The sequence below is a fragment of the Cupressus sempervirens genome, chromosome 11 (assembly GCF_028749045.1).
Source record: "Cupressus sempervirens isolate cs-2001-9-10 chromosome 11, ASM2874904v1, whole genome shotgun sequence".
In the NCBI taxonomy this organism is placed as follows: Eukaryota; Viridiplantae; Streptophyta; class Pinopsida; order Cupressales; family Cupressaceae; genus Cupressus; species Cupressus sempervirens.
Window position 1 is genome coordinate 347,802,177 of NC_143128.1, and position 288,358 is coordinate 348,090,534.

Genomic DNA, 288,358 nt, shown 5'->3' on the forward strand with positions numbered 1-288,358 from the left:
GAAAAACAAGATAAGAGAAGAGATAGAAGGAAGGAACAATGAAATTCAGCTCCTATCCCTCTAGCAAGTAGACTTCATTAATCAGCTCACCAATGCAAATGAAGAAATCATGAACCTAAGATTAGATAAAAAAAGATTGCAGAATGATCTAGAAATTGAAAAGAAAACTACTGAAAGAATGTTGAAATCTCAAGTAGACATGAATTAGTTGAATGAACAAAGTCACTTTAGACAAAAGGGAAAAGCAAGAATTGGATATACTAAATAAGGAGAATCATCCAAGCAAGGAGCTCAAAGGAACCAAAATCCTACTTGCAATCACTATGGTAAGATAGGTCATACTTCAAACAAATGTTGGAGCAATGGGAAAGCAAAATTCAATGAAAAATGCTACAACTATAATCAGCATGGTCATAGAGCAAATGAATGCAAAGAGAAATCGAGATTTGAAGGAAAATGCCACAAATGTAAGAAGCATGGGCACAAGTCATCAGAATGCAAAACCAAGCTATTGAATCCAATAGAAAAAATTGTGAAAATTATATTTGGTTGGGACTATAACACCTGGTGCAGATGCCATTATTGTGGAGAATTTGGATACATTGGAATGAAATGTGTAAAACATCACATGAGGAAAAGAGATACTGCCAAAAGATGTTTCATCTATATAGAACTTGGTCATCTTGGAAAGAACCATATGAATACTAGAAGAATAGAAGATGAAAAGAAGGCAAAACCTGATAACATAAAAAAAAAATGAGACAACAATGGGTTCCAAAGTCTACCAAGAATGCAAGTCCAAGCAATGATGATCAAGTCACTCAAGAATTGGGTGACTCCACTATTTCCACTTGATTTCTTAGAGGAGAACTAGAACTAAGCTACCAAAGAAGACATCTAAATAAGCTCCAGTTGACAAAAAAAATGATCCATATCAACATTCAAGATGCAAAGGGATCACTGAGTAAAGGGTACCCGTTACTACCGAGTTACCTTCCTTACTGAGTGAGGTTAGATCACATACTCTACTAAGCGAGGTTGGGAGTAACTAAATCTTATGTGGCTACTGAATGAAGAGTCTACCAAGTAATCAAAGAAACCAAAGTGGATGGTAGTTTATCAAATTCATCTAACTTTCATACCAGGCATTTATGGAAAAATTTTAGAAAAGGAAAGAAATCAAAGTCATTTTTACCATGAATTTTCAAGAGCAAATTATGCAGAGCAATCTTTAAGAGCATTCAAGTGATTTGAGAAAATTGTTATCAAAGTTTCAAAATTCTCTCAAACCCTACTAAGTGAAGATGGTAGCTACCAGTAGCAAAGCAAAATGAGGATCAAACATGTTAGTTCATGGTGTAGAATGGAAGGCACTAGATTTTAAGCTCACTCCTATAGTTGCTAAAACCCTAGATCTGAGTGGAGTGCAGTTGCAAATCCCTTCCAATGTACTATTGATTAATGATATCTATTCTCAATTTAAATGTATGATTCATGATATTGGCACTCTAGAAATGGATGAATGTTTAAAGAAATTATGTGTCAATGGAATTTTGAAGCTTGAGCATCAACATCTTGAGGCTAAATGTTTAACCCATATTCCTCACATGCCCTATGATTTCCAAGTGAAATGGATTAGGTATATCCTTAGTTGTGTGCACAATGGATAGTTATGGTTGGAGCAACCAAGTCTGATAAAAAAGAAGATGATCCACAAGATCACTAGTCTCCCAATGTTGGCTAAAGCTAAAATGAAAAAACCCTAGGTTAGGTCAAACTAGAGAAGAAAACCCTAGCTAAGTGGGATGGTAGGGGAATGAAAATTAGTATTGTCACTGACATGGAATTGAAGTTTGACATTCATGTAATTGCACATGAGATCTATAGTTCAAGTAGGTTGAATAGTGTGTTGTGTGATGTAGTTGACATGGCATACAAAGTAGTCAAGATAATCTTTCTCTTGACCTTTCTGAGCTACTATTGAACCATTTCAGCAAGAACATGGAGAGCCTCAAGACATCAAAGAAAAATCCATGTAAGTTTGGCTCACTTTTGACATGTTTATTCTTTTATGTTTAGAAATTATTTCCATCAAAAGATACTATTGTGTGGAGGAAAGATGTGCCAATACTTTATCAGATAAATGAATATATTGTTGAGATGGGAGATGTAAGGCCCACACTCATACCCTTTTATAAATCATAAGGAATGCATGTGATTAGGAGTTAAATTAGGTCATGATTGACATCTTCATTACTTGGAATGATTTATGAGATTCTGTTAGGGACGAATATAGATTTTGAATATTATAAGTTTAATACCCTATTCAATAATATGAGGTTGATGGGATAAGACCATATGGAAAAAGACTCAATATGTTCAAGTTGAGAACTTGGTCAAGGGATTCAAGGTATGATCTACAAGACAATTAGGAAAGATCAAGTAACATTTACTCTCATGAGAAATAACAATGATTGTATATTATAACGATAGAAAAACATAAATGGTTGCAATCGTAGATTGGTTTTAAATCATGAAAACATAATTATGAAAACATTCCATTGTATTGGTGTAAATAAGTATTTACTTATTACACTTAAGTTTACTTAGGTTAATGCATTATCTAGTTATTTAATTATTTATTTAGGTGAGACACTTAAGAGTTTGTATACTCTCATGAGTTATGCAACTCTAATTATGCACATGGTGTCTACAACATAGGATTTCACATCATTCACTGAGTTGCCATGTTGACAATACAATTATTTGCACTCTTCATTTAGCACATGTTGTCTATACCACTAATTTGCATGCTACACCATTGTAGGGTTATCCTCACATCATGAAACTTAATTCCATGCTTAATGAAGGATAATCAATATCTAGTGGACATGTGCTTGGTTGTATGACTTATCATGATGCTAACTTCTATGCATTTTAGAAGCTCTCTTGAGGCCTTTATACACAGGCACTCCTAGTGTACTCTCAAGCTGGCATATTGAATGAATATCATCATTCTGATCGTACTCTATCTATTTTGGTCTACTATGTGCTTGTGTTAGGTTCTTTAGTTCTTGGGTGAATTCTAGCCTAAGCCAATTTCTTACATGGTATTAGAGCTGAGGGAGATTCTCTACAAATAACCATTTGAGATTATTCATGCTTTAGCACCTTGACATGAATCTAGAGGATCTGCAAAAATTGGGAGCATCTAGAGCTAGATTTGACCTCACCATTGCATCTAGAGCATCAATTTGGTGAAGAACGACTATAAATTTACCTATGCTGGGTGAAAGTTGATCATGAGGCATTTTTTTTTGCAAATTAGAACCCAGAGGCCCCAATTTGTTGTTCGGGTATGATCATTTAATTGATCTAATTATTAATTTTTGGATCAAAATTCTTTTTTTTTTGAGCATTTTTTGAATTTTTATTTTTGGAATAGTTTCACAGGCAGAGAATTTTTTTTGCCAAATCAAGTAGTGACACCCCGACTCAGCTCTGTATTTTTGGTGGACTATTTTATTAATTGTAGGGAATTCTTTATTTGGTGGGTATTATATTTTAATTCTAGGCACCATCAATAATTGGGGCTGTACAGCAAGCCCCTGCTAAATTTTCGTAGACTCAACCCATAGGCAATTCAAATCCGACACTAGCCCTACCAATCCACCCAACTTTCAACGACCAAACACAACATGACGGGCTTGTTATTTGTGTTGCACAGGTTCACACATTTAAAAAGGTTTAAAATCTCCCACTGTGGAAATGTGAGACTATTTCCCACAAGCATAATCAAAATCTGATGCTGACCCCAAATCCTCAGCATATATTCTATTGCACTCAATGTTTCCTAGCCACACTGTTGTAAATTTGGCACAATTTCATATTCTCGCGCATCCACAAGACACACAACAGCCCATAGCAAAATTCTAGCAACACTATTGATAGTTCGACATGATAGGAAAGATTTTTGGTGCCATGTGTATGCCCTCCCCACACACATGTCCTTCACTGAACTTGCTACGTGATGATATTTTGGCAGATTTTAATTCACCTAGCTATTATCATAGGTAGCAGTGAGTTAGCAAATAAACATTGGAGACCAATCAGTAGACCATATGCCTACTTAGAGGACACGTGCCTTTCTTGTACAATCCATACTGACTATACCACCACATAAGCTATTGACATCATTACTGACATCATCGCAGGACTCCATATTACTGACATCATCACTTTCACTACCTTAAATTTGACAATTATCTGGACATCATTTTTGGCCAAATTACAACTACTGTGATGGTCGTATGATCATCAAATTTAACACCATCATTCATTGATGCAACCCCTCTCCAAATTGATTTTGGTTTTTGCTGTCCGACTTTGAGAGGCCATAATTTGGACATCCAAACTCCAAATCAGGTGCAATTTTTTTTGAAATTGGGTAGAATTTTGTAAAATTTTTAGTGGTGTAGCTATTCTATAGTTTTGATGCATATATTATTCAGAAATTGCATTTTTTGGTGACTATACCTACATAATCTTGAATTTTGCAACTTTAAACGCTCTATATGGGCACATCTAGAGTCGAAAATAGGTTCTATTTTTTTTGAAAGTGTGTTATTTTTTGTCTACTTTCTAGATCTGCTATCAAATTGTAGGGTTGTGTGGAAAAAAGTGTCACTTTTAGAAATAGGACCTTTCTTTGCTTTGTAATGCTTCAAAATTGTAGCAAATTGTAAAGTTCCAAATTTGTAATTCATTAAGAGGTTGTAACAAGCAAAATCAGAAGTCCACAAAGGCCAAAATTGGCAAGTGGCCCATTATAATCACACTATTGATAAAGTTCCCAAAGCATCTATTTTGGGGGGGTTTCTTGATTTAGTAAAAGAGGGGGTGTTCTTGGTGTTGTGTTCTCTCTTTGGTGGGCTTTTCTTTCATTTTTTGCATTATGCGAAAGTTTAAGTTTCCAAAATTAACTCCTCATAACTATGCTATGTGGTCAATCAAAATGTGGTATCACTTAATCCATAATGGAGTTTCACAATATGTAGATGGTACTCTTCCTAAACCAGTAGGTGATAATGTATCAACAAGTGACATTTCAGGATGGGTAGCAATGGATAGGAAAGCCCTAGGTGATATATGTTTGATGATAAGATCTATCAAATCAAGAAGTGTTCTACATCTAAGGAAGCTTGGGATACTCTCAAAATCCTTTATGGTAAAGTGTCTAAAGAGGATTTGTTCAAATTTGAAGATGAGTTTGTCTCCTTAGATCCTAAGTCATATGACTCAATATAGGATTTCATCATCAAGGTGAATGAACTAAGTACAAAGCTTATTGATTGTGGGAGTTCTATCAAAGATGATAGACTAATCTATCTCATTCATAACAAGCTACTATTAGAGTATTCCACATTTGTATCTTCTTTCAACACCTCAAAGACTACCTTAGGGTCTTCCTACAAGAAAGTCACTTTTGATGAATATGTTAAACTATTGGATGATGAAGAAAATAAGTTGAAATTAATGGGGATTCTCAAATCACCTCAGTCTAAAGCATTGGTGGCTAATGAGGGTTCTCAAAATTTAGCTAGACAGTCTTTAAATAAAGGAAATGGTAAGAAGAAATGGAAGACCAAATCAAAGGATGCATAAAACACAACACCACAATCCAATCAACAAGGCAAGTCCTTGAACTCCAACAAGAAGGGGGACAACAATAAGAAGATGAAGAAGTGCGCTTATTGCTAGAAATTGGGTCATGAAGAGCATGAGTGTTATCTCAAAAAGATTGATGAATTAACCAACATAATGAAGAAACATAATGTTCCATTTCCTAATGCTTATAAGGATAAAGGGTCTTCTTTAGATTCAAAGGGTAAAGGGCAAGCATTCATGGAAAATGCAAACTCTTCAAAGGAATGAATATTTGACTCAGGTGCCTCATATCATATGGGTTCTTCAAAGGAGGATTTTAGGTACTGCACATATTCATGGGGAATGATAGAAAAATGGAAGTTGAAGGAAAAGGAAACGTGGAGATGGAAAATGGAGAGTTTCAAGAGGTTCTCTATGTTCTAAACGCAAGTTCTAATCTCCTATCAATCTACCATTTCACTCACCTCGGAGATGGACATAGAGTTGAGTCCCTTCCAGAATCAGTAAAAGTGCATAGTCTAAAAGAAAACTCCTTGGTTGTAGCGGGGAAAGTGAATCATAAAAAAAGGTTGTACTTTTTCTCCCATTTTGTGCCCAAGTCTCCTTCAAAGGCCTTGTTATCACAATCAAATTCAAACATGCAATTATGGCATGAGCGGTATGGTCATCTTGACTTCCACTACCTTCAAAAACTTTGCATATATAGAATGGGCAATGGTCTACCTCAAATCAACTTTTCTAAGGGTGAATGTTCAACAGATTCAGTGGATATGCATCCAGAGAGGAAGTTACATAGAGGAAAGTCTTCTAGAGCAACAACTATTCTACATATGGTTCACATGGTATAAGTAGGTCCTTTTGTATGCAGCCAAGGTCGCTGCATACTTACCTTCATTGATGACTTTTCAAGATTCACTTGGGTCTACTTTCTGGATAATAAGAATGAAGTGTTGGACACATTTCTAGCCTTATAGACTCATGTAGAATGGAAATCTAGAAAGGCCATCAAAGTACTCTAAATGGACAATGGAATCATGTATGTGAATAGAGGACTTATGGAATTTTGTAGACTCAAGGGCATTGATCTTTAGACTCCTTTAGCATTCAGTCCATATTAGACAAATGTAGCAGCATTGAGGATCCACAATCTTAAGTCTATGTCAAGTTGCATGATTTAGGCCAAGTCTCTAGATCCATCATTAGAAGTCGAAGCAATCTCTAGTGCCACTCACATTCTTAATCATTCTCTTCATCTAGCCTTAGATGGAAAGACTCCTTTTGAGGCATGGTGTGGTAGTAAACCTATTGTGACACGCTTTAGAGTCTTTGGTTGTCCTAAATGGGCAAAGATATCTTCTAAGGGATGCAAGGAATAGTCATCTTAGCCTTTTACTTTCATTTGTTTTGAAGATGGTACAAAGGCATATAGACTTCTAGATCTTGAGACGCATTAGATATTTGTGGAGAATGAGGTACACTTTGAGGAAAGTTCACCAAGCTTGTCCTCTACTCCTCTCCACACATCACATAGTGTGGAAACTGATAGTGACACTAGCGATAGTGCTTCAACAAATTTAGACACATAGGATTCTATTGATAGTTGCAGTGAGAGGTGACTACCTTAGTTTAGTCTGCATGCATACATCACCATAGTGATAGGTCCAACACAACAGGGTACATTCAATCTTCCAGGTCCATCTTTAGTGACAGATTTGGGGGACAGTATCAATGTTCTCCCTTTTCTTCTTGATGTAGAAGTACCTTCTTCAATTGTCATGAGGGTTTCATTCAACCTTCTTGTTCATTCTCTACATGATCAATCCTTACAGGTTGAAGTGATTGTGGATACTTATGATCAACAGTTGCAATAGGGTTCTTCATCAGTTGCAGAGTTAGATAGTTCTTTGAGATAGGTTCTTCAGCTAGTTGAGCAGCTTTCAGAGACATCACTTATCCATGGGATTCTTTTCATGCATAGTGGAAGCATCTCATTTGTACCTTTGGCATTATTTCTTCCTAAGGGGAGGAACACCATTTTATAGTCTTGGATTAGCTTCTTCATCAGAGTAGTCACTGTTCAACATTCTTCTTTAGGGGGGGATCCTATCTTGTCTCTCTTTCTCTTCTCATCATTCTCTTATGTATATACTAGATGTATGTCGCAATGGGGGGGGTCTTGATTACTCCATTCATCCATGCATTTCTATTTATCTCTCTTTTTGGGGGAGGGTTTTTTCCACGAGGTTTTCCCTCTTTCTTCGCTTTATGAGATATTTGCATATCATTATGTACATGGGTACCTAACATGGCTGAGTAGCCAGGACCCATTATGCATACCATCTTAGACTTCATAAGCTTAAGGGAATTTCCCTAAGTTGCACTTAAGGGGGTGTGTTGGTGTAAATAAGTATTTACTTATTACACTTAAGTTTACTTAGGTTAATGCATTATTTAACTATTTATTTAGGTGAGACACTTAGGAGTTTGTGTACTCTCATGAGTTACGCAACTCTAATTATGCACATGGTGTCTACAACCTAGGAGTTTGCATCATTCACTAAGTTGTCATGTTGACAACATAGTTATCTACACTCCTCATTTAGCACATGTTTTCTACACCACTAATTTGCATGCTACACCATTGTAGGCTTATCCTCACATCATTGTACTTAATTCCATGCTTAATGGAGGATAACCCATATCTGGTGGACATGTGCATGGTTGTATGACTTATCATGATGCTGACTTCTATGCATTTTAGAAGCTCTCTTGAGGCCTTTATATAAAGGCACTCCTAGTGTACTATCAAGCTAGCATATTGAATGAATATCATCATTCTAATCATACTCTGTCTATTTTGGTCTAGTGTGTGCATGTGTTGAGTTCTTTAGTTCTTGTCTGAATTCTAGCCTAAGCCAAATTCTTACAAAATGACTTGAGAAATTAACCCTAGAACATACACACCCCTCGTAATGTAATAAAGGGGTATTGCTAGGAATGTAGTTATGATTAACTTGATTTAAAGGATGCTACTTACATGTTCGCATATCAGTGATTTTCAATTAAGACATATACTAGGATCCATTTAATTGCTTAAATGATTTAATAGTTATTACTTTAGTGTTTCATGGTTATGATAGACAAGTATTGTGATAGGGTTTAGAATGGTAATTTTTTTATGATAAGAAAGATAAAAGTTGATACACATATTTTGATATTGCAATGTTTTGTATATTTTATGAAAATAATTAGATGGAAGTTAACTAAATATTTTAATGCAAATTAAGTGATATTGGATTATTCTGCACTTGTCTGCATGCATTTCTATATTATTTCATTGGGCTACTAATGTTAAGTTGAGTGTGTAGGAAAATTGAACCATGGAAATTATTAGGGGAAACAAGGTTCAAACTATGTTCAAAGTGAATCTTTGGAAGATTCAAAACCTCGTTGTATTGTGTTTATTTCATAATGTGTTTGTACATGGATGTAACAAATTCAAAGATCATGATTAATTAGAGACATGACATCCTGATGTGTAAAGTATTTTAATGTGTGTGTCATTTGACATTTGTGTTGCCTATGTGTAAATGACATGTCATATAGGGTTCTGGGCATGAAGTCACTTAACCTAAACTTAATCCCATTATGAAATTAAGTCAACACACCTTGGAGAGTGTTAGGAGCAGTCACCATCTTGATGGAATTCGAATTCAAACTTGGTAGGAACTTTAGAGAGCCTAAAAGTGATTCCCAAGTGTTATTTTTGTGAAAATAAGTCACCCACATGGTAATTGTAATACCCCAAATTTGGCTCATTACCATTATACGAATTCTAGTCTATCTGATGACTTCTAAAGTCCTATTTCATTAGGCAATTCTCATTCTGATTGTCACTAATTGACTTAATTTTCAAATGTAGAAAACCCTAAATCTGCATTTATCATGCTCTTTATTTAATTCCCAAAGAATGGACTCGTATTAGTCACATTAAACCTACCGATTAAGATTTAATTTAATTTAAAGTATTTACACTTTAATTAAATTAAATTATATCCTAAGACTAATGTACTAGGGATTAAATTTATTTAATTTAATAATTAGGCTTGTTTTAATTAATTGAATGTGATTATTCAATTAAATAGAAAATGCATTTATGAGATCATATCTCACTTGATTAAATTAAATAATATCTTCAAAAAATTCTATTCAGTTCTAAATGGAAACTTTGAGTGAACTATCTCTTGAATTGGAATCAATCTAGTTAACTTGATCTCGTACCCATGGCAAGTTCAGTTAACTATTCATCACACTCAGATCAAAAATAGTTCACTTCACCTGCACAAGGAAGTTTCCATCTTAACTAAATCTTTGCTTCAATCTTGACCATCGATCTGAGTTGATCTCACCCCTTGATGGATTCTAGGAATTCTATTTAAGGGACTCATAATTTCTCATTAAGGAGGTTGGAAATTATCGCTATCAAATCGCTGCTGAAATACATACTCATTCAAGCTCATTATATTTTAATTAGACTTTCATTTCTTAGCTTAATATCATATAGTGTTAATATGCATACATTTAATCTAATTTTTTTTACAAGTTCTTAGAATAATTGCATAATCATTTAGATTACTTGCATGTGCATATAGGTTAATCTTCTGAAATCCTTCTTTCTTAGAGGGTCTAGTTGCCTAAACCTCATATTTGAGGATGTTAATAGGAAAAATCTTTCTAGATAGAAGGCAATAGGTCACCTTGCAAGACTATTCTTGGGTGAACAATCTCATGTTCATTCTAGGATGAATCCCCATACATGACCATGTTGAAGTGTGTGTGTGAACTCTGAAGCCACATTTTGCATATACATTTCTAGCGCACATTGTGTGGCCGAAGAAATCAATTTCTCTGGCCTCATCTACATTTTTTTAATGTTATTTTAGTGTTCTATCCATACTGTTTTGTACTATTACTCAAATCTTCATGCAAGACATTACATTTTTGTGCAAGGATTTGAAGGTTCTCATGCAAAGTTTTAGAACATATCACATAGAAAAGTGCCCCATTACACAAGTCTTCATGCGGCACATAATTTTCTTACATGACTCGGTGAAAGATTTCATGTGGCCCTGCATAAGATTTTGCATGAAAATCTACAACACCAAGTTTAATTTCAACATTTTTTAGCATTCTATTTGTTCAATTTTGCTAACATTTTTTCCTTGGAATTTGTGTTGTTATGTTTCTCTAATTTTCTATAGCTTAACTATTGTTTGTAGGATGTTTTGACGAAGATTCCTTATAAAACCCACTCAAAAAAAAACTTACTCTTGTTTGTAGGATGATTGCCAAAGATACATTTGACGAAGATCATTTTTAAAACCCATAAAACATCGTGTCTTCTTTATTGCTTTCAAAACATAGGTTGATTAGAGCTTGTGAACTTCTTAGGGTGTATGATGGAAGAATAGGGGATTATGCTCTTCACCACTTGGAGGTCATGACCAAGGGTGAATCATAAACCTAGATGCTTTTGAAAGTTGACATTCTGAGGGAGGCAAGCAACTTAGTGGTTCTCCAGTGCTTGTTCTTTTCTACAATGAGATGATGGTTCCTTTTTAAGGGAATCAAAATCTTTAGGAAGAATGAGTCTAGATTGATTAAGCTAAGTGGGTAATTAATTTGTTCTACATGTTTGGGAAGGGAAATAAGGTGGAGGATTATGCTCTTTGCCCTTGAGGGAAATTAAAAATTTGGACCCTTAAATATAGACCACCAGTTTGTGTCAATCCTTTAGAGGGCCTTCTAGAGTGATCAAACCTTTGGGAACAACCCAAGTGAGCACACTCCTTTCACTGGAGATTCCAAATCACTCTAATAAAGAAGCCTTGTAGAGAGAAAGACTCCAAGGCTAGATTAATTTCCTCTCCTTCACTCTTGACATTGCATGTCAAGGAGAGGCTCTATTTGTGCATTGGTCGGTGCTAGCCCTTGGCTTTCTAAGAAAGTAGTGTGCACTTTCAGATGCTGGTGTGGGCTGTTGGCCTCAACTTCACTTACAAAGCCACCATGGATTAATTTGAATGGAAGTCAAGTAAAAACCTCTTAGTTAGAAGTTACCCGATTCACCTTTGAAAGGAGGCATAATCTTTGTGCAAGGATGGGGAAGAATCTCTCCTATAGAACTCACCATAGGCATGCTATTGGACATTTGAAGGTGGTATACGTGCTTGTCCCCTACCATAAGGGTGCTCATTCAGAATATACTATTGAGTCCTTTGAATATACCAAAAACATGAGCACCCTCTAGGGGGTGACATGGCTATGTGAGGTACATGCATGCACATAAGATGTGGGACAAAGGTTTTGCCTTCTCTACCATTTTTTATTTCTAGGGATAAAGCATGTTTGTTATTGAGTCCTAAACATGTCCAAACTTCCTCAAACAAACTAAGAGTCAAGACTCCCTTGTCCCTCTAAGTTGCTTTGCCCTCGGTAGGAATATTTTTGACTATTGCTTGCTTCCCACTGTCTTGATTAAACACTTTGAATTAATTGAATCTGGAGACGTTGTCCAAACATTTTTTAGATTTAACCTCACTATTTGTCTAATCAAATCAGTCCAACAAATCTATCTAGTCTGTCCGAACAGTCTAAAAATCTCCTTGAAATTAAACACTGTTGTCAATCTGGTTTCCATTTTTGCACATAGTTGTGCAACTTTTTGCATGAAATATTTTGGTCCTTGTACTTTCTTACATGGCTCTGTCCAAGTTCTTGCATGAATAGTTGCACCTCTCTATGTGAGATCTTGCTAATGGGTCTTGCCTTTTGTTTTGCTTGAACGTTTTTTTTGCACGGCCTGTAAGGGATTCTCGCACGAGATCTTGTTGTTGTCATAAGTCTTCGCACGATCCTGAGTACTTCCTTGTATGGTTTGTAAAGGTTCTTCATGTGAAATTTTGTGTTAGCATTTTTTTCTTTGATCTATTTTAGCTGTCTGCATTCTATATGCTATCCTTTTCTTGCATCGATTTACTATCCTTTATTTGCAAACAGTGCTGAACAGTGGCACTTTACTTAGCTAAAGACTTGTGTCTTGTGATTTGACTAGTCTTGCCTCTTGAGTTGTCTTTATCTTTGTTCTTTAATGCTTCTCATGCTCTATGTTACATTAGTCATAACCTTTGGTTGTTCTAGCCTTTAAATCAGACTATTTCTGCCTTAGTAGAATAGATTCTTACTTTTTATCTGGTCCTTTTTGAGACTTAGTCCTAAGTACAATCCTTGTTCAAGCTTTTGCTCTTTGCCCTTGTCTATGACTATGGCGACAAGGAGTGGCAATGTATTTTATCCTCTTAGAATTAGGCAAGGTCATGCTAGGGGCTAGAATCATGATAGAGTTTTCTTACCTTTTGTTACATAGTCTACATCTAGTTCATCTAGTGAGGCATCTTCATGATCTCCCTCACCCGTCAGGTCACCTCGAGTCTAGCAAACATTTTTCATAAACCTAAAACAAAATAGGAATCCTTTGTATCAAGAGGATCTTGAGATTGGTAGAGGTCCTGTATCTCCAAGAATGATGTCTGACTTCCTATTCAAAGGATGTTTTAAAACACAACATGCTGAAACCAAACACATCCCTACAATGACTAATCCTGAACCTAAACATGGTAGTCACAGTAGACATCAAGAACCACCTAGGAATGTCAAAGAGAAGGAGAAAGACCATGACACTAATGAGGAATAGGAATAGGTGGAAATACTCCTTGAATACATAGAAAAATGTCGAAGAGACAAAACCTTTGAAAGGGTCATGGGAATCCTACTCAATGAAGAGAAAGAAAAGTACTTTCTCAAACTTGCCCAAGAGGGAACTAAGTTGCCCTCTCATTTCAACATAGAAACCATCATCACACCTGAAGAAGAAATAGAGAATTCCAAACTCCAAAAAAAATTGAAAATTATGCAAGACCAACTACCTCATATGATGCATGAGAAAGAGAAACCCACAAAAATGTACACATTAGATGCTCTTTGTCCATTTCCATTTGACAAAAGCATAAACATGCATCATTTCCCATGAGGCATAGAGCTACTTAAGTATGACAAGTACTTTGAAACTGTTGATCCTCAAGATCACTTGCAGGAATTTGGTGCCTTGTCTATGGAGTTTATACATGATTAGACATACCTCATGCATTTATTTTCGAGGAGCCTAGGTGGTCAAGCTTTGAAATGGTTCTCCCACTTACCTCCTAGTATCAAGACATTCGATGAAATTTCCAATTTATTTCTCTAGCAATATTCTCATAACATTCAACACCCTATCAACATTCAAGATCTATGCAACCTTAAGTAGAAAGTTGGAGAAAATTTTCTCACATTCCCTCAATGGTGGAGATAACTTTACACTAAGTACTCACGCAAAATTCTAGAAATGGAAAAGATTGATATCTTCACTGATAATCTCCTACCTAGTTTTGGGTATAGAGTCCAACTTCAAGGTCCATGTACCTTTGAAGACATGATCATACAGGTTATCCACATAAGGAATTTATTGTCAAGAAAGGTGAACTCACCCTTTAGAAGGACACAAAACAAGGTTCCACCTCCAATAGGGATAAAACCAAATATGTCAACAAGAACCAAGAAATTGTACATGATGGAGTTGTTGACAATGTCACTCCCAAACTTGCTAAGGTGACACTTAATCTCACAGATGGCCTCAATGTAGCCAAAAATGCTGAGAAGCCTCCTCCTGACAACAAGACATTTGGGAAGAAATTGAGAAACTCATGGGCCTCATGCCCTAAGCGAGAATATACACCCTTGGGTGAACCTTTGGATGTGGTTTATAAAACATTGCTACAACACAAGCTTATTTCACCAATGGACAATCCTCATCCCTATGATCCACAACCACGTCCACCATAGTGGAATGAAACCTCATTTTGTGAGTATCACTAAAATAAGGGACACAAAACTAGCAACTGCATAAAATTATGCCATAAAGTTCAGGACATGATTGATGCTGGTGAACTTGTGGTAGATGGACATAATAAAAACTTTGATCACAGGGCATTCAAAAGCCTTTCCCAGCCTATGAAAAAGGGGAGACTTTGAAACCAAAACCCAACAACAAGGTCAACTATACATATTCCAATGACGATAATGTGATCAACATGGTTGAACCTATGGATTCTAAATACTATGACATCATTACCATTAAGGGCAAATAAGATAATGACAAAACCAAGACACCATTTGTCCTGAGGGGCCCTACTTCTAACAAAATGGATAACACACCCTCGCAACACTATACTAATGCTATTACTCACTCTCATGCCAAGTTGGTTCTCAAAGGTCCTATGCCTTCTACTTTCAATCTTGAACAACAAAAAGAAAAAACCCTTACTGGTTCATCGAGCAAAGGTGCAAAACTCACAACAAACTCAACCGCAACCAAACTAGTTATAATGTTCTCAATCAACTAAAAAAAACTATTGCTCAAATTTCCATCTTTGAGCTACTTAAAATCTTGCCTGCTCACAGGAAGATTCTAGATAAAGCCCTCACTAGGGAAAATTTTCCTCAAGATCTTGATCTTGAGTGATTTGAATCCATGGTAGGACACTTGACCTCACCTTATCTTATGAACTTCTTTGAGGAGGATGATAATTCACTTAGTCACCCTCACAATCAACCTTTACACGTCGAGGTTATGATCCATCAGACACGTGTCCATCGAGTACTCATCAATAATGGCACTAGCCTAAACATTGTCTCTGCTACTTTGCTTAAACAATTGAATTATTTTGAGGACTCAATTTATCCTCGATGTAACATCACCATCAAAGCATATGATGAAGTGGAACAAAAGTTTGTAGGTCTTGTGGTCTTACCCATTCATGTCAATCCTATAGAAAGGGATGTCACCTATCAGGTGCTTGACATTCCCTTGGCTTACAACATTCTATAATTAGGATAGCCACGGATACATGAGATGTGCATTGTGCCATCCACATATCACCAATGCATCAAGTTCCCATTTCATGGCTCTAAAGTTACTATTCCTACCACTAATAGCTATACCTATAATGTGCTCAAAGCTACTGAAACTTTTGTCCCTAGTAACTGTGAATCCATTGATTATCATGACAATAAGCTGAAAAGAATCAAGAAGTCATTCAAACTGAAAGAAACTAGCATGGGAGAGTATCATATTGAACCAGTGCTATCATTAAAATCTCTCCCAGAGTCTCCTCGACATTATGGGAGACACTCATTGGTAAAGAAGCCATTCATGTTGACACCTCAGACCAAGTATAATGGCACTTTTGTCAAGGCTACAGTTCCCTTAGAAGATGAAAGTGAAAATAGAGCCATTGCTGATGGCTTTACAGAGAAGAGGCTCCAATAGACTTAACAGAGCAAGCTCAAAAAATTACTCCTAAGAAATATGGGCCTGGTCTTAGGCTTATGAAGCATTTTGGTTACAAGGGAATTGGCCCTATTGGGTACAATAACAATGGCCTAATTGATCCTATCAAAGCAACAACTTGAAGCAATAGTGATACAATTGGCATAGGATTTAAGAAGGTTCCTTTCAATTTGGGACCTACTAAATTCATACCAGAACCTAAGAGTTCATCTAGAAATGAGTCACAAGCTAAGTCAGATACTCAAGAGGAATAATTTGATGATGAGGATTCCTATCCTCATCCTATTCCTCATGATCTTGCTAAATTCTTCACCATGCCAGATGAATTTGTGCCACATGTTAGTACTATGGATGATACCAATGATTCTTTTGAGGAAAATACTAAGCAACTCAAAGATCATTCGAAAAAGGGAGAGTCTAGTCAATCATTACGTATTGAGTATCTGTGTAAGAACCCGAATGATGAAGGCAAGTATCTCCCTATCACTGTTGGGGAGTTCTATAGTCTCTCGCCTTGTAGCACTAATTCTAAGGAATATGAGTTTGACTCTCTTTCAAAAGTGACTACTGATAAAGACATTGGCCAGGTGCATGTTTATGAAAACCAAATCAAAGTGATTGAAACATCTATTGTTAGGTCAAATGGGTATGATCCCACTAGTGTCCTACAATAGTCAATTTTTGACATTAGTACTCATAGGTGTTCGAACACACCTATGGATGAAGTCACTATAGGTCTCAAATTTCTTGTCAAAGCACTTAATGACTATATTGTAAACATAATTGAACCAGTTCCAAATGACTATGCTCTTGCCTACCACCTAAACACTATCAAACCTATAACATCTTCCACCAATGAATAGAGCATCAAAATGATTAAGGCTAACATCAAATATCTCAATCATACAATTAAACAGAAAAAATGCAAAAGGTTTGATGGTGAAAACCACATTGTGGCAGTGTCAGAACTCAAAAAAGTAAAAATAAAAGACGTATCCAAGGGTGAAAATCTCTCTTAGGCACCCATGGATGAGATATTTGATGTGCTTCCAAGTCACTTTCAGGAGAGATCATCAATGTTGATAGAGCCAACATAGCCAATTAATCTGGGCACAAAAGAACATCCTCATATGATACATTTGGCATAGTCACTATCACCTGAAGAAAAGGAAGAATTCATTGCCCTTTTCAAAGAAAAGAAGATAAATTTTTCTTGGACATACTCTGACATTCCAAGACTAGATCCTAATCTTATCATGCATCACTTGTCCATAGCACCAAGCATTAAACCAGTTAAATAGAAACTTCAAAAAATGCATCATCATGTTGCATTGCTCATCAAAGTGGAATTGGAGAAACTTCTAAAAGCTGGTTTCATTCATGCAATTGATTATGCTGAATGGATATCCAATATTGTTCTAATCTCCAAGCATGATAAATCTATGACGGTTTGTACTAACTTTCATGATATCAACTTGGCATGTCCTAAAGATGAATTTCCACTTCCTAATATTGATATGATAGTGGACATGACAGTTGACTATGAGATGTAATCACTTATGGATGATTTTCTAGATACAATCAAATAAAAATTGTGCCAGAAGACGAAGAGAAAATGACTTTTACATGTGCACGGGGAATTTTGCTGGAATTTAATGCCATTTGGATTGAAGAATGCTGGTGCTACATATTAAAGGGCTGTTACTACAATTTTCCATGACATGATGCATAAAACCATGGAGGACTACGTGGACGATACCTTGGTCAAAATTTCTAAGTGCAATACTCAAATGCAAGATTTGGGACCCATCCTAGATCGTATGGAAAAATTTAGTCTTTGGCTCAATCCTAAGAAATGCACATTTGGTCTCACATGAGGAAAGTTTCTAGGATACATCATCTCTATAAAAGGAATTAAGGTGGATCTAGAGAAAGTACAAGTAATAATGGACATGCCACCATCTTGGAACATTAGTCAGATGAGAGGTCTATAGGGAAGGCTCTAGTCTATTTGCAGGTTTATCTCACAATTGGAAAATAGATCACAACCCTTCACAAAGACCTTACATAAGGGTGTGAAATTCAATTTAAGCCAGGATTGTGAGAAAATCTTAACATAGATCAAAAAATATCTTGTCAATCCACCAATCCTGATGCCTCCTATCCATGGGAAGCCTTTGATTTTATACATTTCAGAAATTAAAACATCTTTGGGAATCCTAGTGGCTTAGGAAGACAATGAAAACAAAGAGAGATCTATCTACTACTTGAGTTGCACACTGATCTCTTATGAGAGGAATTATAACATCATTGAGAAAGCTTCCTTGGAAATTGTCTTTGCTTCCTAGAAGCTAAGACACTACATGTTTGCCCACACTATGTGGCTCATGGCTAAAATAGATCCACTAAAGTACTTGCTCAGTAAGGAATCTCTCATGGAAAAATTGGTTAAATGGGTTATAATACTTAATGAGTTTGACATCCAATATGTTGAACGTAAAGCTATCAAAGGACAAGCGATTGTAGATCAGCTGGTTGATGCACCTATGCAGAGCCTTTTTCAAATGAATATTGATTTCCCTAATGAGTCAATCCTAACACTCACACACCAAATGTGGGTCATGTTCTTTGATGGGTCCTTCACACAATATGGATTAGGTGTTGGATTACTCTTCATTACACCACAAAGATATTCATTGCCCAAAACATACAAGATTTTGTTTCCTTGTACAAACAACATTATTGAATACGAGGCTTTGATCAATGGCATGAAAATTGCAGCCGAGTGGAGAGTGGATCAGTTAGACATCTTTGGTGACTCTCAGCTCATCATCAATCAAGTTAATGATGTGTACCAAACAAAGGATGAAAAAATAATTCCTTACAAGCACATGGTTGATGAATTGAAGAATTATTTTGCGCACATTACCTTCCAGCAAGTTTCACAAGCAAATAATATAGTGGCTAATGCCATGGCTACTTTGGCCTCCCTGCTACAAAGGCTTGAAAATGACCTCCAACATGAGGTTTTGGTGAAAGTGTTACACTACCTAGCCTATGATACCCCTGATTCTAGGATGCTCTATTCTATTTGAGGACAAGAATCATCCCACTACCATCACATTTATTCCCATCTTCACAATCAAACCATTCTGAAAGGTCTGACCTAGAATGAGAGACATTACCTAATCCATAATGCTTTGCACTATGTCATTATTGCTAATGATCTATATAGGAGAGGTCTTGACAGAACACTCATTAGGTGTTTAGAACTTGAAGAGTCCAAATGTGCACTAATTGACATTCATTGGGGCATTTGCAGATCTCACTCAAATGGCCTAACACTAGCTTGCAAACTCCTTAGAGCTAGTTGCTATTGGCCTAAAATGGAACAAGAAGCTATCAAGTATGTTAGATCCTACAAGCAATGTCAGCTACATGGGAATTTGATCCATGCTCCAGCCAAAGAGCTAATTCCCTCTACTACAACATGGCCATTTCAACAATGGGTCTTCAACTTTGTGGGTCAAATCCACCCAACCTCTTCTAATGGACATAAGTTCATCATCATAGCTACAGATTACTTCATGAAGTGGGTAGAGGTTGTACCTCTCACAATTGTTGATGGAAAAACTATAGCTCTTTTTATCAAGAACTACATCATTTGTAGATATGGTGTACCATCCTCAATCATTATTGACAATGGAGGACAATTCAAGAACAAAGATCTCAAGGAACTATGAAAGAAATTCAAAATCACACAACATTGGTCTTCCATTTATTACCCCTAAGGTAATGGCCAGGCTAAGGCATCCAATAAGGTGATCATCAAAATCCTTCATCACATAGTCAGTAAATCAGGGAGAGACTGGTACCTCCAAATTAATCCAAGGTTGTGGGTGTATAGGACAAGCATCAAAACCTCAACAAACATGAATCCCTTTTCTTTGGTCTATGGAGCGGATGTTGTGCTTCCACTAGAGATTGAGGTTCCTACCTTGAGAATCTCTATGAAGGGTCTTATTATTGATTATGACTATAGGATAGCTTGGATTTAGAAGCTAGTGTTACTAGATGAACATTGAAAAGTGGCACGTGATCATCTATGAGCATATCAACAATGAATGTCAAGAAGCTACAATCGGAGGGTCAAGCCACACAACTTCCAGCTGGGTGATCTCATCTTGAGAGAGAATCCTAAGAATCAATAGCAATGAGTCCAAAAAGGGAAGTTTGAACCAAACTAGTTTGGTACTTACATCATTACTATAGTATATGGATTTGAAACCTATTAGCTTTCCACACCAATGGAGAAGTGCTGAAGGAGCCTGTTAACACTCTCCACCTGAAGCGATTTTACAGTTGATTTGATATCACTAGCTCTTTGTACATATTTATATGTCCTAGAAAAAATCATAAAAATTAGAAAAAGTCCTTAAAAAAATTGCTACCCTGGTGAAAACCTAGCAATGAGTGCCTTGGTAACACCAAAAAAATAAAAAAGAGAAAAATACAAAAAAATTGAAAAACAAAAAAAGTGCCATTGGTGAAAACCTAGAAACAGGCATCATGGTAGCAAAAAAATGAAAGCCCTACTAAGAAGGTGAAAAGGTGAAAACCTAGCAAACAAGTGCCTCTTGTTCCCAATGCACCATCTTGCAGTGCATCTTCTGACTTTCTATGTAGTTGCTTTACAACTTTCCTGCTTTCTGCTCATGTATTAATGGATTGAGTGTTTTCAGAGCTCGGGGGCATTCCCCTTTAGTGTCACTCATTTGAGATTCTACTCATAAAATGTCTTTCACAACAATCACTAGTTGTTTCAACTACATCTACCTACTGTCAGTAGTGTCACTCTTTTCAAGATTCTCCTCCTATAATCTCTTTTGCAATAGTCACTAGTTGTTTCAACTATGTCTGCCTACTATTGCTTGGGTCACGTCTCTAGATTACTTTAAGGAAGATCTCTCTTGTGTCAGTCACTAGTCATTCTGGCTATGTTTGTCTACTATTGTTCAGTCCTCTTTAGGTTCTTCACCTTGAAGATTCCTCTTTGACCTCAGTCACTAGTCATTCTGACTACATCTACCTCCTGTTGTCACCCTACTGAAGAGATTTCTTTCAAAAATGTTTTGGACACTAATACTTGACATCAATCTTGTAACATAAAAATGAACTACAAATGACATACTTGTTTCAATGTGTTGAGAATTTTCTTTGTTTGGTTTGTTCTCTCTTTATCATGTCTCCTTAAGCAACTCAATGGTGTCATTTCTGACTAGAGAAGTAATGATCGGGGGCACAATCTTTTTTATTTTTTTTTAATGTTTTTAGTTTGGTTCCAAAACATCTGAAACATTCATGAAAGAGGGGTGTCCACTATAAGAGCCTCCATCTCGTGTTGGATGGCCATATGTACCTTGACTCCTCTTAATTGGACAATCAATAAGATTGGTACTTTTCTTGGTCTGTTGAAGTGAATTCTTTATGCTCTAGTAATATCTAATACTTGTCCTACTAAGTGAATGTATGGGTCACTACAACTACAAATTATAAATATTGTCCTAGGATACAGATGCAAAGGTCATTGTGGACACACTACTTACTGATTACTTAGCATAAGAAGGATCTTTCTTGTGTTTGGTGTGTCTATATTTAAGCAACATTCTGGTCATCCTAGCATTTATGCTCTGATGCTTATGTTAACTTGTTATATTAAAAGGGAGAAATATTTTGGTCATTCTGGCTTCTTGTGCCTCAAATGCTTACATTTAATCCCAAAAATCCTATGATATATGTCCTATTCATATCTCCATGATTATAAAGTCAGTGGTAATTATGGGACATATAAGCTTTGTTTAAGTCTAGCGATGATAAATTATCAAGGCTTGGTAACCATACCTAGGGTTTCATTTAATATAATCTTGCATTACATACTTCACTTGCATAAGCACACAATTTAGATGTGATTCTATTTCTATCCTTCATAATGGGGGATTGGGGGTATCTTCAAATGTATCTGAATTCTCCACTACTACATAGGCATTTGGTTTGTCGATTCGTGCTCCTCAATGGAAGACATATCATTTTCAAGAAAAAACATGCAACACTACATGAGATTTTAGTTCATTTCCATATGCACTGCATCCATATACTCATATCATCTAATCTACTTAATCACATCACGTCACATCAATGTACACATGCATCTCATAATCATCAATATCTCATATACATCAAAGTAAAACAAACATAGACAATGACATGTACACAGTGATAATCGGCTCAAAATCTCGTATATATATAATGGATTAGTACAAAAATGGGCACTACTCAAGTGCTGTCAGTCAAAATGATACAAAATGGTGTTGGCACATAAATCGATACATAGCTAGATAAAAAAATCAAGAGCTAGGAACACAACATCTAACTCTTTCCTCTATCCTCATCTCTTGGAGGAGTAGGAGTAGTAGGTGGAGGAGGAGGCAGTGGCATGTCAGGTCTATCAGGAGGTTACACACCCTTGGACTCACAAGCATACTGCAAGAATCGCTTAACCTGTAGAGCCTCATTAGGCACCACTATCAAGTATGCTTCAAAATAATATGCTGTTGGGGCTGCCTGTAAATGGACCTTCTCTTGTAGCATCTCTACCCTCTACTCGATAGCCTGCGCATGCTCTCTCCATTTGTCAATCTCTCTATCTCGCTCTTCAAGTTATGCATCTCAGACAACTACTGATATTTGTAACTCTCCTAATTGATAGGAGGCCACATGAATCTGATCTCGATATCACCGCACTATATCCTACACCCTAGTAGCAAGTTGATTTGGCATCTCCTTGTCTAGTAACTCTAGGGCCTACTATTGAGGTGTCTGTTGTTGTGGTGCCTCCTACTGTGGTGCCTGCTCCTCAATCCTCAGCCTCTGTCACTAACCCTGCACTATCCCATTGCCTCCAGCCCCAATATCATATCCCATCTGTCAAAGAGGAATCTACACCTACTAAGTCCTATGATGGACCTCTCACTATGGCTGCTACTGAGGTGCCTCCTACTGCTATGGGGCCTATTGTTGTGGAGCCTATGTGGCCATCCCTAAGGGATCTGTAAACCATGGGAATGGGTGGCTAATCAAATGAGCCTGGTATGCAGGTGTTATCCCTACATCTACCACATCTGGGGCCTCTACCATCTAATGTAGCATAACCCCCCAACCACACTCCAAACCATGTTGTCCACTATCTGGCATCAGAAAATAGCTCAAAAAGATTGCTAACACTACTGCCAATCTATGCATCTAAACATAGGTGTGTACTAGCTCATCCTAGGTGATGGCTCGTCCACTAGACAACTACCTCCCAACCATGATAGATAGTGCCTCTATACTAGCCCGGGGCACCACATCATACATAATTCTCAATCCATGGAATGGGATCTACAATATCCTCTGGATGTCCTTTGGGGTGATCACCATTCCCCCATTGGTAGATGAGAGGTGTTCGTCTCTAAATAGAAATGCTCCACCAAGGCTATGAGAAGGCAGTGGTTCACCAACACTGCTAGGACCTGGCATAGAGAAGACAAACCCAATTGCTCGATATGTGCCATGTTAGTAGTGTCGAGACTCCAAATCAGAGCTCCATAGGGAAAAAAATGACACCTGAATGACACATCATCAAAGACATCCTACATACACAACCAACAACAATAAGAAAAATATAAGTACTCAGTCAATATAGCTGAATGATGAAGAAAAAATGCAAATTCTACCTTAAAATGCAAAAAAAAATAAAATAATTGCACTTTGTTGTCACTGGATTTTGCATGAAATCACAAGATCTCGCATGAGATTTCATCTCTTCATGTGAGAATTCATTTCTTTACATGAGAAATCAAATTCTCTTGCGAGAAATGAAATCTTACATGTGAAGATCGAGAGGAATTTCTCTTTCTTCACATAAGAAGTGGGTATATCCCATGCAAGAACCTCCACTGAAGTGCATGAGAAAACACCAATCTGTGTTTCTTTATGTGAGAAGAGAACATCTTCACACAAGAAAGGACAGTCTGGCATGAAAATTGATTGACCCTAATTAAAAAGTATGCCTAAAAATGTAATAAATGACATCGTAAAGCATGAAAATGAAAGTATGAAGTTGGAAAATTGATGATTCACAAGAGGTTTGTAGTCAGCTAGTCAGCTATGTTATTGGGACTACTCAAAATGATGATCTCACATGTTCATTTCCATACCCCTCTCAGAGCTCAATTCACTAAAAGACAAAATGCACAAATGACCCCTTGGGCCCTTATATAGGGGTTGACCTAATTTTTGAAAGTGCTCCAATTTGCGCAAAAATACCTCCTGGCTAATTTGACTGCTCTGAATCCATTTTCAGGATAAAATTTGAAATTTGACAAACCTAAGTGCCACAAAAAAGCATTTTAAAAATTTGGGGACCGACATGATCAAACGCTTGTGTAGTTTGAATTTTTCTAATATTTTGGGATTCTTGGAATTCTTTCAACTCAAAATTCTTCATATTTTCAAAATTCATTTTGGAAATAGTCAGCTCAAGTCAACTATGGTCAAATTTGGTCAAATTTTGGTCAAACTTGGTTTTTTGGACCTTGAAATCACTGCAAATCAACTCTGAATTTTCTTCTGATCGTTCTAATCTCTTCTACATTATGCTAAATCTTGGATTTCTTCTGTATCTTTCAACATACTCCTTACATCATATTTTTGGTGTGTCATCTTTTGATTTTTCTCCCAAGGGGGTAGGATGATTACATCATTGAACTTGAAATCCAAATTGATCTAAATAATCCAAATTGATCTAAATCTTCATTTCTTAGGGCATCTTGTCCCTATCTTATGTCCTCATCACTTGGGGCATCTCATCACTAGGGGCATCTTGTTTCCCTCTTTCTGTCATCTTTGTCATCTATTTCATCTTGTCATCAGATGATTATAGGTATCAGGACAATCTAAACCTCAACCCGTCAGGATCAAGCCTCATTCTAAGGATGATTCTATGACTCATAATTCAATCTTTATATCTTTTATCAAATCTCAGGTATCTAGGTGTTCTATTTGGATCCTTAAAGATTAAGCTCCATTTTGGAGATAGTCTTTTAAATGCTTATCACTCTCAGGTATCTAGGTGTTCTATTTGAATCCTTAAAGATTAAGCTCTATTCTTGAGATAGTCTTTAAATTCTTATCACTCTTAGGTATCTAGGTGTTCTATCTGGATCTTTAAAGATTAAGCTCTGTTCTAGAGATAATCTTTTAAATGCTATCAATCTTAGGTATCTAGATGTTTTATCTAGATCCTTAAAGATTAATCTCCATTCTAGAGATAGTCTTTTAAATTCTTATCACTCTCAAGTATCTAGGTGTTCTATCTATATCTTTAAAGATTAAGCTCCATTGTGGAGATAATCTTTTAAATGCTATCAATCTCAGGTATCTAGATGTTCTATCCAGATCCTTAAAGATTAAGCTCTATTTTGGAGATAATCTTATAAATGCTATCAATCTCGGGTATCTAGGTGTTCTATCAGAATCCTTAAAGGTTAAACTTTGTTATGAAGGAAACCTTTAAAATGCTTATCAATTTGTGTATCTAGGTGCTTTGCTTGGATTCCTTAGGATTAAGCTCCATTTTAGAGATGGTCTTTCAAAGCTTATCAATTGGTCTCTGTGACATCAACTTCATAACCAATCTTGTTTCTTGATCTTTGCATCATGCTTTTTGATTTTCTTTGAATCAAATGTGTTGCTCAAACATTCATTCAAAGAGGGAAAAAATGTAATACCCCAAAATTGGCTCATTGCCATGACCACCAATTTTGGGGGCATATGCACCGAGTCGTGGTGTCAAAAAGGTGCCAACTTTTTTTTTCTCTATTTTCAATAGTGCGTACGCGCTATTAGCAAATTTTTTTTTTTTTGTATATGATGGGCTACACACCTGCAACCCATCATTTCCATTAGTGTTTTTTCCCTTTTCCTGCAAAGCAGCACATACGTGAGTTGGAGTTTCAACATTTTTGCACCATCCATTGCCAATATGCCTCCTCGTCGACAAAATTTGAGATCACAAGCACACCCATGCTGATGTCGTATGTGATCTAAACTTAACTTTGCATTGTTTGATATGTCTTTCATATTGTTTTGTAGGGTTTTCACAATTTTCATTTAGATTTGTTTATTTATTTGGATTTCAATTGATTTTTTATCAAGAAATGTCCATAATTAACCGACAAATCCACAAGAACCTCAAAACCCTCAACAACTTCAAAACCAAAACCCTCCTCAAGAAGAAAAACAAATTCCACAACCCGAACCAATTACACGACCTTTAACAAGCACACAAGAAAATATAATAATTGAAATAGAGAGAGGCAAAACTGAATTAGAAGGTCTCATTGCTCGATTGAAAGAATATAGACAAACTAATCCAATGAGGGCTCAATTTGCATCATCCCTCAAATCCATTAAGACCCAAATAGCCTCAATTATTGGTCAGTTAGATATTTGGAGGGTTAAGATGGATGAACAAAAAAGATTTTATGCAAATAAATTGTCATATGAAGATGTTAAAAAAAAAGAAATACCAAAAGGTAGTATATGTGCATTATTTAGAAAACCCAGTGAGCAAAATACTATTAGAGAGGGTACTAAATGATTCATTATCCATTGGTCCATACATGATGCTATTAGAAATAACTTTTGGGATAGATGGTGGATGGTTTTTGATGCCCCTCCTTGCAACAATCATGAGGTCCCCATGTATTGTTTGAAGAAATTATATTGTGAGTTTGTCCTTGGGGAGATCCCTAATTATTTTGATATATTAGACTCCTAGGGTTGAGGTGGGGGGTCATCATTTGAGAGGCCAGGAGCACATCGTGACCTTAATGTAGTTAGGGCACCTGTGGTCAAGCAATAGTGCGAGCATGTGACTATTCCTTCACTTGTGAAGGAACATGTAGAGGCCAGCACTCTAGGGACCATTAATGCATTGATGTAGACCCTCATCCATTCCACAAGCCTATTAGTTGAGGGGGAGCCTTCTGTGCATCATGGTCACATGTGCACTTCATGCAAATCCCTATGCACATTTGGCACTCATACTAGAGATGGTGAGGATGATAGGCCTATCACTGATCAATTCCTAAATGACACATTTGGCATTGACACACAGATAAATTACAATTATAATTTACTAATCTGATGACATTTCATATGTATAGTTAATGATTAATTAATTAGCATTTTAAACTAACACTTCATATATATAGTGAACAATTTATCAATGTTTTTAACTAAATTCCCAATGTTTTAAACTAAATTTCCCCTTTTCTTAACATCTTTAAAGTTAGTCAATATTGATTATCCATTGTCACATAGGAATATATTTATATTTTGTAGAAAATATTTTATATCTACCCATACTCTTATCATCCCTAGTCATGACAAACAACATAAAACAATGAGTTGCCTCTAGCAATTTGATGTTTTTAGTGGAGGATAGAGAGTTATAGAGTTGGTGACAATTTGGATGTGTAATGAATAAAAATAAAATGAGTAAACAAGAAGACATTAGACACATGACCTACAATGTGGTATTTTCATGCATTCATTAGGTTTCAATATTATGGCTTTTGTGAGAGCAATGTTATCATTACAAAGAGATTCACACCTTGAAGGTGAGTGCAATGTACCCTTCTCAAACATAATCAATTTGAGAATGATTAGAATTTTTTGAGTTTTTTTGTGGACTAATTAGGTAGACAAGGGGGAACTCCAAATTGGAGACGACAAGGTTGATTGAGCAATGATTTGTTCATGGACAATGTCAACCTTGAATTTGCATAAGGTTACTATTTAAATTAAGTTTACATTTCAGCACAAATTATTCCTAGACCTTTCTCAAAACTTTGGATGGGGCTAAATAAGAATGGTAATAACTTTTTGTTGAAAGATAATGTCTAGATTTAATGTAATAAAATTTCTTGTTTTTGAAGTTGGCATAAAAAGTTACAAGTCAATTTTGAAGGTCTTAAAGACTCCTAAACAACTCGAAAGTGTTTGTAATTAGTGTACTGGGGTATAGCTTGATAAAGGGCATCACAAGCTTTGGAATGCTTCTAACAATTCCTCAATCAAACTCTTGGCTCAAAAGCTCTTTGACTCAATCCTCAATCAAACTCTTGGCTCAATGGATTATACCACTATATCAATTTATGTGTATGATATTCTTCGTAAGTACATATGAAGTGATACAATCAACATAATCCTTTAGTTAACTTTAGATAGGAGAATGGACCCAAATTTACCTTTGATATTAACATACCAGATCTTAAGTCTTCCTATCAGTTGCTTTGTAATTGCATCATTCTTACATTGTTAGAAACAAGAGCAGCATGAAGGATCTCTAATATTTTCCAAAGGAAGGGTATCTAAGTTTTATATATGTTTTGTGTGAGGATAAAGGGTATCCAAAAAATCCATTTCTTCAAAGAGTCTTTTGGGAAAAACAAAAGTTATTGATCAATTTGTCTTGCTACTGTCACAAAATTGGAAAAACTTGCATTAACAACATTTAAGCACATTGATCATTTTGGCTTAGAAGGTATTGAAACTAAAAGGTATTGATTGGAACAAGATAGCTATGCAAAAATAAACCTATTGATGCTTTGAAACCTCCTAGAGTTGACTATTTGTAGATTTTGCCCATTAAGACCTAGAAGAGTCTCTTGGAACACTTCTACACTTTTGCTCATTTTGGGTTGTTTAAAGGGCTCATCATACTTTTGTCTGCATCGGAAGGGGATAGGAAAAGTTTGGGGATAGGGTTTACCCAGCCACCCAGAGCTAACAGAGCAGAAAGTTTGATCCCATGAAAAAAGGTGAGAGAGATTTGGCAATTGGCAACTTTGTACTGGCCAATACTGCAAGTTTTCGCATCACCTGAGATGGCATAATAAAATAAAAATGGAGTGTGATCTCTAAAAGGTGAGAGAAGTAATTGTAGGTCTCCACAACACAATCCTGTAGGAACTAGAATCACATCCATACCTCGCACGAGCTCCGAGATATGCCCCATGAAAGATTGCAACCCTATAGCATTTAGTGTCCCTTACGGACATTCTGGTTTGGCATGCCCAAGAATGTTTGAGCACTGAAGGGGATAGGATGAGGTTTAGGATAGGGTTTACTTGGTCACCTAGATCTAATGGAGCAAATAGTTTGATCCCGTGATGAAAGGTGAGAGAGATTTGGTAGTTGGCAACTTTGTACTAGCCAATACTGCAAGTTTCAACATCACCCAAGATGGTGTCGTAAAATGAAAATGGAGTGTGATCTCCAAAAAGTCAGAGAGGTTATTGTAGGTCTCCCCAACATGGTCTTGTAGGAACTAGAATCACATCCATACCTTGCATGAGCTTTGAGATATGCCCCATCAAAGATCTCAGCCCTATGGCATTTAGTGACCCTTAGGGACATTTTGGTTCGGCGTGCCCGAGAATGTTCAAGTGCTGAAGGGGATAGGATGAGGTTGGTGATAGGGTTTACCCAGCCACTCAGAGCTAATGTAGTAGATAGTTCAATCCCACGATGAAAGGTGAGAGAGATTTGGCAGTTTGCAACTTTGTACTAGCCAACACTGCAAGTTTCAGCATCACCTGAGATGGCAATTTAAAATAAAAATGGAGCGTGATCTCCAAAAAGTGAGAGGTTATTGTAGGTCTCCACAAAATGGTCCTATAGGAACTAGAATTGCATCCATAGCTTGCACGAGCTCTGAGATATGCCCTATCAAAGATCGTAGCCCTATGGCATTTAGTGACCCTTAGGGACATTTTAGTTTGGCATGCCCGATAACATTTGAGCGTTGAAGAGGATAGGACAAGTTTGGGGATAGGGTTTACCTAGTCACCTAGAGCTAATGGAGTAGATAGTTCAATCCCACGATGAAAGGTGAGAGAGATTTGGCAGTTGGTAACTTTGTACTAGCCAATACTGCAAGTTTCAACATTACTCGAGATGGCGTTGTAAAATAAAAATGGAGTGTGATCTCCAAAAAGTGAGAGAGGTTATTGTCTTGCTACTGTCACAGACTTGTGAAAATGCATTGACAACATTTGGGTGAATTATGCATTTTGGCTTGCAGGGTATGGAAATTGAAAGGTGTTGATGGGAACATGCTAGATAGGCTAGAACAAACCTATTAAAGCCTAAAAACATCCTAGAGTTGACTATTTGTGGGATTTTCCCATCAGAACCTAGAAGAGTCACTTGGCACATTGTTACAAATTTTCTCATTTTGGGTTGTTACTTGGGTCCATCACCCTATCCTCTGCATCAGGCTAGAAGACTTCTTTTCTATAAGATGACTACTCTTGGTAATAAGCTACCAAATATTGAAACTACACTCAAATCCAATAATTATAAGGATAAGGAAGAACTTTTGAAAGATAGTAGCTATGCTAAGTGTATGAATTTTCTCAAGGAAAAAAATTAAAATGACAAGATCTAGTAGCTCAATCGATAACACAAAGTTTACAATTGTTGGCCAACACTGGTGCAGGAGCATCAACGTCACAAGAAGGAGGCAAGATGAGCAATCCTTAGGTGGATTGGAATACAAATGGCCTTATAAGGTAATTAAAACTTGTAATGAGTTTAATCATGGACATGTGACCTTGTTTTGATCATAGATTGATCATATTATAATCAAAGCATTAATGTAAGCCTAAATGGCATTATTGAGCCTACAAGGTACCTAGGGGTCACTAGGAATGGATTTGGATTGATCCTAGGTTAGGGGTGGATAGAAAAGACCTATAAAGGTATTGAATAATGTAATAAGACTATCAAAGCCTCTAAAAGATATAAAGGCACTAAAAGTGCAATATTTTGTAAAATTGCCAGCATTGGCAATATAAGCCAAAATGGGCTTAATCAAGTCATGTAAGGGGTCCAAAGGGAGGTTTCATTTGGTTTTGAGAGTCTAAATGAGTTTAAAACCTCATTCCCTTGTGTGGGAGACAATTTTGGATGGTCAAAATTGATTGATAATGTAAGAGTTTTGAAGTTTGAGCAATGAATGTATAGTTTTCCCTAAAATTTGAGTGCATAAAAAGGGGTATGTGATTGCTCCAAAAGTGGATTTAGTGTTTTCTCAAAACAAGAGTTTTATTTTATGTTGGAAGTCATCTAATATAACCAAAGTGAAGGTGTTTCAACCATTTTGGGGTTCTAGAGACATTGCAAAGTAAGATTTCTAGAAAGCCCTAGGGTAAGGGGGCTAGAAAGGAGGGTTTTGTAAAAACCATTGTAAAGTTGATCATGAGACCAAAAAAATAGAATAATCCTTGCATTTTAGTCATCTCTTAAGAATTTTTTGGGTCATGGGAGTTCCAATAGTCAAGGGATTGTGAGTTTCTTTGTAAATGACCATAAACTAGGCCTAGTTGGCAGACTGAAATAGCCAATTTTGAGTTATATTTTACAAAACAAGTGTAGTCAGTTTTGGAGTATATTTTAGAGTGAGGAAAAGGTAATTTTAATCACCTAATATTTTAGGAAGTTATGTGGGAAAGTTTGGAGAAAACAACAAATTAGTGACTGGCAAGGGCTAGTTGGAACAAGCCTAGAAGAGACAAAATTGAGAAAGTGTAAGAGATGAGTTGATAAGAGTGTCCAAGGAGTTGGAACATGTTATATGGGATGTTTTGATATGATCGAAGGTGTTGGGGTCATGGTATGAATCCAAAGATGAGTTTTGGTATGTTGGAGGTACCAGGGTACACTAGGTGCATGGTGAACAATGTGAGTGTTTAGAAGACAAACTGAAGATTTGGGTTATAACCTCTTAGACATGTCTGTAGGAAGATGTTACCAAGTTAGAGACCTCCTCTTAAACCCTAGTAGAGTCAAATTCCTTGGGTAGATTCCAAGAATACAGGAGAATCCCAGAGTTGAGTTGTGGTTCCTAGGGGAATATATTAGGGCTTTGCATCAAACACACACACTTGTTGTATAGTCACATATATTGTGATCATTCATGAACTTGAACAACACCATGTTAGAAATAGTGTTGTGAAAAAGGACTAAAAAATAGAGGGAAATGACCATCATCTGATCAACATTATCCTTAGAGAGAACTATATCTATCACTGCCCCATTATCATTAGATCTAGACCTATTTTCCTTCTTACTTTTTGATGATTGTGATCCTCTACAATTCTAGGCATAAGATGATTAGCATACAATGGTACTTGAACAAAGAACACTAATAAATATTGAGGATTTGAATTGATAATACCATTTTGTAGATGATTTTGGTATCTCACCCTTTATCACTTGTGCATCAACTTTATTAGCCCTCTTCTTTGGTGACCTGCAAATGAAGAATTAACACAGTAAAAAATCTAAGATAAGATTAATCCACTAAAATTAGACAATGACAAAAATTGAATTTGGATTGTCATTAATAATTATCCATTTGTAGAAATCCTTTCTTTTTGAGTTATATGATAACCCTTGCTTGATGGATATTGAAAACTTCTCCCATTGTATCCTTGCTTTTGCCAGTTTGAAGTTTCTTGTTACATGCACACAATCATGACTTTACATCACAAAGCATTCACATTCTAACAATATTCATGTTATTTCATTACATTTTGATCTAAACAAAAAATTCTAGACTTTCACTTATTCAAATGCCTAATCTAAAAATGGGTCCTATTAAAGAATCTAATATAAATTCAAATAATATATCTAGATTCTAAACAAATCAAAACTAAATCTCATCACTTACACATCATAACAATATGGTCTACCTTAGTCATGTGGATAGTCTTGGGAAGAGGTTGTAACATTGTATTTGGATCCAATATATCACTCTCTCTCTCTCTCTCTCTCTCTCTCTCTCTCTCTCTCTCTCTCTCTCCCCCTCTCTCCCTATTCAATCTAATGAGCCAACTAGATCTGCTCGACATTTTAATGTCTCAAGTATTGCCTCATGGTCTAACTCACAAACTTTCCAAAGAATCTTATTATGGTTTTCCACCATATTTTATCAAGTGGACATTTGATGCGAAAACAAGGTTTGAATAATGAAGAATCTTCCTCTCTGTTTGCTAATCCTCGAATAACCACAAGTTAGGGTTCTTCATAGAATATCGTCTAAGCCATGTGCCTATTATAACCACCGCACTGACATGGTACTCTAAACCTTCACCATCTATAACTGAGTGATCCAATTTTTGTTTGGCTTCAACATAATGAAACAAATAATAATCTATCCCTTCTTTATTGTCTTTAGGTGTAATAACAACAAAGACATGGCTTGCAGTGACAAATGTACAAAATGTAGTCATTAATTCAAAAAATACTTGGGTAAAAGTTATAAAGTTACATATTAAAATTACAAAGATATATAAATATATATTACCAGGTTGCACTAGATCTAATAAGTGGTCAAAGTCAATAGATGAATCCATCTCTACCATTTCTAGTGCTTGTGGGGGATGATAGGTGTCAATTGGGTCCAAAGGCCATATATTCCATTTTTCCACCCATTCAGTTGACTCACAGTCATCCCAATTTTCCTCTACACATGATGGAAAATAGCATGCCATTTTTCATGTGCGAATACTCCATGAACTTGCATCAGAGCTTCTAGAAGAGTGTAACTCACTAGATCCTATTAGTATGCAACAATCCTGATATGGTGCAATGTAAGTATTATCTATCAACCAAAAAAATCTACAAACCGTAGACTCACCTTCCTTACCTAGACCCATTGTAGTGTTACACCATTGGATGATAGATTTTGCATATGTCAATATTGCTCCATCTTTGTACTTTAGTTCTTCACAAGCCAAGGCTCTTTTAATGCATGCGCCTGCACCATTGTGCTCTCCCTTACCATGACTAGCCTCTATGAAATTCCACATATATTGAATTCTACAGAACCTATGTATCCTACTCAACCAATAGAACATCCATGCATTCTTGAATTGAGATGCACAATTGTCTGACCAAATAATGTGCTGATGATATGTTATGCCCCTGTTAGCCAAATCTCCATAAAATAGTTGAAAACAACCATTATGAACTCCGTAGAATGTGATCGATCATCACTGATGTAAAAATGGTACTCTCTCAAAATCTTTCTATCATCCTCTATACTTGTAGGTGAATGCATAATGTTATGTGAAAAAATATGGAAACCTATTGAGAAGGATAATAGTTTGCTTGCACCTAATTTTGCGGTTATAGTCTATAGTTCTCTATGAAATCTACAACTAAAACAATGGTATCTAGTGGAAACGTATCCTTGCACAACTTGAATTGCAAATCCAACCATTGAGCTCTATGGGTATGCCTTGCATACTCGTAAATAATATTTTCATGAAAAATCTTCATGAACTCATACACTAGAATCTTTTCAATGACTAAATCACATCTTTTACCATGTTTTCCATCTTTTAGAGCATATGTCATTGTCTTAAATTTTTCATAATCTACTATTTCATTTCCAATTACATGTGTACTATCCATATGTTGACAAGTTGATAAAAGTTGCAAAGAACCACAAAATAAGCACATACCATCCAAGCATGATGTCTTGTAAAATTTTTGGCTATCCCCTATTTCACATAAAATGTTGGATATGAATTTCCTTGAAGATCTTGGTGGCTCATTCATGTCACAATCCTACAAAAAAAAACTGAGAATGAAAAACTATGCATATATGCCTAAAAACATCAAAATGGTTAGAAAATTCAATATGTATCCTACAAAAACAAGTTCTATGTGTGTGTGATTTATCTTCACATAAAAAGGTTTACTCATCTCAAAAAATCTTTGACTTATTCAAATTTTAGGATACATACCAATAAATTTTGCAAAAAATTGTGTCTGAGTAGAGTCCAAAAAATATTTCGCGTGTGGGTCACGATTTTGGCTACCAATCCTCCTTCTTACAAAATCTCTTTGATTAGGGGAAACATGTGTGTTATTTTTCTAAAAATCTTCGATCAATGATTTCAAGGCTTTACTAATTTCTTTATCTTTCGTGGTAGTCTACCACTAAATGTCCATAACTCATTTTTTTTTGGATCTTCCAATCTCTCATGCCTTAGCATGGCTCTCCTTAGAGTACCTCTACCAATTTTTAATATTTTTCTTGTCTTTCTCATGAGTCAAGCTTTCTTCATTTGGCTACTTACTATTGTCGATGTAAGTACTCGTCTTGTGATATTACTATCTTTGGTGCGTGATTTAGAACCCACTTTGTCATAAGCACTCATTAGGTTCTTTAAAATATTTTTTTCATTTGAATCATCCATCATTCTTAGCCCAAGAATCTTCATGATAGGCCTAAATTTCAAATTCCTCATCATTTCAACAAATAATTGGCATTGACCTGTAATATATAATTTTACAAAAAATAATCTCCACATATGATTAACTTTTCTTTGAAAAGTAAACTTGATAATATTGTTAGGCATTGATTTCAAAATGTTAGTATCAATATCAATCAAACATTTTGGTCTTCTAAAATTAATTCTAGAAGGTGTTATAATCTCTTCCATTCCCTCAATATTTTGAACATCAACATAAGGTCAAGTGTATTGCATACCTTGAACCAAAGATGATGTGCCTTGACAATAAGATGGAAAAGATGGAATATCACCTACTTGATGTGTTGACAAGCCTTTAACATGACATGATGGAGTGTGTATATTGTCAAATCTACAAATCAATGTCTCTTCAACATGACAGGACGATATGACTTCAACATTGGAAGATGGTGTAGTAGACAATATGACTCCAACATCGGAAGATGGTGTAGCAAATAATATGACTCCAATATTGGAAGATGGTGTAGTGGACAATATGACTCTAACATTGGAAGATGGTGTAGCAGATGATATGACTCCAACATTGGAAGATGGTGTAGCTTCACAATTCAATTGTCTTCTTGAGTGTAACAGTCTCATTCGTTCTCTTTGTCTTTCCAATTCTTCCTCTTTATTTCTTTGTACCAGTGGTTCTTGATCCTCTTTGAAAGTCAATTCATCATTATTGCTTTGCAATTTTCTTTGCTCACATAGTAATTTCATTTTATCTCTTTTAATTGCCAAATCTCTCTCTCTATCTTCATTTGTTTGAGTTTTTGGTTTCTTCCTTGGCATGATGATGATTTCTACATGTCAAATTATTCAAACATCTAAATTACTTAAAATGTGTAAATTATAAATTATTCAAATACAGATAAAAATTATAATTATTTGAATGAATACACAATATATATCAAACATCTTGTCAAATTTTTAACAATTTCGAAATAACATTTCAGTCAAACATACAAATTTCAGTGAATTCACTATATAGTAAACAACATGTCAAATTATAATCAAATTTATATTTACATATCAACAAACAATATTTAAAATAGATTGCACTAACCTTTTCTATACAAAGAATATTTAAAAAGTCTTCAAATCACATATCTAATGATTGAATTTGGTGTTTGCCAGCTTCCAAAAGTGTTGAAATAGTGTTTGCTATGTTGAAACCTGTAATTTCTGTCGAAATAACAGAGTGCATAATAGACGAAAAAAAGAGAATGGATGAAATGGGCCCCAAAGTTTCTTTTTGTCTATTTTTAGGTGATTTCACATAGTGTGTATGCACTATAGCATGTACGCACTATGTGGAAACACATCACTCTCAATCTTCCCTACTCTCTATCCTCCCTACTCTCTCTGCCATCCCCTACCATCTCTCTTCCTACTCTCTCTCCCCTCTCCCATCCCTTACACACTCTCTCTCCCCTCTCCCATCCTTTACTCTCTCTCTCACTCTCCCTCTCCCACCACCTACTCTCTCTACCTCTCTCACCCTCTCTCCTCTCCCATCCCCTACTCTTTAGATCTCTCACACACACTCTTATCCCCCCACTCTCTTCTCTCCAATTCCCTACTCTCTACATCTATCACACACACTCCCATCCCCCCATCTCTTTCCCTCTCCCTCTCCCACCACCTACTATCTCTCTCTCTCAAGTTCTCTCTCTCCCTCTCTACTCTCTCTCTCTCTATCTCCCATACCTTACTCTCACTCTCTCTCTCCCATCCCCTACTCTCTCTCACACTCTCCCATCCCCTAATCTCACTCTCTCTACCACCACCTACTCACTCTCACACACACTCTCTCATCCCCTACTCTATCTCTCTTACACACACACTCCCATTCATCCCTCTCTCCCTCTCCCACTCCCTCTCCCACCACCTACTTTCTCTCCCCCATCCCCTACTCTCTCTCTCCTCTCCCATCTGCTACTCTCACACTCTCACACTCTCTCCCATCCCCTACTTTGTCTCTCTTACACACATTACCATTCCCCCTCTCTCTCTCCCTCTCCCACCACCTACTTTCTCTCCCCTATCGCCATACTCTCTCTCTTTGCCACCCCCTACTCTCTCTCACACTCTCACACTCTCTCCCATCCACTATTCTCTCTCTTTCATAGACACATACACACTCTTATCCCCCCACTCTCTTCTCTCCCATCCCCCCAATCTCTCTCCCTCTCCCTCTCCCACTCCCACTGCCTACTATCTCTCTCTCTCCCATTTTGTATGAGATCTCTTTGCCATGACCTACTCACTCTCACACTCTCTCCCATCCCCTACTTTGTCTCTCTTACACACAAACTCCCATCCCCCCCTCTCTCTCCCTCTCCCACTCCCTCTCCCACCACCTAATTTCTCTCCCCCATCCCCTACTCTCTCTCCTCTCCCATCCCCTACTCTCTCACACTCTCACTCTCTCTCCCATCCCCTACTCTATCTCTCTTACACACACACTCCCATCCCCCCTCTCTCTCTCCCTCTCCCACCACCTACTTTCTCTCCCCCATCGCTGTACTCTCTCTCTGCCACTCCCTACTCTCTCTCACACTTTCACACTCTCTCCCATCCCCTACTCTCTCTCTCTCTCTCACTCTCACACTCTCTCTTCCATCCCCTACTCTCTCTCTTTCATAGACACACACACTCTTATTCCCCCACTCTTCTTCTCTCCCATCCCCTACTCTCTACATCTATCTCACACACTCCCATCCCCTCTATCTCTCTCTCTCTCCCTCTCCCACTCCCTCTCCTATCGCCTTCTATCTCTCTCTCTCTCTCTCAAGTTCTCTCTCTTCCTCTCTACTCTCTCTCTCTCCCATCCCTTACTCTCACTCTCTCTCCCCCATCCCCTACTCTCTCTCATACTCTCCCATCCCCTAATCTCTCTCTCTCTCACACACACACACACTCTCTCTCTCTCTCTCCCATACCATATAAGCTCTCTTTGCCACCACCTACTCTCTCTCACACTCTCACACTCTCTCCCATCCCCTACTCTGTCTCTCTTACACACACACTCCCATCCCCTTTCTCTCTCTCCTCTCCCATTCCCTACTCTCTAGATTTTTCACACACACTCCCATCCCCCCTCTCTCTCCCTCTCCCACTCCCTCTTGCACTACCTAATTTATATATATCTCTCTCTCAAGTATACTCTCTGCCGCTCTACTTTCTCTCTCCCATCCCCTACTCTTACACTCTCTCTTTCATCTCCTACTCTCTCTCACACTCTCCCCCATCCCCTAATCTCTTTCTTTCTCACCCCATCCCGTATGAGCTCTCTCTGCCACCTCCTACTCTCTCTCAAACTCTCACACTCTCTCCCATCCCCTACTGTATCTCTCTTATAAATAAATACACATTCCCATTCTCTCCCTCTCTCTCTCTCTCGTAGTCCCTCTCCCACTGCCTACTCTCTCCCATCCCCTACTCTATCTCTCTTACACACTTCCATTCCACCTCTCTCTCCCTCCCACTCCCTCTCGCACCACCTACTATCTCTCTCTCTCTCTCTCACTCTCACTCTCTCCCTCTCTCTTCCATCCCTCTGCCATTGCCTAATCTCTCTATCTCTCTCCCCTCTCTCATTCTCTACTCTCTCTCTTTCACACACACACACACACACACCCATCCCCCCTCTCTCCTCTCCCATCCCCTACTTTTTTTGTCACTCGCTCTCCCTCTCCCACTCCCTCTCCCACCGCCTACTCTCTCTCTCTCTCTCTCTCTCTCACTCTCTCTCTCTCTCTCACTCTCTACTCTCTCTCTCTCTCTCTCTCTCTCTCTCTCTCTCTACTCTCTCTATCTCTACTACCCCTACTCTCTCTTACATTTTCACACTCTCTCCTATCCCCTACTCTCTCTCTCTTTCTCTCTTACACACATTTCTATCCCCACTCTCTCTCCCTCTCCCATCTCCTACTCTCTCTTCCATTCCCTACTCTCTCTCAAGCTACTCTATCTTCCCTCTCTCCCATTCCATACTCTCTCTCTTTCACACACATGCACTCCCATCCTCCTCTCTCTCGCTCTTTCTCTCTCACTGCCTACTCTCTCTATCTCTTCGTCTCTCTCATACACACACATAGCCATTCCCCTACCCCCCCCCCCCCCCCCACCCAGCTCTCTTTTGGTCTTGGTTTGCAATTTAGGCCTCAATAGTGCATGTGCCCTATAGCACACATGCGCTATTGAGAACTCAATGCTTCCAATAGTGCGTGCATGCTATAGGGCACATGCACTATTGAAAGCTTTGCATTAAATCCAAGCCTAAGGATTGGTTTTTCCTTAGAGATTCAACCGAAAGGTTTGAAGTTTATAAATAGGGCTGAGACATGTTTTCCAACAAACATACCAAAAATGATTGATTTTTCTTGTGTGCTCCCCTTCAAGATTCCTCGTGGTTGGGTATCAATACGATTAGGTTACATAACATTATAGGTCTCTATGTTAGCTATCTAACCATATAATTTATTTTTAATTTGAACTATTTCAAGCCTTTCATCTATAATTTCTTTTGAACATATGTTCATTTTTTGTCAAAAACCACCATGTACTAATTGGGCTATAGATTTTAGCTCATTCATCAAATTTTGCAACAACTTAGTTTTTTAGAAACTAGACTTCATTCTACACACTTTGAAAAAAAAAGTTTTTATTTTAGATTAGTTTTCAATTATTTCTAGAGGGAGCACACAGATATTTCACATTTTTGGGATGTGTCTAGTTAAAAAATTCATTAAAAAAAGTACACATTATAAAATTACCCAAAAAATTTGGGATAAACTACATAGTGTTAAGTAACTTTTGACTAGAGTGATTAAAGAATTTCAAAAAAAAAAGTTAAAATTTTAGGGGAGCCACACTTTGTACTGTATTATGTTTTTTTGGAATAAAAAGTACCACTTTTTGTGGCCCCCTTCTTTGAGGACCTAAAACTATACCATTTTGAAAAAAAATTAGTAGTTTAGAAACTAGATTCAAAGGACTACGACTTTTGTTTTTGTGATATCTTAAAATTATGAGCATAACTATCTTCAAATTCTTGTTGAAGTTCAAAATTTGTAGATTTAAGGAAAAAGGTGTCCACTTATACCCCCCTTTTGGTACCACAACTTGGTGCACTTATCCCTGGTCTATTTCTGATCAAACCTGAAAACCTATCTCATTAGGCAATTCTCATTGTCGCTAATTGACTTAATTGTCAAATGCAGAAAACCTCAATCTGCATTAATCATACTCTCTATTTAATTCCCAAAGTATTGACTCGTATTAGTCACATTAAACCTATTGATTAAGATTTGATTTAATTATTAAGTATTTATACTTTAATTAAATTGAATTTTTACCTAAGGCTAATGTATTAAGGGATTAAATGTATTTAATTTAATAATTGTGCTTATTTTAATTAATTGAATACGATTATTCTATTAAATAGAAAATACATTTATGAAGTCATATTTCACTTTATTAAATTAAATAATATCTTCAAAATCCTCTCTTCAGTTCTAAACGTAAATTTTGAGTGAACTAATTCTTGAAATTTGAAACAATCTAGTTAACTTACTCTCACACTTGTGACAAGTTCAGTTAACTACTCATAACACTCAAATTTGAAATAGTTCACTTTACTTGCACAAGGAAGTTTCCATCTTTGACTAAATCTTTGCTTCAATCCTAAACATCGATCTGAGTTGATCTCACCCATTGATGGATTCTAGGAATTATATTTAAGGGACTCATAATTCCTCATTACAAAGGTTGGAAATTTTATGCTATTCAATTACTATTAGATTGCATACCCACTTTCACAAGCTTTATACATGCTTTTTCTTAACATCTTAGTATTCATTTAGATTAAACAATGGATTACAGATAACTTAATTTCTTTTATTATTTAGATTAAATGTTTGCATATAATTTAGAATAATTTCACTCATATAGGATTAATAATTTCAAAACCCTTCATTCTAGCATGGTCTGATTGCCTCTACCTCAAATTTGAGAGCATAAGTAGGCAAAATCCACCTAGACAGAAGGCAACAAGTCACCTTGAAGGACTATTCTTGGGTGAACAATCTCATGTTCATTCCTGGAATGAACATGAGATTGTTCACCCAAGAATAGTCCTGCAAGGTGACTTGTTGCCTTCTATCTAGAAGGATTTTGCCTATTAACATCCTTAGATATGAGGTTTAGGCAACCAAACCCTCTAAGAATGAAGGATTTAAGAAGATTAACCTATATGCACATGCAAGTAATCTAAATGATCATGCAATTATTCTAAGAACATGTAAAACAAACTAGATTAAATGTATGCATATTAACACTATATGATATTAAGCTAAGAAATGAAAGTCTTATGAAAATATAATGAGCTTGAATGAGTATGTATTTCAGAAGTGATTCGATAGCAATAATTTCTAACCTCCTTAATGAGGAATCATGAGTCCCTTAAATAGAATTCCTAGAATCCATCAATGGGTGAGATCAACTCAGATAGACGGTCAGGATTGAAGCAAAGATTTAGTTAAGATGGAAACTTCCTTGTGAAAGTGAAGTGAACTATTTTTGATCCGAGTGTGATGAGTAGTTAACTAAACTTCCCATGGGTGTGAGATCAAGTTAACTAGATTGATTCCAATTTGAGAGATAGTTCACTCAAAGTTTCCATTTAGAACTGAAGAGAAGATTTTGAAGATATTATTTAATTTAATAAAGTGAGATATGATCTCATAAATGTGTTTTCTATTTAATTGAATAATCAAATTCAATTAATTAAAACAAGCATAATTATTAAATTAAATAGATGTAATCCATAGTACATTAGTCTTAGGATATAATTTAATTTAATTAAAGTGTAAATACTTTAAATTAGATTAAATCTTAATCAATAGGTTTAATGTGACTAATATGAGTCCATACTCTGGGAATTAAATAAAGAGCATGATTAAGGTAGATTTAGGGTTTTCTATATTTGAAAATTAAGTCAAGTAGCAACAATCAGAATGAGAATTGCCTAATGAAATAAGACTTTAGAATTGATCAGATAGACTAGAATTGGTATAATAGCAATGAGCCAATTTTGGGGTATTACATTTTGCCCCTCTTTGAACGAGTGTGCAAGTAGCATATTCAATTCAAAGAAAATTAGAAAGCATGATGTGAAGATGAGATTGGTTCTGGAGTTGATGATACAGAGACCAACTAATAAGCTTTTTAAGAAAAATCTCTTGAATAGAGCTTGATCCTAAGGAATCCAAGCAAAACACCTAGATAACCAAACTGATAAGTATTTACATAATTCCCCTTATAACAAAGTTTAACCCTTAAGGATATAGATAGAACACCTAGATATCTAAGATTGATAAGCATTTAAAAGACTATCTCTAGAATGGAGCTTAATCTTTAAGGATCTAGATAGAACACCTAGATACCTAAAATTGATAAGCATTTAAAGGACTATCTCCAGAATGAAGCTTAATCTTTAAGGATCCAAATAGAACACCTAGATACCTAAGAATGATAAGCATTTAAAGGACTATCTCCAGAATGAAGCTTAATCTTTAAGGATCCAAATAGAACACCTAGATACCTAAAATTGATACAATCAGCTAATAGAAAGATGAGATATATGAAAAAGATGCCAGATAGAGGGGAAGGATATGCCCCTAGTGATGAGATGCCCCAAGTGATGAGGACATAAGATAGGGACAAGATTCCCTGAACAATGAAGATTCAGATCAATTTGGATTTCAAGTTCAATAATGTAATCATCCTGCCCCCTCAGGAGTGAAATTAAAAGATGATGACACACCAGAAATATGATGTAAGGAGTATGTTGAAAGATAAAGAATAAATCCAAAATTTAGCAGAATGTAGAAGAGATCAAAATGATCAAAAGAAAAATCAGAGTCAATTTGTAGTGATCTCAAGGTCCAAAAGACCAAGTTTGACCAAAAGTTGACAAAATTTGACCAAAGTTGACTTGAGTTGACTATTTCCAAAATGGATTTTGAGAATATGAAGAATTTTGAGTTGAAAGAATTCTAGGAATCCCAAAATATCAAAAAAATTCAGACTGCCCAAGCGTTCAATCACGTCAGTCCCCAAAATTTTAAAATGCATTTTTGAGGCACTTAGGTGTGTCAAATTTTGAATTCGATCCTAAAAAAGGATTTAGAGCAGTCAAATTAGCCAAGGGGTTATTTTTGCACAAATCAAAGCAATTTCAAACATTAGGTCAACTCCTATATAAGGGCCCAAGGGGTCATTTTCAATTCATTTGTGCATTTTATCTTTTAGTGAATTGAGCTCTAAGAGGGGTATGACAATGAATGTGTGAGATCATCATTTTGAGTGGTACTGACAACACAACCGGTCGATGGACTATGGACCTCTTGTGAGTCATCAATTTCAAAACTTTGTACTTTCATTTTCATGCTTTATGATGTCATTTATTGCATTTTTAGGCATGTTTTTTAATTAGGGTTAATTGATTTTCACACCAGACTGTCCTTTCTTGCACAAAGAAATTCTCTTCTCATGTGAAGAAACACAGATTAATGTTTTCTCACATGCTTCAGTGGAGTTCTCGCACAGGAGATACCCACTTCTAGCATGAAGAATGAGAAATTCCTCTCAATCTTCGCACATGAGATCTCATTTTTCATGTGAGAATTTGATTTCTCATGCAAAGAAATGAATTCTTGTGTGAAGAAATGAAATCTCGTGCAAGATCTTGTGATTCATCTAGGAATGATTAATGTAGGTTTAGGGTTTTCTGCATTTGACAACTAAGTCAAGTAGTGACAATTAGAATGAGAATTGCCTAATGAAGTAGGACTTTGGAATTGATCATATAGAGTAGAATTGGTATAATGACAATGAGCCAATTTTGGGGTATTATAGTAATAGTATAGGTTGGGGGTCTAAATGTAACCATAAGTTGGTTCAGGGAGCTTAGGAGACCCTCTAAACTAGTAATTTTCAAGCCAATTTGAAAATTAGAGTGTTACATGACTTCTTTGCTCACCCCTCCACTAGATTAAGTTCCTATTAGTAGAAAGGTACAAGGGTGTAAGAGGGGTAGGTGGCATTGGAAGTGGAGGTCTTTTTAGGGAGCTCGTGCCAAACTTAGTGGTTGTTCACCCACTCTCTAATTGTAGAGACATTTAGGGTTTGGAGGAAAAAAAAAACATGGAAGCTAAGGAAGGGAAGCGCTTCATCACCATTCATAACCATTAGCTTAGAAGGAGGTTAGTGCTTCATACCATGTTTTCTCTCATCTCATGAAACTTGAAGATGGAAATTGTAAGTATGTTTCTTGTAGGATCTATGTGTTTGCATATGGTGCATATTGTAAATGAATGTGTATGTAAGTGAGCATGTTGAATCTATTTGCATTTGGTTTTTTGGCCTTGGATTGTGGTTGTGGATTGAATGTTGTGTTGGGTGTGAAGACTTCACTCACCCTTGGGAGGGAAGAGAAGCCTTGGGTTGAAGGGGTTAGTTGGGCTCAATATTGAAGTTAAAAAAATCCTTCTCTTGGAGAGAGGATAGTTTTCATGGAGTATGGGCTCCATTAAAAAGCCATATGCCTTTATATTGTTCTATGGGAGGTATAAGTGAGGATTTGTGAAGAGGAGTAACTGTTGATAGCATTGTTGAGGGATATAAATATTGATAGCCTTGGATGACATGTGTTTCATGGAAGACTTGTTGGGCATATTGAAATCGCAAGATTTGTTAATGCATAAGGATATGGCATTCTCCTCCTTGGAGAGCCCACCTTCACCCAATGTTTATGATTCCATATGTGAATCATTGTGCAAGCCTTGGTTTAGGTTTTAAATGTGTTGTGAGATTCTTGTATCCATGTTGGTGGTTGGGTTTTAATGTTGTTTGAATGTATCCCAGTTGAGCCTGTTTCCCCTACTCAGTGAGTGGCTTCATAGAAGCCTATGATGGGAGGTGAGCCTCCATGGTTCCAAGTTTTGCGTTTACATGTAGATTTGAGGAAGTAGATCCTATGAAGAGATTCAAATTTTACCTTTGGAAATGTCGAGAAACCAAGTGTAGTGAAGAGACCAATGTTTCACATGACATCATGTGATTATTCTGTGTTATCAAGCTTCCACTTGTTTCCTTGAAATGTGTGAGAGATTATTTTTTATTGTACATTGTTGTAAATGTTTAAAGTGAAACTTGAGATATTTCATATAGTTGTCTTTACAAGAGGAAAATTGTGTTCTTATCATAGCTGAGCAAGAAGAAAAGAAAGGACCATTTCATGTAAAAGAAGATCTAAGATTTGTGGAACCCATATAGAATTTTGTAGTTTAACTCCTTGTTCTTGCCTTGATTTTGTATTCAATCAATAACTAAATCCTATGAGATCCTCATGTTAAGAGAAAGACTGCAATGAAAAGTTATTACAAATTAGTATGGTTTCATTATAAGATTTTCTATTATGTAATTGCTATAATGCAAATGAGAATGCTTGCTTTTATAATAGACCATATGAAGTGATTCATGTTGTCTTCCATAATAAGTAAAACCATAGGTAAATCAATATATCTACAGAATCACATTTGTAATTGACCTTGTATGTTAGTGTTTTAAAAAATTCATAGTAAAATTATATCAATAAATCCCTAGACTAGATATCATTAGCATGCCACCAACTCTATTCCTCAATTTTCATAGTAGAAATAGAAGAAATTAACTTAGCATAACACTTAGTCTAAAAGATATAGGAAAAAATTTGTTGTAGGTGCATGTTACTTCTCTAGAAAATGTATGGGAGTGACAAAATTAAACTCTTGCGTGTTACAGACTAATATAATATTCAACTAGAATATTGCTTAGCATCTCTAGCTAGAAATAACAATAAGACAATAATGAATATAAGATATAGTAGGTCAGCATCATCTAGTAAAAAAGAAATAATAATGATAAGAAATATATAAGCCAATACATAATCACCCATGACTCAAGAAGAAGAAAATAATAAAATAACAACAATAAAACATCTTATCAAGGGTGCATTGATCCTATTGAAGGAGTGACCACACATGTTAAAGGGGGTACATCAACTTGTTCTAAATTAAAAATAATAATATAAAAGATGACTTTTTTCACTCCCATCATGCCTAGGAAAGGGGAGAATACAATTTCATAAGGAGACAAGTTGTTAAATTAGGGAACAAGATCCAAGTCAAGTCAGAATACCTTGGATCAATGTGCCTAGACTTTGGTGTCCTTGGGAAGAGCAACAGATCAATCATTGCATAACTTTAAGTTGAGAAGATAGGGAACATGACTCCACAACATATAGGAATTTGAATTTGGGAGGTACCTTAGGTTATGGTAAGTGCCATATCCCTGCCATGTCAAGGACCCTTTCCTAGACATCCCATCCTTCTAAAACTTTGAATTTGTGCCTAAGCAAGGAGAATGCATGTGGAAATGCCCAATTTAGAGGGAATCACCTTGGATAGGGTGAAGTTGCCTATGGGAAGTGGAAAAAGGGCCTTAGGTAAGTGATAAAATAGAAGGCATAAAGTTAATTGAAATCATGGAAGGTGCCTGGTTTAAAGCTAAGGCATGATACTTACGAAGTGATGGTTAGTAATGTCTTAGGGATAAGTTAGTGAGATTTATGTGTAGTAAGTGTAGACAAGAATTTTAAGTTGGAATAATGTGAGTAAATAGGTATTTCTATATTTTGACCCCTATGGTATGTACAGTTAGTGTATATATATATTTAGAAATAATACCTTTTTATATACTTGGTATATATATGTATATGTATATGTATGTATGAATGTATATATATACATAGATATATATATACATACATACATATATATAATATATATATGTATATATATATATGTATATACATATATATATATATATTATATATGTATGTATGTATATATATATATATCTATGTATATATATATACACATAGATATATATACATACATACATATATATATATATTATATATATACATATATACATATATATATACATATATACATATATATATATTATATATGTATATGTATATATATGTATATATATATATATATATATATATATATATATATATATATATATATATATAAAATACTATATATCCTTTCTTTCTATTTGCAAATATGTCCAACAATGAATTATAATTCTTTATAGTGAGAGTATATAAGCATAGTCCTAATATAAATTCAAGTTATTCAAATAAGTAGAATATATATATTTAGTAATAATACCTCTTATATACTTAGTATATGTGTGTGTTGGTGTGTGTGTGTGTGTGTGTGTGTATCATTTCTTTCTATTTGCAAATATGTCCAACAATGAATTAAAATTCTTTATAGTGAGAGCATATAAGCATAGTCCTAATATAAATTCAAGTTATTCAAATAAGTAGAAGGATTGTTCAAATTGGAATAAATTTGTAAGTTAGCTAATATGTTGAGTGAGAATTAAAAGAAAGTTAGTGGTGGTTCCATAGTAATGAAGTAGTGGAATTTATTAGATTTTGAGTTATAATTAGGATGATTGAAAGGGTGTGGGTTTTTAAGGAGAATAAATGACAATGATAGGAATTCGTAGAAAAAAAGGGTTATTAGTAATTAGGAAATTAATGTTACTTCATATAATGTCCTTCACCATGTAATGCATTAATGTTTTAGGGTAGATTATCATCTAGTTATATATATATATATATACATAGACACACACACAGACACAGACATAGACACACAGACACACACACACACACACACACACACACACACACACACACACACACACACACACACACACACACACACACACACACACAAGTTGATAATCATCATCAACATATGATGCTAAAGCCTAACAAGAATGGATGAGAATGTAGGCTAGTAATTTTGTATAATGTCTAATTCAATAGTAATAGTAGGATATCTAGATAGGAGTACCTAGTCAGTAGATTCTTTTAGGGTTGAAATAATCCTTAGTGTTACTTAGTATTACCCTTCCCATCTCAATGATCGAGTAAGTAACATCATAGTATCCTGGAGAAACATAAATTGTTTTACTCCAACATCCCTTAATGTAGTGGTATGTTCTTAACAAACCATAAATCACTATGTAATACTCTTTTGGTTTTTCCTTTAATAGTATACAAATAAATTTGGTTGTGTTTTTACCTCCTAAATTTAGGGCATGACAATCCTTTCATAAGTTATAGATTTATGTCACCTATAATGTCTCTCAATTCCTACTATAAGGTACAATTGTGCATATGAGCACTATCTAACAAGTAGGGGAGAACAAATGAATAACCTATTGTTACTAGGTTGTAGTTATTAGTGGAAATTTGATAAATTCAATACTTGCACACTAAGTCATAGCATTTATACCTTTAAGATGATCTTAACCTAATTCCAGTGTAACTTTCTAAATGGATCATCCTGTCATTTGAAAAAACTTTGACGTATAATTTAAATGTTATCAAAGAAACTAAAAAACTTTGTAGTTTTGTTTTTGGCCCTGTAAGATTGGACATGACATTCTGGTATTAGAGCCCAGGTTATACACCACTAGGCATTAATGAGTCCACAAATGAATGTACTATTGTAAGTTATCATAATACCATACTGTAAATAGGAAATAGGCCTCCTAAGAAATCAATTTGTAATAAGTACTATTATTATTTGGCAACTAAATTGAACACCTTAAACTGATAATAGTAATTAATCGTGGTAACAATTTAGAACTACTAAGGATTAAGATATGATAAGATATTGACCTTGATCCTATGAGAATTCAATATTTTAAGGATCTCTATGTAATCCCCTCTTGATAGCTATGAGACTTAAAAAATCCAAACCTTGTCATGTGTGAGGATATTTCTTTTAAAACCATACCAACATTAGGACTGAATGTGTGGTAGCTCATCTCGATGATGTCTAGGTATTGGTGAGAACGTGAAAACCCCCTTTGTAAAAAAGCAGACTTGGGTTCATAGGAAAGGAATGCTCTTGATTAGGGTAAATGAGAATGATGAGGATGGTAGATTATAGGATTGGGACACGATCCCCCCCACTATGTAGTATAGTGGTGTAATGACTAACATGTTATACAATAAAGGTAATATTTTATGTCTTGACTATCTAGATGAGAACTCTATAGTTAAGTGATAGAAACCACATTTGAAGAACCCCATTGGAAGTGATATTGATAAGATAAGTCTCCTACTTGATAGACAGGGGGACAATGAGAGACAATACACAAATAACAAAAAAGTACAACACACACTAGAACAACTAATGTTGGATATAACCTAGTTCACTGATTTCATTTATAGTATGTACTTTCTATAACAAAAGAGGACTCTTCACCACTTGAGACACCATCATATTAGGATGAGAAAAATGACGTATAGACTTACCAACTAGGGTAACTTGTAAAACATTGAGGGTTTTTAATATCAATCAATGGGACTTATAAGCCAAGTTTTCACTGAAAACGTTGTCATTATTCAATAACATCTTGCAACTTGGTGACAACTATCGCATAGTCATTGACATTCTACTCGATATGCACTACAGCTTGAAAGATACAAAAGCTTGACAAGACTAAACAGTTTTCCACAATATCAAGAATACATTAAGGAATCCTAGTCTATCATGAGATTAGATGGTAGAACCATTCTTGAAAGTTATCAAAACACCTGAGCAATGCTTGTTAAGAAGGTGTGATAGGTATATTTGAGATAACCCCATCGATCTTTCTAATAGCAACCTCTTACATTATATTTTTAGGTGTGACACCAATCATAGTCTTACTCTTATCTAAAGGGTCGCTGATGTAATTTGGGTAGAAACCCTAGCCTTGGACTACATTTGACAATTCTTGACAGTAATGGGTAGGTAGGTAAGGAAACATAAGTAATTAAGGAACAAAATTCCTAAGACTCGACAATCCCATAAGCAACAAGGGTATGAATCACTCTCTTGACCTATTCTCAGGAAGGATTAGAAATACAAGGCAATAATTTTTGCATACCATTGATTTACCATGTAATTATAAGACAACCCTTCCCCTTCATTCCATTAGGAAGACCCTAGTATGACTACAATGCTTTTGAGAATTTGAATTGTTATAAATTGTTGTTGTTTTCAATTTTTGCACATTTTGATAATTTTATGGAATGTTCATTTATGATGATTTCTTGGTATGGTTCCCTTTGCCTCAAGACATGACTTCTTTTAATGAAAGATTTACCATTGTGGCCACACTTATGTTTAATTGGTGATTTTATTTTGTTTTAATTTATTTTATAAGGCATTTTTTTGTAAGTGTGTTATGTTATAATTTATAAGTTGGTCATATCAGGGAGTATTCTTGACAACCATCATGAGAAAATTAAAATACCACCCTTTCATTCACCATGAGATATGATTTTTTCTAACCCTATAGACATGGAAATATGTTAACCCTTGAATGAATATACCTCAATTTCACACCATGCTAAGGACTTTAGGTAAAGGTGCTAAATGTGATAAGCCTATAAGGACTAGAAGTGGAAGGAAATGCAATGCTATTTTGACCTATTATCTAATAGGTATACCAAACCAATAGTTGTAGTGGCAAAATTGCTTAATTAAGATGCAACAAAAAGAACATAGTAACCACTGAATGTCTACAATTGAGAACTTGTAAGTAGAACTTGATATTAAGCTTAAACAGATGAACTTTTAGAGTTTTATGCAAGATATCAACCCTCCACCAGTCAATTAATCTTAGACTATAATCATAGAATTTTCCAATGCTAAGGTGAGTGAATGCCTCAAAACTAGTAAGGAGTAAAAATTAGCTAGTGAGAACTAACAAAGAATATGATAACATTGGTAAATGAATAATTACCCAAACAAGACATAGTATATAAGATCACAAGCTACCGACACGGAAAGAAAGCCCTAAAATAAGAGTGACCAAGCAAGAGGAAGGATATCAAATAAGTATGCCAACTAAAGGTAAAACATAGGAGGAAATAAGTAGACAAGTACTATTGACCTATAGATGGAAATGACACCGATTAAACAACTTGTTAAGGGTAATGAGACTACGCAATGAACAAGGAACTAACTTAACAATCAAAGAGATATGATTCCAAAGTAGCTATTGAATACATTATTCATGATAACCCATCCTTAACCACCAAGAGATTAGGAATGCCATAATGAGCTAGGTCATCATAGATATAATTGATAGGAACCCTATCTAGGAAGAAGTTATGCAAATTTAATTTATATAAAGTATTGATAGGTACACCAACTTGGGATAAGACCTAATCAATCAATGGAGAGTTAATACTTTTTAAGAAGAATCATCCCTATATGGTCTATGGAGCAATATTTTATAGTTTACATAGTTAAATCTTGAATATATGTAAAACTATTAGGAAGGTGAGGTGATCTTAAGGCAAGGCTCTTGAGTGGAACACTGTGCTAAATCAAGGTAAGCCCTGTATATGAAAATTGTGTCCCTAATTATAGAAGACTTCTAAGAGGAAGTCAATAGCTAGGGGGGAGGATGTAAGGCCCACACTTGTACCTTATTATAAACTGTAAGGAATGCATCTAATTAGGAGTTAAATTAGGTCATGATTGACATCTTTGTTACTTGGAATGATTTATGTGATTCTATCAGGGATGAATATAGATTTTGAATATTATAAGTTTAATACCCTATTCAATAATATGAGGTTGATGAGATAAGACCATATGAAACAAGACTCAATATGTTCAAGCTTAGAACTTGGTCAAGTGATTCAAGGTATGATCTACAAGACAATTAGGAAAGATGAAGTAACATTCACTCTCATGAGAAATAACAATGATTGTATATTATAGTGATAGAAAAACATAAATGGTTGCATTCATAGATTGGTTTTAAACCATGATGACATAATTATGAAAATATTCCAATGGCTTGAGGAATTAACCCTAGAACACACACACACCCCTCATAATGTAATAAAGCGGTATTGCTAGGAATGTAGTTATGATTAACTTGATTTAAAGGATGCTACTTACATGTTCCCATATCAATTATTTCCACTTAAGACATATACTAGGATCCATTTAATTTCTTAAATGATTTAATAGATATGAATTTAGTGTTTCATGGTTATGATAGACAAGTATTGTGATAGTGTTTAGAATGGTAATTTCGTTATGATAAGAAAGATAAAAGTTGATACACATATTTTGATATTGCAATGTTTTGAATATTTTATGGAAATAACTAGATGGAAGTTAACTAAATATTTTAATGTAAATTAAGTGATATTGGATTATTTTTCACTTATCTACATGTATTTCTATATTATTTCATTGGGTTACTGACATTAAGTTGAGTGTGCACGAAAGTTGAATAATGGAAATTATTTAGGGAAATAAGGTTCAAACCTATGTGAACATGGTAAAGCCAAGGTGAATCTTATTCAAAACCTCATTGTATTGTTTTTATTTCGTAATGTGTTTGTGCATGGGTGTAACAAATTCAAAGATCATGATTAATTAGAGACATGTCATCGTGATGTGTAAAGTATTTTAATTGTGTGTCATTTGAAATTTGTGTTGCCTATGTGTAAATAACATGTCATATAGGGTTTTGGGCATGAAGTCACTTAACCTAAACTTAATCACATTATGAAATTAAGTCAACCCACCTTGGAGAGTGTTAGGAGGATCAAAATTGTGTTAGAATTCGAATTCAAACTTGGTAGAAACTTTAGAGGGCCTAAAAGTGATTGCCAAGTGTTATTTTTGTGAAAATAAGTCACCCACATGGTAATAGTATAGGTTGGGGTCTAAATGTAACCATAAGTTGGTCTAAGGGACTTAAGAGACCCTTTAAACTAGTCATTTTCAAGCCAATTCGAAAATTAGAGTGTCACATGAATTCTTTCCTCACCCCTCCACTCAGTTAAGTTCCTATTGGTAGAAAGGTACAAGGGTGTAAGAGGGGTAGGTGGGGTTGAAAGTGGAGGTCTTTTTAGGTAGCTTGTGCCAAACTTATGGTTATTCACCCACTCTCTAATTGTAAAGACACTTAGGGTTTGGAGGAAAAAAAAAACTTTGAAGCCAAGGAAGGGAAGCTCTTCATCACCATTCATAACCATTAGCTTAGGAGGTTAGTGCTTCATGCCATGTTTTCTCTCATCTCATGAAAGTTGAAGATGGAAATTGTAAGAGTGTTTCTTGTAGGATCTATTTGTTTGCATATGGTGCATGTTGTAAATGTATGTGTATGTGAGTGAGCATGTTGGATATATTTGCATTTGGTTTTATTTTCTTGGATTGTGGTTGTGGATTGAATGTTGTGTTGGGTGTGAAGGCTTCACTCACCCTTGGGAGGGAAGAGAAGCCTTGGGTTGAAAGGGTTAGTTGGGCTTAGTATTGAAGTTGAGAAATCCTTCTCTTGGAGAGGGGATAGTTTTCATGGAATATGGGCTCCATTGAAAAGCCATATGCCTTTATATTGTTCTATGGGAAGTATAAGTGAAGATTCGCGAAGAGGAGTAAGTGTTGATAGAATTGTTGAGGGATATAACTATTGATAGCCTTAGATGGAATGTGTTTCATGGAAGCCTTGTTGGGCATATTGCAATTGCAAGATTTGTTAATGTATAAGGTTATGGCATTCTCCTCCTTGGATAGCCCAAATTCACCCAATGTTTATGATTCCATATGTGAATAATTGTGCAAGCCTTGGTTGGGGTTGTAAATGTGTTGTGAGATTCTTGTATCCATGTTGGTTCTTGGGTTGTGATGTTGTTTGAATGTATCTCGGCTGAGAGTTGTTTCCCCTACTCATTGAGTGGCTTCATAGAAGCCTAGAATGGGAGGTGAGCCTCCATGGTTCCAAGTTTTGTGTTGACATGCAGGTTTGAGGAAGTAGATCCTATGAAGAGATTTGGGTTTCACCTTTGGAAATTTTGAGAAACCAAGAATAGTGAAGAGACTGATGTTTCACATGACATCATGTGATTATGTTGTGTTATCAAGCTTCTACTTATTTCAATGAAATGTGAGAGAGATTATTTCTTATTGTACATTGTTGTAAATTTGTAAAGTGAAACTTGAGATATTGCATATAGCTGTATTTACAAGAGGAAGATTGTGTTCTTATCATAGTTGAGAAAGAAGATAAGAAAGGACCATTTCATGTAAAAGAAGATCTAAGATTTGTGGAACCCATATAGAAGTTTGTAGTTTAACTCCTTGTTATTGCCTTGATTTTGTATTCAATCAATAACCAAATCCTATGGAATCCTCATGTGAAGAGAAATAGTACAATGAGTTATTACAAATTAGTGTGGTTTTAGTATAAGATTTTCTATTATAAAATTGCTATAATGTAAATGAGAGGGAATGCTTTTCTAATAGACCATATGAAGTGATTCATGTTGTCTTCCATAATAAGTAAAACCATATGTAAATCAATTTATCTATAGAATCACATTTGTAATTGACCTTGTACGTTAGTGTTTAAAAAAATTGATAGTAGAATTATATCAATAAATCCCTAGACTAGATATCATTAGAATGCCACCAACTCTATTCCTCAATTTTCATAGTAGAAATAGAATAAATTAACTTAGCATAACACTTAGTCTAAAATATAAAGGAAAAAGTTACTATAGGTGCATGTTACTTCTCTGGAAAATGTATGGGAGTAACAAAATTAAACTCTTGCCTATTATAGACTAATATAATATTCAACTAGAATATTTCTTAGCATCTCTAGCTAGACATAATAATAAGGCAATAATGAATATAAGATATAGTAGGTCAGCATCATCTAGTAAAAAAGAAATAATAATGATAAGAAAAATATAAGCCAATACATAATCACCCGTGACTCAAGAAGAAGAAAATAATAAAATAACAACAATAAATAAAACATCTTATCAAGGGTGCATTGATCCTATTGAAGAAGTGACCACACATGTTAAAGGGGGTACATCAACTTGTTCTAAATTAAAAATAATAATATAAAAGCTGACTTCCTTCACTCCCATCACACCTAGGAAAGGGGAGCATATGATTTGATAAGGAGAGGAGTGGTTAAGTTAGGGAACAAGGTCCAAGTCAAGTCAGAATACCTTGGATCAATGTGCCTAGACTTTGGTGTCCTTGGGAAGAGCAATAGATCAATCATTGCATAACTTTAAGTTGAGAAGATAGAGCACGTGACTCCAAAACATATAGGAATTTGAATTTGGGAGAGACCTTAGGTTATGGTAAGTTCCATATCCCTGCCATGTTAGGGACCCTTTCCTAGGCATCCCATCCTTCTAAAACTTTGACTTGGTACCTAAGCAAGGAGAATGCATGGGGAAACACCCAATTTAGAGGGAATCACCTTGGATTGGGTGAAGTCACCTATGGGAAGTGGAAAAAGGGTCTGAGGTAGGTGATAAAATAGAAGGCATCAAGTTAATTGAAATCATGGAAGGTACCTAGTTTAAAGCTAGGGCATGATACTTACTAAGTGATGGTTAGTAGTGTCTTTAGGATAAGTTAGTGAGATTTATGTGTAGTAAGTTTAGACAAGAAATTTAAGTTGGAATAATGTGAGTAAATAGGTATTTCTATATTTTGACCCCTACAGTAATCATAGTTAGTGTATATAGACATACATACATACATACATACATACATATATATATATATATATATATATATATATGTATATATATATATATATATACATACATATATATATATATACATACATACATATATATATATACATACATATATATATACATATATATATACATACATATATATACATATATATACATACATATATATACATATATATATACATACATATATATACATATATGTATACATACATACATACATACATACATATATATATATATATATATATATATATATATATATATATATATATATGTATGTATGTATGTATGTATGTATATATATATATGTATATATATGTATGTATATATATGTATATATATGTATGTATATATATATGTATAAATATTAAATACTCTATATCTTTTCTTTCTATTTGCAAATATGTCCAAAAATGAATTATAATTCTTTATAGTGAGAGTATATAAGCATAGTCCTAATATAAATTCAAGTTATTCTCCCATTAGCAAATAAGTAGAAGGATTATTCAAATTAGAATAAATTTGTAAGTTAGCTAAAATGTAGAGTGAGAATTAAAAGAAAGTTAGTGGTGGTTCCATAGTAATGAAGTAGTGGAATTTAGTAGATTTTGAGATATAATTAGGATGATTGAAAGGGTGTGGGTATTTAAGGAGAATATATGACAATGATAGGAATTCGTAGAAAAAAAATTGGGTTATTAGTAATCAGGAAATGAGTGTTACTTAATATAATGTCCTTCACCATGTAATGCATTAATGTTTTAGGGTAGATTATCATCTGGTAATATATATATATATATATATATATATATATATATATATATATATATATATATATATATATATATATATATATATATATATATAGACACACACACACACACAAGTTGATAATCATCATCGATATATGATGCTATAGCCTAAAAAGAATGGATAAGAATGTAGGTTAGTAATTTTGTGTAATGTTTATTCAATAGTAATAGTAGGATATCTAGATAGGAGTACCTAGTCAGTAGATACTTTTGGGGTTGAAGTACTCCTTAGTGTTAGTTAGTATTACCCCTCCCATCTCAATGATCAAGTAAGTAACATTGTAGTATCCTTGAGAAACATAAATTCTTTTACTCCAACATCCCTTAATGTGGTGGTATATTCTTAACAAAGCATAACTCACTATGTAATACTCTTTTGGTTTTTCCTTTCATAATATATAAATAAATTTTCAAAAAATAAAATAAATTTTTTTGTGTCTTTACCTCATAAATCTAGGGCATTAAAATCCGATCATAAGTTATAAATTTAAGGCACCTATAATGTGTCCCAATTCCTACTATAAGGTAAAATTGTGGATACAAGCATTATCTGATAGGAGAACAAATGAATAACTTATCATTACCAGGTTGTAGTTATAAGTGAAAAATTAATAAATTCGATACTTTCACACTAATTTTTATCATTTATACCTTTAAGATGATCTTAACCTAATTCTAGTGTAACTTTCTAAATGGATCATCTTGTCATTTGAAAAAACTCTAATGTATAATTTAAATGTTGTCCAAAAAAAAAAAAAACTTTGTAGTTGTATTATTGGCCCTATAAGATTGGGCATGACAGGAGAAAACTACACTAGTATTATGGATAATTATTTTGATGCATTCAAGGAGAAAATGAATAAGAGATACTAGATCCCTAAGAAACTAGTTGAAGATTATAAGGATGATATATGTTTTATGGTGGATAGTGACAAGGTATACATTCAGGTAGTTAGGCCTAGAATTGCATGGGTGAAACCTCTTAGATATGAGGTAAACATTGATGAAACAAAATATATGATTGAGGCACTAATAAATGAACTAGTTGAGCCCAAGGCTACATATTTTGGTACATGTAATGAGGCTAAACCTTGAATAGAGCTAGAGATCAAACTCCCTTAGGCAGTTAGCAAAGGAAAGAAAAGGATTTCCAAGTCGAAAAAAAGCTCTACTATCTTGTTAACTGAGGAAAAAGGTGAAGATGAAGAAGCAAAGGATGAATAATCAGAGGAAGAGGAACCACTAAAGAAAAAGGGTAAGATAATCATTACTAAGCCTGCCAAGACATGCATTATAGTATGTACTAGGAGAAATATATATAGTATAAATCTTTGGCATTAATGTTAAAAAGGGGGAGAAGATATAAGATGATATAAAGGGGAAGAAACTTTAGAAGTCATGAAGAGAAAGATGTAAAAAGATAGGGGGAGAAAATTGTAAGAAGAGTGTAGAGAAAATGTATATTGTATGTATAGTATACTATATACAATACCATGGACAAGCTTTACCATGTACATCAATGTATCCTATACAAAACCAATTTTGAAAAATATCAAAAACAACATACTCTACTGACTTGGAGATATAAGGTGATGAATAATTTAGTTTTGATTGATAAGTGTTTTTGTCACTAATGCCAAAGGGGGAGATTGTTGACATTCCAGTCATGTTTGTTATTAGTGACATACACTTATTCAAATTGTGAGTTCATACTAAGCATATTGTATAGTTAACAGTGTTAACCAAGCATTCTAGTTGCTACCAAGTCCTACAATTGTTACTCAATCCGATGGGAAGATGTTAGTTTGAACTGAGCAATTACTATAGAGATGAAGATCAATAGTGTAAACCAAGCATTTTAGTGTATGAAAAGTTTACTAGTGCAAACTAAGTTGTGCAATTTTTATTGAGTTTGTAGTTGATGAGATGTGATTCAAGTGTTGACTGAGCTACTTAGTGTTAACCAAGAGACTCAATTTATATCAAGCTTGAGGAGATAGTGTTTACCAAGCTATACAGTGTGAATCAAGTGATTCAGTTTATATGTCGAGTTTCATAGTATTCATCAAGTCACTAGTGTAGACCAAGTTCAAGACTACTTAGAAGTGATTAGTATGGACTGAGCTTCTACATCTACTAAGTGCATGATGATGCTGAGAATTGACAATGAATGCTGAGTATTAGAACCTCATCGAGTTAGTCTTCAGAGCCCAACTTTCTACACTTTGGCCAACTTTTTAATATTTGTGTAAACTTGTATTGTGGCCAACTTTGTAATTGTGTAATTGGATTGATATATGTGTAATGTATTCTATCACATCCAAATCATTATGGAGAAGTAATGTAATCATAATAGAAGAGAAAAAGAGAAAATTACAAAGGCTACAATAGTATAAGGAGCAACAAAGATTCATCTATCATAGCAAGGTGATTCATACACTCAGAGGAATCTCATTCAATGAACCAAGTTGTAGATCAGAGATTAGCTACTATTTCATCCTAATAAGTGAATTAGTCAAATCCTTTAATAAGGTAGACCTAATAGTCTTATGTAAATCTCTTTACCGACTGCATACTTGATTGTATGTTTTTAAATCCTTTTGCAAGGTGGACCTAGTAGTCCTTATTGCTCCTAACATGCTAGATCATCAAAAGTGATCATTGTAAGCCTTAATAGGCCAACTTTATACTACATTACTAAAGCTTGTGTGTATCATCCCCACCCAGTTTTACTTTCTATTTGGAAGGTTTCTGGGTCACCAAATCTTGTGTTATATTATTATGTATTCTTTCATGTTTTCCAATTTCTCATGCATGGAGTTAGATTAGAATTCATATAAAGGATTAATTACTAATTAGGGATCTAGTGATAAAATTTTTAGAAGTTATTGATTCACCCCTCTCTTCTCAGTAACTTACCTTGTCATAATATTTCCAACACTCAAGATTGCTTCCCCTATGTTTCCTTTCAACATGTTCCAAGGGCTGAAAAAGAAGAAGTTAATGCTATGGAAACTCTTTCTTTGATCTTACAAATATCAATGAATAATTTCCATTATTAATTCCTCATGGAGATATTATTCTACCCTTCCTATGATTCTCTTGATTGTTAAATGGTTTATTCTATTGTGGGGTATAACTCATCTTTCTATCATCATGTCTTTTCTTACCTCCATGACCAAATAATTATTAAAAACATTACTTGAATTGAGAAATGTAACCTTGTCTAAAATGCTTCACAATATGTATTTAGTAAAAAACTTATATAACTGAGGTCTAGATAGTACCTTGCTTAGGTGTTTAGGATACGATGATTCAAGTACACACTAGTTGATGTACATGAAGGAATTTGTGGATCACATTCAAGTGGCTTGAAATTAGCTTGGAAACTACTAGGAGAAGGCTACTATTGGCCTTAAATAGAAAAGGAAGCAATTAAATTTTAGAAATCTCACAAGTAGTGCCAACTTTATGGTAATTTGATCCATGCTCTAGCCATAGATTTTATACCTTTTATTACACTTTGGTCATTTCAACAATGGGCATTTGATTTGATAAGATAGATTTACCTATCTTTACCAAATGGACATACGTTTAACATTACAACAACCAAGTACTTTACAAAGTGGGTAGAGGTAGTATCTCTCACTAAAGCCACATGGAAATAAGTACCAATGTTAATATTTAACTATATCAATTTTAGATGTGATAATCACTCTTCCATCATCACTGATAACATGTGACTATTAAAAAAATGGTATCTTGAGAGACTCTATGCTAAGTTCAAGATAAAACAACAATGGCCTTCCATTTACTATCATCAGAGAAATGGATAAGCATATGTATCAAATAAGACCTTACTAAAAATCCTATAGTATACAATTAATAAATATGGAAGGGATTGACACATTTAACAAAATCCAACTCTATGGCATTATCATACACGTACCAGAACACCTACTAGGGAACCACCCTTTTCTTTGGTGTAAGGAACGCAAGTTGTAGTACCTATTGAGGTTGAGATTGCCACTCTAGAGGTTTCTCTAAAAGTCTTTATTACAGATTATGATTGTAAGAATTTTCCTAAGGAAAATAATGAAATACCAAGATCTAGAAGCTCAATAGATAGCACAAGAGAGATAAATATATGGTCCTCAAATGAATAGATTCAATTATGATCAATCAATAATGGAAAATAGAAAATTACATCATAGATGTGCCTCAATATATAGGAAGTATAAGATTACTAGGATTTATGCAAGTGATAAGAACAAAAACTAAGCACATGTCCACCAAAGACTGATTATCCTCCATTATGTAAAAAAGTACGTGCAAAATGTGTAACAATGAGAGGATAATAATGTGATAAGAACAAAAAGGTGGATCACACAAAAAGAGGTGTGAGACAACATGTCTTCAAATAGAATGCATACTCTTAGGTGTTTAAATGAAAACTAATATGAAAATGCATTATCCTAAGTAAGCTTAAGTAAAATGTAATTATTAAATACTTAATTACACCGAAGACCCCTTTTATTGTTCAACTCAGGGGAATGAACTTAATCTTACAAAAGATAGATAAAGAACCATGATGTGTCTTAGCTACTAGGTAATGTTAGGTGCCCATGTACAAAATGGAAAATAAATGCATTGTAATCTCTCATAAGGTGAAGAAAGAGAGAAAATCTCATGGGAATAACCCTCCCCCAAAAAGAGGCATGAAAAAAAAAAGATCCATGAATGGATGGAGTTATAAAGACGCCTTCCCTCCCCACCCCATTACAACATACTTGATGTATATACAAGAGAGAAGTATGAGAAGGAAAAAATCCCATACAAGGAAAAGGTCCCCCACCCACAAGAGAGAAGAAGAAGAAGAAGAAGAAGAAGAAGAAGAAATGAGACAAGGTCATCAGCATGATTATTGATGGTATTCCTTTGGGGGAGTATCCTAAATATTGCTAGAGATTTTGGGAGATTGTTAGCATGAATGACATGTTTCATTCATGATTTTTTTTTTCATTGATGTCAACATAGTATGATTTTTGTAAAGACTGGCAAAGAATTAGATAGAGAAAAAAATTGTATGGATAGGTCAAGCACAGTTAAGGAAGTGTCTTACACTTTGTCTTGATGAATTTGATGAGAGCACATATAGAGAGTGGAAGACATGAAAGAGTTATCCATGATTTATAGAGGATAGTATACAAACAAAGTTCCTAAGAAGCAATTTCTGATGTTTGGATTATATCTCCTAACAGAGCTAGAATAGAGATGTGAAAAGTCAATGACAATAGACAACCTAATGGTCATGTTAGAAAGTGCATAAGGATAGAGTGTTGGGATAAGGTGACTTAACCTTACCATGATTTATTATTTTATTTGTGCTTTCTTGAAAATTTTCTAAATGAAGATGGATTCTTCCACAGTAAAATACTTGGAATAGAAAAACATAAAGCTTATATTTTTTTGGTGATTTATTCTCTTGTGATTTGTTTTTATGCATGGGTTGTGGATAAATTTCTAGAATAATTTGTAGATGTGTTGAATGTAGAAGCTTTAGAAAAAATTTCCTCTTTTATGAAAACTCTATAAGTACAAGGCATTGTTGCAGAGAATTATGAAAGAGATAAGAAATTATTTGCACAGGGTTATGCTGCCATATTTTCTCTAGAATGGAGAAAGATGTAAATCTTCATGTGAAGGCTGAAAATATATTGTAACTTGTTGATGAATAATACATTATCTTGATGGTTTAGAGGGTGGAGTTTTTACCTAGAAAGGTTTCCCCCAATTTCAATCACTTTCCTTTAAGGTTTTAATTGTGGGAAATCAACTATGTTTGTTTCTACTTTTAAAGCACAGTAGTATGCACTTTTATTTTCTTATTAGAAGTTGTTCAAGGAGCTACTGGATATAGGATGTGCATACTGATCTTAGATGACTTTCACATGTGCTCTCATTTCCCTTCACAAAGGTCACATGTGTGAGAAATTTTAAAGACTACGAGTCAAAAATGTTGTGTAATTGTAAAATAATTAATTGTCTTAATGAGGTCCTATTATAATTAATTAGAAAATCCTCAAGGTTGACTCAAGGAATTATTTTGGTAATTTGGTATAAAGGAAGGATATTTTCCTTGTTATGAAATGTGAAATTCAAGTGTGATATGCAAAGTGTTTGGTAAATGTGAGTAAGTGATCCAAGGGATTATTGGATGCAAAGTTGGTGATCTAGTATCGAGATCTGAAGAGGAGAAGTTTGGTCAAAGGACAGAGAAGGAGCTATACATTTCTATTATTTTGTACGGAATAATATGGAGACTAGTTTGATAGTAAGTTCGGTGGTCTTTCCCCTAAAGTTTCTTGGATAGTGGGTCCATCTACTGTATACAACTCTTAACAAGGTTGGAATCTCCTAATAGGGATTCAATGTCTCCTAATAGGGATTGATATGTATTGAATGTATTTCATTGGCTCCTAACAAAGCCGATCCTTTAACAAGGAAAATTTATATTAGTACATCATTTTTGGGTACCATCACCACCAGGGTTTTCCCTTTGATCAAGGGTTTCCCTAGTTAACATATTTGGTGTTATTGTGTATGATTATTTACTTATGGTTGCTGATTATATTTCTCACCTAGTTAAGTATTAATAAGATTGATAAAATTTTTAATAGTTGGATAAATAATTCACTCACCCTCCTATCAGATCTTGGTGGAATTTACTTTCAAATAGTTGGTATCAAATAATCAGGTCCTTGAAGAAAACACTTAATATCATTGGGAGATCAATGGTGGGTTACTTTAGAAAAGAAAGTATAAAATATGATAGAGTTAATTTTGATACTCATAAGATGGAGTTCATTGGTAAGGTATCAAAATTATGCACATAATAAGAGATTGATTTTCTAGATCCAGAATCTTTTTATTGTATACAAAATAATAGAAGCACAAATGAAAATAGATCTAGATTTGAAGAAAAGAAGATCAAAGAAGGAATTGGTCTACTTATGAAAATAGAGTCAGAAGGCATGAATTGTTTTTTTTGTTGGACATGTAAATAATTTGGCCATTTTTCATCTAGATGTCTTAAAAGAGTAAAGAAAACTAGAAAGAATTCTCTTTCAGATAATGATGAATAATTTAAGCAAGTATGGAAAGATTCTTGAATGATAACAATAATGAATATGGTAAACTTGATTTGTTTGAGGAAGATGAAGTAATAGAAGATATAACATTAGTGACTATTGTTGATCCGAAGGCTAACTATGAGAATGTTGAAGTTTCCTTTAAGACTAATAATGAATTATAGAATGATGTTCAAATTGTTGAGAAAAGAGAATAACAAATATCGGAACCAAGAGAATAGATAAGTGTTGAGATATAACCCCGTACACCTAATAGGAATTGGGAAAATAATTACCCTGCTAAATAGATTATTGGAAGTAAAGACAAAGGAGTGATGACAAGAAAAAAAGTACATGAGGAATTATGCTTGATTTCTCAATTTGAACCTAAGAGCATAGATTCCACATGTAAGGATGATAATTGGATTCAAGCTATGAAAGAAGAACTAGATTAGATTGAGAAGAATGCAACATAAGAATTGGTTCCTAGGCCTAAAAACAAGAATGTTATAAGAAATAAATGGATATTCTAAAATTGGATGAATTAAAAAGGTGAAATTGTGAGGAATTAAGAAAGGTTGGTATGGAAAGGATATTCATAGGAAGAATGTATAGATTATGAAGAAACATTTCCCCCTATTTCCAGAATGAAAGTAGTAAGAATGTTTTTGGCTTATATAGAAAATAAAAAATTCAAAGTGTATTAGATGGATGTAAAGTAAATATTTTTGAATGGATAACTTATAAAAGAATTCTACATTAAGTAGCCTGAAAGATTTCAGTTGACAAAAAGAAAAGGATATGGTATGTAGATTGAAGAAAACATTGCATGGTCTAAAACAAGCACCTAAAACCTCATATGAAAAGCTGGACAAATATTTGGCAAAATTGGAATTTAATAAATGTATGATAAACAATAACTTATACTTGAAATAAATTGTGAATGTACTTATTGATCATTATGATATATTTTGATGACATAATCTTTGGAGGAAATGATGAAGCAAGTGATAAGTTTATTGATGAGATGAATTAATTTTAGATGAGTATGATAGGTGAGATGAAGTTTTTCTTTCGTTTATAGATTGTGCAAAATAGTGATGGTATTTTCATATCACACACTAGGTATTTGAAAGACTTGTTGAAAATATTTGGCTTGGAAAATTGTAAGCCTCTTGGTATACCTATGATAACTAATTACAAGTTTTCTAGCAAAGATGAGACACCTATAGTTGAGAAAAATAAGTATAGATCTATGATTAGAGGTTTATAATATGTAACTCACTATAGAATAGATATAGAAAATAGAGTTGCAATAGCAATAAGATTTGAAGTTGATCCTAAGGAATCTCATTATGCTACAGTAAAGAGGATATTTAGGTATCTAAATGGTACACCTATTTTTGGATTATGGCATGATAGATCGAGTGATTTTACTTTATGTGCCTATACTAATGTGGATTGGGTAGATAGTATGGATTACATAAAGAGAACCAGTGGTGGAGCATTTTTTCTTGGAGGAAGATTGGTTTCTTGGATAAGCAAGAAATATGCTTGGATTTCATAGAGTACAATTGAAGAAGAGTATGTAGCAGTAGTAAAAAATTGCAATAAGATCATGTGGGGTAAGTAGATTCTTAAGGATATTGTGATAGAGTTTTCAAAACCTATCATTATACATTATGATAACACAAGTATAGTGACTATGTCTAAGAATCATGTGTTTCATTCTAAGACTAAGCATATATCTATTGAGTACCATGTTTGAGAGAGAAAGATATAGAAAAATAAATTAGGTTGGAATATGTAAATACAAAAGATCATATTGCAGATATCTTTATGAAGCCTTTTCCCAAAGATGCATTTGAGTATTTGTGAGGTATACTTGGGGTTATGCCCATGCCAACTTCTGAGTAGATGATGCAAATATTGCACCAATCTAGTGGTACAGAGCACTATTGTTTATTTGGACTTGACATTGATGATTATTAGATGGGGGAGTATTTGAGATGAGCATAGTCATCAAGGAATTTTGATAGCTATTTTTAAAATAGTGTCTTTGGACACTTGAGATGGTTGAATACTTGGAGTAGATGATTGGAATAATGAATCTTTTGTCATTGATGTCAATAGGGGAAAGTTATACATGAAAAATATCTCCTATGAATGGGGGAGAAGATTCTCTAAGAACAAAGGGAGAGATTTCATAAGAAGACTCCTATAAATGTCGATAGATTGCATAGAAGATATCTCCTATGTATGGGGGAGAAGTGTTGTTGATGTTTATGGGGAGAAACATTGAATGGGAGAAGTTGTGAACAATTTATTTTCATCAATGCAAGATTGAGATGCAGAAGTTGTTCCTAAAAGCAAGTAGTGTGAAAATTGATGACCATCTATAGAAGAATGATAGTTATTCCTAAGAGTCTGAGTGTGAAAAATTGATGTCAATTCTAATGAAGAGGTGTAGATAGAATAGTGTTCTAGTGAGTTTCAAATTTGATTGATGAAGAGGATTTGAAAAGAAGAGAATAATAGCTACTGCAACAGAGTTTGATTTAGTATTCTTGGAACTTAGATATTTTTCATCTATGTTAACATCAATACCTAAGGGGAAGATTGTTAGCATGGATTATGGTGGTATTCCTTTGGGGGAGTATCCTAAGCATTGCTAGAGAACTTGGAAGATTGATAGCATGATTGACATGTTGCATTCATGACTATGTCTGTCATTAATTTCAATACAGTATGGTTTTTATAAAGACTAGTAGAGTAACAAATAGAGAATGAGGTTGTATAGACTAAGAATTGATGATTGTAATACCCCAAAATTGGTTCATTGCCATGATACCAATTTTGGTCTATTTCTAATCAATTTCTAAGTCCTATTCTAATAGGCAATTCTCATTCTGCTATTCGCTACTTAACTTAATTGTCAGATGTAGAAAACCCTAATCTGCATTCATCATATTTCTTATTTAATTCCTATAGTACACACTCATATTAGTCGCATTAAACCTACTTGATTTAATTATAATTTAATTATTAAGTATTTATACTTTAATTAAATTATAATTATATCCTAAGGCTAATGTACTACAGAATTAAATTTATTTAATTTAATAAATACACCAATCTTGATTAATTAAATGTAATTATTTAATTAAATGGGAAAGGTATTTCTAATTAATTAAACAAAATTATTTAATTAAATGGAGTACTTACTTCTAATTAATTAAAAAAGTTATTTAATTAAATGGGAAGCCATTCCTAATTAATTAAATGAAGTTATTTAATTAAATGAAAAAAGTGTCTCTAATTAATTAAAGATTATTTAATTAAATAGAAAAAGTAATTATGAGAGCATATCTCATTTTATTAAATTAAATATCTCAACAAAATCTCTCTTCAGTTCAAAAAGGGAAATTTCTAGTTCACTATTGATAAAAAATGAGTTAAATGAGTTAACTCCTTTTTCTACTCAAATTAAAATAGCTAACTCCTTATTTTACTCAAATTAAATATGTTAACTCCCTTTAATTTGAGAATCTCCCTTTATGACTGAACCTCATTTTCAATCCTAACCGTTGATCCAAATTGATCTCAATCGTTGATGGATTCTAGGAAAGTCTATTTGAGAGACCCTCATCTCTTCATTCTGAGAGGATGAATTTGGAGAATTTGCATTGAATTGCTGCTGAAATTCATACTCACGTTTGCTTACATTTCTTGCATACATTCTCATTCTTAGTTTAATCTCATTTTAGTTTAATCATGCATATGCTTAATCTAGTTTGTTTTATTTTCTCTTAAATTACATTGCATCTTTCATTCTAGATTAATCTGCATACTCATTCTTAGCTTAATTTCATTGTCAAATGCTTCGTTCTTAGAGGGTCTGGTTGCTTAAACACCTCGGATCTGAGGATATCTGATAAGCAATTCCCTCTAGATAGAAGGCAATAGGTCGCTCCTTTAGAGAGGGTTAACCATAGCAGATAATCCCTCTACAGGAAAAACTGCGTTGACGGAACCTCAAGCGGTATTAGCGATTTTTTCCATGGTAGTGACAACTGCTATATAAATGGCCTTGTGAAAGAAATCTCCATGGGTGTGGTTCATTGTGGGTTTTCAGATCTCCCTAGCAACTCTTGAAGATTAAGTTCTTGGACTGTGTCAAAACCTTGGTGCGCTGGGATTGGAGGTCACCCCTGTGAGTCATAAAAGTTGCAGAGTCAAACCATTACTAAATACCTTAGAGAAGCCAACTTTTATTTTCTAGAGATGTATGTGTGATTGCAAAACTCTTTGAAAATGTACACAAATAGCTCTCTTAGGGATTAGCGCAAACTAAATCACTTGATTGTTCATGCGCAAGGTTGCTTTTGCCCTTGCTCATTATTTTCAGACGTGCTTGAAATCACTTGCTTGCTATTCTGCGTGCCTGTTTATCTGCCTGGTTATTGGAATGATAAATTTTTTTGTCAATATCAGCTACTATTGTGAAACTGTTCTGTCCTTTCACATGAAATCATTTGGGTCTTGCGCAAAATCATCTGGCTCTCGCACGAAGCCATTTTGTCCTCGCGCAAAATAAAATTGCTGTTGTTCATCTTCACACGAACCGGTAAAAATTCTCGCATGAAATTAAAAAATTGTTACTGACCTTTGCACGAGACAGAAACATCCTTGCGCGTCCCATAAAACTTCTTCACGCGACCCGTAAAGGTTTTTTGCATGAGACTTTGTATCAACATTTACAATTTGGGTCTGTTCTAACTATCTGTGGCCTGCACGCTGTCCTTTTCTATGTCTATTTATTGCTCTCTATTTGCAAATAGTCCTGGAACAGCAACACTTCGCTTAACTGAAAACTTGTGTCTTATACCTTGACTAGTCTCGTCTCATAAGTAATTTTGGTCCTCATCTTAATTCTTGTCATACTTTGTGCCGCAGTGGTCATAATCTCTGGCTGTTCTAGCCTTTAAATTAGACCATTTGTGCCTTAGTGAACAACATTCTTGCTACTATCTTGTCCTTTTTGAGACTCAGTCTTAGTATAGTCCTTTTCCACATTCTATCTTCTTGTCCTTGCCTATGAATGTCACAACCAAAAGCGGCAACGTGTTTTATCTTGATAACATTAGACGTGGTCATGCTAGGGGTCGTAATCATGGAAGAGGTAGCTTACCTTTCGCTACGCAATCTATATCCAGTTTGGCTAGTGAGGCATCTTCATGGTCTTCCTCACCTGCAAGGTCATCTCAAGTTCAACAAACATTTTCCAATTTGCAACAAATTAGGAATCCTTTTTACTGAAAGGATACTGAGACAGGCAGGAGTCCTGCATTCTCAAACACAATGTATGATCCTTTCTCCACAAATCCTTTTGAAACACAACATACGAAAACTAAACAAGTTCCTATAATGACTAATCGTGAACCTGAACGGGGTAGTCATAGTCAATATCAAGAACAACCTAGGGATGACAAGGAGAAAGAGAAAGAAGATGACACTGATGAAGAACAAGAAGAGGTGGAAATCATTCCTGAACACATAGAAAAATGTCGAAGAGACAAAAACTTTTAGAAGGTCATGGGAATCTTACTCCATGAAGAGAAAGAAAAGTACTTTCTCAAACTTGCCCAAGAGGGAGCTAAAATGCCCACACATTTCAATGTGGAGACCATTATCACACGTGAAGAAGAAATTGAGACCACTAAACTCCAAAAACAACTAAAAATTATGCAAGACCAATTGGCTCAGATGATGCATGAGAAAGAGAAACCCAAAAAGACATACACATTAGATGCTCTTTGTTCATTTCCATTTGACAAAAGTATAAACATGCCACCTTTCCCAAGAGGCGTAGAACTACCCAAATATGACAAGTACTTTGGTACTACTGATCCCCAAGATCACTTGTGGGAATTTAGTGCTTTGTCTATGGAGTTTATACACAATCAAATATACCTCATGCGTTTATTCCCTAGAAGCCTAGGTGGTCAAGCTTTCGAGTCGTTCTCACATTTACCTCCTGGTATCAAGACGTTTGACGAAATTGCTAATTCATTTGTTCAGCAATATTCTCATAACATTCAACATCCTATAAATATTTGAGATCTATGCAACCTTAAACAGAAGGTTGGTGAGCCTTTTCTCACTTTCCTCCAATGGTGGAGACAACTTTACACTAAGTATTCTCGTAAAATCCCAGAAATGGAGAAGCTCAAAATTTTCACTGATAACCTCTTACCTGATTTTTGGTATAGAGTCCAACTACAAGGTCCACATACCTTTGAAGACATGATTACATAGGCTATCCGTATCAAAGAATTTATGGTCAAGAAAGGTGAGCTCACTCTTCAGAGAGACTCAAAACAAGGTTCCACTTCCAACAGGGATAAAACCAAACATGTCAACAAGAACTGAGAAATTGTACATGATGGGGTTGTTGATAATGTCACACCAAAACCTGCTAAAGCAACATTTAATCTCACAGACTGCTTCAAAATGGCCAAAAGTGCTAAGAAGCCCCCTCCTGACAATAAGGCATCTGGGAACAAACCGAGAAACTCATGAGCAGCATGACCCAAGCGAGAGTATATGCCTTTAGGAGAACCTTTGGATGTGGTTTACAAAAAATTGCTACAACACAAGCTTATCTCACCAATGGATAACCCTCATCCCTATGATCTACAACCACATCCACCATGGTGGAATGAGACCTCATTTTGTGAGTATCACCAAAACAAGGGACACAAAACTAGAAACTATATAAGCTTACGTCATAAAGTCTAGGACATGATTGATGCTAGTGAACTTGTGGTAGATGGACATAACAAAAACTCAGACCACAAGGCATTCAAAGAACCTTTCCCAGCTTATGAAAAAGGAGAGACTTTGACACTAGAACCCTACAATAAGGTCAACTATACATATTCCAATGATGACAATGTCATTCACATGGTTGAACCTATAGATTCTGAATACTGCGATGTTATTACCATAAAGGGCAAGAAAGATAATGATAAACCCAAGACACCATTTGTCTTGAGAGGCCCTACTTCCAATAACATGGATAATGCATCTTCACAACATTGTGCTAACGCTATTACTCACTCTCATGCAAAATTGGTGCTCAAATGCCCTACACCTCCTATTTCAAATACCCAACAACACAAGGACAAAGCCCTTGCTGGTCCATCTGGTAAAGGTGTAAAACACATGACGAACTTGACTGCAACCAGTTATAGTGTTCTAGATTAGTTGAAATGAACCAATGCTCACATTTCCATATTTGAGCTGCTTAAAATCTCACCTGCTCACAGGAAAATTCTGGATAAAGCCCTCACTGAGGCAAACATTCCTCAAGATCTTGATCTTGAGCGATTTCAATCCATGGTAGGTCATTTGACCTCACCTCATCTTATGACCTTCTCCGAGGAGGATGAAAACTCACTAAATCACCCACACAATTAGCCTCTACACATTGAGGTTATGATCCACCAGACACGTGTTTGTCGAGTACTCATTGACAATGGCACTGGCCTAAATATTATTTTTTTTGCTCTACTTAGACAATTGGATTATTCTGAGGACTCTATTGATCCTTGATGAAAGATCACTATTAAAGCGTACGATGAAGTAGAATGAAAGTCACTAGGTCTACTGACTTTACCAATTCATGTCAGTCCTGTCGAAAGGGATGTCACCTATTAGGTACTTGACATTCCCTTAGCCTACAACATTCTGTTGGGACGACCATGGATACATGAGATGTACACTGTGCCATCCACATACCACCAATGCATTAAATTCCCATTTCATGGCTCCGAAGTTACTATTCCTGCCACCACTAGCTATACTTGCAATATGCTCAAAGCTGCTGATTCTTTTGTCCCTACTAACCATGAGTCTATTGATTGTCACAACAATAAGCTGAAACAAATTGAGCAGTCATTTAAATTGAAAGAAACTGGTATGGGAGAGTACCACATGGAACCAGTGCTATCATTAACATCTATTCCAGAGTCCCCTCGACATTTTGGGAGACCCTTAGTAGCAAAGAAGCCATTCATGTTGACACCTCAGACCAAGTTTAATGGCTCTTTTGTCAAAGCTACAGTTCCCTTAGAAGATGAAATTGAAAATAGAGCCATTGCTGCATGGCTTTACAAAGAAGAGTCTCTAGTAGACCTAACTAAACAAGCTCGAGAAATCACTCCTAAGAAGTATGGACCTAGTCTTAAGCTTATGAAGTATTTTGGCTACAAGGGAACTGGCCCTATTGGGTGCAATAACAATGGTTTAATAGATCCTATCAAAGCAATAGCTTGAAGCAATAGTGACACAATTGGCCTAGGGTTCAAGAAGGTCCCTTTCCATTTTGGATCCAATAAATTCATACCCATACCTGAGAGTTCATCTGAAAATGAGTCACAATCTGAGTCAGGTACTCGAGAGGAAGAATCTGATGATGAGGATTCTTACCCTCATCCTATTCCTTATGATCTTGCTAAATTCTTTGCTGAGCCAGATGACTTTGTGCCACATGTTAGCACTATGGATGATACTAGTGATTCTTTTGAGGATTCTTACCCTCATCCAATTCCTTATGATCTTGCTAAATTCTTTGCTGAGCCAGATGACTTTGTGCCACATGTTAGCACTATGGATGGTACTAGTGATTCTTTTGTTGTGCCACATGTTAGCACTATGGATGATACTATGGATGATACTATGGTTGAGCAACTCAAATATCATCCAAAAAAGGGAGAATCTAGTTAGTCATGCCATATTGAGTATTTGTGTAAGAATCTATAGGCTGAAGGAGAGTATGTCCCTATCACTATTGGGGAGTTCTATAGTCTCTCACCATGTAGCACCAATTCTCATGAATATGAATTTGACAATCTTTCAGAAGTGACTACTGATAAAGACATTGACCAAGTGCATGTCTATGAAAATCAAATCGAAGTGAGTGAAACATCTAGGGATAGGTCACAAGGGTCTAATCCAACTAGTGTCCTAGAGTCGTCAATTAAGAACGTTCATACTCCCAGGCATTTGAATACACCTATGGGTGAGGTCGTTGTAGGTCTAGAATTGCTAGTCCACACATTTAATGACTATATTGTGAACGTAATTGAACCAGTCACTACTCTCTCAGTCGCACATCCTAAGCTTATAGACTAGAACCCCAATGCATCTAATGAAGTCCCCACATTCCAGAATGACTATGCTCTTGCCTGTTACCTAAACGCTATCGAACCTATAACATTTTCCACCAATGAACAGAGCATCAACATGACTAAGGCTGACATCAAATATCTCAGTCACATAATTAAAAAGAAAAAATGCAAGAGGTCCGATGGTGAAAACCACATTGTGGCAGTGTCGGATCTAAAAAAAGTAAAAACAAAAGATGTATCCAAGGGTGGAAACCTCTCTGAGGCACCTGTGGATGAGATATTTGATGTCCTTCCCAGTCACTTTTAGGAGAGATCATCAGTGTCAATAGAGCCAACACAGTCGATTAACTTGGGCACAGAAGAACATCCTCATGTGATACATCTAGCACAGTAATTGTCACTTGAAGAGAAGGAACAATTCATTGCCTTTTTCAAGGGAAAGAAAATAAACTTTGCCTGGACATATTCTGACATGCCAAGATTGGATCCTAATCTTATTATGCATCACTTGTCCATAACACCAGGCATAAAACTAGTTAAATAGAAGCTTTAGAAAATGCATCCTCTTGTTGCATTACTAGTCAAAGCCAAATTGGAGAAACTTCTGAAGGCTAGTTTCATTCGTGCAATTGATTATGCTGAATGGATATCCAATATTGTCCCTATATCCAAGCACGATAAGTCTATCAGAGTTTGTATAGATTTTTGTGATCTTAACTTGGCATGTCCTAAAGATGACTTTCCGCTCCCTAATATTGATATGATTGTGGACATGACGGCTAGCTATGAGATGTACTCACTTATGGATGGTTTTTCTGGATACAATCAGATAAAAATTGCGCTAGAAGATCATGAGAAAATAGCTTTCACATGTGCATGGGGAACCTTTTGTTGGAATGTGATGCCATTTGGTTTAAACAATGCTGGAGCTACATATCAACGGGTTGTTACTACAATTTTCCATGACATGATGCATAGAACTATGGAGGAGTATGTTGATGATACCTTAGTCAAAAGCACTAAACGCAATACTCATTTGCACAATTTGGGACCAATCCTAGATCGTATGGAAAAGTTTAGTCTTCGGCTCAATCCTAAGAAGTGCGCATTTTGTGTCACATCAGGAAAACTGTTAGGATATATTATTTCTGCAAAGGGAATTGAAGTAGATCCAGAAAAAGCACAAGCAATAATGGACATGCCACCACCTTGAAACATTAGTCAGATGAGGGGACTACAGGGAAGGCTTCAATCTATTTGTAGGTTTATTTCACAATTGGTAGATAAATCACAACCCTTCACAAAGACCTTACATAAGGGTGTGAAATTCAATTGGAGCCAGGATTGTGAGCAAAGTTTAACACAAATTAAATGATATCTTGTCAATCCACTAATCCTGATGCCTCCTATGCATGGGAAGCCTTTGCTTTTATACATTTCAGCCACTGAAACATCTTTGGGAATCCTATTGGCTTAGGAAGACAATGACAAAAAAGAAAGAGCTATTTATTACTTGAGCCGAACATTGGTCTCTTATGAGAAAAAATACAGCATTATTGAGAAAGCTTGCTTGGAAGTTGTCTTTGCTTCCCAAAAATTGAGACACTACATGTTTTCCCACACTACACAGTTTGTGGCTAAAATAGATCCATTAAAGTACTTGCTCAGTAAGGCAGCTCTCACAGGAAGATTGGCTAAATGAGTCATGATACTAAGTGAGTTTGACATCCAATATGTTGAACGCAAAGTTATAAAGGGATAGGCAATTGCAGACCAGCTGGCCGAGGCACCCATACAAAGTCTTCTACCAATAAACATTGATTTTCTAGATGAGTCAATTCTAACACTCACTCATCATACATGGGTTATGTTCTTCGATTGGTCCTTCACACAACAAGGATCAGGTGCTAGATTACTTTCAATCACACCACAGAAATACTCATTGCCCAAAGTGTACAAGATTTTGTTTCCTTGTACAAATAGCATTGCTGAATATGAAGCTTTGATCAATGGTATGAAAATTGTAGCTGAATGGAGAGTAGATCAGTTGGATATCTTCAGTGACTCTCAGCGTGTCATCAACCAAGTAAATGATGTGTATCAAACAAAGGATGAAAAATTGATTCCTTACAAATGCATGGTTGATGACTTGATGAAATATTTTGCACACATCACCTTCCAACAGGTTCTACGCGCAGATAATAAAGTGGCTGATGCCATGGCCACTCTGGCCTCCCTTCTACAAATGGTAGAAAATGATCTCCAACACAAGTTCTTGGTGGAAGCATTACACTAGCCAGTGTATGACACACCTGATTCCAAGATGATCTATTCTATTATAGGGCAAGAATCATCCCGCTACCATCACATCTATTCCTACCTTCGTAATCAAACCATTCTAAAAGGTCTGACCCAAAATGAGAAATGTTACCTAATTTGTAACGCTTCACATTATGTCATTATTGCTGACGATCTATATAGGAGAGGTCTTGATGGAACACTCCTTAGGTGTTTAGAACCCGACGAGTCCAAACGCGCACTAATTGATTTTCACGAAGGCATTTGCGGATCTCGTTCCAATGGCCTAACACTAGCTCGCAAACTCCTTCGTGCTGGTTACTACTGGCCTAAAATGGAGCAAGAAGCTATTGAATATGCTAGGTCCTACAAACAGTGTCAGCTACATGGGAATCTCATTCACACTCCAGCTAGAGAGTTGATTCCCTCTACTACAACATGGCCATTTCAACAATGGGCCTTTGACTTGGTGGGATAGATTCACCTAACCTCTTCTAATGGACATAAGCTCATTATCACTGCTATAGATTAATTCACAAAATGGGTAGAGGTAATCCCTCTCATAATTGCTGATGGAAAAACTGTAGCACTTTTTATCACAAACTCAATCATCTGTAGATATGGTATACCATCTTCAATCATTACTGACAATGGAGGACAATTCAAAAATAAAGACCTTAAGGAACTGTGCAAGAAATTCAAGATTACACAACATTGGTCTTCCATTTATTACCCTCAGGGTAATGGCCAAGCTGAGGCATCCAATAAGGTGATCCTCAAAATTCTTCATCGCACAGTTAGTAAGTTAGGGAGAGACTGGCATCTCCAAATCAATCTAGCCCTGTGGGAATATAGAACAAGCATTAGAACTCCAACGGGCACGACTCCTTTTGCGTTGGTATATGGGGCAGATGCTATACTTCCAATAGAGGTTGAGATTCCTACTTTGAGAATCTCCATGAAAGGCCTTATCACTAATGATGACTATAAGATAGCTCAGCTTCAAGAGCTTGTATTGCTGGATGAACAACGACAAGTGGCCTGTGATCATCTACGAGCATATCAACAAAGAATGGCACGAAGCTACAATAGGATAATTATGCCACGTGACTTCCAGCTGGGTGATCTCATCCTGAGAGAGAATCCTAAGAATCAACAACAACAAATGAAAAAGGGAAAGTTTGAACCAAACTGGCTAGGTCCTTACATCATTACTACAATATATGGATCTAGCACCTATCAACTTTCCACAACCGAAGGAGAAGTGCTTAAAGTGCCTATGAACACTCTCCACTTGAAGCAGTTTTGTAGTTGATTCAATCTCAGCAAGCTCTCTGTACATGTCTAAATGTCCTGAAAAAAATCCTAAAAATCAGAAAAAGTCCTAAAAAAATTGTTACCCTAGTGAAAACCTAGCAATAGGTGCCTTGGTAACACCAAAAAATAAAAAAAAATAAAAAAAAAATTGAAAAACAGAAAAGTGCCATTGGTGAAAACCTGAAAACAGGTATCATGGTAGCAAAAAGAAGAGAAAACTTGCCGAGTAGGTGAAAACTTAGTAAATAGGTGCCTCTTATTCTCAATGCTCCATCTTGCAGCGCATCTTACGGCTATTCTGTATAGTCACTTTCATGCTTCCTGCTCATGTATCCATGGATTGAGTCTTGTCATAGCTCAGGGGCGTTCCCCCTTTAGTGTCACTCTTTTTGAGATTCTCCTCATAGAATCTCCTTCATGATAGTCACCAGTCATTCTGACTGCATCTGCCTACTGTCGCCAATGTCACTCTTTTTGAGATTCTCCTCATAGAATCTCCTTCGTGACAGTCACTAGTCATTTTGACTGCATCTGCCTACTATCGCCAGTGTCACTCTTTTCAAGATTCTCCTCATAGAATCTCCTTCGTGACAGTTACCAGTCATTCTGACTACGTCTACCTACTATTGCTAGTGTCACTCTTTTCAAGATTCTCCTCATAGAATCTCTTTTGCAATGGTCACCAGTTGTTTCAGCTGTGTCTGCCTACCATTGCTCAGGTCATGTCTCAAGATTCCTTTATGGAAGATCTCTTTTGCATCAGTCACCAGTCGTCTTGGCTATGTCTATCTACTATCACTTAGTCCTTCTTTCTTCATCGTGAAGATTCCTCTTTGACCTTAGTCACCAGTCGTTTTGACTATGTCTGCCTACTATTGTCACCCTACTGAAGAGATTTCTTTCTTACATGTTATGGACATTGACACTTGATATCAATCCCGAAAACATTGAACTGAAAAAAAAAATGATATAATTGTTTGGATATGCTGAGCATTTTCTTTGTTTGCTTGTTTTGCTTTATCATATCTCCTCAAGCAACTCGATGATGTCATCTTCGACTAGAGAAGTAATGACTAGGGGCATGACCTTTTTCTTTGCTTTCTGTTTGCCATTTAGTTCTAATAAGTTGATCTATTCCTATAAGAGGGGTGTCCACTATAAGAGCCTCCATCTCATATTGGATGGTTGTGTGTACCTCGACTCCTTTTATATAGATACATCAATGACATTGGTTCTTCTCCTTGTTTGTTGGAGTGAACTCTTCATGCTATAGTACATACTGATACTCATCCTATTAAGTGAATGTACGAGTCATTGCGAGTATATCTAGCACACTTCTGTCTCAGGTTACGAATGCTAGGGGTTGTTGTAGACATAATGAATACTAAATACTTAGCATAAGAGGAATCTCCCATGTGTTTGGTGTGCCTTTCATGCAAGCAACATTCAGGTCATCCCAGCATTCATGCTTTGATGCTTATGTTAACTTGCTACATTAAAAGGGACAAATGTTCTAGTCATTCTAGCTTCTTGTGCCTCAAATGCTTACATTTAATCCTAACATCCCAATAACATATTTATATTCATATTTTCATGATTGCAATGTCAGTGAGATTTGTATAACATATGAGATTTATTTTTTATCCAGTGATGATAAATCATCGAGGCTTGGTAACCAGACCTAGGATTGCATTTAACATAGTCTTGCATTACATACTTCATTTGTATTAGCACGTGATTCAATGGTAATCCTATTCATACTCCACATGCATCAGATTCCTCCATGGCTGCACAAGCATTTGGTTTGTCGATTCTTGCTCCTCAATGGAATACCTGTGATTGTCAAACAAAAACACACAACACTACGTAAGTTGTCAGTTCATACATATGCATTCTATCTAAACATACATCTCATGTACATCAGAGCAAAACAAAACAAACAATGACATGTACACAGGAATACTCGGCTCAAAATCTCTTATATATATATCAAAGAATGGGTCAGTACAAAAAATGGGCGCTACTCGAGCGCAATCAATCAAAAATGATACATGTGGTGCTAGCACACCAATCGATTCATAGCTAGGGATCAAAATTAAAAATCAGGCACAGAGCGTCTAACTCTGTCCCGAACTCTTGCCTCCAAAAGGAGCAAGGGCAGCAGGTGGCAGAGGCAGTGGTGGCATATCCAACCTGATAGGAGGTCGTGCACCTCTAGACTCTTGCACATACTGAGAGAATCGCTGCACCTGCAATGTCTCATTAGGTACTGCACTAGTATATGCTGCATAATAATATGCTGCCTAAGCTGACTAGAAGTAGATCTTATCCTATGCCAGCTCCAATCTTTGCTTTGCAGTCTCTGTGTGCTCTCTTTGATGATCTGTCTCTCGCTGTCGCTCTACCAGCTGCGCATCCCTGACTGCCAATGCAATCTGAAACTCTCCCAACTATTGGGAGGCCGCACGAACCTACTCTCGGTACTACCATACCGCATCCTGTACCCCACCTACCGACTGATCTGGCATATCCTCATCAACCATCTCTAGTGCCTGCTGCTATGGAGGTGCCTACTATAGTGGAGGTACCTGTGGCTGTGGAGGCACCTGTTGCTGTGGGGCTTGCTCCTCTATCCTCTGCATCCTTCATCAACTATGTCCTACCCCACTACCTCCAGCACCTAGGTTTGATCCCATCTAACATGGGGAAATAGGTATTTGTTGTACCTGGTGCTGGACTTGTGGTGGCACCTGTGGCTGTGCTTGCTACTGCTGGGGCACCTGTTCCTACCCCTGTACCTACCTTGCCATCCCTAGTGAATTTGTGAAGCATGGGAATGGATGGCTCATCAAAAATACCTAATATGCAGGCGTCATCCCTGCATCTACTACCTCTGGTAGGTAGTCCCATTGAACAATAGCCAAACTGTAGATATCTATCATGGATTGTCTTGGATCCATTCGTGGAGGCCATCGCCACTCAATATCCCTCTGCACCCTAGCATAGGCACAATACTCAGCTGAAATGTCTTGTGGTTGGCCATACTGCCACCACACTCATGAGATCATGAACCTCTCTATGATTGATGTTGTCTTGCCTACCAGTGGTCGAGAACTGAACATCTTGGGCAGCTCTCTGGGGGCGTCATCCTATTCCTTTGTCTCTCTCCAGGGTCACCATATAATAGACACTAGGCCATTGAGACGTGTTCGCTAGTGCTCAGTCTTACCCAGGTGGCCTGGGTAATATGCCCTCGATATCTGCAGATGTAGGGCTCCATGGGCTCCTGAGAATCCTTAAAAATTGGCCTACATATAGGGAGATGTTCCCAGGCTTAGATCTGTAGAACATAAAAACCCGCTGCCATGGTCTTCTTCTCATGGAAGACGATCTCATGCATCTCATGAAAAATATGGGCCAACATGCACTGACCCCACCCAAAGATCTCGGGTGCCTTAACCATCCTACAGAGCATGACACCCCATCCACACTCCAACCCATGCTGTCCCCTGTCAAGATATAGGAAGCAGCTCAAGAAAATACCTAGCACGAATGCCAAACTATGTGTGGGTCCATAGGTATGCATCAACTCATCCCAGCTGATGGCTCTACCTCTCGGTAACTCTCTCCCAAATACAATGGAAAGTGCCTCTGTCCCTAATCGAGGCACTGTATCATAGATGACTCGGGTGCCGTGAAATGGGATCCTTAGTATCCTCCATATATCCTCTGGGGTAATCATCATCTCACCCATCGGCAAATGAAATGTGTTCATCTCCAAATGGAAACACTCTACCAATGGAGTGAGAAGATCATGATTCACCATCACGGCTAGAATCTGGCATAGTGAAGACAAACCTAATTGGGCAATGTGTGCCCGATCTGCGTCATCCAAACTCTGCAATAATTCTCCATACGGTGGATAATGAGATCTAAATGAAACATCTTCGAAGACCTCCTACATGCACAACAAACAAACGATCAGTATCAAGTTGAAACGATGCATCAAAATGAAATGAAGTGCAATTTCTAAATGCGAAATCACAAAACTGTCACGGAATTTTGCGCGAGATTCATGAAATCTCACGCGAAGACATACAGTTTTGCACAAAATAGTTCTTTCTTCATGCAAAGAATCTAGCCTTCACGCAAAAAAAAATCTCCTTGCATGAATATAGATCTTCTCACACGAGAAAAGAGGTTCTTGCATGAAACACGAATTACCTCGCATGAAGAATCTCCGCTTTCGCACGAAATCAAAATTGCCCCGCGTGAAGATCCTTCGGCTGCACGCAAAGAAACAGTGCATCCTATTTCTTCGCCCGAAGAAAGAAGATCTTTACGTGAGAAGAGATCCGTCTCACATGAAGAAAGATTTCACAAACCTAAAACATGCTAAAAACGTGCATAAATGAACTCAAAATGCATGAAAATGAAAGTATGAAGATGGGAAATCGATGACTCACCGGTGGTCCGTAGTCTGCTGGCCGGCTGTGTCGTCTGGAGCACTCAAAAAAATGATACCTCACATTCACTGCCATGTCTTTATCAAAGCTCAAAATCACTACAAGACAAAAGCACAAATGAATTGAAAATGACCCTTCGAGCCCTTATATAGGTGTTGACCAAATTTTTCAAAGTGCTCAGATTTGCGCAAAAATTGCACCCCTGGCTAATTGGACCATTCTGAATCCATTTTTAGGATCAAATTCAAAATTTGACACTCCTAAGAGCCTTAAAAATGCATTTTAAAATTTTGGGGATCAACGTGATCGAACGCTTGTGCAGCCCAAATCATTCTGATACTTTATGATTCTTGGAATCCTTTCAACTTTACATTCTCCATATTTTCAAAATTCATTTTGAAAATAGTCAACTTAAGTCAACTGTGGCTGAATCTAGTCAACTTTTGGTCAAACTTGGTTTTTGCAGCTTCGCAATCATTTCAAATCAACCCAATCTTTAGATCGTTCTGATCTCTTCTAGATTTTGCTGACATGATATACTGCTTCAAATCATATTTTTGGTGTTTCATCTTTCGATTTCGCTCCTGAGGGGGCAGAATGATTACATCATTGAATACTTAATGCTCAGGGCATCTTGTTCCCTTTTATTTGGCATCTTTGCCATCTATCACTTGGGGCATCTAATCTCTCGGGGCATATTGTTCCTTTCTATTTTGCATCTTTGCTATCTATCCTATCTTTTCATCAACTAATCAATCTTATAACAACTCTTCTTAGAGTTTGATGGACAGGTATTGGGACAATCTAAACCCTGACTCCTAAGGATCAAGCCTCGTTCTGGGGATGATTCTATGGCTTATGATTGGACCTTGTTATCTTTTAATCAATCTCAGGTATCTAGGTGTTCTATCTAGATCCTTGAAGGTTAAGCTTCATGCTGGAGATAATCTTCTAAATGCTTTCAATTCTAGGTATCTAGGTGTTCTATCTGGATCCTTGAAGATTAAGCTCTATTCTAGAGATAGTCTTCTAAATGCGTTATCATTCTCGGGTATCTAGATGTTCTATCTGGATCCTTAAAGGTTAAACTTTGTTTTGAAGAAACCTTTTAAATGCTTATCAATTTTAGGTATCTAGACATTCTATCTGGATCCTTAAAGACTGTGCTTCATTCTGGAGGTAGTCTTTTAAATGCTATCAATCTTAGGTATCTAAGTGCTCTACTTGGATTCCTTAGGATTAAGCTCTATTTTAGAGATGGTCCTTAAAAATCTTATCAATTGGTCTCTATATCATCACCTTCAGAACCAATCTCATCTTTGCATCATGCTTTCTGATTATCTTTGAATTGAATGTGCTACTCGCACATTCATTCAAAGAGGGGCAAAATGTAATACCCCAAAATTGGCTCATTGCCATGATACCAATTCTGGTCTATTTCGGATCAATTTCTAAGTCCTATTCTAATAGGAAATTCTCATTCTGGTATTCACTACTTGACTTAATTGTCAGATGCAAAAAACCCTAATCTACATTCATCATATTTCTTATTTAATTCCTATAGTACGCACTCATATTAGTCGCATTAAACCTACTTGATTTAATTATAATTTAATTATTAAGTATTTATACTTTAATTAAATTATAATTATATCCTAAGGCTAATGTACTACGAAATTAAATTTATTTAATTTAATAAATACGCCTATCTTGATTAATTAAATGTAATTATTTAATTAAATGGGAAAGGTATTTCTAATTAATTAAACAAAATTATTTAATTAAATGGAGTACTTACTTCTAATTAATTAAACAAAGTTATTTAATTAAATGGGAAACCATTCCTAATTAATTAAATGAAGTTATTTAATTAAATGAGAAATTTGTCTCGAATTAATTAAAGATTATTTAATTAAATAGAAAAAGTAATTATGAGAGCATATATCATTTTATTAAATTAAATATCTCAACAAAATCTCTCTTCAGTTCAAAAAGGGAAATTTCCAGTTCACTATTGATCAAAAATGAGTTAAATCAGTTAACTCCTTTTTCTACTCAAATTAAAACAGTTGACTCCTTATTTTACTCAAATTAAATCTGTTAACTCCCTTTAATTTGGGAATCTCCCTTTATGACTGAACCTCATCTTCAATCCTGACCGTTGATCTGAATTGATCTCAACCGTTGATGGATTCCAAGAAAGTCTATTTAGGAGACCCTCATCTCTTCGTTTTGAGAGGATGAATTTGGAGAATTTGCACCAAATTGCTGCTGGAATTCATACTCACGTTTGCTTACATTTCTTGCATACATTCTCATTCTTAGTTTAATCTCATTTTAGTTTAATCATGCATATGCTTAATCTAGTTTTCTTTATTTGTTCTTAGATTACATTGCATCTTTCATTCTAGATTAATCTGCATACTCATTCTTAGCTTAATTACATTGTCAAATCCTTCATTCTTAGAGGGTCTAGTTGCTTAAACACCTCAGATCTGAGGATATCTGATAAGAAATTCTCTCTAGATAGAAGGAAACATGTCAGTTTGCAGGCTAATTTTTAGATGAACAATCCAATGTTCATTCCAGGATGAATCTGCAAATAAGGACCGTGTTGAAGTGTGTGTGTTAGCATAAGCCGCATTTTCACATATATAATGATCAAGTCAAGTGTAGTTAAAGAAGTGTCCTAGACTATGTCATGATGAAGTGGATAAGAGTGCATACAGAGAGTCAAATACATGAAAGAGTTATCCATGGTTTACAAAGGATGGTATAAAGACAGAGTACTTGAGAAGTAGTTTTGAATGTTTGGATTATATCTACAAAAAAGGATAGAATCTAGATATTCAAATTTTGATACTGATAGAAGACAACCCTTTAGTAATGTTAGCAAGTGTGTAAGGAAAAAGATTGCATGTGTGAGAAGTTGTAAAGATTTTGAGCTGAAAATGTTGTGCAATTTTGAAATAATTAATTATCTTAATGAAGTCTTATCATAATTAACTAGGAAAGCCTCAGTCCAACTCAAGGAATTATGTTGAGGATATGGTATTTTCCTTGTTATGAAATGTGAAATTCAAGTGTGATATACAAAGTGTTTGGTAAATGTGAGTAAGCGATCCAAGGGATTATTGGATGCAAAGTTGGTGATCTAATATCAAAATTAGAAGAGGAGAAGTCTGATAAGAAGACAATGGAGGAGCTATACATTTCTATTATTCTACAAGGAATAATATAGAGACTAGTTAGACAATGAATTTAGTTATCTTTCCCCTGAAACTATTTGGATAGTGGGTCCATCTACCTTCTACAACTCCTATCAGGGTTGGAATCTCCTAATGAGGATTCAAAAGATTCTAATAGGGACTAATATGTATTGAATTTATTTCACTATCTCCTAATAGAGTCCATCCTTTAAGAAGGAACATTTATATTAGTACATCATTTTGTGGGTACCATCCCCATTAGGCTTTTCCATCTAATTAAGGGTTTCCCTAGTTAACATATCTGGTGTTATTATGTATGAGTATTTGCTTATGTTCTTTGATTATATTTCTCACAAGGTTAAGAATTAAGAAGGTTAATAATTTTTTTAATAGTTGGATAACTAATTTTACCCTCCCCTCTCAGTCATCTTGGTGGAATTTATTTTCTAACAAATGTAGCCACCCTCAATGTAGAATGTTCATCCTTGAAAGTTGCACTAAGATTAATATAGTAGATGATCCATGCATGTTTAATAATTTTCCTATGCTTAGGAAGAAACAACACAATAGTTACACATGAAATATCTCCCCTAGGTGAAGAAAGAAGCCTCAAGATGAATGGTATCTTAGAAAACTACTCAACTATCCTTGTGTCAATACTAAATGTTGGATCTTCCAACACTACTGAAAGTAAAAAGTCAAGATCTAGCAAGGACAGATGTAGAACATATCTAAAGGAACCAAAAATATCCTCTAATGATAAAGAGACCTCCTACAACAAATGTACATTAGGATCCACAATCACACTAGCCTTGAAATATTGATCATGTAGAGAATAGACAAGAGGATCAGAGTGTTCCTATATAACAATTGAAATAGGATAATCCTCATCAAAAAGAAGATGCATATCATTGATACTATATCCCATCTCTAAAATATAGGACTCCACAAAAAGCCTAAAATGTATGCCAATTAGTCATCCCTTGATGCTTGAACTAGAAGATAAGCTATACCCAACTATACTAAATTACATGGACCTATCACTGTAGTAATGTATGCATGTGGAATGTGTTAATATTTTGACCCTTTCCTTCATCTATCAAAAGGATACCAACTAGTGAACCTACTAAATCAAGTGCCTTTCTGATCCAAAGAGGCTTAGCAGAAGATGATAGAGTATCTTTAACCTTGATTTTACCAAGAAAATGTGTGATCCTTTGTATTTAGGTTGAAGTAGATGAGGCATATGAATCATTTTCATTGCTATCACTATTAGTTTCCATGATATATGAAGTATGGAGAGGATTAGAGGATAAGATAGATGAACTTTCCTCAAAGTGAACATTCCTCTCTATAAATATCTCACAAGTCTCAAGATCCATAAATCTATATACCTTAACACTTTCTTCATATCCAATGAATGTACATCTATTCACATCTCTAACCATTATTGTTTATTAGTGTCAATCACTAAGTCCTTTACAAGCAAGAGTCAAATGGTCATCACTGTGATCAAGACACTCAACATAGGCCAAGTCATGTACATAGGATAGTATGTACTGAGTGATTCTATAGAAGCTGAGTAAGTATGGTCACATCACAATTTTCTATATGGACCAAGCTTGTTCAACGACTGAGAAAGTCATTAGCTATTGTGTGAAATTCCAAGTATATAAGTATTGAGTGATATAGTATGTACCAAGCATAGTACATGTCAAGAATCAAAAGATTAATCTAGGTCAAGCAAAAACAATGTCGAGAACTCATAATTGTAGAGGACAAGAAATGTAGAGTCTACATAAAAGTTAGGAATGGAATAGAGTTTTAGGAAAAATGATTGTCAGGCTGATGAGGAAGGATTATCTATGTTTTGGAGAGGTTGTTAGAGAACATTTAATTATTGAAGAGGTTGTTATAGAATATTTACATGGTATGGATCACATATCCCCATGTGTATGCTCAATGATTAGGATGAAGAGACAAAACATGGAACCATCTAGGAGACTCTTCATGGAATATTTATATAGTAATGATCTTAGCCTAGATCATAAGTGATTCTTCTTGTGTGTGTGTGTGTGTGTGTGTGTGTGTGTGTGTGTGTGTGTGTGTGTGTGTGAAGATTAGATAAGTGACCTATTCACAAGAAATGAAAGTGGAAGAGAAAGACAAGATTATTATATTAGAGGAAAGAATCAGTTGGAAAAGTGAAAACTAAAAATAAGCTTGTAGAGAAACTTGAGAGTTAGGTATCGAGTGAGTTTTAACAAACTTAAATTAGGGTAAATCTCTTAGTAGAGTGGTCTTAATAGACCTTTGTAAATTTCCTAATAGAGTCCTTACTTAGTTATAAGTGTCAAATCCTCTAACAAGATGAAACCTAATAGTTTCTTAAGTATTTAATAGGAAAGAATCCTCATAAAGTAGATCATATGTTATGGTCAAACATTGTAATATTAACTAGTTACCTTTATTATTGTAGCAGTGAAGATTTGTGGGTGTCATCCCCACCCCAGTTTTACCTTCACCTTGGAGGGTTTATGGGTAACAAATACTATGTTATGTGTTATTACTTTCACACATGTGATTGAATTGATTTATATGTTACAACAAGTTTACATTTATAGATTTGCATGCATAAGTTATTATTGGATGTAGATGAATCTAAAAAGGTATAAATTATTATAGATTTTGATTCAATCCTCCCCCCTTCTTAGTATCTATTTTACTCCTCCATAAATCAACAATTGGTATTAGATCTCTGCTTCTCTAAAGGAAACTTAAAGGGTTGCAGATTAGGTCTTGGAAGATAAAGTCTTTCAAATTGGAAAAGTCTATTGAGAATTAGGTAATCAACATCCAACTCACACTGCAAAAACTAGAGGAGGAAAGACAAGATTTGAAGGATTTCCTAAAAAGGAGAAAGGAAATTTCCATCGATATAAAGCAATTCTCTGATGAAGAAGTTGAAACTAAAGGACTACTTGAACCAATAAATTCTGTGGCTACCAAACTAGAAGAAAGGATATTAGATGTGAAGAAGCTCACAAATACACAAATGGATCTGATAAATCAACTAATAATTGCAAATTAGATACCAAATTGCAAGGACATGGATATTGCAAATCTAAAATCTCACAATGAGATACTGAAGAATGAACTAAAGAATGGGAAGGAATCTATGGAGAAATTCAACAAACCAAATAAATAAATGAAATATTTTGAAGAACTTATGAATTCATCAAGATGTTCTAATGGGTTAGGAAATTCATGCACTAAGAAAGGATAATCATCCAAGAATGGAGAAATGAGAAATGCAAAGCCAAAAGACAAGACAAGTTGCTATCATTGTGGAAAAATTGGTCATACTAAAAATATCCGTTTAGGAAAAAATGTTATGCAAAATTCTAAACCTAAGTTTATTGGTTACTATTTTTACTACAAGAAACAAGGACATCAAATGCATGAATGTAAGTCAAAATTGATAAGTACACCTACTACACCTAGATTTGAAGGATACTGCTACAACGATAAGAAATATGGGCATAGAGTATTTGAATGTAGATTAGAAACAAAACCCTACTAAAAAAATCAAAGAAAGAAGAATTATGCACCTAAAAATGCATGTTCCAAATGTCATAAGTTTGGACATCAAAGAAAGAATTGCAAGACTCAAGTACATTTAGACAAAGGACAAAGGAAAAGGAAAATTGGATATTGAGAAAGTGAGGAACGAAATGAACCAAAAATGGGAAAAGAAACTAGAAGATGCAAATAGTGGAGTTAATGGACCTGAGATGATCCAATCCAATGGATATGTGATCATGTCATCTCTAACTAAGAAAAAGAGGTATGTGTGGAACTATATTCTTAAATGATACATCATACAATAGTTCCTTACATAAATGTATGCCAAAAGTTCATATCTACATATATAAGATACATGAGAAAAAAAATTGTGAAAGGTTTCTAAGTATCAGTATAATTTATGTGTTGACCAAGAATTGCAACATTGACCAAACATTCTAATAAATACTAAAGGCTATGGAAGAGATTGAGCTATTATGCTAGCTGGCTTCCACTCAACAAATGACAAAACATTAATCAATGAAAAGATGATGTATTAAAAAGATTTCAAATACATTATTTCATACCCTACATCCATATTTTTGAAGAGCTTTGAGTGATTAAGCGCTAAAGTGAATTCAAGAAACCAATAGAGATTTCAAGGAGAGAATTGAAAAAAAAGATTGAATGAGAGTGTGATCGAGTGCCAAATATCCAAAGAAGAAAATTCATCAAGCCCTAGTTATGATAAAAATATCTTATTCGACTATTGGAATGAGCCAAAAGGTTAGTAATATTCAATTGGTGATGAGTGACATGTGTTCTCCGCTTGAATTTCATGCTATTCTAGAAATTGTTGTTAAATGAGACTCAATGGGTGCATTATCCTTGATACCACCTAAAGTCATCATGATTCATGATGTTAGAAGTTTCTACATGTGCAAAATTGGTGAAGTAGGAGATTATGAGATTAGGGAAGCTTATGAGAAGTTGCATGATGAAGGAACCTTGAAGGATGAGTTTAATATTGTTGAAAGGAAAGGGTTAACTTGAGCCCTAGAATTTTTAAGAAATTTTTGAATGCAATGTATCAAAGTTTTTTTAAGTATAATTCATGATATAGAGTACTAGCTATATAACAGACCAGTTGAAATCATGAAGATGATGATGCATAAGGTTACTGTATATCCAATCCTAGCTAGGAAGAAAACCATGTGATACTTGATCGAAGGAGAAGTTGAGGCTAATATAGGAGCCGAGTGGAATAGATGTGGTTTGACCATTACAAGCATTTTTGATCCACTTATCAAATTTTTAGTAAGAGTAATTGCTCAAAAATTCTATCAATCTAGTATATTAAATAGTGTTCCAAGTCTGATAGTGGACCAAGTGTGGTGAGTATGATGTTGTTGAGCTGCAAATGTTACAATTGGTAGAAAACCTATCATCCATAAGAAAGGAAAAGAATTCAACATGTAAGTTTGGTTCCCTAGTTTTTTATACATTCTTTTATATTCAGAAGTATTTTCCTAGCATAGGTAATGTTGTATGGGAATTAGAAAAACTAGTTATAAGGAAAATCAATGAGTTTGTTACTCAATTGGGAGACAATTTTGATAATGCAATGAATACATATTTTGATGAATTCAAATTCAGAATGAAAAGGAGAATGAGAATTCTAGAGGAACTGGTCACAAAATACTATAATGACATTTATTTTCTTGTTGATATGCACAACACATTTGTGTAAGCAATAATGCCAAGGAAGGCATGGCTACAAAGTTTTGGATATGAAATAGAGAGTGATGATGTTAGTACAAAAATTGATGCACTATTAAAACAAGAGATTGATTTTGAGGTAGAACCATTTGGAAGATATGAAGAAGCAAAGGGAAGAATAAAAATGAGCATAAATATAGCTTCCAAAGAAAAGAAAAGGAAGAAAATGACTGAAGATCTAGAAGCTAAACTAGGAACCCTAGGCAAGGGAAAAGAAACATTGCTATTGAATCAAGGTCTTGGTGAAGATGAAGAACAAGAGAGTGGTGATGAGGAAGAAGAAGCATAATAGGAAGAATTTGACAAGGGTAAATCCATAGTTGTTTTCATGCCACCAAGAAAGAAGGCTCAAAGATCAAAGAAGAAGAAGGCAGTGACACCTTCACCACCAACTAAGCCAAGGACTAGGGCAACTGCTATTGTCAAGCAACATATGAAGCTAAAAGTAGAAAAGACTATTGAGTCAAGTAAACTTTGAACCAGGATAAGGAGGTGTGTTAGAGGACCACCTATTAGGAAGATCAAGACTTTTGAAGAGGTATGTGACAACCTAAGAAGATCTGTATGTTTATCTATTTTCAAATATGTGAGATATGATACGCTAGATAATGATGATAGAAATAACATTGAGGAAGCTATGGTAGAAATGATTGTAATTAAAAATATAGCTCCTAGTGAAATAGAGAAGGTGATACCCAAGGATCTATATGGTAGATTAGAAAGAATATGGCAACAAGATGAAGTAACAAAAAATTAGATAAGAACTGATACACTAGTTAGAGTTATGCATTTTGTTTCAAGAATAAAAGACACATTTTTGAAATAACATAGGAGAAGATTTCTTCCTAAATACATAATTTTCTTGATACTAAAAAATAAAGAGGAATTTGTATGATAATAGACAAAATTATTGTGGAAGAGTATTTTTGGGCTTATAACAAAGAAGTTAGAAAATATGAATATTGATAATGAACATAGTAGTGGAGAAAGATTAGGTGTGTTGAGTCCACAAGGTAGCATGTCTCCTATACATGGAAACACCCCTAGAACTATAGAAGCTGAGCAATCAAGGCTTACTAATGAAGAAGAAGATGATAAAAATAAAAATGATAAGAAAAATACTGTTGTTTTCTAAAAGAGAGAGAGAGAGAGAGAGAGAGAGAGAGAGAGAGAGAGAGAGAGAGAACATACATTACAAGATGTAAATCATATTTTTGTTGATGCTTTTGACATACATAATGTAGATGAAGAGACACCAATAATTCATCAACTTGTACATATCATTGATCAAGTGAGTGTTATTTTTTTTGAATCCAATGACAAGTTAATGATTGGTCAACAAGAAGAGTTGAGACCAAGGTTATGGAATTTTTTTTCATAACTCTAGCTAAGTAGAAAGTGCTATTATAGGAAAAAGAACAAGTAATGATGAATCTTATATAGATAATACAATAGGTATACATAATTTTGTCAAATGTGCCACTATTTATAGATTCTATTCAAGCATAGGTAGATAAGTCTTAGGCTAAGATGAAGGCATGCAATAGTGTTATCTTAGAGTTAGGAGGATCTAGCATAGATCACTAAAATATTATACTGAATGCTTAAGGTACAATGGCCAAGCTTCAGACATATGACAACACCATGAGATCCAAATTTATCTCAATTTAGGTAATGTTGATACCTCATTTGGAGGTCATGCATGGAGAATTGAAAACAACCCAAAATCTTATCACAAAATATCATAACTTATCAGTGGCTGAGAGTCTAATTGACTTAGCTACAAGACTAATAATCAAATTTTGGAGGTAGAAAGAACAACTTGGAATCATGAACTAGCCATGATTATGAGGGTTCATAGGGAATTCATTGAAACATATGAATTACCTCAACTATTTCAACCCCAGTAGTAGTGGCATCAAGTGTTTAAAAACAAGGCGAAAATGTATACAAGGGAGAAATGTATATAGAAGTATCATGTACAAGTAATGAATAAAGGTTGTAATGGATTTTCATATTCATTTTTCACAAGACATTAGACTTAGTGGGAGAGCTCATTTTTGTATTAATATGACAAGTGTTTTTTCCACTAATGTCAAAGGGGGAGATTGTTGGTATCTCTAACCATAGTTGTCTATTAGTGTCAATCACTTAGTAATTTACAAGGTAGAGTTAGATGTTCATCATTGCAATCGAGCTACTCTACATAGGTTGAGTCATATTTATATGATAGTATGTACCGAGTAATTCTATATAAGCCCAATAAGTATGGTCATAGAGTAATTTTCTATATGGATTGAGCTCATTCAACAACCAATCAAGTCATAAACAATCGAGTGAAATTCCAAGTAAATAAGTACCAAGTGATATAGTATGTATCAAGTGCAATATATGTCGATCATCAAAATATTAATCTAGGTCGAGAAGAAACAATGTCAAGCACTAGTAATAGTAGAGGCTGAGCAATGTAGAATCTACATAAAAGTCAGGAATGGAACATAGTTTTAGGAAAAATGATTATCAAGACAATTTGGAAGGATTATTTAAGTTTTGAAGAGGTTTTTATAGAACATTGAATACTTGAAGAGGTTTTTATAGAATATTTACATGGCATGGATGACATATCTCCATGTGCATGTTCAATGATCATGATGAAGAGGTAAAACATGAAACCATCTGGAGGACTCTTCATGGAATCTTTGTATAGTTATGATCTTAACCTAGATCATTAGTGATCACGTCTGTGCGTGTGAAGATTAGAAAGGAGAATCTTAGAAGTCATTCAAGGGTTTTGTTATCATCTAACAAAAAAAGTGACCTATTCATAAGCACTGAAAGTGGAAGGGAAAGACAAGAGTATTATAGTAGAGGAGAGGATTAGTTAGAAACGAGAAGACTCAAAATCAACTTATAGAGAAAACTGAGAGTTTGGTACTGAGTCTATTTTAATAGACTTGAATTAGGGTAAATATCTTAATATTGTGGTCTTAACAGATCTTTGTAAATCTACTAATAGTGTCCTTAGTTATAAGTGTCAAATCCTCTAACAAGGTGAAACCTAAAAATTTCTTAAGTCTTTAATATGATGAACTACTTACAGAGTAGATCATATGTTATGGTCAAACACTGTAACTTTATCTGGTTAACTTTATTATTTTAGTAGTGAAGATTTGTGGGTATCATCCCCAACCTAGTTTTACCTTTGCATTGGAGGGTTTCTAAGTAACAAATATTGTGTTATGTGTTATAAATTTCAAGAATATGATTGAATTGATTTACATGTTAGAACAAGTTTATATTTATTGATTTGCATGCATAAGTTATTATTGGATTTGGATGAATCTATGAAAAGGTATGAATTATTATAGATTCTGATTCACCCCCCCCCCCCCCCCAAATATCTAGTTTACTTCTCCATACATTAACACAAGGCCTTGATGGTTGTGCCTTTCATTTCCTTGGAGTTACATGTTCCCATGTTGGACAACCAAATACTTTGAAGTGTTACACAACTAGTTTTCTTCCACACAATGCCTCAAAATGAGTCATACCATATAGGGCATTATGAGGAGATCTATTAAGGATATGATTGGTACTAGTTATAGCTCCTACCTCAAGTGATGGATCAAGAGTCTTGTCTTGAATCATGCAACTTTCCATTGAATTAAGAGTTCTACTACTCATTGTAAAAATGCTTTTTTTGAGGACTAAATGCAATAGGATTATGAAGATCAATACACTCAAGATCATCAAAGTCTCCAAGTCCATATCTAATTTTATTCTCCATATAGAGAACCTTGATGAATTTACTTGACTATTGTTTAACATGACTCTTAAAGTCTCAAAACTTATCAAACACTTCATTCTTGTGACCAAGAAAGTAGACCCATGTTTAATGTAGAAAGTCATCAATGAAAGTGAGGTAATAATAACCTTTTTCTACTAATGTCACTAAAAAGGGGCCTTCTAAAACAATGTGAACCAACTCAAGAATAACTGATGCTCTCCAATACTTCCCTTTATCAAACTTCTCTTCTAGATGCATATCCATTGAACAAGTTGAACATTCAGCCTTAGAAAAATTGATTATAGGTATAGCTTTGACCATCTATTTTGAACTAAGATAATAAAGATAGTAGAAGGAAAGATTTCCATACCGCTTATGCCAAAATTTACTTTATGATTGTATATGTGTCAAAAAGGTATGTGAAGGAGTTTTTGTACCATGATTAACTTAATCCACAACAAGAATTGAATCATCCTTAAGATATTGTACCATTACTAAATTCAGAAGGAACTCAACTTTATTTCCACCTCCATATGAGTGATTTGGTAAATTGAAAGGAGATTGTTGCTAAGGTTAGGAATATAGAGAACATCTTTGAACTCTCCATTTTCAATCTCAGTTTGTCATTTTCCTTAAACTTACACTTGTGTATTATTACCTACAAAAATGTAAGGTGACTTAGATTGATTCAATAAAAAAAAATATCCCTTTGAAGAACTGATATAATGTGTGTCACCTAAGTCATGAATCCAGTCCCTTGAAGAACTTGAAATTTCCATAAGTGCTTTCCTATTTCCCCTTGAAGTAGATGGAGATGAATCCTTGGAAGAAGTTTGCAAATGGATTTTGTTCTTCCTAAGTAATTTTTCCAACTCATAAATTATCTTATTATTGTAATGATGCTCATCATGATTTCATTTCTTGAAATATTCATAAATAGTTTATCCTTCAAGTTGTTTTTTTCCTTCTTGTTGGAAGAAGAATTCCCTTGTTGTGAGGAAGAAGATGTTGGAAATATGGATAAGTAAGATAACTTGGTATATTTTTGGAGTTTTCATTTATGGAAATATATACCTTTTGTAAAGAAAGAATTATGTCCTGATGAAGATTCCATAGTTAGACATTGAAAATTGTCTAAGTTATCAAACAATTATCCAGTAGGATAGGGATAGTTTTGATATGTATAGATGATAGAGTGATTATTGATAGGTGTGTGGTTAAGGATAGATAGTAAAGTATGTGAGGATAATGTATATAACTATGAAAGTTAGTACAAAAGGAGTTATTGAATAAATACTAGTAAAGGCAATATATAGAGCAAAACATAGCATATCAATAATTTGGTAATTATAGGTTAAGGAATCATTTTGGTTACAAAATAATTACTAAAATAATTACTAAAATAATTAGGGATGAAATCCTAATGTGTTAAGACTAAGAGAGAAATAATTAATTTTGTATTTTACCAAATGTGTGAATGCTTGGAGGCCGACTAGACATTTTTGCAAAATGTAAAGGTATAAAGGAAAGATAATGATGTGCAAAATAATATGTATGTTGTATGTGATATGTGAACTATATTGATTCAAATTCTAATGTATGATCAGATGTATGAGAATAATAGTAGAGGAAATATTTGATATTGAAGATATCTATTGGAAATGTAAGATTAGTAACTGAGAGGGGAGGGGTGAATCAATTACCACTAAAATAAATCCTAGCTCCCTTAGATGTCAGAATAAACATAAACTTCACTAAAAATATTTATGCTCAGTAAAAACACAGTCACTCAGAAAACATTGAATAACTTATCAATTGCTTAACATGTAAATTTTAAGATTTTATCTATGATTAATCTTACTTAACTTAGTTTCATACACATAAAATAAATAGCATGAACACAAGTGACACCAAGATTTAATGTGAAAACCAAATTTGGGAAAAAACACCAATTGCGACTAGTTACTAGTTTTCACTCTTCTAAAGTGAGCCCTATCAGGAGCCAACCCTATTAAGGGTTACAAAATAGACTATTAGGTGTGACCCTATTAGAGGATTTAGTCACCATTCTAGGAGTGGCCTTATTAGACTTCTTTAGACATTTAAGTAGAAATGCCACCTTGTTAGAGGATTTACAAATAGTTGTTAAGTTAACTTTGTTAAGAGATTTAGATCACTGCTACAATGGTTAGAGAGTAATAATGAGATGACTAGATTTCTGATGCAATTGAATTGATGATTACAGATCTCAAATTTTTCTATTACACTTGATTCTTTCTGATTGAATGAAACTTTGCATCTTCACAAGGATATTCTACTTATCCTTATAATTTTCTTCTTCTTAGGATCTTCTATTCTTCAATATTCTTCTACACATTCAATCCTCAATTTGACCTTATACTTATACCTTGTGCATTGTCAAGTCAGCTTGAATACATCTTAGAATAATTAATATTGATTACCTTAATTAGTTGGAATAATCAAATAAATCTATTGAACTCAATATGCCAAAACAAGAAAATCCTTTGTTAGGACCCTACTTAGTAGACACTAACTCAGAAATGATTTTCCTATGTTAACCATGTGAACTCCGTTGACACTGTATCTTTACAAACTTTCTTTGGTAACCAAGTGAGCTTGGTTAACTCTAGTTCCACCCAAATTTTCTTCACTGAATGAGTGAGCTTGGTTAACACTCATCTTCTTTGAACTTCCCTTTGACACCTGAGTGAACATGGTAGTCACTAACTTCTAAACTTGGCAAACTTTGAAATGCTTGATTGGCACATGAAACTATCTTTAATGCTTGAGTGAGCTTGACATACACTATCTGGTAAAGATATGATATTTTATTTAACATCAAAGATAATAAACAATTAACCAATTGTATTCAACAATCTCCCTCTTTGGCATTAATGGCAACACAATATGTCATAATACAATGAAATTTTAGAGAAAGATAAATTAAGGAAGATATCCTTAGTTTCATTATGATTCTCATCCATGAGAACTCCATCTATCAGTGTAAACTCCCTCTACCTTTAGTTTCTCCCTCTATAAGAGAACTCTAACTTCAACATCCTCTTCTACTAGCAAACTCTCCCTCTTTGATCTCAAACCAAGTTCTTCTTCTTTGACATCTCTTTCCCTCTTTGACATCTTCAAGATTTTTTTTGTGATATGACACATATAAACTTAACCCTCTTTGACATCTTATGCCAAAGAAAATATTTAGTGAATATCAATGTACCTTATGTATTGATCATATGCAATCTACTCTTTTCAATACTACATGAATTGATTGATCTTCAACATGCTTTGGTTGATACATCATTAAACTTCATTTAGTGAGCCTCATATAGGGGAATGATCCCTAACTTACCTCTTTGATATAAAAATGCATCCTTAGGTAATGACTTAGTGAATATGTGTGCAATTTGTTCTTTAGTATTCACATATTCCAATCTTACCTCTTTATCTTGCACCAATTCTCTTAGAAAATGATATTTTATAGAAATGTGCTTGGTCTTGGTATGCATCATAGGATTCTTTAATATATTAATTGCATTGGTGTTATCATAGAAGATAACCACTAGATCCTTGATCTCTACCTTCATACTTACAAATAGTTTCTTGAACCAAACAACATTGGAGCAATTAACTACTCCTGCCACATATTCTACTTCTATGGTAGACTAAGAAATATCGTTCTATTTCTTACTTGTCCAAGACAGTAGTGTTTTACCAAGAAAGAACACTCCACCACTAGTGCTCTTCCCATCATCAACAGTTCCTACACAATCAACATTTGTGAATGCTTTTAAATCCAAATTACCTTGTTTTTTGTACCATAGTCCATAGTCTTTAGTACCCTTCAAATACCTTGTAATTCTCTTTATTACCATCATTTTTTTAAAAAGGATTTGCTAAGAATCTTGCCACCATACGAACTGCTAATGCAATATTAGGCCTTGTATGCACTACATATTGTAATTTTCCAATCATTGATCTATATATGGTCTAATCTACCTCCTTAGAATCATCATTTTTGGAAAGTTTATGTCTAGTAGACATAAGTGTTCCAACTAGTCTTGAATCCTCCATTCTAAATTTCTTTAGTATCTCCTTGATATATTTGGATTGAGTAATGTAGATACCAACTTTCTTCTCTTGAATCTATAATTCAACAAAGAATTTTATCCCTCCAAATATGGAAATCTCAAATTTTGTACTCATCTCATTTGAAAAAGCTTTGCATAAATCATAATTTCTAATAAATAAAGTGTCATCCATAAAGATTTCTACAAATACAATTTTCTTGTCTGGTCTTTCTTTGATATATGGGTTGTTATCATCATTTGTTATTTGAAAACCAATCTTTATCAAGTAGTTATAAAGTCTTTCATACCAAGCTTTGGGAGCTTTCTTGAGACCATAAAATTCTTTGTGAAATTTACAAACAATATTCTTTTTGCTAGTATCCAAAAAACTTTTAGGTTGTTCTATGTAGACTTCCTCTTCAAGAATTCCATTAAAGACTGCAAATTTCACATCCATTTGATAAACTTAAAATCTCCTATGTGCAACATAAGCAAGTAAAGTTTTAACACCTTCTAATCTTTCAATAGGAGCAAAATTTTCACTATAATCAGTACCTTCTTCCTAAGAATAATCTTTGCATACTAACCTTTCTTTGTTTCTAGAAACTTCTCCATCTCAATTCAACTTATTTCTAAAAACCCACTTAGTGTGAATCACATTTTTATCCTTGGGTCTTAGAACAAGAGTCCAGGTCTTATTCCTCTCTATCTATTCAATCTGTTCATTCATTACTTTAATCCAACTTTCATTATCCAAAGCATCTTTCACTAATCTAGGTTCAAATTCAACAAGCAATCATGTACATTTCAATTTATTTCTTGTCATTGTTCCATCTAACTTATCTCCAATGATTTGATCAAGTGCATGGTGCCTTCTAACATGTCTTGCTAACATATGTACTTTGGATTTAGAACTAGTTCTACCAGCCTCTCCATGATCTTCTATGTCAAGCTCAGGTCCCACTATCTATGACTTAGGTCCTTCAGATTTAGTTTGCTTTGGCTGCAACTAGGTAGCCTTTAATTATGACTAAGATCCTTTATACTATTACTCAAGCTATACTATTTGCAACTCGGGTGCTTCTGGAGATGTTGGGGACTTAGGAGGTGAGGCCTCTTGACTTCCAATTAGATTTGGCAATGTATTAGGTTCATAGTAAATAAACCTTCTATGATCCTCAGGTTCTTTGCTACTCTCTTCTACACTCTTTTATGCAAACCCATCAATTCTCACATCTGCACTTTCTATGATCTTATGAGTGGATAAATTCAAACATGTATATGCTTTACTTCTATAGGAGTATCCTAGGAATATACCTTCATCACCTTTGACATCAAATTTACCTTTCCTATATTCTTTCAAAATATAAAATTTTCTACCAAATACTTTCAGGTAAATTACATTAGGTTTGTAGCCATACCATAGTTCATAGGGATTTTGATTTTAATCTTTCTTTAGCTATACTTTTTTCAAGGTATGCATTGCAGTGCTGATTGCTTCCTTCTAGTATTTCATTGCAACACTCTTTTCTATGATCAATGTTCTGGCACAATTAATGATGGATCTGTTCCTTCTTTCAGCTATACCATTCTACTAGGGTGTACCAAGGCTTGATACTTATCTTTTAATTCCTCTTTCAATGGAGAATTCATTGAACTCATTAGAGATGAATTCACCACCTCTATCTAATCTCAATAATTTAATTTCTTTTTCTACTCTTTCTAGATAGCATTAAATTTTTTGAAAAGCTTCTAACTTCTCTTTTAGATACATTATAGTCATCATTCTAAAATAATCATCAACAGAAAGAATAAACTATTTATCTCCACTATAGCTTTCTATTCCAATAGGTCCACATAAGTTCATATGAACTAGCTCCAAGACTTCTTCATAATAATAGTTCTTACTTTTGAAACTTGTCTTGCCCATCCTACCAATTTGACAATTTTTACATAGGCCCATATCAAGTTTCCTCGGGCTAGGAATACCTCTCACCTTTTCTTTTTCTTATCTTTATTAGATTATCAAGTTCACATGAAATAACCTTTTACACCATAACCAACTTTATTGTACTTGAGGAATAAAACATGAACTTTCATTGAGATCTAGGTATAATACATTACCTTTTGTTTATTTACCAAACCCAATTAGATTTCCTTTTCCATCTAGCAACTTGGCCTTCCCATTCATGAATTCTACCTTGAATCTAATGTTATTCAACTATGCCACACTTAGTAGATTATACTTTAGTCCTTCAACCCAATAAGCATTATCACAACTAAGTTCATTGGTTTGTGAGATACAACCTTTTCCTTTTATGGAACATGGTTCATTGTTTCCAAATCTCACACTTCCACCATCATAATGTTCCATATGTTAGAAAACTTATTTTTTTCACCAGTCATATGATGTGAGCAACCACTATCAATAGTTCATGTATCATTTTTGTTAAATTGAAAGATAAGTTCCATTTTATCTCCTTCATCATCAGATTCATCTTTTATAACAATATAGACCATCTCATCATCTTCAATACTATCTAAATATTTAGCCATAAAATAAGATTTCTTACCTTGTCTTTGTAGTCCTTGAAGTTCTTGAAATCCTTTCTTGCCTTTGTATTTTCTATTCTTGAAATATTTAGCTTTTAAATAACTGTCAGAACTATCTTGTTCTTCACTTTCATATTTTTTTTTCTGTTTGACCTTTTTACTTTTTTCTTGAGTGATACCTTGGCTTCAAATGCAGACTCAAGATTTCTAGAACTAGGAGTATAATTATCATAGTTATCTAGTTTAAATCTAGTCAATCTTCCAACTAGAGCATCCAAAGTTATATCGTTATTTGGATCACATCTCATCTTTTGAATAGAAGACACTCTAATTGTAGAGATGGGAACAATGATTCTAAGTACCTTGCTTACCATAATCACATCTTCAATTATTCCTATAGAGGCTTATATAGTACTGATACTAGATTTGATACTATCAATATATTTTACAATGTTTTTGCTAGTCCTTATATAGTTTTGACATTTGAGTGTCAACACACTTAATCACTTTTTGTTGAGTACACTATGTATGCTTAGCTACAGTGAATGCCGAGTCAACATTTCAATAGGTGTTGAGTGACTTTAGGTGCCAAGCAGTATATAGGTGCCAAGTCATAGTTGATGCTGAGCAAGTTAGAATACTTTATATGCTGAGTGAGCTAGAATCATGCATGTACCGAGCAAGACATATGCAATAGGTACCGAATAATCTAGGATAGTATGCGCCAAGCATCAGTAGTCCAATATGTGCCGAGTTAGAAAGAATCAACATATGAGTTTATGCCCTCACAAACTCAGATGTAAACCATTTTTGGAGCCAACATAGAGAGATTTTGAAAAGGAAAAAGGATAAGGAAAAATCATTTACATTCTGTATGCAATCTACATGTAGCCAATTATAAAAATGGAGAAGGCATGCAACCAATGAGAAAAATGCAAGGTATGAGCAAGAATTTGTGATTCAATATGGATTGTAGATCCATACCTAACCCTAAGTCTTCACAAGCTTTAAAAAAAGGTTAAATACTCCATTGCATATGTGGATGATAATAGTATATGGGGAGGTTATAGCAAAATTTAGTTTGAAGAAGAAAAGACTTAGAGGAACAGAGCAACAATCATACATCTAGTTGATCTGAACAACACAAGGGACAAGGAACAAGATAAGACATTAGATCTCAAAGGATCAAGATCAGAGAGAACATATCAAGTGCCTAAATCTAGCAATTAGAGATTGCATACTATCAAGTTTATTGTTCTAATACTTTCTTGCCATTGTATTAGAAATTGGAAATCTTATATTGATAGGTTAGCTTAACAACTAGGTAAGAGAACCCTTGGAGAAGGTGATTGAAAATCCTATGTATTAGGTGGGTTTAACAACCTATTATAAATCCTTTAACAAGGTGACACTTCATGTAAAGTGTTTGTAAATTTTCTAATCAAGTCACTATTAACATAGTGTAAAGCCTTTAATAGGGCAAGCCTTTCATAGGGCAGAACATCAGAAGTGGTTAAACATTTATTGCTGCAGTGATTTTTGTGGGTATCATCCCCACCCCAATTTTACCTTCTTATTCCTGGAGGGTTTCTTGGTTACCAAATCTGGTGTTATGTGTTATTGCATGTGTTTACTTTATGTTCATTTATGCATGCTATTTACATTTTAATTATATGTTTAAATTGTAAAAAAGGTTAAAAAAATTGTCCTTTGATTCACCCCCCCTCTCATAAGTACTCTTCCCATTTTGGACATTCCAACAATTGGTATCAGAGCATAGGTTCTCACAAGGAGAAGCCTAATAAATTACAAAAAAGGTCTGAAGATGGAAGTCTTCAAACTTGGGAAGATCATAGACAATCAAGTGATTGATGTGCACCTAGCTCTACAAAAAGTGGAAGAAGCCAGAAAAGAATTGAGGAAATCCTTAAAAAGAAGGAACAAGATAGCCATAGCTGAAAATGACATACACTACAAGGAGATTGATACCACACAAGTTTTTTCTAATGGAGACTCAAAGGAATTTAATGTAAAAATAGCAGAACTGATGGAGAAAAATAGGGCACAAGCTGAAGAAATCAGATTACTCAAGCTTGAATAAGAATCACAAGCCATAATGCTCTGTGAAGTGACTAAACAAAAGAAGAGAGCTATTGAAGACAAGGCCATGATAGAAGATGACAAGAGAAATCTCACTAATAGAGTGGAGGAGAAGACAATTGAATTTGAAAAGATTTCAAACATACAGCTAGATGCCTTAAGCTAGATGATGAATGCTCATCATGAGCTGAACATGAAAGACATTGAGATCTCCACTTTGAAGATGCAGAATGAAAAATTGTAGAATGAATTAAAGAGAGAAAAGGAGATAGAAGAAAGCTAAAACAAACCTAATGAGGCTATCAAGTATTTTGAACAATTGCTAAAATCACCAAGGGCTAGTAATGACACTTCAGGACTTGGTTACACTAGCACTAAACAAGGAGAATCATTTAAGACTGTAGAAGAAAGGACCAACAAAGGTAAGAACACTAAACCTACTTGTCATTTCTATGGTAAAAAGGGATATACCTCTAATGTTTGGAGGAGCAAGAATAGTCATCAACATGATAAGCCTACAAATGCAAGCTTTTATCACAAGTACAAAAAGCAAGGACATCGAGCACATGAATGTAGAACTAAGAGCATGAGGACACTAAGATTTGAAGGTCACTGCTACAACTACAAAAAGTATGGACATAGAGCACTTGAATGCAGATCAAAGCCTATGTGGACATCTAATCAGCATGCAAGAGGAAATATCCATAGTCATCACTACAACTAGGATTACAATACCAGGTATAACTATCACTATTGTTAGGAGTATGGACACATTCCTAAAAATTGCATAAGGACACATTTTAGAGAAAGTTACAATAGATGGCTAAGCCACACTACATGTTTCAATTGCTTGAAGACTATCCATATCAGCAAAAACTACCCTACAAAGTCAAAAGCACCTAAGGTAGAAGTCAACAAAGGAAAAGAGAAGGTTGATGTTGAACAAATAAGAGGGCAAATGAACAAAACTTGGAAAAAGAAAGGTGAGTGCAACACATCAAATGGAGAGATCACTTCACCTAAGAGGTCAAGTGATCACACTTCATCCAACTAAGAAAAATACATGTATGGGATTGATATACAAAGTTAAATCATACATTAGTTCCAAGATATAAAGAAGTACTGCAAGGAAGAAATTTGCATAAGAAAAGATGGCAAGAAATTTTTTGAAGAAGTTGTCAAGTTACCCTTAGATGCCAAGTAAAGCTCCAATGGATGTAGATTTTCTAATAGCTGCTGAGTTGATAGTTGAAGCCGAGTAAAGTAGAAGTCTAGTGGAAGCTGAGTAAATTAATTACAATGGGAGCCGAGTCATTCTGAATCCTTCAAGTGCCAAGTTTATAGTTGTATTCAAAAAACATTTAATGCTAAGTCTTTGATAGGTATAAGGTCAAATTTTGTTCATTTTCATGCCATTCAAACGTAGAGCAAAGATGAGAATAGTGAAGAGGCAATCAAGCAGCAACCTAATGGTCATTTGCATCGATTCTAACAATTTAATCTTCTCTCATTTTCATCTGATCAAACTCACCTCTCAAGGTTTTTGCCTCAACTCTTTTCACATTATCATCACCTCCTTAGATATCGTTTAGTTTGGTCCACATGTCATGAGCTATAGCACATCCTTTGACCATCAAATTCAACATAGTTAAGAGCTAGAGCTATGTCTATCATCATGATATTATGATTTTTCTTTTAGAAATTCTCCTCTATAGTCATTGTTCCAGTAGGAACTTTGTAAGAAATGTTTAAATATTTTAAACCTGAATCACTGATGGTTGCTAGATGCAACTGTATAAGTTCCTTCCATGTTTCAAAGTTATCTATGTTCAACTTGGGAATCTCTCTTCTATAAGACATCTTGATCTTTAGCTTAGGTTCTTGAAACCTTCTTTGCAAGCACCAATAAGCTTTGATACCAATTGTTGGAAATATAAGAGAAGTAACTAAGAGGGTAGGGTTGAATGAATTATCGCTAAAATAAATCTCAGATACCTTAAATGTTAGAATAAACATAAACTTAACTAAAAATATTAATGCTCAGTAAATACACAATCACTCAATTTATACTAGCAAATGCCATAGCTTGACAAACACTAAAATAACTTAGCAACTACTTAACATGTAAATCTTAAGATGTTATATATGATTAAACTCACTTAACTGAGTTGTATACACATAATAGAAATATAATGAACACAAGTTACACCAATATTTAATGTGTAAAATCGATTTGGGAAAATCCACCAATTGCATCAAATAACTAATTTTTTCTCTTCTGAGGTGAACCCTATTAGGAGCCAACCTTGTTAAAGGTTACAAAACACACTGTTATGTGTGAACCTATTAGAGAATTTAATCACCCTTCTAGGAGTGGCCTTGTTAGAGGTCTTTATACACTTTAGTAGAAATGCCACCTTTGTTAGAGGACTTACAAATAACTGTTAAGCCAACTCTGTTAAGAGATTTAGATCACTACTACAATGGTTATAAAGTAACAATGAGAACCCAATTTTTTATGCAACCGAATAGCTGATTATAGATCTCAAATTTGGCTTGTATATTAGATCCTTTATGATCGAATGTATCTTTGTAGCTTCATAAGGATATTCTATTGATCCTTCTAATTTTCTTCCTCTTAGCATCTTCTATTCTTCAATACTCTTCTACACATTCAATCATCGATTTAACATTATACTTATACCTTATACATTGTCAAGTAAGCTTGAATACATATTAGAATAATTAATATTAATTACCTCAGTCAGCTAGAACCAACTAATAAATCTATTGGACTCAATATGCTAGAACAAGAAAATCCTTTGTTAGCCAACCAAACTTAGTAGACATTAACTTAGAAATAATTTTCCTTTGTTAATCAAGTGAACTTGGTTAACATTGTGTATTCAAAAATTCCTTTGGTAATTGAGTGAACTTAGTTAACACTAGTTCCATCCAACATTTCCTTCATTAGCTGAGTGATCTCACTTAACATTCAACTACTATGAACTCCCCTTGGATGCCCGAGTGAACTTAGTAGACACTATATTCTGAAGTTGGTAAAATCTATAATGCTTGGTAGATACAGGAAACTATCTTCATCACTTGAGTGAGCTTGGCATACACTAACTGGTAATGATATGACATTTTATGTAACATCAAAGATAATACATAATTAACTATTTTTTTTTCAACAATCTCCCTCTTTGGCATTGATGACAGCACAACATGTCATAATAAAATAAATTTGTAGAGAAAGAAAAAAGTAAGGAACATATCCTTATTTTGACTTTGATTCTCATCCATGAGAACTCGCTCTATTAGTGTGAACTCCCTCTACCTTCAATTTCACCTTCTATCAACAAAACTCTATCTTCAACATGTTCTTCTGATAGCAAAATCTCCTTTGATATTAGACCAAGTTCCCCCTCTTTGACATCTTTGCAAGTAATTATTTTATAAATTTCTGTGAAATATATACTCTCTCTTTTTAGAGAATTTATTTTTGATATGACAAAAAACTCTCCCTCTTTGACATCTCATGCTAAAGACAATATTCAGTTAATATCAAATTTCCTTATGTACCAATTCATATACAATGTGCCCTTTTTCAATACTGTATCAACTGACTGATCTTCAACATGCTTTGGTTGATGCATGACTAAACTTCATTTAGTGAGCTTCAGATAAAGGAATGATCCCTAACTTACCTCTTAACACTAGTACTTTTGCACTTGTTTTTCTAGCAAAATTTTTGACCAAAGCTATGATTTCTTTTTCTTTTTTAGTTTTCATCCCCATGTTGGTCAAAAAAGTCCTAATTTTTCCTAGGTTGGTCAATTTCTTTTACCAACTCAGGTCATAACAAAGAAAAGGTATTTTTTTTTGGCAAAAGGTGGCAAGTCACCGAAAATACAATTATATTAATAAAATTGGTTCAAGGGCTTGTGAAGGGAAGAAATCAACAAGAAACCCTTCAGTCTTTAACCAAATTACAAGACTTTTATGGAATATAACTATACATTTCTACGGAACTGATTCCTTCGCTGAAAAATTACATTTGTGAACAATATAAATTCACAAAAGGTATGTTATTATTATATATTCACGCATTTTTATGTAGGCTAGGCTTCATTCTAGCATAGGGTATCATTAAAAATCATGGGTAATAGGCTTTGTTTTGTAGTGGTTGCCTTCCCCTCCTTCTTGACCCCAATATCCTATTATCTATCCATAGGTTGGCTTACTCTATACAAGCAAGACTTGCTCAGTTTAGGCAAATCTGACCTCCCCATCTCCTTTCTTGGCTCCCTTGTTTGTGAAGGGTATTTTCTTGTTGTATGGGTAATGATTCTGGTGTCATGCCATTGAAGTACTACCTTAGGATTTCAACCACCTCTTTGTAAATCATTGTTAAAGGATCAAAGAAATATGTTGAAAAGGAAAAGTATGTAGTAGTAAGCCATATGAATGATGATCAAAACCTTAATCTTGGAGGACAAGGTAAGCCCTCTTTAGCTACTCTTCTTGTTGTTCCTAATGAAGACTTGTCCACTTATGTTTGAAAGGGATAGACTTAGGGATGTGGCTATGTTTCTTGTGATTCTTTATCACTCCAAACTTCCTTCTCATATTTTATGAAGAATTGGTTACAAAATGTGTGGGATAAGAAATTAGAGCGATCATTTTCTTCAAACATGATACCACAAAAAGACATCATAGATTTTTTTTTTTTGGAATATCAACCATGCTTGTTTTAGGGCTATTAGGTGGACTCTTAAAGCCATTATTAATGACATTGTGACATTTTCATGTTTTGGGTGGGTCCACTACTAGGATGAATAGAGAGGTAGCTAAACCAATAGAAAGACTATGGATTGCTGAATGGATCATGAGTGCATGAGAGGTAGGGAAGGATGGGAACTTAATCCTTCATTATTGATCCAACACCTTGCATCAAAACTATGCACCCCAACCCTCTACCATTTATTGCAGGTACAACTTTGGAAAGCTCATACAGATTTGTAAGGCTCATTTTGTAGTGATTGATTAGTGGAGGAAGAAGCTACCTATTCTTGAAAAGTTCTATAGGGTTTATGCAATTGATCTTCTTGTGTATTGGTTGATACTTAGACAAGCCAAATCTTTTTGATGAGGTATTGGGTATAACATTGTTTTAGCCTTTTATGTATTCAATATTAAATTTGAATGTTTGCAAGTTATTCATCAATTTTTGCTATCTACTATTTAAGTCTTAGAATTTTTTGTCTTAGGAAGAATTTTGACTATTGTGGTTAGTCTCTACTATGAATTATTTGCAATAAAATATTGTCTAAAGTTTGTTTAAAGTTTGCAAGGGAACACATAATCAGTAACATCTTACTATTGATGGTGCTCTTTCTATGTCCTTCTATTTTCTACTCTCAAAGGCTATTGAGTGTTTTCTTTTCATTAATAATGCTCTGATGCCTTCACCTTAAGTATCACAATACAAATCAAAGGGTTAAGGGAAATTTGGTATTGCTAACATGGGGTAGGAACTCATCATCTCTTTAAGTTTTTCAAAATATATTTGTGATATTTCATTCCATGTAAATACTCCTTTTGTAGTTATTTCTATGAGTGGTGGGGTTAGCTTGGAGAATCCTTTTATGATAATAGCTACATAGTTTTGAGAACCCTCACATGTATGTTCAATTCTTTGGCTTTGGCCAGCTTTGAGTCACCTCAATCTTTTCTTTGTTCACTCTTACTTCATGGGCACTAATTTTGTGCCCTAAGTACAAAATCTCTTCCATACCAAACTTTCATTTAGATAATTTAGTGTTTAAGGAATGTTGCTTAAGTATCTCTAGTACCCTATCCACATGTTTTAGGTGTTTCTTCTAAGTTTTACAATAGATTATAATCCCATTAAAAAATGCCAATAAGAATTTCCTTGGTTGCCTCTTAAGCTATGGTTCATGCAAGATTGGAAAGTGTTTGGTGCATTGGTTCACTTGTAAGACAAGAAATTTGAAATGACCACAGTGGCACCCTAAAGGTTATTTTTGGACATCCTTCTCCCTTAGTTAAAGATCAAGCCTTCTTTGTATGCAACTCCATTGGAGGTAATTAGTTCTTATTGAAGTGAAAGATGTTAATATTATTGCAAACATACATAATTATCTTGATATTAAAATGTCTTCTTGGGCTTGACATAAATTATTAGATTTTATTCTTTCTTACTCTTTCAAAGAAAAAATCACCTACAACTTAGTTTGCTATGTTGAGAATTGATTGGAATTTACTCAGTCTACATTTGTTACATTCATTTGTTGCAAGCAGGGTTTCTTCATTATAGAAAGAACACAAAAGTGGAGTTTAGATGCTAAAATTTGTCTAGTAGTCACCAAGGAGAAAGGTAGGTCAAAATATAGTTGCATGAATTGAAAACTTAATAGTTTCTCTCTTAGAAAATGGTGTATACCCTACCAAGTGGTTTGCAATTGACAATTACCTTAATAATATGGTCTATCTTTCCTTTCAATCTAGTGATCTCTTGGTCCTAATCTTGCAGCTCTTCATGCTTCTTCTACAATTTTTTTCTTTCCTTTGATCATTTATTTTCTTATAGCTATAACAATTGAGCTCTCTTCCAAAGTTTTAGGAAAATGACATGTCAAGAGGGCATAGGATAATCATGGGGAATGTTAGTAACATGGGGAGTTTGTGTACACTTCTTGGATCAATGTTTTCATGGGATTCCTTTCTAGCCATCTCTGCCAGTATTTCTAGATTATTATCATGTTGCTTTCTCAAACCTTGGACCTCTATATCTAGCATATCCATCTCTTAACATATTTCTCATTGTTGGAAAATTTCAACTAATGCTTCTTCTTCTTTCGACCAATCTTGTATAGGCCTGCCAAAGAAATCCAAGTTTGCATCATTAAAAAAATCATCTCCTCCTAAAGATGACTTTTCCCTAAACATGTGTTTCCTCTTACCATTGTTTTCAAATCAAATCTATAGCACTTGCTTGGCCTTAGTTTGGAAATTTTTGATGCCTAACTTTGATTTCGATTGGTGACATTTTCTAGGGGCTTTATTAGTTTTCTGTTGCTTTATTTTTTTCTCCATCACATTGACATCATGGAGAAAGGGCACAATCACTAAATAAATTTGTTACCATGTCCCAAAACATCACTCCCCCTTTCAAGATTATCTCTATATTGTACTTCTCTTTTCATACTAACGATATTGTTATTGTTGCACAAAACAACTATCGTCCTATTAGGGACAACTGATCTTTGCAACATTTTTCCTACAACCAGAAGACACAATCTTCACTGGTCCCCATGAAAGTGGAAACCACATAAATCTAGGAGACAAAAGATAGACATTTATTCTCCCCTTAATAAGATAGGTAACTCTTATGCATCTAGTTTCAATGGAGGGATTGTAACCCCTAACTTCTTTCTCAACAATTTTTTCCCTCAAGAAATGATATTGGACAGAAATATACTATGTCCTCCAATGCACTATTGAACTCTTTAAAATAATAATAGAACTTATATTATTTATAACACTTTTATTATCACACATAATGGAACTACTTCATAATCTACAACATTTATATCTTTAAGTATCTACTTCATGCACAACGCTTGTGCACAACAAGATGCTTCTGCAATATAATCTACCCCTACAGTGTCTAATGACACTGAATACTATTGTCATGACACTGACGTAGCACAAAATTAACATCAAAGAAGAATATGGATTGGGACTCCATCAAAGTTATATTAAATTATATTGATTAGAATCAAGTATTTGACTTGATTGCAATCTATGAATTAATGTTATTTTCAGCAAACTCTAAATCTTTAGAGACAAAGTACTTATCTTAGGTTTTAATGTTTGCATATGATAAATGTAGATGATGTAAGATTATTGTGATTATTATGTATGAACAATATTTTTTGTGTTCATTTATTTCTCTTGTTACATTTATCTTTGTTGAGACCCACTAAATGTACTATAAAACTCTTTCAAGCAGTGCAGGGAAGCTACAACATTACTAAGTTATCTTTACATGTTATGGACTAGGTCAACTAGTTATTTTGAGTTGATTGGAAGCTATTTAACTACCAAACACTTGAATGAATGAAATAGTATTAGAACTTTTTACAGGTTATATTCTACAAACTTTTCAAAATAGGTTCATTAATTTAAGCCTACTATATTGTACATTATACATTAAGACATTAAATTTCCACAATTCATGAAATTGGATCAAATAATTGTATTTGAATTAGATTGTGCATTAGTATTTTCATCAACATTTCAGATCACACTCAGTGATCTAGTATTAGAATGTTAGATTACAAATGAATAGCCTTTAGAATGCTGGTAGCTATTGAATTATATATTTAGCACATGATATTTTGTTTTGGAACCTGAAGTTTAGTGTTGATGAGTCATGGTTCTATATCTATTCATTTGACAAACCATATTAGAATTTTCTTAGTCCAAGTATATAGAGGGAAACTGTGTACCAACATGGTAGAGTAATAAATAATGGCTTAGTACCTATTGTGATTGTCTCATTGCAAATGTGATCCCCTTTTTTTTCTTTGACATTGGAAGTAATATTCTTTGGTTGTCTAAGTTGGTGACAATATTCAAGTCTACAAATCTTATAGATTAGTTTGAGTAACTTTGGCTTGCTTGGTAGTCAAGTCAGTCAAGAATATGGGTTGGTTCAAGAGGTGAAGTTGAAATCAAGGGACGCATGATGAAATGAGTTAGAATCTTTCGAAAATCATTATTCTAATTTCAATTTGATATTAGAAAGTTAGGAAATTTTGTGGGAGATAATAATGATAGAGATGTATTTAATTTTGAAATTTGGCTAAGTCTAGATTTTTTTTAGAAACTCCCAAAACCTAAAATATGTATTATAGTTCCAATGAATTTGAAACCACTTTCAAATATCTTGATAGAAATTGTATAAACAATAACTTGAAGTATAAGATTTCTTATACTCAAGTGATATATTTTATATAAATCTTTTCACCCTTCAAGTTGAAGAATTGGAGTGGATAAGTTTGGAGTTTTGACATGCAAAATAAGGCTAGAATTCCCAAGATCTTGGGAATTCTGTCCAAGAAATTCCCCACTTCATCCAACCTTTTCCACAAGGTGTCAATAGTAGATTTTCTCACAACTTGGGAATTACATTCCCCTCTTCTCCAAATTTATGCCTAGAAAGATCGATTAAAATGGATAGAGGAAAATACAATAGAGGGGAAAGAGGATGGCATTTACTCACATTTGGAAAAAAGAATGAAATTTGAAAATTATATCAAATTTAATCTCCTTTTAGCTATCTTGACTTGCAAAAATCATATTGAAATCCACAATGAATGAGCTTTGAAGGCATTCCAAACATGAAAAATAAGCTAAAAATGATGAAATGGGCATGCAAGATTAAGCCCAAACTCATGGGATCTTGGGAATTACACCCTTACAAAATCCCCAACTCTCCAATTCTTCACCCTACCATAGATAAGGTTTTGATGAAGTTATTTAGTGGTAATTGAGGTATTTAGTTATTTAGTTATTTAAAGAAAGTTGAAATCATGCATAATGAATGCTAGTCAAATATTGTGAAGGATAATGATCTTGACTGGAGAAAGAAAACTTGGATCTTTGTTATTTTTGTCATACTGATAGAAACCACCAAAATTTGATTTTATGCTACTTCTAGTTGCTATGATCATACTACTCAATGTCCAACTATAAATGGATTGTAGTCATTGTTGATCTTGAATGGATAGCACAAACTGATTATAAAATGATTACTACACAACTCCAAAACTTTGATCTGCAACCTGATACCTAATGCTCATGAAATATTTTTTCAATCCTTAACACTAAACTTGTTGATGCCTAAATTTGGCATAGAGGTGGTATGGCCAAGGAAATGAAGTCAGAAATCTATGTAATTTGCCTTACAATCCTCAATAATTGAATAATTGATATGTCCTTTTTTCCCTAGTCTAATGCAAACTCTCCTCCAAATTTTAAGACACTCTGATGCTATCTCTAAATAGTGATGCAAATTCATATTAGGAAAGCTAGGTTTTCATCCATCTCCCTCTACTTCTAAGAGTGTTCATTCCTTGAACCTTGATTGTTGCTCAAACCCTTCAAAGAGCTGGAATTTCAATATGTTGTTTTAAAAATAATAACTTGGATAATTGAGAATGACTATACTCAGTCCTATCATGTTTTCCTTTTCACTCCATGTGAATTGAACCATTAAGGGTTTTCTTGATTATACCTTAATTAACTTTATTATATTTTATTTTATTCCCTATAGGGAATTAAATCACTAAGGCCTTATTTATCATGAATAAGAGTAACCCTCTTTTAAATATAACTTATAGCTTGATTTCCCAAGGGATTGTGCCATGGGGCTTTTTATTTTATTTTAATCAAAATTATGTAATAATTTAATTGATTTTAATTTATTAATAAACTAATCATTTGGAATTTAAACTGAGGTTTAACTGATGCCACTAGTCCATGGATGATACTCAAATATTGTAGGCAACCTAGGAGTCTCCCCTATACTCCCTAAAAAATGAATTGATACACATTCCAATCAACTCCCAGTCAATCCTTGGAAAGTAGAAATCCTCCTAGAATTTAGGAGATTTTCTTAGTCTTCTCAAAACAGTTCCTAAAGCCTCTATACAACTCCATAACCCTCTCTATGGGTTTTTCATCCATACTACTAACCTATGAGAGCCTAGGTATTATGACCTACAAGAAAGTTGAGTAGATGATCAATAAAAGAAATGTGAAAGAGATCCTTTCTTATGGAAAGTCTCACTCTTGAGGGTTTTCTCATGTGGTTAGTGCAGCTCAAGAGACTCCTATAAGAACTATTGGCTAGTGCCACCTGTCTCTTATTTTGATTGCTTAGCTTTCCATTAGCTTGTTATTTCCAACATTCTTGGCCTACCCTTGGTTTTAATGTAGCACTCATTTGGTCTTGAGATGCTTGAATGTTAGCTGGCACGTCTAGATATATGTTACTTTGTATAAAAGTACAAACATACATCATTATAAGGTTGTACAGAGTTTGACAACATATTAAGAAGGCAAGGTGTACTTCAATAGTTAGTGACTGAAAATGCTAAAGCTGGATGAAGAAATAGTTGCACTCTGATATCTAATAGTATCTTCTAGTGCCCAATTACATAAACACATCCAAAAAAAAAAAAGAATACTCTGGTTTGCATTTCCCATCTCTTTACCTGTGGAAAATGCATCAATTGCGGCAAGCTCTGGCATGATTACTCCACTTGAAGGGTAGTTGATGCTATTAGTTCCATGATTAGAAGAAAAGCTTTGGCACATCACTGATGTGTCTCTCGCATTATTCAATTATATGTGTAACAATTAGTTAAGTTTTTTTGACTTAAAACCATTCAAAATAGTTATGATAGTTCTATTGCTTCCATATTCAAGTCTTTGTAGTCAAAATAAATAGAAAGTTCTATGCTTCATTAAATCTTCATCAGGTTATTTTTGTAATGCTGAGTTTTCTAAGTACTTGAATAGAGATGCTTCTTTCTCTAAATATATTACCCTCACTAGTAATATCTTTATTATATTTTGATTCTATTATTTTGTTTTGGAATGGGTATATCAACACTTCTTGTTTCCCCTGGCAATCCCAATTATGTTAAGTTTCTCTACAAACATTACTGATTTCCATTTTCATCAAAGTTTTTCTTGACTAAAAGTTCAACATCTTATAGATCAATTAACTTCACTTTTTGTGGTCACTACCAGATGCTTATATATTGACTATATCTCTTATGGAAGTGCTATTGTTTATGCTATGACTGAATGAAATGGTTGAACTTATTCAAGTTTCTAGTTTTATATCATGACTACATTTTACACAATTCAATGCATTGAATGATATGGTCATTAAGAGTTATTTATCCAAAACATTTGTATCCATATGTTTACTATCTTTTTATGTTCTGGATCCTTCGAGACCTAGGGAATTACACTCAAAATTGAAAAGACTTCATTGTATTATAATGTAGAAGTGTTGTTGGATTCAACTTCTAATAAAAACCCATGTAATATTAGTGTGGTAAGTTTTTTTTTTCTATTACAGGTTATTGATTGTAATTTCGGTAGATTCCTTGTTTCATAAAAACACATGTAGTTATAGTCTCATGAGTTCTATTTTGTTGTTATTGGTCATTGATTATAAAAATTTATATTGCATTCATTGTAGATAATTTATAGCCCCTCTAATATGAATACACAAAGATTAGGCAATCAAAGATGTACATATGTTACACTATTTATTGTGACTATTTTCCATATTCTGTTGTGTAGAGGTTTGCTGCAACATTAATATAATAGAAGATTTCTTGCAACAGTAACAACGCATAAGCATACACATGCTTTATATCTAATTGCAGTCTACATAATACTTAGACTACAATTATCTCTTAGTTTTAAGGAAAGATTACTTTGTTATTCTAAAATCCTTAGTACATTCTTTATTTAGAATACAAATTAAAAAAATGATAGGTCTTCCCCAACACTTGATTGAAAGATGCTTCTCCTTCAACATAGTTTAAGCTATGTTCATGATGGTGCAGTTCTTCTTTTTAGCAACTCCATTCTACTATAAATTGAAATTAGTAGTAAATTGTCTATTGATTCAATCATGCTAAAAAAACTCAATGAAATTATTTAACATATAATCACCTCCTCTATCTAATCATAGAGATTTAATATATTTGCTAATCTCATTTTTGATTGATGCTTTAAAACCTTTTGAAGACATTAAAAGCTTCAAACTTTTGAGGATGAACTAAAGTCTTCCAACTGAAATCATCAATAGAAGTTATAAAATAAACATTACTAGTTAATGATAAATCCACAAAAATTTGTGTATACAATTTCCAATGTAGCTTTCATTATATACAAATGTCTAGGAACAAATTCCTCTCTATAATGCTTCACTAGTATGCAATATTCACACAAGATTTCTAGTTGCTAAATACTAGGAAACCCTTTCACCATATGCTTCTTCTATAGTGAATTTGGTCCACCAAAATGTAAATCTCCATGCCATAAATGATATAGCTAGGACTCATCTAAAATGTTTCACTAAGCTTCTTCTTGGATACTTATCAATGAATATAAATACCTTTTTTTTAAGAATACACATTTTGTCTATCATCTTCCAAAACTTGTTAGCAAAATGACCATACTTTTTCAATAAAAAACATTTTAAATTTTACATATCAAACCTTTCATTTCCTTGCTCCTAGATACTATCATTATTTCTTAGATGAAATGTTTCCTTTAAAATTTATCCTCATATTTTGAATCATTTCTATTGTCTATTTCATTAACAAATTTTCCTCCTCTTCATCACTACTTGACCTTCCTCTACATATACCTTTAGTAACTTGAAAATGAGTTTTGAAAGTATTTGTCAAATGCAAATTGATTAAGTAGTTGGTTCTTGAATTGTTAAGATGGATATAGTTGGCTGGGTGGGTACAACCAACAATATTCTTATCTTTCTTCGAAGATGATAGGTGTGGGTTTTGGTCTTTTCTAATTGTATTCTATATCCATCTAAGCTCCTAAAGTTGGTCTATACTATTCTTCCCATCTCTTAGTGTTCCTCCTATCCTAATCCATTAGTTCATCCAACTTCCTCATGTTTGCCTCAAGCACTTGTCTTATGCTTCTCAATTCCTCTTGCATCATTTTCTCATCTCTTTTCTCTTCTTGTTTTATTCTCTCTTCTTCCTCTCTTTTCTTCTTCCCATTATTCAAGAATTCTAACATTTCCCTCTCTGACCTTGTCAGACCCATCTTCACCTTGCAAGGTGTTGGTAAATAGATTTGTTCTTCTTCTTTTCCTCTTTGTATGTGCCCAAACTTATAACGAAGAACAACTTTACACAATAGTTGGGAAACCATTCCTAAGAATATCTAGTTTCCCTCTGAATAGAGGTACAACTCCCTATGTGAATGATGTTCAAGGAATTATGTTTTATTCCTAAGAATAATTTGGGGTATGCTCTTAACCTGAGAGCAGAAGAGGCAAACCAAATTAAGCCTAACTAGAACTTAATTCAAGAAAGAATACTTCACAATACTGAAATGGATTCACACATCCACATTTCTTATCAATTCATAAATCCACTCGCAGAAAACTAAAATGAGTTGTAAATCAAATCTAAACTACAACTGATGAATTGGAAAAAGAGAAACTAGCAACATCCTTTCATCAAATGAATTGTAACAATACTTATTACATTCATTCGTGTTCTGTAAAATAGGGGAAATGAAACTTTGTTCTTCCTCAGTTCTCTGTAACATAGAAAGGAAATACTAACTAATCACAATACCTACTGGAATGGAAAATGATTGAAATGAACTGCCTTTCAATTATCTCTGCAACAAATAGTACTTCACACCAAAATTTTGTTGACCTTTCATTAATCATTTAACTTCATACATATAGGGTTGAGAGATGACCGTTACAATAGGAATTTCAATCGGTTCATCTTCTGAATATAACAAATGGCAAGATGCCAATTTGTCAAATTATAAAAATTTACAAAATTTGTAAAAATTATATCAGGAAATGGAAAGGGAGTGTTAAATAAATCACTTAGATTTCTTTCCTTTCTCAATTTTTGCCCTATATGTTCTGGTAGCCACTATAATTGGGATCATTTCTTCATGACTAGGCACATGTACATTGGTGAATCTTAAGAGCCACTTTGAATGCTCTCAAGCCAACTCCTTTACTACATTCAGCTAACTTGTCAACTCTTCAAATGCCACATGTACGTATCCACCAAGTGTTTGCAACTCTACCACTCTGTTTGGACCACTTGAAGTCATCTCAGATAGATTACCCAAGTATGTGGAGAAGTTATTTTTCATTACTTCCACCCCAATGAGAGCCTTTCCTTGCCCACTATTTTGTGGATTAGTGTTTAATCCTCGCATAGGCTCAAATGCTCTGTCTTGGATCTTCTTCACTCTTTCCTTTGTTTCTTTGAGTCCTTCCTTTGCCTCTTGAATCATCTCCTGCTTGAATTGCATGTTTTGAAGCCATTCGAACAAATGCTCAGTCCCCTTCTTCAAAATATTTGCTTCAACTGCCTCTTTTACCTTCATTTGGATGACCTTATTTAGGAGAGAAATGCATTTGTCACACCTTACCTTTTCTGCAGCCAAAGTGTTGTGATTAGAAGTGATATTATCCTTCTTAATTTCTAATGAAGGATAACATTTCCAATTTGATCAATCAGAATGGCTCCATCTATACTAAGCTTTTCAATACATTCTTTTTTGATCTGGCCAAAATGTCTATCTTTTTGGAGCTGTGAGATGAAGGCTTGCACTTCTTTTGCAGTAGGGTTCTCAGTAGCAGGTATGCTAGTAATGGTTGCCAATCGAACAACTAGTTTCCTGATAAATATTTTCAACTCTTCAATCTCTGCTTTCATTCTATTTTTTGACAATTTGAGATTCTCCAATTTTTCTTCTATCACCTCGTTATTTGATCTCCATAGGCCCACTTTTGTATCATGCCTACCTTCCCCGAGATCAATTGAATGTAGAGTGAAGTCCTTTGGCATCATATCTTCAATTCTCCTTGCCTTGTTTGGTTTTACTACCTCCATAGTTAAGTGCCCTATTTCTGGATCTTGTCCTAATATTGACAAGGTCTTCTACTTTTTAGCTTTTACTATGGTAGATCCTAAGTGAACCGCTTGAGATACAACATCCTTTGAAGGAAAACTTTCATCTTTTCTTTTCCTCTTCTTCTCCAAAGTATCTTCGAGCCAAGACTCTGTACTAATCACTTTGGAGGTTGTTCCAAGTGATTCAATGCTGAACATTTTCTTCTTCACTGTAGTTGTTGTCACTATAGCTGCAGAAAAGGGGGTCTTTGGATCTTGAGAAAGAAGCCTCGATGAACCTGGAGCTTTCTCCTCTTCTTGAGTTTCCTTTGTGACTTCATCAGACTTAGTGGATTCACTACTGCTACTTTTATCATCTCCAATCTCTACTATTTGAATAGGAGAACTAGTAGGCTTAAGAACAGGAGCACTTACAGATGGAGTAGGGCTATGATGAGGGGATAAGATCGGGGTGACATGAGGAGATGGAGTTGGAGTGAAATGTGGAGGTGAGACTGGAGTAGGAGATCCATCTCTCTATTCTTTCATTTCTTTTTCAGCTTCAGCTTGAGCTCCAATGATTGGTAGTGATCCACCTTGATAAGTTGGGACTATTGGAACATTCTTCTCTGGGGGTTGATCACCTCCACCTACAGATTGAGCTGGGTCTTGAGCAGGTGTAGTAGTAGCACTGGGTGTGGCACTTTGAGATGAAGCGAGAGTAGCTGTAGCTAGAGAAGCTTGAGTAGTTTTTCTCTTGCTCCAACTTTTCTTAGTTGTCCACTCAACCCACTTCCCAGTCCTTTTGATAATTCTTGCCATCATGACATCAAAGTTTTCTTTTATGTCAACATATGGTTCGAAACTAATGGGAGTATTCCTCAACTTAGTCAAATATGTATTATTGTACATATTTTGACCATCAACTTCCAATCCCTCCACATCTAAATTCATACCATATGTCTTTACCTGATCAATTGTAAATCTGGCAAAGGCATGATCTTGACTCTCTAGTTCATTTTTACAATCTGCTCAATAATCCTCCATGGTTGTCACATGTTTGATTACACTTCCAATTTGAAGCACATCTCTAGCATATCCATTAGGATCAAACATGGGCCTTACTACTTCATACTCTTCCAATTTTGTATTTACTTTCAAATGCTTTGAGTATATTCTTTGCATCTGACCTGGTTTCACAACTGTATGCTCCAACTCTTATAGGGAATTCACACCCTTTCTTCCTCAAGCTAGCACTCAACACATTCACTTGAATTGCTTGCCTCACTATCTCCAAGAGCATGATCATATCATCTAGATACCTGGGAAGCTTCATTGGAAAACTATCAAACGCTACAAGACACAAATAAGAAAATGATGAGAACTGAATGAAATAATTGCCAAATTGACTGATGGTTGCCATCACTTCTGGACTGAATCTCCACTCTAGAAACCCTTGGAGCTCCCTACAAATCCTCATGGTGAATGCATCATTTACCTGAATGTATTCTGCATAACTATTTTGTAATTGCAAGCATGGATAAAACTCATAACTTTTTACATTATCAAGAAAATTCTCAATTCTATGAAGTCCTAGCCATAATTGAAGAGAAGCCAACATGTATATCAAGAAAGAGGACATATAAAATGAATTATAAAACTTGGCTGCATTGAGAGCCCTAGAAAGATGTTCACTGACCTCATATGCCCAATCAATATACTGTGTGTCTGAGAAAATAACTTGCACCAAAAAGAAGTACTGCTCTACAAAATTAAAAACTTCTACCTCACCTTTGAGTCAATGCAATAGAACCAAAATGCCAACAATTTCTAGTTTGAGGTCTGTGCCAAAAAGAGTTTTAGGGACTTTACTCTTAGCTCCACTTGGCTTTTGAAACCAAGACTGCATGATCTCCCTCCTCCAAACCATCTCTTCAAAGAGTACTCAGACATGGCTCCACTCATCATTAAATTAGAGAAATCCTCCTATTTTGGAACCTACAAGCAATTCACCACTACTTGTCGATCAATTGAAATTAGCATTGTTTGGTTAGGGAATAGAATTTTCTTTGTATCTGGGTTATAATGATTGATGCATTCCAAAATCAACTCCGGGGCTTGTATTGTTACATGGAGCCCAGTTGCTTGCACTAATCCACTTCCCCAAAGTTTCTCCATTATGGGATGAACTACCTCTACTCTTAATCTCCTTTGAAAATCTTTCATATCATAAAAACAGAGTGAAGTATCTGTGACAGTTAACCATGCTGACTTAACTCCACCCAATCCATCAAAACCCGCAAATCTTATTGCCATTTTATTTGATGTATGATAGCAAAAATTCAAACAATTGTAGATGATACAAGAAGAAACTTTGTAACTTTGAAAATTACTTGAAAGCACTATCCAGTACAATAGCATAACAGTGAAATGGTAGTTTGAAAATTTGTTACTTCCCTCTTTATAAAATAATGCTAGATTTGCCCATTAAATTCTATAAATTGTGCCACATGAGCAAAATTAAGGGTAAATCTATTGGATTGATGGATGTAAAGGTTCTAATGGATTTATCTTTGTCTTTTCACTATTTCCATTGGCTCAACGGTAACTCTCATTAATTACTAGTTTACTTTCCATTTTCACCTATCTTCCAGAAGACTAAGAACAGAGAACTTCCTAGAGCAAAATCTACTTAACTCAATTCTACTTGTAAAAGCCTTATCAATTCACTGATTTGCTTCTATTTATTTGCCCAAAATAATTTTCAATCAATTCACATACTTGCCATGCTTGGAGGAATGATTTTCCTTCAAATGCAGAAAATGACCTTCAAGGGTAGAAAACCCGTGATGGAGAAGCCAATTTTTTATTTTCCTATTAAGCTTTTGCTTTTACCTTTCTACCTTAAGCACTTTACTATCAACCTTTAGGAAACATGAAAGAGGCTTTGCGAGCAAAAAATGGGGTTTGCTAGTAACTTTACCTTTCTATTTAGGCCTTTGTGGAAAATTTACCTCTTGGGTCAAAGTCCGCCAGAGGAGCAGCTACTTCTAAGTTTTCTAATGATGCTTATCCTGATTGTTCTGAGTAATTTTTTCTATGAAAACATGATAATTTTGAATGATTTGACCATAATATGGCTTTCCTTTCCTTGTTTCAGCCTATAGATAGCATTTATGGATCGATGTGAAGTTTCACCTTCTGTGTGCAAAAACTTGTTATGGAGAAGAAGAAACTTTTCTTTTCACCCAGGCCCATTGTTTTACTTCTTCTACCCTATTCACTTTATGTTAAACCTCCGAAAAACACAAAACCAACTTCCCAAGTGAGAGGTGGGACCCATGGCTCTCTTAATTCCTTTACATACATCTCTTCGGAAAATTAACCTCTGACTTCGAAGTCTACCACGGAGAAGCTCTTTCTTGATTTTTTGACAATCGTTATTTCGATCATTTTTCAAACTTCAAAATGATTCTCACTTTGGGGTGTGAAAACCCTACTGAGGAGAAGCCAAAACCTTTTTTTTTGCCAATTCAATTTCTCTGTTTCCAAATCAAATGAGCTGCAAGAAAATCAATTGATGAAGCACAATTTGAGAATCCCCATTGGGTATGGTTCTAAACTACCCTTTAAGGCTCATGACAATCAAGAAATACCCACCCGAGCTGTATGTGACATAGAAGAAGGGAAAAGATGAAAACTTGATGGAGAAAATCAACATCTAAAGTGGAAAGACCTATTGACCAGACTTTGACAAAACATGACATTAGTGCATTTTTCACTTTGCAAAATTTGTATATGGTGAAAAGTGGGGCAACAACTGGCTCTGACTGGAGACTTGGGTAGAATATGCCCAAGAAAAGGGACTTAGAATCTCTAGTTTTGTAGAAGAAAATAAAAGGTATCAACACAACAAAAACAAACCAAAACAAGAAAACAAGGAAAATACACCAAAAAGGGAAGGCTAACTAAGACACACACAACACTAAGTCTAACTATGGTACATTATAGGGGTTACCTATTTTCAATTTGTAACTTTGTAGAGCTTGAGATCCTGACCATTATATGTCAGGGGTAGTACTTCACCATCTTCATATGCCAATTTGAAAGAATTATTTTCAAATACCTATTGAATTCTAAAAGGGCCTTTCCATAGAGTATCAAACTTCTTATGCATTCCTTTCATAGCCTTTCTTTTGTCCTAGAGTAGAACGATATCTCCAACCATAAATTTTTGAATTCTTGTTTTCTTGTCAAAAAGTTCTTTTACTCGCATTTGGTGTTGTGTGATATGATCAAAAATTTCCATCCTTTCTTCTTCTAGTTTAGTCAGATACAAGATTCTCTTTTCTAGACCATCCTTATAGACATCATCTTCAATTACTGTTCTGAGTTTGCTTGTGGCCAATTCCAATGGTAAATGTAGATTAGCTTTAGTTCCATAAGCCAGCTCAAAAGGAGACATTCTGATTGCCCTCTTAGGTGTTACTCTATCTACCCAGAGCGCCTCATGGATCTTCTTCTGCCAGGTTTTCTGATTATCTGAGACTAACTTCTTAACATTATTAATTAAATTCTTATTTCTAGACTCTACCTATCCATTCACTTGAGGGAAATAATTAGATGAATGACTAACAGTGATCCCATACTCAAAACAGAAGTTAGTAATTTCAATTGAAAAAAATAGGATGCATTATCCATTAATAACTTAATAGGAACACCAAACCTAACCAGAATGTTCTCTTTTATGAATTCACACACCACCTTAGAAGTAGTCCTCTTTGTGGCCTTGGCTTCTACCCACTTAGTGAAGTAGTCAGTTGCAGTTATGATATATTGATGACCAGATTTGGATGTAGGAGTAATTGGACCAATGAAATAAAGGCCCCATTTCTGAAAAGGTCCTTCAATGATAACAAGTCTTAGTGGTAGTGCGGCTAATTGAGGGTGACCAGAGAACATTTTACACTTTTTACAGTTTGCTACCCATGCATATGCATCTTTGAACATTCCAAGCCAGTAATAGCATTGCTGTAGTATTTTAAAAGCTATAATTGAAGAGGAGAAGTGTCCTCCATGGGCCTCATCATGAAATGCTTTCAACAGCTTTTCTTGTTGTGGTTTATCTACGCACCTTAGAAATGTACCATCAATAGCCTTTTTGAAAAGCTTTCCATCCCAAATCACATACTTGGCGACTTTTAATTTAAGATCTCTTCTTTTTTTTGCATTCAAACCTTCTAGACATTCACCATATGTTAAAAGGTAAGAAATATTTTCAAACCATGAATCATAGAGACCTACTACTAGCACCAATTACTTCTCATCCGATTCTTCTAATCCTTCAGTGATTTTGTTTTCTGTAATTGCTCTACATAGAGCATTTCCTCTTATCAGCTTGGTAGGTTTAATCTCAATATCATATTCTTGTATCTTCACCACCCATGCTCCTCTGACATTGCAACCTACTTCCTGCTGCATTAGTACACTTTTTACTATTGTGTCTAGGACAAAGGCAATAGAGTGTGAATGTAAGATATAGAAATAGAAATTCTTAAGTGCTCTAACTATTGCATAAGCATTCTTTTTGATTTGTGAATATTATAGTTCATGATTTTTCAAAGGTATGCTCATGAAAGCAATGGGAGCTTGTATTCCTTCATCATTCTCCTGCACAAGAATAGCTGATAATGTATGTTCTGAAGCATAGCAATAAATAATAAAATCTTGCTTGTAATTTGGATGACATAGCACAGGGGCATTAGCAACAGCAATTTTTATATTCTAAAAAGCTCGCTTTCCTTCCTCACTCCATTTGAAACTTGAATTTCCCTTCATCATATCTATTATATGCTTAGTAGTTTTTGCAAAATCGGGAACAAACCTTCTAAGGAAATTCACTTGGCCAAAGAAAGATTTAACTCTCATTTTGTTTATAGGCAAGCTTAGTCTCTGGATGGCCTCTACTTTGTTAGGATCAATCTTAATGCCTTCCTGTGACACTATATGTCCAAGTAGTTTTCCTTCAATTACACAAAAAATTGACTTCTTTGGATTGAGAGAAATCCCATGCTCTCTACATCTTTGTAACACTCTTCTCAGATCTTCCATATGGTCTTTTCTTTTCTTTGAGAACACAGTGAGATCATCTAGGTATATGACTATTATTCAATCTTTCATATCAACGAAGGTCTCACTCATACATCTTTGGAACGTAGCCCCAGCGTTGATCAGTCCGAAAGGCATCCTGTGATATGAAAATTTACCCCAAGGAGTTGTGAATGTTGTTTTATGTTGATCTTTATTTTCTACTTTGACCTAGATATATCCTGAAAAGCCATCGAGCATAGACATCATCTCTGATCCTACAACTGTTTGTAACAAATGGTCCATGTTCACTAGAGAAAAATTATCTTTGAGAGATGCCTAGTTCAAATTATAGAAATCTACAAAAATCCTTATCTCTCCATTCTTATTCTTGAAAGGTACTACATTGGCTATCTAGGTAGAGTGATGGATAGGATAAATGATCCTTACTTTTAACATTTTATCAACTTCTTATAAAATAGCATCTGCAACCTTCAGATTATAGTTTCTTTGCTTTTTCCAAAAAGGTACTGCATCTGGTTTAAGAGGAATATGATGTTTCACCTCTTCTCCTCTGTAGCTCTTCAGGTCTTCATAGCTTCAAGCAAAGACATCGCTGTATCCTTCAAACAATTTCTTTTCAAATTCTCTCTCTTTGGGAGTACAACATTTTCCAATATTAATCATTTTGGGACCATAGACATCCCCAATGTTCAATCCTTGATATTCACCCATGGTAGGTCCCTTTTCTATTCTTTTCTTCTTAACATAAGCATCATGTCTGTTAAATAACTTTTCCAGAGCTACAAAATATGAGGGAATAATATTGCTTTTCAGTTGGACCTCACCACTTTTGTTATGTTCATTGTCCTCGCGAGACTCAGGTTCAAAGCTGGCTTTATCATTTTCAAGAAATAGCTACAAACTCTTATCATCATTAAAGACTTTCCAGGATTCTACATTATCTGGGATAGTAGATCGATATATAATTTCAATTTGATATTTCTTATCCTTAGAATTTGGATTTGGGAGTAACAAGGAAGTAGAGACTGTAAGTGAGTCAACCTTTATATTCATTTCTCTTGGCACTACTCTAATGGAGAAGGCATCTAAACTTTCTATCTCATCCCACACCCTGTTCCTATAATTCTTTAGTTTATGATTCTTCACCGAGTACTATCCTTTGATTTTCCTTACAATAAGCTCTGCATCACCTTGTGCCTTCAAGATCTTTATCCCCCTTTCTTTTGCGACAGTTATCCCCAATATTAAAGCTTCGTAATTTTCTATATTATTTGTGTTACCAAATTCTAATTTGAAAGCTAAGGGCTCAACTTCTCCTTCCGAGGATATCAATACTATGCCAACTCCTGAGCCTGAGGAAGCACAACTTCCATCAAATTCGAGTGTCTAGATGTCAGAAGCCTCTCTTTTTTCATTAGGAACCTTCTCAATCTAATTCTCATTCATTTGTTTACCTAAATCTTCTTCAATAAATAACATATAATTTTTGAATTCCAATTCTTGATATAAAATTTGAGCTTTGGGATCATCCAATTTCAAGACTGTGAATTTTTCTTTTTCTTCAAGTTCTAACTTGACCTTCTTATTACTAATGGGTATCACAACTTGAGACAAGTCTAGCTTAATTTCTCCTCCTAAGTCTCAGCAGAAACTTCTACTTAAAAGAAGTCCATAACTTGCAGGAATATCAGCTACTAGAATGGTTAATAGGAGTTTCTTTTATGGATATGAGGCTAGAGCTACTTGTGCATCTTTAATTTTTCCAAGCAAAGGGACTTGTTTGGCATCCATTGAATAACATCTCCCATGCACTTTAGTAAGATTCAACCCCAAGGCTTTAGCTATGGAATATGGTATAAAATTATTTGATGCACCTGAATCTATTATGCAATTACTAAGTTTACATCCATTAATATACAATGAAATATAAAAAGGTTCAAGCTTTTGACTAGGGAAGGTTGCTAAAACAGTAGAATCTTCTTGATTAAACAAGCTAGATGTTAAGGTTTCATCTTCAATTTCAATAGTCACATTATGATTCAAGTTCGAGGTACCTCCTTTACATTTATCCACTAATCTCTTTAGCTCAGAAGGATGTGACTTTAAATAATCAATAGTGGAAATTTGAACCTTTGACTCTTCACAAAATTGAATGAAATCAAAAGATGTATGGTCCTTACCCATTTGTGAAGTGGATGTTTCTTGATTAGTATGTACCTTGCTCATAGAAGGACTAGAGTTGTCTTTGTGAATATGACCTAAGGCTTGATTCTTCATCCTTTGTCCACGGGTAAGTACTATGTATGACGTTCCGTCAATAGTTGCGTAACACTCACCTTTTGATTTAGAATCTGATTCATATTCTAAAAATAAATTTTTAGAGTCACCATTTGAATAGGATTTAGGTTCTGAACATGGAGCTGCAATATTTAATTCATTAGTAGATAGCAATTGCATCATACGAATAGTCTCTAGACAATTTTTGTTGTCATGATCCGTGGTTAAATGAAAGATGCACATATTTCCCTTTTTTGGTGCTGCTTCAACTTGCAACCTAGGTTGTGAACCTATAAGCTATGGAAATCTACTTTTGTTTATTCTTCTAGGTGATTTTTGGTAATTCTGTTGATAAGAGTTATTGAATTCAGGTAATTTCTTTTTCATTGCAACTAATTCATTAGACAACTTCTGAATCATTTCTTTTGATGATGTGGTATTTCTAGAACTCCTTTTAGTTTGAAGTTCTTGTTTCCATTTTCCCATGGAAATTAAGTCATCCTCACATTCAATAGATTTATTCTATGTGTCAGCTAGATCAGTAGGGCGTGCTCTTCTCATATCATAATTGATATCTGGAGGCATAACACTAATAAAGAAAGTTTTTAAACTGTCAGGCGTGAGCCTATCAATAGTAGGAATTCTGCTATTAATCTTATTGAAGTTGGCAATGAAATCCCTCATGCTCATAGTTGGTTGCGTCTTAATTGAAGTCAACTATGTTAGCAAGACATGTTCATCTTCTGTAGTTTTGAATTTGGCTTCAAATTTAGTTCTCATCATATCTGAATCCATTATTGAACCATCAACTAAATGATAAAACTAGTTTACCACATTATCTGTAAGGGTTTCTACAAATAATCTTATAGTGATATCTTCATGTCCCACCCCCAATATATAGGTAGCCACAAAGAATGATTTAATGTGTTCATCTATAGTGACTTTCCCATCACCTAAGAATTTAGGGAAGTTCTTCCTTGAACCAACTGGTAGTGGATGATAAGCATTTAGTACTAACGGCCCTATTGCCATGACCCATGGAGTAGCCATAATTGTTCTAGCAGTATATGGAAAAAAATTAACAATTAGAGGTGTAGTAACTCCATGAAGTGCTAACACCTGAAAAGTGGAATGCAAAGTGCTGGTGTCTTGACTTCTAATAGGGGAAGGGGGTCTACTCTAAATTTTACCTTCACTTTGTCATTTTGGAACATTTAAAATTGGAAAACTGAGCTCTGTTAATTTATCAAAAGTGGAATCTTGCCCACCCTATTTCTTGGTACTTCTAAGGAACCAAAATTGTCCCATGATGCTAGGTCTAATTTAACTCTAAGCTTACTGTCTTAATTGTCTTTCTGCTCTCCAGATATCTCTCCTTTGAACAACTCTTTCAAAAGCTTCAGCTCTTCTTTCTTCTTCCTCTAATATTTGGCTAGCATTCTGATAATGTTTAGTGTTCCTTCTGTGTCTCCGAAAAAATGTGTTAAGAGATGAAATTATGTCCTCTTGGTCATCTTGAAAACCAAGGTTAGGTTGGACCACTGGGATTATGTTTTCATAAGGTAGTACCATATTTCCTCATGACATAGGCTTTTTGATCAAGCGACTGTTTATCTTCCCAGCAGAGTTGCCAAAAATTTGTTAGTAAATAGATTTGTTCTTCTTCTTTTCCTCTTTTTATGTGCCCACACTTATAATGAAGAACAACTTTACACAACAGTTGGGAAATTATTTCTAAGAATATCTAGTTTCCCTCTGAATTGAGGTACAACTCCCCATGTGAATGCTATTCAAGGAATTATGTTTTATTCTGAAGACTAATGTGGGGTATGCTCTTAACCCAAGAGTAGAAGAGGCAAACCAAATTAAGCCTAACTAGAACTTAATTCAGGCAAGAATACTTCACAATACTGAAATAGATTCATGCATCCACATTTCTTATGAATTCATAAATCCACTTGCACAAAACTAAAATAAGTTGAAAATCAAATCTAAACTACAACTGATGAATTGGGAAAAGAGAAACTAACAACATCCTTTCATCAAATGAATTGTAACAATACTTATTACATTCATTTGTATTCTATAAAACAGGGGAAATGAAACTCTATTCTTCCTCAGTTCTCTGTAACACAGAAAGGAAATACTAACTAATCACAATACCTAATGGAATAGAAAATGATTGAAGCGAAGTGCCATTCAATTTTCTCTGCAACAAATAGTACTTCACATCAAAAAAATTTTGACCTTTCATTAATCATTTAACTTCATACATATAGGGTTGAGAGATGACCATTACAATAGGAATTTCAATCGGTTCATCTTCTAAATATGACAAATGGCAAGATGCTAGTTTGCCAAATTACAAAAAGTTACAAAATTTGTAAAATTTATATCAGGAAATAGAAAGGAAGTGTTAAATAAATCACTTAGATTTCTTTCCTTTTTCAATTTTTGCCCTATATGTTCTGGCAGCCACTATAATTGGGATCATTTCTTCATGACTAGAAACATTTACATTGGTGAATCTTAAGAGCCACTTTGAATGCTCTTGAGCCAACTCCTTTACTAGATTTAGCTAACTTGTCAACTCTTCAGACACCACATGTATGTATCCACCAAGTGTCTGCAACTCTACCACTTTGTTTGGACCGCTTGAAGTCATCCCAGATAGATTACTCAAGTATGCAGAGAAGTTATTTTTCATTACTTCCACCCCAATGAGAGCCTTTCATTTCCCACTATTTTTTGGATCAGTGTGTAATCCTTGCATGAGCTCAAATGCTTTGCCTTGGATCTTCTTCACCCTTTCCTTTGTTTCTTTGAGTCCTTCTGTATTGTATAAAAATGTAATAATGGAATAAACACTAAACAACTAATGCATCTTCCTACAGTATCATGAAAAACTTCAAAATATGAAAGAAGACATGGACATAAACATAACATAAAACAAAAAAAGTATAAACTATCAAAATACAACTATGCAAACCTCATGAAACCATCAAGTGGAGATGATTTCATCACTCATGGGATGTGGTTTCTCAAAAATTTAGCAGCATAACAATGAGGTAGATAGTGCTTCATGAAAATAAGGAGAGAGCTCTCCATTTATAGGAAAATGGATGCAACAGATGGTTGAGCTTGAATGCAAGATGGAGGGCTAAGATCTTTCAGAATCGATGAGGTGTCAATGAGGTGGAGGCCAAGTAGACTCCACATGGATTAGGGTTTTTGACCATTCAAAGGGGGGAAAATGCTCACACATGTGTGAGAAACCTTTGATGGTGACATGATCAATGAGGTGTGCGAAGCATGGCTTCTCACACATGTGTGAGACACCTTGGTTCTCATGCAAGAGGACAAGTGTGCAAGAGGTGTGAGAAGGCATGGCTTCTCACACATGTGTGAGACGCCTTGACTCTCATGCAAGAGGACAAGTGTGCAAGAGACATGCAAGACATGAGGGATGAGGAAAGTGTGAACATCTCTCGCACATGTGTGAGGATTCCTCACACATGTGTGAGCACACACTTAGGATTAAAAGGTGATTAGCTAGGTGATTATGCAAAGCAAGCATGATTAAGGAAGTGGGTAGGTTTAGCATGATGGGTTAGGTAGGAGCCATGTGCTCAAATAGAATTAAATGTAATATTTAATTCCAAGGGGGTTTAAGCAAGGAATTAATTAAGTAAATGAAGTACTTAACTAAAAGGAATGGGTTAGGATTTAAATAAACCTTAGTTTATTTAAATCAATGAATGGCTAGGATTTAAATAAACGTTAGTTTATTTAAATCAAGGTAAGGCAAATGTAATTAAATAAATGTAAATTTATTTAATTAAAGGTAGGGGAATTAAATAAATAATAAATATTTATTTAATTTGTCAGGAGATGGGTTTTGGACAATTTTAGGTGCCTACATTTTGCCCGTCTTTGATATAGCATTAGTAATGTTATATCAAAGAAGAATAAAATATAGTGGCTAGGAGGATAAGACTAGTAGCATGATGCCCTAGTCATGGAAGGATGACGAGGGTGGAAGGGTATGTCCCCTTGAGAGGACATGCGAGTTAGGAGAACACAAATTTTTTCTTGAAATGGATAGGAAGATGGAAGGGAGTGGATAAGTTATGCTGCAATGGTATGAACAACCTAAGTTTGATATTGAATTCGACACTATGCACCAAGGTATGAAGAACCAAGATGACCATGTGTCAAGTACATGATAAAAAAGGGGTCGAATACAACCATATGCCTTATAAAACCATGATATGGAAGACCATGATTCTTGGGTCAATAGGATGCAAAGACCATGATAAATGCAAAAAATGCTAATGCAGACAAGTAACAAGCAATCATGCACAATTAACCAAAAGAAAACCAACATTTTGCCCCTTGTCAAGCTAAAAACCCATTAATGGATGGATTGATAATGATTGATTAAGGATGGAAAAGCTAATGATAAGCGTAATGCACATCCAAGGATTGGGAAGGATTCATCCCATGATAATGATGTTTGAATATGGTTAATGGATTATCAGCTGACTGGGTCAAATTGATGAATTGATTAAAGATTGATGTACAAGATTGCAAGATTAAATTGATTGGATTAGTATTGATTGCATAGTGATTGAGATTTTTTTTTTTTTGATTTTTTGCTTTTATGATGGATTGGATGAATAGATGAAATTGAAATGAACATGGATGAGATTGGAAGAATGATGTGATAGGATGAAGAACGATGAGAGTAGAATGGAAATTGATTTGATCTGAAAAGATTAGAAGAAGGGAAATTTGATTGAAGTACAGGATGAATGAATTTGATTGAAGTGAGTTGGAAGAATTAGATTGAATGTGAGATGAAAAAATATAATGGATAGAAATGAATTGATTAGAAAAATGTGTGAGAGAATGGATAAAATGAATGGATTGAATGAATGTGAGATAGAATGAATAGAATGGAACCAATGCCAAGGGAGGGTCAAGGTATGGTAAATAGAGGAAAAGCAACGTGATGTTGGTGGATGCAAGGAATAGTAAAAGGATATGAGGGGAAAAATGATATGGTGTCGAAAAGTGCAAAACCAAGGACCATGTTTTGAAGGAGTCCAAATGCCCAATACCAAGGATATGAAAATGGAGGGAAATATGGTGGGAAAGAATGCATGAAAATTGAAGGATGGAATGAAGTCTAGCATATGGAGGAAGAGGAGGCATGCACTCTTCTAGAGCATGTATGAACATTTTTTTATTGTGCCTCTAATAGTGATCACAAGCATGGGCATGAAAGTGGAATGAAGAGGGGAGATGGGAGGGAGGGTATGAAAAAGGGATGGGTAATGATATGAAGGATATGGATGAAATGTGGGATATGAAGGGGATGGGATGGATGGGATAACCAAGATCAAAGACATATGAAAGGGGTGTCATGTCCCCTTTTCAAATAATTAAAAAATAATAATCTTTGCTAAGGCAGGCAGGCCCAAGAAAGTGAAGTTTCGGAAAAAGGGGGTTAATCTTTGGAAACCGTTGAACTAATAAATGAAAATTATTATTAAAATATGTTTCATTAACCTCTATTGGACATGAGTTACGGTTATGCCCTCTTTTAAGAATTTTGGAGGCATTTTGGGCTGATTTCTAGAACTTGATTTTTACTCATTCTTTGTTATTCTTCAGAGGCTGCCAAACCTGTAGAGAAGGAGACCCAAGAACGGGAGTTTATAGGTTCCTAGGGAGACCCAAGAATGGGAGTTTGGAAGTTTCCAAGAAGGCTAAGGATGGGAGTTTGAATCCATTCCATGTGCATGCTCATACAGAGTTTGCCTTTGTGCTGAATAGTGCAGATTTGTGGGTTTTTGGGTGTGTTTTTTTTGTATGAGTTTGGTGTTTTCAGTTGAGTATTTCATATCAGTTTGGGTTACTACTGTATTTTAGACTTTAAGATGTTAAAATAGAGCTGAATATATGTATTGGGACGTGATTAAACTTCTAAGATAGATTATTGATATTTTTGTGGTGTTTTCGGGCATTTTTGTGTTAATTTTAGGAGCCCGATGAGCATAGTTTTTGTCCTACATTTGTGAACTGTTGTGTAAAGGCTATACAGATATAGAAATTTCATTTTGTAGGCTGTTATGCTGCTGAAATTTCTGAAAAAATATTCATTTTTAGATTTATTAATAATTTGTGAAGTTGTGAAGCTTTTGGCACTATTTTCAGCATACCCGATTTGGGGTTTCTTGAGAAATTTGGTGGATCTTTGTGATATTAGTTGTTTGATCTTAAAGATCTGATTAGAGGTTTGAAATATCATATAAAATCAGAGAAAGGGACATTTCAGTGGTATTAGAGCCATGATCTTGCCAGCCTGAGGGTTTGTAGAAGCTTGCATGTCAGTTTTGACAACTACCCAGATCTTGCATGTCAGTTTTGACAACTACCCAGATCTTGCATGTCATAATTTATGATTACATGTTTCTTCCAATCAGATGGATGTCAAAATTTATGGTTTCATTCTACTTCTAATCATTTCATGTTAGTTCTTAGTGAATTTGGTGGTTGTAGAAGTTTGCATGTCAGTTTTGACAACTACCCAGATCTTGCATGTCAGTTTTGACAACTAGCTAGATCTTGCATGTCATAATTTATGATTGCATGTTGCTTCTAATCAGTTGCATGTCAAAATTTTTAGTTTCATGCTACTTCTAATCATTTTCATGTTAGCTCTTGGTGAATTTGGTGGTTGTATGTTGCTTCTAATCAGTTGCATGTCAAAATCTATGGTTGCATGCTACTTCTAATCATTTGCATGTTAGTTCTTGGTGTTTGAAGAAGTTATATCCTATTGGGGTTACACTCTACTTTATCCAAAATGGATAGGTATAGTACAGAGTCTCAGAGGACATGATCTTGGACAATTGATATCCAGAGTCAAAACAGTAGAAAGGATGGTTATTTAGACATTTGAGATAAACTTATGAAAATAAGCCATGAAATGTCTGAACAGTTGATTGAGCACCACCGTATAATGAATGACATGTTGTCTGACCCAGCTAAGGTGGATAAGTTGACTGGATTTCTATTTGGTAGATTTTCTCACAAGACAGATGACACAATTCCCAAGAACTTGCATGAGGAGTTTGAGAAACTAGCTGATAGCCAAGTAGAGGTCTTAGATTCTACTCTACCATAGGAGGTGGTGGGAAAGGATATTACACAGATATATAGTAATGGTCAACTTGATACTCAAATTGAGACAATTGTTTACAGGTCGTCAAAGGGTGATGCCATAGGTATTCAGGATGGTATAGTTACAATAGGTAGTGACTATAGTGTAGTGGGTTTAGATGATGATTATGAGGATGTTGTTGTGTAGGATGGTGAGATACCTAGTAGAGATGAGCAAACATTGGGCATTCATGACTTTGCTAAGAAAGAGTACAAGGAATAGTTAGATGCTTCATCACATGAGGTTGAGGCTAGTAGTACTTCACATGATTTGTCCAGCCAGCTGAAGGTGAACAAAGATAGTATTGTGACTTCATTATCTCATCATGATAGGTATGTGGAGTTAGTCGGTATTGGTCATATTACTCAGGTGAGGAGTTTGCTTGAGTTACTAGTTGATTCTAGTTTACGGATATGGACTCGAGATTGTTATATTGGTGTTTGGGATTCAGTTGACTGGAGATCTTTAACGCTTTTTGGTAGTAGTGTTTGTTTGGGTGCTATCATGGATTTGATTAGAAGATTACACGGTGTTGTCTTTTCTTGTACTAGTATCTTGTCTAATGTTGGCATTAGTTTTTATACACCAATGTTGGGCTTTGTTCATATATCCAGTTAACCATACTTGCTGGAATGTGTTGATGATATTTCATATTTGGCAGTGTGTATAGATGAGTCCCAGGATCATATTGGCATTGATGACATCCAAGAGGATCCAGTGGGCAGTTTTGAAGACTTAGTTTCCTTGGGTACAGGGGAGTTGGATAGCAATGCTAATGTTTTTGATACTTCGTATGTTAATATGAGCTTTAGATTTGATTCACAGGATATGGATGGTAATACTCTAGAGACTAGTAACTTTGAGGATACTCCTTTAGACAGTGCATCAGAGGAGGTTTGTAGGAGATAGTCAAGCTAGTGCCATCATGTGTCTAATCAGTTGACAATTAGTGATCGAGACATTGCTATTACTTGCCAGCATTTTGATGCTGCTCGTTAGTTGTTAGCAGTTTATGGATGGGGTTCTCCTACTAGTGATGAGCAAGAAGGCAGTTATCTTTCCTTGATAAAGATCCACTCTTTATGGGAGGCTATTCGGATTTTGAGATAGAATTATATGTAGTTGGTAGCTGATAGAGATTATCTTATGGAGTGGGGCAGTATAGCATATGATGCATTGTTGGCCAAGGAAGATGAGGTGAGTGAGCTTACTAAGTAGCTTGAGGTGACTTCTGAGATTCTTGAGAGTACACAGTTGGCTTTCAAGGAGTCACAATTTCATTTGGCTAAGGTGACCATGGAGTTAGAGTGACTACAGTCTTTACATGATTCTATATAGTCACAAGCTGTGGTGTTTGGTGATCCAAGGATGTCCATGGACGAGATTGTCAGAGACAGTGGAGATGGGGATGCATCCATCCTTGATACTAACATTGGCATATCAGGTTCATTCCCACTAGAGTTAGGTTTAGTTGAGTTGGGTGTTGTAGCAGATTGTTGTATGCCTGACATAGTGGTGGCCTCTAGTAATGATGGCACGGAGACTAGAGATGTATCAAAGATCATGTGTGATGTTGGTGAGTTGACAGTTGGCATGGTTCCTGCTAGTAATACTACTCCCTTGGTGATATCTTCGGAGGTAGTAGTTAGTTCCAACATGGCTAATGATCAATTGCAGTTAGTTTCATCTAGATTATAGTCTGAGCCACTGACTGAGATTGGTGAATTCTATCAGCATTACACTGTGAGGTACACTCATCAATTTACCTTTGATGACCATGTTGATGAGATGATGATACAGAGATGTACTTTGGTTCCTAGTGCTTATCATCAGTTATGGGATAGTTTGATGCCTCAAGATGAGAGTTGTGATGGGCATGACATGGTGATAAGTTCTGTAGTTGATAGCTTGATAATATGTGACTTAGAGCAGGAGTTTGGGAGTGATGCTTCAGTGGGTGTTGTTATTGATTCTACTCCTCTGGCTATAAAATCTCCTGACTTAGCTAGTGATCAGTCACAGTGGGTTGTATCACTTATTCATGGTGAGCTATTGACTAAGGTTGGTTTTCTTAATCAACATTATATTGTAGGGTATGTACATCAGTTAGCATTTGATCCTTGTTTTGAGGAGTTGATGGCAGAAAAATTTGGTTTGGATTCCATTTCTTACTCTTTATCTTGTAATGTCTTTTCACCATCAGCAGTGCATGGGAGTTATGGTTATGAGATAGTGGTCGGTGATTTGCAGAGTTATGTTGACTACAAGAGTTGTACAGTGTGTGAATTCTCCATACTTGGTACAATTTCATTTGAGAGCGTTCACCATTGTTGCAGAGTTGGATTGTACATTCCGTATAGGCCAGTGGGATGCATTGATGGTATTTACTGTGTTGGTAGTTTGATTTGTCCACTTTACTTGGATTTTGATGTTCTAAGAGATTGTGTCTCATGGGTTTCTAACTGTGGTAGTGGTGATTCTGGAGTTTGGTTGAGCTATAATTGTCAGTTTGATTATGGATTCCTCTTGGTCATATTGCAGAGGATATTGCAGGAGCCTGTGTTAATTGGTAGTAGTATAGTTCATGACTACATTTGGGATCCAGGTGGATTGATTGGTTTATTGTTTAGCCATTGCTTGAGAAAAAGAAATGTTTGGGAGGGGAGGAATTGTCATGTCCCCTTTTCAAATAATTAAAAAATAATAATCTTTGCTAAGGCAGGCAGGCCCAAGAAACTGAAGTTTCGGAAAAAGGGGGGTTAATCTTTGGAAACTATTGAACTAATAAATGAAAATTATTATTAAAATATGTTTCATTAACCTCTCTTGGACGTGAGTTATGGTTATTCCCTCTTTTAAGGGGTTTGGAGGCATTTTGGGCTGATTTCCAGAACTTGATTTTTGCTCATTCTTTGTTATTCTTCAGAGGCTGCCAAACCTGTGGAGAAGGAGACCCTATAACAGGAGTTTGTAGGTTTCTAGGGAGACCCAAAAATGGGAGTTTGTAGGTTTTCAGGAAGGCTAAGGATGGGAGTTTGAAGCCATTCCATGTGCATGCTCATACAGAGTTTGCCTTTGTGCTGAACAGTGCAGATTTGTGGGTTTTCGGGTGTATTTTTTTTTGTATGAGTTTGGTGTTTTCAGTTGAGTATTTCATATCAGTTTGGGTTACTGCTGTATTTCAGACTTTAAGATGTTAAAATAGAGCTGAATATATGTATTGGGATGTGATTAAACTTCTGAGATAGATTATTAATATTTTTGTGGTGTTTTCGGGCATTTTTGTGTTAATTTCGAGAGCCCGATGAGCATAGTTTTTGTCCTACATTTGTGAACTTTTGTGTAAAGGCTATACGGATCTGGAAATGTCATTTTTTAGGATTTTATACTGCTGAAATTTCTGTAAAAATGTCCATTTTTAGATTTATTAATAATTTGTGAAGTTGTGAAGCTTTTGGCACTATTTTCAGCATACCCGATTTGGGGTTTCTTGAGAAATTTGGTGGATTTTTGTGATATTAGTTGTTTGATCTTAAAGATCTGATTAGAGGTTGGAAATATCATATACAATTAGGGAAAGGGACATTTCAAGGGGGCAAGAAGCATGTAGGAGTATGGATGGAAAATGGATTAAATGAACATGACAAGGAGTATGGAATACAAGAGATGAATAGTATGTCAAGATCAAAGATATGAAAGGATTATGGAAGTACGTAGTATAATGTATGGAGGATGCACAAGGGATATCGAAAGTGCATATGGATGAATGAAAATAAAGTGAAAGTCAAGATCAAAGATGGAAAAGGATAAGGAATCATAAATGGAAGTATGTAAGATATGTAAGGAAGAGTGGTATGGATGGAGCTTGCCCCCAGTGTAGAGTGCAAGTGGAAGAGGAAAAGTGAATAGATGGAAGGATAAGTGGAAGTGGAAGGCAATGGATACATGATGGGGAAACGAAGGGAGGACTCAAGAAGCTAGTTATGTGAATGGTATGCCTTGATTTTATTCTTTCTTTCTTTTTTTCAAGGAATTTTTACTAGTTTCTCCTAGATGTTGGTAGGGTAGTGAAAAGAAAGATGAAGTGGATAGGGGAATGGAGGATAAGGACTTATGAAAAGGTTTGGATTAAGGGGGTGGAGGGGGTGGGAGAAAGACATGGTTGATGGATGCTAGGTTGGGAGACTTGTGAGAGAAGGAATGAAGGAGGTGGAAAGATCATCATTGGCACACACCTTGAAGGGTGATGGAAAGGTGGAAATTGTGGAGGATATGTAGGGGAAAGTGTGGATTTTGGGATATAGGAACCCAAAATGGAGGAAGGAGATGATGGATTTGGGATGGTGGATTTGGGTATATAAGAACCCAAAATGGAGATGGAAAATGGAAGCTTGGGTGATTTATGCATAAGGGAAGCCTTTGGATTAGCAGAATTGGATGTTGTTATGAATCTTTCTTTGAGATTCATTGCTACATTAAGTAGCTTTGGTATCCACAAAATTTTTGCATTTTTGATTTTCAGCCTTTGTGGCCTTTTGATTTTTCTTTGGATCAGATTTGTCTTTTCTTGAACATGTCTTTTAGAGGAGACATGTTGATCCTTTGGATTTTGTGGATTTTTAGCTTTATGCTCTTTTTCTTTAGCATCTGATTTACTTCCATTGGCCACAGTATGGGTGTATGAAGGAGAGCGTATGGATGGTGAACGTTGGAAGGAATTCAAGGATCTATCCCTTTGTTGATCTTTAGGAGCATGAGGGAATGAAGTGGAAAAAATGGATATGGTGGATGGATGTATGTAAGGGCCCAAAATGGATGGAAGGGAAGAAGGGTTTGGATGTGGAACATAGGGACCTAAGATGGATGGAAGTGAAGAAGGAATGGGGATATGGATATAAGGTCCCAAAATGGACTTGGAAGATGAAAGATGGAAAGCTTTAGGTTTGGATGGAGGAATTTTGGATTTGGAAGAAGTGGAAGGTATACCAACATCTTGAGACATTATTTCTTCAATGGGATACTTATTAGTTTCAACACAAGATGTGAGTGTAGGTGTATGGTGCTCATGAGTGGATAGGATAGGTGTGATAGGATCATGTGGAGGATTAATATTGCAAGGGGGATTATGAGGGATAATGGGATCGTGGGATGGGGTGGGATCATGAAAAGAAAATGAAGGGGTGCTTTGATCTTGACTTGAAAGAGGATCATGTAGGGGAACAAGTGGATCATGAGATGGAATATGATCACATAATGGAGGGGAGGAAATGAGATTATGAGGAGGAACATTTTGATCTTGACATGGAGGAGAGCTAGTGGATGGAGTGGAAGGAGAATCTTCATGAAGTGGAGGATTGATGGATGCTAAGTCTGGAGATGGAATGGAATTGGTGGTACATGGAATGTCTTGATCTTGGTTAGGAAGGGAATCGTGAGATGGACTAGGGGGGATAAATGGATCTTGAGGGATAGGGGAAGGATGGGATGAATAAATGCTCAGATCTAGAGGAGAAGAGGAATCTATAGTGACATGCTTTGGAGGAAGAACATTGGGTGATTGGCTCTCTTTATTTTGTATTTTACACTTAGCCAAGAGTGATGTGAAAAACCCCTTATGAGGTGGGGATGATGTTTTTGGAGAATTGGGATTATGTGAAGGTTGAACTATAGGTAGTGGATTACATGGAAGGTTTTGGTTGTATGGGACATGAGGACTATGATCTTCGAAACATGGGGGAAGAGGACACATGGCATGGAAGGTGGCCTCTTTCTATTGGCTTGCCAAGAGATAATTCTTTAATTGTTCAATTTCCATGGCAAGGGCATTTGTGTTGGAGGAATTGTATGGGCTATGAATGGAATCGTATGTAGTGGAAGGGTAATGAGGTGGATTTCCCTTGTCAAAGGTAGAAGAATAATGAACATTAGATGGATGCGAGTTGGGTATAAAATTTTGAGGATGAATTTTATATGTAGGTTGAACAGGAGGTATAACTCCATATTGTCTTTGAAGATTTTCAACCATTTGATTAAGCAAATTCAAATCCATAGATGTTAGAAGAAGAGTGATGAAAGACTTGAGGATGGATGGAATATGAACTTAGGACTAAGAGCTTTATGCTAATTTGATTTGAAATGGATTGGACTTGATATGATTTGATTTGATGTTGATTTGATTTGATTTGATTGAATTATGGTTTGATTTGATTTGATAAAAACCCTATGATATTGCAAACAAGTGAATGTTAGATTTGAATGAAAGTCCAATGTTGATGACAATGCTCCTATGTCCAATGTAGAATGATTTTATGAAGATTAAATTAGAAGAATATTTGAATAGATGAAGAAAGATTTATTGATTTTAGATGAAGATGCAAATGGATTGAATTAAGAATTGATGAGAAATGACTAAATTTGACAAGGAATTGAATTAGAAGGATGATGATGTGGAGGATTGAATACGAATGCATTATGAGATTGGCAGAGGAAATTGAAGCTGGATGATGATGAAGCATGACTAGAATGAAGATTAGGAAGTAGATTGAATGACAAGGAAGTGATTTGGATGAATAGAGATGATGAAGGTGTCAAGTAATGATTTGAATGATGAAGATAAGAGATGTATGAGGGTGATGACTATGATGGAAATAAGAAGTGATGTGGAAAACTTGACTAGGGGAACCTAAATCAAGACTTGTGTTGTTTTTGAAATTTTTGATTTTTTTGGATTTTTGAACTTTTATGATTTTTTTGGATTTTTATGTTTTATGATATTTTTGGGTTGTTTTAGGTTTTAAGATGCAAAAGAAAACAAGGAAATATGTAAAAGGCAAGTGTGTTTCAAACACTCAATAACATCAACCACACCAACAATCCTATAAGGTTTGACTAGGATGTACAAGGATCAACTAGAGGGTGTCCTCGATATATGCAAGGTACGTGAGGTCCAAATCTGTAGATGAAAGAAAATACTACCACATAGCCAGGGGGAGACTATAACCCAAATCTCCTCCTTCACTTCCCAAAGGTATAAATTTCTTTGGGGCTTAGCCAAGAGTGACAATAGTTTTCTTCCAAGAGAGGTGTCTTTTGATTCACCTCTCGATTTTTATATTCCGCTAGAACACTAGAGTTGAGGTCATCCCAAGGGGTGATGAAATCCCCAAGTAGGCCTCCTAAAAAATAAAAATAAAACCACTTATTTCTTGTGCACCCAAGATCATCCAAAGGCGTGAGGTGAGAGAATACATAAGTGGTCTTGGGGTTTAAAAGATGCTTATTCTTTCCCGATGAAGCTTTAAGTTTTCTATCTACTTGAAGATTCTTGTGATTAAAACATGCAAGGTTCTTTCCAATTTGAAATGTCACCAACGTAAATGAAAATGTGGATTCATCAACAAGAAATTAAATCAAGCGTGTGCATAAGAAAATTGCTAAAAATGAAATCAATTTTCCTTTAGGCATTCAAGAGTGTGTGATTGTTAATTTTAAGAACCAAATCCAAATGTGATCTAGCCTAGGCATACATGTCCATTTCCTTAAGGCATTCAAGAGTGTATGAATTTGTTTTAAACACCAAGCCCAAATGTTTGCTACCCTAAACATGCATGTCAATTCCCTTAGGGAATTCAAGATTGAATTTAACTTTTTTAGAGTTTAACCATGCATTCAAAGATGAGTGTTTAACCATACAAGTTCATTCCAAAACAAACTTAAAGTAAAAATTTGAAAGAAATATCTTTAGTGACAAAATATCCCTACAAAAAACACAAGTTAATGCAGTGAAAATGTAGGACAAATGTGAAACAACCCTGCAATGAAAGAGTTAGCACAAAGTTTTGTCTTTGATAGGAAAAATAGAGATATAAAGAGCATCAAAATCTCATGAAACCAACACCATGATGATGGGCTCAAAATCAGCTCTTCAGCGATATTTTGTTTTGCAAAAACAGAGCTCGTATGCTCAAGTTATGAGTAAAAAACCAAAGGCTACCCCTTATGATTTAAAAGGCATGTGGACTACTGATGTAGTGATGATGTCAACGACGTGCGAGAAAAAATTTGACAGTTAGGTGCACGTCAAGCAATTTTTTATTTTTTTTTGACATTTTTGAAAAAAAGAGATGTATATGATTCATTAAAAAAAGATAAATTTGTTTTTCTAAAAGAAAATAAAATATTAAAAACTTATTTTATTTTATTATTAAACAAAATGTCAAAATGTTCTTTTGTTTTTTGTTTTGATTTTGAAAATTTTGCTTTTCCCCTTTTGTATTATTATTATTTTTTTAAAAGAAAGAAACAATATTAAAAGTTTCAAAAAATAAAATAAAATGTGGGGGTGTATGGCCGAGGAGGAGCGGGGGGTTAGGGCCAAGGATTTGAAATGGCATAGGCAAGGAGAAGAGGTGTCTTAGCTGAGGATGGGAGTTTTGGTTGTGGTGGCTAGCAGCGTTGATGGTGCCGAGACTGAGTCCGAGGCTGAGTCTGCCATGGGAGGTGGCTGCAGAGTGCCACAAGAGGGGGTGCAGAGGAGGCAGCTTAGAGCGGGTGGCATTGGAGATTAATAGTGAAGAGGGTGATGTTGGAGAACATAGAGGGGATTTTAGGCCAGCAACAGCAGTGTTTGCAAGTGGGTGGAGGTGTAGTGGTAGGATTTGAAGTGACAATAGGGGAGTGTTAAGCCACAAGTGGAGGGTTAGCTACGGGAAGCGGCAGCAGGGTTTGTTGAGCATTTGAAAAGAAGTGGTAGGAGGTATCTATTGCTACGGGCTGCGGCCAAGTGATAGACGAATAGAAAGAAATGGCCATGGGGTGTTGCGTAGGGAGAGATGGGTAGTCGCTCGATAGGCAGAAGGGAGGTGACGGTCAAAAGAGGAGGTGGTTGGTGGTTGCATCGACAAAATTGCAGAGGGTAGCAGCTAGAGCAGGGAGGTGAAAGGGAGTGGTGCCACAGAGGGGCGAGAAGGTTGTGCAGGAGTGACAAGGGGAGCCACAACTAGGATGTGGCAGAGATGGTAAAGGCAGGGGCAGGGAAGTGATGATCACGACAGTGAGAGGTGGTAGCACTTGTGGGAGGTCGTAGGGAAGTGGCACCCACAGGAGGGAGTCACTAGGAGCAAAGGTTATGCATGGAGCAGTGAGTGATAGGGGGAAGAAGATGCAGGGGAGGCGGCTTGGTCGCAGTAGGGAAATGAAAGGGAGGCAGCTCGGTTGTAGTAGGAAGAAGATATAGGGGTCGCGATGATAGGCGAGGAGGGTTACAAGCTACGAGGGCAGCGCTCACGGGCACCACTGGTGGTGGTGCCTGCGGGTGCCAAGCCTGTGTAAACCAAAAAAAATGATTTTTATTTTTAAATTTTTATTTTGATTTATATATTAAAAAAAACTAACAAACAACTTTTTACATATATAAATGCTACCCCCCCCCTTTTTTTTTGGTTTTTTTTTAAATTTTTTTTCTAGTAACGAATAGGATATTCAATGCATATGTACTCCCACCACTTGAAAGTAAAGCAATAATCAAAATATAGAGTATTTTATGTCAAAAAACTTCCCTTATGCCCTCCAAATGCGATGATGGGCTTGATGGCTCAATTAGAGGCTCTTCATGAAACTTGATCTCCAAATGCAAGCCTTTAACCTACAAGTTTGAAAACTCACAAAACACTCAAAAACACATTAGATCATTAGTTTGAACCCATGAAGTGGGTCCCACCGGGCGTGCCAAAATGTGTTGCATAAAAATGTAATAATAGAATAAACATGAAACAACTAATGCATCTTCCTACATTATCATGCAAAACCTCAAAATATGAAAGAAGACATGGACATAAACATAACATGAAACAAAAAAGAGTATAAACTATCAAAATACCACTATGCAAACCTTATGAAACCATCAAGTGGAGATGATTTCATCACTCATGGGATGTGGTTGCTCACAAATTCAGTAGCATAATAATGAGGTAGATAGTGCTTCATGAAAATGAGGAGAGGGCTCTCCATTTATACGAAAATGGATGCAATGGATGATTGAGATTGAATGCAAGATGGAGGGCTAAGATCTCTCAGGATCGATGAGGTATCAATGAGGTGGAGGCCAAGTAGACTCCACATAGATTAGGGTTTTTGACCATTCAAAGGGGGGGAAATGCTCACACATGTGTGAGTAACCTTTGATGGTGACATGATCAATGAGGTGTGAGAAGCATGGCTTCTCACATATGTGTGAGACACCCTGATTCTCATGCAAGAGGACAAGTGTGCAAGAGGTGTGAGAAGGCATGGCTTCTCACACATGTGTGAGACGCCTTGACTCTCATGCAAGAGGACAAGTGTGCAAGAGACATGCAAGACATGAGGGATGAGGAAAGTGTGAACATCTCTAACACATGTGTGAGGATTCCTCACACATGTGTGAGCACACACTTAGGATTAAAAGGTGATTAGCTAGGTGATTATGCAAAGCAAGCATGATTAAGGAAGTGGGTAGGTTTAACATGATGGGTTAGGTAGGAGCCATGTGCTCAAATAGGATTAAATGCAATATTTAATTCCAAGGGGGTTTAGGCAAGGAATTAATTAAGTAAACAAAGTACATAATTAAAAGGAATGGGTTAGGATTTAAATAAACCTTAGTTTATTTAAATCAATGAATGGCTAGGATTTAAATAAATGTTAGTTTATTTAAATCAAGGTAAGGCAAATTTAATTAAATAAATGAAAATTTATTTAATTAAAGATAGGGGAATTAAATAAATAATAAATATTTATTTAATTGGTTAGGACATGGGTTTTGGACAATTTTAGGTGTCTACACCTTCCTCTACCTCTTGAATCATCTCTTGCTTGAATTGCATGTTTTGAAGTCATTCAAACAAAGGCTCAGTCCCCTTCTTCAAAATATTCACTTCAACTACCTATTTTTCCTTCATTTGAATGACCATATTTAGGAGAGAAATGCATTTGTCACACCTTGCCTTTTCTGTAGCCAAAGTGTTGTGATTAGAAGTGATATTATCCTTCTCAATTTCTAATCGAAGGATAAAATTTCCAATTTGATTAATCAGAATGGTTCCATTTGTACTGAGCTTCTCAATCCATTCTTTTCTGATCTGGCCAAAATGTCTATCTTTTTGGAGTTGCAAGATGAAGGCTTGCACTTCTTCTATAGTAGGGTTCTCAGTAGCAGGTACACCAGTAATGGTTGCCAATGGAACAACTAGTTGCCTGATAAATCTTTTCAACTCTTCAATCTCTGCTTTCATTCTAATTTTTGACAATTTGAGGTTCTCCAATTTTTCTTCTATCACCTCATTACTTGATCTCCATAGGCCCACTTTTGTATCATGCCTAGCTTCCCTGAGATCAATTGAATGTAGAGTGAAGTCCTTTGGCATCATATCTTCAATTCTCCCTGCCTTGTTTGGTTTTGCTACCTCCATAGTTAAGTGCCCTATTTCTAGATCTTGTCCCAATATTGACAAGGTCTTCTAATTTTTAGCTTTTACTATGGCAGATCTTGAGCAAACTACTTGAGATACAACATCCTTTGAAGGAAAAATTTGATCTTTTCTTTTCCTCTTCTTTTCCAAAGTATCTTTGATCCAAGACTCTGTACTAATCACTTTGGAGGCTATTCCAAGTGATTCAATGTTGAAAATTTTCTTCTTCACTATAGTCATTGTCACTGTAGTTACGGAAAAGGGGGTCTTTGGATCTCGAGAATGAAGCCTAGATGAACCTGGAGCTTTCTCCTCTTCTTGAGTTTCCTTTGTGACTTCATCAGACTCAGTGGATTCGCTACTACTACTTTTATCATCTCTGATCTCTACTATTTGAATAGGAGAACCAGTGGGCTTAAGAATAGGAGCACTTATAGATGCAGTAGGGCTATGATGAGCGGATAAGATAGGGGTGGCATGAGGAGATGGAGTTGGAGTGACATGTGGAGGTGAGACTAGAGCACGAGATCCATCTTTCTATTCTTTTGTTTCTTTTTCAGCTTCAGCTTGAGCTCCAATGACTAGTAGTGATCCACCTTGATAGGTTGGGGCTATTGGAACATTCTTCTCTGGGGGTTGATCACCTCTACCTACAGATTGAGCTAGGCCTTGAGCAAGTGCAGTAGTAGCACTGGGTGTGGCACTTTGAGATGAAGCGAGAGTAGTTGCAGCTGGAGAAGCTTGAGTAGTTTTGCTCTTTCTTTGACTTTTCTTAGCTGTCCACTCAACCCACTTCCCAGTCCTTTTGATAATTCTTTCCATCATGAAATTGAAGTTTTCTTCTATGTCCACATATGGTTTGGAAATAATGGGAGTATTGCTCAACTTAGTCAAATATGTATTACTGTACATATTTTGACCATCATCTTCCAATCCCTCCACATCTAAATTTATACCATATGTCTTTACCTGATCAATTGTAAATTTGGCAAAGGCACGATCTTGACTCTCTAGTTCCTTTTTACAATCTTCCCAATAATCCTCCATGGTTGTCACATGTTTGATTACACTTCCAATTTGGAGTACATCTCTGGCATATCCATTAGGATCAAATAGGGGCCTTACTGCTTCACACTCTTCCAGTTTGTATTTACTCTCAAATGCTTTGAGTATATTCTTTGCATCTGACCTAGTTTCACAATTGTATGCTCCAACTCTTATAGGGAATTCATACCCTTTCTTCCTTAAGCTAGTGCTCAACATGTTCACTTGAATTTATTGCCTCACTATCTCCATGAGCATGATCATATCATCTAGATACCTGGGAAAATTCATTTGAAAACCATCAAATGCTGTAAGACACAAATAAGAAAATGATGAAAAATTAATGAAATAATTTCCAAATTGACCAATGGTCGCCATCGCTTCTAGACTAAATCTCCACTTTGAACACCCTTGGAGCTCCCTGCAAATCTTCATGTTGAATGCATCATTTACTCAGATGTATTCTGCATAACTATTCTATAATTGCAAGCATGGATAAAACTCATAAATTTTTACATTATCAGGAAAATTCTCAATTCTATGGAACCCAGCCATAATTGAAGAGAAGCCAACATGTATATCAAGAAAGAGGACATATAAAATGAATTATAAAACTTGGCTGCATTGAGAGCCCTAGAAAGATGCTCACTGACCTCATACGCCCAGTCAATATACTATGTGTCTGAGCAAATAACTTGCACCAAAAAGAAGTACTGCTCTACAAAATTAAAAGCTTCTACCTCACCTTTGAGTCGATGCAATAGAACCAAAATGTCAACAATTTTTGGTTTGAGGTCTGTATCAAAAAGAGTTTTAGGGACTTTACTCTTAGCTCCCCTTGGCTTTATAAACAAAGACTGCATGATCTCCCTCCTCCAAACCATCTTCTTCAAAGAGTACTCAGACATGGCTCCACTCATCATTAAATCAGAGAACTCCTCCCATTCTGGAATCTGCAAGCAATTCACCACTGCTTGTCGATCAATTGAAATTAGCACTATTTGGTCAGGCAATAGAATTTTCTTTGTATCTGGGTTATAATGATTGATGCATTCCAAAATCAACTCCAGGGCTTGTACTACTACAGGGAACATAGCTTTTTCCACTAATCTACTTCCCCTAAGTTTCTCTATTATGGGATGAACTGGCTCTACTCTTAATCTCCTTTGAAAATCTTGCATATCATAAAAATGGAGTGAAGTATTTGTGATAGTTGACCATGCTAACTTAACTCCACCCAATCCATCAAAAATCTCGAATCTTGTTGCCATTTTATTTGATGTATGATAGGAAAAATTCAAAAAATTGTAGATGATACAATAAGCAACTCTATAAAATCAAGAATTACTTGAAAGCACTATCCAATAGAATAGCATAACAGTGAAATGGTAGTTTGAAAATTTGTTACTTCCCTCTTTATAAAATAACCCTAGATTTGCCTATTGAATTCTATAAATCGCACCACATGAGAAAAATTAAGGGTAAATCTGTTGGATTGGTGGATGTAAAGGTTCTAATAGATTTATCTTTGTCTTTTCACTTTTTCCGTTGGCTCAATGGTAACTCTCATTAATTACTGGTTTACTTTCTATTTTCACCTATCTTTCGAAAAACTAAGAATGGAGAACTTCCTAGGGAAAAATTTGCTTAACTCAATTCTTCTTGCAAAAGCCTTATCAATTCATTGATTTGCTTCTATTTACTTGCCCAAAATAATCTACAATCAATTCACATACTTACCATGCTTGCAGGAATGATTTTCCTTCAAATGTGGAAAATGACCTTCGATGGTAGAAAACCTGTGGTGGAGAAGCCGATTTTTTATTTTCCTCTTAAGCTTCCACTTTTACCTTTCTACCTTAAGCACTTTATTAACAACCTTCGAGAAACATAAAAGAGGCTTCACGAGCAAAAAATGGGGTCCACTAGTAACTTTACCTTTCTATTTAGGCCTTTGCAAAAAATTTACCTCTGGGGTCGAAGTCCGCCAGAGGAGCAGCTACTTTTGAGTTTTTTGACGATGCTTATCCTAATCATTATAAGTAATTTCCACTATGAAAACATGATAATTCTGAATGATTTGACCATAATATGGCTTACGTTTCCTTGTTTCAGCCTACAGATAGCATTTATGGATAACTGCAGAGTTTCACCTTATGTGTACAAAATCTCGTTATGGAGAAGAAGAAACTTTGTTTTCTGCCCAGGCCCATTGTTTTACTTCTTCTACCCTATTCACTTTATTTTAAGCCTCCGAAAAACATGAAACTAACTTCGCAAGTGAGAGGTGGGACCCATGGCTCTCTTAATTCCTTTACATACACCTCTTCAAAAAATTGACTTCTGACTTCGGAGTTCACCACGAAGAAGCTCTTTCCTAATTTTTTGCCAATCGTTATCCTGATCATTTTTTGGACTTCAAAATGATTCTCGCTTTGGGGTGTGAAAACCTTGCTAAGGAGAAGCCAGAACCTATTTCTTCTCCAATTCAATTTCTTTGTTTCCAGATCAAACAAGCTGCAAGAGAATCAATTGATGAAGCACAATTTGAGAATCCCCATCGGATATGGTTCTAAACTACGCTTTAAGGCTCACAACAATCAAGAAATACCCACCCAGGCTGTATGTGACATGGGAGAAGGGAAAAGATGAAAACTCGATGGAGAAACTCAGCATCTAAAGAGGAAAGACCTATTGACCAAACTTTAACAAAACATGACATTAGTGCATTTTCCACTTTGCAAAATTTGTATATGGTGAAAAGTGGGTCAACACAAGGATATAAAAATTAAGTACAACATGTCCAATTTTTTTGTAGATATACACATTAGTTACACCAAATTTTTCTTTCAAAACAATATGTGCAAATATAAACATTAAGTATAACATGTCTTATTTTTTTGTTGATAATATACACAATAGTTAGATCAAATTTTTCTTTCAAAACCATATGTGCAAATATAAACATTAACTACAACATGTCCAATTTATTTGCAGATATATTTTCTAGCACATTTGATAATGATGATGAAGATGGTCTTGATATACCTTTACTTGAGAAGGGACATGAGCCCCTATACAAAGGCTCTCAAACAACTCTTCTCTTAGCTATAGTGTTGTTGGTGAAGTTAAAGATTATGAATGGTTTATCCAATGTAGCAATGTCATGTATGCTAAAGTATGCAATTTTTGTCATCTTCAATGCTAGCGTATAATTAACATTCATTATATTAACAATGCATATTGTTGTTGTAGGTTGATAGGTGAGTTTTTTTAACCACCATCAAACATTTTGGCTCATTTGTACCAAGAATTATCTACCATTATGAATCAGATTGGAATGAAGTATCAAACAATACATGCATGTCCCAATGATCACATTCTATATGATAAACAACATGAATTTGCAATAGAATTCCCTCATTGTCATTAGTAGATATTGGTCAGATCAAATAACAAAAAAGGTGCCTCACAAGATTCTTTGGTACATTGCCATTATTCCACATGTTCAATGATTATTCACGTGCACTAGTTTGGCACAATTTATGGATTACCATGAATACAATAGAAGTCAAGATGACATTATGTGAATGGCTACAGATGGTTTTGCATTTAAAGAGATAGAAGAAACATGGTCACACTTTAAAGAAGAACCTCATAATCTGAAGCTGTCATTGGCAGTGAATGGTGTCAATCCATTTGGAGATATGAAATCTGTTTACTTAGTATGACCTATTTTTGTTATTAACAATAGAATTCCTCCTTGGATGTCTATAAAAAAGGAGCACATAATGTTGTTAAATGATTATGCTAGGTATTTTTCATTTAATGGTTATCTAAATTAATTTATAAATAGTGCATAAAAATGATCATAATAATTATGTAATGTTTATGTTCATTTGATTACTAGGTAAGTATCGAGTTAAAGATATGAACATGTATATTGAGTCCCTAATTGATGAGTTGTTGAAGTTATGGAATGGCATCACTATGTATGACATCTCTAGACCAATAAGACATCAAAAATTTCAATTATGTGCAATGCTTGTAGGAACAATACGTGATGCCCCTGGGCTAACTCATTTTTGTAGTACGTCATATTGTTAAGATCACATATTTTTGGTCTGTTATAGTGGTTACACTTTACTATTGTATGCTTAAGATGTGCATGATAATTGTACATGATCTTTTAAGTCTTCAAACAAAGAGAAAATTTGCATGTCCAATTTTTGGTTTGATGAAGAAATCTCATCATCAAAGAAGTTTAGGAAAGTAGGTGTTCAATGAGTTTAGGCAGTTTCTCCACAATAATCATAAGTATCGAATCACCAAAAAAAATATTTTTAATGAGAAAGAAGAAACATCATCAAGGCCATGAAGAATGACACTTCATCTATGGAAGTTGGAATACAATCGACTAAATCATCGAGGTAATGTCCATTTTAATGTCTAAAGTATAATTTTTTTATTTTGATATTGTCTTATATTTACTAATGATGTAATTGATACTCATGAAGGTTGTCAAGGCATCAATGACCAACTTCCTAGAGGAATGAAAAGTTACCATACTACAAGGATCTCCCAATCGTGCATTTGTTTGATGCTATGCATATTAGAAAGAATGCATCATAGATTATGGAAAATATTGGATGGAACGTATGATAGAGAAAAAATTACAAAAATTTGTATTGACATTCATGAATCCAATCATGCACTAAAAGATTTCATTGAATCAAATAGCAATAGAGATCACATAAATTCAATTTCCCTTCCTTGGTTATTAACAAAGCAACAAAATGATGCATTAAAAGAAGTCATAAAAAAAATCCAATAGGATTTACTACAAATATAAGCACTCTTCTATCAAAGAAAGGTGATTTTGGGCTAGGGCTGAAAACACATGATTGGCATACCTTTGTCAAGGTAAGTCATGTTCTGTATTTATAGTATATTTGTAAAATTGAATGTACTACCTATTGCATTATTTAATAATATATTGAAATGATCATTTTTAGTGATTGTAGTATGTCCTAGCTCTATCCCTCCCATACCAATTTGAAAATAGTATTAAACAAGTTGTATATGATCTTTGAAAATACATGAGGTTAGAAGTGTTTTTTCTCAGATTTGTATAATTTTATGTAAAATCTATTGTATATTTTTATCTAAAATCTCATTTATATGTTCTTGTGTGTTGAATCTCTTTTAGGTGGTTATCATACAAAAAAATTGATAAAAAAGATATAAAATATTGGAAGAGAAAAATTCCATAGCTTATGTGTGAAATACAAAAGTATCTACCTACAACTTTTTTCTATTCTCAAGAGCACTACCTCATACATCAAGTTGAGGAGATTGAATTATGTGAACCTATACAAACTAGGTCAATGTGGATGTTTGAGAGGCACTTAAAATTTATGAAGGACTTGATTCAACAAAGAGCATGTCCTGAGGGTTCTATGGTAGAGAAATATATGGTATTTTAGACCATGGTGTACATTAGTGAATATCTTCCAAAGTTTGTAGCAAATATCCATGTAGATCACATTTGGATCCCAAGTCTAATGAAAAATTTGAAGGGGAGTACCTGATGGGGAAAGGTAGATTGAGGAGATTGACAGGCAATTATAAGTTATTTTTTTTGTAGTAAATTAATTCTTATCCATCATTAATATAAGTTGTTTCTAACTGATCTAATTTTTTTCATTTATAGTTGGTCATGAGTGGGATGCACTACATTTGTATATTGCAAATAATCTTTGATTGGATGATAGTATGCAGTTAACAGTCTCAAGAAAATGGTCACTCATTAACATGGGATGGTGTTGCATCATTGGTTAAAGAAGCTCATCATAATGGAGATCTCAATGTTATGCCAATGGTACTTGATCTGGTATATGGCTTAAGCGATAAAAAGGTACATAAAAGATTACTAATCATTAGCCATAATTTTAGTATCAACTCACAAATTGATGCAAATCATCTTGACATGTTTGAACAATTGTGGGTCAAAAACCACAAAGCTATGTACTACCATGGCCATAAATTTTTCATAAAAGAGTTAGATGAAATGAGAAAAATGTATGATTCTAGGATACATGTAGTCTTTGGGTCACCAATATTTCATCTAGATCTAATGTACATACTTAACAATCTAAAAATTGATACTATGACATTTTGGATGATATACTTAAGTGTGAATTTAATTCATTCAAAATAGTTCTATTTTTCGTCAAATGGTATAGGCTACGAATGAATCAAAATGATCTTGATAGGACTATTATTGAACATGATAGTGGATTTAAAATAATTAATAAAAAGTCATTTGAGATAGTCAGAGATGAGCCCTATGTTCTTCCAAGCTAATGTGAAAAAGTATTTTACTTTGGTGTTCCACACAAACTAGGTTGGTCATTTGATGTTAGACATGATCCAAGAGGCAGGACAATAAAGTATAATGTAATGGAAGAAGAAGATACTAAAGAAGCAAAAGATGAAGTAAATGATTATCATGAAGTACAATTGTTACCCAATGATGAATAAGAAGAATATGGTGATGATTTTAGTCACATCAATGATAATGGTGATGATGATGATGATGATGATGATGATCATGTTGATGAAGATGGTGATGATCATGTTGATGATGGTCATGATGATGATGGTGGTGTTGATGATGATGATCAAAGTGACTAGTATGATGATGGTGATGATGATGACATGGATGAAGATGATGATCAATGAAATGTCTATCTAGTTATGATCAATGTCAACTATAATTGGGTCATGTATGATCAAATTTTTCTTTCAAAACCATGTGTAGATATAAAAATTAATTAGAACATGTCAAATATTTTTGTAGATATACACATTAGTTACACTAAATTTATGGCTAACTTAAGATAAATGATTTATATGTACAATCTACTTTATTATTAATATATTTTTTGGTAAGTCTATTACTTTCATTTCATTGGTGATTGCTAAGAATTACTAATCTTTTTCATAGGGTGACATGGATAGACCACCACATTGCATAGGTGGGGATGCACCATCTCACACACCTTCTTCAACAGAGGTAAACTTTAATTATTATAATTGTTCAAATTATGTAGTAACAAATGTTGTATTATTATGTTCTTTCAAAACCATATGTGTAGATACAAACATTAAGCACATCATGTCAAATACTTTCATTTTGCTGCTGATTTCTAAGAATTACTAATTTTTTTCATAGGAAAACATGGGTAGACCTCCATGCATAGGTGGGGATGTACCATCCCACACACCTTCAGCAAAGGTAGACATTAATTATTGTAATTTTTATTGTTATATAGAAATAAATTTCATATTATTATGTTCTTTTTGTTATGGCTTTGGAGTTATTTTGATGAAATTTTACTGGTTTTGAATTTTGTAGATATACACATTAGTTACACCAAATTTTTCTTTCAAAATCATATGTGTAAATACAAACATTAAGTACATGTCAAATACTTTCATTTTATTACTGATTTCTAAGAATTACTAATCTTTTTCATAGGACAACATGGGTAGATCACCACACACAGGTGAGGATGCACCATCTCACACACCTTTAGTGGAGGTAAACATTAATTATTATAATTTTTATTGTTATATAGAAACAAATGGCATATTATTATTTTCTTTTCTTTATGACTTTGGAGTTATTTTGATGAAATTTTACTGATATTGATGTCACAAATGATAGGAAAAGGTTAGAGTGATAGAAAATCAAATGCAATCTAAAATATGAGTGTCATTTCTACATGACATCACCCTTAGTGCTGATCCTATGTTCATGGCCCAATAACTCAAACAAAGATACATTGTTAAAATTGTTAACATTATCATCAAGTGTGACACAAGCATGGAGAAAGAGGCATTGAAAAAAGAATTAAACTATAGGGTCAAATCTTTGAAGGTAAGCAGTAATTGATCTAAAGCAATAATAGAAGTTCAATAGATGTTAATATTTTATAATATCTTATGGATCATGATCTAAGATATTATGTGTTCTTGTACAGAAATATCTGATAGTTGTGACATCATGTGGTGAACATGGTGAGGGTTGTAGTGCACAACCTTCATGCAAGTAACACTTTTTTTGTTTGTTTTCATCAACATTATGAAACTTTAAAAAAAAAATTGACACTCCTAGCAAGTATCCCATTTTATCTTTATCCATTGCAAATGGCTTTTCTAACAATATTGTATTCTTCAGCTCATGATGAAGTGTGGATGCCTCCTTCGGTTGACGGTCCAATATTGCCTTGTGCATTGTCAGTAACAAGGAGCATGCAAACATCCTCATCTATACCCACTACAACTAGTAAAACCTTGTTTTGTTATATTGAATAATGTGCTAACCATGCATTTTTTTTTTTTTGGGTGGATTTTGTACTCATGTACCTATTTTGTACATTGATAGATAGACCTTTAGTTGATAGAGCAATAGACACCAGCACTACTGAAGCTGATCCATTTCCTAGAGTAGTCTGTGTGAATAGTACTAGTTCATTTGCAAGGACATTGTTGCTAAACAACAAAACTATGTTTCCATTAAAATTATGAAAGTTTCCAGGTGCTTTAAAATTGTTATTATTTAAGGGGTAAATTTAGTTTACTTATACATAACTCATTTTGGACTGATAATCCCTTTATATTTTTGTAGACGATAATGTTTTCTTTGATCATATTTTTTAGATGACATTGAGGCTATTTGGACCCACCATACATAAAAGGTACGTAGTTTCATATCATTGCTACATAATTTTTTTTTCTTCCATTTATTGTACTATATTAAAATTATTGATCTAATAATAAATTTTTTTTTAAAGAGGTGGAATTTACAAGCTCCTAAATTAAAAATTCAGCTGATCACATCTTTTGATGACCTATTTGAAAAAAAAATAATTTTTACACTGCCCTACTTCTAAAAAGAGCATCAAGGCATATAAAGATTGTGAGATCAATATAGAAGGGGTCTTAAGGAGAACCCAAAATATGATCATCCTCCTATGATTCCACCGATGGAGTGGAATGAAGTAGTAGAAGATGCAAAGGAGAAAAGGCTATGTGAAAATAGAGTAAATGAACTAACACATGGAAAAAAAAGGTATGTCATGATAGTATTAAGTACATTGTAATCATGCACTAATTAGTGATCTTTGTAAATATATAATCTAACATGTTTTAAACTAGTCATAGACAGTAGGACACATTTGTGGCTACAAAAGTGAGACTGGAAAAGGTTGGCCAATACAAACTTGGATCTAGTGGCTATATGAATCTTAAATCTTGATTTGTAAGTAGCAGCAATGAAATTTCATATATATATTTTTTATATAATGTTGCAAACATTTTTTTTTAGTGAAACCATACATCAAAAACTAACTACATTAAGCAAAAAATACAGAGCACATAATTCAATGTGGAGCTCATGAATAAAGATCGAAAAATTTCCTTAAAGGAAGGCTATAAAAACATGGTTGCATGCCTATGCCAAGAATGTAAGAGCCTTGCCCAAGAATTTGGTGCACCAAATGAGACACATGTAAACTGGTCATATGAGAAGTAAGTGAAATTGAATAGTTGAGAAAATTCTTTTTTGCTGTTGGTTTTGAACATAAATTGACTGCATAACAATGCACATAAAATTTTACTATAGCCTTCATAACATATCATATAACCTAGTCATGATGAAGGCCATGATGTGCATTATAGTGGTGGAGGTATTAATTTGCTATTGGAAATTAATTATGCAATTATGAATACAATTTAACATCTTCAATTGCAATTTCACGTGTATCCTTTTTTTGAATATTTTAGAGCATGTTGAACATCATGGTGAAGGAGTGGAGCATGTTCCAATTGTCTAGCATGTTGAGATGGTGACAGATCAAAATGTTAATGTACATGATGTGACATTGTCAGGTAAGAAAAATGTATGTTATGTACTAGTACTTAATTATAAACTTGTAATAGTTAAAAAAAAGAAAAAGAGTATGCCAATTTAACCCATTTACTTGTTCTTGCAACAAAGCCCCCTTTAGTGTAGTAGCCTCTTGTTCCTCCAAAGAGGAGGAGCCATTGTAATTTGACATTACATGTGCCACAAGAGGAGGACAATCAGGAACATATTGATGCTCCCATTAGCCTTTTTCTTAACAAAGCTAAGAAAAAGAAGAAGAAGAAATGATGTTTTAAAATGGTCTTTGATACCTTGTTGGATAACAAAAGAACTTTGTTTTAAGTAATTATCTATGAATGTTGCATATTAATATTAATTTTTTATTTTATGTTAACGAATATTGTTGTGTGTTAATGAAGTCTTGATTAGTATTGTGTATTAATGAATTATATATCATATTAATGATTGTAATGTGATTGTATTGATTGAATGTTATCGTTCATAAATGGATGAATGAATGAATAAAGTATGTAATTAGATGATAATGGGTAATTTAGATTGATGTTAGGGGGTGGGGGGTGAGGCTATATGAGCTTCCACCTTCATGTAGTTGGCCTTGTTAAGTAGAGAATATTATAGTATTCTCAAAACCAAGTGAAGCTCAAACTAACATACCAAGGAATTGCAAAATCCAAATCCATCTACCTCTCATCTTTTCATCCCAATATGTCATCTTTTCCACCACTTTTTGCATATTCAATATTCTATTATTCATAATATTGATAATGGTAGCCTCCATCTTATCGGTAAGTTGTTCCTATCCTATCCTCTTATTTTTAAAATGAATCTATTTATCTCCTACCATAACTCCCATATGATAATAGATGGTGTTGTAGTCCACAAACCACCATGCAAATAGTCCTTATTTTGAATAGATGATTGTCTTTGGTCTTAGCTATTTTGTAATTAGGTAATTATATCCCTCCTTAGTGTTCTAGTTTGTAGTAGTCATTTGATAGTTTCTCTAAAGAACCTCAACTACATAAGAAATCCACAAAACATAGTTGATGAGGACTACTAGAGAAACCTTCATTACTACATCCAAACCAAGGTAACCCATTTACTTCATTTTTGTATAACATAGAAAGACTTGTAAATTTATCTCTATATTCCAAATTTATTAAACTAATTTCTCCTAGTTCTCTTTTAGTGCTTAGAATTGGTATTTTTATTCAAAGACAGTAGCAGAGAAAGAAAAATGTGAGTATGTGATGTTTAAAGGTAGTGATGTAGGAGTATCTAGAGGTATAAGGGAAATCCTGTGTCACCCAAAAAAATATACCTATATATGGTTTTTTGATTCATGTGTTTTCATTTTTGGATAGCCATCTGGGTCAAATAAAGGTTCCAACTCTCATAGTTCCACTTTTAGTGTCTTGGGTTAGAGTTTTTTAGAGTTTTTAAGCACCTTGGAAAATGTGTAAATGCAAAAAAAATAGGAGTATATAATTGAGCCATAATTTTGGTGAATTAGAACATATAAACTAGCTGGATGATTGCAATTTTAATTTAGAGCATTCTAGAAAAAGAATCAGGCCAAAAGGCCCCACGATTTGAAAGTTATTGCAGTTTTTCAACTTCTGGGGAACTGCTAAGAATGCTTCAAAGTTAGGTTAGGGGAATTAAATGACCTTGAATAGGACTAAAAAATGGGGGACGAGTGAAGCTAGTCCATAGGGCTATAGAGAACTTTGAGAGCTTTCCAAAAATGTAAACAATTTGCTAATCAAAGCTACGGTTCAAAAGTTATGCCTTCTAAAAGTTTGGCTATCATTTCTAGATTCTTCTAATTTTATGTTGACTTCTAATGTGACTTCTGGAACCTTCTATGCCAACTAGCACTTTCTAGAATGTATTCCTCATCCTTAACCCTTTGAGGTCTATTTAAGAACATTTTTGACATTATAAAAGGCAATTCAAGGTGGAGTTTGAGAGGAGGTACTGAAAGGAGAAATTATCTCTAGATTTATACTATTGTAAGCCCATAGGGCATGTTTTGAAGTCTATTTATTTTTATTGAGTGTATTAGCATTTTTCATAATTAATAAATTTTTTCCTTTCTTGTTGTGTCCATTCTATTATTTAGCTTGTCCTGTGTCCCCATCAAGTGGTATGAGAGCAAAGTTTTCCTGAGTGTGTAGACAGAGTGCTGACTGTGAGGTAGTTTGCACTAGGATTGTGTGGTTGTGAGTTTGAGTTAAGAAGATGCCTCCATGAAGAAAGCATGGTGGAAGGGCCAAATCTATTAATCCTAAGGAGGTTAGAGCCCTCCAAAGGCAGGTTCAAACATTGTAGGAGGAGCTCCATAGAGGAACAAATGTTGCTGCAGGCGACGAAAGTGAGGATGACAATGAAGAAGAAGAAATTGGATTGGAAGGGGAAGTTCTAAATCAGGTAGACTAGGAGAGGCTTTTTAGGGCCATTTCTAAGTTTGGAAAAAGACCTACAATTGATGTGGGTGTATTTTTAGGAAATCTAAAACTGGATGAGTTGATCGATTGGATCAATGAACTAGAGGAGTACCTTGAGTATGAGGATATAAGGGACCCAGATAGGGTTAAGTTTGCAAAGGCCAAACTGAAAGGCCATGCAAAAATCTAGTGGCAAAAGGTTCAATTGGAAAGAAATAGAAGAGGAAAGGATAAGATCACAAGGTGGGATCGCATGGTGGACAAAATAAAGAAGCAATTCATTTGTGTTGACTAAGAGCTTGATTTGTTTAAGAAGATGCATGGGTTAAAGCAAGCAAAAAAATTAGTCCAAGAATATATGAAGGAGTTTTACCGACCTTTGATTAGAGCAGGCTATGCAGAAGCAAATAAGGAGAAGGTTTCTCATTATATCAGTGGGTTATGACCTAGCATCCAAGAGGAATTAAGTCTAGTAAGAATGACCAGCATTGAAGAGGCATACCAGTTTGCCATACGAGTTTAAGAGAAGCTAAATAAAAGGTTTGAAGGGAGACAAAGAGGGGGCAATCAAGGAGGAAGGGGTAGTGGTAGGTCATCTGGAGGCCGATATGAGACCCAAAAGAAAAATGAGTATGTGGGTACTAGTAGGAACCAGAGGAATGAGGGTTTCAATCACTCCCGTAATCAAGACTTTGGAGATTAGAGAGGAAGGGGTAGAGGACGTGGACAAGGTTTAGGAAGAGGAGGTTTTCGTGGTACCCATTTCTATTGCAATAAAGAAGGTCATCATGCCTTTGAATGCCCTTAACAACAAGGAAGGGCAGATAGGAGAGCTGAGGGTTAAGCTAATGTTTCTCATGTGGATGAAGATGCACAATCATCACATTTAGAGGATGTAGAAAGAGGAGAGACTTTAGTAAATGAAAGGGTCCTACTAAGTGGTGGGATTGAACTAGGAAAAAGGAGGAATCTATTCAATACCAGGTGCAAGTGTGAGGATAAATGTTGTGATGTGATCATTGATGGTGATAGCACTGATAACTTGGTATTAAAGGAGATGGTCTCTAAGCTTTAGCTCAAGAGGGGGAAACACCCCCAGCCCTATCAGATCACTTGGGTGAAGGATGATCATAAGGTCCTAGTAAGTGAACAATGTTTAGTGAAGTTCAAAATTGAGAGTTACCATGATGAAGTTCTCTATGATGTTATTCCAATTGATGTCTTCCATCTATTGTTGGGAAGACCATGGCAGTTTGATAGGCATGTAGTATATGATGGTCATGCAAACACATATTCTCTAACAAAGGATGAAGTTCACCACAAATTGAAGCCCATGAAAAAGGAAGGTAAAAAGGTATGCAACAGTGCTAGGATATGTCTTGTTGATGGAAGAAATTTTTTAGATGGCATGAAACATCAACGTATGTGCTATGCCTTGATTCCTAGAAAAGATAAGGAAGGTAGTAGTGAAATACCACTTGAAGATTCATATTTATTAGGTGAGTTTGGAGATATCATCTATGATAATGTTCCAGAAGGATTACCACAAGTAAGGCAAATCAATCATCAGATAGATTTAATCCCAAGAGCTAGTTTGCCTAACAAGGCTGCTCAGAAGATGACTCCGACTGAAATTGAAGAGCTAAACAAACAGGTTTAGGAGCTATTGAGGAAGGGTTTCATTTGGGAGAGCTTGAGACCATGTGCAGTACTTGTAGTACTAGCACCAAAGAAGGATGGAGAGTGGAGAATGTGTACAAACTCTTGAGCTATAAACAGGATAACCATCAAGTATCGATTTTCTTTTCTAAGAATGGATGATCTTATGGACTATTTGAGTGGAGCCCAGTACTTCACAAAGATAGATCTCAAAAGTGGCTATCACTAGATATGGATACAAGAAGGAGATGAGTGGAAAATTTCCTTCAAGACCAAGGAGGGTCTTTATGAATGGCTAGTCACACCCTTTGGATTGATGAACGCCCCAAACACCTTCATGCGGCTTATGAATGAAGTACTTAAGAAGTTCTTGGAAAAATTTGTTATTGTTTATTTGGATGATATTTTAATTTTCAGTAAGACTTTGGAAGAACATTTATTACATATTTGTAGTATCCTTAAAAGGTTGAGGGAAGAGAAACTGTTAATTAATCTAAAGAAGTGTAGCTTTGCTAAAAAAGAGTTAGTCTACTTGGGGTTTGTTATATCACCTGAATGTCTTAAAATGGATCTAGAGAAGGTAAAAGCCATCGTGGAAGTGCCCGCTCCAAGGTTTGCTACTGAGGTGAGATCATTTTATGGTCTAGTTAGTTTATATAGGAAGTTCATTAAGAATTTTAGTAGCATATGTGCACCCCTAACTGACACAATAAGAGGGGAGAGAAAAGAGTTCAAATGGACTACGGTAGTTGCAAGAAGTTTTGAATTACTGAAGAAGAAGGTGATAGAACAACCTATGTTGGCACTTCTAGATTTTAGAAAGGTGTTCCAAGTGGATTGTGATGCTAGTGGCAGTGCTATTGGAGTTGTATTGAGCCAAGAAGGTAAGCCTATTGCATAATTTAGTTAAAAATTGAATGATGTGAAGAAGAAGTATTCTTTTTATGATCAAGAGTTCTATGTGTTGGTGTAAATAAGTATTTAATAATTAAACTCACTTAAGTTTTACTTAGGGTAATGCATTATTCAATTATTTTGCATTATTTTATTATTATTTTAGGTGAGACACTTAGGAGTTTGTGTACTCTCATTGAGTTACGGAACTCTAATTATGCACATGGTGTCTACAAAATAGGAGTATGCATCATTCACTGATTTGTCATGTTGACAACACAGTTATCCACACTCCTCATTTAGCACATGTTGTCTACACCACTGATTTGTGTGCTACACCATTGTAGGCTTATCCTCACATCATTGCACTTAATCCCATGCTCAATGGAGGATAACCCATATCTAGTGGACATGTGCCTAGTTGTATGACATATCATGATGCTAACTTCTATGCATTCTAGAGGATCTTCTAAGGCCTTTATATTCAGGCAGTCCTAGTGTACTCTCATCTAGTTATTGAATGAATATCATCATTCTAATCATACTCTGTGTATTTTGGTCTACTATGTTCTTGTGTTGAGTTCTTTAGTTCTTGGGTGAATTCTGGCCTAAGCCAAATTCTTACATGGTATCAAAGCTGAGGGAGATTCTCATCACGTAGTCGTTTGAGACTGTTCATGCTTCAGCACCTCGACATGAATCCAGAGGGTCTGTAGAAATTGGGAGCATCTAAAGCCATATATGACCTCACCGTTGCGTCCGAAGGGTTGATTCGATGAAAATTGACTATAAATTTGCCTATATTAGGTGAAAGTTGATCTTGAGGCAAATTTTTTTTGCAAATCGGAACTCAGAGGCCCCGATTTGTAGTTCGAGTATGATTATTTTATTTGATCTGTGAATTTGTATTTCAGATCTATCATTTAATAATTTCTCTACTATATTTTTTTGAATTTGTATTCTTGAAATTATTTAATCCAGTCAAGCAGGCTAGTCGCAAAGAAATTCTTTTACAAAATTAGGCTGTTAGATCCCATCTTTGTATTTTGGGAATTATTTATTGTAGAGTATTTAATTATTTTACAGACCCTTTATTTAATCAGGCAGTACTGTACAACCAGAATCACGTATCTGGTGGAAGAAATCTAGCTCCACCTTCCTCAATAGGGATACCCCAATCTAGCAGGAATCTTTCAAGCCACAACCAATGTTGCTGGTAGCCTTGCCTTTGCATAAAGAATGAGGTGTGGTTGTATTTAAACAACCTCATAACTCAATACACTATGAATGTCGGACTAAGATTATTCCCATGACTAGAATTTGAATGCGGTGAGCACTTTGTAGTCATCGACAATAGAAAAGAATTTCTAGCATCATTGTATAAAGCACAGTCCCAGCGCTGACAAATCAGCCCTGCACAGTTAGCAAGGACCTACACCTAGCTTCCACAGAGATAGAAACATCAGCTACTCACCACATCACATCTCTGTGACATTTTTGTAGTGATTGTACTATCCCAGTCAGTAGTACACATCACCTTTCCATGTCTACCACTTTTGTACATATCCATATGGTGTTGTACTACCACATAGCACTGACATCATCCAATGGGCATCATTTGTGCTGACATCATCAATATACTATGCTAAATTTGACACCCTACCAAAAATAAAAATAGGGAAGATTATAACTACTGTGATGATCATAAGATCATCAAATTTAACCCCAGGATTCGCTAATGCAACCCCTCCACATTCATTTTGGTTTTTGCAGTCCAACTTCAAGAGGCCATAACTCACACATCTAGACTCCAAATTAGGTGCAATTTTTTTAAAAATTGGGTGGAATTTGCTAAATTTTGTAGTGGTGTAGCTATTTTCTAGTTTTGGTGCATGGATTGTTCAGAAATTTCTTTTTTTGGTGACTATACCTGCATAATCCTACATTTTGCAACTTCAAATGCTCCATATGGGCATATCTGGAGTTGAAAATAGGTTCTATTTTTTTTGAAAGTGCGTATTTTTTAATCTTCTTTCCAAATTTGGCATCAAATTGTAGTGTTGTGTGGACAAAATTGTCACTTTCAGAAATAGGGCATTTCTTTGCTTTGTAATGGTTCAGAATTGTAGCACATTGTAAAGTTTTAGATTTGTACTCCATTAAGAGGTTGTAAAAAGAAATATTAGAAGTTTACAAAGGCCAAAATTGGCAAGTGGCCCATTGTAATCACACTATTGATAAAGTTCCCAAAGCATCTATTTTGGGGGGGTTTCTTGATTTAGTGAAAAGGGGGGGTGTTCTTGGTGTTGTGTTCTCTCTTTTCGACACTTTTCTTTCATTTTTTTCATAATGGGAAAATTTAAGTTTCCTAAATTAACTCCTCATAACTATGCTTCATGGTCAATCAAAATGTTGTATCACTTAATGGATAATGGAGTTTCACAATATGTAGATGGTACTCTTCCTAAACCAGCAAGTGATAATGTATCAACAAGTGAAAGTTTAGATTGGGTAGCCATGGATAAGAAAGCCCTAGGTGATATATGTTTGGGGGTAGATGAAAAAATCATGTATCAAATCAAGAAATGTACTACATCCAAGGAAGCTTGGGATACCCTCAAAAGCCTTTATGGTAAAGTGTTTGAAGAAGATGCATTCAAAATTGAAGACAAGCTTGTATCCTTAGATCCTAGGTCATATGACTCAATACAGGACTTCATCATTAAGGTGAATGAATTGAGGACAAAGCTTACTGATTGTGGGAGTTCTATCAAAGATGACAGCCTAATCTATCTCATTCATAACAAGATGCCATAAGAATATTCCACATTTGTATCTTCTTTTAACACGTCAAAGACTACCTTAGGGTCTACCTACAAGAAAGTCACTTTTGATGAATATGCAAAACTGTTGGATGATGAAGAAAAGAAGTTGAAATCAATGGGGATTCTCAAATCACCTCAGTCCAAAGCATTGGTGGCCAACAATGAGGGTTCTCAAAATTCAGCTGGACAGTCTTCAAATAAAGAAAAGCTTAAGAAGAAGTGGAAGAAAGACAAATTTGAGGATGAAAAAAAGACAACACCACAATCTAATCAACAAGGAAAGTCCTCAAATTCCAACAAGAAAGGGGACAAAAACAAGGAGAAGAAGAAGTGCGCTTATTGCAAGAAATCAGGTCATGAAGAGCATGAGTGTTATCTCAAAAAGATTGATGAATTGACCAACATCATGAAGAAACATAATTTTCCATTGCCTAATGCTTATAAGGATAAAGGGTCATCTTCAAATTCAAAGGGAAAAGGGCAGGCATTCATGGCAAATGAAAAATTTTCAAAGGAATGGATATTTGACTCAGGTGCCTCATATCATATGGGTTCTTCAAAGGGGGATTTTTCTTCAATGAAGCAGTCCAAGGTACCACACATCTTCATGGGGAATGATAGAAAAATGGAAGTTGAAGGGAAAGGAAATGTGGATATGGAAAATGGAGAGTTTCAAGAGGTTCTCTATGTTCCAAACCTAAGTTCAAATCTCCTCTCAATCTACCAAATCACTCACCTTGGAGATGGACATAGAGTTGAATTCCTTCTAGATTTAGTAAAGGTGCACAGTCTCAAAGATGATTCCTTGGTTGCAGTGGGGAAAGTGAATGATCACAAGAGGTTTTAATCTTTCTCTCATTTTGTACCCAAGTCTCCTTCAAAGGCCTTGTTATGTCAATCCAATTCAAACATGCAATTATGGCATGAGCGATATGGTCATCTTCACTACTGCTACCTTCAGCAACTTTGCACATACCATATGGTCAAAGGTCTACCTCAAATCAACTTTTCTAAGGGTGAATGTTCAATAGATTTAGTGGATATGCATCTAGAGGGGAAGTTATAGAGAGGGAAGTCTTCAAGAGAAAAAAGTGTTCTACAGATGGTTCACATGGTATTAGCATGTCCTTTTGCATTCAACCAGGGTCGCTACATACTCACTTTGTTGATGACTTTTGCAGGTTCACTTGGGTCTACTTTTTGCATAACAAAAGTAAAGTGTTGGACAAATTTCTAGCCTTCAAGGCTTATGTAGAATGAAAATCTAGGAAAGCCATCAGAGTACTCTGAATGGACAATGGAAAAATGGATGTGAACAAAAGACTTAAGGAATTTTGTAGACATGAGAGAATTGATCTTCAAACTCCTTCAACATTTAGTCCACATAAGACAGATGTTGCAGCATTGAGGATCCGAACTCTTAAGTCTATGGCAAGTTGCATGATTCATGCCAAGTCTCTTGCATGATTCATGCCAAGTCTCTAGATCCATCATTAGAAGTTGAAGAAATCTTCAGTGCCACTCACATTCTTAATCATTCTCCTCATCGAGCCTTAGATGGCAAAACTCCTTTTGAGGCATGGTGTAGTAGAAAACCTATTGTGACACACTTTAGAGTCTTCGGTTGTCCTGCATGGGCAAAGATATCTTCCAAGGGATGCAAGGCACAGTCACCTTGGCCTTGTACCTTCATTGGTTATGAAGACAATGTGAAGGCATATAGACTTCTAGATCTTGAGACACATCAAATATTTGTGGAGAAGGATGTACATTTTGAGGAAAGTTCTCCAAGCTTGTCCTCTACTCCTCTTCACACATCATACAGTGTGGATACTGATAGTGCTTCAATAGATTTAGATACATGGAGTTCTATTGATAGTTATAGTGAGAGGTCACTTCATCAGTTTAGTCCACATGCATACATCACCATAGTTATACGTCCAGAATAGCAGGGTACATCCAGTCTTCCAGATATAGGTTTAGTGATAGATTTGAGGGATAGTATTCATGATCTGCCTCTTCTTCTTGATGTAGAATTACCTTCTTCAATTTTCATGAGGGTTCCATCAGACTCTCTTTTTCATTCTCTACATGATCGATCCTCACAGGTTGAAGTGATTATGGATACTTATGATCAGCAGTTGCAGCAGGGTTCTTCATGAGTTGCAGAGATAGACAATTCTTTGGGATCGGTTCTTCAACTAGTTGAGTAGGTTTCAAAGACATCACTTATCCATGGGATTCTTTCCACAAATAGTGGAAGTGTCTCCTTTGTACCTTTGGCATTATATCTTCCTAAGGGGAGGAACACCATTTTGCAGTCTTGGATCAGCTTCTTCATTGGAGTAGTCACTGTTTGGCATTCTTCTTTGGGGGGGGGAGCCTATCCTATCTCTCTACTTCTTCTCATCATTCTCTTATGTATATATTGGATGTATGTCATAATGGGGGGGTCTTGATTACTCCATCCATCCATGCATCCTTATTTATCTCTCTTTTTGGGGGAGGGTTTTTCCCATGAGGTTTTCCCTCTTTCTCTGCTTTATGGGAGATTGCATATCATTATGTACATGGGTACCTAACATGGCCTAGTAACCAAGACCCATATTGCATTTCATCCTAGATTTTGTAAGCTTAAGGGAATTCCCCTAAGTTTCACTTAAGGGGGGGTGTTCGTGTAAATAAGTATTTACTTATTACACTTACTTAAGTTTTACTTAGGTTAATGCATTATTTTATTATTATTTTAGGTGAGACACTTAGGAGTTTGTGTACTCTCATTGATTTATGCAACAATAATTATGCACATGGTGTCTACAACATAGGAGTATGCATCATTCATTGAGTTGTCATGTTGACAACATAGTTATCCACGCTCCTCATTTAGCACATTTTTTCTACACCACTGATTTGTGTGCTACACCATTGTAGGCTTATCCTCACATCATCACACCTAATCTTGTGCTCAATGGAGGATAACTCATATCTGGTGGACATATGCCTGGTTGTATGACATATCATGATGCTAACTTCTATACATTCTAGAAGCTCTCTCGAGGCCTTTATATTTAGGCACTCCTAGTGTACTCTCATCCAGTTATTGAATGAATATCATCATTTTGATCATACTCTATCTATTTTGGTTTACTGTGTGCTCGTATTGAGTTCTTTAGTTCTTGGGTGAATTCTGGCCTAAGCCAAATTTTTATGCTATGCAATAGTTTAGGCCTTAAAGAAATGGAGGCATTATTTATTGCCAAAGGAATTTTTTATATATACTAATCACCAGGCTATACAGTACATAAATAAACAAGGTAAATTGAACTAGTGGCATATGAAGTGGGTAGAGTTCTTACAGAGCTATACATTTGTGTTGAAGTATAGAAGTGGAAAATCTAACAGGGTTGCAAATGCATTAAGTAGGAGATAGTTGTTGCTTATAGTAATGCAGGTTGAAGTAGTTGGGTTTGATGAACTGAAGAATCTATACCTTAAGGATCCTAATTTTTTTGAGGAATGGAAAGCTTGTAAAGAACCTATTGTTTTAGATAGAACTAAGTGGTTAGACTACCTGATTCAAGATGGTATGTTGTTCAAGGGTAGTCAATTGTGCATTCCAAGGAGTTCTATGAGGGAAAATCTGATTAAGGAGAAACATAGTGGAGGGATGGTAGAACATTTTGGTTGAGATAAGACCATTTCCATTCTTAGATAACATTATTTTTTGCCTTAATTTTCATAGGATGTAAAGATGTTTGTAATGAGTTGCTAGGTTTGTCAAGTGGCCAAGGGATTTAGTCACAATACTGGACTATATCAACCATTGCTTGTTCCATCAAAGCCATGGGAGGACATAAGTATGGATTTTGTTCTTGGATTGCTGAGGACACAAAAGGGTAATGACTCAGTATTTGTGGTGGTTGATATGTTTTCCAAAATGGCACATTTCATCCCATGCCACAAAACTCATGATGTTGTCCATATTGTAGACTTATTTTTCAGAGAGGTGATAAGACTACATGGCCTCCCAAAGAGTATAGTTTCTGACAGAGACACTAAATTTGTAGGGTATTTCTAGAGAACATTGTGGAAGAAGTTGAGAATGGACTTGAAATTTAGTTCCACACATCATTCGCAGGCTGACAGCTAGATAGAAGTGGTAAACAGAAGTCTGGGCAATTTGCTGAGATGTCTAGTTGGGGATAAGCCCAAGGGATGGGATTTGATTCTACCACAAGAAAAATTTTCTTACAATAACTCTAATAAATAGAAGTACTGGTAAATCACCATTCCAAATTGTATATGGAAGTAGCCCAAAGACTACACCAGAATTGAGGAAGATGGAGCAAGGGGAGAGGACAAGTGCTGAAGCAAAAGATTTTTCTGAACATATCAAGCACCTACATGAGGAGGTCCAAGTACACATTATCAAGATGAATCAATAGTATAAAGCTAGGGCTGATCAAAGGAGAAGACATAAGGAGTTCCAAGTAGGGGATCTATTCATGGTACACTTAAGAAAGGAAATATTTCTAGTAGGTACTTACAACAAGCTGAAGATGAAGAAATTTGGCCCCTACAAAATTCTGAAAAAACATTACTTAAGAAATGCATATGAGGTGGAGTTGCTAGATGGAATTCACATTTCTGCTATCTTCAACATTGCAGACTTGACAAAATATCATGATGATGGCACAGATGAGGAGCTAATGTTAGAGCCATGTCCAATTCCTACTTCTAAGAAGGAGGAGATAGAAGAGATTCTGGATAGTCGTGTGGGCAAGAGTACCAAAAATAGAAGGTATGAAGAATACTTGGTTAAGTTCAAAGGATGGTCGATAGAGGACTCAACTTGGATATCAATAGTTGAGGTTTCCCATTTGGGATTTTCACTACCATCCATCAAGTGATAGGGTCACTTTTCAATCTACCCTAGGTGTCTAATGCAGGAGCATCTAGAGGTATAAAGGTAATCGCGTGTCACCCAAAAACATATACCTAGATATAGTTTTTTGATTCATGTGTTTTCATTTCTAGATACCGATTTGTGTCAAATAAAGGATCCAACTCTCACAGTTCCACTTTTAGTGTTCTGGGTTAGAGTTTTTTAGAGTTTTTAAGCACCTTGGAATATGTGTAAATGCTAAAAAAATAGGAGTATGTAATTGGGCCATAATTTTGGTGAATTAGAAGGCATGAATTGGTCAAATGATTGTAATTATAATTTAGAGCAATCTAGAAAATGAATTAGGCCAAAAGGCCCCATGATTTGAAAGTTATTGTAGTTTTTCAACTTCTGGAGGACCTCCTAAGAATGCTTCAAACTCAGGTTAGGGGCATTAAATGACCTTGAATAGGGCCAAAAAATGGTGGATGAGAAAAGATGGTAATACAGTTATAGAGCACTTTGAGAGCTTTTTGAAAATGTAAACAGTTCATCAATCAGAGCTACAGTTCAAAAGTTATACCTTCCAGAAGTTCAGCTACTATTTCTGGATTTTTTTAATTTTGTGTTGACTTCTAATGTGACTTCTAGAGCCTTCCATTTGGTCAGTGGATGTCAACTACCACTTTCTAGAATGTATTCCTCATTCTTAACCCTTTAGGGTCTATTCAAGAACATTTTTGGCATTGTAAAAGGCAATTCGAAGTGAAGTTTGAGAGCAGGTACTGAAAGGAGAAATTATCTCTAGATTTATACTATTGTAAGCCCATACGGCATGTTTTGACTTCTATTTCTCTATAATGAGTGTATTAGCATTTTTCATAATTAATAAAGTTTCCCCTTTCTTGTTGTGTCCATTCTATTATTTGGCTTGGCATGTGTCCCCATCAAGTAGCCTTCATTCAATAACATTATCGGGGTATGTTTAGTTTAGTTTGTTACTTTTGTATCTAATTTTAAATACCTTTCCAGGCTTGCATATATGTTTATAGAATTCAATAGAATGGTTTTTCTCAAAATAATTCATGTTCATTTTCTATGGTTTCTGATATTAGCCCATGGAATTGGTTTAATGTGACTCTAGGAAATTTCATTAGTAGTGCAACCATAATTTTCTTCACCTTGCAGTCCAATAAAGAAATTGCCTATATTTGAGAACCATGTCCCAAAAATCAATATTGATAAAGATGAACATCCAAGTCCAGTGTCTATTCTTGATTTTCCTTTCCAAGAATATTTTTCCAACCCAAATGAGTTCAAAGAAATAAGTTCAAATCTTCATGGTATGTATGATTTTTTCATTAGCTTGATTTTTTCTCCAATGATATATAGAGCATGTCTCATGTAATGTACACATTTTGAATTTATATATTCAACAATTTTGATCCCCATGCTTATGTTTCAAAACTAAGATTACAACTTCATCTACTCAAGTGTGAGGGGTTAGAAAGGTCAGTGCATAGGTCTAAAAATCTTCTACATGGGGACAACTTACATTTCAAAGATCATAAAATTGGAGATGAGGAAATCTCGAGGGAATATACTTGCAACATGTTATCAGAGGCTGGAACACCCCATATGTCCAAGAGTATATTTTCTACCATTGAAAAGTTTAATAGTGAATCTCTAAGAATGGAAGGTATTTTTTGTTCAAAGGAATAGTTTCCTAATCTACTATATGTTAGAGATGTACTTGTTCCTTCTGGTTTCATTGGGGATTCTAATACAATTTTTGCTAGATGGAATTCCCCCAAAAATCCATTGGATCCCCATTTGTTTGGAAAGTTAGAAGGTTTTTATAAGCACATGACACCATCTGAAAGGAATTTTAGTGACATTTAGCTCACTGAGGTAAGTGCATCCATTGGAATAAAGGCTCACAAAAGCAAGTCAAAATGCCATCTCCTACAGCTTCTTAGCTATCTAAGTTACCTCTTTGATTACAAGTTAAACATTATAGATTAGGAATAATATTGTGATTGTATGGACTTAAGACAAGTTTGAAAATTGTGACATAGTTAAGTCTGTAAGCATTTGAGCTCCATTGAAAACAATGACTTTATCAATTTTTTTATACACCCATACAATCCATTCCTTGCCTCTTGTATAATATCTAGTTTCATAGCTTCATTTAGTCATAAATCAGTAATTCATACAATTAAATTACACTCAATTTATAGAGGGTCTTGAATATATCTTGATTTTAGACTTGACATTTAATATTCAAAAGAGTTTTACATACATTGATTATTCTACATAATTTAAATATACATTCAACATTGGTTGATTGAAGGAACTCATTATCATTTTGTAAGTATACAAGTATTGATGGGGAATTCAACTCATCCATAATACCAAAAATGTTAACATTACAAAGCCAATCTCTCCATTAAGATATTGTGATCTCCCTAAAGTAGTTTAATTGCAAATTGAGATAGATAGTGCAAGTATATGAAATTGAAGGAATATCTAGATATCCCTGATTGGGGACAATAAACAAATTCATCAGTGACTAGAATTATTTAAAGGAAATGTCATGAGATCCATCAGTAAAATATTTAATAAAGTAGAAATCTACAAGAAAGGAGGAAAGTTTTATGCATGCCTTGGGTACAGCCCAAGGAAAAATAGATAATATTTCTAAAGTATCTTTCATCTAGAGGAACCTAATGATATAATACAAAGGCACTTTAATGATGTCAAAGAGTTTGATGGAAGACACTCAAATTTTGATTTTTTTTCAATAGTATATAAGCAAGATATAAAAAGAAGAAGCAGTTCTCACATTATTCAATTATGTTGCACAAGGGAGATGATAAAGATTATTGTCGATTTAGTAGATAGCTTGTAATTTATAACATTATCATTCCCCAACACTGTGCACCACCATTTTTTTCCATATGCATTTGTTCACTCGTATGATTGAAGGAACATCAAAATGTTGCTGTTATTGTAGAGTCCCCAGTCATGGTATGATGTTTGTGGCCTCTATGTTGCTGAATTTTGTAAGGGATTTACAATATTGTACCATTTTACTTCTACTAATATTTAGGATTTTTAATTTTAGACTATTATTGTGAGTCATGTTTAGCTATTTTTTGTAGATTTGTGAAAATCTTTAGTGCAACATACTGCCTATAAAAGTTTTCAACCACTAGAGTAGCAGAAAACAATTTTTAACAACTACTACATTTTTGTGTTGACTTTGACTTAGAGTAGATTTAGATTGTTGTAGCTACATGGGTAGGATCCATTAGAACTTGAGTAATCATCATCATGCTCATTTTTATGTTAAACTAGTGTAAATAAATAAGATGGAAAATCCATACATCATCCTTAGGTCTTGTGAGAATTTGTGGATAGTTTTAGTTATCTTCATAAGTGTATGGAGAATTGGTTGCCTTCTGCTTGATCCAAATTGGAGATGGAAAAGTTAAAAATCTAGACAACATGAACATGTCAATCTAATTCAAGACATTGGCATGATGACATTCTAGCATTAAGGTCTGCATCATGCTCTCTAGCTAGAGATGTGTCATCTAACAACTATAGGATCTAGGTTCCATAAGAATTATTACATCATGACCCATCACATTTGCACTATGATACTTGTGTGTCTAGGCTTCCAATTGTTGAGGGAAAACAAATTCTAAAAGAGGTGAATCTCTCAACAATAATAAAATTAGGATGAATCACTTAACAACAAACAAGTCCTAGGTAATTAAAAATAGATTAAAGAATAAAATTAATGTTAAAATTAGTTATAAACACTTGGAGCAAAAATAAATAAATAAATAAATGGAAGGTCTAGGGAAAATGTAAGCATAAAAAGGAGACAAGAGAACAAAACCAATCATCTAGCTATAAGAATTTCACTCTCCTTCCAATTTAGAGTTTCAATGTATTCAAAGACAAAAACCCTTGGTATTCAACAAAAAAAAACCCTTGGTGTACCAGTAATGAAAGGTTAAAATTCCTCCTATCTTTTTTACAAAGTAATTCTTAAAGAGTAATGATAGCAACAACAAAGATTTAAGTTTTGTGTTATTTATTTATTTAACTTAGGAAGCTAATTCTCTTTTGTACATTCAATTGAGTTCTATGTTTGGTGATGTTACTGTTAAGAAAGACATACTCCATTTGAAACTGGTCCATCTACAACCACACTAGCAATGGTGCAATTCTTCATTTAGTGATATTTATTATTTCACCTAGCAAGCTGATTCTCTATTTCAAATCCAATTTGAAATCTATGTGTGCTGAATGTTACTATGAAGGAAAATATATTTGATTTGAACCTATTTTATCTAGTTTATCTTTTTTCATTAGACCATGTATTGTGTAGGATGCAATGCAACAAAGGTCAATTCACATCAACAAGGTCTACTTCTAATGACATGGAATCATCTTTGGTAAAGTGGAATGCTTCCCAAGGTTGGCCTCCGAATAGTAATAGAACACAACAAGAAGTTGTGAAAGTTTGAATGTTATGTTTGAAACTCAACTCTCTTTTTTTTTTAATGTTTAGGAAATCACTATTCCATTTTTATCTTTCCAAAGGGATACAAAATGACATTTTGATTCCTATCTTTAATGACAAATTAGGATCTTCAACAAGATGCTTGAGATCTTAGTACCTTGATAATGACTAGCATATTTTATGTTGTTATCTTTCATCATAGACAAATATATAAATAATTGTATGCTTTTGTTTAGATGGTCAAATTGAATAACCAAATTGTGAGATGAAATTTGGAAGTTTGTGTACTTAGAATAATATATTAAAAAAATACTAAATAGTGTAAACTATTGAATTTTTGGTAGTTGTGTGATAGATCTTCATACTCCTATTTGAGTTTCTCTATTGTTGTGGTATGGTGTCTCTACATCTTTTACTTGTCTATCACCATCATTTTGCATAATGTTGTTATGGTTGTATGTTTTTTTATTCGAGTTGTCTGTAGTAATTATTCTTCTACCTGTGTTGCACATCCCTGGCATCTATGGCATTCCTTGGAGGTCTATTAGTTTGCTTTGCTGATTGACTTTCCTATAGTTTTCTATACACATTTTCCAAACATCTTATCCACTAAATTAGGGGTGGAACCTCTTCTGATAATCGATTGGCAAATGGAGAAACCCATATCACACTATGCCATGAAGAATGCAGTATTGGAAAAGTTGAAACTTACAAACCATTTCTAATGCTGCATTCACCATGGATGTATTCCCAAATTTAATGTCTTACAAGCTCTATATTTATTTTATCGCTATTTATAGTGACTCATCTTACACATGCCAAAGGCATCATTGTAGAAGAAATATGTATCAATTTATTAAAAGAACCATTACTAAGCATTTGTTGGGGGATTCACCCACTCTATTTTTTTAAAACAACTTAGTTTGGTAAAAAATTTGACCATCTCTTAAAAAATTTCAACCAAGAATTGGTGAAAATGTTGACCAATTCTTGATAGTTTTCTACCAAGGATTGGTGGAACTTTCCACCAATCCTTGAAAGTTTTTGACCAACAATTGGTGTAAATTTCAACCAATTCTTGATAGTTTTCTACCAAGAATTGGTCAAATTTTCCACCAATTCTTTAGAGTTTTTGACAAAGAATTGGTGGATATTTTGACCAATTCTTGATAGTTTTCTACCAAGAATTTCCACCAATTATTGAGAGTTTTTGACCAATTGTTGAAAGTTTTTGACCAAACATTGGTGGAAATTTTGACCAATTCTTGAAATTTTTCCACCAAGAATTGGTCAAAATTTTGACCAAAAATGACAAATCAGATTTGGTAGAGACAAAAATATTTTGATGAATGTATTTGTCAAAATTTTGGTCAATCTACAAGTTGGTTGAAATTTCAACGATAAAAATTGCCATGAACTACTTGGTCAAAATTTCAAACAATTGGGTTGAAATTTCAACCAAAATTCGTCAAAAATTGAGTTCAAATTTACTAGTGTAAATACAAAAATGTATCCTTATGTATTGGCTTAGTGAATATGTCTACAATTTTTTCTTTAGTATTCACATATTCTAATCTTACATCTTTATGTTGTATCAATTCTCTCAAAAAATAACATTTTATAGCAATGTTCTTGGTTTTGGTATGCATCATAGGGTTCTTTGATATATTAATTACACTAGTGTTATCATAGAAGATAACCACTAGATCCTTGACCTCTACCTTCATACCAACCAAAAATTGCTTGAACCAAAAAATAGTGGAATAATTAATTATTGTTGCCACATATTCTACTATGGATTGAGAAATACAATTCTACTTCTTGCTTGTCCAAGACACTAGTCTTTTACCAAGAAAGAATGCCCCACCACTGGTGATCTTTCTATCATCAACACTTCTTTCCCAATCAACATTTATGAATGCTTTCAAATACAAATTGCCTCCTTTCTTGTACCATAATCCATAGTCTTCAGTACCCTTCAGATACCTCATCATTTTCCTAATTTCTATCATGTGATTTTCATTGAGATTTGTTGAGAATCTTGCTACCATACCAACTACTAGTGTAATCTTAGGCCTTTTGTGCACTATATATTGCAATTTTCCAATCATTGATCTATATGTGATTTTATCTACCTCTTTGGAATCATCATTTTTGGAAATCTTATGTATAGTAGACATAGGTGTTCCAAGTAGTCTTGAATCTCCCATTCCAAATTTCTTTAGTATCTCCTTGATATATTTGGTTTGAGTAATATAGATACCATCTTTCTTCTACTAGATTTGCAATCCAACAAAGAATTTTATCTCTCCAAGCATGGAAATCACAAATTATTTACTCATATCTTCTAAAAATACCTTGCATAAGTCATCATTTCCTATAAATAAAGTGTCATCCACAAAAATTTATGCCAACACAATCTTCTTGTTTGGTCCTTCTTTGATATATAGTTGTTATTAGCATTTGTTCTTTGAAAACCAATCTTTATTAAGTAGTTATGAAATATTTCATTCCAAGATCTAAGAGATTTTTTGAGACCATACAATGCTTTTTGTAATTTACAGACCATATCCCTTTTTCTAGGATCCACAAAACCTTTATGTTGTTCAATGTAATCTTCTTCTTCAAGAATTCCACTCAAGAATGCAAATTTTACATCCATTTGATAAAATTTAAATCTTTTATGTGCAACATAATAAAGTAAAGTTCTAACACCTTATAATCTAGAAACAAGTGCAAAAGTTTCACCATAATCAATACCTTCTTCTCGAGAATAACCTTTTCATGCTAACCTTTCTTTGTTTCTAGAAACTTCTCCACCTTCATTCAAATTATTTCTGAAAAGCCACTTTGTGCCAATTAAATTTTTATCCTTGGGTCTAGGAACAAGAGTCCAAGTGTTATTCCTCTATTTTTTTTATTTCTTTATTCATAGCTTCAATCCAACTTTCATTATCCAAAGCATCTTTCAATTATTTAGGTTCAAATTCAGCAAAAAAACATGTACCTTTCAATTTGTTTCTTGTCATTGTTCTAATCAAATTGTCTCCAATGATCTGATCAAGTGCATGATGCCTACTCATATATCTTTCTAACATGGGTATTTTGGATTTAGAACATGTTCCACTAATCTCTTCATGATCTTCTATATCATGTTCTAGACCCACAGTCTATGATTCAGGGTCATTAGACTTGGTTTCCTCTGGCAATAGCTTGAAAGCTTTTGACTGTGAGTCGAGTCCTCCAAACTATGATTTGGGTTGCATTGGTTGCTACTCAATAGCTTTTGGAGATTTTGGGGACTTGAGAGGTGAGGCCTCCTAAATTCTAATTAGATTTGGAAATGTATCAAGTTCATAGTAAACAAACCTTCTATAATCCTAGGAATATGCCTTCATCACATTTGGTATCAAATTTACCATTTCTAGATTCTTTCAAGATATAACATTTGGTACCAAATGCTTCAAGTAACTTACATTAGGTTTTCAGCCATACCATAGTTCATAGGGAGTTTTATTTGAGTCTTTCTTCAACTATACTCTATTTAAGGTATGCACTACAATACTGATTGCTTCCTTCTAGTATTTGATTGCAATGCTCTTTTCTATCATTAAAATTTTTTCATTATCCATGATGGATCTATTCTTTCTTTCAGCTATGCCATTCTAGTAAGGTGTAACATGGGTTGATACTTGTATCTTAATTCCTTTTTCAATGTAGAATTCATTGAACTGATTAGAGATGAATTCACCACCTCTATTTGATCCCAAATACTTTAGCTTCTTTCCAGTTTCTTTCTATACTCTTCCTAGATACCACTTAAAATTTTGAAATCCTTCAAACTTTTCTTTTAGATACATTATGGTCATCATTCTAGATTAATCATTAACATATAGTAAAATACTTATCTCCACTATAGCTCTCAATTCCAATAGGCCCACATAAGTATGTATGAACTAGATCTAAGATTTCTTCAAAATGATAGTCCTTGCTTTTGAAACTTGTCTTTCCCATCTTACCAAATTAACAATTTTTTCATAGGCCCATATCACATTTTTATAGACTAGGAATACCTCTCACCTTTTCCTTCTTACTTATCTTGATTAGTTTATCAAAGTTCACATGACATAACCTTTTATGCCACAAGTAACTTTCTTCTATTTGAGCAATAAAACATGAACTTTGTTTAAGATCTAGGTAGAATAGGTTACCTTTTGTGTATTTTCTAGACCCAACTAGATTTCCTTTTCCATCCAATAGCTTGGCCTTCACATTCATGTATTCTACCTTGAATCCAATGTTATTAAATAATGCCACACTCAGTATATTATGCTTTAGATCTTTAACCCAATAAGCATTATCACATAAAAGTTCATTGGTTAGTGAGATACAACCTTTTCCCTTTATGCAACATGGTTCATTGTTTCCAAATCTTACACTTCTACCATCATAATGTTCCACATGTTCAAACTTCATTTTTGCACCAATCATATGATGTGATCAACCATTATCAATAATCCATGTATCACTCTTGCTAACATGAGAGATAAGTGTCATTTTATCTCTTTCATCATCAAATTCATCTTTTACAACAATATATAACATTTCATCATCTTCACTACTATCTAAATCTTTAGCCATAAAAAATATTTCCTACCTTTGTCCTTGTAGTCTTTCAGTTTCTTGAAATCCTTCTTTCCTTTGTACTTTTTGTTCTTCTTTTCATCTTTGTCTTCATTTGGGCACCTTGCAACAATGTGTCCAACTTCTTCACAAGAGAGATAGATTAAAGCCATTTTACCTTTATACTTTCCTTTTCCTTTGGGATACCTTCTTGGAAGCAATTCTTCAATGGCTTCAAGGTCACTATCATAACTATCTTCCTCTTCACTTTCAAATTTCTTTCTTTTAGATATTTTTTCTTTCTTCTTGAGTGATACCTTGGCTTCAAATGTAGACTCAAGATTGCTAGAACTAGGAGTATAATTACCATAGTTATCTAGTTCAAATGCAATCAATCTTCCAACTTGAGCATCCAATGTTATTTTGTTATTTGGATCACATATCATCGCTTGAATAATAGACACTCTAATTTTATAGATAGGAAGACGGGTTTTGAGTATCTTTCTTACCACTATTACATCTTTAATCTTCCCTCTAAAGGATTTGAAACTAACACTAGTCTTGATTCTTTTAGCATATTTTACAATGTTATCATCTTCTCTCATCTTCATATGATCAAACTAACCTCTCAATATTTCTACCTTTTCTCTTTTTACATTATCATCATGTCCATAAATATTCTTTAGTTTGGTCCACATGTCATGAGCAATAGCACATCCTTTGACTTCATCAAATTTAGCATAGTTAAGAGTTGATGCTATGTTAATCATCATGATATTATGATATTTCCTTTTAGTAATTTCTTCCACAACCATTATACCAGTAGGAGCTTTTTAATAAGTGTTTAAATATTTCAAACCTAAATCATTGATGGTTGCTAGATGAAAATTCATAAGTTCTTGCGATGCTTCAAAGTTATCTCTGTTCAGCTTGGGAATCTCTCTCCTATAAGACATCCTAATCTTTATCTTATGTCCTTGAAACCTTTCTTTGCAAGCACCAAGAAGCTTTGATACCAATTGTTGGAAATATAAGAGCAACTGAGAGGGAAGGGGTGAATCAATTACCACTAAAATAAATCTCAGATCCCTTGGATGTCAATACATGACATAAAATTTATTAAATTTATTGATGCTCAATTAATACACAAGCACTTGGTTTACACTAATAAATGCTATAGCTTAGCAAACACTGAAATAGTAACAATAACTCTACAAACACTAAAATAACAATAGTAACTTGACAAACACTAAAATAACTTGACAACTACTCAACAAAAAAATCTTAAGATATTATCTACGATTAATTTAACTTAGTTGCATACACTTAAAAAAAATAGTATGAACAAAAGTGACACCAAGATTTAATGTGGAAACCCAATGCGAGAAAAATCACCAATTGCAACTAGTTGCCAATTTTCACTCTTCGAAAGTGAGCACTGTTAGGAGCCAACCATTTTAAATGTTACAAAAAAAATTGTTAGGTGTGACCTTGTTAGAGGATTTGATCACCTTGTTAGGAGTGGCCTTGTTAGAGGTTTTTAGACACTTCAATCTAGAAATGTCACCTTGTTAGAGGATTTACAAATAGATACTAAGCCAACTCTATTAAGAGATATAGATCATTGCTACAATGGTTAGAGAGTAATAATGAAATGAACTAACTTCTAATGCAACTGGATTGCTAATTACATATCTCAATTTTGTCTTGTATACTTGATCCTTTCTACTCAAATGTATCTTTGCATCTCAACAAGGATATTTTTCTTATCCTTTTAATTCCCTTCCTCTAAGCATCTTCAATCTTTTATTGTATTCCACACATTCAATTCTCAATTTGACACTATATTTATATCTTACACAATATCAAGTTGGCTTGAATAAAACTTTGAATACTTAGTACTCATCTCCTCAATTGGCTAAAACCAACAAATAAATCTATTGGACTCGATATGCCAAAACAAGAAAATCCTTTGTTAGCTGACCCAACTTGGTACACACTAACTCAGAAATGATTTTCCTTTGTTAACAAATGAAGTTGATTAATACTGAATATTCACATAGTTCCTTGGATAACTGAGTGAGCTTGGTTAACACTTATTATATCCAACATTTCCTTCATTGACTAAGTGATCTCAGTTAACACTCAACTTCTATGAATTTCCCTTGGATGCCTAAGTGAACTTGATAGACACTATCTTTTGAACTTGGCAAACTCTATAATGTTCAACAAATATAGGAAATTGTCTTCATCACTTGAGTGAACTTGAAATACACTGATTGGTAATGATATGACATTTTGTGTATCATCAAAGATAATACACAAATAACCAATTATTTTCAACACAACATCCTTAATAGGATACTTTTGTTTAGTGGACCATTTTGTGGGTACCATCCCCACCAGGGTTTTCCTAGTTAAAAAATATGGTGCTATGAGTTCTCTTTGTGTATAGTTGTGTTTATTGTTCAACATTGTTAAGTTACTTTCATATGCATGTTATAAAGTAATTAACAATATTTAGTTTTGGAAAAAAGCTTGTAGAATATTGATTTATGCTTCCCCACTCTTAGTATTCCCTATTTCTAACTGAAGATTCTTGTGTCTCTGATTGTGATATTTGCTTCCATTTATTTTATTTTTTGTTGAAACTTTTGCCACCTTGATTTCTTTGGTTCTGATTAACCAACAATTCCTTAGACTTTGAAGACTTGAGAATTCCCATATCCATCAACTGTGACTATTCCAACATAAACATTTATGCAAATACATCAAATGAAGGCTTAGTGAAGGCACTTCTCATGGTCAAATTGCAAGTACTATAACTCTAAACAAAATTTGCACGCTCTAAAGGTAGCCTCTTCAAGATATGATGAATCAATCTATCATCCTTATGGGGTTACCAAAATATTTAAGTAGTTCTCTCAACTCATTGGCTTTCTTGACATAGTCTTGAATTGTGTCAAAATTCCTAAGATCTAAGAGAATTAGATCATCCTCATTTTGGAATCCTTTTTCCTCATCCACCCTAGTGTACAAATCTTCAAGTTTGTCCCAAGAACCCTTGGCATCCTTAAAGTTGGAAATATGGAAGAAAAGATCTTTAAGAACACAAATCCTAATAATTCCTAAAGCCATATTGTCTTTAATTTTCAAATCATTTTGGGCATCAAAAATAGTGGATTTTACAAATTTACCATCTACATAGAGATTTAAACCTTTTCCCATTAATATAATACATACAATATCTTTCTATGTAGTACAATTGTTTGAAGTTAAAAGTGGGGTTTTAGGTGAACCCATGATGCAAAATTGAAAAGGCACAAAAGAAAATGGGACACAAGAACAGAAGACACCTCCACTAAATTACTCAATTAAAAAACCCCTCCCCCCCCTAAAAGTGATACTTTTGGAACTTTGTATATAGTGTTTTTACAATTTCCACTTGCCAAATTGTGCCAATATGGAATTTTGATTTTGATGTTTACAAAAACCTTAATGAGGTCAAAAGAGACTCAAATATAATATAGTTCAGAATGAGATCAAAATCCAAGCATTACAATGATCTTTCAATGCCAAAAAGGGACCTAGACTTGAAAGTGATATTTTTCCCCAAATAAGGTTATAATCTAATAGAAAATTAGGAAAGTAGTCAAAAAAATTATTTAGTTTTAAAAAAATGGAACCTAAAAATGTGTTTAGATGGGCCTGAATGGAGCGTTTGAAGTTGAAAAATTAAGAATTGCTCAAATACAATCACCATAAAATCTAATTTATGAAAAAATAATGTATCAAAAAGATAAAAAAATTGAACGACAAGAAAATGGTGAATATTCTACCCAAAGTTAGGTTGGAAAATAAAAAATACATATGGTGAAGGCTTGTAAATTCCAATGCTTGTCGATTTCATCAATTCCAAATTCCCTAGCTTGAAATTCATGGTCATATAGCCATCATAGCAATGCATATAGACCCTAGTATGCTTACAAGGTTCTCAACATTAATACCACAATGATTATGCGAAAGGTCTATTAAATTTGATGTCTTATAGACTATCAAATGGAAAGGAAAATATGCCCAATGATAGCATGACACCATTAAATTTAATCAAGTACAAAATTGCACAAAATGCAAATTTTTAATAAAAATATGAGGTTGAATACAAAGGAGGTACTGGATTGGGTCTAGTTGTGCATAGAGATTGTGTGGTGTTATTGGGTCAATCTCTTTGGCCAAAAACTCATGTATTAGTACAATCTCCAATAAAAGATCTCAATTATTTTTGATGTGTAAGATAATTTGACACTACCAAGAAATACCATAATATCTATGGATGTTGCCAATATGGGTATCAATACACTACTAGAGACCAGATCATTGAAGGAATGTGCATCCACTAGGAATCTCCAATGCTTAGGTTTATTGGTATGTGCAATGGATCAACGTGGAATGAAATGGATCCAATATTGTTGAGGGACTCATGGGTGGAATGGAACAAATTGGAGATATCAAGGGATCATAATAATGTATGAATCTCATGCCTATTAAACCTTAGGTATTGATGCAAAATACATCAACACTGAGCTAGTGAAGATCTTGATTGTCTTAGATTAGATCAATTGACCAAGCTATGAATCTCTAATGCAAATCACAGGTGGATCTCTATATAATTTGGATTGATTCTTTGATGATTATTGATGATCTTGTTGGGAGAGAATGGTGATAACATGAAACCAATGATCTCATGCTAGGGATTGGTTTTGACCATAGCTCGAAAGAATGGGTAATGTCAAGTGTGTTGTCATTTTCAATTACCCATTATAATCATCATGTGATAATGTGTTTGGATCAAGGTTGATTGGAATACTAAATAATGCATGTGATTAGTCAAGTTGAATCACTACTATGGATCAGAAGCAATGGTTATATGACTCAATGTCTACTATACCGTGATGTAGGATGAGAAGTTGATTGCTTCATGTTGATAGACTCAATGTCAAAAAAATGGCTTCTCAAGATGAGATGTGTTGGCATGGTACATTTTAGGTGGGAACCAAACAAACTAATTGGCTTCTACTAATATCCTAAATCCTATCTATGAGATAGACCACAAATATGGGTCTATGAGAATGTCTCATCTCGACAATAAACCTTTATGAATTATTCTTAACATAATATAGAGCATTAGCTCAACCAATTTGGAAATTTGGGCTTCTAAGTCTAATTTGCAAAAAAAAAATTATATCAGGTTTGACTTTTTCCTAACATAGGTAAATTTATTGTCAAACCTTGTCAAAAAGGCTACTTGGATGCAATGGTGATGTTGGTTCTTGATTAAGATGCTCCCACAAATTGGCACACCCCTAGATGTGAATTGTGACCTTCCAAAATTGAAGCAAAAAAATCTCTAATAGTTATGCAATGAACTCTCCTTTGGCTATGATAGAATGCAAGAATTTTGCTATGGCAAAGAATGAAATGTGAAGATCTGGAAGCTTAGAAGACAACACAAGATAGAAAAAAGATATGATCCTAAAATGATTAGATTCAATTATGATCAATCAATAATGGACACTAGATAATTACATCATAGATGTGCCTCAATAAATAGGAAATGAAAGATGACTAGACGTTATGTAAGTGATAAGCACAACAACTAAAAACATGTCAAGAAAAGGTGGATATCTTCCATTATGTAACAAGGTACCTACAAAATGCGCAAAAATGAGAGGATGATAATGCGATAAGAACACAAAGGTGGATCCCACAAAAAGAAATGCACAAAAACATGTGATCAAATAGAGTGCAAACTCCTAAGTGTCTACATGAAAAATAATATGAAATTGCATTATCCTAAATAAACTTAAGTAAAGTGCATTTAGTAATTAATTATATACAAAAATAATGATCATATAATTTTTATGCTTAGCTTGAACTACCAGATGAACATCATCAAGTGGGATTTGATTATCTAAGAGCTTATCAAAAGAGAATATTGAAAAGTTATAATAAAAGGTACTATTGGAAATATAAGAGGAGTAACTAATAGGAGAGGGGTGAATTAGTTACCACAAAAAAAAATCCAAGATCCATTAATATGTCAATAGAATTCAATATCAAACTCTACTGAAATTGAAATACTATTGTAACTTGATTAGCACTGAATCACTTGGTTAGCACAGTAACTTAGTTAATACTAAATATATGCACTATTTATTAGTTAACATTGAACATGCATATATTATGATATTCAATGTGATTACCATTAGTTAACTTATTTGTAAAAACATAAAGAAAATAACATGAACAAATATGACACTAGGATTTAATTTGGAAACCCAATTTGGGAAAAACCACCAATCGCAACTAATTACTATTTTTCACTCTTCTAAAGTGATTCCTATTAGGAGACAACCCTATTAAAGGTTAAAAAACTCAATATTAGGTGTGAACCTATTAAAGGATTTAAATTTCCTTGTCAAAGGTGGCCTTATTTCAAGTCTTTAGACACTTCAATCTAGAAATGCCACCTTGTTAGAGGGTTTGACAAATAGTTGTTAAGATATTTGATACACTTCTACAATTATTATATAGTAAAAATGATATGATTTGATTGCTGATGCAATTTTATTCCTAAATTTAGATCTCTTTTCTAGCTTGAATACTTGATCCTCCTTGATTAGATAAAACTTTGCATCTTGGTCAACTCAAGACAATCTGATATCCATCCAATTCACTTCCTTGATTTATCTTCTTAGTCACATTCTTCTCTCCTTTAATTCCACAATTTGACCTTATATTTATATTATTTAACTTATCAAGTCAGGTTGAATACACTTTCAAATATTCAATATTCATCCCTTAAGTTAGCTAGACTTAATAAATAAATTCTTCAAACTCTATATGATGACTCAAGAAAATCCTCCATTAGTTGACCCAACTCAGTCAATAGTAACTCATAAATGAATTCCTTTAGACTTTCTTTGTTAATCAAATGAACTCACTTAACATTACATCCTAAACTGAATTCCCTTTGTTAACCAAGTGAGCTCAATAAAAACTGGTTCCTTGCAAACTTCTCTTTAATGCCTGAGTGAACTTGGCAGGCACCATCTTCCTAAATAATTCCTTTGGTGCCTAAGTGAACTTGGCAAACACTGACTCAAAACTTTATTATCTATGGAATGCTCAATAGAAACTGGAAACTTTCTTCATCACTCGAGTCACCTTGACAACACTAATTGGTAAAAACTTGACATTTTGTGTAACATCAAAGATAGTATACAATTGAAAAAATATTTCCAACAATCTTCTTCTTTGGAATTGATGGCAATACAACATATCATAATACAATGAAATTTTAGATCAAAATGAAAGTAAGGATAATATCCTTACTTGCATTATGATTCTCATCCCTGAGAACTCCCTGTATCAATGTGAACTCCCTTTGACATCAATCTCTCCCTCTAGAATGCTTCTTTGATTATTATGATTATAGTTTCTCCCTCTATCAACAAACTTTCCTTCTTTAATCTTCATCTAACTTGACAATAAACTCTCCCTTTTTGACAAATCATGCCAAAAACATAGACAATTATAAATTTTTTTTTGATATTAACAACAAACTCTCCCTCTTTGACATCTCATGCCAAAGATAGAATTCAGTGAACTTCTCAGGTACCTGATGTACTGATTCACATGAAATCTGCCCTTTATAATACTACATTAACTTGACTGATCTTCATATTCTCAGTTGATGCATTAATAAACATTTTTTAGTGAGCTTTAAATAGGGGAATGACACCTATCTTACCTCTTAGATACAAAAATGCATACTTAGGTAATGGCTTGGTGAATATGTCTACAATTTGTTCTTTTTTATTCACATATTTTAATCTTACCTTCTTGTATTGCACCAATTCTATCAAGGAATAATATTCTATTGCACTATGCTTGGTTTTGGTATGCATCATAGGACTCTTGGAAATATTAATTGTATTGGTGTTACCACATTAAATAACAACTAGATCCTTGATTTCTTACTTCATACCTGTCAATAGTTGTTTGAACCAAACAATATTCAAACAATTGACTACTGCAATAACATATTCAACTTCTACTATTGATTGAGAGATGTAGTTTTTCTTCTTTCTTTTCCAAGATACTAGCCTCTTTACAAGAAATAATGCAACACCACTAGTGCTCTTTCTATCATCAACACTTCCTGTCCACTGAATAGTAGTGAATGCTTTCAATTCAAAGTTTCCTCCTTCTTATACCAAAAACCATAATCTTCAGTACCCTTTAGATACCTCATAATTATTTTTATAGAAATCATATGATTTTCTTTTGGATTAGTAGGGAATCTTGCCATCATTCCAACCATTGATGCTATATCACGTTTTGTATGCACCACATACTAAATTTTTCTAATCATTGATCTATATCTAGTCTAACCTACCTCTTTTGAATCATCATCTTTGGAAAAATTATGTCCAATAGACATTGGTCTTCCAAATTGTCAAGAATCCTCCATTCCAAACTTCTTCAATATCTCCTTGATGTACTTAGATTGAGTAATGTAGATACCATATTTCTTCTATTGAATTTGCAAGCCAACAAGGAATTTGATCTCTTCAAACATTGACATTTCAAATTCCAAACTCATTTCATCAGAAAAATATTTGCACAAATCATCATTTCTAGTAAATAATATATTATCTATAAATATTTTTGATAACACAATCTTCTTGTCAGTTCCTTCTTTGATGTATAGGTTGTTATCATCATTAGTTCTTTGAAAATCAATCTTTCATACCATGCTCTAGGGGCTTGTTTGAGACCATACAATGCTTTTTGTAGTTTGCAAACCATGTCACTTTTGATAGGATCAACGAAACCTTCTAGTTTCTCAATGTAGACTTCCTCTTCTAAAATTCCATTTAGAAATTTTGATTTCACATCCATCTAATATACTTTGAATCCTTTGTGAGTTGCATATGCAAGGAGTCTTATAACACCTTCTAGTCTAGCAATAGGAGAAAAAGTTTCTCCATAGTCAATACCTTCTTCTTGAGCATAACCCTTACAAACTAGCCTTTCCATGTTTCTTGGAACTTCTCCATTCTCATTCAACTTATTTATGAATACCCATTTTATGCCCATTACATTTTATCCTTAGGTCTAGGAACAAGAGTCCAAGTTTTGTTCCTTTCCATTTGTTCAATTTCTTCATTCATTTATTCAATCCAACTTTTATTCTCTAATGCATCTTTAATAGATATAGGTTCAAATTTAGTAAGAAAACATGTACCTTTTAATTTTTTCCTTGTTATTGTACCAACTTTTTGATCTCCAAATATTTTCTCTAGTCCATGATGCCTTCTGACATATCTAGCAAGTCTAGGCTCCTTCTTTCTAAAATCACTAGGTTCACCATGATATTTTGAAACATGCTCAAGTCCCACTTACTATGACTTAGGTCCATTAGACTGTGACTCAATTTCTACTTGCTAAAACTTGGGTCCTTCTGACTACAACTCAAGTCCTTTTGATTATGAGTTGGGTTGTACTAGTTGTAACTCAGGTTGAACTAGGGATTTTGGGGACTCAGGTGGTGAAGATTGTTGATTCATAATTGCATTAGATAGACTGTTAGGCTCATAGTGAATAGAGTTTCTATAGTTTGCAGGTTCCTTACTACTTTTTCCTTCACCTATTTTTGCAAACTCATCAATCTTCACATGTGCACTTTTTATAACTTTATGAGTAGATAACTTGGCTTGAAATGTAGAATCAAGGTTTCTAGAGTTAGGAACATAGTTATCCTAGTTATCTAACTCAAATGTTATCAACCTTTCCACTAGTACATTCAATGTTATATCATCCTTAGGATTGCATTTCATCTCTTGAATTTATGAAAATATAATTGTATATATAGGAAAAAGTGTTCTGAGAACCTTTCTTACCACTATCTCATCAATTATATTTCCTCTCGAGGCTCTGATTTCACACACTAGATTTGATTTGATTAAGTAAAAATAGGGTGTGAAAGACTTGAAACCTTTTACAAAGTATCAGATAGAATAAGCATTGAAATCCCACAAGGAACTATGCATCAACACCATAAAACTAAGCAAACTAAGACACAATGCCTTAACACAAAAAATAGGAAAAAATAGAAAAAGGACAACACCAAGATAGCTATAGATTCTTTAGTAAATTAGCACCTAGATCTGTAAGGATATTCATGATCATAACAAAGGCATTCAAGTCATCAATTTCTTTGTCTTTTAGCACCTCAGTCTTCTTCAAATTATATCTAGTACATTTACTAGAGCCTTGATCCTCTTTCATGTCCTTGAGATCTTGAATTCTCCCTTGTTCTAGTTTTTCCAACAGAGTTTTAATGTTATTCACAACAATCTTCAATATGGAGTAACTTTGGTTTGTAATATTTTTAACTACATTCTCCATGCATCCAACTCTATTTCCCATGACAACTACCTTTTTCTACAAATCCTTCATCATTTTTTGCATAGTTCTATTCTTTGCTTCTAGTGGTGGGTTCTCTTCATTAAATTCTTAAATTCTTTTGCATTTCCAATAACCTTAAAGAGTCTATCCAGATGCTAACCAAGAGTCTGTTCACCTTTGGCAGTCCTAGTTAGCTAATTAAAATCCCTCCTAATATCTTGAATGTATTCCTTCATGCTACTAATATCCGTTTTCATCAGACCTAGATTTCCAAGGATGCCCTTCATATACCTATGTTCGTCATAGTCCTTTCTATGATTTAGCTTTTCCTTATCTATATCCATAGTGTCTCTTTTAGTATCTACCTCCTTGGTGCCAATAGCATTAGCCTTTCATTAAGATAGCCCTTTCTTACCTCTCAACTCCTTATTTTTTTATCATGGGCTCATCATCTTAGGGAATTTCCATAACTTTTTGAGCCTTCTTGATGAAGGGTACTCCCCTTAATACCATAATCACATACAAAAACAAAAAAAGAACAACAAATGCAAGATAAAAATATGGACTTCTTATTATGTCCGCAAATGTATAATTATAGAATTTACAATTACAATATGCTAAGTCAAATGGGCACCTTCATTATAGTAATTTGCTAGACAATGCTATGAACTATCACCGAGAGCTATTATAGACAATGTTTGGGTCTTTCTTAAATAGGCAATTTTATGCCACTTGGGAAGGTTATAGATGCTCATACTTAATACCTAGGGCTGATAGACCCTAATAATACATATAGACTCAGACAAATACATCTTTAACAAATTATTTTGGAAATTTTTGGTAGGCCAACTTCAAAAGGCCATAACTCTCGAATCGTTGCTTTGATTGACTATTATAACCACTTTTTCAGAAATGCCAGCTCCTAAACTATAGGATTGAATTGGTTTTAGGGCACTTCCTTCTAGTTTTTTGACCTCATCTAAGCACTCTAAGACACCCAATGGTGAGCTTGAATATTTTTCTACAAATTTTTCCATCGAAAATTTGCAATAACTTCTCTGATACTTTAGTTGGAGCAATGAGATCTTTATGGTAAGCTTATAAATCTAAAATGAACTTTCATGTGGAAAATAAGAATATTCTAAGATTGTATGAAAAAATTATTAAAAATAGTAAGATCCCATAAATAGTAACCACCTTGTCTATTAGTCCTTATTAAAATAGAAAAGATTTAAAATAAAAATATTTTTGGGTGATGCAAGATTTCTCTTACACCTAGGATGCTCCTGCATCAGAAACTTGGGGTAATTTGAGAAGTAACTCTGTCACATTCAATTTTTCAAAGGAAAACCAAGATGGTTAACATCCTTCCTTTCTAGCCATGATGAATCCTTTGTTGGCCTCATAAGTTTAGTTCCTTGTACTTTTGCCAATATGGCTATCTAGTATCTCCTCTATCTTTTTTGTAGCTAAACTATTTGCTAGAATACTCCACTGTGCTTTTGCAACTTCATCTCCATCACCTCCTTCATAATATTCTATCAAATCTAAAGTATTAAATATTGGTGAAATATTCAATTCAATGGGCAATTCTATTTCATAGGAATTTCCAGAATCATGACTTTTTACTATCTTGCATGGTCTAAATTTCTTGATCTTCATCTTGTTATATGTACCCACTAGAAAACACTCCTTTCTCAAGTGAACCATGACTTCATCTCCAATCTAAAATTTCTTATACCTCTTTTTCACATTTTTCTTAGCCTTGTAGTGTGTATTCATCTTTATGATGTTCTTCCTAACCTCCTCATGGATGTTCTTCAAATGTTTAGCAAAATATTCTACTTCAGCATTAATCTCTCCTTTATCCAACTTCTTCAATTTAGAAGCATTTCTAGAACTAATCTCATATATAATTTGGAATGGTGATTTACTAGTACTCTCGTTGATAGAATTATTATATGAAAATTTTTCCTATGGTAAAATCAAATCCCATCCTTTTGGTTTGTCTCCAACCAAACATCTTAGTAAATTTCTCAAACTCCTATTCACCACTTCTATTTTTCCATTAGTCTATGGATGATGTGATAAATTAAACTTCAACTTCTTCTACAATGTATACCAGAAATATGAATAAATTTGGTATCTTGATCTGAAACTATACTCTTTGGCAAACCATGTAGTTTCACCACTTTTGTGAAAAAAAACTCTATCACATGAACAACATCACTAGTATTCTTTCAAGGAATGAATTGTGTCATATTTTTTCATGTCCCCTTTTCAAATAATTAAAAATAATAATCTTTGCTAAGGCAGGCAGGCCCAAAAAGGTGAAGTTTCGGAAAGAGGGGATAATCTTTGGAAGCTAATGGACTAATCAATAAAAATTATTGTTAAAATATGTTTTATTAACCCCTCTTGGACGTGAGTTAGGGTTATGCCCTCTTTTAAGGGGTTTGGAGGCATTTTGAGCTCATTCCAGAACTTGATTTTGCTCATTTCTTTGTTATTCTTCAGAGGCTGCCAAACCTGTGGAGAAGGAGACCCAAGAACGGGATTTGCAAGTTTCCAGGGAAACCCAAGAATAGGAGTTTGTAGGTTTCTAGGAAGGCTAAAGATGGGAGTTTGAAGCCATTCCATGTGCATGCTCATGTAGAGTTTGCCTTTGTGCTGAATAGTGCAGATTTGTGAGTTTTCGGGTGTATTTTTTGTAAGAGTTTGGTGTTTCCAGTTGAGTATTTCATATCAGTTTGGGTTTTTTCTGTATATAAGACTTTTAAATGTTAAAATAGAGCTGAAAATATGTATTTTAATATGATTATACTTTTTTGATAGATTATTAAGTTTTTGTGGTGATTCCGAGCTATTTTGTGCTATTTTTGGGAGCCCGAAGAGCATTATTTTTGTCCTCCGTTTGGGAGCTATTGTGTGCATGTTATATAGATATATAAATGTCATTTTATAGGCTGTTATGCTGCTCAAATTTTTGTAAAAATTTCCACTTTCATATTTATTAATAATAGGTGAAGCCATGAAGCTTTTGGTACTATTTCTGGCATACCCGATTTGGGGTTTATTGAGAAATTGGTGGATCTTTAAAATATTGGTTGTTTGATCTTAAAAATATGATTAGAGGTTGGAAATATCATAAAAAATCAGAATAGAGAAATTTTAGTGGTATCAGAGCCATGATCTTGCCAGCCCGAGGGTTTGTAGAAGCTTGCATGTCAGTTTTGACAAATACCCAGATCTTGCATGTCAGTTTTGACAACTACCCAGATCTTGCATGTCAATTTTGACAACTACCCAGATCTTGCATGTCATAATTTATGGTTGCATTTTGCTTCTAATTAGTTGCATGTCAAAATTTATGGTCGCATGCAACTAAGTGAAAGAGAAAAAAGATATTTGCAGTGAGAAAAGAATAAAGAAATTTTGATCAAACCTCCAGTTGAAAGTAAAAGTACAAAATCCAAGGAAGGGAAAAGTATGGCTGATCTAGATGAGATGGCAAAGAAATTCTTCCAAGACATCCAAAATACTTAGAAGCAAATAGTGGATAGTTTGGCAAAAACTAGAGAGGCTTTGTAAATATTGACGGAAAAACTACAAGGAGTTGCATCTATTAATGAGAAAGGGAGTACTTCAGAGGAGCCAAGAAATCTGAAATCCACACCATCTAAATCAACCAAAACTATTTTCTTGCCTGCAAATGAGCCACTAGTACCAAATCCAACCATTAATCCTGTGGAAGAGGTTACAGGTAACTTGATTACATTAAGAGCTACTTACAATGGCTTAGATGATGACTTTCGTAGTTCAGTTCCTTTTAGAGAATATGTGGATATGATGAACACTTTGATGCCCAAGAAAGAGTACAGAAGGGAGCATGACATAAGTGGAAGAGAGCTTAAAAATAAAATAAGAAAGTTTATAGCACCTACTTTTGATGGATAAATAAAATTTCAGCTAGAGCATGGCTACAAAAATTACAGACCTTCTTCACACTTAACCCCATGAAGGAGAGTGATGCTGTTCAAATTACAAGTCTACACTTGGAAGATGCAGCCTATGATTGGTGGTATCATGGAATGACTACTCAAGGTCATGATCATGTAACTACATTTGATGATTTTAGTCAAAGAGTGATAGATAGATTTGACCTCAAGGATGATGATTATGAGGATGTTGTTGTGCATGATGGTGAGATACCTGATGGAGATGAGAAAACATTGAGCATTCATGAATTTTCTAAGAGAGAGTACCAGGCATAGTTAGATGCTTCGTCACATGAGGTTGAGGCTAGTAGTACTTCACATGATTTATCCCGCCAGCAGAAGGTGAGTGAAGACAGTATTTTGACTACATTATCTCATCATGATAGGTATGTGGAGTTAGTTGGTATTGGTCATATTACTCAAGTGAGGATTTTGCTTGAGTTACCAGCTGATTCTAGTTTATAGATATGGACTCGAGATTGTTATATTGGCATTTGGGATTCAGTTGACTATAAATCTTTAACACTTTTTGGTAGTAGTGATTGTTTGGGTGCTATCATGGATTTGATTAGCAGATTGCATGATGTTGTCTTTTCTTGTGCCAAGAGCTTATATGATGTTGGTATTAGTTTTTATACATCGGTTTTGGGCTTTGTTCATATATCCATTTGACCATACTTGCTGGAATGTGTTGATGATCTTTCATATTTGGCAGTGTGTACAAATGAGTCCCAGGATCATATTGGCATTGATGACATCCAAGAGGATGCAGTGGGCAGTTTTGAAGACTTAGTTTCCTTGGCAGTTTCTTTTGGTACAAAGGAGTTGGACAGCAGTGCTATAGTTTTTGATACTCCGTATGTTGATATGAGCTTTGGATTTGATTCACAAGATATGGATGGTAATACTCTAGAGACTAGTAACTTTGAGGATATTCCTTTAGACAATGCATCAGAGGAGGTTTGTAGGAGATAGTCTAGATAGTGCCATCATGTGTCTAATCAATTGAGAGTTAGTGAGCGAGACATTTCTATCACTTTCCAGCATTTCGATGCTACTCGTCAGTTGTTAGCAGTTTATGGATGGGGTTCTCCTACTAGTGATGAGCAGGAAGGCAGTTATCTTTCCTTGACAGAGATCCACTCTTTATGGGAGGCTATTCGGATTTTGAGATAGAATTATATGTAGTTGGTAGCTGACAAAGATTATCTTATGGAGTGGGGGAGTATAGCATATGACACATTATTGGCCAAGGAAGATAAGGTGAGTGAGCTTACTCAGCAACTCGAGGTGACTTCTGAGATTCTTGAGAGTACACAGTTGGCTTTCAAGGAGTCATAGTTTCATTTGGCTAAGGTGACCATGGAGTTAGAGCAACTACAATCTTTACTAGATTCTATACAATCACAAGCTATGGTGTCTGGTGATCTGAGGATGTCCATGGTCGAGATTGTCAAAGACAGTGGAGATGGGGATGCATCTATGCTTGATACTAACATTAGCATATTGGGTTCATCCCCACTAGAGTTAGGTTCAGTTGAGTTGGGTGCTATAGTAGATTGTTGTGGTATGCCTAACATGGTGGTGAACTCTAGTACTAATGGCACGAAGACTAGAGATGTTGTATCAAAGACCATGTGTGATGTTGGTGAGCTGACAGTTGGGATGGTTCTTGCTAGTAATACTACTCCCTTGGTGATGTCTTCAGAGGTAGTAGTCAATTCCAACCTGGTTAGTGATCGATTGTAGTTAGCTACATCTGGATTGTAGTCTGAACCACTAAATGAGATTGGTGCATTCTATCAACATTACATTTTGAGGTATGCTCATCAATTCACCTTTGATGACTATGTTGATGAGATGATGATACAGAGATGTACTTTGGTTCCTAGTGCTTATCACCAATTATGGAATAGTTTGATGCCTCGGGATGAGAGTTGTGATAGGCACGACATGGTGATAGGTTCTGTAGTTGACAGCTTGATAATACATAACTTAGAGTAGGAGTTTTTGAGTGATTCTTTAGTGGGTGTTGTTATTGATTCTACTCCTTTGGCTATGACATCTCCTGATTTAGCTGGTAATCAGACACATTGGGTTGTATCACTTGTTCATGGGGTGCATGGGAGTTATGGTTATGAGACAGTGGCCGGTGATCTGCAAAGTTGTATTGACTGTAGGAGTTCTACAATGTGTGGATTCTCCAGACTTGGTATAGTTTCATTCGAGAGCATTCACTATTGTTGTAGAGTTGGATTGTACATTTCGTATAGGCCAGTGGGATGTGTTGATGGTATTTACTGTGTTGGCAATTTGATTTATCCAATTTACATGGGTTTTGATGTTCTAAGAGTTTGTGTCTCATGGGTTTCTGATTGTGGAAGTTGTGATTTTGGAATTTGGTTGAGCTATAATTGTTAGTTGGATTATGGATTCCTCTTGGTTATATTGCAGAGGATATTGCAGGAGCCTATGTTAATTGACAATAGTATAGTTCATGACTACATTTGGGATCCAGGTGGATTGATTGGTTTATTATTTAGCCATTACTTGAGGACAAGAAATATTTGGAAGGGGAGGACTTGTCATGTCCCCTTTTCAAATAATTAAAAATAATAATCTTTGCTAAGGCAGGCAGGCCCAAAAAGGTGAAGTTTCAGAAAGAGGGGATAATCTTTGGAAGCTAATGGACTAATAAATGAAAATTATTGTTAAAATATGTTTTATTAACCCCTCTTGGACGTGAGTTAGGGTTATGCCCTCTTTTAAGGGTTTTGGAGGCATTTTGAGCTCATTCCAGAACTTGATTTTGCTCATTTCTTTGTTATTCTTTAGAGGCTGCCAAACCTGTGGAGAAGGACACCCAAGAACGAGAGTTTGCAGTTTTTCAGGGAAACCCAAGAATGGGAGTTTTTAGGTTTCTAGGAAGGGTAATGATGGGAGTTTGAAGCCATTCCATGTGCATGCTCATGCAGAGTTTGCCTTTGTGCTAAACAGTGCAAATTTGTGAGTTTTCGGGTGTATTTTTTGTAAGAGTTTGGTGTTTTCGGTTGAGTATTTCATATCAGTTTGTGTTGATTCTGTATATCAGACTTTTAAATGTTAAAATAGATCTAAAAATATTTATTTGGATATAATTATACTTCTGTGATAGATTATTAAGTTTTTGTGGTGATTCTGAGCTATTTTGTGCTATTTTCGAGAGCCCAATGAGCATTGTTTTTGTCCTCCGTTTGGGAGCTATTGTGTGAATTTTATAAAGATCTAGAAATGTCATTTTATAGGCTTTTATGCTGCTCAAATTTCTGTAAAAATGTCCACTTTCAGATTTATTAATAATAGGTGAAGATATGAAGCTTTTGGCACTATTTCTGGCATACCCGATTTGGGGTTTATTGAGAAATTGGTGGATCTTTGAAATATTGGTTGTTTGATCTTAAAGATCTGATTAGAGGTTGGAAATATCATAAAAAATCAGAAAAGGGACATTTCATATTTTAAAACTTGTCAACCACTAAAAAATAAGAATCATGCCCATATTGCATCCTTGATAAACCAAGAACAAAATCCATATTGGCATCCTCCCATGGCTTATCTAGTACATGTAATGGTTGATACAACCCTATATTTTGCTTCACCCATTTTTCCATCTGACATACTCTATAACTATGTACAAACATCTTCTCATCTTTAAGCAATTGTTGTCAATAATAATTCTCGACAACCAAAGCTATAGTTTTATCACTGCCAAAATGTTCATCCAATCCTCCAGCATACTTCTCCTTAAATGATATTTTCTCTTATTGAATTTATAGGAATGCACAACTAGCTTCCTTTTAACAACATACTATACTAGATCACAAAATCCAACCACTTTGTCCTATCAAGTGTAACAGGTTTTGTACAAACATTCCATGCTTCACCAAAATTAGGATCATCTAGATACAAAGTACTAAGTTCCTTGAACCCAACCACCTCTATCTGTATTTCTATCAGCAAAAGTTATCCTCTACTAAGAGCATCTACAACTCTATTAGACTTCTCACTCCTATGTTTCAAAACAATTTTATAAATATACCAAAACTCAACCCACTTCAAATGCCTTTGGTTTAATTTTCCTTGACTATTCAGATACAAAGCCTGATGATCAGTATATAAAACAAAATCCTTAGGAAGAAGATAGTGTCTCTAATTTTTCAATGCTTGAACTATAGCATAAAATTCCTCATCATAAATAGAATATTTTATTTTTGCATCATTCAATTTCACACTAAAATAGACAACATGTCTACCTTTTTGGCTCAAAATAGCTCCTATTGTAATACCACTACAATTACAGTATACTTAAAACACCTTGTTACAATCTAGAAGTGTTAAAATAGGCTACTTAGTAACTTTTAGTTTCAACAAATTAAAACTCTTATCTTCTCCTACAATTCACTTAAATTCATCCTATCCCCTCTCATTGTTTCAATCAAGGGTCCATAAATACTACTAAAATCTCTTATGAACTTTCTATAAAAACTAGCTAGTCCATGAAAAGACCTTACCTCTATCGCACTTCTTGTAGTACGCCATTCAAGGATAGCCTTCACTTTCTTTGGGTCCATTTTTAGACCTTCTGTGAAGACTGCAAATTTCAAGTACACCAACTCCATCTTTACAACCTGCACTTCTTTAGGTTTATCAACAACTTTTCTTCCTTCAACTTATCAAACACCTTGTGAATATGAATCAAATGCTCCTCCAATGTCTTTGTAAAGATCAAAATATCATCTAGGTAAACAACAAAAAACTTACCCAAAAAATCCTTTAGCACCTCATTCATGAGCCTCATGAAAGTCCTTGGTGCATTTCTTAGTCCAAAAGACATGACTAGCCACTCATACAAGCCTTCCCTTGTCTTGAAAGTAGTCTTCCACTCATCACCTTCTCTAATAAAAATTTGATGGTACCCACTCTTCAAATCTATCTTTGTGAAATACTAAGCCCCACTCAAATAGTCCATAATAGCATCCATCCTTGGCAATGGAAATTTGTACTTGATTGTGATCTTGTTGATAGTGTGAGAATCTATGCAGATCCTCCATTGTCCATTAGTTCTAATACAACTGGTACAATAGATGGACTCAAAATCTCTCAAATCAACCCCTTCTGCAACAACTCATGAACTTGTCTATTCAATTCTTCACTTTCTACTAGTGTCATTCTATGTGTTTCTTTGTTTGGCAAACTAGCTCTTGGAATAAAATCCATCTAGTGACTAATCTTCCTCATTAGGGGTAATCCATTAGCTACATTATCTGACACAATGTTAGAAAACTCTCCCAAAATATCTGCAACTTCTATAAGAACCTCCTCTACCTCTTCTTTCCTATCTTTTGAAATTATAGAAAAACACATATGCTCAAACTTCACACCTTTGAGAAACTCTTTTTCATCAACAAAACATAATATGGCAACACTACAGACCTTTTCTTCTTTATCCTTCAATGACTTCAACTCATGTTTCACTCCATCCTTGGTTAGAGTGTAGGTATTTTCTCATCCATCATGTACAACATGTTGGAAATATATGAGATAAGTTACTTAGAGGGGAGGACTAAATTAGTAAGTATTAAAACTTAATCTTTATTCACCAATTAATCCTTCATGTATATTCTGATCTAATTAAATTCATGAAAACTAAAAGCATTAAAACATTCATAACACTTTGACACACAATATGGTGACCTAGAAACCTTCCAAATAGAATTTATTAAAACATTCATAACACTTTAACACACATAAATCTTTGCTGCTCCTTATACTACTATATCCTTTTTACTTCACACTACTGCTTAAGAATCTTCTTGTCAGTCTTAATATATTATTGTCTTTGAATGTGATACAATACATTACATATATACCAATCCAAATTACAATTCATAAAAGTTAGCTACAATATAGGTTTCATCAAAATACACAAAGTTGTCCCAACTGTAGGTACTTGGGTTCTGAAGACAAACTCAATGAGGTTTTGATACTCAACAACCATTGTCAATGCTCGACATTGTCATGCTCTTGATAGAAATAGAAGCTTGGCTCATACTAATCACTTCCAAGTAGTTTGAACTTGGTTTGCATTGGTAACTTAGTGAAAATTGTAAAACTTGTCATATAAAATGAATCACTTGATTCACATTGCATAGCTTGGTCAACACTAGATTTACATCATTGAAATTGTGAACTTGTTAACCACTGTAGAACTTAGTTTGCACTAAGAAATTCAAAAAACATTATGAGGCTTGGTTTATATTGATAGTCACCAACCTAGTAGATACTACTCAACACAAACTAAATATTGTTCTTGAAACACAGTAGCAACTGTAGAACTCAATAGATCTTGAATTACTTGGTTAACATTGTTAACTATACAATAAGCCTGGTATCTACTAGTTGTTTGAAAAAGTGTGTCACTAATAAAAAAACTTGTCCTCTTCTTTACTATCTTTTGGAATAATAGAAAAACACATATGCTCACACTTCATACCTTTGAGAAACTCTTTTCTATCAACAAAACATATTCTGGGAGCACTGCATAACTTTTTTTCTTTATCCTTCAACAAATTCAACTTATGTTTCACTCCATCCTTGGTTAGAGTGTAGGTATTTTCTCATCCATCATGTACAACATCCATATAAAAATTCCATGGCATACCCAATAACATATGACATATGTCAATAAGTATGATATCACATAGTACCTCATCCTAGTAGCTTTTGATCTTGAACTTCATTAAGCATTTCTCATTGACCTTGTGGTCATCTTGCACCCAAGCAATGCGGTATGGATGAAAATTTTTATGGCTCTTCAATTTTAGCTTTGTGACCATCATTTATGACACCAGATTGTTAGTGCTTCCACCATCAATGATCACATCAAAATACATATCTTCACATTTACACCTTGTGCAAAACAAGCTCCTTATTTGATTAGGTTCATTCTCACCACTTAGTAGGACTCTTTTGTTAGCTAGGACTTTTCCTCTTTCATCATCTTTAGAATGTGATGATCTAGCATCTTCATCAACTTGTGAAACTCTAGCCTCACCTTATGTTCTTTGATTTGTCCTTCCTTGGTGCTGGGAACATTCCAATGCTCTATGCCCTTCTTCTCCATAGTGAAAACATTTCCCACAAAAGCTCCTCTTCTAGGTCCTTGTCCTCTACCTCTTCCTCTCTAATCTCTATTATTCTAATCATGGAAATGATTGTAATTGTTTCCCCTTTGGTTCTGACTACTTCTTCTAGCCTCATCCCTATTCTTCTAATCATCATTATGGCCTCTATAAGATTGTCTACCAGATCTTCCACTATGACCTCTTCCACCATTCTTGTTGTCAAAATTCTTTCTCAATTTATCCTCAAGTCTTAAGTAAAATTGGTATTCCTCCTCAATACTATTCATTCAAACCAAACTCAGTTCATCTTAAATACTTGGCCTTAATGTATTAAGATAATAGGCAATTTTCTTCTTATCAGCTTCTACATGGCCAGTTCTAATGAGAACTTGGTAGAACTCTTTGGTATACTCTTGAACAAATTTTTCCACTTACTTCAACCCTTGCATTTTCTTCAATAGATCTAGCTTATAATCCATGGGGATGAATTATCATTTTAGTTTAGCTATCATGTGATCCCATCTAGTGATTTTGTCCTTTCCCTTTCTATTATGCTCCAACTTAATCTCCTACCACTAGATCTTTGCATGTCCCTTTAGTTTCACCTTTGCAAACTTGACCCTATCAAGATCCTCAAAATTTTCATACTCAAAGTACTCCTCTAGTTCATTAGTCCAATCAATCATCCCCTTTGGGTTAAGATTTCACAAAAATGTGGGAATCTCAAACATCTTGGAGATGGCCTTAAAAAGCCTCTCTTCCTCTACGTTTAGAACTACCTCTACTTTGACATTTTCTTCTACTTCATCTTCATCCTCACTTTCATCTATTATGGGAAGATTTATTCCTCTAATGCTTGCATTTGTCTTTGGAGGGCTCTAAAACCCTCAAGTGTAACACATATAGCTCTTTTTAAATGCTCTCTTTGTGGAGGCATTTTGGCACTTTTGCTAAAACCCTTGTGTAAACTTCCTCACAATTGGCTATCTGTCTACAAGTTCAGCCCAAACCATAGTCCTAGTGTGAATTGCCTCACAATTGATGATCTATCCACACACTCAAGAACTTTAGCTCTGATACCACTTGATGTAGAATGTTCCCCTTAATGTCATAAACACATAAATAAACAAAGAAACAACAAAAAAAGTGCAAACAAAATATGGACTTCTTATTATCATTGTAAATGCAAAACTATAGAATTCACAATTACAATATGTTAACCCAAATGGGCACCTTCATTATATTGATCTTCTAGACAATGTTGTGAACTATCACCCAAAGTTGTTCTAGAAATGTTCGGGCCTTTTTTAAATAGGCAATTTTATGCTGCCCAAGAACATTCTAGATGCTCAAACTTAATACCTAGGGAAACATACCCTAACAATACATATAGAGTTAGCCAAATATATCTTTGACATATTATTTTGGAATTTTTTTGTAGCCCAACTTTAGAAGGCCATAACTCTTGATCTATTGTTCTAATTGGCTATTATAACCACTTTTTAGAAATATCAACTCTTGATCTATAGGCTCAAAATGGTGCTAGTGCCCTTCCATCAAGTTTCTAAACCTTATCCAGGAACTCTAAGGCCTATAATGGTGAGCCTAAATATTTTTCTAAAAAAATTTCCACCAAAATTCCATAATAACTTCTCTAATACTTAAGTTGAAGCAATGAGATTTTTATGGTAGGCTTATAAGTCTAAAATGAACTTGTTGTCACAAAATTTTGCACCCTTGTCCAAAGTTTTTACCTAAGAAAAACCTTGTGAAATGTGGAAACAACCTCCAAGCTATGGGAATTGAACTGTGAGGTTGTTTTTGGAGAAAACCGACTTCCTTTACTATTAGGGTACACCTAACTACACTTGGAGAGAAAGAGGGAGAAGGAATACATGAAAGAAAATTTACCTACTCTAACCTAAGGGGTGATGCATCAAAATAGAGTGTTCAAACCAATCTCCATGCATACATGCATGCTTGAACCATCATGACACCAAAAGATATACACATCCAAACTTGTTTTAATCTAACAATCATATGCAGATTAGAAAACCCAAGTAAATGACACAAGGAAGATGAAGATTTACTTATATATCATTCATAGGCCAAAAGAGATATAGTCATGCAATATTACAGATATCCAAAATATAGTAATGAGAGGCCAATAAGTCTTGCACAATACACCAATGTCTAGAGGAGATAAAGTAGAATGTCATAGAGGTTTAGAGGAAAAGGGAATTTATAGTGAACATGCAGAGCGATATCAAGAAAATAGAGAAAATTTGACCTTAATAAAATTTACAAAAACTATCTTTATAGCTCAAGCATAATTGCGATATTTTCTATTCTAAACCAAACTCAACCACTACCACTTAAGATTGCAGAGGACAATCATATAGATTCAGAGAAAATTTGATCTTGGCATAGATTTAGATGCAATGAAATCTAATATTTTTCCAAAAAATAGAGCCTTGAGAAGATAGAAATAGTGTCATTTAATCATTCTAACCAAGTAGATATATAAAACTAGAGGTGATGGAGTGTTTTCTTCATTTACTAGGCATGGCATTCATTTGAGAGTGGTTAGAATAAATCATGAAGATTAGATTGAGCAAGAAACCCTATCTTTCTCATTTTTGGCTTTACAAATCATTGAGGTCAATAGGTCAAACAAAACCCTACAACCAAGATGAGCTACATGGGCCAATAGTTCTATTTCTTTTGCCACCCCACAAAGTCTTCACAATTTTTACTATCTTATCCATCATAATTGCACCATCCTCAAACTTAATCATGGTGGTTAACAAAAAATGTCAACCCACTACCAATGCTAATTGTAGTGTTTACCTCCTTGGGCTTGCAAGGACACATGTCCTTTAGGTTCTTCCATGCAATGTCTAAGGTTCTCACAATTTCATGATGTAGGAAAGCACTGATCATTGATCTATATAAGATTGATGATTGATGAAAATATTTGTTGTTACTATGCTTGCACCATTATCTTTTAGGCCCATGGACCACTTAGCATAAACCTCAGCACAACTTGGCATCCAACTGGCACCATTTTCAAACCCTTGTGGCCCACATGGAAGGATAGACCTACTAGTCCATATGTCATGATGTCACTTCATCACATTGTTAGAAGGTCTAATAAAAGGTAGAATGCAAGAAAGTAATTGCTAATAGAACCCTAGCTATACTCTAGCTCGCATTAGTATGTCAACATGATACCTTACTTCATCTATGGCCCATGATAAACATGACCCATACACCACACATTGTATTGTCACTTCCCCACAATGTTTAAACATATCGCATCTTCAAGAAGTGGGGAAGTTTCTATTGTTGATCCATCCGAGATCAGATGGCCTAGAAACATGCAACCAACAAACTGTCCATGTCAATACCTTCAATCAATGACATAAGACTAAATTGCCTCTATATGCCAACATGCTTTGATATCTCATCCACCTTGTCTTTAGCAGCCCATTGAGGAAGCTAGACCCATAAATCCAAATGGCAAAAAGTTGGTTTACCTCATTGTTAGAAATTCTAACAAAATAAAGAATGTAGGAAAGTGACAACCAATCAAAATGCCAACTATATGTATAGTCAGCTTGACATGTCATCTGGTCCAAAAGATAGCCCACAAACAAGAAACAAGGCCCCACCTAGGACACATAGAAGTAGGTTTCTTCCTAGCATTTATTAAACATTGAGCAATTCCAAAATGTGGAAAAGTGACACACGTAGATCTATGCAAGATCTGACAATAGAGAAAGTTGCAAGGTTGGAGAAATAAACTTAGGAAAATACGAAAATATTATAAGGTTTTTATTTAATTTATTTCATATTTCCATTGAATTGTTTTAATATTAAAGGTGGGACATGGCCGTTTAACATTTCAATTCAAATATAGCAGTTTTGGTGGGGAGGAAAATTTGGCCAATAGAAAATGAGAACATTTTCAGCTTGTATGAAAAATTGACTAACAATAGTAAGATCCCATAAATAATAACCACCCTATCTACTAGTCCTTATTAAAATAGAAAATATTGAAAATAAAAATATTTTTGGGTGATGCAAGATTGCTCTTACACACAAAATGCTCCTGCATCTCTTCTTCGCCTTGGTTCTGGTAACCATTCCCATTTTTCCCTTGGTTGTCTTCCCTATAACCTCCTCACTATCCTTATAAGATTTTTTTATCTCATAATCCACCTCCTTATTCTTCCTTTTCTTAGTAGATGAGATCCCAAGTGAAATGCTTTTCCTCTTGTTCTCCTTCATTTCCTTTCATAAACCTCATCCTTATTACTCCCCTCTATATCACACTTGAGGTTGTTATTTCTGATACAAGGCCTACACATTGGCTTTGATCATTTGACTATATTTTAAAATATTTTCATCTTCTCTCATCTTCATTTGATCAAATTTACCTCTGAGACTTTCTGCCTTAGATCTCCTTACATTTTCATCACCTCCATAGATAGTTTTCAGCTTGATCCACATCTCATAAGTAGTACCACAATCTTTGACTTCATCAAATTCATCATAGTTGAGAGTTGAAGCAATATCAATCATCGTAATGTTATGATTCTTATTTTTTGTAATTTCTTCAATAGTCATAGTTATAGTAGGTGCCACATACTTGGTGTCTAGATACTTTAGGCTTGAGTCTCCAATAGTTTCCAAATGCAATCTCATGAATTCCTACTCTACCTTGAAGTTATCTCTATTCAGCTTGGGGATCTCCCTTCTATAAGACATCTCAATCTTTAGCTTAGGTCCTTGAAACCTTCTCTATAAGCACCAAAAGCTCTGATACCAATTGTTGGAGATATAAGAGGAGTAATTACAAGGAGAGGGTTGAACTAGTTACTACAAAAATAAATTGAAAATTCATTAAGATTTCAATACAATTCAAAATCAGACTCTACTAAAATTGGAATATTACTATAACTTAGTTTACATGGAATCACTTGGTTAACACAATAACTCAGTTAATATTGAATATATGCACTATTACTAGGTTAACACTGGACATGTAGATCTTATGATATTAAATAAAATTACTCTTACTTAATTTAGTTGCACAAACATTAAAAAAATAACATGAACACATATGGAACCAATATTTAACATGGAAACCCAATTTGGGAAAAACCACCAATTGCAACTAGTTACTATTTTTCACCCTTATGAAGTGAGCTCTATTAGGAGCCAACCCTATTAAAGATTACAAAACACATTATCAGGTGTGACCCTATTAAAGGATTTAGCTCAACCTATTAAGAGTGGCCTTGTTAGAGGTCTTTAGACACTTCAATCTAGAAATGCCACCTTGTTAGAGGATTTGGCAAATAGTTGTTAAGGTAACTTTGTTAAGATATTTGATACATTGAAACAATTATTAGAGAGTAACAATGATATGACCTAATTGCTAATGCAACTATATTGTAGATTTCAAAAATCTATTCTCACTTGAATACTTGATCCTCCTTGATCAATTAAAAATTTGTAGCTCAATCAACTCGGGATATTCTAATATCCTTCTAATTCACTTCCTTGATTTATCTTTTCAATCCCATTCTTCTCTCCTTTAATCCCATAATTTAACCTTATATTATTTACCTTGTCAAGTTAGCTTGAATACACTTTCAAATATTTGATATTCATCCCTTAAGTTGGCTAGACTTAACAAATAAAATCTTCAAACTAAATATGTTGACTCAAGAAAATCCTACGTTAGCTGACCCAACTTTGTCAATACAAACTTAGAAAAGACTTTCTTTAGACTTTTTTTTTTAACCACATGAAATCAATTAATACTACATCCTAAACTAAATTCCCTTTGTTAATCAAGTGAGCTTGGTTAACACTAATTCCTTGCCAACTTCTCTTTGGTGCCCAAGTGAACTTGACATACACTATCTTCTTGCAAGCTTGCTTTGGTTTCTGAGTGAACTTGATAGGCACTAAATCATAACTTGATTATATCTAGAATGTTTGATAGGCACTAGAAACTATCTTCATCACCTGAATGAGGTTAAGATACACTGATTAGTAAAGACTTGATATTTTGTGTAACATCAAAGACAATATACAATTGAACAATTGTTTTCAATTGGACCTAGAGAATTTTAGGTGGGTGATCTTGTTCTAAGAGAGAAACTATGGAACTAGAAAAATAGATAGTAGAAGGGTATGTTTGAACCAAATTAGCTTGGTCCACACATTGTTACTATAGTCTTTGGGTCCAACACATATCAGATTTCAACTACCAAAGGAAAACAACTTTAGGAACCTATAAATACCTTCATCTAAAGAAGTTTTATAACTTATATTTTGAGAAGCTTTTGGTATATACTTAAAATTCCTAAAAAATGACGAGAATCAGAAATGTTCCTAAAGAAAATACTATTGTGGTGGGCAACTAGAAATAGGTGCCTTGATAATATCAAAATAATATCAAAAGATCTAAAATACAAATAATAATAATAATAATAAAGTTCCTTGATGAAAGCTTGAAAAATTGAATCCTGGTAGAAAAAATAGAATCTTTGCCAAGAAGGTGAAATTTTGGTAGAGATGTGCCTCTTGTTTCAAATTCTCCATGTATTAATGTGTCTCTTGGTTATTTATTGGTTTCCTTTTCTTATAGTTTCTCCCTCTTTTGAGTGTTTTTCTTTCATGCATTTCCATCTTCCATCTACTTCTTTATCTTGTACATAAATTTTAGTCACTTGCATGACCCTATTGAGATCATTATGGATTGAAAATGATCAACATTATAGTTATGGGGTAATCAATATGTACTAGGGAGAAATGTCCTAAGAATATAAGAATGGTTATCATTGTTTCAATTATTTTTTATCCAATCTAAGTTAGTTGCTTGTCTCCCACCACTAAAGGGTTTTTCATACTAGCACCTTAAATGTCAAATATGACATGTAATCAAACATATTAAGATGAAACATAAAGGGAAACATTACTTGAGTTAGACTATAATTCTCTTTGTATTGATTTCTTCTTATTATTCTCCCTTGAACAACTATAGGATGTCTATCTTGACTAGAGGAGTGATGACATGAGGCATAATCTTTTCTTTGTTTTCTTCTTGGTGGTTTTGTTCCAATGATCCCTTGGGTTCATATACATTATGTGTCTACTAAAAAAGTTTACATCATGTGTTGGATGGTCATGTGTACCTTAACTTATTTTATTTAAACACTTTGGTGAGGTCATAACTTCTCCTTGCCTATTTGAGAAATTTCTCATTGCTATTATAGTTTTGATAGCTACCCTAGGATGTGAATGTATGGGTCACTATAAGTAGGTGAAGCTATATTTTATTTCAGGTCATGAATGATAAAGGGTCATTACAAATAGAATAATCAAAATTGTATAGCATGAGAAGAATCTCTAGCATGCCTAATGTTCTTGTATGAAAGAAACATTCAGGCCATCCTAGCATTTATGCCTTGATGCTTATGTTCTCTTGCTATATCAAAAGGAAAGGATATTCTAGTCATCCTCTACAATTATGCCTTGATTATTATGTCTTCTAACTAAATTAATCAAATAAAATAAATAAAAAGAGATAAGTGTCATATTTGTATCCTTAAGGTATTCTAGCCAATGAGGGATGGGACATTTAAGATCCATAAAAATCTTAGTGATGAAAGATAAGCTGAATTTCATTGAATTAAGTCCTAGATTTGCATTCATTTTATATTTACATTTGGTGTATTTAGTGTATTAAAGTTACTCTTTAAATTGCATATGGAAAATGAGGCAATATAATTCTAAAATGTGTCACATTCTCATCAAAACTTGCACAAGTAGATGACTACACATCCTATCTATAGAAACATACAAGAATATGTCATGATATCAAAAACATCACTTTCATTCAAAATGTTAGTTCCATACATACATATAGTTAGATTAGAAAATTTCCTATCCATATAAGAACATTCATATCTATATCTTCATATCATATGACATCATGAACATTTGCATTACCTAGAATTATTCATTTCATATCAAATATAAAAAACATCATGAAATCATCCACACATATCATACAAAAAATGAATCACATAGAAACATTATCTAATATCTATCATGGATCATTAGGAAAGATAAATTCCAAACAATGAGATCAAACCAAGAGTTGCAATCCTCATATATCATCATGAAATGTGTAAGGCATGATACAATCAAAATATAAAAAATGACTGCTATCAAAGTATAGTTGATGTGGAAGTCTCAAAATGATATTAAAAGTAAAATGGATTTTATACATAAAAATAAAGAACCATGATATGTCAAAAAATTGGTGTAATCAATAAGAATAGAAGAAAAAATAAATATAAATACAACCCCATCCCTTGCCATTAGAATGTGGAGAAGGAGGTGGAAAATTTGCACGTATAGGAGGAACTACACCCTCAAAAGCCTAGGAATATCTTGAGAATATCATATTATGTTTCTCAACTAGAATATTTTTTACATATCTTGCATAATAATATGTTTCTTTTAATGTTTGGTGGATGGCCTCATTCTTCTCATTTTGTATTTATTTCTTCACCTTAACAATCTGGCCATCATGCTCATTTATCCTAATGTCTCAAATAGCTACTTAGACCCGGAGGTCTCTGACTTACCTCTGTGATTGTCTCAATTTTTTCTAGATATCTTAGATCATAGGCTATGCCTAGATGATGTGATCTATTTCTATTATCTACTCTTGAGGGCCTTGGTTCCTCATCACCTTATCACCCTTCTATTGGTGTACATCCTCTCTCCCTCTATTCTCCTTATCCATGCTTCACATTTGAGCATTTCATGTTCCCTACTCTACCAAGGTCACACCCTCTTCCATCTTTGCATCTCCATCCCCTTGACTAAGTTCTACCATGCTACCTCCCACTAACCCTAAGGTCTCATACCCTCCTTTAGACCTGTATTGTAGTGGTCTCAATGTATTTCCACTACTACTAGTAGTATGATCTAACCTCATTCTAAGAGGTGGTATGGGAATAAGGGAAACTCTTTTGACCTATTTACATATCTCCTCCCTATTTGGAGGTGCCTCCACATGCTCAACCTATTCACATCTCTCAAATTTATTTATGAATCTCAAGAAGGGGTGTGTCAACATGTAACCTCTAAATAATGGAATCACACCCATATTTTTCATATCTAGGAGATAATCCCATCTCTATACAATGATTCTCCTCATGTCCTCTATTGCACATGCTACATCCAATCAAGGACCCTAGCCCTTCCTCACCTCATCAAAAAAGAGAGCATGTGCAGTGTAATCCTTGGACACATCCTAAATCTCTATGAACTATCTCTATACACATGTGAGAGGAAATCTCTCAACATGTTTTGCAGACCTATCGATCAATGGTTGAGATACCAACATCTGTGGTAAGTGTGGCCTCACATCTCCTCAGGAATTTATACCTCTCCACAGCCTCCATATAATTGAAATTTGAACATATAGCTACTAGCTTTATTAGTTAGTCTTACCCAAAAATGGTTGGTTAATCTCATTTTCATATCACCTAATATAGCCTTGAATTTTATCCCTCTTATCATCAAACATTGACCTCATAATAGGAAGGATCTCCCATGCCTATATCTACAAAACTATAACTCATGTTTTCATGGTCTTTGCATGATGGTAGAAAACATTATCCATATATTAATACATTTCATGCATTGGACACATCCAAACATTATAGATTATATCATTATTTCCTTAAGCATTGAGCCCCATCTACATAGAAAACCATGCTAACATCTGTCAAGTATCAGAAAGAAGCTAACACATCTATATAATACACAAGGAAGGGGAGAAGAAAGACTATGTCTCTAGACCATCTCATCCCAAGGTATCATCCTATCTAATATTTTTTCATCCCCAAAGACATGTCTTAATGAATCAATACCAAACCAAGTTACAAAATAATACTCCACACAAGGCCCATGGATAGGAATGCTCAATATGTAATAGATTTTCTCTGGTGTCACTTTTATCTTACCAATGGGGAGGTGGAAGGCATTTGTCTTTCTATATAAATGCTCCACCAATGTAGTTATATGGTCATGATTAACCTAAGTATTGGGCATCTCATGAAGATGGGACAATTTGAGGATAGCTATGGGTGTCACCTTAATCTTTGACAACTGTCTATCAACCCCTATGTAGTCAAGTATGTAGAATGGAAAGAAATGTCTAGGAGATCCACCTATAAGAAGAAATATAGAGAAACTATTTGTAATCAACCAATACAATCAATTAGAATGATGGAAAACTATGCAATAAACTTGTACAAAGATGTTGAATAGGCAAGTATAGACATCCAAAAGAACAACATTGAAAAATTCCAAGTTTACACCTATGAAATAAGATCACTATTTTATTGCAATAAAATAGAAATGGTAAATGTCATTAAAACTTGTACAAGAATACTTGTCTTCCCAAGTGAGTAAACTCTTTTGTGCAAGTATCCTCACCTAATGAGGTGAGAAAAGGGAATATTCTTGGGAATCATCTACAATAGGTGGAGATCCCTTAGGAAAAAATTAAGGTGTTTTGATGTGACGATACAGGTGGTTTCTAAAGTCTTGTATGAGATTTATCACTATACATGATAAGAAAATAGTTTTCATATGCAATGAAAAAGAAAAACATGAAAACAAGAAAATTTTCAACTAAAATGTAAGAATTTTATATTGTGAGGAATGTAATTGAGAACTTACTAGAGGTAGGTAATCTCTTAGAAGATTATATTTCTTCTAAAGCTTGAATCTATGAGTATGAACTTGAAAATAACATTTTGGGGCTTGTATAGGTTTTGACCTATTTTTAAAAAGTGCTCTAATTGGATTTACAAGCCTCCCTCACCAAATTCTAGGGCCTTGAATCCATTTTGGGATTGAAATCAAATTTTGATATGATTATATCACTTGTGCAAGCATCATAATAACACAAAATCAACCTAAGCACAAAATCAAACCTTTTTTATTATCAAAATTTCAAACATCATCACATAATTCAACATTGGTTAACCAATATCAAACTTGGTCAATAAGACCTCAAATTGATACAAAAAATGCTTTGAATCTTCTGTAAATCAAGCCTAATCAAATCTATCTCATTTTTAACCATCAATCAATCTAAATCTTTTTTAAAGATGCTTTAGCTTATAAACCTATGCATCATCTTTCAATTTTTCTCCCAAGGTGGTATGATGAATACATCATCACATCAATCAATCTATCAACATATTCACAAATTTGAAAGTTCTCATCACTAGGGGAAATCTTTTCACCACAGACATATAAGTTCCATTGATCCATATCAAAATGAATATTTTGGCCTCTATCTTAAATTGATCCTTGTTTAATCATGTTCAGATTCAAATTTTCTCATTGATGAGTCACCTTTCATTCAATCAATTTTGGAATTGGTACTTTTGATCAACTAACCTTTGTTTGATCAAGTTAAAAGTCACTTTCTTATCTCAGTTGATCTTTGTTCGATGAAGTTCAGAATTAATTTGTCTAGCTCACTTGGTCTTTGTTTAGTAAAATTCAAAGTTTTTTTTTTTATATCAATCAATTTTCATTCAATCATGTTCATAATCTTTTTTTGTTGCTCAGTCAACTTTTTCAATTAATTTCATAGCTAGTTTATCTATTTATCTCAAGTGATCTTTGTCCGATCAAGTTTAGAGTCATTTTCTATTTGGCTTAATTGATCTTGAATCAATCAAGTTCAAAGTTAGGTTACCTTATTAGTCAAAAATTGTTCAATCAAGTTAAAAGTCTTTATGTGTCTAATCAATTGATCTTCATTCAATTAAGTTTAGAGTCCATTATTTGTATTAATTGAAATTCATTCAACCAAGCCTGGAATCAATTTTTTTTCTCAATTGACCTTTGTTTGATAAAGTTCAAAGTTGATTATCTTTCTTTATCATCAATCAATCTTTGTTTGATCAAGCTCAAAATCAATTTCATCTCTTGTCATCTTTTTACAATGGCTTCATGTCACCACATCAAGTTGTACTATTATTCAAACACTAAGACTCCTTCAAATAGATGCATTGATTGCGCATCAATTCAAAGGGGGGAAATTTAATCATCTAAAAATAGTCTTGTAAAATAGATTCCCCTAATTCTATTCATTAACCTAAAAATAATCAAAACTCATAATTAAAAGCAACATCAATTTCTATTTGTAATTTAATCTAAGTATCAAATTGCATAAAATCATTAACTTGCAATAATACAAAAAAATCTATTAATTGCTAAATAGTGACATTAATTGGTAATTAAATCACCCTATATCAATTAATTTAATGTAATATCCTAGCACATTAGTTAACTTGATCTTGCTTGCAAATTACACATGAAAAAAGGAATTAAAATTATTAAATTGAATTATATCTCTTAAAATATCATTTATTGAATTAAACATTAATAAATTGAGACAATCCAATTAAATGAGATAAATAAATAAAAATCTTCTCCGAAATTCTAAAATTGATTAAAACAAAGAAAAAGAAAGTTTGAGTGAAAATTTGAGATCAAATCTAAAACATGAAATTAAAAAGTAAATAAAGAAGTTAACTTGACCATGCATAAATAAAAAAGGTAAGTCAAGTGAACCTTGACATTGTTGCTATAAAAAGACAACTAATTAAGTAAGCTATGTATATCAAATAATTTAGTTAACCCTCTTATCACTCCAAATTAGGAAAGTGGACTATGCTTTCTCTTCCTAAGGTACCTAATCAATAGGAAGTGCATTGATCAAACTCAACTTGAACTTATCCTTAGGACCTATAAGTTCAATGCTCCAAACCCTCATTTCCTATGTGCAATTGAATTATTGTTCTTATTAATTTCATCTAAGATTTATTACATCATTATTTCAATTATATAGATTCATTCTTATTATTACATATATAAAAAGAATAGATTAATTACATTCATGCTAAATCCTTCATTTCAATAGCATATATAGTCATTGAAAAGATTTAAAAATATGAGAGCATCATACTTGTATTGAATAGAAGATGATACTTCACTTTATCATGGTTTCTTTCATCTTGTCTAGTTATCTTATTATTTTAACCATGAATCTAATTACTTATTGAGGTGTTGTCTTGCAGCTATTGGTAACCAATTTTCACACACACAAAATGAACAAGGCATGTGTTATAAAATTGAAGCCCTACAAAGCTAAATGATAGACAATTAACTACTTCAACAATATTTGATACAAAATTTCAATCATTGATCCTTGTTGGTATAATATTTGTTAGATAATTGTATGAAGGCTCAAACATGGTATAAATAATATAAATATCTATAAGGTAGTATTGGTCTATTAAAATTATAAATTATTTATAAGGCAAAATGATGGTTGTTATCTAAATGATTGTCATCTCAAATCAATATAGTTTATAAATGATTAAAATCTCTAGTTGGTAGGTGATTATTGTTAAATGCATATATGATAGGGTATATAAAAGGTGGTAGGGAATTAAAGATGAAGGACTAGTGGTTGCTAAAGTGATCAAGATCAAGCATGTTGTATTGATTGATCCTTGTAACTTTATTAAATTGATGATCATAAATGACAAGATTAACTTATATATATATATATATATGGTTGGAAAAAAGTTCATTTTCTAAATGATCTTATTGATTTATAGTAGGTGAAAGTGAACTAAATACCTTTACTAATGAGTCATAATCTGATTAAGTTAAAAAAAAATCAAGATTGTCTATGTATTAATCTTGTGTGATAGGTAGTGATACATAAAGGAATGAAGTGAATGATCACACATTTATATGTGGTAATGATAAATCTCAATGTGCAGATAGTATATTGTCATAACTAGTGATAGAGCCTGGGTTTGCTAAACAAATGGAATTCGTATTGGTGAATCATATTCCCTTGGTTGAAAAGTGTCAAAGATGTCTTATGTTGTGTTTGATGTAAATAGGAGATTATAACCTTGTATGACATCATTAATATGGATGAATGTTTGATATGTGAATTAAATATTGTGATAATTGGATAAAGGAACATTTTGTGACATTTTGTATTGCATTGAATCAAAATCTTAAAATCTTTAATTAAGTAATTGAATGAAACTGATAGACAAAAGATCCAGTGAGAATATGATCAAATGAAATTTGTAAATGAACCATGAAGGTTATGATTGGTTGATGGAATTTATTGAGAAACTAATTATGTGAATCATTTACTAATGGAATAGGAAATTATTTCCTCAAGTATGAATGTTGTAAGGATGTTTTTTAGAAATTTCACAAGTATCTAGGATGCTTATGTATTGTCAAACAATGATAATTTTTCCAAGTTTCTTAAGACTGTCACCTTTAAGTCCCTTCAATTTTTTATTCTTGGTCCTTCAACCACTTTTATTATTAAATATATTTTTAACCATCCTAGTATTTTAGTTTATGAAAAGTGTTTCCCAAATATGTAGTATCCTACATTATACTATTTAGAGATAGAAAATTAACACTTATATCCTTTGTTTCCATCTGAAAATTATTGCATAGGTCTCTATTCTCTTGTTTTCATCAAGGTACATGTCTAATACTCCCATCTTGCCAATTTGGAGCTCTATTAGACATAAAACTTGTTATTTTTATATTTTATTATGCTTATTGGTATACCCTAGCTAGGGTTTTGACTATTTTTACAAGAGAATAAATATCTTTCTAAAGATCAAATGAAATGGATCTATTAGAACACAAATGTAGATAATTAAATTAATTATAAACTCAAAAAAATTCATAAATTATTATAATCAATTATCTCTATGAAAATATCTATTCTTGACTACTCATATAGGGAAAATTGTGGATTTTGTAGAGAACTTTAGATCTTTTTTACCAATTCATTCAACTCTAAGCATTATATATCTTTTCATGAATTTAAAAAAATTATGAAACAATCCAAACCTATTCCAACTAACCAAAATCCCCTCTAACTAACCAAAACCAACTAATACACAAATTTATCACGAAATTTTGAAAAGTTGCTTGACAACTTTTTGTGCAAATTTTCAACTTTTCTATGTTTGATCATTTTTTCAATATAAGGAATCTAAAAGGATAAATTATATGCTTCAACATTAAACATGGCCTAGAAATCTTGTTCCACTTTTTGATTTATTGTGGTCTTGGTCTCACAATGCATGATTTTATCTTCTACAATAAATTTGAAATGCTAGCCTAGATCTCATTGTGAATTTCGGTGGTTTAATATTGTTGGTGTTGTAAATTCACCTTTAGTGATTGGAATGAAACATTATTAGATACACAACAAATGATTTTTTTTTTAGATTATGTTAAAAATAGGTTTTGAAGGGACCCAAAACACTTTAACAAAAGCTAAAGATCAACATTAAGCACCATCTGATTTTACAAGGACCTAAAACCTAAAGTTTACCAAAAAACATTAAAAAAAAAGGTTTTACAAGGACCTAAAACCTCAAGAGTAAACCAAATAGAAACAAAACCAGGTTTTATAAGGACCTAGAACCTAAAGTTTAACAAAAAAACTAGAAAAAAAAAAAAAAATTAGAACAAAACGACATGGACCAACAACCAACACACTAGTGACCCTAACTAGCTCCTACAATAGCTCTTCAATGATCCTCTCTACCTAATTTCCTATCTTTGTCGTACTCTGGATAATATCAACCATGGGAGAACTAGGAGCCTCAAGAGCCTCAATAAACTTTTTCTTCATACTCTACCTAGTTCTCTTACTTTGACCTCCTAGACTTTTCACCCCAACATTATTTGGAGACATAATCTCCTCATTGCTTTTCTTTCCCAAACTGGCCACCGTAGCATATAAACTAGAAGTAACAAACTCTATCCTCTATCCACTATCCTTTATTTATTGATGGAGTTCTAGCTCATACTCCTTAAGTTTTTCAGGAATATTACCAAGTTGGCTTTGCAGATGGGTTCTCATAACACATTCATGATCCAACTCTTTCTGCATATCCCCAACTTTTTTCTTAAGCACCATGATCTCATTGTATAGACATGAATCACCTTGAAGAGACACATCATCTTTAAGCTTCATAGTATGAAGGAAAGATAAATTCACCTAATGACTATCATCCCTACACCCATCATTTTATCTATTCAAAAAGTCAATAGTAGTATCCTTGTTCTCCTTTATATTTACCTGGATCTCAGTGTCTACATCCTACTTCTCATTCATCTCCTCTTTACTCTCCTTACTGAGGCTATTCTTTTTCATGACAAGTGCTTTATGCTCATAGTTCCTTTTGGTTTCCATGTCCATTTTTTCCTCACTATAATTCCTTTTAGTAGGCAAAGGGTGAGCACTTTGTTTCCCCTCTTCATCCCCTAAAGCTTTCAAACCTACAGTAGACTATGTTTTCCTATCTTTACTAACATCCACATAATCCTTGCTAATAGAAATGCCTCTACTCAAAAAGTAACCATACAAATATAAAGTGAGGTCTCCCATTTTCATTTTATCATCATCTTCAATAGAATCTTTAGACTCTATAAATTCCTCAACATTTTTCTTCTTAATCTTCCTTTTGTTGCCCTTTTTGGTACCCTTACTATTGCTAATTCCTTCCTCACTTTTAACCTTAATTTTCTTTGAGTGAGGGTCATTACCAGCCAATTTCTACTTCTTCTCCACAATCAAAGAGGGTTTAATAGCCTTATTTTTTTAGCAATTTTCAATAAGTAAAATTAACCCCTCATGGAGCATGGGATGTGTCTCCTTCTTCCTATGGGCTTAGAGACTTTGAATCAAAGAGTATTTCAAATAAAATGGGAAATATACTTTATCTTTGTACCTAAAGTGTTTAAAAACCCAAAATGAAACTTGTGACCTTTTGTAGTTTCACAACACATGCCTCATTTCTCCTAGAAATGGGGACCCCCTAGTAAAATCTTGGTTTCCTAGACCCCTAGTCTGGGGCCTAGGTCATTTTCAAAACTCTTCCTAAGTGTAGATAAAGTCCTAGTCTCTAATTGGACATGTATGTGGTGTCAAAAGTGTGAAAAATTTGAATAGACTTCATAGTGCACAAAGTGCGCATAATACAAAGGTGTGGCACATAACGTGCAAGTGCACAAATTTTCATAGCATCTTCATTATTAGTAGCAATAGAGATAAAACCTAAGATGGTAACCTTTGTAAGAATTTTCCTTAGGGAAAAATCATCCAAGACCAAGAAGATCAACAGCTAGCACAAAATAGACCAATAGAGTATGATCAAAATAACAATATGATATTCAATTTATGTACAAGGACAATAGGAGTGCCTAAATATAAAGACCTCTAGAATGTTTCTAGAATGTCTAGGAGTTAGTAATATGATAAACCTCAGAACTAAGCATATGTACACTAAGAGTTTATTATCCTACATTAATCATAGGAGTTAGTGTGATGATGAGAGGATAAGTGTACAAAGATGTTTCATGTAAAATTATGTTGTAGACACCATGTGCTTCATCAAGAGTAAGAACAACTATGTTGTCTACATGACAACTAATATGAGTATGCATACTTCTAGGTGTCTAACCTAATAAATAATAAAATAATGTATTTATCCTAAGTAAACTTAAGTAAAGTGTAAATAATAATTATTTACACCAACACACCCCCTTAAGTGCAACTTAAGGGAATGCACTTAAGCTCACAAAATCTATGATGAAATGCATAATGGGTCTCAGATACAAGGCCATGTTAGGTACCCATGTACAAAAGCAATGCTCTACATACAAAGATGAAATGAAATATCTCATAAAGTGGAGAAAGAGGGAAAATCTAATGGGAAAAACCCTTTCCCAAAAAGAGAGATAAGTACAATAAAGAAGATGAGAGAGAAGAACACCTTAGATGAGGAAATGATCCCTCCTAGAAGAAAAAAGAGAGAAGCCAAGAGAATCCTCTTTTTAAAACATCTCACACCCCCAAGAGATCTTACAAATGGATATACTTGACCTTAGTGAAGGGTTTGATGAAGATATCTATGACCTACTCTATTGTAGGACAATACTATAATGCAATAACCTACTCATATATCAGCTCTTTGATGTAGTGCATATGAATCTCAATGTGTTTGGTCTACTGATGCTAAGCTAGATTTTTTAAGATCTCAATAGAACTCTAATTATCACAACGTATGACTATGGGTTTAGGTATGTGAAATCTAAACTCCTCCAAGATATGCTATAACCAAATAGCTATTGTCACTATAGTGATAGCTCGTCGATACTTAGCCTTAGTTGAAGAAAGAATAATACTATTTTGTTTCTTACTCCACCAAAAAATGGGGAACATATAACCTAAAGTAGACTTGTGGGAATCAAGATCTCCTACGTAGTTTGAGTCTATAAATCCAACTAGCTAAATTCTAGTACCTACTATATAGTGTATTGCATGTGTATGTGTACCCTGCATGTAGTGCAAGATGCATTTGATAGCCTTCCAATGAAGCTCATGTGGCTCTTGCATGATGCAAGAAACCATGCCAACTACAAAAGCTATGTCAAGGCATGTATGTGCCAAGTAGATGAGATTCCCAACCAACTATCTCTACAATGTAGCATCAACACGTAGAGTGGAACACTTGGCCTCTAAGTTAACACCAAAAAGAAAGGGAGTAGGAGCAAGCTTGTAGTCACTCATGTGAAATCAAGAAAGAAAATCAAGAGCATACTTTGGTTGAGAAAGTGTGATCCCTACTGAAGGCTATGTGATCTCAATACCAAGAAAATAATGTAGTAAACCCAAGTCTTTCATAGAAAATCTATCCTATAGAGAAGTCTTGAAACTAGCAATGATGGATGAAGTACTTCCTATAATGATCATGTCATCTACATAAAGCACAAGCATCAAGTGTGAGTCATCCTATTAAGAATGTAGACACTCAAGTTTGAATGACACCTGGTGAATCCTACTCAGAGTAGGAAGGAATCCATCTTGGTATACCAAGCCCAAGGAGCCTTCTTAAGATCATAAATACACTTCTTCAATTTGTAAACTATAGTAAAGTCTTGTATGAACCCTTGTGCTTGCTCCATATAAATCTCCTCATGAAGATCACCATTCAAAAATGCACTCTTTACATCCATTTGATCAGCAACCCAACCATGATCTATAGCAATAGCTAGTGTCAAATGAATGGAGTTCATCTTAGATATTGGTGCAAATGTCTCAGTATAGTCAATACTAGGAACCTATGAGAAACCTTTGCAAATAAGTCTAGCCTTATGCTTATCCACACTTCCATCTCCTGCAAATTTGGTTTGATAGATCCACTTACACTGAAACAATTTCCTTCCCTTAGGAATGGAAACTAAGTTCCAAGTGTTGTTTTTCATCAAAGAGTTATATTCTTCCTCCATGGCCTTGTCCCATTCAAGAATCCCTGATGCTTCCTTAAATAACTATAGATCTGTAATAATGGCACTATAAGCATATGGAAATGATTTGTGTTATGACCTTGTCCTCCAAGAATTTAAAGGATTCCCCACCAATGAACTTGCCAAATCAAGGGTTTTTTTTTGCCCAATGAGGTCTAGTGGAAGAAGACGGAATATCCTCAACTAGTTGTGGACCCTATGAAGGTGGTGTCCTGTAAGTCAAAGTTAAAGGAATCTCATCTTTTGAGTCACTATCATCACTATCATCACTTTCCATGAAGGAGGAAGATGGAGTTGAATAAGCCAAACTTGGACAAGTTTCTTCAAAGTGAACACTCCTCTCAAAGAATATTTCATGTTTCTCTAGATCAATGAGTTTGTATGCCTTAAATAGTTAGGATATCAAAAAAATATACAAGGGTTTCTTTGAGGTTCCAATTCCCTTCATTTTTGTGGAGGTATCCTTGTCCATGCTGGAGAACCAAAATCTTTAAAGTTATTTACACTTGATTTTCTATCACACCAAGCCTCAAAAGGTGTAATTCCATCCAAGGCCTTATGAGGACTTCTATTTTGGATGTAATTAGCACAACACATGGATTCTAGCCAAAAGAATTGAACTAGAGACTTATGTTGAAGTGTATAAGTGGTCACCTCCTTAAGGGTTCTATTCTTCCTTTTAGCAACATTGTTCTATTGTGGAGTGTATGCAATTGAATGTTGAAGATCAATACCCCCATGAGTGAAAAAGTCTATAGGTCTTGAGTTCACATATTCCTTGCCATTATCTATGCATAGAATCTTGATGGCTTTCCCTAATTACTTTTCAACTTGAGCTTTGAAGGTGATAAACTTATCAAACACTTCACTCATATGAGAAAGAAAGAAGACCCAAGTGTAGCATGAAAAGTCATCAATGAAGGTGAGAACATAGTGAGCCTTACCAAATGATGGTACTAGAAATGGGCCAACTACATCACTATGAACCAATTCAAGAAAAATAGTAGCTTTCCAAGACTTCCCCCTATCATATTTATCTTTGGAATGCTTTCCTACTTCACAACCTAGACAAACACCCTCTGAATACTTGACTTGAGGTAGACAATGACCATATCCTTGTTGCTAAGTTGTTGAAGGTAGTGATAATTGAGATGTCCAAACCTCTCATGCCAAAGTTTACTTTGTGAATTTGAGTGGGTCAAGAAGGAAAGGGAGGTGGACTTAGGCACAAAATGAGAAAAATAATAAAGTCTTATCTCATGATTAGCCTTTCCAATCACCACCATATAATCATCCTTGAGATTTTTCACCACAGCTGAATTAGGAAGGAACTTCACTTTGTTTCCACATACATAGTGAGCTATTTGGTAGAATGAAAGAAGGTTGGTGCTAAGATTAGGAACATGTAGAACATCCTTAAAGATGCCATTTTCCAACTCAACATTCCCTTTCCCTTCAACCTCCACTTGTGTGTAATTTCCCACATAGATGTAAGGTACATTTGATGGTTTCAAAGAGTAAAAATGCTCTCTTGAAGCTCCCATATGATGTGTAGCTCCTAAATCAAGAACCCATTCCTTAGAATTATTTGTACTTGATACCAAAGATTGTCCCTTACATTTTGAAGTGGTTGAAGATCCCTTTTCCTTATGGGCATTTGGTACATCAATTTTGTGTTTCCTCATTATTTTTAGCAACTAATTAATCTTCTTATCCTTACACTTATGTTCATCAAGACCATTCTTCTTACAATAGGCACAAGTGTTGTTTAGAGTGGAGCCTGATCAGTCCCCAAGTGGGAGATTGTTAGATTGTGGTGATTGATCAGGAAAGTATTGTGCGTACTTCATAAATATTTTGGACCCTATTGTATCAAGATTTTGGGCCAACATGTAAGTATTAATTATAACCCTAATGTAGTAAAAATACTTGTATAAAAGTGCTTATGATTAGGGATTGTTTCATTGTGGTGATGCAAAATTAGTTCTTGTAGTGGTATCGAGCTATAAGGGATTATGGATTATAATCAGGTTATAATCACTGGATCATAATAATATCAAACTTGTTGTTTGGTGGACATAGCCTAGGGATGAGGTGAACCACATTAAATCTTGGTGTCTTGTGTTCTTTTCTATGTGATCTATTATTTTCTAATATTGTTTATATTTGCATGTAATTGTTATTTCTATCTATGGTTTATTCCTAACAAGTGGTATAAGAGAAAGGTTTTTTTTTAGTTATCCTCTGTAGGAAAGTCTCATAGTTGAGTGGGAGCGATGGTAGACAAGGGTAAGCTGAGGGTTGATAGGTTTAATGAGCAAAACTACTAGTTATGGAAGATGCAAATGGAAGACTATCTTTATCAAAAGGATTTATGGAAGCTATTAGAAGGCAAAGCCAAGAATCAAGGATCTATGTCAAATGATGAATGAGTTCTTTTAGATTGAAAGGTACTCAAAAGAATTTGATTATGCTTACCACCATCAGTGACATTTAATATTACAAAAGCAAATATGATGGAAAAATTGATGCAAACCCTAGAAAAACTATATGAAAAGCCCTCTGCTTCAAACAAGGTATTTCTCATGAAGCATTCATTTAATATTAAAATGGTAGAGGATGGATCTATTGTAGATCATTTAAATGAATTTAATACTAGTACTAGTCAGTTATCTTCTATGGTTATCAATTTTGATGAAGAAATCAGGGCTCTCTTGATTTCGTATTCTTTTCCTAAAAGCTAGAATGACTTTGTAATACTTTTGAGTAATTCTATTCTTGGATCTAGTACCCTAAAATATGATGATGTGATTGATGTTTTTTTGAGTGAGGAAACTTGTAGGAAAATCTTATGTGGATCTACATCAAGAAGTGTTTTAAATGCACAAAGAAAAGGTAGGACATTTGAGAGAGGAAGTAATTCTAGAAATCAAGAGGAAAGTCAAAGAGGAGGAGGTCTCAATCAAGAGGACCAAATAATTGTTGGTACTGTGAGAAATTAGGGCATAAAAAGAAAGATTGTTGGAATCAAAAGAAAAATGAAAGAGATAAACCAGATGGAGACAAGGAGGCAAATGTGGTAAGTAACAAATCCAAAGAGGATGATTTGCTTATGTCTTTAGAAAGTGTTGATGGTTCATGGGTTTTAGATTCTGGTGCTTCATTTCATGCTACACCTCATAGAGGTTATTTCATTAATTATGTCCAAGGGGATTTTGGACTTGTTTATTTGGGGGATAATGAACCCTATCAAATTGTTGGAAAGGGAAAAGTTAAGATTAAGTTGCAGAATGGGAATCATTGGCTACTCCATGAGGTAAGACATGTTCCAAGATTGAGTAAGAATTTAATTTTAGTAGGGCAACTTGGTGATGAGGGTTGTGTAGTTACTTTTAATGATAAAAATTGGAAGGTTTCAAAAGGTTCCCTTGTAGTAGAAAAAGGTGTGAATGTAGGCACCTTATAACTTTGTACAAGTCATATTGTTCCTTCTACTTTAATTGTTTCAAAGAAAAATAAATTTTCATGAACAGTTGTTGCAGTTGAGCAAGGAGATAAAACAACTACTATAAATTCTAATATAGCAATATGGCATAAGAAACTTGGGCACATGAGTGAGAAAGGTGTGAAAGTAATTCATTCAAAGAAAGTTTTACCAGGTCTAAAATGTGTTAATATAGATTTTTGTGAAAGTTGCATGCATGGAAAACAAAAGAGAGTGAGTTTTGTAAAGACTAGGAAAGAAAAAAGAAAGGAGAAATTAGAGCTTGTGCATATAGAAGTATGGGGACCAGCTCAAGTATCTTCTCTTGGTGGCTCTCTTTATTATGTTACATTTATTAATGACACAACTATAAAAGTATAGGTTTATTTACTTAGATAGAAATATGATGTATTTTAAACTTTTAAGAAATAGAAATGCTTGGTTGACAATGAGACTGGTAAGAAATTAAAATGCCTTAGATCTAATAATGGCGGTGAGTATTGCAGTCATGAATTTGAAGATTATTGCTCCGCTAATGGTATTCGTAGATAGAAAACTCTTCCAAGGACTCCACAAGAAAATGGAGTGGCTGAACACATGAAATAGGACTATAATGGAACGTGCAAGGAGCATGAGGTTACATGCTAGGTTGCCCTTACACATGTGGGTGGAGGCTGTCAGTATTGATATATATTTGATAGGTCCCTCTACTCCTTTGGGTTGTGGTATTCCAAAGGAAGCATGGACTAGTAAGAAGGTGAGTTATTCTTTTCTCAAGACCTTCAATTGTGAAACTTTTTCTCATATAGATTCTGAGAATAGAACCAAGCTAGAAGCTAAGTCAAAGAAGTGTGTATTTTTTAGATATGGCATTAATGAATTTAGTTATAGGCTATGGGATTTTGAAAATCATAAAATTTTAAGAAGCAAGGATGTCATATTCAATGAAAAGTGTTATACAGACATATGTTGCAGCAACATGAGAAGAAAGAAGATGATTATGAAGTGCTGGATGATACTCCAAAACCTAATGTAAAGGCCATCCAGACACAACCCAACCCAAGAATGGTAGGGCCAACTTTAAGAAAGAAAAGGTAGGAATCCCAAGAAATGCTAGCTAACCAAGGCCCAATACTTGACTAACAAAGGAGGGATGGTATTGAATAGGCTGAGTAATTCTCAATAACCAAGAATGCTAGGGCTCACAACCCAAGAATGCTAGGAGAGGAGTTCCAAGGGTGCTAGGGTATGAAGATTTGCATTTAGAGCAACTTGATGTTAAAATGACCTTCCTTTATGGTGATTTTGATGAAGAGATATATATGACTCAACCACAAGGATTTGAGGTCAAAGGTAAGGAGAACTTAGTGTGCAAATTGAAGAAAATTTTATATGGCTTGAAGCAAGAACCTTGGCAATGTTATCTAAAATTTGACAATTTTATGCATGAGCATGGATATCGTAGGTGTCATTCAAATCATTGTGTTTATTTTAAGAGGTTGGATGATGACAACTACATTATTTTATGTTTATATGTTGATGATATGCTTGTAGCTAGGTCTAACATGGATCATTTAAGGGGCTAAAACACTAGTCAGCACATGCATTTGCTATGAATGATTTGGGGGCAGCCAAAAAAATCCATGGTATGAATATTTGTAGAGATATAAATAATAGAATATTGATGCTATATTAGGCTGATTATGTGGAGAAGGTGTTGCAATGTTTCTTTATGGAGAATGCTAAAATTCTTAGCACACATTTACCTAGTCATTTGAAGTTGACAAAGGAAATGTGTCCGAAGACACAAGAAGAGGAGGATAAGATGTCCAAGGTACCCTATGCTTCAAATATAGGAAGCTTGATGTATGCCATGGTATGTACCAAGCCAAATATTGCACATGTAGTGAGAGTTGTTAGCAGGTGTATGAATCATCTAGGAATTGAGCATTGGAATGCAGTCAAATGGATTCTCAGATATTTGAGAGGAACATCCAATAAGTGTTTACACTTTGGGAGCTCTACTACTGATTTATAGGGCTATGTTGACTCAGATTTGGAAAGAGATATTGATACCAGACAAAGTACTATAGGTTATGTCTTTACTATTGGTGGGGTAGTTGTGAGCTAGGATTATAGGTTATAAAAGGTTAATGCTTTATCCACTATAGACGTAGAGTATGTTGTTACTACAGAGGAAGCCAAGGAGTTTATTTGGCTTTAGTTCTTCTTGGAAGAATTGGGACATCCTTAGAAGGATAATTATATGTTTACAAATAGTTAGTGTGTGATTCATCTTGCAAGGAATTCAGCATTGCATTCAAAGACAAAACACATACAGTTGTGGTACCATTTCATTCAGTCAGTTTTGGAGGATGGATAGTTAAAGCTGGACAAGATACATATAGATGAAAATATAGTAGATATGTTTCCAAAGGTAGTAATAAGGGAGAAGTTGAACTCCTCTTTAGCTTCGATTGGTCTTCTAGACTGAACATGAATAAAAGAATAGTAAAGTCTAAGGTGGTTTGATCTAGTGGGAGCCTCATGGATTAGGGCCATAGCTACAAGATTAGTCTCCAAGTGGGAGATTGTTGTTTAGAGTGGAACCTAATCAGGCCCCAAGTGGGAGATTATCAGATTGTGGTGACTAATCAAGAAAGTAGTGTACATACTTCATAAATTCTTTGGGGCTCAGGGCATTGCCTCAAAAAAAAAATTGGGCCCTATTTTATTGGGATTTTGGACCAACATGTAATTATTAATTATAATCCTAATGTGGTAAAAATACTTATATAAAAGTTCTTAGGGTTAGGGATTATTTTCTTGTGGTGATGTAAAATTGGTTCTTGTGGTAGTATTAAGCTATAAGGGATTATAGATTGTAATCAGGTTGTAATCCTTGGATGATAATAATATCAAACTTTCTTTTTGGTGGATGTAGCCAAGGATTGGGTGAACCACATTAAATCTTGGTATCTTGTGTTCTTTTCTATTTGATCTATTATTTTTTGATATTTTTTATATTTGCATGTAATTTTTAATTTTGTCCATGGTTCATTCCTAACAACAAGTTTTCTTCTCCCTTTTGTTGGAATTGTTCCCCTTCTTATTGTTTTTGGAAAAAGATTCTCCTTGTTGTGAAGAAGATTGTTGTGTGTAGGAAGATTGATGTGAGAAAGATTATTATTTAGAGGAGGATTGTTGTGTGTCATCTTGTGGCTTAGCCTTCCACTACTTCTTATTCTTGTTTGAATTTTTACTACTTGAATTCCTTACATTAGTGACCATGGCTTTGGTCTTGGAAGACTAAAGAATTCCCATAATCACTAAATTTTCATGTTCTAAGACTAGCATTCTTGAAAATGACTTGAATGAAGCCTTAGCGAAGGTACTACCCATTGTTAATTTATGAGTATTATAACTGGAAACAAAAGGTACATATGTAGGAGGAAGATGAGTCATCACATGTTTGATCAAATTTCCATCCTTAATGGGTTCACCGCAATCCTTAAGTTGTGCTTATACATGTCTACTTTGATAAGATAATCTTTGATGGTGTCAAAGTTCCTAGGATCCAATTTGAGAAGATTTTTCTCAATGATGTAGGCCACATCTTCATCTACTATCCCATATAATGCTTCAACTTTACCCCAGACTTCTATTGGATTGGTAAGGTTCCTAATGTGATATTTGATAGGATCTAAGATATTCTTTAACAAGGTTCCTAGGGCCATTTCTTGTTTGGATTCCTAGTCTTCTTTACAAGACTCATCAACATCGTCACCAGGTTTCTTTGCTACACTAGTTACATAACACAGTAAACCTTTTTCAACCAATGGTTTCTTTATATTTTCTTTCTAAGTAGCATAATTATATGGAGTTAACTTTTAAAAGTAACCCATAATGTAAAAGGAATGAGCACAATATCAAGGAGACACAAGAACACAATACACACCCCCCTTTTCACTCAATCAACCACACCCCCCCACAAATGAAAGATATTGGAACTTTATACTTGGTGTGTTTATAATAGACAACTTGTCAAAATGGACAAAGTGGACTTATGATTTTGCTATTTACAACCTCCTCTTGGAGTTCAAATCTGGAACTATATAATGTAGCTCAGAAATACAAAAAATTTGAACCAATATAATGCAAAGAAGGACCTATTTCTAAAAGTGGCATTTTTGTCCACACAAGCCTTAATATGATTGCAGATCTAGAAGGTAGATGAAAAATAAGCACTTTCAAAAAAATAGAACCTAAAAATGTGTCCAGATGAGCCCATACAAAGTCTTTGAAGTTGCAAAATATAGGATTGGATAGGTACAGTTTCCAAACAAAATGATTTTTGATAAATCCATGCACCAAAACTAGAAAATAATAGCACCACTAAAAATTTAGGAAATTTTAGCCAAAAATAAAATAAAAATTGCACCTCATTTGGAGTCTAGATGATTGAGATATGGTATTCCAAAGTCGAATTGTCAAATCAAAATTAAATTTGGAGAGGGTCTGATCAGCAAACTATGAGGTTAAATTTGACATCCAAATGGAGGTCATGGTAGTGCAATCTAGCTAGCTAATGGTGGTCAAATGACCATCAATTTTAAACTCATGAAAGGGTGACAACAACAAAAAATGGGGCCCTAGGTGATGTGGTAGGTCCATACTATATAATTGATGACAAGGCATATAGATCTAACATGGGGATGATGTCAGTATGCTAAGTCATGGCTGGTGACATGGTGTCTACAAGTTTAGCTAACCTGTATGCTAATTGGCATTGAGTAGGATCCTTATCAAAGTACAATTGTGGACATGGCAGATGTGAATGCATACTAACACATAGCATCTTGGTGGGGTGATGTAGCTGAGGGGCACTACATATGTCTGCTATGCGGTGACTAGTGAAATTTTTTGGCAAGAGGTCAATCAGTCTAAAGACGATTGGTATGAAGGTAGAGTACTAGTGGGAGGTCATTCATGGTTACTGGAAAGAGTTTTACTAGCTACCAAAGGAGGAAACTTGACAGGTGCAAAGTGTAGGACTTTAGTCCCACATGGACCCCATTGTGGGTTGTTTTGTGTTACAAAAACTATGCTCTACTATGTATAAAAAAAATGACATTGCGAGTGTTGATAAAGCTTGCTGCAATTTAGGCATAGCTATTGGTTATTTTCTTGGATGCTAGTTTGGATCCACTAGTTGGCTAGGTTGTTGGAAGAATATGCTCTCACTAGTAGAATTAGTATATTCCATGCAGACTATAAATAAAATATTCTACACAAGCGCCAGGATTTGACCACCCAGTTCTTACAAAAAAATTCTCCATAGGCCTAAAAGGCCAAAATATTTTTGAAAAAAAATTACAAATAGAAAGAAAATTACAAATTTGAAAATAAATTCCACAGATCTAAAAAATAATCATACCAAATACTTCAAATCAGTCCTTTAGGTGCCAGTTTGCAAAAAAAAAATTGCCTCAAATTTGACTATGGCCTAACATAGGCAAATTTATAGTCAAATTTCACTGAATTGATGCTCCAAACATAATGGCAAGGTCTTCTTTGGCTCTAAATGCTCCTAATGACTATGACACTCTGGATCTAAGTTGAGGTCCTTTAAGAGGTGCAGAAAAAAAATGGTCTCAAATAGCTATGTGAAGAGAAATTCCCTCACCTCTAATACCATGTAAGAATTTTCCTTGCAGAAAAATCACCCAAGACCAAGAAGCTCAACAACTAGCACAAAACAGACCAACAAAGTATGATCAAAATAACAATATGATATTTAATTGATGTACAAGTACACTAGGAGTGCCTGAATATAAAGGCCTCTAGAATGCTTCTAAAATTTCTAGGAGTTAGAAATATGATAAGCCTCACAACTAAGAACATGTCCACCAAGAGTGGATTATCCTCCATTAAGAATAGGAGTTAGCGCAATGATTAGAGGATAAGCCTGCAAAGGTGTGTCACGTAAAATTATGTTGTAGACACCATGTGCTAAATTAGAGTTGGTGTTGTCAACATGACAACTTATATGAGTATGCATACTCCTAGGTGTCTAACCTAATAAATAATAAAATAATGCATTTATCCTAAGTAAACTTAAGTAAAGTGTCAATAATAATTATTTATACCAATAACCTTCACCTTCAAAAAAGTCACAAGTACCTTACGATTTTAGATAGAAGAAGCAGAAGGCATTCAAATGTATCAAAATGTTTGTCTATAAAGAGGGTATAAATCATCAAAAATGGGCAAACTAAGTACACTAGAGTGCTACCAGCCCTCGTTTGAGAAAAACCCAGAAACCATTTTCAAAATTGAAAACTTTGATTTTTTGATGAATTGAGCTTCTGAGCTTCCAAGGTACACTTCCTCTGAAATTTTTTGGCTATAAAGATTATATAAATCATCAAAAAGGTGTAGAATAAGTACACTAAGGTACTCCCAAATCTCATCTGAGAAAAACCAAGAAACTATTTTCAAAACTAAGAACTTTGATTGTTTGGTGAATTGAGCTTTTGAGCTTCTGAGGTGTGCTTCTTTCAAAAGTGTTTGAATATAAAGAGGGTATAAATCATCAAAAAGGTAAAAAATAATTACACTAGATTTCTCCTAGACCTCATCTAAGAAAAAACCTAGAAATCATTTTCAAAACTGAGAACTTTGATATTTTGGTGAATTGAGCTTCCGAGCTTCCAAGCTTTCAAGGTGTGCTTCTTCTGAAAGTGTTTGGATATAAAGAGTGTATAAATAATCAAAAAAGGGTAGAATAAGTATACTATAGTGCTCACAAACCTCATCCAAAAAAAATCCAAAAATTATTTTCAAAATTGAGAACTTTGATTTTTTGGCAAATTGAGCTTCCAACCTTCTGAGCTGCACTTCTTCCAAAAGTGTTTGGCTATAAAGATGGTATAAATCATCAAAAAGGGGAAAAATAAGTACACTAGAGTGCTTTCATACCTTTTCTAAGACAAATCTTGATATCATTTTCAAAACTAAGAACTCTAATTTTTTGGCGAATTGAGCTTTCGAGCTTCCAAGGTGCACTTCTTTTGAAAGTGTTTGGCTATAAAGAGTGTATAAATAATCAAAAAGAATAAAAATAAGTACACTAGAGTGCTCCCAAACCTCATTTGAGAAAAACCCAAAAACTATTTTCAAAACTGAGAACTTTAATTTTTTGGCAAATTGAGCTTTTGAGCTTCCAAGGTGCGCTTCTTTCGAGGTGTGAAGGTGCACCAAGTACACTTCTTCTAAGGTGCACTAGAAGTATTTGAATAATTTAGAGGTGTGCCAATATTTAACTTCTAGTTTCAAATTTGGAGATTTCCATGCACTAGAAATACATTCTGATGGCAGTTTAACTCATATAAACATCTAGAGAAGGTTGAGCTTCTATTTTTGGAACCTTCAAAGACTCCTACATCATCTAATGGATTTCTTCTTCTTATTTTTTCATTCTTTCTTTGTCTTAAAATGTTTAAAGCTCATACATCTATTAAATGATATAATTAAGGATGGATCCTACTTAGCACCTATTAGAGAGTCAATTTGTAGATAAATAGATTTTTTTTTATTAGTTTAGAAGCATATATTTGCATAGAAAGATCTCTCACTCTCAACACAAACTAAGGAGATGATTTCCTAAAAATTGAGGAAGTAATATGTATTCTAGGTCACCATTATTTTGGTGCAATAATATATGTTATTGGTGCTCTCATTTGGAGTGTAGTTATTCTTTCCTGAGTGTGTTATATTTTGTGAATGTATATTCATGGAATGTAATGGAGTGAATGGTTTTGTTGTATTGATTTGATTGAGAGATCTTTTAGTTCTAGTGTTTCTTATGGTTTTACAAATTCTATTGATGTACTTAGTTCATGAAGAAATCACCCTCTTGTTCTTGCATAGCTTTTTTATCTCACATAAGCATACTTTTCATGGCCTTGTGACCTGATGAAAAGTGAAACATCTTACTATTATTGAATTTCCATCATGATTTCATTAGTGGAATTAAGGAAGCACTACTCCTATTTTTATTGGTTACCTACTGATCTTTTCAAAGGCTTAACTCATAGATGTGTTGTTTCTATAGCTTATGTCCATTAGGAATTTACTTTTCAAGTCATTTCCTTAAACTTCTTGTTACCATATCTTCATTATTTTCTTTACTAACCCTTGGTTAAATTAGGAATTCATATAGTTACATTGTTAGATTGAATTCATCAAAACATAGAAAAATACAAAAATATATTTCTTTTTTGTGTGGTTATTCTTTTTGAGATAGCAAGAAGATTAAAAAATCTTATTCGAACCGGTTAGAACTAGCAAAGGCTTCCCTATGAAAAAACACATTTATCTTTTATTGAGTGGATTCTAGTAGGTCGCAAGATCACCTAGAACCTTGGATTTGATAAAAAATTAGCTTTTCAAGAGAGGAGTTTGAAAGGATTCTTGTCATTAAACATTGTGCAAAATGACAACTCAACAGAAGTGGTGCTAGAAAGAGGACCTTAAAACCATTTGGATCAAAAAACCTAAGTTGTTTGAAAATTCTATGATTTTTGGAAGTTCAAAATAACAATAATAATAAAAATAAAAATATAAGTATAAGTCTATAAATTTTTAGTAGGTGTGCAAGGTGCATAGGTGCACTAGGTGGGCCAAGTGCATAGGCGTGCAAGTGCATTATTTTGAGAAAGTGTACTTCTTCAGAGGTGCACTTTTTAAAAATAAACACAAGTTCCTAGAACTCAATCAGTTTCACAAGCATTATAGTGATAAATAGATACCAATAAGTCCACCCATTTGCATTACATATTCCATAATCATCATCCACTCTACATTCTACTTTACACATTCCCATAATTATACACTATGTCTTTCCTCAATGCCCGAAGTTCACCTTTGAATCTAACTAGTCCATTGCATGACTTGCCCAAAAATCACAAAAATTTATTCCCATGATTCATCTATGGAATCACAAACAATAGAAGATCATGAAAATTTGTGACCAAAACTAGATTTAGCATATGGATGTGGTATGCCTCCTTTTTTCTTACACTTTGGAGGAAACAAAATTCAATTGGTACCTCAATCTTCCACTAGCACCAATAAGGGATTGGAACTCTTTTGAGAGCAAGTTTCTAAGACAATTCAAGATCTATATTGATCTAGCTATCCTACATCATTGATTCATCTCAATCAAGAGGGATCCCCATGAGACTATTTCATAGTTTGATCATCGCTTCTATAGGATGTATCAAAGAATGGAGTTTCCATACATTGTACCACAAGAGGTTACCATCCATGTCCATTTTGGAACAATGGATTCATTAACTTCTATTTTTCTAGGAAGGCTCCCACATAGAAATATTAATACCATTGAAATGGTCTTCAATGAGGCTATTGCATTCATGAAGTAGGTTACTACTACTCCAATTATAACAATTACATATTTCGGGTATGAGTCTCAAAAGACTACTTTGTTTAACCAGAAGGTAGTTGCATCTGCTAAAGAAGAAAAAAGTATGGTTAGAGAGTTTAAGGCCATGAAGGATATGATGTCTCTTTTATCCAATGAACTCATAAAAATAAAGTTGAATTCCTCAAGAAACCAAGGCAATCATCCAAGAGAACTTGCTTCCCAAAACAATTATTCTCAAAATTAGAGAAAATTTTTAAGCCTTTATAGTAACATCAACAATGAGAATAAAGGTATTACAGGTACAAGTCCAAGTAAAAATGGATATGGGTACAATGATGTTTTGGATCAGCCTCCCCAAATCATGGAGGAACAACCTTTGTAGTTTAGTGCAATGATGTTTGAATCATATGATAAATCTATGAGAGGACAAAATGATGAAGTTGATCAAGATGAGTTTGTTTTTCCATTCAATGGAGAAATTTTTCCAAGTGCTGATGTTGAATAGTGTGGATATGCCAAGAAATTTTGAGGACATATAAAATTTTGAAGTTTCAAAATTCCATGAAGTTGTAAAAAGTGATGGAAATGTAGATCCCAAGGTTGATAAAATTTTTGAATCAGGAAGTCATCAAGAAAAAGATACGAATGCTTCCAATTGTGATATTGATTCCTTTTTGAACAATAATAAGATACCTCCTTCAAAACTAGATATGTCATTAGAAGAGATGGATAGTGTAATGCCCTACCAAGGGATCCAAAAGAATTAACCTAAATTTTTACTAAATTTGCCAAACAATTTGTTTTTAAATATGAAAGATAACTCATTCACATCTAACACATAGTAGCAAAAGCAATAACATACAATCAACTATAAGCATACATAACAGGTTACATTCCCTAAGGATCCCAAGACATCGAGTCACCTTTAATCTACTAGTACTAAGTCTAACAACTATGACATCCACATAAAAGGATAATTAAAAAGTCCAATGTCCATATTATACCTTTGTTCCAATTGCCTCTTGGTAATTAAATGCAGAATGCTCAATCATCCACAATACATGTCACAGGGTATGAAAAGCTTAAAAGATTAAACATATGTAAAAATAAAGATACATCATCCTCATTGAATCCATGATACAAAAACCCATCATAGAAAAACACATACAAAATAAGAGCAAGGGTTAATATCACAAATTATGTCATCTGACTCATTCAGAGGGTACTCAACTTAGATACTTGTCCTAATTTTCAATTAGAACAAATGGCTTAAAGGGTTGGGATTTGGACCCAAGAATTTATCTCCCCTCTCTTACCATTGAGATAATGTGATAGGGTACACTCATCCTTGCAGTTTAGGGAAGTCGATACCCAATACCTGCAACCTACATAAAATCCACGAATGTACATACACAATATTCTAAGCTAAATAGGCAATGGTAGGAAGTGGTGCATCATGTAGATCCCAACTAGCAGGTGACTATGACTCCCTTCCTTAACCACATCAGAAACACCATACATAAGGAAAACAAATACACACACCATACACATGCAAGTATGGGGTAAGTATCTATAAGAAAACACATATGATAATAAATCATCTAACTAATCATCATCAATAACTGCAAATACTATAATAATCATCATGCATACATGAAATATAAAGTACCAAGTAATCTCATCTTATAATAAGTTGAATCTAAAACAATATCTGATAATCTCAAAATAATACTACTAGCCTAAAAGAGTTTAGTGACAATAGCAAAATGCAAACTAGGACAGGCACTATAGATAGAATGCTCAATTTGCTCTCAAACTTGATAGAGGAAATGTCTATTTTTGAGTATTCTACACATATATCTATTAGATACAATATATTAATTGTGTATTATCTTTGATGTTACACAAATTTCATATCATTATCAATCAGTGCATCTCAAGCTCACTTGGGCAGTAAAGACAAATTTCTATGTCTACTAAGCATTCCTTTGTTTACTTAGTGTAGAAGGTAGTGTCTATTAAGTTCACTTAGTCATCAAATAAAAGTCTATAGAAGATGAGTGTTACCCAAGTTTTCTTGGTTAACAAAGGAAAATCATTTTTGAGTTAGTGTCTACCAAGCAGGATCAACAATCGAATGATTTTCTGATTTTGGCATATTGAGTTTAATTGATTCATCTATTGGTTATAGTTGGTTGAGGAGATGAATATTAATTATTCTAAGTTGTATATGAGTCAAATTAACAATATAAATGATATAATTATAAGGTCATGTTGAGAATTTGAATGTATGAAAGAATGTGAATGCATGGAAGATTTCAAATATCTAATGGTGCAGTAAGGAAGAAAATTAGAAGGATAAGGAGAATATCCTTGTGAAGCTGAAAATATATATTCAATCAAGAATGATTAAGTATAAGCTAGAATAGAGATCTTTAATTAGCAATTCAATTGCATAAGAAATTAGGTCATCTCATTGTTACTCTCTAACCATTGTAGGAGTGATCTAAATCTCTTAATAGAGTTGTCTTAATAGCTATTTGTAAAACCTCTAACAAGGTGGTAGTTCTATTGACTTGTCTAAAGGCCTCTAACAAGGCTACTCCTAATAGGGTGATTAAATCCTTTAACAGGGTAACACCTAACAATTTTTTTTGTAACCTTTAACAAGGTTGGCTCCTAACAGGGCTCATTTCAAAAGAGTGAAAATAGTAACTAGTTGCAATTGGTGGTTTTCCTAAATTAGGTTTCCACATTAAATCCTAGTGTCAAATGTGTTCATGCTATTTTCTTTTATGTGTTAACATCTAATTCAAAATAATGAAAATCATAGATAACATCTAAGATTTTCATATTAAGTACTCATTGAGCATATTCAGTATTTAACAGGTTATAACATTTTATGTGTGTTTGCCAAGCATCGACTGTATTTAGTTTTCAAAGTTAATTTTGTGCTGACATCTAAAGGGATCTAAGATTTATTTTTGTATTAACTAATTCACCCCTCCCCTCTCAGTTACTTCTTTTATATTTCCAGCAATTGGTACCAGAGCTTTTGGTGCTTGCAAAGAAGGTTTCAAGGGCCTAAGCTAAAGATTAGGATGTCTTATAGAAGAGAAATTCCCAAGTTGAACATAGACAATTTTGCAACATGGCAGGGACTTATAAGGTTGCATTTGGTTACCATCAGTGATTCAAGTTGCAAATATCTTGGTGTTGAATACAAGACTCCCACTAGAAAATTATCAATTTAAGATATTTCTGAGAAGAAAAATCATAACATCATAATGATTTATATTGCATCTACTTTTAGTTATGCTAAATTTGATGAAGTATAAGATTGTAAAACTGCTCATGAAATGTGGACCAAGCTATAAGATATTTATGGAGGAGATGACAATGCAAGAAGAGCTAAGGCTAAAAGTCTTAGAGGTCATTTTGACTAGATAAAAATGAGAGAAGATGAGAACATTACAAAATATGTGGAAAGAATCAAAGCAAGTGTGAGCACAATAAAATCATCTAGAGGAGACATTCAAGAAAAAATAGTTGTAAGAAAGGTACTTAGAACTCTTCTTCCTATTTATGCAATTTGAGTTTCTACTATTCAAGAGATGTGATGTGATTCAAATAATAAAATATTTTTGAATGATCTAGTTGGAAGATTGACATCTTTTGAGTTAGATAACTTTGATAACTATGTTCCTAGGTCAATAGGTATTGAGTCTACATTTGAAGCTAAATTCTCACACAAGAAAACAATAAGAAATCAAAGTCTAGTCAATGAGGAAGTGAAGAAGAAGAAACAAAAGAAAGCTCAAATAGTGATCTTGGAGTTGTTGAAGCCCTACTTGTAAGAAAGTATTCCAAAGGCAAAGGAATGTACAAAGGTAAAGTTCTTTTGATCTACTTTTCTTGAGAAAACAAACATGAAAAGAAAAGAAATAAGCATAAAGGCAAGAAGGATTCCAAGAACTACAAGGACAAAGGTAAGAAATTTTTTTTATGGCTAAAGATTTTGATAATAGTGAAGATGAAATGGTATATATTGCAATAAAAGATGAATCTTATGATGAAGGAGATAAAATGGAACTTATGTCTAATGTTATAAAAAATGATACATGGACTATTGATAGTGGTTATTCACATCATATGACTAGAGACAAAATAAAATTTTAGCACCTGGAATATTATGACAGAGATTTGGAAACAATGAACCTTGTAACATAAAAGGAAAATGATATATTTCTTTGACAAAGGAACTTGTACATGACAATGCTTATTGGGTTGAAGGACTAAAGCATAATCTATTGAGTTATGGCATAGTTGAATAACATTTGATTCAAGGTAGAATTCATGGATGGGCAGGCCAAAATACTAGATGGAAAAGGAAATTTGGTTGGATCTGGCAAGCAAACAAAAGGTAATCTATTTTATCTTGATCTCAATGAAAGTTCATGTTTTATTGCTGAAGTAGAAGAAAGTTGGTTATGACACAAAATATTATGTCATTTAAACTTTGATAATCTGGTTAAGATAAGAAAACATAAAAGAGTAAGAGGTATTCCTAGTTTGAAGAAGCCTGATATGGGTCTATGCAAAAATTGTCAAATTGGTAAGACGGGAAAGACTAGTTTTAAAAGAAAAAACTATCAATCAAGAGAAGTCTTAGAAATTGTGCATAAAAACTTATGTGGAACTATTGGAATAGAGTGTTATAGTGGAGAAAATGTTTTCATTCTTTTTGTTGATGATTATTCTAGAATGATGATTGTAATGTATCTAAAAGAAAAATTTGAAGCTTTTCAAAAATTCAAGTGGTATCTAGCAAGAGTACAAAAAGAAACTAGAAAGAGATTGAAATGTTTAAGATCGGAAAAATTTGGTGAATTCATCTCCAATGAATTCAATAATTTTTGCGTTAAAAGAGGAATCAAAAGACAAGTATCAGCCCCTAGTACTCCACAACAGAATGGTATAGCTAAAAGAAGAAACAAATCCATCATGGATTATGCAAGAACACTAATGATTGAAAAGAATGTTGCTATGCAATATTGGAAGGAAGCTATAAGAATTGTAGCTCATAGCTTGAATAGAGTATAGTTGAAGAAAGATTCAAAGAAAACTCCTTGTCAAATGTGGTATGGCTAAAAACCTAATGTAAGTTACTTGAAAGTGTTTGACATGAAATGTTATATCTTGAAGGAATCTAGATGAGGAAAATTTGACGTCAAGGGTAATGAAGGCATATTTTTAGGATACTCCTATAGGAGTAAAGCATACAAATGTTTGAATTTGCCTACTCATAAAATCATAAAAAGTGTTCATGTGAGAATTGTTGAGTTTATTAAAAAGAGTGAAGAAGAAAGCACCAAGGAGCCAAAAGATTATAGAAGAATTTTTTACTATGAACTTGATACCCTACCAAATCTATCTGAAAGAAAGGAAGATTCACCCCTTGAGTGCCCAAAATCTCCAACAATTACTAAGTTGTAAATAGTGCAACTTGAGTCACAATCCTAAGGACCTAAGTCATAGTCAGAGGCTACTGAGCTAGTTGAAACTGAGTTTGATGGACCCAAGTCACAAACTATGGAACTCAAAGTTCAAGATGAAATAAGTAGAACTCATTCCAAATATAAAGAACCTCTATTAACAAGATATGTTAGAAGGCATCATGCACCTGATTAGAACATTGGAGATAAATCTGATGGAACCATGACAAGAAGCAAATTAAAAAGTACATGTTTACTTGCTAAATTTGAAGCTAGAAATGTTAAAAATGCTCTAGATAATGAAAGTTGGGTTAAAGAAATCAATGAAGAAATAGAAAACATAGAGAAGAATAAAACTTAAACCCTCATTCCTAGACCCAAGGATACAAATTTAATTGGTACAAAAAAGAAGAATGAAACATGGACCCTCATTCCAAGACCCAAGGATAAAAATATAATTGGCACAAAATGGGCGTTTATAAAAAAGCTTAATAAAGATGGAAAGGTTTCTATAAACAAAGCAAGATTGGTGTGAAAAGGCTATTCTCAAGAAGAAGGTATTGATTATGGTGAAAATTTTGCTCATGTTGCAAGATTGGAAGGTTTTAGAACTTTACTAGCATATTCAACATACGAAGGATTCAAAGTGTATCAAATGGATGTTAAATCTACATTCTTAAATAGAATTCTAGATGAGGAAGTCTATATTGAACAACCAAAAGGTTTTGTAGATCCTAACAAAAGAGACATGGTTTGTAAATTACATAAAACATTATATGGTCTCAAGCAAGATCCCAAAGCTGGATATGAAAGACTTCATAATTACTTGATACAAATTGGCTTTCAAAGAACAAATGATAACAATAGTTTGTATATCAAAGAAGGACCAGACAAGAAGATTGTGTTGGAAGAAATATTTGTTGATGATGTCTTGTTCAAAGGAAATGATGACTTATACAAAGCATTTTCAGAAGAAATGAGTAAAAAATTTGAGATGTCTATGTTCGAGAGATAAAATTCTTTATTGGATTGCAGATTCAACAAAATAAAAATGGTATCTACATCACTAAATCAAAATATATCAAGGATATACTAAATAAATTTGGAATGGAAGATTCAAGACCAGTTGGAACCCCTATGTCTACTAGACATAAGCTTTCCAAAAATGATGATTCAAGGAAGTAGATCAGACCACATATAGATCAATGATTGAAAAATTATAGTATGTAGTGCATACAAGGTCTGATATTACTTTAGTAGTTGGTATGGTGGCAAGATTCCCAACAAATATCAGAGAAAATCACATGATGTAAATCAAGAGAATCATGAGATATTTGAAAGGTAACTGAAGACTATGGCTTATGGTATAAACTTGGAGGCAATCTAGACTTAAAGGTATTCACTGATGCTAATTGGGTAGGAAGTATTGATGACAAAAAAAACACTAGTGGTGGAGTATTCTTTCTTGGTAAAAGACTAGTGTATTGGAAAAGCAAGAAATAAAATTGCATCTCTTAATCCACAAAAGAGGTAGAATATGTGACATCAGCAGTTAATTGTTCTAACATTGTTTAGTTCAAATAATTGTTGGAATGACTAAAGATAGAGATCAAAGATCTAATAGTCATGTAATATGATAACACTAGTGCAATCAATATATCAAAGAATCCAGTGATGTATACCAAAACAGAGCACATTTCGATAAAATATCACTTCTTAAGAGAATTGGTGCAAGATAAAGAAGTCTGATTGGAATATGTAAATACAAAAGAACAAATTATAGACATATTCACCAAGCCATTACCTAAGGATGCATTTATATATCTAAGAGGTAAGCTAGGGGTCATTCCCCTATCTGAAGCTCACTAAAAAAAGTTTAGTGATGCATCAACTAGAACTTGTTGAAGATTAATTAGTTGGTGCATTATTGACAAGGACATATTGCAAATGGATCAATACCTAAGGTACATTGATATTAACAAAAAAAATTTCTTTTGCATTTGTTGTCGAAGAGGGAGAATTTTACTATCACATCCCATAATAAATTTTTATTAGAAGGTGAAGTTTTTTGTAAGAGGGAGAAGCATGCTATCATAAAAAATGTCTATGAGGGAGAATGAACTTGGCAGAAATTGTTGTAGATAGAAGTTTTCTGATAGAGGGAGCAACTAAAGATAGAAAGAGTTCATATTGATAGAGAAAGTTCTCATAGATGTGAATCAGAATTAAACTAAGGATATAGTTCTTACTTTATTCTTATTCCAAATTTTGATTGTGTTATGACATGTTGTGTTGCCATCAATGCCAAAGAGGGAGATTGTTGGATACAATTGATTAATTATGTATTGTCTTTGATGTTACAAAAATTTCATATTATTATCAGTTAGCGCATGTCAAAATCACTCAAGTAGTAAAGACATTTTTTTGTGTCTACTAAGCATTCCTATGTTTACCTAGTTCAGAAGGTAGTGCTTGCCCAATTCACTTGGGCATCAAAGGAAAGTCTACAGAAGATGAGTGTTAACTGAGCTTACTCAGTTAATGAAAGAAATGTTGGATGGAACCAGTGTTAACCAAGCTCACTCAATTACCAAAAGATCTTTGTGAATATGTAGTGTTAAACGAGTTCATTTGATCAACATAGGAATTTTTTTTATGAGTTAGTGTCTACTGAGTAGGGTTAGTTATCAAAGGATTCTATTGTTTTGGCATATTGAGGTTAATTGATTCATCTATTAGTTCTAGCCAAATGAGGTGATGAATATTAATTATTCTAAGTTGTTTATGAGTCAACTTGACAATATAAATGATATAAGTATATCAAGTTGAGAATTTGAATGTGTAAAATAATGTGAATGCATGAAAGATTTTGATGATCTAATGATGCACTAAAGAAGTGAATCAGAAGGATAAGTAGAATATCCTTGTGAAGGTAAAAATATATTCAATCAAGAAGGATCACTTACAAGATAGAATAGAGATTTGTAATCAAAAATTTAGTTTCATCAAAAATTAGGTCATCTCATTGTTACTGTCTAACCATTGTAGTAGTGATCTAAATCTCTTAATAGAATTGGCTTAACAGCTATTTGTAAAACCTCTAACAAGGTGGCAGTTCTATTAAATTGTCTAAAGACCTCTAACAAGGCTACTCCTAATAGGATGATTAAATTCTTTAATAGGGTCACACTTAATAGTGTGTTTTGTAACCTTTAATAGGCTTGGCTCCCAATAGGGCTCACTTCAAAAGAGTAAAAATAGTAACTAGTTGCAATTGGTGGTTTTCTAAAATTGAGTTGCCATGTTAAATCCTAGTGTCAAATGTGTTCATGCTATTTTTTTTTATGTGTTAACATCTAAGTTAAAATAATGGTAATCATAGATAACATCTAAGATTTTCATGTTAAGTACTTACCGAGCATATTCAGTATTTATCGAGTTATGACATTTTATGTGTGTTTGCCGAGCATCAATAGTATTCAGTTTTCAAAATTTATTTTGTACTAATATGGAAAGGGGTCGAGGATTTATTTTTGTAGTAACTAATTCACCCCTCCCCTCTCAGTTACTCCTCTTATATTTCCAACAATATCAAACCATGCAATAACTGAGTCATGTAGAATCCATCCATTTGGGTTCCATTCAAAAGAAAGTTGTCCTAATTTCTTATTAGCTTGGTAGATCATAATGGAGGAAAAGTATGATTTTGAATAGGCTTCTTTGGGATATGAGGCATAAAAAATCTGGATCGATGATATTAATGAATCTTGTAATTCGAAAGGATGGCTAATAATTGATTTTTTTAATCCAAAGGAACCTAAAGTGTTTTCATGTGTGCGTGAAGTTATTGTTGGAAATATATATGATAGGATAAGTTATTGAAAGGGGAGGGGTGAATCAATAACTAATAAAAATTAATCATTTATTTCACCAATTAATCCTTTATGAATATTATATCCTAATTGCATGCATGAAAAACTAAAAGCATTAAAACATTCATAACACTTTTGACACAAAATTTTTGGTGACCTAGAAACCTTCTAGATAGAAATAAAAATTGGGGTGGGGATGATACCCACAAGCTGTAGTACTGCAGTATAAAGTTTGCTTGTTAAGGCTTACAATGATCACTTCTAATGATCTACCCCGTTAGTAGCAATATTGATTGCTAGGTCCACCTTACAAAAGGATTTGCAAACATACAATGAAGTATGCACTTGGTAAAGAGATTTACAATAGACTATTAAGTCTACCTTGTGAAAAGATTTAACTAATTCACCTATTAGGATGAAACATTGATTGATCTCTTATCTGCAACTTGATTTACTAAATGAGATTCCTTTGAATTTAATGATCACCTTGTTATTATAGATAAATCTTTGATGCTCCTTATACTGATATAGCTTTTTCACTTCACACTTCTTCTCTTCAAATTTGCATTATACTTCTTGTCATATATTATTCATGTATCATGCTCATTTCTTTGGATATGATATAGAACATTACATATATACCAATCCAAATTATAATTCAACAAAGTCAGATACAATACACAAGACACACAAAGTCAACCCAGTTGTAGCAACTTGGGTTCTAAAGACTAGCTTAGTGAGGTTCTGATACTCGTCATCCACTGTCAATTCTTGACACTGTCATGCATTTTCTAGACACAAAAGCTTAGTCCATACTGATCACTTCCAACTAGTTTGAACTCAGTCTACACTAGTGACTTAGTGAATACTATGAAACTAGACATATAGACCAATTCACTTGATTCACACTGCATAGCTTGGTCAATGCTATCACTATGAGCTTGGTATAAATTGAATCACTTGGTTAACACTAAGTGGCCCAATCAACACTAGATCTACATCACTATAACTGTGAACTCAATAAGCACTACACAACTTAGTTTGCACTAAGGAACTCAACATACATTAAGATGCTCAGTTTACACTGTTGATTACCAACTTGGTAGAAATTTATTGGTGCAAACTGAATACTATTCCTTGAACTTGGTAGCAACTATAGAACTCGATAGATTCTAAAATTTTTGGTTAACATTATTAAATGCCTAATACACTTGGTAGATACTAACTATTTGAGTAAGTGTGTCTCACTAATGATAAACTTGACTACAATGTCAACAATCTCCCCCTTTGGCATTAGTGACAAAAATAATTAATCAATCAAAACTGAATTCTCAAAAATTTCAAAAGTTTCAAACACTTTTTATTCTCCATCTTGTGTCTCCAACTCAGTAGAGTACTTTGTTTTTGAGATTTTTCAAAATTTCTTTTATAAGAGATCTCTCTCTCTCTCTCTCTCTCTCTCTCTCTCTCTCTCTCTCTCTCTCTCTCTCTCTCTCTTTGTATATATATATACTTTACATCTTTTCACATCTTCTCATTTGTACATATGATATATACATTTTCTCCCTCTTTATGTATACTACATCTTATATTATATCTTCTCCCCTTTACAATATACATATTCTGACATTAGTTCCAAAAGTGTATGCTATATACTATACAATAATGCCAAAATGTGACAAGAAATGTGAATGCACATTTAGAATCAGTACCATTGTCTTGTCCCAATTCTCTTGCAACACCTTGCTTGTGTGTAACGCAATCTAAACTTCTGCTGAAAGTTCTATCATGTGGTCTGCAATGGAGAAGTTGTTATCATGGATGAGCATTTTAGCATGTATAATATGTTTTTGTAATGCATCTATGTTTGGGAGAATCATTCCATGTATATCTACCAGTGTAGCTCTTATCCTAGCTTCTTCTCTTAGCAATTCTACCTACATATCAATTAAGAATCTAATCTTTTTATAGTGGGCAGAGCTTAACTCAAGTCAAATTATAACTGTTGTGCACTTGCCTTTAGATCTTCATCAATTTTAGAAAGTTTATCTTTAATTTCTTTAGTGAAATTTGAAGTATCACAGAGTTTTTTGAATAATGAAATCACATTGTTGCAAAAGGTCTCCAATGAGCTTAGAATAGTAGACAAGTCTACTTGATGGATTGCAATCTTTTGTACAATTAGCTCCAAAACTTTATTTTCAAATTTCTTCTTAGCTCTTTGCAACAATTTTTCTCATCCATTCCAATTTTCATTGAATTTCTAGACTACCTCTACTAACTAAGTCAAAATTGGTTGAGAAGTATCAACCTTTGTGTTGAGTTCCTCTACTAGAATATTCTTTGCATCTTCAAGCACTTGGATACTTTATTCCTTTCTTCTCTAAGCCTCTAATGCTTAGCTTTCTTCTAAAGAAGTTCTCTAATGATGTGTATTTGAATAGGATTAAGATTGGAAATATCCCAATTTGGGATAACTATCTCCTCATCAAGATCAATTTCTTCTTCCTTCTCTTTGCCCTTACTCAAATTTTTTTTACTCGATTGAGGCTTTGTCTCAACTATCCTTATACTTATTAATTGCATGTTCGGAATGGAAACAATTGTAGAAATAGTAGGACTGAGAGAAAAAGTAGATACTACACTTATTGAATAAAAACCTTGTGTTACCAAAATTGATGGAGAAGGAAATGTTAATTTCTCAGTAGATGAAGTATTTGTCACTTCTACCAATGAAGTGCTAAGCTAAATAGGTGCAAAAATTGACTGAATGATTGTACTAGCAATGTTCAACACATTCAATTTTATAGTAGTTTTCTCTAAGCTTGATATCTTCAATGTTTTTCTTAGAGAATGAGGAAGCAAGGCTATGACTGGTGCTACAATTTTCTTGTGGTTAGTCTCCTCTATTATCTGAACTTCAGGTAGATCTTCCTCAGTAGCTTCCTATTCCTATTATTTTTCCTCATCATCTATATTATCATAATGTGTTATTTATTCATCATCAACTTCCTCATCTTTGTCATGTTCACCATCATCTTCCTTGTCACTAACATTAAGAACAAAATCACTTTGCTTATGAAGATTATAAATGTATTTCCATGTGTTGGTAGCAATTCTTCACTACATGTTCAATTTTATTGATTAATATCAGACAACTGTTAAACTTCAAGGTAAGCTTTTCTTCATTCTTCTTTAAGGATTCTTTAACTTCCTTATCATTAAAGCTTGGCATGAGTTGCCTTAGGGTCTAATCATAAATGTCTTTAGTAGTTTTCCTTGCATGCTCCCATCTTGGTAAAATATTTTCCATCAATTCATTTGGAATTTGCTGAGCAAGTTGGTTTGGAGAATATTTCTATTTACCCATCTTAGACATGACTATGTCTTTAACTTGCTTTTGCTCCTTTGTAGTTTTAGATTCATACCTTAATGCTTTGAAGTTTATTATGCCAACTCCCAAATCTATTTCTTTCAATCTTTCCTAAAAGGTGGGTGGAGGTTTTTTGAAAATTATATCCTTTGCTTCTTCACTCATCTTCAATTTCTTTTTGGTTTTCCTCCTTGTGAATATTGTAGTAGATGATTTTACAGGTTTAGTTATAATAATGTTATCTTTCTTCTTTATAGTCTCTTCTTCTTCTAACTTATCCTCATCTTCTGCATCATTTTCCTCAATGTCATCTCCTTTACCTTCAATCAATAGAAGAGTTGTGCTAGTTTGTTTCAACTTTTCTATTCTCTTTTTCACTTTGTTGACTACCTAAGGGAGTTTTATCTCAAATTCTATTCTTACATTTACTTCATCATAAGTGCCAAAGTATGTAGCTTTTGGATCTATAGGCTCATTTAGTAATGCTTCAATGATGTCCTTGGTTTCATCTATATTAACCTCATAACCTAGAGGCTTGGCCCATACAATTCTTGGTCTTACTGCTTGTATGTACACTTTATCATAGTCAACCATGAAATAAATATCATCTTTTTAGTCTTCAACAAGTTTCTTAGGAATTTTAAATCTATTATTCATCTTGTCTTTAAATGCATCAAAATAATTGTCCATTATACTAACATAGTTTTCTCCCATTTTTTCTATAGACTCATTAGTGTGATATAGAATATGCACATCCTTTCTCCACACAATTGTACCTTTTGATGGAAAGAATATTTTCACAAAGAAAAATAGACAAGTTAACAGTGAACCAAAATTACAAGGATTGTTCTTTGAAGTTCTTATGCTCTCCATATTTTTGTTGAACTGATTCAACATCAACTCAGCAAGGTCAAACAACATATTATTCTTGACCACTTTGTACACAAGATCCACAACTTCACATGATACATTGTTGATTCTGTTTGAGCTATATATTTTGTGTACAATGATATGTATCCTAAACTTCAATTCCATATCTATGACATGACTGATCTTCATTCCCCTTCCATTCCACTTCAAAAAGGTTTTCTTTTCTAGTTCAACCCGACTTAGGGTTTTAGTCATTTTTGCTTTTGTCAACATAGGATGACCAGTGATCCTATGGATCATCTTCTTAGTTATCACAATAGGTTTCTCCAACCACAACTATCCATTATGCACATGGATGAGGATAAATCTAATCTATTTAATTAGAAAATCTTGTGGAATGTGAGGAATATGATTCAAACCTTTAGCTTCAAAATGTTGATGTTCTTTTTTTAATGCACCATTCACACACAATTTCTCCAATAACTCATCCATTTCTAGAGTTCCAATATCTTGAATAGCACATCAAAAATGTAAATGAATGTCATTAATCATTAGTACCTTGGATGGAATATGAGATTGTGCTCTACTTGGATCTAGGGTTTCTCCAACAACTGGACTCAGCTTAAAGTTTGGTGCCTTCCATTCCATACCTTGAACTAACATATATGATGCTTTCTTAGTCTTGTTGATAGAGGATTCCATCGCTTGGTATGGTTTGCAAAGATACAAAAAATTTCAATATTAATTTGCACTAAATCATTTGAATGCTTCAAAAATTGGTCTACACAAATAGATCTTGAAAATTTTTGGTGTCAAATGAATTCAATTTTCCCCTCTTATCAAATTTTTCCTTTCAATTGCTATAAATCCTGAGTATGATTGCTTGATCAAATGATAGACTATTTTGCACTTTACTTGCATTAAATTCTTGGCAAAATCATCCATGACTTGGTGTGTAAACAATAATTTTAGTAGCTCCTGACCTTGCTTGGTTGGGTCTTACAACTCGACCTTGCTTGGTAATGACTACCATTTTCCTAAATGCTTGGTGATCCCTTTGTATCCTCAATGTTGATATGGATCTTTCCATTCTATTGACTAGAACTGATGTAAGATGTCTTCTCTAGAATCCTAGTTTCAATTCTCCTTATGAGAGATCAATTAGAAGTACTTGAGTCACCAATTTCTTGAGTGACATTTGCTTCATTGCTTGAACTTGCATTCTTAGAAGATTTTGGAATCAATTGTTGTCTCATCTTCTTTCTAAGGTTATCATATTTTTCCTTCTTTTCATCTTCAATTCTTCTAGTACTCATATAGTTCTTAGCAAGATGATGAAGTTCTATACAAATGAAACATCTTCTAGTGGTGTCTCTTGTCCTTATGTGATGTTTTACACAATTCATTCCAATGTGTCTGAATTCTCCACAATAATGACATCTACACCAAGTGTTATAGTGCCAACCAAATATATCTTTTACAATTTTTTCTATTGGGTTCAATATCTTAGTTTTGTATTCTGAGGATTTGTGCCCATGCTTCTTACATTTGTGACATTTGCCTTCAAACTTAGGTTTCTCTTTGCATTCATTATCTCTATGACCATGCTGATTACAATTGTAACATTTTCCATTGAATTTAGCCTTCCCATTTCTCAAATATTTTCTTGATGTATGACCTATCTTACAACAGTGATTGCAAGTAGGTATTTGATTCTTTTGAACTCCTTTCTTGGATAATTCACCTTCTTTTGTATATCCAATTCTTACTTTTTCCTTTTGTCTATATTGGATTTGCTCATTTAGCTAATCCATGTCTACTTGAGATTTCATCAACCTTTCATTGGTTTGCCTTTCAATTTTTAGGTCATTCTGCAATCTTTCATTTTCTAATCTTAGATTCATGATTTCTTCATTTGCATTGGTGAGCTAATTAATGAAGTCTTCCTACTAAAGGAATAGGTGCTGAATTTTATTGTTCTTTCCTTCTATCTCTTCTTTTATCTTTTTTTTTTCTTCCATGACTTCACACAATCTTACTGACTTAATTTCTTGTTCTCTTTTCAACTTTCTTACTTCTTCTTAATTGTACCATTCTTTTCTAATAGTTCTTTGATTACTTCATAGGCTTCAACTGAATTGCTTTCTAAATGGATGTCTTTAGTTCTTTCTTCAATGTAGAGTGTGTCATTCATTTGAATTGCAAGGCCTTTCTTCTTTTCAAGGATTGAGAGAGTTGCTCCTTTTCTTTCTTGAGTTGTCTAATAGCTAATTCCTAATCTAGCTTTTCATTGTCAATAGCCTTATCAAGTCAAAATATCTCCATAGCCTCTAATCTTTGCTCAAGCTATTAGACTTCTTTCCTAAGAACCATAAAGCTCTAATACCAATTATTGGAAATATATATGATAGGATAAGTTACTTAGAGGGGAGGGGTGAATCAGTAACTAATACAACTTAATCTTTTAATCACCAATTAATCCTTTTTGCATATTTTATCTTGACTGCATGCATGAAAAACTGAAAAAATTAAGACATTCATAACACTTTTGACACACAATTTGGTGACCTAGAAAGCTTCCAAATAGAAATTAAAATTGGGGTGGGGATGATACCCATAAGCTATAGTACTATACTATAAAGTTGGCCTGTTAAGACTTACAATGATCACTTCTAATGATCTACCTTGTTAGGAGCAATAAGGAATGCTAGGTCCACCTTGCAAAAATATTTACAAAAATACAATGAAGTATGCACTCAGTAAAGAGATTTAAAGTAGACTATTAAGTCTAACTTGTGAAAAGATTTAATTTATTCACCTAGTAGGATGAAATAGTGGTTGATCTTTGATCTACAACTTGATTTACTGAGTGAAATTTCTTTGAGTGTAATGATCATCTTGCTATGATAAATAAATCTTTGTTGCTCCTTATACTACTATAGCCTTTTTACTTCACACTTCCTCCCTTCAAATTTTCATTATACTACTTGTCATATATTCGTCATGTATCATGCTTATTCCTTTAGATGTGATACAAAAAATTACATGTATACCAATCCAAATTATAATTCAACAAAGTTAGCTACAATACAAGTTTACACAAGATACACAAAGTTAGCCCAACTATTAGAACTTAGGTTCTGAAGGCTAGCTTGGTGAGGTTCTAATACTCAACATCCACTATCAATGCCTCGCATCATCATGCATTTAGTAGACATAGAAGCTTGGTCCATATTGATTACTTCCAAGTAGTCTGAACTTGGTCTACACTGGTGACTCAGTGAATACTGTAAAACTCAACATATAAACTGAATCACTTGATTCACACTACATAGCTTGGTCAATGCTATCACTACGAGCTTGGTATAAACTAAATCACTTGGTTAACACTGAGTGGCTTGATCAATATTGGATTCACATCACTAAATTTGTGAACTTGGTAAGCACTACACAACCCAATTTTCACTGAGAAACTTTGCATACACTAAGATGCTCAGTTTACACTACTAAGTACCAACTTGGTCGAAACTACTTGGCACAAACTGAATATTGTTCCTTGAACTCAGAAGCAACTATAAAACTTGGTAGAGTCTAAAATTCTTAGTTAACACTATTAACTATATAATATGCTCAATAGATAAGTTAACTATCTAAGTATGTGTGTGCCACTAATGACAAACTTGATTGTAATGTCAACAGTTGTGTACCATGAGATAAGACCACTAGAAGGAGAGATTACAATGTTTGAGTGTACCCCTATGGTGGGAGACTCACTAGATTAGGTGATATATTTCCATTATCCCTCTTAGTTCAATGATTTTCAATTTGAGTATGATGCTAAAGGTAAGAGAACTTGTTTTTGGATTAATCATGGTCATGGAGAGTTACCACAACTTCTAATTTGTGTGATTTGTGCCTAGAATTTGAACCAAGATTTCCCAAATTTTATTTCTCTAAGTATAAAGACAAGTCGATATTTTTTACAACCATATGGGGTGGTTCATTATTATTGCACATAATGAGAACTATATTGATATCCACCCCACATTCTTATTATTCAAGGTTTTTTGCTGATAAGTTTTTTCTTTTGTTTTTGTGTTTGTTTCTCTTATTTTTTTAGTCTTTCCAGTTAGGTGTTAGTTTTCTTTGAGTCGAGTATTTTTGTTTGGGTTTAATTTTTTTTTTTTTCTTTTTCTTTCAAAGTTTCATCAGTATGTGGGTTATGTACACTCAATATTTTATCTTGACAGATCTCATTAAACCATTTTTTGGTTTTGACTTTTGGGGAAGAGGTATTTCTTTGTCAAAACATTTAAATGATTTTTTTTATTGTACCAACTGAAAATTGATGCTACTTATAGGTGTAAATGATATTTAATCTTGAAATGAGGATCACAAATTGATAGCTCTCAACACTTTACAAATTAAAAGATTATCTTGGTGTTTTCAAATCAAAGTTGATGAGAGTGAGGGATATTCTAAAGCCTACTAGTTCAAACAAAAGGTCTTTTCAAGGAATTGCTAAGGTCACTATTGGCATGAAAGTTTCCATAAAGTTCTTAAAAGAGGAATGCAAAAGTTATCAAACTAAAGAAAGAATCTAAGGAATAACACCAATGCCTTGGCCACATAGTCTAAGCATGGTCAAGGTACAAAATGAAAACAAAAAAAAAGAGAATGATGGTGTTAAAAATGAAAGATTCCAAGGGTTTGAGCAAGATAATCCAACAATAGGGATATGCTCTCCAAAATGGCTATCTAGTTCTTATACAAATTGCTTCATGGAAGAATCAAATGGAAACATGTAAGCTTTGTGAAGTAGGATTCAAAAGATTACTCAAGACCCCAAATGAGAAAAGTGATAACCCATTAAGAGCCCTCAAAATGGATTCTTTCATTTGGTTAGATAGTGATTGATACACATGATCTACAAGAATTCTTGATGAATGGACTGATAGAATGGAAGATTTTTTCCAAGCTGCTACAAACTTATGATAGATTGCATCTTGAAACATCAAAGGAAATGAATACACTATGTACACATTGAGCTTGAAGATTCAGGATTCTAAAGTTTTCACTATCAAAGAATGTGAAAGTTGTTTGAAGTGCTCAAAATTTAGTTGTTATTTGACACATGTTTATTGAATGATCGCTGATGAAGAAATGCCTTTGTTATTTCTTCCCTTTCGTTGGGGCAATTTGTTGTGGTTTAATAATGCACACCTCATTTCTCCTAGAAATGGGGATCCCCTAGTAAAATCTTGGATTCACATACCCCTATTCTATGGCCTGGGTCATTTTTGGAACTCTTCCTAATTCTAGATCAAGTCCTAGTCTCTAATTGGACAAGTACAAGGTTTCAAAACTATGAAAAATTGGAGTGGACTTCATAGTGCACAAAGTGCACATAACACAAAGGTGTGGTACATAACAAACAAGTGCACAAATTTTCATAGCATCTTCATTATTAGTAGCAATAGAGATCTCACCTAAACTAGTAACCTTCACCTTCAAAGAAGTCACAAGTGCCTTGGGATTTCAAATAGAAGAAGCGAAAGAAGTTCAAATCTATGAAAGTGTTTGGCTATAAAGAGGGTACAAATCATCAAAAAGGGATATAATAAGTACACTAGATTGCTCCCAACCCTCATCTGAGAAAAACTCAGAAATTGTTTTCAAAACTAAGAACTTTGATTTTTTTGTGAATTAAGCTTTCAAGATGCACTTCTTCTAAATTTTTTTGGCTATAAAGAGGGTATAAATTATCAAAAAAGGGTAGAATAAGTACACTACAGTACTACCAAACCTTGTCTAATAAAAGCCCAAAAACTATTCTCAAAATTGAGAACTTTGATTTTTTGGCAAATTGAGCTTCCAAGCTTCTGAGGTGCACTTTTTCTAAAAATTTTGGCTATAAAGAGGGTATAAATCATCAAAAATGGGAAAAATAAGTATAATAGAGTTCTCCTAGACATCGTCTGAGAAAAAACCATAAACTATTTTCAAAATTGAGTACTTTGATTTTTTGGCAAATTGAGCTTCCAAGATTCTGAGGTGTACTTCTTTTGAAAGTGTTTCACTATGAAGATGGTATAAATCATAAAAAAGGGGCAAAATAAGTACACTAGATTTCTCCTAGACCTCATCTAAGAAAAACACAAAAAAACATTTTCAAAACTAAGAACTTTGAGTTTTTGGTGACTTAAGCTTCCAAGCTTCCGTGGTCACTTCTTCTACAAGTGTTTGGCTATAAAGAGGGTATAAATCATCAAAAAGGAGAAAAATAAGTAGACTAGAGTTCTCCTAGACCTTTTCTAAGAAAAACTAAGAAACCATTTTCAAAACTAAGAACTTTGATTTTTTGGTTAATTGAGCTTCCGAGCTTCCAAGCTTCCAAGGTCTACTTCTTCCGAGGTGCATAGGTGCGCCACGTGCACTACTTTTGAGGTGTGCTAGAATTTTTTGAAGAATTCAAAGGTGCACCAATAGTTAACTACTAGTTCCAAATTTAGATATTTCTATGCATTGAAATGCATTCTAACAACAGTTTAACTCCTACAAACATCTAGAGAAGGTTGAGCTTCTGTTTTTGGCACCTCCAAAGACTCCTACATCATATACTAGCTTTCTTCTTCTTATTTTCTCATTCTTTCTTTTTTTTAAGATGTGTAAGGGATCATGCATCCATTAAATGAGATAAATAAGGATGGAGTCCTACTAAGTACATGTTGAGAGTCAATTTGTACATAAATAGATTTGTTTTATTATTCTAGAAGCATATATTTGCATAAAGATATCTCTCACTATAAACAAAAATTGAGGAGATTATTTCCTATAAATTCAGGAACGTAATATGTATTGCAGATCACTATTATTTTGATGCAATAATATATGCTATTGGTGCTCTCATTCAGACTGTAGTTATTCTTGCCTATGTGTTATATTTTGTGAATGTATGTTCATGGAATGCAATAGAGCCAATGTTTTTTTTGTATTTATTTGATTGAGAAATCTTGTAATTCTAGTGTTTGCTATGGTTTTACAAATTCCACTAATGTACTTAGTTTGAGAAGAGATCACCCTATTGTTCTTACATAGATTTTTTGTCTCGCATGAGCGCACTTTCCATGGCCTTGTGATATGATGAAAAGTGAAACATCTTATGGTTATTAAATTCCTATCATCAATTGCATTAGTGGAATTAAGGAAGCCCTACTCCTATTTTCATTGGTTGCATACCAATCTTTTCAAAGGCTTAACTTGTAGACATGTTGTTTCTATAGCTTATGTCCACTAGGAATTTACTTTTCAAGTCATTTTCTTAAATGTCTTGTTACCCTATCTTTGTTATTTGGTTTACTAACCGTTGGTTATATTAGGAATTCATATAGTTGCATTGTTAAAATGAATTCATCAAAAAATACAAAAATATATTTCTTTTTTGTGTGGTTATTCTTTTTGAGATAGCAAGAAGATTAAAAAATCTTACCTGAACTGGTCAGAGCTAGTAAAGGCCTCCTTATGAACACACACATTTATCTTCAACCAAGTAGATTCCAATAGCTCGCAAGATCACTTGGAACCTTGGAGTTGATCCCAAATTAGCTTCTCAAGAGAGGAGTTTGAAAGGATTCCTACCATTAAGCATTGTGCAAAATGACAGCTCAACATGTACCCTCTTAAATCTACCATCAACAATGAAATACTCATGAATGCATGATAAAACACCACTCCAAATAACCTTAATTTGGCTCAAGTCATAGAAGTTGCCACTCTTCTCTATCTTTTTCTCATCTTCATTACTTTTATGAAATTTCTTGAAGTCAACATTCAAAATGTTGGTCTCCTTGTTGAATTTAAGTCCCTCCATTGGAAGATCTGTAATCTCTACAATAAATTCCTCAAATAGTTTTATAGTAACTCCATGCATTCTAATCCTATCTTGAAGCCAATTTTTGACAAAATACTCTATAATATGGGGCTTATGCCCATGAAGATTCTCAATATACACTCTAACTTTCCCTTTTTGTAGAACATCCCACATAGTCAAATTCTTCTTCCATTCCTTGCAATTATTTGACTCTTTCTTTCTAGGTTCCCCTCTCATCACGTATTTGGCTCTGCATCTGCAACTAATCTGAGAAATGGTAACCAACAAGAAAAAAGTGTATTTTATTTCCAAGAAACTTTTAACCCTACATATGTGCCAAGTACATTCCATAATTGCACAATGGTACCTCCTTGGGACACACAAATATTCTACCATAAACCCATCACTTCTCATCATAAATTCCTCAATCTTGAGTGATCTTTCCTTCAATAGCATGTGCCATATCATAATTTAAAAAAATTGTTAGCTCAAATTCTTTTCTTAGGTCATCTTTCCAAATCATCTTTGTTTCCCTATAAACTGCTTGATTTGCAATCCAGTCAACAACTTTGTTACCTTTTCAAAAAATATGACAAATAAAAACATTATTAAACTTTTTCATTAGATCTTTTATTTCTCTTATACTACTCTCAATACTCCAAGTTATCAAACTCTTATTATTCAACATGTTGACAATATTAAGAGAATCTTCTTCCAACCATAAATTTTGAAATATAGATTCTACAACCATCCTCACCATGAAATAATCAGTCATAGCCTCAACTTTATGACTAGTGGACTAGCCTATAGGTATTATAATAGCATCCACTACTCTATTGTAGTGGTCTCTCATAACACCACCACATCCTACTTTTCCAGGATTCCCTTTAACTAAACCAACATAATTACCTTTAACCCATCCCAAGGTGGAGATCTCCACTTCACATACTATCTTTGATCATCTTATTTAATTTTAGTATCTTTACCATTCATAAGACTACTTATTTGGGTTTCATCAAAAGAAAATATCCGAGACTTGAAATTTTCTTTGATTGCTCTAATAATATTTTGACAAAAAATCCAATTAGGAGTTTCCTTATTTTTGAAAATTCTATTTTTCCTCTTTTTCTAGATATCCCACTAGAGATGGAGAAGAGATATCTTCTAGAGAAAACCAATATCAATATCCTTTCTAAGACATATCTAGCTCTGAGAACATTGATCAATGTTATTATGTTGAACCCAATCGATATTCCAATAGTGAAGGAGATAGCTCGAAACATTCTAGCTAAACTTGCAATTTAAAAAATGGTGATTCCTATCTTCTAAATCCAACTTGCAAAGGAAAAAACTATTAACCAAATAAACCCCTCGTTGTTGAAAATTATCCAGAGTTAATATCTTATTTTGAAGCATTGTCCAAAAAATGATATTGATTTTAGGAATAAGTCCTTTGATCCATGCTTTAGCCCACACTAGAGAGTAACCCTTGTCCTCAAATCTAAACACAGAAGAGGTCTTGAATCATCCTCTAGGTTCAATCCTCCATGCTATAATATCCTCCTTTTATGAATAAATGCTATAAGCATTCATAGCCAACTAGATGCTAGAAAAATTATGATTAATCTCAGCAATATTAACCCACTCATTGTTAATCCAATAGTTCTCCACAAAATCACCATAAGTTTGTTTACATATTTCTATAAAATTCATATCCTTAAAATCCTCAATCAAAGGATGATCCAAGAGCCACTTGCCATCCCAAAATTTGACCTTACTACCATTGCTAACTTTCCAGTTACATCCTTTATTCAAAATATGTTTATCTCCTTAGACCGGATTCCAAATAGTAGAAGATGAAGGAACATTAGGGTAGGATAGAAAATCTAAAATAGGAGCCTCATAAAGGTACTTATGTTTCTAAATGGAATTCCATTCCTTATTGTTATGATGAACTCTCCATCCTTTTTTAGCTAATAAGGCTTTATTCATTCTTCTTTTAGATCTAATACCCAACTCACCTTCCATCTTGGGTTTTTAGATCTTTTCCCAAGTAATCAAGGCCATTCTCTTCTTTTCCTTAGTTCTAGACCATAAAAAAATCCTTTGAATTTATTCATTAAGCATTTTCAAATTTAGTTGGATCCTAAAGAGGCTCAAAGCACAAGTAGGAATACTTTGAAGACAACCTTTGAGAAGAGTAACTTTACTAGCTTGACTCAACATATTACCTTTCCACCCTACAAGTTTCTTAGTGAATTTCTTAACAAGATCCTCCCAAAAAGTATCTAAAGGACTAAGCCCCAAGGGTAGACCAAGATAGGTACACGAAAGAGATATTATATAGCAACCAAGAATATTATCAATCTTTCTCTATCTAAAATTGAGAGTTTTAATAAAAAATAGAGAGCTCTTGTTCCAATTAATCATATGTCCAAAGGTAGAGGAATAAAGATTAAGAGCCTTTTAAAGGTTTCTAGTCTCCCTTACATCAGCTTTACCTAGAAAAATAGTAACATCGATAAATTTTTTATGAGAACAAATACAAGGATGAGAAGAACGTCTAAAACCTTGAATTTCCCCTTTTGAAACCAACTTCCCAATGTATCTACCCAAACAATCAGCCATAATAGTAAAGAGAATCAAAGATAAAGGATCACCCTACCTTAACCCCCTAGAAGATTTTAAAAAGTCCATTGATCTCCCATTGAATAGCACAACCACAAAAGTGGTAGAAACCATTTACATAATTAGATTAAACACATTGACACTAAAGTGAAAATAAAGTTCAATATTATGAAGAAAAGTCCATTCAACTCTATCATAGGCATTAGCATTATAAAGTTTCATAATAAAACCCTAATTGTTAGAAAGAGATAACGAATGGATATTTTCATGAACTAAAATAATAGAGTTAAGAATTTTTCTACCAGGAATAAAACCATTTAGATTCTTGGAAATAAAATTAGGAAGAATGTTAAAAAATTTCAAAGTAAGGACTTTTGAAATGATTTTATAAACTGAGTTGCAGAGACTAATAGGTCTGAACTAATTTGATGAGTTAGCTCCAATCCTTTTTGGAACAAGACAAAGGAAGGTAGAATTAATTGTCTTCAACATTATTTTAGCCCTAAATAATTCTTTGCCAACATCACATACATCTTTTGCAACCAATTTCCACTCTTTCTAAAAGAAAATCATAGGGAATCCATCTAGCCCTGGTGAGTTATCTCCTTCAAATGAGCACATAGCTTTGGAAATTTCCTCTCCCTTGGGAATAGTACATACCATTTTATTCTATTGAAAGGTGAGTAGAGAGGGAATTGCATCAAGAAAGTTAATCTAATTAGTTTCATCAATATCAGGGTCTGAAGAGAACAAGAAAAAAAGGAAACTGTTTCATTAGAAATATCCTTTTCATTAGTAATTTTTTGTCTTTCTTTAGTGAGACTAGATATAAAATTTTTGGCTTTGTGTTTAAAAGTAGAAAAATAAAAATAAAATGTATTTCTATCTCCTTCTAGGGAAATGGATCTAGACCTCTATCTTTGATAAATCTCTTCTTTAGAAATGATATCATGTTACTCCAATTTTTCATTTTCTTTCTTCACCAATTCCATCAAGTATCCCTCATGCTGAATTTTGTCTTGGATAACTTTTAGATCATCTTTAATATAGATTTACTTTCAAATATATTCCCAAGGTATCTTATATTCCATTCTCTAACTTTCTTTTTAACATTTTTTGGGTTTAGAAGTAACACAGAATAAAGCCATTCCTTCAATATTAATGTTCCACTACTATTCTAGCCGATCCTCAAATTGTGGATACTACGTCCACATTTTTTCAATTCTAAATGCGAAATTATTCCTAGCTTGAATAGCCTATACCATAATTAAAAGAGGATAATGGTTAGATGCAATCTTCTAAAGAGCCTTTAGATTACACAAAAAATCTTTAGTCTAATCTAGAGATATAAGGACTCTATCCAAACAAGCTTGGATACAATCATTTCCAACTCTTTTATTACTCTAGGTGAAATCAATCCCTTGAAGATCTAAGTACATTGATCCCTCATTATTTATAAAGTCCATAAGATTGAGTCTTCCCTCTAGCTGACTAGCATTTCCACCTTTTTCTCATGTTCATAAAGAGGAACATTAAAATCTCCCCAAAAATAACCATTTGCCATAATAATTAGCACTCTTAATCTTAGATAGAGAGTCCCAAAACTTTTTTCTATAATTCTTATTATTAGTAGCATACACATTAACAATATACCAATAGTTATCTTGGAATAAACTCTTAATCTTGACTACCATAAAATGTTTATTTGCATCTAACAAAGTACCAGAAAATAAAGACTGCTTTGACAAAATCACAAGAATCACCTTCAGAACTACTAGCCATGATACAATAATTATTTTTAAAATTCAGCTTTTCAGCTTTGTCTTTATCCATTTTATTTTCTTGGAGCACTAAAATATCATGTTTGTGGTCCCTTACAAAATTTCAAACAAAATCAAGTTTGTGAATACTATTTATCCCCCTAGTATTCTAGGTGATAACTTTCATTATAACTTTTTAGGGTAAAATTTAGAATAGTTTCCTATTTCCCATTAGTAATATTCTATAAGCTTTCACTTTCTCTAGTCTTCCTAGTAGATTTTCTACCAGGTTTCTCTAGAGTTCCAACATTCAGTTTAAACTTAAGAGGTCTAATTTCCATTTACTTCTAAGGGTCTCAACTCCTATAGGTATAGGGTTAGATATTTTCTCTATTTTATTCCTTTTACCTTATTTTTTATTAGGTTCTTTCTTATCAGTTATCAAATCCAAACATTTAGAATCTAATACACTTTCAATAAGCAAAAACTCTTGACATAGGTCAACAAGGATTGAGATTATTCATTCTTTGATTCCTTTAGGATATCAATCTCATAGAGTTGACCACTTCTTTCCTCAAGAATTTCTCCTTCCTCACTCTCCTCTAAATCTTCAATTTCTTCCAATTCAAACTCTTTATTTTGATAGATAACCATCTAGTTCATTAGATTTTCACACTCCTCTTTGTCCTTGAGCCTAATATCCTCATTGTTCTAGGTTATCTCCTCTTCTTCTATCAACATCTCCTTATTTTCATTACCTTTGTCTACTTTCATTTTGACCACCTTATTAGGAATAGCTTTAGGTTTCCAAACCCTTTTTGAATCTTTTTTTCCACCTTTTTTTGCACATTCACCATCTTCAGTTTATTTTTTAGCCTAGTGACACTATTTTTAATAGAAAAAACATGCATTAGGAAGATCTTGAAAGGCTATTTCTTGCATCTATTTTTCATGTTTTGAATTTAATTTCACCTTCTAGGTAAGGTTTTTTAAATAAGAAACTTTCACATATATTCTAACACAATGAGGTTTAGACCTAGAAGCCATCACATTATCAATAGCTATGAGTTCACCGAATGAACCAACTATCCCTTTAAAAATGTCTTCATGCCAAAACTCAAGTGGAAGTAGTAGTCTAACCCATACCAAAGTAGTGAGGAAAAAAGCATTAGAAAGATCCATATTGGGTTCCCACTTTTTAATCTTTAAAGTTTTGTTTTTCAAATGACCAATGGCCACCACATAGAACCATATTTACATCTTTATTGTAAGTAAAAACAAAGGAAAAGAACCCCTTAATCATTAATGTAATTTCAACTTGACCATGTATAGCCCATTTCCTTTTGAACATATTTCTAGGAGCATCAATATCTAGGCAGCCCTCCAAAAAAATTCCAACTAGGGTAAAATCCATAGTTGAAATAGAATAATCAACAATCGAATCTGGGATAAAAACATGAAACTCACCTTTTTACTAGTAGGATTTTGAAGTAATAGGTGGAAAAGAAGACTTTCCTCTCAGCCTTCTTCCAAACAAAGAAGATCACTTTTGTTAACTTGCTTTAACATCCTCCTCCTTCTATTCCTCCACATGTGATCCTTCAGCAACCTTGCCCAAATGCACCAAGAAATTCCCCTCCTACACTAGGTCCCTAGTTTGCTAGGTCTCTTGGTCTGAGGATCTAAATGATTATATTCAGCAACCCCACATCTTCTAGAATAGAAACCCAATAAATATTTATCTTCTTCCTACTCCAAAATCCCATTAAAACATGTCTCTCACTTCCTGGCATTTGTTGCCAAGCTCCTTGCTTCCAAATTCCCTGCCTCACTAGGGTCAGTCCCTATTGCTAAATTCCTAACTAGATTCTTACCTACCAGACATCTCACCATTATAGAGATAGATGTTTCCAACTCTAATGGTTTTGTTAATATGGATGAATATATGAGAAATATAGTGTAATTAGGGTATGAATTTTGGAACAAATCTATAACTAAGGAATGATAGTTTATGTATATGTATGAATAATATTTTTAAATAATTCTCTTTGAAAAGAATTGAACTAGAATGGATGGTGATCTTGTGAATATGGTGATTGAAACTAAATTAATAAATTTAAATTGGTTGAGTATAAATTTGAATGCACCTTGGATCATGGGTTTGAGAACTGACATGTCTCATGTATTTACTCTAATTTTTTTATAATATTTACTCTACTATCAAACATCAAACCTTGTTCATAACTCCATTTATTGATCATGTTATTTTTATTGATTAGATCTATGAGGTCAAATGGTGCAAAAAGATACAAAAAATGACAATAAAGTTGTAAAATATGATAAAATATGATGGTTATGTTTTTGATTAGATAAACAAGTTTTATAGGGATCCTAAAACCCAAGAGTTACAACATAATAGGCTGAAAATAAGTGTTAGAAGCCCAACCACAAAAGTTACAAGACTAAAGGCTGAAAATAAGCACTAGGCCCAACAAAATAAACAAAGGCCAAAGAGAAGGACAAATAGAAAAGATGAGACTAATGAAATAGTCAAAAGCTAGGACAAAAAGCCAACCAAAAAGGAAAAAGATAGGAACTAATCCTCAGTCTTTCTTTCCATCTCCTACATGACCTAGGCATGCTCTTGGGTCATCTAGTTCTCCTTGGCCTGCTATTGGTGAGTCCTATGTTCTTCTTGGTCTAGAGTAGAAAAAGTGGTACTAGTGGTATCATCATCATCAGATCTAGATTTACCCCTATCTTTTCCCTCCACATCCCCTTGCATGCCTCTATCTTTAAGTTGAACAGTTAAAGATAGAATGTTGTTATTGATCAAGTTGAGCAGTGAGATAATCTAGCTCGATAGATTGTGATTGTAATTTTCTAGGTTTTGAATCCTCCTTTTTGCAAGGCTTTTCCTATCATCATAATCTATCCCTTTCTCTAGGCCCTTAAGATTCCTAGCTCCCTCCATTTGTCCCACCTTTTCCTTTACCTCCTCTAGCTCATGAAAAAGCCACTTGATAGACCTACAATTATCTATCATGCTATTGTAGGCATTGTTCAAGAGGTTCATCCCAGATTCCCTGACATTATCAAATATTTCCACAATCGCAAGGTCAATGAGCTCTTCAAGACGATGTTCCTCTTGGCTGTCCACCAGGATTTGGGGGTTCATCACTTCTCTAAAAATACCCATTTTTGAAGTCCTCACATTAAAATTTCTCTAGGCTTTTCCCCTATCTTTGGCCAATACCTCCCCCCCCCAGATCTAGAACTATCCTTTATCTGCTCCTTTGGGTTAGCTTGGGGATGGACATGGGATAGAGGGAGTGAAGAAGAGCCTGGGTCCTGTTGTGACCTCTCATCCTTTGTGCCCACCCTATTACATTTCTTCCCACCCTAAGTTTTCTTATTTTCCTCTTGCCTCTCCTTTTCCTATTTTTCAGACTCCATAGCCTCTTCTTCCTCATAGTTGTCCTGCTCCTCATTCCCAAGCTTCTTCTAGCTGTGATCTCTAGGGCTTTTTCTTCTAGGGGTAATGGGGGAGGGTAACTTCTTTACATTGGGCATTTCTTTTTTACCAGAGAAAGTAAGCCCCCCTTCCTTAGAACTACTACTTTGAATATTGTCTGAGTTAGAGGAGTAGCTAGAGCTTTCAATTTCCTCATTCGTAGTCTGTGAAGGGATATTACTTATCATGTGTGCCTTGAAGTGCTCATAGATGAGAAGTAATAGCCCCTCATGTAGAGAAAGGTTAGCAGAGGGTATCATTTTGAAGCTTGACACCACCTTGCTAATAGAGTTCAACAAATAGAAAGGGAAAGAAACTTTACTATCATGCCAAAAATGATTCAAAAGAATGAAATGGTGGGTGCAAACATGATCAAACCTAGAGTCAAGAGTAATGTACTCAATGAAAACATGCAGAACATACCTCAAAATCTTCATTATAGAATCCAGATCATAAAATGTATCACTCTTTTTCAAGGCATTCAGCTCCTTAGAGTTGTCAGAAAATTCCTTCTCTACACTAGTCAAAAGCTTTTTGTCCCTAAAGAACTTAAAGCCCACCATCAAAATCTCAGTAATAGTTGAAATCACCTCCTCCATTATTAGAAAAGTTATCCCATTCACCTTGACTCTACCATCCTTTCACAAATTGACCATGTTGTCAGTCACATTTTGGTCATAACCAAGCAGCTTCATGATATACCTTAAAATCCTACCCTGAACTAGCTGCACAGCCCTCTGAAACCTCACCACCTGATAGGGTTCTCTGTGTTTTAGAGAGAGACAAAATAACTAATCCTTCTCATTGCCCAGGTTACAAGTGCAAAAAAAACCCATAAAGCGTGTCGAATAAACTATAATAATTCCCACTTCTTACATTTACCAATACAACCTTTAAGAGACATACCCCTTCCCCATAAGCCTTTCCTATTCATAATTGCAAATTGATCTCCTCCATGCTCCCTTGGATCTTATCCAGCTCTATCATGCTCTTAACATCCATTAGAAAACTCTTTCCCAGTTCCCAAGTCATTTTTTGGTCAGATTGGACACCTTTATTTGTGAACCAATCTGCCACTAGGTTTTCTTCTCGAAAATGTGAGTGATGTGGACTTTATTAAATTTAGCAAGAGTCTCATGTGTCTCATCAATAAGATTTTTAATCAACCATGAATAATGAGATTTTCCATTTAAACATTTAATAATGTTATTCGAGTCCCCTTCAAGCCATAGATTAGTAACTCCAACTTCAAAAGCCAGTTTCACCACTTGGTAGGCCACACTTGCTTCCGCAAAGTGATTAGTTTGGAATCCCAATGGGAGAGAGAAGGCCGCTACTCCATCCCTAAATTGATTCCTAATTATGCCTCCACATCCCAAGGATCTAGGATTTCCCTTAGAGGCCCTGTTAAAATTGGCTTTATGCCATCCTTCTGGGGGGAGAAGCCACTTGGCTTCCTGTCTATTTAACATTCTTTGTTTTTCCTTCTCCATTTTGCTACCACCCACTTCAATATCTCCCCCCTTCCTTACTAGGTAATTTTCCTTTATATTTTTGTGAATGTTATTCCCAAGAACAATGGCTAGCTCCTCTTTGTCTCTAAAGATTATATTGTTTCTCTCCTTCCATATGCTCCAGTAGTAGTGGGGTGAGATCTAGATTCCTAATTCCTAAAAAATAGGGGATTTGAACATGGATTTCCATTGGTAGAAAAAATCCAAGAGATTATCTGGCATGCGTTAGCTAATCCTAAAGTCTTGGGTCAGGAAGTCTCGTACCTCCCTAGAGAAGGAATAGTGAATGAACAAGTGGTTGCCTATTTCCAGTTGGTTCTCACATAAGCTACATCTGCTTGGTAGAATTTGTCCTCTTTTTATAAGGTTATCCTAAGTTAGAATTTTGTTTTGTAAGGCCAGCCAATAAAATATATTGATTTTAGGAGTGAGGCTTGGGATCCAAGCTTTTGACCAAGGAGGCTTCTCTTTTAAGCTCCAAAGAGCCATATACTTAGAAGTAACAGATTAGTTTCCACTGGAATTGTCTGCCTAGATCATTTCATCCCTCTTGTTGTTGAGAACAATTGAATTTAACATTAACATGATTGAATTTAGATCATCAGAGATTATAGACAGATCTATCCAACCTTGGTCATTCCTATAGTTGCAGACTTTCAGCCCAAAAATTTGAATACAATGGTTCGCCCAAACATCATAGACATGATTGTTCATTAGGGGACCCTGAATAAGCCAACTATCGGTCTAGAACTAGATATCCTCTCCATTTCCCAATTTCCAAGATATCATTGCCTTTGTCAAGTCCCTGGCTTTTAGAAAGCCATTCCAAATAGTTGATCCTCTAGGAATGTCCTCACTAAAAAGGGTGAACTAAATAGAAGGCCTCTTAATGTACTTGTTGATGAAGATGTCTCTAAATTCCCCAGTGCTATTGAAGATACACCATAATTTTTGTTCCAAGAGAGCCTTATTAAGATGAGTAAGCTTCCTTATGCCAAGACCTCCACAATTCTTAGGGGGATAGACTTTGTCCTAGGTAACTAGTGGGTATCTTTTTTTCCCTTCAGCTCCTATCCATAAGAAATCCCTTTGAATTTTCTCCATCTTCTCTGTGAATTTAACTAGAATCACAAAGAGGCTTAGAGCATACAGTGGAAAATTTTGAAGGGTGGATTTAACCAACTGACATTTCCCAGCTTGACTGAGAATAGCTCCTTTCTAGCCAACAAGATTTTTGTTGAACCTATCCATAATACCATTCCAGAAGGATTCAGGAGGGATTGGACCCAAAGGAAGCCCAAGGTAGGTAGAGGGAAACTTTCCCAAATTATAACCCAGAATCCTAGAAATTTTTCTCTACTTGTCCTCTGGGGTATTAATAAAATATAAAGAGCTCTTTTCCCAATTAATTAGTTGGCTTGATCCACTAGAGTAGATATCCAGGACATCCTTCATGGATTTTTCCTTCTTCACAAAAGCCTCCCCCCCATGATAGTATCATCAATGAAATGGTGATGTGAGAAAGGAACACTTTTAGAGGAAGGTTTTATCTCTTTGATTTTTCCTTCTTTCTTCTTTCTCTCAATAAGCCTTCCCATACATTTAGCTAGGATAATGAAGAGTATTGGTGAGAGAGGATCCCCTTGCCACAGTCCTCTTGAGGGTTTGAAAAAATTTGAAGGAGCTCCATTAACCAAAATAGCAAGAGAGGAAGTAGAGACAAGCTGAGATATCAGTTTACAAACTTTTAAATCAAACCCAAAAGCTTTGAGCACCATATCGAGAAAAGTCCAGTCAACTCGGTCATAGGCTTTAGATAGGTCCAATTTGAGTAGCATCCCTTCTTATTTGCTAGCTTCCATAGAGTGGATAATTTTGTGCACCAACATGAATGAGTCTAAAATCTATCTACCTGGGACAAAACTCGTTTGTTGCTACAAAATAATCAAAGAGAGGAGCTTGAACAACCTAGAGGTAAGAACCTTTGAGATAATCTTGTAAAAGGAATTGCACAAGCTAATAGGTCTAAACTTGTCCAAAGAATTAGCCCTAGGCACCTTAGGGATGAGGGCTAGAAAAGTGGAGTTAATCTCCTTAAGAATGCTCCTGTCTCAAAAGAAAACATGAACCACCTTCACCACATCATCCATCACCACCTACCAATACATATGACAAAAGAAGGTAGGGAACCCATTAGGGCCATGAGATTTATCTACAGGCAAGGAAATGAGAGCTTCATGAACTTCAACAGTAGAAGGAATGGCTTGAAGCATTAAGTTATGATGAGGTTGGATTATCTATGGAATAGAAATAACCAAATCTTCTTGGTCCACCTTTGACAAAAGAGGATCCCAAGACAAGAGAGAAGAGAAGGAGACAACTTCAACTGATATTTCCTTCTCCTTAGTTAGTAGATCTTTCCCTTTCATGATGCTAACAATTTTGTTATTAGCTCTATGCTTGAGGATGGTTAGATGAAAGAACTTTGAATTTTGATCACCATCTTTAAGCCAAATGACCCTAGATCATTGCCTCCAGAACTTCTCCTCTTTGGTGATGATATTATGTAAGTTTGTAAGAATAGACAACTCAGCCTCCCTATTAAGCTCATCATACCTATCCTACTAAATAGAGGCTTGAAGAGAAATAAGTTTTTCAAATAAGACATCTTTCTCATGAAAGATATGGCCAAAATCAAATTTATTTCGAACTTTAACCATTCTCTTAACATTACACAGTTTCCTAGAAACTCTAAACATAGCAGTGCCTTCCACTTCTAAACCCACCAAAATTTGACTTTATCCAAGAGATCAGGATGAGAAGTCCACATTTTTTCAAATCTAAAGGGGGTTTTCCTTCTAGGCTCTATAGGAGCAACCAAGAGGGAGATAGGAGAATGATTAGATCCCACTCTAGGTAGGAGAGCTAACCTACAAGAGAAAGACTTCAACCAATTAGGGGAGATTAAAGCTCTATCTAGTGTTACCTGGATGCAGTCCTACCCCAAGAATTTTTTAGACCAAGTAAAGACACCTCCGATAAGATCCAGATCTAGAAAAGCTAAACCATTGATGAAGCTAGAGTGGTCTTGTTTACTTTCGTAGTCCGTGGTAAGACCACCCATCTTCTCCCCATCCACAAGAGGAGTGTTGAAATCTCCCATAATGATGCCTTTCTTTAAATTATCACTTTGCACCAGGTTTGCTACTTTAGTCTAGAGATTTTTTCTATCTCTTTTATTGTTAGGAGCATATAAATTCAGCAAGAACCAATTTTCATTGGATTGAATATGATGAACATGATAGAGAAGAAAATTACCCTCATTAAACACTACTTCAACTCTAAAATGCTTGGTATTAAACAGGGTTAGAAAACCACCAAAGGTACCCTCTGCATCCAAAACCTCCTCACTCATCATGCTACTAGACTTGACTTTCCTTAGAGATTCCTTCTTCATCTTAGTTTCTTGGATCATCAAAATATCTAGTCTTTGATCTCTGATCAAATTCCTTATAGTTTCCTGTTTGTGGGCTCTGTTTAAGCCCATTATATTCCATGATATGATCTTCATTTTCCATTCTTGGAACACTCTTGAAGAGTTCTCTGACACCCATTTTCCAAGCATCTTTTGGTCTACTCCTCTCTAGTTTGCTTCTCTATTTTTCTACCTTTTATAGCCACTGTTCCCACATTCAATTTGCAACTACTTCTAGTCTCCACTAGAGAGGCCAAAGAGGGTTCTCTAAAAAATTTCTTCCTAGGCTTAGGGGAAAGAAAAGCTTCTCTTTCCAAAATAGAGTCCAAAGACCTGGGTACTATTTGAGCTTTCTTTGGAGTTCTAGGAGGATCCTCCCAATCATCGAGCACCCTCACCAAAACTTCTTTCTCATTCTCCACAACACTGCCAACTCCTACTCTAGAGGAAACAAAACTATCCTCTGGGCCTTGATAGATAATTATATCCTTATTAACTCTATCCTTTTCTTCATCTTTGGCGGGCAAAACACTACTCCCTTCAAACTCAGGGATCCCTTCCGAATCTGCTTCCTTCATAATTTGCTATGGAGCTCCCTTGCAATCTTTAACCACAAACTTTACCTATTGCACATTTTCTGCCCCTTCCACAATATGAGAGTCTTATGACTCAAGAAAGTCAACTTGGTTTCCTTCTAGGGCATTTTCCTCTAGCTTATCCTTTAGATCTGTAGATACTTCAACATTTGAATTTTTTTGGGCATGCTCTTCAGAATGGGGAAAATCCTTCTTATGTTTGGTCTAAGCTATTGCAATAGAAGGTTTTGGCTTATGTGTAATATCCTTCCTAACTTCTCCAACCTTCTAACTAGCCATAATAGAATCAACCTTGTGGCCTATGCTGGTGGTCTTCCTCTTCAAAATTTTCTTGTCCCTATTGTAAGAGGAAGGGAGAGACTTCTTCTTCTTGTCCATCTTCACTTTTAGACATTGAAAAGCCTTCTATCTAGTCTTAAGACAATGATAGCAACCAAAAGGTATCCTCTCATAGTCCAACTATTGTATGTGGGTGCCAAGGTTAGACTCGAAGCACACCACTTTTGGCATATCATCCCCTTCCCTTACTCCTATGCATATACTCACATAGGTAAGTCTACTCTTAGAAGTAGTAATAGGATCAATTGATAATAGTTCACCAAAGGAATTGGCCACACCCATAAAAACATCCTCGTTCTAGAATTCCAAGGGCAGCTCAGGGAGTCTAACCCATACTGGAGCTTGTTTAAAAAGAGATTCATTTAAGTCTAATTTTGAAGACCATTTATGCAACACCAGAGTTGACCATCCTATACTCTAGGTCCCTTCACATAGAATAATAGCCATGTCCTCATTACAAGTAAAGTCAAAAGAGAGAAACCCCTTTTCCATCATAGTAACAATGACCAGACCTTTAAGGTGTCATTTCTTCAAGGTGAAGGACTGCACCACATCAATGTTTGGTCTCTGACAGATAAACTTTCCAACTAGCATGGATGCTATCGAGCTATGCTATGATCGACTAATTCATTTGGAATAGATATTGTGCACAATCCCTTTTCTAGACTTAAAACAATCTTAACTAGAGGGAAAGATGACTTATCAGATGGTTTGACACTGAAGAGCTAGGCCTATTTTGTTGAAAGATTCCCAGGCCTAACCACATTGGGTTGTTCTTTTGGCTTGATCTTTATTTCATCATTAGCACGTGGGTCCCCAACTCCATTTTTTGCCTTTCCACACTCTACCTGAAAACACTCCTTCGTACTTGGTTTTTGAGATCCTCCTTCCTGAGGACTCCTGCCTGAAACTAGGTTTGAATTTTAAATAGATGCTTCCCGTCTGCTCCCTCTCCCTCTCCCTCTCCCTCTCCCTCTCCCTCTCTCCATCTTGAAGAAACTAGATGTTACTATGATGGTTGTGTTAGAAACTTATAATTGGAACAATTATTGTTTTGTCATTGATGTCAAATCTACTAATAAGACATATTACTACCTAATCTAAATGTCATATCTATTTCATTGATGAAAAGGACTTGAGAAATTGCTCATAATAATAAAACCTAGAGGAGAGGTTGAGTTATGGAAAATAAGCTATAATGGACATTTTATTAGTTAGAATTTGATAAGAAAAAGTTATTGTTTATATCAAGAAAGTCGATAAATAGAGTAAAAAGTTAAGGAATCTCAAGTGATGCTAGTGTCAATTGAGCCATAGTAAGTGTGGAGAAAATTTGGTGTTGACTAAGCAAGTTAGGTGATGTCAAGCTAAAAAATTTATAATGATCGAGTGATATAGTGGTGACTGAGTGTTAGAACTTAGTGATTGTTGAGTAATGGTGTTGAGAATGAATTTGAGGAAATTGTGATATCTAGCCAGCTCAACTGATTTCTTAAGAGATGTAAATCATGTGTAAGATAAGATTGATGAGTTGGATCATTTAATTCAAGGTGAGGATTAGGTATAAAACCTATGAAAAAATTTAATGTATGAGAAGATTCTAGAAAAGAAAGTGGATGAACAGATACAATGAACCTGATAAACCTTATTGTAAACCCTAAGATCTATGATGATATTAGAAAATGAAAAATCAAGAATTACCTATTTAAAGAGGTATAGAGCCAAAATTAAAGTGGGAGAGGAGAAGAGAATAGAGAAAGGAAAAGGCACACAATGGTGAACACAAGTGTGTGAGAGTGAATATGAAGAGAAAGGAGATTGGTTGTGGAAGTGTTATTGATATTGATAAGTGAATCTTAGCAAATGGCTTAAGTTATGTTGAAAGGGGAAGTTTGATTGCTTCAAGGGTAACCAAGTGAATCAAGAATAGAGATGACAATGGGAATCTTATTAGTGAATCATCAAATGATCAAATAGTGATATGAACCTACAAAGTGATTTGTAATTATACATATCAAAAACCTACTATTTTCTTTTTAATCATTGTAAATAGTTTGTATTGAAATCGTTTTAACAGTGGTTGACCTAATAGTCATTTGAAGGACTTAAAAGTCTATGTAAATCCTTTAACAAGGTGACATTCTAAATAGAATGATCAATGTCCTCTGATAAGGCCACTCCTAATAGGGTGATTAAATCCTCTAACTTGTTCACATTTATTTGTAAGTATTTTAAACCTTTAACAAATTGGCTCCTAATAGAGCTCACTTTGATAGAGTGAAAAAGTAGTGACATGTTGCTAGTGGTTTTTTCCAAATTGGTTTCCACATAAGAATACTAGGGTCAAAATTTTGGTGAATTCTTAATATTTTTTACATTTGATAAAGTTTATATTAAGCAAAATAATCTATGTTTGGAATAATAATTGTATCAGTATAGTAGAGACCAAGCAATAATAGGATAAGAATACAAGTGAATGTTTTATGTTTAATTTTTCAAATGGTACTTATGGACCTTGAGTAATTGACTCACCCCCTCCCCCACCCCAAGTTATTCTAAACATTTCTAATAATTCGTATTAGAGCTTAGTTCTTATAGAGAAAATTTTGAAGGTACTTAAAGCTAAAGATAATGACTCACAAAAGAGATGTACCAAACCTAAACAAGGAGAACTTTCCTACATGGAAAACCTTGATGAGGTTACATAGATCCAGTATCAATAATGTTGCTATCAATTTTGTGGATAACGAGTATGTGAAGGTAATAAATACTCCTCTAATAATTGAACAACTGAAGCAAAAGAAATAATAGAATGAAGCAATGTTGGAGATTGCCTTAGCCCTGTGGTATGTCAAGTTTGATGATTTAAAAGAATGTGACAGTGCAAAGAAAATGTGGGACAAATTGAAAACCATACATGGAGGTGATGACAATGTCTTGAGAGACAAATTAGAGAGTTTGGGAAGTAAATTTGATGACATGAGAATGATGGAAGGTAAATATATAGTACAATATTGCACAAGAGTCAAAGAAGTTGTTAATGCTATTCATGGTTCAAATGGAGAAATAAAAGATGAAATAGTAATCAGCAAAGTATTGAGGACTCTACTTCTTATATATGCCACTAGACTATTTGGAATTCAAGAATTGAGATGCACACTAGGTAACACTTTGAGCTTGGAATGTTTAATTGGTAGACTTACTACTTTTGAGATGTCTAACTTTGATAACTATACACCTACTACTATTGAATCTACCTTTAAGTCACAATTGGTTCTTCAGAAAAGGAAAGGAAAACATGTAAAGAGTGATAGTGAGAATTCTAATGATGATATTGATGAACTTGAAGCACTTGTTGCAAAATGATTTGGAAGAGGAAAAGGTAAATAGAAAGGTAAACTACCTATTATTTCTTTCTCATTGAACAACATTGGTCATATTACTACTAGGTGTCTTGACAAAGAGGATAAAGATGAAAGGAAGGAAAGCAAGTACAAAGGAATAAGATATGACAGAGACTAAAAGAAAAAAAAAGATGAAAAAGGTAAGAAATTTTGATATGTTGCTAAAGAAGATGCTGATAATGAATTTGAAAGTAATGATGATGAAGTTATCTATGTTGCTATGAAGGAAGATTCTGATGAAGATGACAAAATTGCATTAATATCATATGTAAACAAAAGTGGCAGATAGATAATTGATAGTGGATGTTCTAATCATATGACTAGTGATAAATATAAACTTAAGGATATTGGAACATACAAACAAGAACGTGTTAAATTTGGTAATGATATTCCATGTGTTGTAAAAGTTAAAGGTACTATTCAACTAACTGACAAGATAAAATGTGACAATGCTTACTAGGTTGAAGGACTTAACTATAATATATTAAGTGTTTCACAGCTAAACAAATCAGGTTACAAAGTTGAATTCCATAATAATAAATCCAAGATATATGATGTTGATGGTAAGTTGATTGGAAGTGATGATCAGACAAGAGGTAACTTGTTCTATCTAGATTTATTCTAATGAGACAAGAAGATGTTTGGTTATGGAACATGAGGTTATCTCAAGTGAATTTTGACAATTTGGTAAATATTAATAAAATGAAGAAATTAAGAAGGTTTCCTAAACTGAAGAAACCTGATAATGCTATGTGTAAACAATGTCAATTTGGAAAAATGACCAAGTCTAGTTTCAAGAGCAAAACATACACTTCTATTAATATTTTAGAATGGGTTCATACTAACCTATGTAGACCCATTGATGTTCAAAGTTATTGTGGAGATAAGTTTTCCATTTTATTTATTGATGAGTACTCTAGGATGATGACTATGATGTTCATTAAAGCTAAATTTGATGTTTTTTTAGTTATTAAAGTGGTATTTAGCCAGACTTGAAAAAGAAACATGGAAGAGTCTAAAGTTCTTGAGATTTGACAAATGTGGTGAATTAATTTCAAATGAGTTCAATACATTTTGCAATGAAAAAGGAATCAAAAGACATATGTTAGCACCAAGGACCCCTCCTTAGAACAGGATAGCTGAAAGGAGAAATAGATCGATAATGTACTGGTCAAGAACATTGATGATGGAGAAGAGTGTACCAAAGAAGTATTGGATAGAAGTTGTTGGTATTGTTTTCTATACCTTGAATAGAGTACAAGTCAAGAAAGGTACAAATGCTACACCTTTTGAACTATGGCATGGATATTCTCCTAATGTGAAATATATCAAAATCTTTGGAGGTAAATGATATATACTTAAAGATGATAGGAATGTGAATCTTAATGGAAAGAGTGATGAAGGTATATTATTAGGATTTCCACCAAAAGTAAAGCTTACAAGTGTTTGAACTCTAACACTAACAAAATTGTGGAAAGTGCAAATGTGAAAGTTGATGAGTTTGTAGAAAGAAGAGACATTACATGAAATGAAGAACTAGAAGACTACAATACATTCATCTATATGGATGATGGTGCTCCTAGAACTCCAAATGAATAAGAAAATCAAGTTTCACTTTCCTAGCAAACAAGAGATGATGTAGTGCAACAAAAAATTATGGAGTAGTAAATAGTGGGTGTCCAACAATAGACTGAAGATGTTTAATCATAGATAGGCAATGTCAATCATCAAATAGAGAATGTCAAGCATGTAAAAATTGGCCTAGAACCTTAACAAGATAGATCAAATGAGCTTGAGATTGTTTTTCAAGATGAACCTATAGAAGAATAGAGAAGGAAATCACCTATGTTAGAAAAGTTTGCAAGAAGACATTACTAACCTAAAAAAATTATTGGTGATGGTGAATCAAGTGTTATGACAAGGAAAAGAATAAAAGATGACAGATGCTTACTTTGTGAATTTGATCCCAAATCAATAAAAGATGCTTTAGAAAATTAAGATTAGATTCAAGAAATGAATGAGGAAATTGAATACATTGAGAAGAACAATACTTGGACTCTAGTCCCAAGACCTAAAGACAAAAATGTTATTGGAACAAAGTGGGTTTTTAGGAAAAAACTCAATTAAAATGAAGAAGTAACAAGAAAAAAATAAAGACTAGTATGAAAAGGATATGCTCAAGAAGGAGTTGATTGTAGAAACTTTTTCTCCTGTGGCAAGACTGGAAGGAGTCAAAACTCTACTTGCATAGTTAGCCTATAAATATTTTAGGGTATACCAAATAGATGTCAATTTTTCATTTTTTAATAATATAATTGAGGAATAAGTGTACATTAAACAACCTAAAGGTTTTGTAGTTCCATAGAAGAAGAATATGGAATGTAAACTGAACAAATCTCTTAATGGATTGAAACAAGCCCCAAGAGCATGGTATGAAAGACTACATAATTATTTGATGAAGATTGTTTTTGAAAGGATAAATGATAACAATAACCTATATTTGAAGAATGGTAAGAAAAAATGAAATATTGTTATCTAAAATATTTTTTAATGACATTATACTTGGAGGAAAAGAAGTAATGTGCAAGTCATTTGCTAATGACATGAAAAAGGAATTTCAAATGTCTATGTTTGGTAAAATTAAATTCTTTGTTGGATTACAAGTATGTCAAATAAAGTTTGGTATTTTTATTACTCAATCTAAATACATCAATGAGATACTAAAGACTTTTGGAATGGAATATTCAAGACCAATGAGTACACCTATGTCTACAGGACATAAGATATCTAAGAATGATGAATCTACTAATGTGAACTAGGCATTATATAGATCCATGATTGGAAAATTGTAATATATTATTCATAGTAGAGCTGATATTGCATTAACAGTTAAGGTAGTTGATATATTTTCAGCAAATTCTAAGGTGAATCATATGATGGTAATGAAAAGGATAATGAGATATCTGAAAGGTATAGAAGACTATGAATTGTATTACAAGAGAAGTGATAGATTTTAATTGAAGGTATTCATTGACTCAGATTGGGTAGGAAATATGGATGTTAGAAAAATAACTAGTGGAGCTGCATTATTTCTAGGAAAGAGATTGGTGTCATGGACAAGCAAGAAACAAAATTTTATTTCCCAATAAATAGCTAAAGTTGAGTATGTGGCAATTGCAGTGAACCATTTAAACATTATGTGGATCAAGAAATTTCTAAAACAAATGAAAGAAGAGATTATAGATCCAATGGTTATTTATTGTGATAATACAATTTCTATTAATATTTCAAAGAATCAAGTGATGCACACTAAGACAAAGCACATTACTATCAAGTATCACTACTTGAGGGAACTAGTTCAAGACAAAGAAGTAAAGTTAGAATATATACACACCAAATAAAAAATTCCTAACATATTCACTAAAGCCTTACCTAAATATTCTCATGAATATCTCAAAGTAAATTAGGGGTGATTCCCCTAAATAAAGAAACTTTAGGAGAAAATGTGCATTACATCTGAAGAAGGCCCACACCACCCTACCAATTCATAACCAAGAATGCAACAATATGGAGACAAAGTGAGATAAAATGCTTACCAAGAAATTGTATTATACTTGAAAATTCTCACAATATTCTCCAAATGAGAGAACTCCAAATTCTTACAATATGAGAGAACTTCCAAACCAAGAGCTTCCAAGTAGCTTCTACACCAAGAGTTTCTACAAGAAATTACACTTGAAGACTTCTACTTCCCAAACTTGATTACAAATGATAATAAGCCTTGATTAAATAGGCACTTCCAACCCAAGACATTACAAACACAACCAATGTGGGATAAAAGGTAGATACAACTACCTTAAAATAAATATTAAATTCTCACCCAAATACAACTAAGCACCACCATGTGGCCCAATTAGAAAATTACATTTTCTTTGTGGATCACAACAAATATTAAATGAATGATTTAAGGAACTTTCCACAAACTTCTAAGATGCCACCTACACACCTCAATTAATGGAATGACAACTATTTTTCTTATTTTTCTATTTACATGACACCTATGCACCTTGAAAATAGAAATCACTCTTTTCTGCTTTTTTCTTTTTTTCTTTAAATCTTTCTATTTTCATCATTTTCTCTTTCCTCCACAATTTTTATTTTTATTTTTATAAATAATAATTTTGATCACACTCCTTTTTTTCTGTGATGCAAGATGCTCTCGCATCAGACACCCCAGGTTTGAAAAGATGTTCTAGTAACTGGAAGAAAATCTTCTCAAATTCAACACATAAATTCCAAATTGGTTCTTCACATACATGCCCTCCAAGTCTTCAACTTGCACACTCTTTCACCTATTTTACTTTTTCTCCTTCACATCCACCATAGGTATTCCATAGGTCTACTTTCCATGCTAATTTCCCCTCTTCTCAAAATCTGCCAAATCAACTCGGCTACCAATACTCGAGTTCTTCCTACTGAGCTCTTCATTATGCAAAGGAATCAGAGAAAACTTTCTACCACTTTTGTCAATAGTAAATACATTCCTAACACAATCATGCATAGCCCTGCAATCATATTGCCAAGGTCTACCAAGCAACACATGACAACTGTTCATATCCACAATATCACAAAACACTTCATCCTTATATTGCCCAATCTGAAAATCAATAAGGCATTACTCCCTCACTTCTACAGCATGCTCACCTTGCAACCAACCAATCCTATAAGGATAAGGACGTCTCACTCTCTTCAAACCAAGTTTCTGAACCATCTCCTCAACAACAAGGTTATTAGTACTACCACCACCTAAAATCATGTTGTAGATTTTGCCACCAACCTTACAAAAACTCCTAAACAAACTAGTCCTCTAACAAGAATCCAATGTCCTCCTACCCATTAGTACTCGTTGAGCCAACAAACTTTCTCCTTGCTCAGACTGACTTTCCTAGACTTTGACCTTATTCACAATAGTAGTTGTCTTACCAATTAGACATCAAAAGATCTATGCCCTTCTTGACCACACTTAAAACAACTACCTTTGAACCCACCTCCACCTGTCCTTCTTTTTTCTTCAGCAGGTTTTGGTTCACCTTCTGCTTTTGGTTTAGCTTGTGCCAAACTATCCTTCTTCTCCTTCCATTGAGAACTACATTGATTCTTCCTCTTTAGCTCATCCTCTTCTCTCAAAGCATACTAATAAGCATCCTCAACTAAAGAAATATTCAGCTTACAAACCTCATCCTAAATATTGAATCTCAAACTAGTAATGTACCATGCTACCTTCTCCTTTTAGAATTCTCTATGCTCAGATTGAATATCCAACTTGTAGAACTCCTCGATATAATCCTTCATAGTCATATCCTTCAATTTTAGATTTTGTAACCTCTTAAACAACTCAAGTTCATAATTGGCAGAAATGAATTTAGCCTTCAACTTAGTCACCATCAATTTCCATCTAGTGATCTTCATTTCACCTTCCTCTTCTCTACCTCTTCGTAGTTTCTTCCACCAGAGAGCAACATGTTCCTTCAATTTAGTTTGTGCCAACCTCAATCAATCAGGTCTTCAAGATTCAAAGTACTTGAAAAATTAGAAACCTCCATATTATGCTTCAACTTCAATTGAGATCCAGGTTGAGTAAACTAACTAGCCCTAATTCCAACAGGTCTCTCCTCATGATCATTTTTTTTCTCACCAACAACTTCAAATTCTTTGACAACTTTGTCATAATTTCCTTTAGTTTTCACATGCCTAGGTACACCACCAAAAGCACTTACAATTTCAGCAATCATGTCACTCTTCATCAATGCAATCTCAGATCTAAACTTTGCTCTTATCTTCTCTGAGATCCTTTCCTCCACAACATCACTAAGTTCATCAATATCCTTAGGGTCTAATCTTCTTGGAGGAATCTTCTAAAATTTTAGCAAACCCTAAGCAACAAATCCACCAATCTAGAAGATCAATCAGGCACAAGATCAACCTTCTTTGCAAATTCTAGTGTAAACTGCCTCATGTTCGGTGATCTGTCCACATGCTCAAGAACTCTTGCTCTGATACCACTTGAAGAAGGGCCACACCACCCTACCAACTCATAACCAAGCATGCAACAATATAGAGACAAAGAGAGATTAAGTGCTTCCCAAGTAATTTTATTATACTTGAAAATCCTCACAATATTCTCCAAATGAGAGAACTCCAAATTTTTACAATACGAGAGAGCTTCCAAACTAAGAGCTTTCAACTAGATTCTACAAGAAATTACACTTGAAGACTTCTGCTTCTCAAACTTGATTACAAATGATAATAAGCCTTGCTTAAATAGGTACTTCCAACCCAAGACATTACAAACACAACCAATGTGAGATAAAAGGTAAATACAACTACCTTAAAATAAATATTAAATTCCCACCCAAATACAACTAAGCACCACCATTTGGCCCAATTAGAAAATTACATTTCCTTTGTGGATCACAACAAATATCAAATGCATAATTAAAGGAACTTTCCACAAACTTCTAAGATGCCACCAAAACACCTCGATTAATGGAATGACAACTATTTTTCTTGTTTTTCTATTTATGATACCTATGAACCTTGAAAATAAAATTTCCTTTTTTCTCCCTTTTTTCTATTCTTTAAAAAAAAATTCTTTTTATTTTCATCACTTTCTCTCTCCTCCACATTTTAAAAAAAAATTATAAATAATAATTTTTATCACACTCCTTTATTTCTGTGATGTAAGATGCTCCTGCATCAACATCAAATGTGCTAAATAGAATATCTTACACATTGATGCAAACCATCTCTACTTTGGGAAATGCCTAAGGTATATATTAAATTACAACATTAAAATTGGTCATAGATAGATGATAGAAATTAGTCAGACATGCAAATATCTACATAATTTAGATGTATGAAGAGATTGAAGATCAAAAAGCTATGTCTTTGGCATTGTTGTCAAAGAGAGAGAATATAGAAAGAAATATACAAAGAGGGATAATATAAACAAAGGGAGAGATATACAAAAGAGAGAGATTTATTACTAAAGGATAGATATATCCAAGAGGGAGATCTAATACCTCAGAGGGAGAAAATTAGTACAAAGAATCAAAATGAAACTAAGGATAGTGATCATGTGTGATAGTGAAGTCTTTTGGATTGTATGATTAAATAATTAGGTACATTAATATATTCAGATAATACCAGTATTTAAATGTTTCCATCAACGCCAAAGAGGGATATTGTTGGAAACTTACAATTGGAACAATTTTTTTTTCTCCATTGATGCCAAATCTACTAATAATACATATTTCTACCTAATCTAAATGTCATATCTATTTGATTGATGAAGAGGATTTGAGAAATTTCTCATAAAAATAGAACCTAGAGGAAAGGTTGAGTTATGGAAAGGAAGCTACAATGGAAATTTGATTAGTTAGAATTTGATAAGACAAAGTGATTGTTTATATCAAGAAAGTAAAGCTAAGTGAAGAAATAGAGTAAAAAGTTAAGGAATGTTGAGTGATGCTAGTGTCAATCAAGCCACAGTAAGTGTCAAGAAAATCTAGTGTTGATTGAGCATCAATATCAATAGAGCAAGTTAGTTGATGCCAAGCTAGAAGTTTTATAGTGACCAAGTGATATAGTGATTACCACATGTTAGAATATAATGATTTCTGAGTAATAGTGTTGAGAATGAAATTGAGGTAATCATGAATTCCAATCAACTTAATTGATTTCTTGGGAGATGTAAACCATGTTGAAGATAAGATTGACGAGTTGGATAATTTTAAATCAAGGTGAGAGTTAGGTATGATACTTATTGATGAATTTAATGAATGATAATATTTTAGAAAAGAAGGATGATGAACTAATATAATGAACCTAATGAACTTGATCATAAACCCTAAGATCTATTGTGATCTTGGAAAATGAAAAAGAAAGAATTACCTTTTTAAAGAGGTATAAAGATGAACTTAAAGTGGGAGAGTAGAAGAGCATAGATAAATGTAGAAATGCACAAGGGTGAACACAAGTGTGTAAGAGTGAATGTGAAGAAAAAGAAGATTTCTTGCATAGATTTTGTTGATATTGATAAGTGAATCTAAGAAAATGACTTGAGTTTTTTTGAAAGGGGAAGTTTGATTGCTTGAAGGGTCAACAAGAGAATCAAGAAAAAAGATGAAAATGGGAAGCTTATCATTGAATCAACACATGAACCAAATGGTAATCTAAACCTACAAAGTGAGTTATAATTATATAGATTAAAACCCTATTGTTTTCTTTCTAATCATTGTAAAAATTTTGTAGTAAAATCCTTTTAATAGAGGTTGACCTAAGAGTCATTTGATGGACTTAACAGTCTATTTAAATCCTTTAACAAGGTAAGATTCTAAATGGAATGATCAAAGTCCCTTTGACAAGACCACTCCTAATAAGGTGATTAAATCCTCTAACCAAGTTCACATTTAACAACATGTATTGTAAACCTTTTATAGGATTGACTCCTAACAGAGCTCACTATGAAAGAGCACAAAAGTGGTGACATGTTGCTGGTGGTTTTTCCCAAATTGGGTTTCAACATAAAAATCTTAGTGTCAAACTTGTGGTGAATTATTTATATGTTTTAAATTTGATAAAGTTTACATTCAACAAAATATTTTATGTTTGGAACAATAATTGTATTAGTATAGTAGAGACTGATCAACAATAGCATAAGAAGAACATTGAATATTTTATGTTTAATTGTTCAAATGGTACTTATAGACTCGAGTAACTAATCCCCCCCACCCTCTCAGTTATTCTAAACATTTCTAATAGGTTATAATGGCCTAATTGATACTTAAGTTCTTCAAGAAATATCTCTATATGATCTTTGTTGTTCCTTCAAGTCTTGTTGCTCCTGCACCAAAGTTGAGGTCAGTGTCCCTAAGATGTCCCTGTACCATGTAATTTGGAGTAATCATGTACTATGTTACTATGTTGAATGTTGAATGGTTTTGGTTTATTTTGTAATTTTTATAGATTCTAGTATATTAATCTTGTATCTTATACTAAAAGTACATCATTTCATAACTAACATTTCAAGTTCAATATAACTAGTTTTAAATTTTTTTGTGTTATTGTGATATCATATTGATTAGTTTATGAAGCTTCCATAGCCTAATTTATTTTCATATGAAGAAATGTCACGTCAAATAATATCAGTGAGGAATAAAATAAGGAGAGAATTACTAGATTATGTTTTAGCATGAAAAGAAAAGGTGATAAAAATGGTGTTGTCTACACAAAAATTGTAAGGGCTTAAAGATGAGAATAATTGTTATCATAATAGTTGAGAGACATTGTAGGAAACATGATCACTAGGAATTATTATTTCTCACTGGTAATTAAGTTGTTCATTATATCATTTTCACAATTTATATACATCAGAATCACTTGATGATGAGCTCATAAGAATGGATGGTTTATCTTGATTATTTTTATATATGTGGAGTGCCTTAGGCTACATGATATGGACTACTACAACTTAGATAATGTGATTTTTCAAGTAGAAGAATATGATTATGCACCAAAAAATACAATTGAAGATGATGGTAAAAATGCATTGATCTATCACTTATTTATTATTGGTAGGGTTGATCATGATGATCAAGATGACTTTGATGTTGTTCATGATTTACCTCTACTTGAGAGGGCATACAAGCCCCTCTACAAAGGCTCCCAAACAACTCTTTTCTATATTGTATTGTCTCTAGTGAACTTGAAGGTTATGAATTGTTTATCCAACATAAAAATATCATGTATGTCATCTATGTCATATCTTGTCATCTAATTGTATTATTATTTTTTCATAGTTAATAAAGGGTGAAACATGTACAATTGATATTTTTATATTAACTATTTTTTTTTTTTTTTTGTAGATTGATGGGAAAGATTTTATTACCACCATCAAATATTCTTTCCCACTCATACCAAAAACTTATATTCTATTATTAAAGATATTAGAATGAGTGTCAAGAAATAGATGCATGTCCCAATGATAAAATTATATATCATTAATAGTATGAGTTTGTAAAATAATAGAATGAATTTCATATTAGTAAATATCAAATAGACCAATTAACAAAAAAAGTTGTCTTATAAGGTTGTTTGTTATATTTCCATCATTTCATGCTTTAATGATTATTTAGGTGTGAAATCTTAATACAATATATGGATCACCATGGATGCAATAGAATTCAAGATGGAATTAATATAATATCTACATATGATTATGCATTTATGAAGATAGGCAAAAAATGGCTACACTTTAAGGAAGATCCATGTAATATTAGGCTTTTGTTGGCAGCAAATAGTATTAATCCATTTGGAGAGTTGAGATCTATTTACCTAGTGTGGTTTATTTTTGTTATCAACAATAACATTCCTCCATGGATGTAAATAAAGAGGGAAAGCATAATGTTTTCAATTATTATTTTGGGTATTTTTTCATTTGAAGTCATCTACATTAAATTATATATGAGGTAAAATGGTTTAAATAATTATGTAACATTCTTTTTCATTCAATTGGGTAAGCACCAATTCAAATGTACAATTTATATCTTGAGCCTCTTATTGGAAATTTGTTGGAATTATAGAATGGTGTTACTATGCATGACATCTCTAGACCAATAGGAAAAATACAATTTCAATTCCATCCAACTCTTGCATGGACAAATCATGATGTCTAAGGGCTAATGCATTTTTGTGGTAGGTTATAATGTTCGACTTGTAAATAATAATAATTATAAACATTAACAAATTTAATCCAATTATACATGAACAAAGGGAAATCATGCATGTCTAGTTTGTGATCCAAAGATGAAATCTCATTATTTTAAAAGTTAGGTGTTTGATTAGTATAGGCACTTCCTCCACAAAAACCATAAGTATTGAAATATTGAAAAATATATTTTCAATGGGAAAGAAGAGATTAATGTTCTTTACAACCGACTAATTTTATCATTATTTGCAAAATTATTCATTGCACTATTCCAAAGAACAAGTTTACTTTCATTAATCAACCAGTGTGCTCATTACTACAATGCTGACACAACATTATAGTCATCAATAAAAATTTGTTAATGTACAGACCATATTTAATATATTATGATTACCAATATATTCTCAAAAATTCTCATTAGTGTTACATCAAGTAACTTTTATTTCACAAAGTTTCACACATGGTTTCAATTGCTATTCCACGATAGTTTACAAAGTATACAAAATACACATGAACAAAGTTAATACTTTACACCATTCTACTTGGTTTGTAATATAAGATTGTATGAAAATTTTCTTGACATTGTCAAATAATCTCCCATAATTTAGGGTCCTCAAATGTATTAAACCAATCAAATATTGGGACTACTATAAAAAATAATAGTTTTCCTAAGTCTAAGTCCAAGTTTTTTATTTTTTAAAATTTAAAATCAAATATAATGTTAAACCCTTGTACATAGGTTCGTTGTAGAGGGTTATTTGACCAATTTTATGTTGTTTCATTGTACATTGAATTGGATTATTAAATGATGAATTCAAAGTGAACTGTGAAATTTTTATTTTATTTTAAATGGTAGAGAAATATTGTCAACCTTCTATGTCTTACCAACATTAATGTATAACCCTTATTTCATCATGAGGTTGTAACATACCTTGTAATAATAAACTTATAATTCAATCCTTTAATCCTTAATCAATCAATGTAATAAGAAATATAACATATTAACACTTTGTCCTTATTCAAATGTTACTCCAAATAAAGGTTTGTAGAAAATATTATAGTTTATCACTATCATAGAAATATTTCATTAGGTTCATCATTTAATCATCCTTAAATATTCTATTATGCATTTGATCTACTCAAGATCATTCATGGTTCACTTTAAATTCATCATTTAATAGGTCCAATTCATTGTGTAGTTGCACTTTTACCTATACCAAACATTCACTCTATCCAATACTCCATCAACATCCTATAACTCTATCACTAGTTATGATAGCATAGTATTACCATACCTTCATTTTCCTTATGACCCTAGACCTTTCATAGTATTTTGATGCATAGATGACCCTTGAAATCTAATAAGATCATATTATTTGTAAAGACACTCATTTATCTACCATTTTAATAAGGAAAAAATACATTTTTAACACTCGTTGTGCAACTAATAAGTGTCATTCATCATATGACATACTAGGCTACTATTGAATACAATTAGTTAATTGTGTATTGTCTTTGATGTTACAGAAAATGTCATATCTTTACTAGTTAGTATATGCTAAGCTCACATGGATGATGAAGATAGTTTATTGTGTCAGTCAAGCATTCTAGACTTTGCCAAGTTCAAAAGTCAGTGACTACTAAGTTCACTTAGGCATCAAAGAGAAGTTCATAGAAGTTGAGTCACTTAGTTAATGAAGGAAAAGTTGGATGGAACTAGTATTACCCAAGCTCTTAGTTGCCAATTTTTTTTTTGAAGATGCATTGTTAACCAATTTTACTTGGTTAACATAGGAAATTTATTTTTTGAGTAAGTGTCTATCGGGTAGGGTCAACTAATGAAGGATTTTCTTGTTTTGGCATATTGAGCTAAATAGAATTATTTGTTGGTTCTAGCCAACTAAGGTAATAAATATTAATTATTCTAAGATGTATTCAAGATGACTTGATAATGCATAAGGTATAATTACAAGGTCAAGTTGAGGATTGAATGTGTAGCAGTGAATGGAAATATAGAAGATTCTTAGAGGGAGAAAATCAGATGGATAAGAAAAATATCCTTGTGGAGCTGCAAAGATATATTTGATAAAAAAAGATCAAGTATACAAGCCAAAATTGAGATCTGTAATCAACAATTCAGTTGCACCAGAAATTAGGTCATCTCATTGTTACTGTCTAACCATTGTAGTAGGGAACTAAATCTCTTAACAGAGTAGGCTTAACAACTATTTTTAAATCCTCTAACAAGGTGGAATTTCTAGATTAAAGTGTCTAAAGACCTCTAACAAGGCCACTCTTAATGATGTAGGAGCATCCTGGGTTGCCTTATTATCTTGCTCATTTTTGTTCATTCTGCAAGTTGGTGCCAAGTTACTGTAGCAATTCCTTCATGTGTTGAGTTACTGTAGAAATTCCTTAATGTGTTGAGTTACTGTAGTAATTCCTTCATGTGCCAAGTTACTGTAGCAATTCCTTCATATGCTAAGTTACTATAGAAATTCCTTCATGTGCCAAGTTACTATAGCAATTCCTTCACGTGTCAAGTTTTCTAGCTTATGCCAAGTGTAAGCATTTGGACATGATTTTTGTAAGCCAACTTGCAAGATTTATTTTGATCACAACATTTATGTTAAGATATTTTTCTTGGGATGTGTCTAGACCATTGTTGGGTTGGCCTTCATCTTATATAATGTTCCAGAATGATCTATAATTCATTTTGGCAAGTATATATATAGAGTGTTTAGGCTTAGAGTTAGGCAAGATGTTAGAAAGGGGATGGGAGAGTAAAACTAGAAAGTGGGAATTTGTTGTTGGATCTTTGAATGTGAACTCTTTTGTATTTTCTTGTAACCTAAAAGGCCTTACACCTAGGCATGTATGAAGATATTTTGATGTATTAATAAAAGTATTTCACTCTTCTTCCTCCTTTGGTTGCTATTCTTTGTGTTTTACTCTATTGTGTTAACTCTTGCAGGGTGGTTTGGATAGTTGGGTGAGCCTTTGGTACTAGTTATTCAATCCTTTGCCTGTGTCAAGTGGTATCAGAGCTAGAGGTTCATCCTTGTGGAGATTGGATCATGTAGAACCTAGATTTAGATTTTATTGTAGGGTGGTAGATCTACGGATTTGACCTATAACTTGCAAAGGGTTATGATCTTGCAGAAACCTAATTTGTAAAGATGGTTCGTGGTAGAGGAAATGCTAACAATGCCATATTGGATCAGTTAAAACAAATTGTAGCCAAATTAGATGCTGTGGAGATAGCCTAGAGGAGAGGAGCACATCTTGATGATGTAAGTGATGATGAAGCAGTAACACCGAACCATAATCCAGAACCTAAAGAAGATCAAGATGAGGAAAGATTGTTGTGAGTGTTGTCTAGGGAAAATTCAAAGCCTGTTGTAGAAGTTGTTCCTTATGATGGAAAATTGGATACCAATGATGTGTTAGATTGGATCTTTGATATGGAGAAGTTCTTTGAGTATGAAAACACTCATGATAATAGAAAGGTGAAGATTGTAGTCACTAGGTTAAAAGGTCATGCATCACTATGGTGGGATCACTTGCAAACTAATAGACAAAGGAGAGGAAAGAAGAAGATTAGAACTTGGCCCAAGATGGTCAACAAGGTAAAGAACAAATTCCTTCCTGCTGATTACCTAGTTAGCTTGTTGAGAAAGATGCAAAATTTGAAACAAAAGGACATGACTATGGAAGAGTATATTGAGGAATTCTATAGATTGGACATCAGATTTGGACATGTGGATGATGATGTTGATAAAATTGTAAGGTACATAATTGGATTGAAATCTAGAATTCAAGATGAAATAAGTTTTGTGAAGTTGAAAAGTATTGAAGAAGCATGCCAATATGCCTTGAAGGCTAAGGAGATCTTGGCAAGGAAGCATGAACAAAGACAAAGAGGTAGAGGTGGTAGATTCTAGAGAAGTAGAGGTAGATCTTATGGTGAAGGTGGCATATTTGACAATTTGTAATGAACCTGGATTAATGTATATTTTTCTTTAATGTAATATATTAAATTCAAATTTCTAAGAATTATTCCAATCAAATTTTTACAAGTTAAGACAAATATTATTTTAATATAATGATATTACTTTGAAATGTTTCAAATATTATTTTTATTATTTTCCCATCACTCATGAACAATCATAACCATAAATGTATTATTAGTTCACAGTACATTAATATATAAAATCTTACTATTATTGTAAACATTAACAAGTTCCATAAACCTAAACCTAATATAATTATTTAAACATCTTCTAATCCAAGAAACCCTAGCTACTAATTATTGTTATATGGAGACTTATATAAGATTACCAAAGTTTACTATACAATTATGCCAAAGCTAAATATAATGTAAATATTAATCAATGTGAATAGGTAAGCTTCACTATAACTAAATCATATTGTAATAAGACATGACATAATATTTGTGACCATTGAATAATATACTAATACCCATATTATGCCAAAAAGGCAAGAAAATGGACTAAAAAAAGAATCACATCAAGCTGCATAATCAACATTCCACATTCAGTAGAAGAGACACGATTGGGTTATCATCCCCATGGAATCACTTAACATACGTACTGTAATTCCCATCCAAAGTACGATACTGTTGGAGCATCATCTCTGGAAATAGGATATAGGTATGATAATTCCTTCACGAAACTTTGTAATGCAGTAGTATTTAAGAATGTATAATTAATCATTGTGCCATAACATGTGAGAGTAATTTGGTACATCACGTATGCCTTTTTAATTTAAAGAGTTTGTAATATATAAACTCTAAAACACTATTGGCGAGCATAGATTATAATCATTAAAGCATTCCGCAGGAAAGATTAGGACATGATTTTAATATTGTTTTTTTATGAATTCATGACATTATCATATGGACTCTCGAATGAATAATTATCATAAGTTATCAAATCATTTTGTATAAACTATTTTGATTACATTATATATATATATATATAGTGATTACATATAATTCAATTAGTTATTAATATATAATATATTAACAAATGTTGTAATCAAAGGTATTAATAATATATATCTATATATATTATATAGATCAAATGACATTAAGAAGCTTTTACAAATCATAGTATGGAAGGTTATATCTTATCTGAGTTATGAAATTCTAAAATAGGGAGTTGGTGGGGGGAAAGGCGGAGTAATTTCGAGCACTTGTCAAATATGCTTGGAGCTTGTTTCACACGCCCTTTGCACTATCATTCTACCATCTCAGAATGATCATAATTAAGATAAGAGAAAATAACCTGACACTATGAGGAGAGATCTTCCATGAAAGCTAATAAATTAATATTAATGCTCAACTCCTCACATAATTTCATAGCAGTAAGGATCACAGATTATTTATATTTGATGATTTCCTAATTCATACCTAAAATTGAATATCAAGTTAAAAATTTGAAAAAGGGGTCATCACAATTGGTATCAAAGCCTAATCCTGCCATCCTAAAAATATAGTAAATGACAAGAGGAGCAAAAATGAGTGAGCAATTATCTAATGAAATTAGAAATGTTATGGAACAGGCAAACCAAACCTTAGCAGAAAAAATAGAAAGATCAAATCAAGCACTTCTTCAAGCTCTACAAAACATGGGAAATTCCATAGACAATCTTAAAAATAATAATTCGGGTGGAAGGGGCATAAGTTCAAACCATTCAGCAAATAATGGAGCTTCACCACCTCAAGTGCCCAACCCTACTTTCTTACCCAAGGAAGGCCCCTCAATGGAAGAAGAGGGACAAACAACCAATATTGCTATTGAGAATGCTAGAGCTTATGCCAACCTTGAACCAGAAATCAGAGAGTTAATAACATTTAGAGAATTTTGTGAAGCCAACAAACATGAAAACCATTGGAGAGAAAGGAGCCATCAAAATCAAGACTTTAGAAGTAAAGTAAATAAAGTAACACTTCCAAATTTTGATGGATCAGAAAGGTTTACTGCACGTGCCTGGTTACAAAAATTAAACACCTATCTGACCCTTAGTCCAATGACAGAATGAGATGCACTCCAATTTGCAATCCTCCACCTAGATGGAACAACACATGATTGGTGGCATCATGGTCTTATTAGTCAAGGACACCAAAATATTGCTTCTTACAAAGAATTCTCTCAAAAACTCATTAAGAGATTTGATAGAAGGAATCCTCAGGAAAACTTTAAGAAATTAACTCAAATAAGATAGCAAGGGACAGTAGAGGACTATATTAAGGAATTCCAAAAGATCTCAGTCCAAGTCATAGGAGTAGATGATGAATGCTCTATGTACTTGTTCATAGAATGATTAAGAGATTCATTAAAGGGTCTAGTAAGCACCTTGAAACCTTCATCTTTAGATGATGCTTTTGAAATAGCATTAAGATTGGAAGTTTCAACCACAAATAAAAAATCTTGGAATAAACCTAATGCAAAGAATTAAAAAAATAATAAATTCCACAAAAAATTC